At 42.2% G+C, this 288358-nt stretch overlaps 3 protein-coding genes across 5 annotated transcripts; 1 reads left to right on the top strand and 2 right to left on the bottom strand.

The window, feature by feature from the left end:
* Positions 1-95352: 95352 nt before the first annotated feature.
* On the top strand, positions 95353-150879 carry ITGA4 (integrin subunit alpha 4). The gene is made up of 28 exons (XM_090045302.1): positions 95353-95637; positions 96185-96306; positions 107822-107928; positions 108027-108159; positions 109898-109965; positions 110599-110728; positions 115338-115423; positions 115766-115828; positions 115921-116058; positions 118317-118428; positions 120004-120098; positions 120708-120798; positions 122809-122854; positions 123251-123405; positions 125615-125769; positions 129359-129517; positions 131355-131431; positions 134633-134783; positions 135350-135448; positions 138733-138812; positions 139169-139258; positions 141185-141278; positions 144535-144642; positions 146302-146421; positions 147247-147366; positions 149368-149466; positions 149652-149771; positions 150743-150879. Exons 1-28 carry the CDS (start codon positions 95459-95461, stop codon positions 150848-150850), a joined length of 3105 nt encoding a protein of 1034 aa, XP_089901428.1. The 5' UTR covers positions 95353-95458; the 3' UTR covers positions 150851-150879.
* On the bottom strand, positions 150857-262651 carry CERKL (CERK like autophagy regulator). Of its 2 annotated transcripts, XM_090045303.1 has the most exons (13): positions 262392-262651; positions 211866-212108; positions 201002-201133; positions 184068-184131; positions 175315-175457; positions 169154-169228; positions 164234-164411; positions 163866-163934; positions 163472-163500; positions 163279-163387; positions 159263-159359; positions 157954-158114; positions 150858-155794 (listed from the first exon to the last, which is right to left on the bottom strand). In XM_090045303.1, the coding sequence occupies exons 1-13, from the start codon at positions 262582-262584 to the stop codon at positions 155713-155715; spliced, it is 1575 nt and encodes a 524-aa protein (XP_089901429.1). In that variant the 5' UTR covers positions 262585-262651; the 3' UTR covers positions 150858-155712. The 2 variants fall into 2 exon arrangements, with proteins under 2 accessions (XP_089901430.1, XP_089901429.1); XM_090045304.1 differs by lacking the exon at positions 169154-169228 and having other exon boundaries at positions 150857-155794.
* Positions 262652-283303: 20652 nt separating this feature from the next.
* Positions 283304-287416, bottom strand: NEUROD1 (neuronal differentiation 1). 2 transcript variants are annotated; one of them, XM_090041245.1, is made up of 3 exons: positions 287275-287416; positions 286080-286110; positions 283304-285929 (listed from the first exon to the last, which is right to left on the bottom strand). In XM_090041245.1, exon 3 carries the CDS (start codon positions 285917-285919, stop codon positions 284831-284833), a length of 1089 nt encoding a protein of 362 aa, XP_089897371.1. In that variant the 5' UTR covers positions 285920-285929; positions 286080-286110; positions 287275-287416; the 3' UTR covers positions 283304-284830. The 2 variants fall into 2 exon arrangements, with proteins under 2 accessions (XP_089897371.1, XP_089897370.1); XM_090041244.1 differs by lacking the exon at positions 286080-286110.
* Positions 287417-288358: the final 942 nt, after the last annotated feature.

Here is a 288358-nt window from a genome sequence, read left to right as displayed (position 1 = left end):
GGCCAGTCTGCTCCTGACTCCAATGTCCACAACATTAATGGAGATGTTGAACAATGTGGGTCCAAGGACAGAGCCTTGGGAGACCCCACTAGTCACAGGACACCATGATGAGTGACTGCCATCAATTACTATCCTCTGGGTCCGACCACAGAGCTAATTCCCCAGCCAGCAGATCGTGGTGGACCCAAGGCCAAAGTTGGCTCATTTTACCAAGAGGTGATCATGGGATACCAGATCGAAGGCATTTTTGAAGTCAAGATATATGACATCAATCTCTTCTCCCTTGTCCAGGTGATAGGTCACCTGGTCATAGAAGGAAATGAGATTGGTCAAGCAAGACCTACCCACAACAAACCCATGCTGGCTATCCCTTAGGATGTTGGCGTCAGCCAGTCCATCAAGGATGGACTCTTTAATAAACTTTTCTAAGATCTTCCCCAGGATAGAAGTCAGGCTGATGGGCCTATAGTTAGCCGGATCCACTTTCCCCCTTTCTTGAAGATAGACACCACATTGGCCTTCTTCCAGTCTTCGGGCACTACACCAGAGGGCCATGAGTTTTCAAAGATCTATGCCAGGGGCTGGGCTATGATGCTTGCCAGCTCCTTGAGCACCCTGGGGTGTAGATTTTCAGGACCAGCTAACTTGAAGGTATCTAGCTTCTCAAGATGTTCCTTCACAAGGTCAGCATTTATGGAGGGCAGGAGATTCTCCCTCACCCGGACCTCCCTGTCCCGTAGAGGGCATGGGCGTCCCATGGGACTGATGAAAGACCGATGCAAAGTACCCATTTAATAGGTTGGCTTTTTCCTGGGTGTCAGTTGCCCCATCTCGTTCAGCAGGGGTCCAATGTTGCCTGGCTCCCTACATAACTGAAAAAGGACTTTTTATTGTCCTTGATGCTTGAAGCAAGTTGGAATTCAGTTGCAGCCTTGGCTTTCCTGGTATGCTCCCTACAGGATTGGACCAGTGCATAATCCTCCTTGGAGATACATCCTGTCCTCCATCCTTTGTAAGCTTTTCTTTTTTTGCTTTAGGAGGTATGCTAGGTCCCTGGAGAGCCAGGGGAGCTGCTGTGCCCTTTTGCTGCCTTTTCTTCGAGATGGAATAGACTTAGCTTGTGCATTGAGGATTGCTCCCTTGAGGAGCAACCACTCTTCTTGAACTCCCCTCTCCCTGGGGCTGTGGTCCCTTAGGGCCTCACTCACATGCCTCCTGAGCTTGTCAAAGTCAGCTTTTCTGAAGTCAAGGACTTCCGTGTTGCTGATTGACTTGCCAGCTTTATGGCAAATGGTGAAGGTGATCAACTCATGGTCACTGTCACCCAGCTTCCCATCGATCACTAGGTCACCGATTAGGTCATCCCCTGTAGCCAGTACCAGGTTGAGCAGTGCTTTGCCTCTTGTTGGCCCATATACTTCTTGAGTCAGGTAGAGGTCATCCAAGCACAAGTTAAAGCTTTGCGACTGCTCAGATTTTGCTGAGTGATCCTCTCACGAGATGTCCAGGTAATTGAAGTCACCCATGACACCCATGGTCCTGGAGCATGCGGCCTCAGCCAGTTCCCGGGCGAACTCCTGGTCAAGCTCAGGACTTTGGGTGGGAGGTCTGTAGTAGACTCCCACTGTTGTGTCCCCTGTGCCATGTTCCCCATGAATTTTAACCCAGAGGGTCTCCAGTCATCTACCCTGGTCACCAATATTAGCTTGCAGGGACATGTAGCTTTCCTTAACATCGAGAGCTACACCCCCGCCCCTTTTATCTATACAGTCCCTCCTGTACAGGGTATAGCCATCTATACCCGTGGTCCAGTCACGGGTGGAGTCCCACCAGGTCTCCGTTATCCCAATGACATCATAATTCTTTGCATTGAGCAGGAATCCCAAGCTCCTGGCATTTGTGTACAGGCAGGCAAGTGTCCCCTTGGGGGCTCTTGCTTTGCCCACAGATTGTACCAGGGCTGGGGCAAAGGTGGTGCCTTGGCCCGCTGGCTTTGCAAGGGTTGCTTAGCGGGCCAGCAGTGGTGGTAGTCCCCCTGTCCCCTAGCGGGCTTAGTTTAAGGCCCGGTGGAGGAGATCAGCCAGTCTGGCTAAGAAGAGCCTCCTCCCCAGGGGAGGGAGGAGGCGGCCATCTCTTCCCAGCAGCAGCAGATTCTATGAACTGCTCAATTTCATTCAAACATAAGACTCTGATTAAACATACAATAGGCATTTCCCTTTGAACCTAAATGCAAGTAAGTTAGTCTGTATACCATTTCTGTCTATGAAACTAGGTTCATTAGAAAAAATTTAAAACATTTTAATAAAAAACAAAGTAATCCTAGTGTATGAAAATTTATGAAAAAATTATATTGTGATCAGCTCTAGCTGATACAATGAAACCCAAGATAAATGTCCATAAACACTATGGATGTCAGGGGACTATGGTAGAGCTACGTTAATTAACATGGCCATAAACAGGCCACAGCCATAAACAGTTAACATCCAATAAACAGTTTTATGGATATATTATTCCTGGATTAAATTCATGAAAGGTTTTTGGTGATTGTATGAGGACTACAAATTACACATTGCAACGACTCAAGCAACAACACTTCTCTTTACCTATGTACTTATTCCCAATACTTCCAACTCTACTGAAAATAAATCCCTCACTAATTACAAGCAGATTAAAACAGAGACACTTAGCACTTCATAGATAAACCTGCTAAAATCAGAACTGACATGCTATAAGTGAGAACTGCATCCTGAGATGGAGGCCATCCACCAGAAAGCCCTGTTTGTTGAAGCTCATATTAAAAGATACACAGGAAGATCTCTACAATCAACAGGACTAAGTATGGCATAGACTGCTCCAAAGACATATGAATCTAGTGCAGACCTCACTGGAAAATTGTCCCTTTTACAAATGAGTAGCTACATTGAAAGAATCCATGTAATATTCCAAAATTTAAGGCTAGTGTTTCTTACTTTCCCAAAAATGGATTATGATAATTTAGTTTACAAATTTGAATGAGATGAATAACTGTAATTAAGTCAGATTTCACCCAGCCAAATTGCTTAGAATTTGCTTTGGATTCTCACAGACTCCTGAAAATCTGAAAACTAGCATTTAATTCAATAAAGGCCTGTGATTCCAAACCAAGTGGCTTCTACTGACCGAGCAGTTCCCACCTGAGAGATCCTGCAGTGGTCCTTTCTTCTACTTTTGTCTTAACTGCATATAATTTAAGATGTATTTCATCCAATTATCCTTCTCTTCCAGGAACTAGAAAAGCAAGGAAATGACACCATTTGGGGCTGGCGGAAAATTAAATCCACAGCAATTTTGCCCATGGGACCTCCTGGAAGACTCACTTATATATTGAAGAAGAGTGAAAAGATGGAAACTTGAAGGACACCTAGAGACATCATTCCAGGAAAACAAACCCATCTCACCTTCTACCCACCTTTACCTTTCTTGTGGAAAGAAATTAGTGGAACAACTCTTAAACAATCCTGTACACTTCTGACAGACCCTGTCGTAGAGGCAAAATTGCCTTGTGGCTATGGCAATAAATGACTATGTTACACACTATTAAAAACAACAAAATTTACATAGATATCTGACTTCTATATTTTACCAGGAAGAAATTATAAGGTAAAATAGTTTGTCAGTGTTGTCTTTCCATCAAATCCAGAGCAATAAAGATCCAAGAATTTAAAATTGAATTTGGATGGTCCAGCTATTATGTCTTTACAACTTGATTATGTCTTTGCAATGAAAAGCATTCCCATGTTTTAAGGTAAACCAGCAAGTTGTCCTCATAAAAGGGGCATTGACAACCATCATCACTAATGAACCCAAACTGTCTCCCATAGCTTTCACCAACAATAAGAGACTAGAAGCTCTCTCACAGTAAGTTGAGTTGGATCTACTCAGCGTATCCAAAATTTGTGTCAGCAAAACTGTACCAGATTCAAAGAAGACAATGCATCGGCTAGCTCCTGCTCTGATACTGACTTTATGCAAGCAGCCAAGGACCTGAATGAGTTTATCTATGAAACACAAAAAATGCATCAGGGTAAGAAACACTCAGTCCCATCACTGCAAGAAGCCAAGAACTGCCAACATTGATCACAGGCTTTTGAATGTAATTAAAACACTTTACAGCTTTAAAACACATGCACTGAAGTTTGCATATACTACAGTTAAGCTAGCTGGTATGCTGTAAGCATATCTTATCATGTTGATCATTTATAAGCATCTAATTGTTACTTTTCTCACCCTGTCTGGTTCCATTTAGATACCATTGTTCCCAAAACAAAGGGTGCACAATTAATGGAGTTCCACTTGTAAGGTACTTTACCCAATGCAGGGTCACCATCAGTTGGATATGCTGCCTTCAGCAGATTTGCAAGCAGGAAACTGAACTACATATACAGGCATGTGTAGATTAATGAAAGACTACATAGCAAAGACACAGGGCTCACTGTTTTCCTTTTTCAAATCCTTTTTCATCTAATAATGTACTTTAATAATGTATTATGGTGGGCCACAAGGATTGCTTGGACATGTTTCCTGTGGTTTTGCAACTCATGTCTAGGATGGATCTTGAACATCCATTAAACTCCAACTATGGACTGTCCAAATAGGTTCAACAGCAGCACTGAAGAAGAGCCATCACTTGAGCCTGGAAGTAAATGATATGAATATAAGAAGTCATCTTATTATTATACCTTGAGATCTGGGGAAGATGTAATGTTACTGCTGTCACGGAAAAAATCTTAAATGTATGCTGCCAACACAGAAGAGCTAGAATTGACTTGCGCAAAGAAGACAGGCAAAACTATGTAAATTTCCACAGTGTGCCCAGCACGTGCCCCCTGGGCGACCTCAGGAGCTGTCAATCAGCACTGACCTACTTTTCAGTCTTACGCATGCGCAGTTACTTCACAGAGCTAGAGCTAACACATGCTCAGTTTAAAACTCAATGAGGTAACTGTTCTGGAAGTTTCTAAGAGAACAGCAGCCTGATTGGCTACCGGCTGCTATATACGGTTTGTGAGCCCCACCCAGGGGGCGTTCAGAGAGTTGGTGGGTGTTTGGAGTTGGAGTTAGTGAGTTTTGTTAGTAATCGTTGGTGTGAGAGTTTGGAGAAACAGTGCTCTGTCTGCAAGCAGAGGCTACCTAGGCAGGGACTGTGAGGCAGATTGAGAGGCTGGGATCCGATCCCCCAGTTCTTTTCATACTTCATACAGCAATTTACTTCTTCGTTACGTTTCCTCGGACTGATTCCTTTTGTTACTGGACTGTTTACGGCTTTCACCTTGATTTCGATTCCGGATCATCCTTACCATTTTGACTTCGGCTTCGTCTTCCACTTGCCTGGCTTTCGACTTTGGTTTCCTGCTTTGACCATCCTGTTGTCCAACACTGGACTGGCGTCACACCATATTGTTCTCCGTTCTTCGTTTCACCATGTTACAGTTTTCGTTGTGTTGTGTTTCCCTATATGAGCTGTTGACCAGCCCTGGGACTAGCAGCGGGCAGCCGCACCTATCCCTCAGGGGGTAGAAAGCAAGGGCTCACTGTGAACCTCGTGGGCCAACAGACCGCTTTGTTGTTCGTGTTAATAACATAAGACTCTGATTAAGCATACAATAGGCATTTCCCTTTGAACCTAAATGCAAGTAAGTTAGTCTGTATACCATTTCTGTCTATGAAACTAGGTTCATTAGAAAAATTTTAAAACATTTTAATAAAAAACAAAGTAATCCTAGTGTATGGAAATTTATGAAAAAATTACATTGTGATCAGCTCTAGCTGATACAATGAAACCCAAGATAAATGTCCATAAACACTATGGATGTCAGGGGACTATGGTAGAGCTACGTTAATTAACATGGCCATAAACAGGCCACAGCCATAAACAGTTAACATCCAATAAACAGTTTTATGGATATATTATTCCTGGATTAAATTCATGAAAGGTTTTTGGTGATTGTATGAGGACTACAAATTACACATTGCAACGACTCAAGCAACAACACTTCTCTTTACCTATGTACTTATTCCCAATACTTCCAACTCCACTGAAAATAAATCCCTCACTAATTAAAAGAATTGTGCCTCCACCTCAAAGCGTGAGTAAATAAACCCATCTTATTTTGAAACCATACGCTTCTGTGCCACCCAGACTCCGCCGCCGCTAATCCCACCTGTTCGCGTTCCAGTCGCCACCCTGGCCCACCGTGACCTTGGGGCCCGATTCATTTGGTTACCCCGACAACTGCAACCCTCTACTTATTGTTTCATGGGATCTAGATGATAATCCAAACAAAATTCCATTAAAAATATCAGAAAAGTTACACTATTAATGATACACTTCTGTAACTGGATGGTGTCACCACTGTAAAACAGCAACATGTTCCCCTCCTAGTATAAGATAGTATCCAAACTATCTGAGCAAGCTCAGATGACTGAGGCAATTAGAAGCCTGATTGTCAACCAGATCAGCAACAGACAACAGTGTTAATTCAAGCTTTAACGTGAGATTGTTCTTCCATATATTGTGACAAAGCATAACAGGATGATGTCACCATTGTCAAAAAATACTCTTCAAATTGTGCATGCTTGCACACTGAATAAGTTAACTTCTGTTACATTTTTTGGCAGTGATTCTGACAATCTATTAAATAAATATTAATCCCTTACTGCCTTCAAAGCTGTCTGTGCTGTATTAGGATTTTAAACATCTTCATTAATTGCTTAACTACCTTTTCGCAAAATCCCTAAGGGATCCTTTGATACCAGTCACTCTAATGTGTTACCAAGTGATTCATTGCTTCACTCTGCTATAATGCAAAATGCATATCTAGTTGAATATCTTTGCAGTTATTTTAGGTGAAGGAAAACAAAAACCTTTCAGGCCTGGAGGAAAACAAAGCTGGAAAGAATAACTAAAGTTTTGCAGGAAAAAAATCAGTTCTGTTTGCTGATGCCTGTCTCAAACAGAAATCTCCAGGTCAAATTTATGAAGGAATTCAGCTGCATAAGAACTGACTAGTATGAAATCTGTTATAGGAAAGCACTATCATAACTAGGGTTGAGCAACCAGGGCACTAGCCATAGACACTGGTTTTGAGGGGTTACAAAAATAGTGACTGCTGCCTCTGCAGATTCAGTAGCAGTTACTACGGCTATCCCTGAAGCCCTGCAGCTACTTGCTGCCCTGGCCACTGCTACCACCCAAGGTGCAGAAACTCCTGTTATGCCCCTGTAGAAAAGGTTTTTTTAAATGTCCATGATAAATAAGTGGAAAAAATGTTTTGCTCAAGGATATTGTAGACCTATATCCCTGGTATCACATATGAGATGCTAGATGAGAACAATAGCCTAGAAATGGATTTTATGCTAAAGCCTAAGACTTCAAAAGCCTAAGACTTTCAAAATTTCCAAAGATATTTCAACGTCCAACTCTTACGAACTAGATGCAGGACACAGAGGATAAAAACAAAAAGGACATGCAACTACAATGGGGGTTCAAAACAGTCGGTGATGACCCCAGTATGGAAAAACATTCCAGAACAGCAATGAAGCTAGACAATTTCTGGGAAGATTGAGGCTAGAAAGTGGTAATGGATAGAAAAAATAGTAGTGGAATAAAAAAGTCACAGTATGAGGTACTGAATGTTGCTAGCTTCACACACAGTCATAGTATACTGATGCCTTGTGTTTGAGAGCTCATTCTGATGTACAGTGTGGTATTTCAGATACTCAGGCATGTGAACTTCAGTATCCCGAATCCTAAGGGCTCTACATCTTCTCCAAGGGGAGGTCCACACTAATTTCTATGTGCCCTTAACATTATTCATCTTTATTCAGGGCCCTAAAACCATGCTATTTCTTATAATCAAATTTATCTTACTAGATATGACCCATCTCTGACTTCCTTTTTTGAGGGGAGATTATAGTGAAGGGTTGGGTGAAACAATCATCTGCTTTCATCACATATGTTGCCACCTTTTCAATCTAGTTAAACATCTGGATGTGAACGTGACAGTGACAGCACTACTGTCATTACTTGTGGATTTTTTTCTTTGCGATTCAGTGATCCTAAGGATTATTTTTCGTATGTTGACTTTGACCTCTGTATAACATTGGCATGGCTGCAAAACCTGAATGCTTGGATTAAAAGTCCTCAGATTTAACTCTCTCAGAGATGGAAGGTAACATGTTTAGAGAAACTGAAATTTGCCTGGGTTAGCAGCCAGATTGCAGCTGACACCTGGCATGGAAATGCCCTGGTCATAGATTATAGAACGTGAAAAAAGTGCTATTAGATCATCCATCTTAGAAGATTTTTTACTTGGACAATCTTTGCCTTGAAGTTTAATAATTCTTGTTTTTGCAAACTAATTGTCAAACGTCAAGTACTCTTCTGTTTTATTTCTTTCATTATTTTCCTAAAATGAAATGAGCAAAGTAATAGTAAATCTTTCATAAGAACAGTAAAGGGGTTTTTTTTGTAATGGACCAACTAAATGTGTCTCTCTATCATAGACTATAAATAGGAATGTAGGACAGTTTTAATGCACATTTTATTCAGTTAACTATTTTGGTAAAATATAAACATGCAAACTATTAATTCCACAGATACTTTGAAGTCTACTGTGTAAATTCATTCAGTGGGTTGTATTCCAACCCCAGTTACTTTTAGACCTACCTTTAGTTTTTAATGGAAATTGCAGGCACAAAATGAGAGATCAGAATTTACTAAGCAGAGTATAAATAAATCTCAAAACAATATTATGGATTTGGGATTTGTTATCAGTAAAAAATGGGCCTGCTTTTCTAATACTGTAATCATAATTCAGCCGGGATCATTAAACATTTTTAGGACTATTCAGGCACATCTTAGTTCATGGACAACTGACACGATGGACTGTGACAGTTCTTTCGGAGGCATTCCAGTCCATCATGTTCCATGTGGCTGTTGTGTCTGAACACAAAGTCCATGCACTAAAACACCTAATGAAATATTCATTTCCAGAAAGGTAATGTGCATTTCCAGTAGCTGCTTCTCTAAACAAAAATAAGTTAGTCATTTGTCATTTCCCCCCAAGCACCCCAAAGCACTAGTGTGCATCATAGATTAATGATTCCAAGTTTTTAGTTTAAAAACGGGCGAGGGGGGGCACTATTTATAATTTATAAGTACCTAAATCATTTAGTTATTTTTGTATGCATTTCTACCACTTTAAAAGTGCCAAAACTCCAGATGAAAACTGGAATTTGTAACTGGGAACAGTGACACAGTCTCTCCTATACCCACATCAAGAGTACTATTATAACAGTCTCATGAACTCACCCTAATTGCATTTGGCAACAAAGTCCTTACATCAGCCACTCCCGAAGTGCAAAAAATTCAATAATGTAAAATACGCAGTCATATTTTTGCATTTATTTATAGGCTTTCTTTTTAATTCCAAAACAAATTTCAATGTAGCATACATAATTCTGTCTGGTTTTAGGAGTTTTCATTAAACTATAAGTGAATTGCCCTTCTGGCTGAAAATCTGTTTTCTTTTGCATTCCCTTCCCTCCTATGTACTATATTCCATCTTAAATTCCACATGGATTCTATAGATTTTATTTAAGCAGGGACAAGTTGCATAAACACATCTGCCCTAGAGAAGTTTGCCTCTTTTAACATGCAACCCACCGCTAATGCTTCTTTTTCATTTAGGTTTTTCAATTTGGATGAATTCCAAATTACCATTTATTCCAATAGAAACACTACTAATTACACAAAGCATCTTAATAAAGAATGGCAACAAGATTAAAAACCTTCTCCTTCTGGTGTTCTAATGTGCAGTAGTTTTAAAGTAGCAAAGGGCACTTTACTTTCACAGTCTTATTTAGGTCTCTTAATCTATTATTTGTTGCTTTAGTCTCAGTAAAATATAACAGCAGTCAAGCTGATGGTAAAATACAATTGTTCTGTTTGCATTTAATAAACTGATATGCTCTGATTGTTATATTTCCCCATCTTTCATCAGTAATAAAAGCTTTAAGTTCTTTAACTTAATCATGTATTTATTATATCATCTACTATGTGATGGATACTTTCCAAACCTAAAGATGGATGGTCTCATATTCAACAGGTTCACCCTGTACAAAAGACAGATAGAAATGTAGAAAGAAGGGAACAACATAGGCATTTTATATAAGAGAAACATCGTTCCCTGAAATAAGAAAGCCACAATTTTAGGGTTTTTATTTGAGGCTGATGTGCATTGGGTAGAAGTCCTTGCAGATGAGCTCATGGAAGTCTTAAGTCATGGGGTGCTACACAGAAGAGGGAATAAAGGCAACAAGGTGAATGACAAACAGATAACCAGGTCAGGGAACAAAGGCAGAGCAAATACCAACCCTCAGAGGTGATAAAAGTAAAGTCACTATGATTACGGATGGGCAAGGAATTAATGGATTCTAATATGTAAGCCACATGGTCCTATACTTGGGCAAGGCTATGAATTTAATGACTACAGTTTGTGTGGACAGAAGAGAATAATGTATTTGTTGGGATGGCCAGAGAATAAAATGTTACATTAGTCATTGTGGGATATGTGGGTGAGAGACTGTGAAGGTGTTATGCACTGGAACAGGCTACCTAGAGAAACTGTGGAATTTCCATCTCTGGAAATTTTCAGGAGCAGACCAGACAGACACCTGATGGTAAAGAGGTAAAGTCAGAGACAATCTTGCATTGAGCAGGGGGCTGGACTAGATGCCCTCATAAGCTCTTCCAGCTCTACTTTCCTATAACCCTATGATCCTATATAATATGGGCTTGAATGATACCCAAAGAAGTACTGTGAAGATTCAAAGAAAAGGATATTCTTCCCATGTTACACCCCTAAGTGCTCTTGTGGAAAACTATCTTCAGGAGACCATTGGAACCATTGTTGATGTTATACAGAGTCTTGTGTTGTACAATACTGATCAGTTATAACTCAGACAAGGTATCAGGCAGACCACTGTCACACGCCTTGGTTCTGACTAATTTCTGAACAAAACATAGTACCAGGAGTAAACCAAGCTAAGAAAATAACGCAAGTAAAAAATAATGGAATAGTCAAGTACAAAACCAAAAAGATTCATAAAAATATGAAATAAATTAGAACATTTTTGTGTAAAAGAGGTACATTTCGGTACACAGGAGATACACTTCTGAATGTGAAGGATTCCCAAATACTTTTCTACAGTTGTCATATCAGCAAGGTTCTCTCATGTACCTTTAGAAAAGAGAGCACATGTTGCTGCATGTTCAACTCCTACTTTAAGGACCAGAATCTGGAAGCCAGAATCCTACCATTTGGGTTATGTTTGGTATGCATGGTGTTACACAGGAAAATACAATGCATTTCTGATGCTATAGAAAGTATTAAGGTTTGCACAAATGAAAAACACTAAAAAAAACAGAGGCTTTGAGTAGTTTCAGAAAGCACCAGAATTGCTGGGCAAGAATTAATCAAACAAAATGCAAATTCCATGTTAGAAAAATAACAGGCTAAGAAGAAAAGTTAACACTGTTATGTGTAAATGAATTAAGTTCTGAAGCCACCATCAACATGACTTCCCCCCCCAGCAAGGAACTAAGATTGCTTGGGAAGGTGAACCATAAAGGGAAGCTTAGGCTACTGGCCTGAATATCCAGCCTGGGAGCATTCTTTTGTAAAGATGTCTTGTGAGCATTGAATGCAAATCTTAATAAAGAGTTTGAGAAGCTGAAAGGAGCTTATTAAAGAGGCTCTGAGGTTAATTAAGGAGACATTAAAGGCAGTAAAGACACAACTAAAATAGCAAAGGATACTGCTACGGAAGATATTGGCGCAACCAGATTTAAATGAATTTACTGCCACGTAGCAAGGGTGGTGCTAATGCCTCATGTCACAGGTTCACATGACTACACAGTATATCTCATAAACTAATTGAACATTAGTTGTCAGTTTAATTAAAAGGTTGGTTATATATAAAGATTAGTTACATATTTGAAATTGAGTGAATTAATGGTGAATATTAATTGTGGTTATTGTATTTGCCTGGGAAAGGATGATGTAATTTTATAAGCCAATAAGAACCAAGTGTTATGACATGCAGAAACAATGCTACTCAGAATATAAGCACGAAATGAAGCAGACTTCTGTCCGATTCTTTGGCTCTGAGTGATTTCTGAACAACACACCATAGTGTTAGTGCATAGGATCAGATAAAAGATTTATCCAGGTTAACTTCCTTACCACAGGTCTATGAAAGGCTGTTGAGATAGCTGTATCCAGGCTGTCTCCCCACCAGACCTGGCATATGCAGCATAGCAGAGACAAGGAGCAGGGGTTCAGATGCTAATTAGGATATGACAAATTGCTGCAGATTCTAAACAGTTCTGGGTTCAACGACTGCCCATGGACATCTTATTCTAACTTAAAGCAGCCCCCTGCACATCTCCAGTGCACAAGAAGTCAGTTCAGCAGCCAACCTGCCTTCCTCTTGGCTGTGTTTGTGATGGCTGCACATCCTGGAGGCACCACAAAAGATGTCCACTTCTTCCATGTCATTCCCATACACTGATTGGTCAGTAATACTTGCCCTTTATGCTACAATGTGTCCAACTGCATAAAGGAATGACTAATGGTTCAAAAAGTCTCACGTCATCTTGTGTTCAGCATTTTACTTTTCAAAAAGAATCATATAAGAAATCTATGGCTATACTGTGGAGATTTGCAGGCATTGTGGATGGAGACAATGTACATTTGTTACACTAAAAACCAAGCTTCATCATTTTCCTCTGTTATAATTGATTACAGAGGATCACAACAAAGCTCAGGAATACAGATCAAAGTCAAAATAGGACTCCCCAGTTAACTCATTTTTATGAACTACTTTATTGATGGAAACCTCTAGAATTCCATTCTGCATCACAGAGATGTAGGGAAAAGATAATACCAAATAGATATGTACTCTCTGAAGCAAACTCATCCCCCTGTCTCAAAACAAACAGAGGGGAGCAGAAGCCAGGGGCACTGAACTATCTGTGGAGAAGACAAGAATGACTGCCTTCCCCTACCTTCCCCTTCCTCAGATCTGGGGCATTCCCAGACAGAAGTAGGTGTTTCAGGGACAAGGCCAAGACAGCAATTCCATCCTTACACTATTTTTGGAGCAAGGGGCATCATGGCAGGATAGATGAAAAGCCAAGAGCACCTTGTGCTGGAGAATTATAGAGCACACTAAAGGGTCAGCATGCTATGGAACTACAGCTTAATAATATCCCTGCAATTCCTAATTATCTTCAGATAAATAATAACTAAATAAATAGCATGCCCCATCCCCACTTCCACTAAAACTCTGTGAAGAAAGCAGTCAGAAGAAATCTCATAAAACCTCCTAAGTGCTTGCCCCCTCCCCGGGAAGGAGAAAGGCCATAGCTCCAAATAGCACTGCCTGCCCGGTGATACCTTTACGCTATTTGATTATCTCAATATTATGACTGACAAAGCATTGTGTCTATGTCTACCTTTCAGAAAAGCCATTCAGAGAATATTGCAAGTATTCTAAACACCTGCAGTTTAGTATCAATTTAACAAATCCAGCACCGTATGCTCTCACTTTTTATATAAGGTGTGGATATGAGTCACTAAAACTCAAGAAGAAAGTGTACTTATATTATTTCAACCTGAAATATATTGTGCACATGTATTGTAAAGGGCTTTCCTATACCATTCAGCTTAACGTTTGCAAAATGTTATTTTATAGGGAATTTTTAATTAAATTATAGGGGATATTCACAGGGAAAAAATGATATAACATTATAAACAATTGTTCTCTAGATAACAATGGGTCATTTCTTAGTATAGAAAATACTCTCTATAGTGAAATATTTCAGAATTTTCTTCCAAAATATTTCACCACTGTATAACACTGAAAACTATCAGCTATGAACAGAATAGATGATATTAAGAGTCCATTTCTCATACTTGATGCAACATCTGTATACCAATAATAAAACATCCTCATTCTGGATCTAATTAACTAGTACCCAAAATAGAAACATTAAAAAGTATTATCAAAAGTGAAGAAAGAGACTATAGAAGTGCACAGTATGGCATTTGCTAGCATACTAATCTTTATTGCCATTTAAGGTGATTAAAAGACTCACCACCAATGAAATAAAAAAATTCTATTGCATTGTTGAGTCAGATGTTCAAGTACAAGATCAAGAAAGTGTTTTTTTTCTTTTTTTTAAACCAAAACCACAGTTTATTTAAAGATCTAGTAATCGTGCAAGATAGCTCACATTTCATCCCTTCCACCTCCTGTATCTTTCAACTTACTCCTACAAGCCCATAGCATTGTAAATTTACAAGCATCTGCTCACTTGCCTTCCAGTTATGAGATTTTGCAATAGATAAAAGAAATGTAGATTGTTTTTAATACAGAATAATGAATTTAGACTGAATAGCCACTGTTAGAATAGTGAGGCAGTGGAATAGACGGTCTAGGGAAGTTGTGGACTCTCCATTACTGGAGATGTTCAAGAAGAGTCTGGACACAGCCACTGGTCAGCAATAAACTAGGTGTAGCTAAGCCTATTTTCTACCATGGGCATTTTCCATTCTGGGCTTTGGTGGTTATGCCCCTCCCCCCGACCCTTTCTCTGCTATGTGTCAGGGTGTTTTTAGCCTCCCCAGAGGCATTAAGTGTTAGCTACAGCTAAGACTTGCATAGAGTTTAAATTATGATTGTATGATATAGTTTAATTGAAACTGTCTCAGGCAGAGGGTTGGACCAGGTAACCCTTCCAGCTTACTTCTCTATGACTGTAATAAAACTAAGGAACAAGGAGAAGAAAGACCGTACTATGCAAAACGGAAAATAAAGGGCAGCCTAGTTTGTGAATTTGGAGGAAAGACATCCAAACCATGAAAGATTTAATAAACTGTAAGATTCTTCTCTGGAAAGATAAACTTTGATTCATCCTGTGTGAACCAATTCCATAAAATGAAAGACAAATGAAAGACAACTGTCAGTGTTGTGGCTGCTGACTCTTATTGCTGCTTTGCAAGCTTGCATATAAGACAACCATTCCAAATTCACTTCCGTGATCTGGGAGATACAGAACTATTCAGCTAAACTCAGCTTTCATATTAAAGAAAATCTAAGGGTTTAGACCTCTTTTCCTTCAGACAGTTTTGAAATTCTTAGCCAACTTGAAAGCTAGTAATTGAGTTTATCTAACGTAGCCGTTAATCAGTTAATCCTTCTGAAACTACCAAACTGGCTTTTGGAGCCCACAAAACCCACAGCTATAGTCCCTTCATTTGGGCTGGGGGGAGGAGGGGAAGGGAGGTTGCAGATGTATATTTAATTTGGATGACTAGAGATCACTCAGACTACCATTGTTGGTACTGAGCCATACAAATACTCTCCCCTCATTTGTTTGACCGCAGCTTAGTAGGCTCCTCTAAGGAGCTGCCATTTTGTCTGCTTCTAAAATGGGCAGCTTGAGCTCAGATGATTGCAACAGCAGCAGCCAGCCTGGACTATAAACTAAATAGGAGATCGCTCTCTATTAACAGAGTTTGCTACTCTGATACTCAATCATTCTATGCCTTTACCCAACCTACTTTAGCTTTGTCTTTATTTCTTTAGGTGAAACAAAGTTACTAATACTTATCAGCATCACAGGTGAATCAGGTTGTTACCAAAATCCACCAGCATGTTCACAAGACCCTCCCTTGCTGGAAGCCAAGTAATACCTAGTACCTAACTTTACTTGGACCACTATCCTGAACCAAACATTTTAAAACACCCCCTAGCAGAAACAGCTGGGGTGTATTTTTAGTGGCTAATGGGGGACACAGCAATTGGTTTTTGTTTGTTTGCTTATTTTATTATGGTGCTATACCAGCTCACTGATCTTTCCCAGCCCAGTACTAATCTGATACTGACTGACAAGAGTCAGTTTTGCACAGGAAAAATAGTGAAAACTTATGTCACTGGCCTCTTCTCTCTAAAAATCCTAAAATACACTATAAGCTAGCAAAACAGACCACTTGCTTTAACAATAAAAACACTTTTACAATTCAGTTTTCCCTCCCTAAGGCTTTAGTACTGGTGAGATATCAAGGACTGTAATCAAAGTTTGCTTAAAAAGAAAAATAACCCACAAACCCAATATCCTCATCATCTCTAAAACTGGCAGGAACAGCTTTTATAGAGTTCCCTAGTTTTCTTCTTACTATCTAATTGGAACTTCAGTCTCCAGCCCTGCTGCATTTACTTCATCCCTTCCACCTGTGGGAAGTCTGCACAGCCTGTTAACCTTTTATTACTAGTATTTAACTAAGGCATTTGGAGCCCACAAAACTTCTTTAAAGTGCATTGTGATGCTGTATGCTATGGACATAGTACAAAATGCATGCCTGCTCAGGGGAATGGATGAGTTCTTTTCCTTTTGTAGTCCTGAAGAATTGAACTGTTCTAGTGCCTGGTAATGTACTTGGGTAAAATGATAGAACACTAATTTGCTAGACTCTGGTGGTTATGCAAAGCAAGAAGAGTAGGACAGGAGGAAGGCTGGAGGGGGATCTACAAGCAAGGTCTTTACACTGAGTACAGGCACTGCACCGTGCTAGTTTTTCTTGACCAATTAGATATCTCAAAAGGGATTTTTAGTCAGGAAGAAAAGAAGGAGAATGCCTCTCCAGTACAGAGGGAAATGGGCTTTCTCAACAGCTGTTTATCCCTCTGTGCTTGAAAAATTTGATGCACATTACTTCCCTATGATCCTTCTTATTACTTTGTAAAGCCCATTCCAAAGATGTATGAACCCAATTCTTCAAGTCTTGCTCAAGCAAAACTCTCATTGAAGATTTGTATGCATAAGCTGAACTGCTTCAGCATCTGACCCAATGTTAATAAGAAAACCACAGTGACTCAGTAGCTTGTATTCTCATGGGTTCCCATTTGAAGTGGGACAGGCACACAGTTTGTAATTTATGGTCATGAAAACTGCTTTACTGATATGGAGTTACTTGTATACTTAAAATTAAGCATTTGCTTGAATGTTTACTAAACTGTCACTCATCTGCTGCAAATCAATTGACTTCTATACAGTTTGATTGTACTGAACCACAATGAAGAAAATGTCTCTGGCTGTAATGTGCATTTACCATCACAAATTAATTTTATAGTGGCAATTTATGTGGGGACAGTTTATATAATATTTTGTGAGGATGAAGGTTCAAGGATGAATGTTATACAGATATTAAAGATTCTGTTCAGGGAGCTTGAGGAGGTTCTCTAGCAGGGTGATAATTATCAATGTGAACAGCAAAAAAAATGGGGGGCTTTTATTCACAGTTACTGTCTAGTCACTCAAGAAAAATATCTGAATAAAAATCTCTTTCATTTATGTAACAACTTTAATAAAAATGTTCCAAAGCCTTTTCAAACCAATTTATGTTTATGGACACATTAAATAAGTTTACTTATGCCAAGTTAATGTCCTAACAATAGTAATACTCTTCTACCTGCTCTTGTTACAGCCCAGGTGATGGGTGGGGGTGCTATGTTCTCCAAATCTCCTAAGTATCTCCCCAGAAAAAGACAGAATTACCAGTATAGTGGGGTTTGAAATGCTTTATCCAGTTTCTTTATTATGCCAGTAGGAATCCTAATTAATATAGTTAGATTTAAAGAATGATACTGAATGACACTGCTGGTTTTTTACATACCAAATGAGGGGAATGGTACATTTCAGCTGGAAATACTGACTAAAAAGATATCCAAAAATATGTTAAAACTGCTATGGAGATAGGCACTGGGAAAGCCACAAAGACCAAGAAGCTATCAGCCAGCATGCATAAACTGACTGTTTGGTTTAATTCCAGTGAACTGCTAGTTCCTGGCAATAAGATCACAAAGGGAAAGGCTATCAAAATCATTTAAAATCTTTAAATGTAAATAGACTGCAGCTGAAACAGTGGGGCTGGCCTGAGGGAGACTGCAGGCCTTTATGTGCTACGAGTGAAGACAACAACACCAACAGCATCCCAAATGTTTTTGGGATATGACTGTTTGCCATAGATCCCTGAAAGGGAAGCTTTCAGGAACTGTGAGGAGTGCAGCTGGCAATTAATGGTACAAATATTTAAAAACACAAAACCCGACCAGCCACAAAATGGCATGAGCAGTCCTCAGGAGTGATCTATTCATGAGCCATCAGCTTTAGTCCTAGCCTGTTTGCTTTGTCCATGTTGCTGTATGTAAACCACACATTAGGTTTCCTGAGTTTGTTTCCAACACATCTGCTACCCCGAAGGAGGAGTCACTCTACTCTCCTCCCATCCTAGTGAGGTGCATCTTGAACAGGGGGCGGTGTGTCCAGCCTTCCCAAATGACTACTGTATATATAGCAGCAAGTAGGAATGCCTTGTGCTTCTGCTCAAAACTCCCTACAATACTCTCCTGGCTTGCAGTGAGGAATTGACCCTTGGCAGTTTAAGAGTGTCATGGAACAGGATATACCAACTGACATCTCCGTTCTACTCCAGCCAATAGGATTTGCCACATGGACCAAATTAAATCCTTATCTGTGTGTCACATGTGCAATTAGTGTACCTGAATAAACTCTCGTGCAGTTGGCCCCAATCTTTACTACTCCCAAGTGTGCTGTTTGAATGTGCACCTGGGACTGCAGCATGTTGAGCCAGGGTGGAGCAGCCCCAGCTGGCAAAGAACCCTGGGGGCCAGCCTGCCAACCTGGCGCTGCTCCCACCCAGCTCAACAGGCTGTGGAGGACCTGCCTGGGGCACGAGGGTGCTTCAGTGCAGGGCTAGCCAACACAAAGCCCCTGTGTTGAAGCGCCCTTTTGCTCCAGCCAGCCCTGTCAGTGTCTACACATGCATTGTAGCAGAAAAAATAACTTTGCCATTGGACAGTACTTGTGTCTGGTAGTACTATCCTACAGTGGACTTAATTAGTTTACTCCATCCTAATACCACTGCACGTGTAGTTGCTGATGTTTTACTATGGAGCGAATTAAGCAAATCCACGGTAAAAGTCTTGTGTCAGCACACCCGAACATGGAGAAGGGGGAGCTGAAACCTTTCCTCCCATGGAGTTACCTCTGAGCCCCAGAGAGGAGCCCCCTCTTCGGAGATACTAGGATCAATGTCTGTCTCTCCAGTCATGAGACTTCCCTAAGAGAAACTGCTGAGAGAGGCTTCAATGATTCAGTTAGCAGTAAGTGAGACAAGATGCTGTATCAGAGACCACCAACGTGCTGTGTTACATCCAGTAACATTAAATTGGGCCTTGTACCAGGTGTTAATTCCAAGACTGGGACATGGTGACTCCTTAACCAATAACAAATTTATTAAGCCTTTAGCAGTTATGATTCTGGAAGCCTCTGGGTCCCAACAGCTGGCAGACATGCAGCTCCCCAGTCTAACTCATGGCACTTCACAGAAAGTGCCATGAGTTAAATTAAGCCTCCTGTCTCAACAGACATTCACTGTTGAATTGGGAGGGTGGGTGATTGAGCTCCACTTTGGAGCTGATCAAGGAAGAGAAGCTGCATGTCTTCAGTGTATGTTCCCTAACCCCACCTCCCTCTCCAAGCTCCCATGCTGTCTCAAAATGGGAAGTGGGAAAGGCAGGGAAGGGAGGTCCATTCTGGGGTTTCCCCAGCCTGCTCTGGAGTGGAGGCAGCATCTACCCTACCCACCCCCCCAGCCTCCAGCACTGGCTGGGCAACCCCCAGCCAAACTTACTCCCCTCCCTTCTCACCCTCCCAGCACTTGGAGCAGGACTGTGCTGCGTTAGCCCTGCCCAGCCCTGTTCCCAGTGCATGCTGACAGATGTTAATGAAGGTGCTCTGCTTTGGAGCACCTTCTTCTGAACCCTGATGTAACGTAGTGAGGGTTCAGATTGTCACATGATTGGGCAGCTTTAAAGTGCTCTGCAGCTGTGCATTTCTGTCAGGGCATGGCTGTAGAGTGCTTTCAGTGGTTGATTGAACAACAAACCACCACATCTGTCAGCGCCCTCAAATGTTGCTGATGTCACTGAAGCTGTATGCCTTTGTAGTTTTTACTGCTATGCTCTCTCCAACTCCCTTCCAAACTAACCCTCATTACCTCTTAGTTCAACCTCTGTATACTTCTTGCTACCATTCACTTGCCATTTACCTTTATATTCCTGTCTCTTTGGGTAATTTCTTTCCAGCAAAATTCCTCTGATTTTTTTTATAAGTAACTAACAAACATATTTGACAGTATCTGGATGTTTGCCAAGAGGCACATGTTCATTTTCTGTTTGTCTATTTAATCCCTCCCTCAGACCCCTGTCTCTGACTTGTCTTTTAAAATTAGATTGTCCATGGCAGGGATTTTCACTTACATGGTATTTGTAGGCTGATCAGCACAATGAAATCTTATTCTTAGTTCATAACTGTTTTCTCTACTGCAGTTATATCAGCATCTTAGGGAGCAGACACATGGCATAATAAAACAAGTGCAACTTATATTAGTTTTGGACAGTGATCTTTAGAGGAAAGAAATGACTAGCTCTCCTGAGATAGCTGTCTAGAATAGGTTCCTTACTACTAGGTACTGGGAAGCAGTCAATAATTACCTATTTTCCTTGAGCAAACATCTAAATTGGGGTAAAATTGACTAATGCTTTGGACACAGTCCACATGCTGGTGGAGTTTACACCAATGTACAGCTGTACATGACTTGCAAAGGGATACCTTTACCTCAAAATAAAGTGAATTACACTGCTGTAGGGCCATGTGTTGTGTATCCATTCCACAGTTACACAAATCTAGAGACAGATTATACCAATGTCAATGTTTGTTTGTCTGCATCACAGGATTTCATTGGTTGCACAGGCATGAACTAGAAAATAATGTGGGCCTGAATGTAGATCACTTTCTGGATGCTAACACATCAACTACCAACATACAAAGTTTCTTACATTTTCACACTTAATGCTTCTGTTTCTCTCTTTTTTCCTTCCCCCTACTACACATTTGTTATTTTAAAAAATGTGTTTATTTCAAAGAGAACCGAGTTGAGGAAATCCTTATTTGTAAATCTTCTCTGTAACTGTTTGGCATGTCTTTACCCTGAAGGTTATCAGTTGTTAATTCATTCACAATTTCTTTCCACAATTGGTAACAGCTGTATCATGCATTTCCAAGCCCTTTGCTGAGTCTAGCATCATAAATATTCCTGGTCAATAGTAACTCATCAGTGCTAGAGTACTAAATGTAAAAAAACACTAATGGAAGCCCATGGATACTGAGGAAGAGCTCAAGGATGTAGAACACAAGCTCTCTAATAATTTGCAACAGTCTTCAGTGCTTACAAACTGTACTAGAAAGTGCCATTGTGAATTTATCCAATTGCACTTCAGTCTCATCACTGATTCATAACCCTATTTTTCCCACTGGAGAACCAAGACCTTACCATGATGTTGCCAAGCAACCCTGACTTGGGCTAATCCTAGAAATGTATGTACCACAAAGGCTATATGTTTGCCTTTCCCTTTTTGTCACACTAGAAGTGTTACCTTTGCTTACCACCCAAGTCTCCATTTACAAGAAAACACAGCCATCCCTGAGCTTTGAATGGAACCTATTGGAATACCACAATATGCTGAAATGAAATTCTGAGATGATTAGAAACACAAGTTCTTCACTTAAGTCTCCTTTCTTAGTTTGGTAGTGTCATTTCATTTGAAATCCAGAGGATATTTCGATGAACATAGAAATTGTCACCTATTGACTGACATTGGTCATTTGGCTCATGTGCTGAGTAGTGAGGATGTAATTAGATCCAGCACTGAAGAGTCATGTACTCAATCTATGTCACATACTAGCAATACTAAATAGTTATTTGTATACATTTACTGACTTCCAGTTCTCTCAATAAATACAAGTGCTTATATAGTTTTCCTAAATGTAAATTAAAATACAATACTATTTTGAAAGGCAACGGTTAATAAAAACCCTGATTTTGTAAAAATAATATCCTTATTTAATATTTGTATTATATACAATTGTTTTTATCTTAATAATATTTTCCAGATACATTTTAAAATCTTATTGAGGGACGGTCCATTTTTAACCACCTTCCAATTCAAGGAATTCACAGGAGTGTTTTGTTTAAAAATGCACAAAGGTATCTTATTAAATAATGTCACAAACATGAAGTTCATTATTATGCAAATGCCATCCTCGGAACAGATTTGTTAATTGCAACTCATTTGCATAATTAATGAACTCTCAAATGAATAATGCCTTTGCAGATTTGTGCAGCATTGTTTTAAAATAAATTATAAAATACATGTCAAATGAAGAGTGCTTCTTAGATTCCCATAGCATTGTTTGAAAATTAATTACCAAATGCTTGTCAAATTAAAATGAGTTTGTAGTTTTTACAATGTTATTTTTAAATTAATCACAAAATAAAATGTCATTGTATTAAAGTAAACAAGTTGTTCTTTTCTTCCAAAAAGAAATGCAGAAAAGCATGTTTAAACTTCTGATATGTTGTTTGTTAAAGTGATTCCAGCATTTTAGTCATTTTGTCATTGCATTATGATTTAATACACTTGGTAGCTGTGTGTAGGTTAATGTTTTAGTAAATTGAGATTAATTTAATTTCATTATGTTAGATCTCTAATCTCTAATAACACTAATGATTAATATAGGCTATGTAAAAGCATTGTGTGGGCAAGACCATGATATATTACAAACTGAATGCCTGAACTACTGATTTCTATATTTTTTACCTTCCTTATTTTTTTGGTTATTTATGAGATCTCCTGAATTTCTATGTTTACTGCAAACTATGATTAAATCCAGCCTGTCCGTCTCTTTCTTCTAGGTATAACTCACAATTTCCGTTGAAAATGATAAAAAACAATAACTTTGGATAAAGTCAATTCTTTTCCCATTTATATCCTGGCAGTCTAAATGAAATCAAATTGGTCCAATAATTTTATCTAATGTATATGCTCTATAACTTGGATTTATTTAACTCTATGCTCTATTTAACTCAAAATTGCATATATATACTGAGAATATATTTTTGATCATTCAAACCGCAAGGCAGATCCTTAGATGGTGTTCCATCAGCATAATTCCATTGACTTGACCGGAAACATAACAATTTACACCAACTAAGAATTTGCTGTATATGAAAAATAGTAGGGTGACCAAAACATTTCATTAGAATATTATAAGACTTGCCAACCTGAGTTTTATTTTCTTTATCATAGCACCTGGAATTCTCACAAAAGCAAACAGACCTTTAATATGTTACTATATGTTCCTTTTCATACAAATCAGAGTATGAAGAAGATGTCATCTGTGAAAATATAAAGAGCTGTAATTAGTAGTGATGCCCTGACTACAACATGCAACCCACAGTCATAGACAGTATGATGGGAAAATTATGCATTGAACCTGAGAAGCTCTGCAAATTATTTGCCAGGCAGGCAACAATTCAGGTGCCTAACAAAGAAATCAGCTGCAAGCTGGATACACTTAAGTAAGGAGCACACCATTTAGGGGCCCTTGCTGTCAGAGACTGCACATATGCTGTAGCTTAACTTTGCATTCCTATAGCACTGGTGCTCTTCTTCTCCAGAAGTATATTGCTTTGAGCAACAGGAGACATTCCAATAAGAAAATTACACCTGCTAGAGTTATCTATACAGGGCGCATCTATACATGTATTAAAGCACCCTTGTTACAGCACATTACATTTAGTACCTCTAGTATGAAGTACTAGCTAAATGCACAGTAACTGGTGCTACTGCACAGTAGCAGCAGCACATGGCCTTCTCATGGTGCTTAATGCACAGTAGACTAATTATACTGCACATTAGCACATTAACACAGCTTTAGTCGTGACACCCTAATGCATAGTAGAATTAGTCTACTGCACATTAAGTGTCTCGTGTAGATGCACCCACAGAGAACATCAATATCACTTACTCTATCATTTAGTCCCATTAGCCAAACTCCACATTTGTGATCTATAAATTGGTAGAGAAGTTGGATGCACTGGTCTAACCTAGACTGATTTGATTTCCCTCTTTCTTATAGAAGTTGTGAAAAATAAGATAGATAATTTTCATGAAAGATTCAGTCTTGTTGTGAAGCACTTCCATCTACTTTCCAGTCTGTCGAAAGCGTGATTCGCTGGTATTCTCAAACCATGTAAAGCAGGGGTGTTAAACCCATCTGGCTCCATGGACTGGATGAGGGTTGGTAGGACAGTCTGCAGGCCAGACTGAGGCTGATCCCCTGTACAGCACTGGGACCAGCCCACACACTGCATGCAGCATGTGCTGACCCCAGGGTTCACTGTGCATGCAGCACAGGGGGCAGCAATGGGCAATGGCAATGGGCTGGACCCACCACTGCAGGCAGTTCAGGGGGTTGGTCCATTGCTTCACGCCCTGTACAGCACCCATGATGTCAGGTCCAACCCACATGCCTTAAGCAGCCTGTGGGGCAAGGCGTGGCATAGCAGGGTTGAACCAGCAACCCACAGGTTGGATCATATGGCTCCATGGGTGCCATATCCAGCCCACAAACAATAAGTCTGACACCTCTAACTTAAAGCTGGGGTGTTTCTTTCCTTTGTTCCAGGGTCCAGTGAATGATTCCATAAGGTAGGGCAGTGGAAGCCAGGCTGGGTCTCTTGGAATGGGACAGAACTTCATTGATATCCACTGATCAATGATCTGGGAAACATATTCCCTTTTTCACTCCAGTGACCAGACCTGGATTTTTAAAGTTCACAGCTTTTTTTTAGAACACCTACCCCAGGTCATCTTTCCACAAAAATACTCTCCTATTGATTTGTACTTTGAATTTGAGTGAGGGCAAAAAATTAGCACTTGTGCTCTCTCAAAGCCCAAATATAGTTTAGGAACCTGTCCAAGCAAAGCCACCAATAACCTCCTGTGGAATGTCAAGCTTTACAACAGAACACTGCATCTCTCTCCTTGTAGTATGCAAATGTCTCTGATAAAAGCTCTGGTAACTGATTTATTATAACAACACTGGTTAGCTTGTACCCAGTAATAGTTAAGTGTAGTGAATTTCCATTTATCAGTGGCCGTACAATTATCTAAGCCAAGGGGAGCTCTCATTTGATCTTCTTCAGCTGCAACTCTGAATTCAAGGATGCAACAATTTCTTTGTCACTCTGAAGTTCTGCTGCCAATACTAGCCATCCCAGTTACTGATGTGCCCCCACAAAGCACTCCACCCAATCTAGCTCCAGATAAATACTCTGAAGTAAAAAGTACTTGAATTTACCCTCCAGCTCCTTCCCCACCAAAACCAGCTGTATTGCTGTTGCATAAGTGAACTACAGAGCCAAATCCTTTTGCCTGCCTAACTTAAAATGTTCTTGTATCTTCCTGTTCATGTTAATGACAGTTACGATGATGGCACTCAACAATGTGGCCCTCCCATCTGTGATACAACACTTTGAACTGGTGTTGCTAAAACTAATATCTGCAAAGAGAGGAATCATGGAAGTTTGCTAGTTCCCAATTCTCAGTTTCCAGCAGGCAATCTACAACATCTTCAGGAGAGATGTGGACAACATTGAGAGGGTCCAGAGGAGGGCCACCTGAATAATCCAGGGACTACAGGGAAGACCCTACAATGAGAGACTGCAGGACCTGAACCTGTTCAGCCTTCACAAGAGAAGGCTGAGGGGGGACCTGGTGACTGTCTATAAACTCACTAGGGGGGACCAGAAGGGTTTGGGAGAGACCTTGTTTCCCCTAGCCCCCCTGGCATAATAAGGAATAATGGCCACAAGTTGTTGGAGAGGAGGTTTAGATTAGACATCTGTAAGAACTACTTCACGGTCAGGGCATCTAGGATCTGGAATCAACTTCCAAGGGAAGTGGTGCTGGCTCCTACCCTGGGGGTCTTTAAGAGGAGGCTTGATGCCTACCTAGCTGGGATCATTTGAGCCCAGTTTTTTTCTCCTGCCCTGGCAGGGAGTTGGACTTGAAGATCTATAAGGTCCCTTCTGACCTTACTTCTATGATTCTATGATTCTATGAACATACTTCAAGGGCAATCACAGAGCATAGACCTGAGTGTGCAAGTACTGCACAACAGCGCATCTGCCCAGAATGCTAACAGTTACTTCAAATGTGCTCAAAGATGTGTGGACTCAATGACTAGCAAACCAGCAGAGTAAAACACAGTGGGCACAATCAAGTTTAGTATACTTAAATCATTGCATTTACAGTAAATGAACTCATTTGATGTATATAGTCCAGTATGTACATAGTCTAGCAGATTAATATGGTTAAGTGGCAGAATTATGGCAGAAGGTTAGAAAAACAGACATTGGCCCAAACTGCTCTCAGTTACACCCATATAAATTTGACCTCTCATGAGTTACACAAGACTTATACCAATTTAACCCAAGAGAAGGTCCAAAGAGGAGGTTCTTTTTGTATCTGCATGTTAATGAAGGGAACCCAAATCTACAGATTATGTTTATTTCTTGTATTATCGATATTTTTAGATAGCAGTTCTCTGGGGCATCGCTTGGCTACCGAGAATCCATTGCTTGGAATATTATCATTTAGGTCTCTGTCATTTTGAGCTAAAAGGCTCCGGTTTCAGAGCTGTGGGCATTTAAATAATATTTGTTCCCCACAACCACTAATAATTTTGAAAATCTTAGACTGAATTTTTGCAGTTACCATAATATAACATCCCATCACAATAACTGCATGTATAAATACTGGGTCAGTGTGTGTCTAGAATAATTACCTATTTCTGTGAGATTAGAACTGGACCACTTGACCTCACCACTGCAAAAACACCTAGACACTTCACTGTGCAAAGCTAATTTTAGTTACATGTATCTGCCTCAAGTATTAATTTGCTTGTGTTTGGACATTAAACAGTAATTGTGTATATAGGTATCTCCATACTCTCAAATATTTACTATGGTTGTGAGAGCAATAGTAGTAAAACAGTATCTAAAAAAGAGAATCATTCCTAAAATTCAGTTATGAGTAATAATCTGGAATCAAAGGGATTGTTTTTACCCAAAGACACTATTTTCTGTATTTATTCTGTTTAACCTCCTTGTTAATTTACCATTAATTGTTGGGAAAGACTTTGAGTCTCTCTCCACCTGGAAGGTGAGTATTTAAACAGGAAAGCAGGCTCCACTATTTATTAAATGGTAAGGTTAATCTTTATGGAATAGATGAGATGGAGTAGGAACCTTGTACTACTTAATTCTGCCTGCTCAGACTCATTCTTCTTCACATCCACCCCTCTTCATTTTCTACCTCCACACACTTTCATTGCTGTCTCTACAGTACTTTCACTAATAGTTTAACTCCCTCTTTCCCCTGTCCGTTCTCTATATTCCCTGCTAATCCCATCAGACCTATACTTTAAGAAAAGGGTTCATTTTGGACCAGATCCAGAGTCTTCAGATGTCAATGAGAGTCATTCTACTGTTCCATGTGATTAAAGTGTATTGCCTGTATTACCCATTGTCCCATATCTCCTTCATTTTAATTCCAGTGTGACTATTGGTACTTTTAAAGAATGTTGTTATTTTTTTCTCATCAGATAGAAATTGAAGCAGAGAACTGTTTTTCTGGAAGGAAAAAAGTGATCACAGAGGAAAGTTTATGGGCCAGACATGTCTTATCTAATTCCATCTGGGGAGTAACGGGATACATGGCAAGTCACAAAAGAAAGGGCCTGATGATACTGTTTTAGTGCATAAAGTATAACATTGGAACTTTGCTATAGATAATGCAATAGACAGCTTACAGACCTCATATTTAGACCAGTCTAAACGATCTAAAACTGTAACTGTACAGAAGTTTAGTGCACATAGACCAGGCTAAAAATGGCCCAAGTAGATCTAGTTCAACGTACACCCAAATCAGATTGATCTAGGTTAGACTACTGCATCAAGCTTCTATACTGATTCATAGATTACAAATGTGGGTTTTAGCTAATGGGACTAAATGATGAAGTCAGGGAATATTGGTGCTCAGATTCAAGTGGGAGTAGGAGAGACTTACTGGGCATTATGGGCACTCAGGAAGGGTACCTCTGCAAAGCGTGTTAAGCAGTTAAGAAAACAGGATCCAGAATGTACAGTTCTACAGCTGGATAAAAATTATTTTTAGCTAAGGACATTTGCTAATATTTGACTTCATTATGAATTGTTGGTATTGGAAGAGATATTATGCCATTTCTGGGTTGAGTTGTTAGCTCATGGTAACTTTTTTTGGCATACATGGATAAAAGGACCTAGCTGTTCATGGCACCCTCTAGCCTGTCCTGTGCCTTGACGAGTGGAAGCAGGGGGATGGATCCAGTCCCTATGGGCTAGGGCTTCCTTCCTGAGGCAGGGGAAGTAGCTCCCCAAAAAGCACCTTCCCTCCCCATTCCCACCTCCAAGCCACTCCAGGAAGCATGACTAGCACCCCCCAACACCCCAGTCCCAAATACCAATTTATTGAAACATAAAATCTTCTTTAATTTACTTCCTCATTATTTCTTTTTTTAAATACTTTTTTATTTTACTACTTCTTATTTTATCCTTCAGTATCTGACTTCCTTAATTTAACACCCTCCCACACCCCCATTTCCTTTCCATCTCCCATTTCATTATCCACCCCCATCCCACTAACTCTCTGCCTCCCAACTTCATGCTCCCACCCCCTTAACCCATTTTTCCTCTAAAGCAGAGGTAATGGCTCACCAACCCTCTAGTGGCAACTTACAGCTATCACTCCTAGGCCAGCCCCTGCTCGCCAGCCATCAAGTGACAAATCACAGCTGTGCAGGTTCAGGGACACTCAGAGAAGGTTTTTAAATCGAAGGTGTCACTGCTTCAAACTTGAACATGAGGCAGTTTGAAGTCAACTAGCCATAATTACTCTACCAGCATATCTCTGTGTGGAGAGGGCCTCACTCATTTGATTCCTCTCTTTCATTGCTAGAGAAATAATTACATGGAAGAATATTTATTAACTCTCATCCACTTCACCCAGCAACAACCAGTAGACATAGAACTGGTTTTCAGCACCCTGACACTAGAACTGTAGAGCCAACCATTCCTAAAGCGGGAATGAACTATCAGTTCTAAAGAACCCAAGATATTTTTATGAAACATTACATTATTCAGTTATTTAAAAAGAGAACTGTTCTCACTTTGCTTAACAGTTTTTAAGTGGCTATATATTTTGGCCTGATAACATTGCAGGTGTAATTTACCACTTACTAGATGCATCTACACGTACAATTGGAATGGCTGAATAAACTCTAGTGCAGTTCACGCTGGAGTTTATTGCTCCTGCCCATGGTGTTTGCACATGCATCGGGAACTGCAGCTTGTTGAACTGGATTGGAGCAGCCCTGGCTGGCTGGGTGCTCTGGGAGTCGACTGCCATCCTGGGGCTGCTCCAACCTGGCTCAGTCTACTGCAGAGTGGCTGGCTGGGGCATGAGGGTGCTACACTGTGGGGCTAGCCAGCAGGCAACCTCCTCACTGTAGTACTCTCATGTTTCTGCCAGTCCTATCAGCATCTACACATGCATTGTGGTGGAGTAAATAACTCCACCATAGGAGTTATGGTGAGCGAAGTGATGCTGGCTCCTACACTGGGGATCTTTAAGAGGAGGCTAGATGAACACCTTGCTGGGGTTGTTTGACCCCAGGACTATTTCCTGCCATGGCAGGGGGTCGGACTAGATGATCTACTCAGGTCCCTTCCAACCCTATCAACTATGAAACTAGGATAGTACTTATATCTGGAGTATTATCCTATAGCAAAGTTAATTAATTTACTTTGGCCTAGCAGCACTTCACATATAGACAGTAACATTTTACTGCAGAGCTAATTAGTCAGCTCCGCAGCAAATGTCTCATGTAGATGCACCCACTGGATTAATTAGTGGAATTAATTAGTGTGATACAATAAACTCCGGAACTGTTTCAGCCAGAGTCAACTGCTCCCAGGTGCAGCGTCTACACATGCACCTCGGATAGCAGCAATTTGAGCCACAGTGAAGCAGCCCCAGGCTGGCAGGGGGCACCAGGGGTCAGCCCAGGGCTCTGGGTGGAGGAGGTGAGCGGCAGCGGGGCTGGTTAGGGAACAAGAGTGCAGAACTGTGTGACTAGGCACCAAGAATCCCCCCACTTTAGCACCCTTGTGCCCCAGCCAACTCCTGTCACCATCTACATGAGCATTTCAGAACAGTTTCTAATTCTGCTGAATAAACGCATGTGGAGTTTATGCTGGAGTTTATTGCTCCCAGGCAGGCATTTGTACATTATTAAATAGTTTACTGCACCCTAATACCAGTGCATGTGTAGACAGTGATGCTTTACTGTGGAGCTAACTAGTCTACTCTTCAGTAAAGCACAGATGTAGAGGCACCCACTGAATATTCTGGCGTTGAGCCAGCAAACAGTTGAGAACGTACTTAAGTTCAAACATGGGAGTAGTCTCACTGGTTTTGCTGGATTTGGGTCAGAATGTTCAGCACCTTGAACATGATCATGTGATCAGTGCAGTGTGGAAGATATACTGTACAAATCTGAGAGAAAACCCTAAATTATCTACATCTAAGTTAGACAAATGACCTGAATAAAAGGCCAATGCTTTTTGCCAAATTATGATATATTACATTGGATATTTTATTAAGCTGGTAAAAATGATGATGATGATAACCAATCATCATCTTAAAAAGAAAGGTAAGTATCATTATCCCCATAGTATAGGTGCAGAAACTGAGGAGCAGAATGGTCAAGTTATTTCCAATACAGCTAGTCAGTGACAGGAGCCCAGAATAAAATCAAGATCATTTAAGTATTACTGTTATGCCCAATCCTTTGTTCCTTGTTTCTGAATCAGAAAAGAACATTTTCTTAATATATATCTTGATAAAAATTGTAATATTCTTCCCTTTGTTTATTTTTTAGATTCACCATTATTTTATGTCCACCATTTGGAAAATGAGTATTTTTTGTTAAACTCAGTGCTGAATTTGCTGTGATCTTAGGTTGCAATCAGTCAAATTGCCTTTGTATATGCTTTCCAAAAGATATATAATCATAGTTGCCTGAAAGAGATTCAAACCTTAGGGCCAGCTCTTGAGCTAGATCTAGCTTTGCCAAATGATTTAGACTAGCCCAAAATCTGGCACCTTTGTATTAAGGACTTATACACATTTCCTCTACAGTTTCCCATCTTCCTCAATCATAGAATCATAGAATCAATGAGTCGGAAGGGACCTAGACAGATCATCTAGTCCAACCCCCTGCCATGGGCAGGAAGGAGCACTGGGGGTGGTCATAAGACACCAGCCAGCTGCGTATCCAGTCTCCTCTTGAAGATTTCCAGGGAAGGTGAGAGCACCACCTCTCTGGGAAGCCTATTCCAGGCTCTGACCACCCTTACACTGAAGTAGTTCTTCCTAATATCCAACCTAAACCTATCCTCCCTCAGCTTGTGGCCATTGTTCCTGGTGACTCCAAGGGGGACCCTGGTGAACAGACTTTCCCCGAGTCCCTGCTGCTGGCCCCTGATAAGGTGTAGGCAGCCACAAGATCCCCCCTCAGTCTCCTCTTGTGGAGACTAAAGAGATTCAGGTCCCTCAGCCTCTCCTCATAGGGCTGGCCACGGAGGCCCTCAATGATACAAGTGGCCTCCTCTGGACCCTCTCCAGGTTCTCCACGTCCTTCTTGAAGTGTGGTGCCCAGAACTGGACACAGTACTCCAGCTGCGGCCTGACCAGCGCTGCATAGAGGGGGAGCAAGACCTGTCTGGACCTATTAGTGATGCCCCTGATGTTGATGTATGACAGGGTGCGGTTGGCTCTGCCTATTGCTTCATCACATTGGCGACTCATATTCATCCTGGAGTCAATCATGACTCCAAGATCCCTTTCTGCCTCTGTGCTGCTAAGAGGGTCAGCCCCTAACCTATAACCATAATGCTGGTTCCCTCCCCCCGGTGCAGCACCCTGCACTTGTCCTTGTTGAACTGCATCCTGTTCAGATCTGCCCACTTCTCTAACCTATCCAGGTCTGCCTGGATGCGGTCCCTGCCTCTCGGTGTATTCACTTTGCCCCACAGCTTGGTGTCATCAGCGAACTTGAACAGGATGCTCTCCACACCCTCATCCAGGTCGCTAATGAAGATGTTGAACAGCACAGGCCCAAGGACCGAGCCCTGGAGGACTCTGCTGCCCACACCCTCCCAGGTCGACATCAACCTGTCCACCACCACCCTCGTGCACCCCTGGAGCCAGTTTGCCACCCGTGTGACCGTGCATTCGTCAATGCCGCAGTCAATAGATATTTGAATCATTTCAATTTTTATTCTTGTCTTATTGCATTAAAAGTTTTCCTCCACCAAATAAAATTCAGTGAGAATCCCATTAATAAAATAATACTTTAGCTTCTCTGAAAGCTACATGAGTAAAATATCAGATTTTTTGGCCCCTGAAAACTTAAGTCCTAGTCAGCATCTTCAGGATTAGAGATTTGTCATCTGGAGCACTTGGTTGTTAAATCCCTGTCAAGAAAATGTATCTTGCATTTTTCTCTATAATTTAAAAATGGCCATTCCTTTATAGTATAAGAATTAGGTGGTACAGTCTTCTGAAGTTGCCTTATTTTGTCTTTGAAGCTGGTTCTTTGAAAGAGCTGATACGGACATTATGGTGCTGAATGATTATTCAGGAGTCCAGAACGCTGAGCACCTTGTGAGATCAGATCTATATGCTTCCTCCACTCAGTCTATGTTTATATTACACAGTCCATCAGAATTACTGAACCACAATTATCCCTGGTATGAACCCCTGACATTGTACTAGGAATTAAATTGACCCTATGAGTATATGTTTGGAGGCATATACCACACAAAAAAGAGATGTTATAGCAGACAGCTTTGGATTGAAGCTTGAAAATACCATGAGGTATGATGACATTTTTACATGTGAGTTTTGTAGCTGCAGTTTCTGCTGTATCCAAATGTAGTAAATGTTGATAACAAAATACAACCACATAAATTGAAAGTACAGCATGTCTCTTTGAAAGTTTGTTAGATAATCACATGAAATAGCAAACTTCTGGATTTCCTTTCAAATACCTATTGAAAATCAGACTTAGACATGCAAAACATTTAACTCCAATGGTTAAATGCTTTTTGTTTACTTACAAAAAGAAGCAAGGAGAAATAAGGTGATGATGGCATTTTTCTGTGCTAAAAACTAAACAAGACAAAACCCAGTCTTCTTGTTAATAGTAATCAAGTTACAGCTTCATACATGAGTTATACTTGGAGCAGAAAAGGATTTTTAAAAATCACATAAAAACTGCACAGGGCTAGTTATATAAGGAGGTCCAATGCTCTAGAAATTAGAAAAATCACTGCATGAATTAAAATCTAATAGACCTGCCCTTAGAAAGTCACACATCCAATGTCAACTATAGAAGGATTACAGAGGACTTATTCTCTAGTAATCTTCAATTTATAATCACTTAGTTTCTTTTGGATTAGATCCAGTCCATTTCATTAACCTGTAGTAAGGTTTTTCCTTTCTTTCCTTTTTAATCCACTCTAGTCTGATTTACAAAGATTAACTTTAGATTGAAGTTCTTGAGACCTATATGCCTAAACTGTAATATTCAACTTGGAAATACAAATGTCATAAAATATGTCTCAAACAATAGTCCATTTCAATTTTACTAATTAAAAATAGATCAATCTAAAAATGAGTGAAAATGTACTACCAGTTTCTTAGGGACCCTGTACTTACTAAGTATTCCAAAAGCCAGTATTCTGAACTGAAAAACAATCACATTTAGATATGCCTTACAGTAACCTTGAGGATAAATGTTTCAATCTGATTTATAATAAATGAGAATGTATAAATCAAGGGGGGAGAGAGAGAGAGAGAGAGAGAGAGAGATCCTGTCTAGAAAGAAAGAAGCTAGAAAACTAAAACAAATAGACAACAATTTGATTTGATAGCCATTCATAAATTTGGGGAATAAAAATAAATACCGTTTATTAGAGAACCCTATTCTACTGTCAATTACGCTAGTGTAAAACCAGAGGAAATCTGTCAAAGTCATTAGACACATTTTGTGCAATGTACATGAGAAAGGATCTGTCCCACCATATTCAAAATATTAACATAAATGCACCTAAAATAGGATGATGAAAAGTGTTTATTAGGATATACATGAAGTATCTAAATAATATAATTATTTATATGCATACATAGGTTGTTAATGTAAATGACGGTTAGACCAACACACGGGTAAAAAGGACCTTTTGATACAGTTTTCAGATGCCATGTTCATAGATGTGGTGACACAAGAAAATAATTTATTTTTGAAATAAGAACATTGAAAGGCCTGGATGCTGTAGTGTTAAGACTGTCTGAACACATTATCACAGTGTTGACTAAAATGCACTCCTGATATTTCAGCTTTTCTATTTTAATGACAGACTCTTCCTTCTAAAATATTTCTATTTCATGGTAATATTTGGATTTCTAAGTATTTTCATATAAAACAATAAAGAAAACATAAGCCTTTAAGCCTTCCCCAAGTATGATTGACATTTTTTTTTCAATCCAACCTGCACTTTTACATTGGAAGGCCTGTATTACAATTTAAATAGATTACTAGTTTGCTTAGAATATTTTTTTAACTGAAATCACTGTTCATTGGAACTGTACAAAATCTAAACTGTTATCTGCCTTAATTTTTCAGCAGTGCCAATCATATCACGTGGTCCAAATGTATATTTTGACCGAAAACAGTCACATCTTCAATGGAAAAGATGTGGATTGTAAAGAAGAATTTAAACTTCACCTGGTATAGGAAGAATTTAAAGATCTTTGTATTGATATAATATTTAAATTATAATGTTTATTAGATACAGGAAAGTTAGTTGAGAATAGAATTTAGTTTTGATGTTTATGGGTATATGCTTTCATACAAATGAATCTAAATCAGTCGCAGACTTATACAGGATATTTCCCCTCAAGGATATGTTAATTCTCTCAATCTATATTGTAACCATATAATAATACAACCTGCAGCATTCATATTATGTTGTAAGCAAGCTTTACCTACAGTGTTCTCAGATCATGCCTAGGCTGACCAGGAGCAAGTGACTCCCGGTCAGTGTCTACCTGTGCAGTATGGCACATTAGTAATGAACTGTTTTTCTAGTACCTGTATCTACAGGTACTAAAAAATGATTAATTAGACTAATATACTCCGCAGTAATTGCTGCACACATGTAGATGGTGACGCTTTGATGCACATTAGTCTAACGCATGGTAAAGTATCTCATATAGATGCATCTCATGTAGACTACTTAAGCTATATCCACTGGTGGGATGTGCTGCCATTTGAGCCATTTAAAATCTACCACCATGCCTCATTTACAAAAGACAAGTGTATGTTTGGAAGGAATGTACTGTATTTCACAGTATATATGTTGACACGATATATAGCTCAGCTTCATTTTAAAAGTTAGGAAAGTTAGGATTTTCATAGGCACGGTGTATACGCTGGGGCCAGGCTCAGCTGGTGCAGCCCCATCACCTGTGAGCAGCACTGCCTAGGCCATACCAGCTAAGCGCCAAGCCCAGCCCCATGACCAGTGGTGCTCAGCGTTGTGCCCAGCCCCATCCCCTGTGAGCAGCATCGGGCTCAGCACTTGGCAGCGCCACTTGCAATTGACAGGGCCAGGTTCAGCAGTTGGCTGGCACAGCCCCATCCTCTGCAAGACTGGCACCTCTCTCAGGGGATAAGGCTGCACCAGCCAACTGCCAAGCCAAGCCCCGGCCCCGGCCCTGATCCCTGTGAGTGGCATGTCCCCAGCCAAGCACTGAGCTCAGCCCAGTCCCTGTCTCCATCCCCTGTAAGTAGTGCTGGGCTCAGCACTCTGCTAGGGACACACTGCTCATGGGGGATGGGAACAGGGGCAGGCTTGGCACTCAGCTGGGGTGTGCTGGACTCACAGGAGATGGAGCTGTGGCAGCCAAGTGCTAAGCCCGACGCCGCTTGCAGGAGATGGGACTAGGCTCAGCACTCAGAAGCACCACTCACAGGGCCGGGCTTGGCTGGTGCAGCCCTATCCCCTGTGAGTGGCACTGGTGCGGCCCAGGCAGCCCCACTCACAGGGAATGGGACCGCACCAGCTGAACACCAAACCTGAGCCCAGCCCCATCCCTGTCCCCTTCAAGCAGCGCCAGACTTGGCACTTAGCTGGTGTGGCCCCATCCCCTGCGAGCAGTGTTGCTTGGGCCGCACCAGCTGAGCGCTGAGCCTGACATCACTTGCAGGGGAAGGTGCTACAGTGTATAAGTTGTATTTTCAGAGGCCAAAATTGGGCCGACAAGTTCAGCTTGTAGAAAGTTTATTATGTAGGTCACTATGCTATTGTTTGGGACTCCAGTGATTTCTCCCCCGTTCAAGTTTCACATGGACTATATGATTTGGATTAGCTTTTAACAATTTTAATATGGCATGCATTACCAATATGTGGGCCAATGGACTGGATATAGGTATGTGTCTGATCACAATATTACCAGTACCTCTGTTCAAAAACATCAGTTCAGGCCAGCACTAAAGTAGTTAATCAAATACAAATTTCTACAATTACAGTATAGATAACACAAATGCCTACTATTAAAGTAAATTGCTTTCAATATCAGTGAGTCCTTTGTGTAAGTGTCTCAGTGTAACAATCACTATTTGAGGGGGCTCATTCTAACTGGTTTCAGAACTGGCCCTTGACACTAGGTCACTTGTATCCAGATTATGGTATTTAAGCTCATCTTAAATGAAGAACATTTAATGAAAAAGTGCTCTTCATTGTGGAATACTAAACATGGTTTTCAATATAATACAATTTAGGGCATATTTCCATGTTCTCTTTTATACTGTGAAACTTCTAAAACAAACAACTGAAGTCTTTGTAATTAAGTACATCTCTAACACTACAAAACTGGGGGAAAGGGTGAAGTTTATACTTGGTAAATGTCACTTACTTTGGTCGAGTAATACTGGTGTTGAATTTAACCCCAAATATATATATGATGAATGGCTGGAACCTCCATATTATTTTGATGGTTATAGACCAGGCAAATAATAAGCTTGATCCTAGGTCTCCTGAAGTCAGAAGAAAGATACCTACCCACATATTCTGCTGTTTCACTTTTCTAATACTTCATGTTTTTAATTGGCATTATCCACATAGCAACAGAACATCAAGAAGAGGTCAAAGAAAAGTGCATTGATTTAAAATATCACTAAGTTTCAGTATTAAAATATGCCACTGAATTAGCTCATTGTCCAGTCCCAGAGAGACAAATTCTGTTTTTCATTTTCTGTGATGAAAGGCAAAAAGTGGCCTATTCAGATCATTCTTCTCCGAATAACCCTAAGGCAGAAAAGAAACTTCATGCAACAAAATTGTGCCTGGTTCCTTACAGAGGTGTAAAAGGGAAGGAAACAGTATAAGAGTATAAACCCTCTTTATCCTGCACTAGTATCAGGCACAAAGACCCTCCTTGTGTTCATAAAATGAAAGGACACTGCCTCTAGCTTCTGCAAAAAGGATGTGTATAAGGATGGGGTTATGCCCTCTTACTCCCTGTACAACTCAGCAAGCAGCATGACTAAATGTGGAAAGCAGCATACATTGCCCCCTACACTCCTGTTCAGCTTGTTTTTATCCTGAGCATAGGCATTCTAAGATTGAGTTGTGGCTAAGGATATCAGTGAAATGTCCCTTAGTTCCTACTACACTGTTCAGTGTGATCTTGCTTTCTCTGAAATCTACTCAGATGGACACAGTGCACTAGGCTGTCAGAAGCAGGTTCATTCAGGAGGGAAAGGCTTTTAAATTAATGCTTGGGAATGATGGCAGACAGGAGGACGAAGAACAATCATTCCATTTGGGCAATATGTTCTGTCTACTGTGAGTGGGGCAGCACCACAACTGCAAAACGACCCCAGTTTTAGAGTCACATTTTCATCTCGCTATAAAATTCATGACATCTATTTCATCCCTGCCACAGTTTGATCCAGCCAGAGATGTGAAATAGTGAAATGACTGAAAATAACAGTTGTTAAGAACATAGTCTATATACATTGTGAAGTGTATGTGTGTGTGTTTACATACAGATACACAGGTGTATGAATTTTATAAGACATAACACAAAGGAGTTGAGGTATTTTCTAGTACAGCATGATTATATTCAAAAGTGTATAAGTTAATAGAATAAAGGTCAACAATATTCCATGCATGTTAAGTTGGTAAAATGTGCAAGGCTGCCAAATGGTCCGTTATTTCTAAAATTTATGTGTCCCCAAACCAGCAGTAAATTTGTTTTCAAAGACATAGACATCAGCTTATGTGCAATCCTTAACATGTCCCTTTTCCTTGATTTCTCTTGGAAATTGGTCTTGGAAAATTCTATTAGAATCACTTTGCTTTTTCAGTGTGCATGCTGAAAACACTGGTCATGCTGAGTTACTTAACGGTACATAAATAGCATATAATCATTATATATAACTGTCTGTTGTTATTCTGCAAGACTGAGGAAAACAAAAAGTGTAAAAAAGATGTGAAATTAAGCTGCTGTTTTAATGTAGTGTAAATCCAAGCAAATAAGCTTAGTAGTCAGTAATAAACTATAGCCGTAGGTTTACATGCCTTCTACATGTTATGATTTTCATTATTTATTCATTACAATTAATGTATGCAAGATTTTTTAAAGGCCTAGTATTTGTAAATAAATCAAGGTTCCTTTTTTAGTTTTTCTCTTAAGTTAGATTTTCCCTCAACATCTATTCTGTTATCTTATAGACTCATAACAGGTAAAGATACAGAGTCTGTAGTTCAGTCATTTTACTTTTAAAGAAAATTTTGAAATGCTCTGAATACTTTAAAAAGGATTTTTTAAACAAACAGAAATTAATATTCTGGTCATTTAAACATTTCTTGTATTAGCTTTTTTTCTAAAGGTTATTTTTCAGCCCCTAAAGTGTAAATTTAAATGCCAGGTGCGCAACAATAGGTTAGATTGTGCCAAAAGAGAAAGAATGAAATATTCAATTTAGACATAAGACAAATCCTTCTCACCTTAATTGCACAAGTCCATGGCATATTTCAGTCAAGGGAACTTCTTGTGAATATATCAGTAGGTCTAGGTCTTGAACCTGCCACTTAAAGGTATGCTTATACACATAGCAGGACAGCGCTACACCCAGAGCAGCCATGATGCATGGGATGGTGAAGAACCAGGTATCTAAGATCTAGGTATTGTTATTTGACTAGTCTGGTTTAAGAATAAAAAGGAAAATAAAACTTCCATAGTCACAAAAAAACCCAAAGCTATAGTCAAAAGATGAAGGCCAGGAGTTGATCAGTTGTGGCTTCACAAGCAGAGCTGATAATAATCAGTCACTTATGTGCTATTTCACAGCTGATACCTCCTCCAAAAAAAATTAATTGCAAAAGTTTCACAGATGTCTGCAGCAGTTGACCAGAGCTCTTGGGTTATTGCTTGTCAGACTATTAATGGGTTTGGCTAACCATGACAGTCATTACTTTCCCCCTCCTGTGAGCTACTTTCTGTGTAATTTATGCATAGGTTTTGCCAAGATTTGACAACTTTCAGGATATTAACATAAAATTAGACTGCAGAGCTGAACAATGGGTGGCTTTAAAATTAGAAGCAGTGAAAACCAATCAAAGAGGATTGGTTTCTCTGTTGCTTTGCTTTTAAGTTTATTGTTTTGCTTTATTTATTTTGTTTTATTTTATGGGAATTCTGGAGAGAAAGGTGAGAAGGGTGAATGCTAAACAGAGTTTCGTTTTTTGTGGTACCTCAGGAATCCTCAGAATGACAAGGACATTTCCATCAGATAAAATGCTTGACAGCATCTTAAATAAACCTAAACAACAGCCGTCCCTGAAATCAAAGAAAAGTTAAAAGTGCTTTTTAGAGAGGCACTTTAAATGTACCAGAGTCTGCTCCACACAGATTGCTCAGTGAATGCCATTACAGAATGCGATGTGTGTGCTAATAAGCCAGGACATCTGGTAACCAGCTTTTTTCTGATTCATTAACCGACTCTGCTTCTGTGGCCACAGGGTATGATAGGAAGAGCTAGGAGGCTTTTGCTCCTAGAAAATAGGACCTTGATGTATGCCTCACTTCTCTGACCCAACCTTATCCTTTAAATTTTCTCTAATGTCTACATTATTAGTATTTAAATGTGAAATCTAACTGGAAAACCCTGTCATCCATAAAAGCTGTAAACAATAGGTACTAAAGTTTAATTTTACAGAACAAGAAGCTACATTTAAGATTCATTCTTAAAATCATTAAGTAGCTGGCAAAATAAACCTGTTTGGTTTATGATGTTCTACTTGCTAGAATTTACTATGGCTGCATTTAAACAATAAGGGAATCTCCTATTTTTAATGCTTTCTTTTACCCTGGTTCCTGACAATGGATCAAATGCTTATTTTAAAGGATTTAAACTTATTCTTTTCTTGAGTAATTATTCAATTAACTTGAACCAAAAACTAGACTTTAAAAAAAAATATTCCATGAGATTAATGAGTTCAGATAGAAAAAAAATAAAAGCATCATGCCACTAATATCAAAGCGGTGCTTTTTGTGATATTATACAAGTGAAACAGTTCCAAATGCTCCAGAGAGAATGATTGAGCAAAAGAAATCTAACTTGATAGTACATGTTGAGGGATGAAATGGACAATGAAGTTTCCATATGTTGTTTTTACGCAGTAATTAGAAACTGTCACACACCGTTTCATTTTTTAGTTTCCTTGGGCTTATTTGCATGTATGAGGCTTTCCTTAGAGCAGACTTGCAAGCTTCAAACTGGCACCCAGTTGAAATCTGAAGCAGTGACACGTGAGCTTCTTCCACCTAATGGACAAGAAGCCAGCGGCAGGTACTGTAACGGCCCAAAGCACAGCTCAGCAGCAGTCAGCTGCAGCCATGTTTAGTCCTATATGCACGACCTGATATTTTTATCCAGGTAAAACAGCATTCAGTCCTGGTTGTATATTGCCATACATAATAGCTAGGTTTTATTTTCAATGAAAATAGGAGGTTAATACTTAGCAATCATAGGTTTTCAATAGGTTTTAGGAAACTAATTTCCTAAAACTCCTTTGAAAGTCCCAGCACATGCCAACCCAAAAGGTCTCTGAATCCTGTTCATTATCCAGCTTTCTTCATGGATATATATAATTGTGTTCATGTTTATAACACATTTTCCAGCCTTACTTGGCACTGTCTTCTTGCTACCTTATGGCATATGAGTTGTTCATTAAGCTTGTCTCTTGCAAATTTCTCTAATCATTCAAGTTGTGTACATTTTTTATACATGTGCAAGAAAACCTTTTGATTTTACCATCATTGTAAGGATGTCTTTTATATAGACTGGTTAATAAAGCAAATCATTAAGCAAAATGTATATAATTTTGTATTTCAGGTAGAAAATAATCATAATTTAGTTTCAATGTTATGTAAGTGGTTTCATGTTTTCTTTCTTTGAACTGTTTTCCAACCGTTGTGTAATACACCAGAAAACTGGAGGCTTAAGTCTCTTGTCTATGCAAGATAGATTATCTGTCTGGATGGCTGTTCAAGAATGCTTAAATGACCTGTAACCTCAACATGAAGGTCTCTGAAAAACATCAAAGGACATTGATTATATTCATGATTACATCTCAGAGGGTGGAGTTCAAAGATGTACCATTAAACTGCTTTTTCTTTCTCTTTTTTTGTGTGTGCACATGAAGAAAACCACCATCAGGCCAGATTTTTGAAGTTCCTACTCACCTTTAACTCAGTCCTGGCTCAGACAAAACTTAAGAACTGGCTGACTTAATATTGTTATTATTAATTATTTGCTAGTGAATTGCCCATCAAGAATGATTAGAGGGAGAGGTGGGTAGGAACAGAGACGGGAATGGGGATGCAGGGGAAAGTTGCTAACCTTAATCCTAACCCTAACCTCCACCCCCCAGAACCACCGCCACCTCCCAGGAGCAGGGGGGAGGAAGCTTGCCTCATCATCCCCTGCATCCTCCTCTGCCAGCACTCTGCGCCACTGCCGCTTCCAAGAAGCAGGGCTGAGGGGGCGGGATAGGGGGTGAGGTCAGTAGTGCTGTCCTTACCCGTCCCCTCTATCCCCACTGTCACAGTGGTACTCCACTGCCTCCAGGGAGCAAGGCCAGGGAGCAGGGAGCAGGGCCCGCTCTATCCCCTCTGTCCCCGCCATCATGGCAGTGCTCCACTGCCTTGCTACCACAGTCGGCTTGGTTGTTTCAGTAACCAGAGTGCTTCAAGAGCATTACAGACAGACAGACAGATGGACTAAGCCCTTTATTATATTAAAATATTACAGTAATACCTTGGATATCCCAACTAAGATTGGGATCCCATTGAGCTGGACATTGTACGTGCATACCATAAGTTCTTGGTGTTTGGTCCATAGAAAGATCTCTTGCACAGACCTACACTGCACTCAGAATTAAACTTTCAAGGCAAAATGTCTCCTATTTGCCTGTAGTATGGTAAAAATACAATATTTAGATTTGTTCTTCTGCATTTTCTACTGTATTCTATTTTCCATTTATTAATTATATCATTTATTTTCAGTTTATTTTTATTCTTCCTTTTAAAATGTACAGCTTCAACAAATTCCATAATTTCATACTATATTTAGAGCTTCACAGAACCAGACCTTCAACTGCAGGAAGAACTCATAGCTTCAGAATTGTCAATAAAATTAAGCTGCTAATTCATTCTATTCATGTATATAAGCCATAGAAATTTTTAAATAAAATATCAGGACACCTTACATTATTTTTAAAGACTGGAAAAATAATTAAAAGATGAATAAAGGAAAATGATCATATGGAGAATGATGCCAGGCTAATGGGGTGTTTAAGAGATAGCGATCTTATTGGTCATCACAGTGGAAGGCATGTCACTGGTTATAGCACAGCTGCTGGAGGTGACTGTGTTGGTATCTGTAGCATGTTGATGTGTGAAGTGCAAAAATGAATCTTATTCCTCAGGAGAGTCCTGCATATGTCAAGTATATTGTCTCATTAAGCCAATCCATTTATCAACCCACTGAATGCCAATTAAATTGCACAGGATGGTGCAGGTATATGGTGGGCTGTTGGTGCCAAACTTTATCACAGCTGAGCTTTTCTGGCTCAGTACATTCTTACATAGCAAAATGGAAGACATAGCAAAGCCAAATTAAATGCACTTGAAATAATGTCTTTAAAGAGGAGAAAATGCCACGTCTGGCAGAATAGAGTATGAAATGTAATGTCACTTCTTAGTGTACTTCTGGTTCCAATGAAGATGTCAAGGCTCAGATCCAGTCAGTGCCAAATGTCTTCACAGCGTGCAAATTAGATCAGTGTAATTTCATCAGGATGATGATCAGACTGCTGTAGTTATATGGCTGCATCCACAGCTTCTGTTGACTGCTGCAGACAGGGTGGCACAGCTGAGGTAATGCTGCCATCCTCAGAAAGAGACAGAAGTTAATTTTATATTATTCTCTTAATGCCAAAGTCCAAAGGACATTGAGAGTCCTAATGAATATGGACACTGCTGTATGAATGCATGGATCTAGAGAATATCTTCTCTTTATGTCCAAGAACAATAGCAACATACACCTTGCCTGGATAGATTCTTTCTTGTCACACTTTCTCAGATAACCAGGTGGTAAAGGTTTTTTGAATTCTCATTAAGAAACTGTGAGACTGTGGTGTCAACACCCACACAGTAAAATGGGTCACCAACTGGCTGGAGGGCCGCACCCAGAGAGTGGTGGTGGATGGGTCATTTTCGACCTGGAGGGATGTGGGCAGTGGGGTTCCGCAGGGCTCGGTCCTCGGGCCCGCAGTGTTCAACATCTTCATCAGTGACTTGGATGAGGGGATAAATAGCACCCTGTTCAAATTTGCTGATGATACTAAGATTGGGGGGGGATGTGGGCACGCTAGAAGGGAGGAATAGGCTGCAATCAGACCTAGACAGGTTACAGGGGTGGGCGGAGAATAGGATGGGATTCAACACTGACAAGTGCAAGGTGATGCACCTCAGGAGGAACAACCAGCACCATACCTACAGGCTGGGGACCTCCCTTCTCGTCAGTGCAGAGGCAGAAAAGGATCTTGGAGTCACCATTGATGCCAAGGTGAACATGGGCCGGCAGTGTGGGGGTGCAGTCAGGAAGGCCAACCGCATCTTGTCATGCATCCACAGATGCATCTCAAGCAGGTCCAAGGAGGTGATCTTCCCCCTCTGTGCGGCACTGGTCAGGCCGCAGCTGAAGTACTGAGTCCAGTTCTGGGTGCCACACTTCAAAAGGGATGTGGACACCATGGAGAGGGTCCACACGCATGATCAGGGGGCAGCAGGGCAGACCCTACGAGGACAGGCTACGGGACCTGAACCTGTTCAGCCTCCACAAGAGAAGGCTGGGTGTGGGATTTAGTGGCCTGTTACAAACTAGTCAGAGGGGACCAGCAGGCATTGGGGGAGTCCCTGTTCCCCCGAGCACTACCAGGAGTGACCAGGAATAATGGTCACAAGCTGACAGAGGGTAGATTTAGGTTAGATATCAGGAGGTGCTACTTCACGGTCAAGGTGGCTAGGATCTGGAACCAGCTTCCAAGAGAAGTGGTGCTGGCTTCTACCCTAGGGGTCTTTAAGAGGAGGCTAGATGTATACCTTGTTGGGGTCGTTTGGCCCCAGTACTCTTTCCTGCCATGGGAGGGGGTTGGACTTGATGATCTGCTCAGGTCCCTTCTGACCCTAGAAACTATATCACCTTATATATTTAAAGCACATCAACACATAATACAGACATTTCTACATACACATTGGAATTTTGGAATAAGAAACCCACAGTAAAGCTAAAAGGAAAACTACATTAAAATATATTTATGAGACAAGCGCATGTTGTCAAGAAGCACAGCAGCACCTTTTTCTTAAAATGTTTTACATTTGCAATTAACAGACTCCAATCTGCAGTATTTTTATGTAACAGATAGTACAGATATCAATTCACTCTTCAGTGCCCTTTCCCTTTTCCTGTGCACCTCTTCCAACAATGGGGTCAGCACCCAGGGCCACTCCTAGGGCATACCTGGACCCAGATGCCAACTTTGAAAGAACAACATCTGGCTGCTTGGTGAGTCCTAAAGACAGTTGTACAAACAGATCAGTAATAGCCAGTCAGTCTCTAGACTCTCTTCAGTGCCTCCTTCTACCCTAATAATGAACTATTTGCAAAGTCCTGAGCTTTGTTAGGAGGACATCGATCCTTTTTTTTCCTCCTACAAATATGCATCCTCAAAGTATGTTGCTCAGAAATAGGTCCCTGCACTATTAGAACTGGTGTGAAGCAAGGATGTGTGATTATACTCTTTTCCATCTATATCACAGCTATTCTGCATTTCACTGCTGATAGACTTCTGTCTGGAGACAGTATCTAATATTGCGTGGATGAGAATCTCTTTAATACCCAGTTACATACCACATTTATCATAAGCAACACCATCATTATTGATTTTCAGTACACTGAAGATTGTGTCAAGTGTGCCCACTCAACTGAAGTGTTTCAGGTCACTCTTGACTGTTTTTGTGCAGTGTATGAAATGTTGGACTTACTATCAAGTTCACCAAAACCTCAAGGAGTATACCAAATATCTCTCTCAGGTCACAGGCCAGGGTAAAGCCAATTGCAGCAGCCAGGACCACGATTAAAGTGTTATGTGCCAATAAATGGGTAGTGACAATAAAACTGATTGGAAAATGTGCTCCCTCCTCCATTCCCCCAGAAAGTTTCAACAAAATTAAGAAGAAAGGTTATTGTCATCAATATTTTCCATTGAAAAATAAGACATTTTTGGGGAAAATGGACAACCAAAATACATTAGCTGAACTCTGAAACATTTCTATATGGCAATACTGCTGTGGTAGCTCATGCTCTCATTATTCCCTAGAGGCTGATTCCTCTATATGATGCACTACAGTGTACCCTCATTATGAAGGGATGGATCATGGGAACTCATGCTTCATAGGAGACACAGGCCAGTTTGAAAGCTATAACTATAGAGGAGAATGAAAATTTGAGGAAAAAAAAATTACAACTCCAAAACAAAGTATTTCAGTTTTCGGCCAACTTAGTTCAGTTTTTGCATATTTTGTTTTTGACCAAAAAAAAATGTGAAAAGCATATATTTTCTGCCAAAAGATCTTGCTGTGTTGTACAAGTTTACAAATAAAAATTAATTCAATGAATGTACAGCATTGGCTGCATGGTTTTAAATATATTTTCTGTAATAGTGAAAATTTACAGAGTAAACTATTGTTAGGAGCTGTATACAAGATAGTTAAACTTTATTTCTTGATAAACCATCAAACTATAGCAATCCAAGATCATCATAGTAAATGCTTTTGCATCCTCTTTTGCTGTGTCTGCACAAGATGCTTACTGTGCATTAGCCTAATAACACTGCACAGTAGCATGGCAGTTAAAAACTGTGCTAGTAGCCTACTGCACCGTGTTTCATAGTTTCATAGTTTGTAGGGTCAGAAGGGACCTGAGCAGATCATCTAGTCCGACCCCCTGCCATGCCAGGAAAGAATACTGGGGTCAAACGACCCCAGCAAGATGTTCATCTAACCTCCTCTTAAACACCCCCAGGGTAGGAGCCTGCACCACTTCTCTTGGAAGTTGGTTCCAGACCCTAGCCGTCCTGACCGTGAAGTAGCGCCTCCTGATATCTAACCTAAACCTACACTCTGCCAGCTTGTGACCGTTATTCCTGGTCACTCCTGGCGGTGCTCAGGGGAACAGGGACTCCCCCAATGCCTGCTGATCCCCCCTGACTAGTTTATAACAGGCCACAAGATCCCCCCTCAGCCTTCTCTTTTGGAGGCTGAACAGGTTCAGGTCCTGCAGCCTGTCCTCATAGGGCCTGCCCTGTTGTCCCCTGATCATACGAGTGGCCCTCCTCTGGACCCTCTCCATGCTGTCAACATCCCTCTTGAAGTGCGGCGCCCAGAATTGGACGCAATACTCCAGCTGCGGCCTGACCAGTACCGCATGGAGGGGGAGGATCACCTCCTTGGACCTGCTCGAGATGCATCTGTGGATGCATGCCAAGGTGCGGTTGGCCTTCCTAACTGCCTCTCCGCACTGCCGGCCCATGTTCATCTTGGAATCAGTGATGACCCCCAGATCCTTTTCCGCCTCCGTGCTGATAAGACCCAACCTGTAGGTATGGTGCCGGTTGTTCCTCCTGAGGTGCATCACCTTGCACTTGTCTGTGTTGAAACCCATCCTATTCTCTTCCGCCCACCCTTGTAACCTGTCTAGGTCTGATTGTAGCCTGTTGCATCCTTCCAATGCACCCACATCCCCCCACATCTTAGTGTCATCAGCAAATTTGAACAGGGTGCTTTTTACCCCCTCATCCAAATCGCTGACGAAGATGTTGAACAGTGCGGGCCCGAGGATCAAGCCCTGTGGAACCCCATTGCCCCCGTCCTTCCAGGTTGAGAAGGACCCATCTACTACCACCCTCTGGGTGCGGCCCTCCAGCCAGTTGGTGACCCATTTGACTGTGTGGGTGTCTACACCACAGCCCCCCAGTTTCTTAATGAGAACAGGGTGAGAGACAGTGTCAAAAGCCTTCCGGAAGTCCAGGAAGATTATATCCACTGTTACCCCTGCATCTAACGATCTGGTGATCTGATCGTAAAAGGCCACCAAGTTGGTCTGACAGGACCTACCACTGATGAACCTGTGTTGGTTGCCCCTAAGCATGAAGTCCCCTGCTGGCCCCTCCTGGATGTGTGCCAGCATAATTTTCTCAAACAGCTTGCCTAGGATCGAGGTGAGACTAACCAGCCTATAGTTTCCCAGGTCCTCCTTCCTGCCTTTTTTGAAGATGGGGACCACGTTGGCCCTCTTCCAGTCCTCCGGTACCTCACCAGAGCACCACGAGTGCTCATAAAGTTGTGCGAGGGGACTTGCAATGACCTCGGCCAGTTCCTTTAGAACTCTAGGGTGGAGATCATCCGGGCCGGCTGACTTGAATACGTCCAACCCCTCCAGAAGCTCCCTAACTAAATCCTCGTGTTATTAGGCTAATGCACAGCAAGCATAACAAAATAACTGTGTTGGCGTTACTGCATAGTAACTCTGGTTACTGCACATTTAGTTAGTACTTCATTAAGTAAGTACTAAACGAAACGTACAGTAACTAAGGCATATTAATGAACATGTAGATGTGCCCAGCATGTTTAAGGATTATTTATTGTTGTAGTTATAAGAGAAGCCATAATGACTTACCTTCTTACTGTTGATATATTATATTATATAGTCTGTGCAGGAGGAGAGCTATAATGTACTCTATATAACAGGGGGAAAAACCAAACAGAAATCTATGCCCATATTTCATTTCACCACCATAAACCATAACATACAGGAAGCTGGGTTTTCTGCTGTATCCAAATGTACTTTCAAATCAAGATTTTCCTTTTATGAACTGAAATGAGATGATAGAAAAAGAGGAATGCTGTAGTATAGACCAGTTATTCTGGCAAACCTACTTTGTCTTAAAAAGTTCTCCAAGTTTGGATTTTAAGATCATGGAATGCTGTTCCAGGAGAGAGCCTTTTTGGGAAGAGACGGCACCTACCTCACGCCAAGGGGGAAGAATCTGTTTTTTTGCTGGAGAGGGCTTTAAATTAGGTGTGCAGGGGATGGGTGTGCAGATGGGAATGCAAGCTGGGGGACAGACAATCATGAAGGACATAGAGAGAGTGATCAGGGAGGTGTCAAGAGGCTGGAATGACTTTGGGGTTGTGAGGATGTGAAGATTACCTATGGGGGATTTAAGTGTCTATACACAAACACTAGGAGTAAGGGGAATAAGCAGGAGAAACTGGCACTCCTGCTAGCAAATAGGGAATATGATCTCATTGGAATAATGGAGATCTGGTGGGATGCCACACGTGACTGGGCTGTATGCATAGAGGGCTACAGGCTGCACAGAAGGGATCAGGTAGGGAAGAAGGGAAGAGGTACAGCTCTCTCTATAAAGGCATGCCTCCTTGGAGACCCAAATTGGTTCAAGAGAAGGGTGACTCGAGACCCCCTAGGGTCAGCACAGAGGCAGAAGATACAGGCGGAGGGAAGGAGAGGGGGTAAGGAGGGGACTTGATGGTAGGCATCTACTACAGACCACCATACCAGGAAGAGGAGCTGGATCTGGAATTTTCCAGAGACCTGATGGAGTCTGCATGTTCAAGGGACATGGTTGCCATTGGTAATCTCAATTACCCTGACATCTACTGGGAGAAGCATTTGGCCAGATCTGACCAGTTGTATAGGTTTTTGACCTGCATAGGAGAACTTTATTTAGTACAGGAGGTGAATGGGCAAACCAGAGGAAAGGCTTTGTTGGATTTGATTCTAGCCAAAGGGGATGACCTGGTGGGAGATCTGAGGATTGAGGATAATCTAGGAGATAGTGACCATGAAATGATAGAATTCACTATCCGTCATAGGGCAGGGAAGTCAGCCAGTAAGGCGGAGGTGCTTGACTTCAGCAAGGCTGGCTTCAATGATCTTAGGAAAATAGTGGGAAAGACTTTATGGGAAGAGGGACTGGAGGGGAAGTTCAGGAAGGATGGTCATTCCTCAAAGGAATGATCCTCAGAGCTCAGAAAAGGTCCATTCTTGTGTGCAGGAAAGGTGGTAAAGGGTCTGGGAAGCCCTCTTGGCTTACCAGAGAGAGGTCAAGGAATGCTTGAAAAAGAAAAGGGAGGCTTACATACAGTGGAAACAAGGGGCAGTCACCAAGAAGGAATACACAAGAATAGTCTGTATTTGTAGGAAGAGGATAAGGAAGTCATGGACAGCAACTGAGATCAGCTTGGCAACCAAAATCAAGGACAATCAGAAGTTCTTCTTTAGGTATATAGGGAGCAGGAGGAAGACCAAGGGAAATGTGGGGCCCTTGCACTATGGGACAGGACAGCTAATAACAGACAATCAGGAGAAAGCTAAACTCTTTACTAATGCCAGGAGCCTGGGCAACAAGCAGGACGAGCTCGTCCTCCTGCTCAGTGCAAAGAAATACGATGTCATTGGGATAACGGAGACCTGGTGGGACTCCACCCATGACTGGACCACGGGTATAGAGGGCTATACCCTGTACAGCAGGGATCGTGTTGACAAAAGGGGCGGGGGTGTAGCTCTCTATGTGAAGGAAAGCTACATGTCCCTGCAAGCTGATGTTGGCGACCGGCATGGACAGCTAGAGACCCTCTGGGTAAAAATTCGTGGGGAATTCGGCACAGGGGACACAACGGTGGGAGTCTACTACAGACCTCCCACTCAAAGTCCTGAGCTTGACCAGGAGTTCGCCCGGGAACTGACTGAGGCCGCTTGCTCCAGGACCTTGGTTGTCATGGGTGACTTCAATTACCCGGACGTCTCGTGGGAAGATCACTCAGCTAAATCTGAGCGGACGCAAAACTTTCTCTCGTGCGTGGATGACCTCTACCTGACTCAAGAAGTCTATGGGCCAACGAGAGGCAAAGCGCTGCTTGACCTGGTACTGGCTATGGGGGACGACCTAATCGGCGACCTAGTGATTGATGGGAAGTTGGGTGACAGCGACCACGAGCTGATCACCTTCACCATCCGCCGTAAAGCTGGCAAGTCAGTCAGCAACACAGAAGTCCTTGACTTCAGAAAAGCCGACTTTGACAAGCTCAAGAGGCTAGTCAGTCAGGCCCTCAGGGACCATGACCACAGGGAGTTGGGAGTTCAAGAAGAGTGGTTGCTTCTCAAGGAAGTGATCCTCAGTGCACAAGCTAAATCTATTCCAACACGGAGGGAAGGCAGCAAGAAAGCACAGCAGCTCCCCGGCTCTCCAGAGACCTAGCGGACCTACTGTGGCTAAAAAGGAAAGCCTACAAAGGATGGAGGATGGGATTCACCTCCAAGGAGGATTACTCCGCGCTGGTCCGGTCCTGCAGGGAGCAAACCAGGAAAGCCAAGGCTGCAACTGAACTCCAACTAGCTTCAGGCATCAAGGACAACAAAAAGTTCTTTTTCAGATACGTGGGGAGTCGGAGGAAAAGCAAGGGCAATGTTGGACCCCTGCTAAACCAGATGGGGCAACTGACAACTGACGCCCAGGAAAAAGCCAACCTATTAAATAGGTACTTTGCGTCAGTCTTTCATCAGTCACACGGGATGCCCATGCCTGCTATGGGACAGGGAAATCTGGGTGAGGGGGATCCCCTACCCTCCATCAATGCTGACCTCGTGAAGGAACACCTTGAGAAGCTGGATACCTTCAAGTCAGCTGGCCCTGACAACCTGCACCCCAGGGTACTCAAGGAGCTGGTGAGCGTCATAGCCCAGCCCCTGGCATGGATCTTTGAAAACTCTTGGCGCTCTGGTGTAGTGCCCGAAGACTGGAAGAAGGCCAATGTGGTGCCAATCTTCAAGAAAGGGAGGAGAGTGGATCCCGCTAACTACAGGCCCATTAGCCTGACTTCTATCCTGAGGAAGATCTTAGAAAAGTTTATTAAGGAGGCCATCCTTGAGGGACTGGCCCAGGCTAACATTCTAAGGGACAGCCAGCATGGGTTTGTTGCGGGTAGGTCTTGTTTGACCAATCTCATTTCCTTCTATGACCAGGTGACCTATCACCTGGACAAGGGAGAAGAGATTGATGTCATATATCTTGACTTCAAAAAAGCTTTTGATCTGGTATCCCATGATCACCTCTTGGCCAAACTGCCCAGTTGTGGCTTTGGCTCCACCACGATCCGCTGGCTGGGAAATTGGCTTCGTGGTCGGACCCAGAGGGTTGTGATTGATGGCAGTCACTCATCGTGGTGCCCTGTGACCAGTGGGGTCCCTCAAGGCTCTTTCCTGGGACCCATACTGTTCAACATATTCATTAACGATGTGGACATTGGAGTTAGGAGTGGACTGGCCAAGTTCGCCGATGACACCAAACTTTGGGGCAAAGCATCCACGCCAGAAGATAGGCGGGTGATCCAGGCTGACCTGGACAAGCTCAGCAAATGGGCAGACGAGAACCTCATGGTGTTTAACACCGAAAAATGCAAGGTTCTCCACCTTGGAAGGAAAAACCTGCAGCACCCTTATAGGCTTGGCAGCGCTACGTTGGTTAGCACTACAGAAGAAAAAGACTTGGGGGTCATCATTGACCACAAGATGAACATGAGCCTGCAATGTGATGCTGCGGCTAGTAAGGCGACCAAAATGCTGGCATGCATCCATAGATGCTTCTCAAGCAAATCCTGGGACGTCATTCTCCCCTTGTACTCGGCCTTGGTGAGGCCGCAGCTGGAGTACTGCGTCCAGTTTTGGGCTCCACAATTCAAAAAGGATGTGGAGAAGCTTGAGAGAGTCCAGAGGAGAGCCACGCGCATGATCAGAGGTCAGGAAAACAGATCTTACGATGACAGGCTGAGAGCCATGGGACTCTTTAGCCTGGAAAAGCGTAGGCTCAGGGGTGATCTGATGTCCACCTATAAGTTTATCAGGGATGACCACCAGGATCTGGGGGAACATCTGTTCACCAGAGCGCCCCATGGGATGACGAGGTCGAACGGTCACAAACTCCTGCAAGACCGTTTCAGGCTGGACATAAGGAAGAATTTCTTTACTGTCTGAGCCCCCAAGGTCTGGAACAGTCTGCCAGCAGAGGTGGTTCAAGTGCCTACATTGAACACCTTCAAGAGTAAATTGAATGCTTATCTTGCTGGGATCCTATGACCCCAGCTGACTTCCTGCCCTTTGGGCAGGGGGCTGGACTCGATGATCTCCCGAGGTCCCTTCCAGCCCTAATGTCTATGAAATCTATGAAATCTATGAATACTTTGCATTGGTGTTCCTGCATACAAAAGGTGGTCGCCCACCTGGTCAGATACTGGATGGGTGCGGGTGGGCGGTTCCCAGCCAATGGTAAGTGTTGAACTGGTGAGGGAACACTTAGAGCAGCTGAATATCTTCAAGCTGGCAGCACTGGATGGACTACATCTGAGAGTGCTGAGGGAATTAGCTGGAGTCATTGCCGGACCATTAGCAAAGGTATTTGAAGACTCGTGGTGCTTGAGAGAGGTCCCAGAAGACTGGAAAAGGGCTAATGTGGTGCCATTTTTTAAGAAGGGGCAGAGGAAGGCTCCAGGAAACTATTGGCCAGTCAGTTTTACCTTGATACCAGGTAAAATTTTGGAAAAAATTATCGAGAAGTCCATCAGGGAGAGACTGACAGAAGGCATGATGCTGAAGGATAGCCAACTATCCATCAGGAATCAAATTTCACTGTAGGCAGGTCACATCTGACCACCCTCGTCTATGATCAAGTAATGAACCGCTTAGATGTCGGAGATGCGTTTGATGTCATATACTTGGACTTTAAAAGGGCCTTCAATATGGTTTTCCATAATACTCTTATACAAAAACTGGGAGATTGTGGTCTGACAGAGTCCCTGGTCAGGTGTGTTGGAACTGGCTAAGGGGTCAAACCTAGAGACTGTTAGTGGACAGGTTTCATAGTTTCATAGTTGATAGGGTTGGAAGGGACCTGAGCAGATCATCAAGTCCAAGCCCCTGCCATGGGCAGGAAAAAATGCTGGGGTCAAACAACCCCGGCTAAGTGATTATCTAGCTTCCTTTTGAAGACCCCTGGCATAGGAGTGAGCACCACTTCCCTTGGAAGTTGGTTTCAGATCCTAGCCACCTGTGAAGTAGTGCCTCCTGATATCTAGCCTGAATCTACTCTCAGTCAACTTATGGCCATTATTCCTTGTTACTCCCAGTAGTGCTTGGGAGAACAGGGACTCTCCCACTGCCTGCTGGTCTACCTTGGCCAGTTTATAGACGGCCACCAGATCCCCTCTCAACCTTCTCTTGTGGAGGCTGAACAGGTTCAGGTGTCATAGCCTCTCCTCATAGGGCCTGCCCTGCCGCCCCCTGATCATGTGGGTGGCCCTCCTCTGGACCCCCTCGATGCTGTCCACATCCCTCCTGAAGTGCGGAACCCAGAACTGGACACAGTATTCCAACTGCGGCTTGACCAGTGCTGCATAGAGGGGGAGGATCACCTCCTTGGACCTGTTTGTGATGCATCTGTGGATGCATGATAAGGTGTGGTTAGCCTTCCTGACCCCATCAGCGGCCCATGTTTATCTGGGAATCAATAATGACTCCAAGATCCTTTTCTGCCTCTGTGCTGACTAGAAGGGAGTTCCCCAGCCTGTAGGTATGGTGCTGGTTCTTCCTTCCCATGTGCAATACTTTGCATTTGTCAATATTGAAACCCATCCTGTTCTCATCCACCCACCCCTGTAACCTGTCCAGATCCAGTTGCAGCCTGTCCCTCTCCTTCAGTGTGACTGTTTGTATCATCTTGGCAGGAGGTGACCAGTGGTGTCCTGCAGGGTTCAGTTCTTGGCCTTGTACTGTTCAACATTGTTATCAACAGTTTAAATGAAGATATGGAAAGCACACTGGCCAAGTTCATGGACGATACTAAGTTATGGGGAAAAGCAGTCACACTAGGGGATAGGATGTGGATCAAATGGACCTGGACAAGCTGGAAAGGTGGGCAGAGCAGAACCAGATACGGTTCAATACAGATAAATACAGAGTGCTTTATCTGGAGAGAAGTAACTAATGACATGAAGTCCTGACCAGCACAATGCCTGAAAGAGACCTCGGGGCTATGGTTGATCACAGGATGAACACGAGCCACCAGTGCAATACTGCAGCCAAAAGCATACTGGGGTGCACTAATAAAGTGATACTTCCTCTCTACTCAGCACTGGTGAGACCCCAGCTGGAGTATTGTGTCTAGTTCTGGGCACCACACTTCAAAAAAGACGTGGAGAATCTTGAAAAGGTCCACAGAACAGCCACAAGATGACTAAGGGCCTGGAGGAGAATCCTTATAAGGAAAGACTGGGATCTGGGACTATTCAACTGTGGGGGACTTGGTGGCCAACTGTAAGTATGTAAGGTAAATATTAGGAGCTGGGAGAAAAAAACTGTTCACTAGGGCACCCCGGGGGAGGACAAGGAGCAATGGCCATAAACTGTTAAAGGATGGTTTCAGGTTGGATATAAGAAAAATTTCTGTATGGTAAGGGTAACCAGAATCTGGAATAGATTTCCCAAAGAGGTGGAGTCCCCAACCTTGGAAGACTTCAAGAGGAGACTGGAAAGACACCTTGCTGGGATCATTTGATCTCAGTAGTATGACTGCCAAGAGCAGGGGGGTTGGACTGGATGATCTTCCAAGGTCCCTTCTAGCCTTTTATTTCTATGATTCTATATGCTCAAAATTGTGATATTAAATGCATTCAATCTAAGCCACTGTAAGGTAATACAATATTTTAAGCTATCCACATTTTGAATAATAAAGGAAAATATGGATAACATTGAAATATTGATTATAGCCTCTTCTTCCATGCATCTATCTAAATTTGAGTGTTATGTTTGCTGGAATATGACCAAAATTAATAGGCATTGATTAATAGCATTCAATAAATACAGCAAGCAGCTAGAGTTTTCAGAGCAATTTAAATAATTCCTCATTCATGCTTTAAACATATCAGTAGTTGTAATACTTTAATTTTAAATCCCCAGAAGCTCAGAGAGACCTTGCTTAGATAATATTATATCCTTTAGACTACTACCCACTCTATCATATTCATGAAAGAAAGTGGGGGGAAAGAGACCTATAGAAAAAAGTAAAACTTAAGGCCAAAGAAAAGCAAACTTAAAACTTAAAACTTACATCTACATGAAACTCTTTACCTGAGATAAGAACAAATTACTATGTGGTAAGTATCACCATCAACCATCAACATATGCAGATGCTTACTGGGCATGTCTACATGAGATGCTTAACTAGTAAGCAAACTCATGTGTCTACACATGCACATCTTTACTGCACAATAAACCCCCAAATCACAAGTAAATTTGATGCCTGCATCTTCTGGTATCAAATGTACTCACGATTAGTTACTGCGCAGTAATGCATTTGTAGACACGACCTGGAAGCAAATTTGCTGCCAGGTCAGCCCTGTCTCTAGGCTGCCAGCATGAGGCTAGCCCCAGGGCTCTGGGGTGGGAGCCACTCCTGCCCCAGTGCTGGGCTATCTCTATTATATCCCCTGCCTCAGGTCTTTAAAAGCCTGAAGGCATTTTGAGCCTTTGGGCACACCAGCATGCAGCCTGAGGCCACTCCAGGCCCCACATTCCAGGCCCTGTGTCCCCTGAGCAGGCCACAGGATAGCCTCACCAGCCTTCCCGCATCCTGGCACTGCTGTCCGGCACTGCAGTGCTGTGCAGCTACCAGGTCCATGCCATCTGAGTCTGCAGGCTGTTCTAGGCTGCTGCAGGCTACCACAGGCTACAGCCAGGCCTGCCAACTCCCAAACCCAGCTGCAGACAGCTTCTGGCTGCCAGGGCCAGTTCCACCTGCCTACAGCCCACCTCCAGCAGCCTGCCTTAGCCAGTAGGTGCTGTGGGGCATTGCCTCAGCCATGTGGCTGTCAGTTCCACTCTGGTTTCCTGTGCTAGGCATTGCAGACAGCTGTCTAAGCCCAGCAGCACAGGGGGAGTCAAATGGAGGCCCAGAGAGCTGACACAGGAGACAAAATGGTGATGTCCTTGCCAATGCCTATGCCCACACCATGCCTGCCAGCTGGGACTCCAGCGAATCACAGGAGGAGACTGATGACCTTGTGGTGTTGTGGGGTGAGGCAGAGGTGTAGCGCCCATTCGAGTGGGGTTGGTGCTCTAATGCCCATATCTGTGAGAAGCTGACAGCCTGGATGCAGGAGTGCGGGTACAACTGGTCAGTGCAGCAGTGCTGCATAAAGGTCAAAGCCTTGTGGGCACAGTGGGTTGCTATGACCTACCACAATTATCAGTTGGGGAGTACCTGTAAGTCCATGCCCTTTATATGGCAACTGATGGACATCTTCACACCCCAGAACCCAGGCCCCTCCCCATCCAGCCCACCTGCACTCCTCTGGCCTTGGGTTCCCTCCCCACACCATGCAGGGAGGTGGGAGACAGTACAAAACTTTTTGAGCAGCCCATGATCCTGCAGCTAGGTGGGCATGGTCCTCTCACATGCTGAGAAATGTGTCAATGCTGGCAGCAATGCCCTCGGCAGCAGGGGACAGGGACATGTAGTACAGCCACCGGTAACCCTCCAGGTGGCAGCTAAGATTGCAGAGTAGCCCGGGCTTGCTTCCCACACTGTTGTAGCTCAGGGTCCTATGCCAGGTGAGCAGGTGCACCAAGGTCAACATGGCCATCAGCAGCAGCAGAACATGGTGGATCAGGCACCTCTCAATCCGTGCAAACAGCTCTTCATGCACCACCCAGGGTATGCAGAGCAGGGGCATGCTTGGGGCAGTGGCAGCATGGCAGGGGTCCAGCTCCAGGCTGCCTCCCTAGAATAGATCCCTATGGGGAGGGTGGGAGTGTGGGCAGAATCTCACCCCAGACATCCAGGAGTCCCACCCCTTTCAAGCCCAGGATGGCCTGTAGAGGAGGGGCAGCAGGGTCTAGAGTAATGGCAGCAGGTACTGTCAGGAGCCTGGCCTGTCCTGCCATGGGATTGGGGTGGGGGAAGCAGAATGCCTGCAGCCCAGCCGAAGGCCCCTTCCTGGGCCTAGAAGGATGTCCTGTACACCTACAGCAACCAGGAGCTCCTGCCCTGGACCCCACCCTGGGTCTGGCACCACCCAGCCCCCCTGCCTGGGCCCAGCCTTACCACTCCCTCCCAACTCAATGTGGGTGCAGAGCCAGAACTACCTGAAGTGGGTCCAGGACCTCATACCATCCCTGCTGGCCCTGGACATCACCTGCCGGAGGAGGAGACACCTATGCCAGGGAACCACTGGCCACCATTGCCCCTGGACAAGCCCCCCACTGCCTCTTGCTATGGTGTGTGCAGCTGCAGGGGAACAGCCAGAGGCCAGGTGGCCAGAGGCCTCCTAGGTGCCCCCCACTCTGGGATGGCACACTGTATATAGTTTTCATGGGAAAGATGGTGGGTGGGTGGGGTGGGTGGTGGAGAGGCTCTGTTTTTGGGGAGGGAGTACAAACTTGTTCTTCTGAGATATGTCTGCAGTGAGCACGATGCTGGGGGTAGGCAGGGGAAAGTGGGAGGGGGGGATCCATCAGTGGCAGTGCAGGTGGGCCAGAGCAGGGAGTGCAGGAGGAGGTGGTTGGCCAGCCCTCCCACACCCAGTGCCCTGCCCCCCACTGGTGACTGCACAGCCCTCCTGAGGTCTCGGTGGGTAGGGGCTATTGCTGCCACCACAAGTGGCACTTCCACTGCCAGGCATCTACCCAGGCCTCACAAGAAAGCTCCCCCAAGGCTTCACAGATATTATGCAGCACACAGGCTGCAATGATGACCCAGGGAAGGTTGTCTTTGGTGAACTTGAGGTGGGCCATCATCCCTTGAGGTAGCTGAAGATGTACTCCACCAGCGTGTGGATCCAGCCCAGACAGCAGTTAAAGTGGGACTGGTGCGGGTCCAGATGGCCAGCATAGGGCCGTATAAGCCAGGGCAGGAGCATGTAGGCAGGGATCCCTGATAAGGAGGGGTGGGACTACCACAGTACCCAGCTACAGGTCTTGCACCCCCAGTGTGAGGTGCCCACTCTCCACCAGGCCCAGCCAGCCAGAGTTTCAGAAGATTTCAGCCAGCACTCATGTGCAGGAAGGTGCCTTAGTGGTCCATGATGACCTGGAGCACCATGGAGTACAAGCCCTTCTGGCTGTAACAGGGGCAGACTCCATGGGTGGGCAAGTAATAAATATGTAGGTTCTGTTCAAGGTCCCAATATCCTGTGGGAACTCCAGCGCACAGAACACTACCACTGCAGGGGGTCATGTGCACAGAGAGCCATGTGCACCAGCACATCTTGGAGGGAACGGTACACCTCCAGGATGGCCTCTCCAGTGGTGGCCTTGCCCACACCAAACAGGTGGCTGACCCAGGTGGCAGCTTGAGCAGGGCAAGGGCCTGTCCAGTGTCTGTGAGAAGGAGCAGCCACAAGGCAGTGTCCTGATGCTCCAGGTGCAGCCAGAGATGCTCCAGGAGATCTCATAAGGTGGCCTGGGTCATCCTAAAGGCATCCAGCCACTGCTCACCATCCTAGGTCTCCTGGATGATGTGCTACCACCTGTCCTAGCTGGCCCTGTGGGCCCAGAGTTGGCAGGACTGGAGGCACAGGAGAGTGATGGCAGCCCTGGTGGTGGTATCCCTGCCAGGGTCCAGCCCAGCAAGTAGGGTCAAAGAGACAGGTGAGCAGTGGCAGCCCTCAGACAGCACACAGTTGCTGCATGTGAGGGAGCCAGGAGAGGTGAGACAGCCATGACCAGCTGGCAGTAGGCACAGCCAGCAGGAGACCAAGCTGTTGGTCATTGCTGCCAGGGGCAGGAACAGCCATGATGCGGGGAGGTACAGGCAGCAAGGAGAGCACTGTCGCATGCCATACCTGGATGGTGCCTGCTGTTCCTGTGAAGGAAGAGGCTGGCCAGATAACAGTGAACGGAGCTAGTTTTTGAAGATGCCTCTTATGTTTTTGCAGTCCCTCAAAGTGGTGCCAGCAGCTGGCAGCCACAGCCTGGAGCTACCCCTGCTGGCAGCTGGGGCCCATTGAAGGGCCCCAGGAAGCAGGAGCAGATTTGCTGCCATTGCCAGCAAATCTGCTCCTGCTTCCCTGCACATGTACACCCCTGCCTGGCAAGTAATTTACTTGCGAGTAAACTGGTGCCACAACAAATGCACGTGTAGATGCCTCCACTGTGCAGTAGTTTCCCCTAATCATGTGTAATTTTGCTACCTGTAAATAGAAGTAGTTTACAACAGTTTACTTGGGAGTAATTACTGCACAGTGTGACATGTGTAGACTGCCAACTGGGAGCAAATGCTGAGCAGCAAGAGGCACGAGATTGCTCCCTGCCCCTAGGGCAGGCTCCATCACTGAAGCCCAGGCACAGACAATGTGCCCCTGCCTTGGCAGCAGGCAGCTCCCAACCCCAGCTTTGTGATTGCAGAACGGGCTGGGAGCTTCCTGCTACCAAGGCAGGAGGACATTGTCTCCACCTAGGCTCCAGTGGTACAGCCCACCCCAGCAGCAAGCAGCTTCCAGGGGTAGGGAGCAATCTCTCAGGCCTCACCAGGAGATAGCTGTCTCTTGGCCCTGTGCTCCCTGCCAGCCCCTGAAATATCACCAAGAGGTAGCCTCCCCAGTCTCAGGCTCAGTGCCCCCAAGGCCTTTAAAAAGTAGGCAGTCAACTGGGACCTCATTTGTATACCCAATTCAAGTTCCTGGTGCATCTGTCAAACGGGAAGCTTCAGGATGTGGGGGCTCCCTGCTCCCCACCTCCCATCTTCCCAGCTGCAGTATGTTTTCTAAAAGGTGCAGTATGTCATAAGACATAAGACATAAGACAAAATTGGGAAGAGGTTTCCCAATTTTGGATTCACGCTACCCTGCACCTTTAAAATTGGGGTTTGCATCTTGGAGCTCCAACTATATACCCAGGCACCCATGGAAGTCCCCATAGGAGAAACAGCTAGGGAATGAGCAGCTCCCCATTCCTCAGATGCATATACAGCTTCAAATCTCCTCACTCCACAGCTTATGCAAGGGCTGCAGGCCAAGGCAGAAATCCAACCCAGTCTAGGGGAACCCTATGGGTTCCTGGTGCAGGGGCTCACTGGGTGCTGACAGCCACTCATTTGGGGTTGGAGGTGATGGCAACAAGGAAATTGGCATGGCAGGTCACATGAGTTTATGAAATAGAGCATAAAATAATTCCTCAGCCCCCAATCATGCTATTGTCTAAGGGTGCCTACACACAAGCAGCGAGGCTGTTCTGATGTACTGTAATTACAGTGTTTCAGAGAAGACTCGATTAATTGAGTCTGCTGGATCATGGTAATTACTGTGCTTGATGGTAATTACTGCAAAAAATTACCTCATTTGATGAGCTTTAGATAAAAGCACTCCCACCACCATTTTTAAATGCAGGGACACTGATACACAAGATGCTCCGAGTGCTTCTCTCCTTCCCCACCAATTCCAAGAGCATGTGTATAAACATGAATGTCTGCCAGCAGCCATAGGTCCTGTAATTGTATGCGCATATGCACCCAGATATTAGTTTGATTCTTAATTTTCTGAATCTGTGAGGGAGAAATGCAGTGGTTCTCTCAACAACACCCTATTACAAATATCTGCACAGTGCCCAAATTGAAACTACTGACCTCCTATTTACATTGCACTATCATGCATAGTGCTATTGGTAAAGCATGTTTTATGTTTTAGCATTTCTTTCTACTAAATTGGGAAATGCCAATTTCTGACCATGTTTCAGGGAAATCTCTCTTTTTTTCTGTTTTAGGGTTCCATACCACTTTCAACAATTCTTTCATTCTCCCCCCACCTCCTAACACTTTGACTACTAAATTCAGAGAGTCAGTCAAGACACACTCAAGATACTTCCTCATACCTTTTAACTTGTAAGTAAGAAATAACCTGTAATAAAGAAGATCAGATTAGTGTCTAGAAAGCTTTCCAGTTTGTATAAACTCAATTAGTTTCCTGCATGTAATTGAAAAAGATATTAAACCCAGAGTAGGTTACTGGTTTTCTATACCAACAAAAATAATACCACAAGACATTGTTTATTAATGAAAGTTTGGAATAGTTTCTACACAGAAAATACACTTCTCTGCTCAGTGGCCACATTTTAGTGCCTCCCTGAGATTTTAAAATTAAATTAGCAGAGGCTAAGCATACTGAAATGTTGTTTCTTTCCATTTTGCATTATAATATAGCGATGGGTATTCAGAAACACAATAGTGAGTCCCTCAATAGGGAGGGATGCTATATGCCTCATCATGTAATTGGAAGCAGTTTGTGCATTTCAACTTTCCCTCTCTAACTTATGTAATCATCCAAAATTCCCAGTGCAATCAAGGGGAGTTTTGCAGAACAAATGCAAGTTTCAGCTCAAAGCATGGGTTACTCTAAAATTCCTGTCCTGTACTTTGCAATAGTGCATCTATACTGCAGGCATTTGAAAGACAATTGTATTTCTGATTATTGTAGCAGACTTACCTTTTGAGCTCCGGATGAGTCCTGGGTTCAAGATTCTGCAATTTTATTTGTGGAGCCCATCCACCAATCAGAAGCAAGCCAGGGTAAGGCCATGCCCTATTCCCTAAGGGAGGGGGCAAGGAGCAATCTGGACCTGGTTTGAGACTATGCCCTGCCAGGTCCAGAGAACTTCAGAGGTGGAGCCCCTCAAGCCTATGAAGGGAAAACATGCGCAGCATGCTGGAGGGAGAGATGCAGCAAGGCACAGCAAGGAGAGAGGCGCTCCAGAGACAGTCGTCCTCGGGACCCTGCCTGAGTCTCAGTGGTGCATGCATTGGCACATGATGCTCAGACTCTAGGAGCCACTCGAGGCAGCTTCAGCCTGTGAACCCGGCAAGCAGCTGGGTATGGGGTGTGTGGATTGGCATATGGAGAACCAGCCCTAGGAGCAGCTCAGAGCTGCTTGGGCCCCAACCAGTGTGCAGACTGGCACACAGACAGCTGGCCCTGGGAGCAGCTTGAGGCTGCTCAACTTAGTCCTGGCTCTAAGCTGAGTAACTAGAGCCCCGCAGTGCGGCTCCACATTAAATTAAAAGAGCACCAGTGCCCAGAGCAGGGCCCAGGAAAGGGGAGAACCCCCAGTGTGAGGCCGGGGAACTGGAGCCAGTAAGGGCTTGGCTCCCAGGGCCCAAAAGGGGATGGGCTCCAAGGAACACCCTGTGGGGTGCTGAGTGCACTCCCATATTTTGTGACTGATGTTGTTTCATACTGTAGAGGTTAATATAGTTATGGGTACTCCTTAAGGGAGTTTATATGGATTTATCCGTCTTCATTGCTTATAGGTGTTTATTGCCTATTATCAGAATTTACCTGTATTGTTGCCTGTGTATATCTATGGTACTGCTACCTTAACTTACCTGGGTTATCTAAGTTGATGCTCATATGTGCTTATTGTGTTGATGCCTTGACTTATCTGTTACAGAGCGTTAATCCTTATTCTGTGCAGGGAGGTTAATTATTGCATATGCTGTGAATCACCCGGCTTATGTTTTTGCAGTCCCTCAAAGTGGTGCAATGTGTTGACTGTAGGTTATTGTAGGTATATAGTATCACATACTAATTTTACTGTAAATATTCAATGTTTCTTATTCATATTTATTTATTGTAGCAATAAATTTGTATATAGTTAAGCACTTTGTCTCAGCCTGGGCTCTACAGAGAAGAGAGGGGACTGCTCCCAGGTGGCAAGCCCCTCTCACAGCACTCTTGCCTGACCATCCCATCCATTCCACTAGCAGACAGGGCACACCCCTGGGTGTACCCAGGCTACATTATGTTGCATCTATTTCTTCATATTAAAGTTTTTTAAGGGAATGAAATTCAAAATACATAGGGTAAAGTTTTGGTACATACCATTTAATTGTTACTGAAATAAATACGAATGAATACTCCTTCATAAAATGAATGAGATAACCATGTTAGTCTGAAGTCAGGCAGAAGGCAGGGTAAGGTTCCACCTTATAAACTAACTGAATCAGAGGTGCATAAGCTTTCATAAGCAAGTGCTTGCTTCTTATGCTCCTGATCACAGCCTCAAGGCACTCCTGCAATACAATACATATAAACGTTTGCATTCTTCTCAGTTTCCTTAATTGTATCTTTCCTTTCATTTCATACTGTTGGAGTTATACAACGGGCATTTTGGTATGTAAGGACTGTAAACCACAGGGAATCATGTACAGTCCAAAAATGTAGTACTGAATAAAAACATGCGACATAAAGAGCAAGTACAATAATGATTTATAGGTCCAGTGTTAAAGACTGAATTTTCCTAACTCTAATGGTTCATGCAGGTAAAGGGACAGATCTAAAATCCTATGAAGTCATTGCAAACAACTTTAGTTGGCCTCAGATCATGCCCTAAGAGGGGAAGAATTGTCCCCAAGTATTGACCAGGAGTCCTTTAGTGACAAGGAGGCAGGGGAAGAAGAAAAGTAAAACACTTAAAAAACCCCCCAGTGTGTGATAGTAATTCACTAAATCAGATTCTCAGCTGGTAAGAATTGCTGCAACTCAGGAATGACGAACTCACCTGGGGCCCTGGGCTGCAGCCAGACTGTAGGACTCCTCACAGGCTGGATCCAGTCTGGGGCATGGGAGCAGCCACTGTGCCCACTGGGGAGGTGGCAGCCATGGGTTCAGCAGTAGCAGTGAGTCTGGAGACAGCAAGGGGTGCAGAACCAGTGGGTCTGGAGGAAGTGAGAGAGTTGAAGAGCAGGGGTTCACCAATGACAGAAGAGGGTCAGTGGTGACAGTTGCTCCAGTGCAGCAAGCCACAACTTAACTTCTGGTAGCCTGCAAGTAGGCTGGTGGGTCAAACAGAGGCTTCATGGGCCAGATCCAGCCCAGGAAGGCCAAATGTTTGATGCACCTGGTATAACTCAATTAACTTCTCCAACTCCATTTGTATTTCCACTAGTGCCCAGCTGAGACATAGAACACAAGATTACAGTTTACCTTTACATCTTAAAAATTTCCCCAGACAGTATCTGAATAGATGAGCCTTGCTTACCACTCTGAAAAGTCATTAGCAGCTTTGTAAACCATTTTGGGCTTGCACTCTCAAAGGAGCTACACCCACACATAGACTAAGTCAGATGTTTAGCTTCTTCACAGTTGAGAGCTGATCAGATCCAGAGCTATAGTTTTCAGCCTGAAGGGCAAGCTATATCCTTCTTTCTTTTTTATTCCTGAGTCTGTTCTTTTGATATTTTTTCCGATGGTTGAACGGTGCCTTTCTTCAATCTGCATGACACTAAGTTTTGTCTGTTATTTCATTTTATTAACTACAGCTACTATTGAAGTATATGTCTTACCATATTATATTAGAATTTAATAAATACAGAAGCATTGTTTGATTCCCTTTCCAAATGCTGTTCAATACAAAGGGATGATTCTTCCTATAAATAACTTTTCCTAAATTTAGCTTGGTCTTTAAAGCTGTAAGTCAGGACTGTAATTAATGCTTTAACACATGCACATTTTATTTGTCAGTTCACTGGAATGACCTCTCTTAAATCTGAATGCTGATTTTTTTTTTTTTCGCTTTACATTTTTGTAAAGGGACAATTGAATACATTTCTTAGTGGAAAAAAACCCACATAGCTAATGAATAATTAGAACTTGATTAATATTTCATGGCTAACAAGCCAAAATGAATATTAACACAAAAACTGAAAGAGGCATTTCAGAAGACACATGTGAAAAACACAACACCAATAGAAGTACCGGTATTTGCAAATGAGGTCTCCATCACTCAGTTTGGTTTTTCACCTCTTCCTGACAGTCATTCTGACAGGCTTTCCACATTAAGGTACTTGTAGGTTTTGTTGTAAGGGAGCCAGTGTAAGTTACAAAGTCTGGACCGGCAAATCCAGTTATTGCCCTGAATATACCCCCTTCCTGGGAAGCATAGTTAAGTATTGGCTTGCGTTGATGCTTTCTGGCAGCTACCCTAAGACTACAGGGCAAAAACCTAATGCAAGCCAATGGAAATACTTGGTTAGACTTCAGTGCTTTGCTTGGCTAGACATCAGGCCTCATGATGGGGGAAGGGAGGTTACTCAGAAGCTTTCCAGGAATCTGGATTTGGCACACTATTTGATTAGGGTTTCCTAGTTAGAAGTGTTTTGTGATTTTTCTATAGTTCAGGGCTGAGCAAGGGACCTGAAGCATAAAAATGGCTTCTACTCTCACTTGAATTAGTTCAGACAAAACCCTACAGGAGTCTAAGAATTTCTGTCTGTACAACACTGCAGAACTAACAGAAGGCTGAGAATTTATAAATACCATTTTCCTATTCTATCATATACAAAGAGTATTTACAACAATTTTTTCTTTACCCCTCAATGGGATTTTTTTTGCCATAGAAGTTTAATCTAGCATCTTTTTGATGAGCATCAGCGGGAGTGTCTACACGAGATGCTTAACTTTGCATTAGCATAGTTTACTCCTAAGTTAGCATGTGCACCTGTATGTGCACGTTTACTTCACAGTAAATTTCCCTAATACTGAGTAAGTTTGCTACCTGCTAATGCAGGTAACAAATTTACTTGGCATTAGTAACGGCACCGTAGTGCTTGTGTAGATGCCTGACCAGGAGCAAAATACACTCCTGGTCAGCCATCCCCGAGGGAGAGGGAGACAGCTCCCTGCCCCCAGGAACTATGTACTGCTAGGGCAGGCCCCTGCCCCAGCAATAGGAAGGTCCAAGCCCACTGTTCCCCAATCATGATCAGGGAGTGGCGGGCTTGGGGACCCTTATTTCTCAGCACTGGCTCCACAACTGCGGGGCTGGTGCTCCAAGACCCTCATCTCCCAGCCTGCGACCTGCAGCTGTGGGGCTTGGGCTGGGAGAACCTAATCTCCCAGCCTATGCCCTACCCGGGACTTCATAGTTTGACTAGGCAGCTTGGGATGAGAGGCAATGACTACCTATTGTAGAACTAGCTGCCAGGCAATAGGGCAGAGACTAGTTTGGGCTGCAAAGGGGTGCCAGAGCAGCAGTCCTAAGCTGCCACGGCAACCAGACTTTAGAATGAGAAACCCCTGTGGGACTGCAGTGCCACCTGGCTGGATTGCAGAGTCAGGGCTTGGAAGCTCCCTCTGCTAGGGTAGGGGCACATTGTCCCCATCTGGGCATTCAGGACAGGGACTGGGGAGCTTGCTCCCTGCCCAGCTCCATGAGCACAGAGCTAGGGGAAAACAGGCTGGGAAGCTTGTTTCCCCATGCCCACCCCACACTCTGCACTTGCAGAATTGGGCAGGGAACAAGTTCCCCAGCCCCCACCAGTAGGGAACTCCCAGCGATGGCTCAGTGACTGCAGGATCACTGCTGGAAGATGCTTATCTCCCAGCCTGAGCTCCACAGTCATGGGGCTCAGGCTGGGAGACCCTTATCTCCCAATTTAAGCCTACTGCCTCTGTATGTACACATTTTCTGCCTAACCTGAATATTTGCATTTTCTTCTAAATGACTATCCTCAGTCATATGAAATTTCATGTTGCACAATACATCAAAATATTCATCTTGGGTTCGATACATCTGAGTACCTTCTGAGTCCAAGAGTCCTTAGTATGAGGCTAGGCCCAAGTTATGCATGGAAATGATAAAATAGCAGGTTTATAGTGAGCAAATAAATAACTAGTATTTTAGGCAGGTCCAAAGGCATTTGAAGTTGAAACTTTACTTAATAGTTGCATATCTGACTAAAAAAAGCAACTGAATGTACTTGATAAAGATACTGATAAAGCATTTTGTTCTCACTAATATTGTATACTTGTTGACAAATCTACAGAGGTGCATTCTGATAACTGTGGGCACAGATCAAACTTACATTTGTTGCATGATCAGCCCCTTGAAAGCACTCTACAGCAGGGCTGCAGAGAGCTTTAAAAGTGCCCAATCGCACAATCATTAAATGAGGGTCCAGATGAAATCACTCCAAAGCAGAGCACTTTCATTAACTTCTGTCAGCGTGTGCTGGGAGTGGGTCTGGGCTAAAACAGCCCTGTCTTCAGAATGGGAGGGGAGGAAGTTCTGTCTGGGGTTTCCCCAGCCTGCACAGGAGGGTGGGCCAAGGGTGGGCTGCAATCCACCCATCCCACCCACCTGCACAAGTTTGGCAAACCCCAGACCAAGCTCCCTCCCCTGCCCTTTCAACCTCCCATTCTGAAGAAAGCACTGGGACTGGGAGGGAGTTGGGGCAAGGCTAGGGAAGAGTAGCTGCAGACATACAGCTGCTCCAAACTGGAGCTCAGTTCTCCAACCCCTGGACCCAACAGTGAATGTCTGTTAGGTAAGGAAGAACATAGTAACTCATGCCACTTCTTGTGAAGTAACATGAGTTACAGTGGGGAGCTGCAGGTCTGTCAGCATCCTGTGGGTTAAAGGCCGTCATAGAATGAGTGCCAGAATAATATTAATAAATACCTGCAAAAAACCCCAATCTTTATTTTTATTTTTTTCCAGTGACCTTGTTTGCAGTCTTAGGTTGTACAGACAAAGTTACTGGATTTGCATAATTCTGTCAGCAAACTATATCTTTCTCTGTTTTGTTATAATACTATGGAAATACTTCAGCTCCTGTTCATTTATGTCAATATTTGCTCTGGTCTCTGTTGGAAGAATTGGACAGAGGAGGACTAACATTCCCGTTTTTGTAAAAGCTAGTCCTGATTTAAGTGACAGTGGATGAGTCTACATGTGCTTATTAAGACAATGGAATAAACTCCAGCACTTATTGCATCAGAGTTTATTGTTGCTTGGCACCACATTTTCACATGCATCTGGGACCTCAGCATATTGAGCCAGGTCAGAGCAGCCCTGTCTGCAGGATTGTCCCGCCAACATGGCTTGGACCTGGCTCAATGTGCTGTTGTGGGGCTGTCTGAGGCACAAGAGTGCTCCAGTGTGGGGCTAGTCATCAGGAGGCCCTCACATTGAAGCGCCCGCATGCCTCTCATTCAGTTGTGTCAGCATCTACACAAGTGCTGCTGTGCAGTAAAAGACTCTGCAGCAAGACAGTACTTGTATTTGCAAGTACTACTCTGCTGCAAAGTTAATTAGTTTACTCCAGCCTAATAGGGCCACACCTGGAGATGCAAGATGTTTACTGTGGAGCTAATTAGTCTACCCTGTAGTAAATATCTCATGCTCTGTAAAAACAAGAACATCAGCCTTAAAGTATGTGAAGTAATCATCTATGTATATGACAGCATTAAAGACATTACCCAGTTTTTTATGAATGGATGGCAAATAATGCTTAGTATACTATACCCATTTCTTTCTATTAGTATGACATGTAAGGGGAGACCTGGAATCCAGATTTAGAGGTATGAACTCATAGTAATGTTGTCTGGTGAAACACTGTTCACATCATCCTAGAAGATCAAAGGTATGGTATCCTAAAGACAAGATTGAAACTGAAATGGTATTTCCTCCAGATGTTTCCCTTTAATGATCTCTTCTACAGTCTGGTTTAAAGTATACAACTTATGAGTTTGCTTCCTATTTAAAATGTATCCACTGTCACCATTAAAAAAAAGCTTTCTCAATACATATCCATTCTTGATTTGATAGAGGACATATAACTAAAGGATGCAAAACTTTTAACATTGCTTGATTTTCTCACGGAGTGAGAGTTGACTTGCAGTCTTAATAGTGTTGGTTAACACAGAGTAGAGGCCTCCAATTAGCCAGCATTTGCAAACCATTATGATAACAGTTAATATGAATATCTCCTGCCTTAATTTCAGGGGTAAGAGCTGATCAATTGCTGTTGGCAAATACTATCAAAGGCAGTGCCCACATCATCCAAATCAGCTTCTTCTGCTGACATACACCCTTATTCTAATGCTGCTGTAGAAAAAAACACCTTTTGACTGTAAATGAACATGCACTGATTGGAAAGGGGTCTATGTATTGGTTTTGTGGCAGAGAGGGAAAGAAGGGGAAGGAGAAGTGGAGGCAGAGGCAGAGGAGCCAATGGAGCAAACTGTTATAAGCATTTGGTGCCAGAAGGATTTGTAAGAGCCATGACAGGAAATTCACATCATGGTATGTCAGGCAAATGTTTATGGTAGATGTCAACAAAACTAATGTCTATTTTGGCTAAATGCCCAAAGGAGAAAGTACTGCACGGCAATTTATGTTCTTCAGCATCATTTGCTTAGCAGAAGCCATAAGACCATTGATCCTTTTTTAGCTCAAAAATACCCTGCAACAATTTACAGGAAAAGATGGGTTAAGAGGTCTTTTCAATTTGAGAAAAAAAGTAAGAAAACATTTTGAAATGGTTGATATCACATTCAAATAGTTTCTAAACAAAAAGTTCTGTGTTTTGGGTCAAAATGACTTTTTGCTTCAAAATGTAATTGATTAAAAAGAAAGCATAAGGTCAAAATCAAACCAAAACATTTTGGCTGAACAATTTTATTTTTTTATTTTTGGTTCATGAAAATCTTTTCTAACTTTCCCCTTCAATGCCAAGATGTGAAAAATCACAAAAATCTAAACATTTATTGAGAGATGGGAAAACAGTTTCCTGCTTACATGGTAATGAGTTGTCTCCTTGTATCTTGTGTCTCAGAGAATTAAACCCATCATCTGTGAGGTCAGATTAGGATGTGAAAAACAGATAAAGAGATACTGAAAAAATGCATTCTGCACTTGAGCAACAGGATGCAAATGAGTAAGGGAGAACTAAAAGTATCATATATCTGACACTGGTGAACAAAGACATTGGATGACTGCAAACTTAAAAAACTAGAAAAAATATTTTTTAGTTTAATGATTTAAAGTGACAAAAACCTTTTACTATAGATTTGAAATGAATGCAGACTGGAAACATGAATTTAAGCATAAAAACAAAAACTAAGATAATCCATGAGAAGCAAGAACCTGGAGACTTTTAGCCCTTCCCTTTGTGCCTCAGGAATTGATATGTAATTATATTATAAGGATAAAGACACACATGTACTTAATGCAGCAGAGGAATGAAGCTTCTAAAAATAAATCCTTTAGGAAGAATTAACAGTAAGTTCACTCTGTTTAACTTTTCAGATCAAAGCATGCTGAATAACAAAGGTTTTTTTATTCATTGAAATTTGCAAAAAAAAGTCTGGCAAAAATAGCTTTTCGTTCAGCCAAAATTCAGAATTTTTCTAGTTGTTTTTAATAAGTTTCCCCCCCCTCATATGACAAAAATGGTGTGCCAGAGTCATATATCACATCGGACAGAGCTGAGCCAGGACTGAGGTGGGTTGTCGAGGGCGTTGTGGTTTCCAGAGCAATGGAAGATAGGGCGTTCTGTAACTATATGTTGTTTGCAGTCTGTGAGGGGCTGTTACATTCACAAGTGACACTTGATGTCAGTCCCATTTGATGCATGTTATGGCATAGCCAGTGGCCGTAGCCGATTCAGGGTCTACTGAGGCGGACCCAGGAGATTCTGTCCAAATCAAGGCCGAGAAGACTCATAGAGGGGTTTGGGATGAATATTTTCAGACTGCACTTCTCAGAGATCAATTGTTCTGGTAGTTGTGCAGCCCAGTCATCTGGGGAAGAACCTTTAGAAATAGAGTGCAGGTGGTGCAAGTGGATGATGAGGGATCGACGAGAGTCACTTTCGAGTAGTGATCTCTGGTAACGTCTCTCACAGCCAAGAGCTCCCGAATCAACAAAAGTGCCAGAGGTTTAATAAGTCAACAAAAGGTGGAACAAAATAATTTCAAAACATTAAAATGTTTCAAACAGTGTGTGGCAGAGAACTGTTGGAGTGCTTATCACTTTAAGGGCTTCTGCAGGCTGCAGATGAGCCTGCAAGTGGAGTGGCAGAGGGACACCTTTTAAGTGGGAAGGTATGTGGCAGTGCACCTTTGGCTGCCTACCACTTTAAGGGCCTGAGCCAGCTATGAGGCAGCCTGTAGGTGACTGCAGAGCCAGTCAGGCAGGCATGATAGCCAGGAGGCTGCCTGATTGGAGCAGCCTCAGAATAAAAGCAGGCCCTGAGAAGTATAGCCAGCAGTTGTAACTGGGGAGCTGAAGGCTGAACATCGCCTGGCTGGAGTACTGCTGCTCCCAGGAATAGTCTGGAGGTCAAAGGTAGGAACTATGGGAAAGAAGGAGGTTCCTAGGGACCCGGGGTGGGGAGGGGTCCCAAGCCCCAAGGAAATGGCTATGGGCCTAAGGAGAGAGGGCAGCCTAGGGAAGGGGCTTAGAGAGTAAGGGCCTACTGAGGGGCTAGGCAAGCGCCTGATTAGATCTGGCTCTGACTGAGGCCAGGGGCTCAGATGTGCCCAGTGGAGTAAAGGGCTGCCAGATGAAAGATCTCTGGGCCTCTAGGCAAGCCCAGTGGGAGTTGATGGCTTAATGGTGGGGGTCAAAGGGAGACCCCTGCTGAGTAGGAAGGTCAGCTACTGCCAGACTGATCCTTAGACTCTCAACTGGCCAAAGCAAGGGGGCCAGGACTGATAGGCTAAAGAGCATGAAAGCCAACCGCGAGGGGCAGGCTAGGGCTGCGGAAAGCTACTGGCACCCTGACTGGCCTAGAGAGAGGCAGGGCCAGAGCCTAAAAGAGGTTGAGAGGATAGGAGAACAAGCAGCAAGCAGGCTGGTATGAAGGAGGCTGAAACCCAGCTTCCTCATGGGAAGTATCCTGCAAGGGGGCTGATGGGGCCTGTGGCTGCAAGGGGGAGAGAGATAGGGCCCATGGCTGAGAGTTAGGGTATGAGATGGAGACTTTAACAGGGCGTTCAGGAATGAGCAGCTCAGAAGGAGAACATCAAGGAGCCCAGTGAAGGAATAAGAACAGGGCAGGTACAGAGGGGAAAAGCTAGGGGAGCACACCCTGAGAGAAAAGCACCAGGCTTGGGCAACAGTACAGGGGCCAGGAAGGCCTGAGGCACAAAGCCTGAAGGGGAGTGAGAGCAGCCTAGTGGGGACCTGAAGGAGAGAGAGTCCTAGCAAGAGGCCAAGAGTGAGGTCCAGGTATGTCGACAGACATCTGAGGCCTGCAGGGCATAAGGCCCTGTAGCTCCAGTGAGGGGGAAGAGTGCAAGGAGCTAGAAGCCTAACGAGAGGCAAGGAGCCCAGAGTGCATGTGAGTATAGAGGCTCCAGTGAGGGGGTATGTGGCCAAGGTAAGTCTCAGGACCCCTGAGGCCAAGTATGGGCCAGAGGCCAAATGCGGCTCAGCAGTGGGGCCAGGGGAGTAATAGTGGAAGAGATTCTTGGATGCCATCTGCAAGGTTGGGGACACAGTAAAGGGAAGGTCAGAGCTGTGTATAATACCCTAGGCATCAGGGCATTAAATGGGCAGCTTCCTGCAGTTTTTCATCTGGTTTAGATGCATCAAGGCATGGCAGGAGAGTTAGGGAAGACTGCCCTAGACAGGTGGGCAGGCTAACATTGTGACTGGCCCCAGGGATGGCCCCCTATCACACAGTGTAAAAGTGAAACGCTTTGATCTTTGCAAATTCCAACAGGAAATCAACTAGCAGGCACTTTTACTTCCAGTTTTCATGGGAAATTTGCACAGAAAGGGGAAGTAGAGGAAGTCTAAGTCTGGAGACAGTCTCTTCTGCACACAGACGCACACATACATATAAGACCTTAGCTCTCACTGCAAGCCAAAATGAAGCAGGGAGTTGCAGAACTGGAACTCTTTTCTCCTGCATATTTTAATTACTATCTCCTATAGCACTCCAGTTAAATGGAAGGGATTCCCTTTTACATATCCATTTGACGGGAGAAGGAGGTGGTGTAGGCTCAAGCTCTAGTGCTGAGTTAGCAGGAAGTTGTGGCTGGTAAAAGGGTTGTTGGAAGCTCAGGACTACATCCAAAATCACTGTGAGGAACAGAACAAAGTATTTGTGAACTGGTGGACTGAAGCTGCAGCCTCAGGGACCATGCAGTTCTTGTGATCAAACAAGGTCCCTCTGATTCAGGAAATGGGCCTGTATGTGTTTCAGTTCTCTGTTCAGTTGACATATCAAAAGAATTACTGTGCTTACAGATGTGCTTCTCTCTGTTCATATATACATTCTGGCATGGCTTGTAGTCATCACCTCTTGCTTCATCTAGTAAAGTGACAGTTTGTGTAAGCCTTTCACTTCTCTAAGTTTGCAATGCACTGCACTGGACTGTCTGTACAAGTCACAGATGTCTTCTGGACATTGTTATCAGATCATGTTCTCAGTTATCCCTGACAACCATTATGAGGAAGTAAATGAAGCAAGCAACATACTAGAAGTTACCATCATACACTACTTTTGCAATGCTTGCTCTACTGTTTGTTGCCATAGCCAGCAGCAGATTTTAGGGTCTTGACCTCCCATCCATGATAGCTTCTATTTGCCCGAGATGTTACTAGAGGTATGTTGCGTGGGTCTTCCAGCTATGCTAAGCCATAGTTAAACTAAGGCTCTAAAAGGGAGCCCGGGAAGAACAGTCCTCATTGCTGTCTGGGTGATTTCATAAGAGACACAGGAAAATGAGAACCTACTAAAGAATAGGAAAGCTAGTACAAGAAAGGAGTAGCAGGAGCAAAGTAAAATCAATGAGGACAGGTATTGAGATAAGGTAAGAACTGAAGGGGCCAGGTATGAACTTGGAAAAGAGACAAATGGAAATGAATATCTTGGCAGAAGGATAAACATTGGCATGATAATTTGAGTATTTGGGGTAGAAATATAGGAGCTGAGAGGCTTTTTTCTATGTAGTGACCTAGGGGACCAGTATTTATATACAGCATTGGCATCATTGTCCTGGGCAGTTCTACTGAGTTGGGCTGACTGCTATACAGACCAACTACTGTACTAAGTGACAATAAACCTCTTTGAGCTATTCACCACAAAACACAAATGTGATTTGTTCTTTTTGCATTGCACCTTGACTCCAGAAGGATACTTGATACTGTCAGCCTCCTGAAGCATCCAGACCCCAGCAGCCTGAATACCAAAGGTGACCAAAAACAGAAGACCACCTCAACATACAGGATATCATGCTAGCTTTTAAAACTATGTATTCTAAGTGTGCAGTACTGGTAAGAAAGTATATGCATTACCACTGCCAGTTCTGCTCCTAATTTTTCTATTTCTTATTCATTAGATCATACTGCAATGACTAGCTGCACCTTCTCATTTTTGCAGCTTTCCAGCCATGTGATATGGTTGACATCTAGTTGGGTGGACGTATTGACTGGGGTGTCCTAGGGGTCTAATGTAGATCCAGTAATGTTTTATATCTTCATTGGTGATTTGGGGAATAGCATTGAGTACACACTTAGCAAATTTGCAGACAGTGCCAAAGGAAATGATACTTCCACTCTACTTGGCACTAGTGAGACCTTACCAGTAGTACAGGGTCTAGTTTTGGGCCCCACATTTCGAAAAAGATGTGGACAGAGTAGGAAGAGTCTATCCAAAAGCAACAAAATATTAGAGGTCTGGGAACTATGACTTGCAAGAAAAGGCTGAAAGAACTGGGATTATTTAGTCTGGAGACGTGAACACTGGGGGAGGATTTGATAACAGTTTTCAAATATCTGAAAAGTGGTTATAAAAAGGATGGAGATAGCCTGTTTTTTATTGCCACAGAGACACACCAAGGAAAAATGCTAATAAAGTGCTGTAAGAGAAATTTAGATTGGATATTGGGAGGAATTTTCTCACTGTGAGTGTAGTTAACCACTAGAGCAGGCTATGTAGTCTCAATCCTTGGATGTTTTGAAGGGCAGGTTAGACAAATACTTGGCTGGGATGGTTTAGTTAGCTTTGAGCAGGGAGTTGGACTAAATGACCTGTCTAACCTTACTTTTCTATGATTCTGGGACTCTACTTTCTATAACAGTACAGGGATATAGCCTTTTTTAGCAAAATAGGATCAAGAAGAAACCTGTCATCTGAGCCTGCTGTGAAGTTTCTGACGCTCACAACTTCTACATGGAAAAAAGGAAGTGTTTCCATGTCCAGTTGGACTGTGCGAAACAGCACCATTTTGTTTCAACTTCTGTTTCTCCATTTTGACTGGAGAGTGTTTCATTTAGTTCTGACGCACTGTTCCGTTTTGTTTCGTTGAAACTGTTTAGCTGTTTTGATGCTGTTTCAACGGTTCGTCCATAGGCTATAATGAGGAATCACAAAACTACCTATAACTTTCTCCTTTTTAGGTGGATTTGGGTGAAAACATCGGGGTAGTAGCACCTTCTGAGGGCATAAAGCCTGCCAGATTTCAAGGAGATAGGTGCAGGGGTTTCTGGGAAACTGCACCTCAAAGTCTTGAAAGCAAAACTCGTGTCATGTGTGTTAAGGTAGAGCGGGGTGAAAACTGCAGGTATGGTAGCTCCTGCTGAGGCCATGAAGCCTGCCAAGTTTCAAGAAGATAGGTGCAGGGGTTTCTGGGAAACTACACCTCAAGCTGCTGATGAGCAAAACTCATGACATGGGTGACTTTGTGTGTGTGTTTAAAGCACACCCTCACTGGTGCTGGGGTCTCTACATGACACACTTATGTGACCCAATGAGGTCTCCTCCTCCCCTACAGCCTCATCTCAGTCCACCACTTTAAATAACAACAGGTAAGTAAGCAGCACAGTAGCACCAGCAGTAAACTCAGGCAGCGAAACTGTCACAAAGCCTTTCTTTCCTCTCCTGCAGTAGCTTCATCTCCAGCAGCTGCCAGAGACCTCTCCCTGCCATCTGCAAGGAGATGTGCCCAGGGTCCTGTGTCTTTCTGGTCAGCTGATGGGAGACAGATGCTAGGGGTGTTGGTCTAAAGACATGGCACTGGCAGACAAGGTTCTTTGGGGCAATCTAATGTGGTATCTTTTAGTAGACCATCTGAATACTTACAGAAATATATCTTCGCAAAGTTTTTGGTTGAAAAACCTTTGTCAGGCTGAGGAAGCACCTGCAGTTGGTGTGTGTGTGTGTGCTGTTCCTGGATGGAAGGAATAGTAAAGAAGCCAAAGGCTGGCATGCAAAGCAAGCAATAAAGCCAGTCAGTGGAAATGGAAATGGAGGCATTGGGGGTGAGGGACAGGCTAGGGTGGGAGGGGAGGCGGATGTAGCAGTGCAGGTAAAAGTGGAGAGGTGCGTGGGGAGCCAGATGTCTGGCAGGTTGTAGTGTGTCAGAATTACACTGGCTATATTGAGTCCATGACTTTTCTGTACCTAGGAGGTTGATTTAATAGATTTCATAGACGTTAGGGCTGGAAGGGACCTCGAAAGATCATCGAGTCCAGCCCCCCACTCAAAGGGCAGGAAGTCAGCTGGGGTCATAAAATCCCAGGAAGATAAGCATCCAATTTGCTCTTGAAGGTGTTCAGTGTAGGTGCTTGAATCACCTCCAATGGCAGGCTGTCCCAGACCTTGGGGCCTCGGACAGTAAAGAGATTCGTCATTATGTCCAGCCTGAAACGGTCTCGCAGTAGTTTATGACCATTCGACCTCATCATCCCTTGGGCACTCTGGTGAACAAACGTTTCCCCAGATCCTGGTGGTCACCCCGATAAACTTGTAGGTGGCCATCAGATCACCCCTGAGCCTGCGCTTTTCCAGGCTAAAGAGCCCCATGGCTCTCAGCCTGTCATCGTAAAGTCTGTTTCCCTGACCTCTGATCATGCGCATGGCTCTTCTCTGGACTCTCTCAAGCTTCTCCACATCTTTTTTGAATTGTGGAGCCCAAAACTGGACGCAGTACTTCAGCTGCGGCCTCACCAAGCCCGAGTACAAGGGGAGAATGATGTCCCGGGATTTGCTTGAGAAGCATCTATGGATGGAAGTCAGTGTTTTGGTCACTTTAGTAGCCACAGTATCACATTGCAGGCTTATGTTCATCTTGTGGTCAATGATGACCCCCAAGTCTCTTTTTTCAGTAGTGCTATCCAGCGTAGCACTGCCGAGCCTATAAGGATGCTGCAGGTTTTTCTTCCCATGGTGGAGAACCTTGCATTTTTCGGAGTTAAACACCATCAGGTTCTCATCTGCCCATTTGCTGAGTCTGTCCAGGTCAGCCTGGATCACCTGCCTGTCTTTTGGAGTGGATGCTTTGCTCCAAAGTTTGGTGTCATTGGCGAACTTGGCCAGTCCGCTTCTGACTCCAATGTCCACATCATTAATGAAGATGTTGAACAGTATGGGTCCCAGGACAGAGCCTTGAGGGACCCCACTGGTCACAGGACACCATGATGAGTGACTGCCATCAATTACTATCCTCTGGGTCCAACCACAGAGCCAATTTCCCAGACAGCAGATGAAGTTGATGAAGTGCAGTTCATAGAGTTGTCTCTCTCCCAGTACTCCCCTCTACTTGCTGCCTGTCCTAGTGGAAGCCTCATGCCTGCTTGTTGTAGCAAAGAGGCTGCTTCTCAGTTTGGGGGCGGGGCAGGGAACTTACACCTCTCCTTCTATCCCCTCTTTCATCCCCCCCGAAGGCTTGCCAGCTGTCTTAACAGCATGCTTCATGGTGTGTTTCATAGTGTTTTGTCTTTGCCTTGGTGTGCTGGAAAATCTGTCTCTTCTTCTTCTGTAATATTATCTATCTGATTTATGCAATATATGTAGATATTAAGGTAATTGTAGGTATGTGTATTTATGTAATGTACATGTTTGTATGTATTTATGTGATAAATAACATAAAATATATAAATGTATATATAAAATATATCAATGTATGTATGTGTTTTCCTATATAAATTCTATATTATAATATGCAATATAATTATGGTGTGCTTCCCTGCACGGTGAATGGAATGCACACTGTGAGAGAGAGCACAGATTTGAAAAGAATCAAAATAGACTAAACAAAACGAGGATTTTGGTGTAGCAATAAATTGAAAGGAATTAATCAATATAATAATAAAATAAAAGGGTATGTAAAGAAATCAAAAGGTATTGCTGAGGTGGTTCAAGCACCCACTTTGAATGCCTTCAGAACACATTTGGATGCTTATCTTGCTGGGATCCTATGATCCCTGCTGACTTCCTGCCCCTGGGGCGGGAGCTGGACTCTATGATCCTCCAGGGTCCCTTCCAGCCCAAATGTCTATGAAATCTATGAAAAGTCTATGAAATCTACGTGTAGATGTTGGGACTTTATTGCAGAGCTAATTAGGCAGCTCCACAGTAAACTTCCCATGTAGATGTGCCCAGTGATCTTCACCTGTCTGCGTGGGAGATGTGAGTAAAACCACATTTTTTCTAGAACTGAAAAAGACAAGCTGATTGTCTCTGGACAGTAGCCTATTCCTATGGTGGCTTTAGATAAACAACCTAATGTAGAGGTCACTAGTCAGAAGTATGCAAACCTCTTCCTTCCTGCCTCCACTTAACTAATAATATATCTCCTGTGCTTAGTGTTGATGCTGCCTCGCAGTCCTATACAGAGGAGCTGTCTGCTCTGGGCAAAGTCATGAATCTGCTGCTTCCCTCACCTTCACTTCTCAGGCTTCATGTTTCAGAGAGCATCCAACAGTTTATCCACTTAAGACTGCTTCCAGAAGAAAGGAATTTCCATCTTTTTCCCACTCTATAGTGCTCCAAACATTCTATTTAGTTGGTCTAATAAAACACACCATGTCTACCCAAAGCTATTTAGTTGGTTTAATAAAAGATATCACATTTACCCAAACAATTATGTCTGCCAAAGATTCTGACTGCTCTGAGATCGCTTTCAGACTACAGCTTTGGGAGCCAGGCAACAGTGCTGCTTGAAATTGCAACATTATGAAAAAGATAATCTTTTTAATCAAGATGACTACTGCTTTCCAGTCCCCTTTTTTCATTGTTTGACCATCCTGCTATGCTCGGAGTTCTCTCTAAAAGACAGTTTTACCAAAGACATGGTCTGCTTTGCTCCACCTCTGTAGAGAAGCGCAAAATCAAACAAACAAGCCCTCAGTCACAAGGAGAGGCTGACTTGAAGCATGACTGCAAATAGCTACACTGAGCCAATCAGAAACAGTGAGGACTCATTCAGTGAATGAGCATTCAGGGCAACCTGAATAAGGTGGAATTTTCCAATATGAAGCGAAAACAAAAAAGCAAAGCTAAAATGAAATGTCAAAGCCAAGAGGAAATTAACGCAAATGGTCCACAAATTCTTCAGATTGATAAAAAATATTGTGCTGAAAAGTTTGCTAAAATGATCTATGAAAATATTAGCTTTAATAAATCAGTATTTTTTGGGCAACAATTCTCCCCCAAATAGTCAAAGGAACACCCCCCCCAGCTGTACTGCACATTTTTTAAAACCAAAAAGGACTTTTCCATCTATGTGCAATCTATGTGAAGCTAGTGTGCTTAAGAATCTTAGAAATTGAGTCTTTTGATTATCCTTAGAACAACATAAGCAGCAGTGTTGTTCTAAGCAGTCTTGTCCTTCCCTTCCTTGCCTTTTGTTGTTTACAGTTTCATCAGATAAGCCAATCTCAGAGAGTGCTAACTGTAATGGTAATTGTTTTGATATGGACACCTCTTTATCTGAAAGTTAATTTGGTTCCAAAGCACTCTTTGCATAAACCACCATATGTAATAACTTTCAGAAGGTAAACATCTGGGAAGGTATGGTGAGTATATGCTAAGTGAGGAAAATGTAAATATATTTACTTTAGCAATAATAATCTAGATGGTAGCCATTTCCCAACAGCTAATGACATACAGGATTACTCTGAGGACCTGAGCAAAGGATGGTTATTATAAGTAAGTTGTTCTTATTTCCATATTCACCGGGTGCTACAACTGTCCAATTAATTAAAATGCAGTGCAGAAATCATCACTTAGTTTAAAAAAAGAAAGAAAAAGCCCTCTGATTTTCCTGTACATAATTATACAGTTGTAGAATGGAAACAAGAACTGCTCATTTTAGTAGGTACAAGGGGCATCAATGAACTCTTAGACTTTGCTTAGAGAGAGAACCACAGCAGAGGTATAAATACCAAGTGTCTCTATCTTGAGAAGTTCTTCATTTTTAATATCCAATCAAAACAGAAATACATAATTAAATTGACATTTTAAACAAGTTAGACAACTCATACTTAAAAATCAGTTTGTTCTAGTAACTCCTTCAATTGTTTCCTGCAGCTAAGTTCCTGTAAAATTTCATTAGTAATCTCATGAATCCCTAGTTTCCAGGTTTCTGATAGTATCTAACATTGGTTGTGGGATGTATTTGTTGAGTAGTCACCTGGTATAGTCTGGGTTCATATCTCTGTAGGAATCAGTGTGTATGCACTGTCAGGAAGGTGTTTCCAGTGATGTGGCCATCTACAACTTCACTCTCCCTCACCTGCCATGACTTGATGGAATGCTTTGTGTAAGGGTAATGATATGAATTTTGGGGAGTGCTGGGTTTGCAGCTAAATAAAAGGTTTTTTTTCCTGTCTCAGCAAAAGCCGCTAGTCACAAGGCTGGATGATATATTAAAAGCATCTAATTTTGCTAATGCTTAAGTAAGTGGATTCTTAACAAAAGGATTGGGTGCAAAGTGCATGATATGTTGGGTAAAAATACGATATAGACCAATGGTTATTGTTAGAGGACAAAGCATAAATATGGCATTGGAGATGGTGCTGAAGTCAGCAGGAAAACTAGAAAGAACCAGCGAGAAACTGCAAGTGATCAAAAGAAGACAGGGGTCAAAGTCTTATGCATGCACTCTTAGCAGAGAGGCATGTAAATGAATGAAATGCATAGGCAATACCATGCTAAGGAAGCAAACAGTAAACACAGGTGGAGCTTGAGATGGGAGCAGAAATGGGTGGAGAGACTTAGGCGGGGTGAATGTTAATAAGTATGAACCAAGGTATATAAATGTTGGAAAGAACTATTGTTCAGGGCAGGTCCCCTGGTTCATGGGCTGGGTGTCTGTGAGGGACCCGTGTCCAAAGCTGTCTCCATTCTGAATAAAGCTGTTATGAGCAATGTGTGTTGGTGTTCGCTCCCTGCTTGCTCTGGCTAATGAGTACCAGGATCCATGAACAACTGGAACGTCATCTCCCTAGTCATTGGGTGCCACATGGAGTTGGGGTCTAACACTTTGCTTGTTGGGAGCTGGACTGTACTGACAGCCACCTTCCAAAAGTCCCACCCTGGATCTTCAGGGGGCTCCTTCTTCTCCTTACAGCCCTAAACACATCAGTTAACAACATGGAGAGAAAGAAAAAGGTACCATCAGTTTCATAGTTTCATAGTTGGTAGGGTTGGAAGGGACCTGAGCAGATCATCAAGTCCGACCCCCTGTCATGGGCAGGAAAGAATGCTGGGGTCAAACGACCCTGGCTAGGTGATTATCTAGACTCCTTTTGAAGACCCCCAGGGTAGGAGTGAGAACCACTTCCCTTGGAAGTTGTCCAGATTCTAGCTGCCCTGACTGTGAAGTAGTGCCTCCTGATACCAGCTCGAATCTACTCTCTGCCAGCTTATGGCTGTGAATGACTTAGGTTGATATGTGGCTGATAAATTAGACTCATCCTGGTTCCACCCATATGGACTATCCCCACTTGATGAAACCAGTTACATCTGGCCCCAATCAGTCAAGGTTTGACTGGAGGTTTTTGTCCTGACACAGCCTTTTGCTCACAGGCACATGACAGCTAGTCACAGACAGGCCTTACTCCAGGCCCATTAGAGCTCAGTCCAAACAAAGCAAGCGGTGGGGAAAGAAAATGAACGAAGTCCTCAAAAACAAAACAAAACCACACAGTCCCCAATAAGCTTCTGCCTGGAGCAATAAATAAGTGGTCTCCGGGCCACCTATTAGCTGGCCCTCTGTGGGGGTGTGCTGGCCCTTAATCCAGTGCAATAGTCCCCAGGTCTCTCCCCCATTTCACAGGACCTTTCAAAGGATGCTGGCTGGAAACATACAAACAAACAAAAATCACATAGAACACAAGAAAAATAAATAAAGCCACTAGGACCTCAGTGGTTCACTGGCTGCTTATTCACCAGTCCTAAGCCTTTACAGCTGAGTGGCTTTAATCTTCATTACCATCAGGCCATGGCCCCTTGTCTCCATCCAGGTCCATATCCTTCGGTCTTCTTTTGCATCGCACTGCTGCTGCACTCACCAACATTGTCTGATGATCCTCCGATCATTATTAGATGCTGCAGGTCCTCCTCTCTGCTTGTGGGAGAACTTCTGCTCCTGGTCTACTGGCATTCTTTATCCACTGCCCCTTGCCAGGGCATGAAATCACTAACTGCGGGCTTCCCCCTCCAATTTAGAGGGAGCACCAGCTTTGAAAATGCTGCGGTGCTGTCCCAGCCGGAGTCCCAACCTCCGCATCTCTCAGAGTGAGACTTGCTCTCCTCGCAGCCCCGACTTTGGCCCAGGGTTCCTCTTTAACTTCCTCATATATCCCGTCCCTCAGGATGCCGCTAGGTGCTCTTACTAAATTGGCTATCTTGGCCATAGTTGCATGATGGACATCTTTCTTGTCCCCCTCAGGGTCCGACTGCACCTCTTCTTCAGATAGGTAGCAGGATAGGAAATCAGCTACTATGTTCAGTCTTCCTGGTCTGTATGGAACACAAAACTGAAAAGGTTGAAGAGCCAGAGCCTAACGCATAATATAAGGATTGTCAGTCTTGGCTGTTTTAACCACTTTAGTGGTGCATGGTCTGTTATCAGTTTGAATTCTTGGCCCAGTAAGTAATATCAAAAGTAATCCACACCCCACCCTATAGCTAGACATTCATGCTCTATGGTCGAATACCTTTGTTTGTGGATGTTCAATTTTTGACTTGCATAGGCAGTTGATTGCTCCAATCCTTCTATCTCCTCAGATAAAACAGCCCCTATAGCCACTCCCTATGTATCCATCTATAATCCAAATGGTTGTAAAAAAGTGGGGGTATAGAGTACCACCTCCTGGCAGAGGGCTCTCTTGATTTCTTCAAAGGCCTTCCACTCCACTGTGTTTCATTCCATCCTTTAATGCGTCTGCCTTTGATGGCCTCTACTAATGGACTCATTACCTTTGTGAATAGTGGAATAAACTGCCAATAGTAGCTGTCTAGGCCTAAAAAGGCCCTCATCTATCTTTTACTTTGAGGTCAGGCATAGGTCTTGATTGTCTCAAGCTTATCTGCTAAGGGTTGCATGCAACCCTGCCCTATCAGGAAACCAGATAGTTCATTTCTGCTTTGCCTAATGCACATTTTCAACGATTGGCTGTCAAACCTGTTTGTCTTAACTCTTGCAGAACTGCTGTTAGGGTGCTCAGAAGCTGGTCCCAGTATATGGCATATATGACCAGATTATCAATGTAGGCTGATGTATATTCTTGGTGCAAGGCCAGCATCCAATCTGCTAATCAATGAAACATTGCTGCTGCCCTGTTGAGCCCAAATGGCATTTTCTTAAACTTGAAAAGCCCCCCCTGGTGTTCCAAAGGTCTTTTTGGTAAGGGAATTTGCCAGTAGCCCTTTTACAGGTCTAGGGTTGAACTGAACTTTGCTTGGCCAATACATTCAAACAATTTACTTACATGGGGCATAGGGAACATGTTGAACTGAGAGATACCATTCAATATCTGGAAGTCTATACAAAGTTGTAGGATCCTGTCTGGCTTGGGCACCACCATCAGTGGGCTACGCCATGGGCTGCAAGACTCTGTAATAATACCTTGGGCCAGGATCTTGTCCAACTTTTCTTTAATAGTTCTATACTGGTGGTAGGGGATCCTATGCCATTTTTCTCTTACCACTTCCCCTCTCAGGGTACTGATCATATGCTCCACCCCTTTAGCTTGGCCTGGCACTTCACTAAAATCTACAAAATCTTTGACTAACTGTTTCAGCTAACCCCTTTGAGATTTCCTCTAACTGGGACCCAAAGGGAACCTCTTCCATGATAGGCTAGCGGGAGCCAGAGCTTTCTACTGTTTGCCCAAATTCTTCCTGATCAGGGTCTAGCATGACTGAAAGGCCTTCTGGGTCTTGTCATATTTTTAACAACTTTATATAGTAGATTTGCCTTTCTTTGTTAGCCTTTGGCTGGTACACCACATAATCCATGGGTCCTACTTTCCTCACAACTTTAAAGAGCCCTTGCAAACACAATAAAAATTTACCTGTTGACCTGGAGAAGAGTACCAGTATGTTCTGGCCTATCCTTAATTCCCTCTGTCTCGAGCTCCCTTGTTATAGTTATCCTTCTGGTTCCTGAGCTTGTGTCAAATTTTCCTGTGCCACTGCTCTGGCCGTTTGCAGCCTCTGCCTCAGGGCTTTCATATATCCTGATGCCTGTATCCCCAGCAACTGTTTGGCCTTCCATCCCTCTTTAATTATGTCCATTAAGCTATGGGGTTGATGGCCATAGGTCAACTCCAAAGGGAAATATCCTAGAGAAACTTGAGGGTTTTCCTTCAAAGCAAACAACAGTGGTGGCATTAGAAGATCCCATTTCCAGGGCTCATCTTGAGTCCACCCGTGTAACATGCTTTTTAGAGTTCCATTAAAGCACTCAGCAAATAATTGGTTTGTGGGTGATACACAGACATTTATAGATGCTGAATTTCTAAAACCTGACATATGTTTTTCATCACCTGGGACTTAAAATTTGATCTCTGGTACAAGAGCCCCTGATTATACAGCTCAGGATTGATTATCCGTTGGTCTTGTTTAGCCAAAATCAGTCTCTTTTATGGCCTGGAACCCTCCCTTGTCAGCTTGAGCATCTCTGAATTGTGCACTGCTAGCTAGTTTTTCTAAGTCTAGTGCATCTTCTGCCTCCTTGACTTGCCTGAGTAACCCATCTCATTGTTTCACTGAGGCTCATAGGTATGTGACTGTGTTGTTAATCTCTGGCTAATCTCAGCCTAATATCATTGGGTGGGGTATCTCAGCAGCAATACCGACCAAGCTGTTCCTTGTACATGCACCATCAGCCCCCTCTGGGCATAGGTGGTATTTTGCCCATGGATGCATACCATCTTTATCTCTCAGCTTGTGGATGCACTATTCCAAGGGACTAGTCCTGCTGTCACCAGCATTTGGGCACACCCTGTGCCTACGACCACATGGACCTTTCTGCCTGCCACTCTGGCCACAACAATGGTCATATGATGAGCTTCTTCTGCAGTTAACACATCCAGACTCCAGTCCATCATTTCAACTTGTGCCCCTTCCTTCATGGTGCGCCCTTATGCTTGATTCTTGATTCAATCAGTCAAGATAGGGCCCAGGTTCATTACAACACTCTCAGGCATGTGCCTCATATGCCTGCAATGAAAGCATACTACCCCTGGTGACATGCTCTTTATGGCCCCCCCGGCTTTGAATTCACCTTCTCGATCATGTTTTCAGCTGTTAGCTCCTCCTTTTCCTCCAGAACTTTTGTCTCTTTCAAGTTCTCCTTGGGTGCTATCGAATTCCCCTGCCAGTCTTAGCACTTCTAGCAAGGATTTTGGGCAGTGGTGCCTAACCCATTTCTGTGTGTTATCTTCCAGGTTTGCCAGGAATTGTTCTAATAACACCTAAACACATTGTAGCAGGGCATTAAGGTGCCTGCTACTTGGAAAGCCCAAGTAGTGGCTCAGATGCTGGTTGCTAGGGGTAACCAGAGGGAGTTAAGGACACACACCTGTTTGGTCAGCTGAACGGAAGGGGTAGGCCAAGGCCCAGAGAGAGACAGCCTGTGGCCAAGGAGGAAGAAGCTTGGCCCTGAATGTGTGAAAGGGAAAAGGCCTGGATGTGCAAGCAGCTAGTGACATGGGTGAGAGATGGAACAGCTGCGGTGTGGTTTGGAGGACGTTTTAGCCATGAGGCATAGATTTATGTTGTAGCCAATTGGCTTGTGTTTTGGTTGTTGTTAGACCGGAGGACCAGGTGAGGCTATGAGCGGATGGAGGAGGCCTCATAGGGAAACCACGTCAGTGTGGGAGCCCCAGCCCCAGAGAGTGGGCAGTGTGAGAAGCCCCAGAGAGAGAGGGGCAGCAACTGTTTGAGCACCGTGAGGTGCAGTGTGAGGCCCCAAAAGACCAGGAAGCCAAAAAGGGCTCAGCAGAGGGAGTGTGCCTCCCAGACTGGCAGAAAGGACAGTGCGGGGGGGGCATTGACCCAAAGCGTCTGTAAGGTGCAGCAGAGGGGGAGGTGTCATTCCCGAGTGCCAAGGCAAAGGTGTGGTATTGGGAGAGGGCTGACCCCGAGTACCCCAGAAAGCAGAACAAGGTTGTGGAGAACCTGAGCACCAATGAGGCTCGGGGTGAGCGAGATACCTCAGAGAAAGAGGGGCAGCAGCTGTTTGAGCACCGTGAGGTGCAGTGTGAGGTGGGACTCCAGAGAGCCTGAGCGAGACGAGACTGTGAATGGTCAGAGCGTCAACAAGACGCGGAGCAAGGCAGGGCTGCAGAGCGCCCAAGTGCCAGGGAGACTGAGGTGGGTCCGGCACATAGCAGGAAACCGTAGCCAAAGGAATGAAGGGCAGCCTCCCTACATTAAATACATAACATCAAAGATGTGGCGGGTGAGATTCTACGGGTGCTTAGAGAACATTTTGGCATGGTACGGAGGGCACCCTAGGGGAGAGCATGGCGACCCTAGGGTCCCGTCCTGCTACACACATTTCCTCCTTCAGGGCAGTGGCTGACTTCAGCCATTTCTCTATCAGGTCTGTGAGGTGTTGCCATAACACACTTGGAGATCTATCTTCTTTCTTCTTCATATAGAAGAATTGTAGTTGTGTCTCTGGTGTAACGTCAAGTCTCAGCAGGGTTTCATTTTTTATTTTGTCATAGTCCTGCGTATCAAATCTCATAACTGAACAGTACTCTACCTGTGCCCTCCCAATCAACAACACCCCCAGCTATCTTGCCCATCAGCTTTTCTTGAGTCCAGAGGCGATGACAGCCTGCTCAAAGCTTTTTCTTCCATGGCCACCTGCCTGGCTGCTTGTTGCTGCTGTTGTAGTAGCTGGGTGATAAGACTGGGTGTCTGCTGGATGGCTATTGGCACTGCCATCGTCACCTGATGATCCATGTTATTTGTTGTATCAAGGCCACTGTTGTAATTCCCAGCCAATGCACCAGTTAAATGTCAAGAAGTTACCTGGTATGGTCTGGGTCCATATCTCCATGGGGTGTGGTGTGTATGTGCCATTGGAAAGGCATCACCAGTGATGTGACTGTCCACAGTTTCCAGTGGATCACTCTCTCACCTGTCATGACTTGATGGGATGCTTTTCTTGTTGGAAGCTGGAATATGCTGGCAGCTGCCTTCCAACAGTCCCACCCTAGATCTTCAGAGGGGTCCTCCTTCCCTTTACTCCCCTGCCCTTACCATATCAGTTAACAACACGAAGAGAAAGAAAAAGGCACTGTTGGTGAATGACTTAGTTTGGTATGTAGATGATAAATTAGACCGCCCTGGTTCCACTCATACAGGCTATCCCCATTTTATGAAGCCAATTATTTCTGGCCCTGATCAGTCAGAGTTTGACTGAGGGCCTTTGTCCTGGCACAGTCTCTTGCCCACAGACTAGCCACAGTGGGCCTTATTCCAGGCCTTCTAGGGCTTAGTCCAAACAAGTGTCGGGGAAAAAAATGAACTAAGTCCTGAAAAAAACCCAACAGAGTCCCCAATAAACTCCTGCCTGGAGCAATAACCAAGTGGGTCTCCTCTTAGCTGGCCCTCTGGGGATGTGTGCAAGCCCTTAGTCCAATGCAGTAGTCCCAGGGTCCCTCCCCCACTTTGCGGGACCTTTCAAGAAAGGCTAGCTGGAAATGAAAATAAAACCTGCAGAACACACACAAAATAAATGCATAAAACCCCTAGCTCAGCAGTTCACCAGCTGCTTACTCACTGGCCCTGAGCCTTTACAGCTGAGTGGTGTTAGTCTTCATTACCATCAGGCCATGGTCCATTGTTTCCCGCTAGGTCCAAAGCTTTCAATCTTCTTTTGCAGCATTCCAATGCTGCACTCACCAGTGTTGTCTGATAATCCTCCGATCATCACTAGATGTTGCAGGTGCTCCTCTCCACTCATGGAAGAACTGCTCCTGGACCCGGTGAAGCCCAGATGTACTTTGCCTCTTGGTCCACCTGCATTTTCCATCCACTGCCCCTTCCCAGGGCATGAAATCACTTGTTGTGGGCTCCATCCTCAAATCTGGAGGGAGCACCGGCTTTGAAAACACATTGGCGCCATACCAATCGGAGTCCTGACCTTCACATCTATTAGGGTAAGTCTCGCTTTTCCTATGACTCCCTGTTCTACCCTGGGTTCCTCTTTCAGTTCCCCACAGTATTAAGTTTCTGAAAACTTAAACTACGTCAGATGAACTGGGGGAACTAAATCACTAAAAATAAGTCAGATGAAATGGGGGAAAGAGTAAATGCAAAATTGCATTGTCAAAATTATGTGATTTAAAAACATGGCTCTGCTCTCAAAGATGGTTGTAAGAATGGGATTATAGAGTTCCATATTTACTCTCTCAGTATTTCCAGATTAAATACTTTCATTTTATAAGTTAAAAATTAGTTAAAACAAATTTACGGCTGTTGGTTGTAGCTATCTTTGTCTAAAGACATAGGCAGACAAGGTTCTTGTTGGAAACAGTTAGAAAATTGTTCTTTGCAAGTTTTTGGGCATAAATGCCCTTCTTCAGCATATCCTTCAAACTCCCTGTGGAATCTGAAAAGATATCAATGTCTGAAGTTTCTAACATGACACTGAGTCCTGAAGATGACAAAGCAATTACGTGTGTGATACTTTACTTTTAACTTTGAATTTTCCAGACCCTCTTGAACTTTCCACCCTCTTCTAAAAATCTAAGGTAAATGCAAAATGAATATCTAATCAACCAACCTAATAGATTCTTTAAAATTCACCTTAGAATGGATATATTTAAATTCTTATGAATTATATACTATAACATTTTCTATCAGAAACTTTACTTTCTGATCATAGAAGGGACCACCAAATCACATAAGGAATTTTTGCCTTTTTAGCTTACAAATTCAATATAGAAACACCAAGACAGGTATTTCTCTCCAGAACTCATCATAAAACTGTTTTTGGGAAAGTTATAATCTTTTCAATTTAGTTCAATTTAGTTTCAGGTTGTCTCAAAACAAGACCTTCCCGGTCTTTTGTATTTACATTGGTCTATTAGTTAGCCTGCTCTCTGCATGATCTTTCATAGTATCTGAAATAAGCTGTTGATCACAAAAGCTTACATATTTTTATTGTTAGTCTATATGGTTGCAACTGTACCCTCTCTTCTGCCTGATGTCAAACTAATGCTGTCGGTCTCTGCTCAAGCTTTTTGGTTAGTTCTTTTGTAAAAAACAGTAAACGAAGGAAGTCAGTTAATGTCTAAAGTAATTCCTTATGTTTTTACGTACATATAAATAAAGTACTCAGGATCAGTGGTGGATTGTATCTACTTTGACCTGCAATAAAATATATGCAAATACTGCATGGAGTTTAGAAGTGACCATAGGCATAATCTGTATATGCCAGTGGTTCTCAACCTTTTAAACTGAAGTCATTCTTCCTTAGATTTCAGGTACCCCTCAGAAAATTCCAGCTCTTAGGGCGCATCTACACACATGCTTTAATGCACATTAGCCGATTTTAATGTGCACCAAAGTGTCACTAAAAATGTGCTATTAAGCTATTGCGCATTAAAATAGGCTAATATGCACTAAGCGTTACTTAGGCTAGGGACAGGAGTCACACATAAACCCAGCTGAAGCAATCAGAAACTGGTTTAAACTTGTAATAGAACAGAAGTTAAGTGCACATAAACCAGTTTTAAAATGGCTGAAACTGGTTTAAGATAAACCTGGCTAAATGTAGTATCAGACTTAGCTGATTTGGTTCAAACTGTTTTATGAAACTTCTGTCCCAGACCCCTTCCTGGTTCAAGTTAAATCAGAGTCCCCCAGCATGGTTTCCAGCCCTGGGCTGGGTTGGACTGTGCTGTCTGTTCCAGAGAAGAAGGGTTGGGAGAGAGGCAGGGACTAGCCCCTCCATGAAAACCCTGGTTGGGGCCTGAGGCCAGGGAAGAAGGTTAATTCCCCCTTCTCCCAAGTACAAAGCTGTCCTGCCTGTTAAACTTACTTAAAGTTTTTGCTGGCTGTGACTGTGGACTATAAATCCCAGAGGCACCTGGAAGAGGAAATGATGAGCAACCCTGCAGAGTCTGTGATGCTGGACTGCAAATCACAGTGTCCTTCGGGGTAGCAGGAAGAGGAAGTACCAGAGAGCCATGCTCTAGTGCCCCCACCCCCTTTCTGGCCTGAGCCACTGCAGGCTTGTGGCTGCATTTCCTGAATCAAAGGTAAATGTGTGTCCAGTTGTTTCTCAGTTTAATCTTTGGAGCTTAGACTAACCTGCAAAGACTGAATCAATTCAGCCTTGGGCTTTTTGACTGTCTGTACTTAGCCTTAAAAACTGTACTCTTTAATTAATGCACATTAAGACAGGCTAATGATCATTTTCCTAGTACTTCACAATGGAGGTACTGTGCATTAACTAAAGTGAATTAATCCACCTATAGACGCATCCTTAGTTTTCACTTTTTGACTATAGCAAACCAGTGAGCAATTCTTCTGTTGCAAAGAACTCAGAGGCCACATCCAGACAAGCGTGGACATGTGGTATGTGGCATTGCAGACCCATCTGTGGCAGCACGCGCCACACATACTGCTGCCTTGCAGTGTGGGGGAGGGGGATTTGACCCTGGAATCCTGGGGTCAAAAAAACTCAACCAAAACAAAGTAGGGTGGTGCACATGGCAGCAGTGCACATGGCCTAAAAACAGAACTTGGCTACCCGGAGCCACGCTCCGGCTGCTGGCCAGGTTTCCTGTCACGGCTACAGCCCTGGGAGGCCCCCAGGACCCCAGGTAAGGCTGCTGGGGCCAGCACAGTTGCTGGCCCCAGCCTTCTCTACTCTACCTGGGGTAACTTGCTGTGTGCTAGAACATGTGTGGCACAGGCATTCCCTGGAACAAGTAGCAGCAGCACAAGATGTGCCACTACTACTTGTTCCCAGGAAAACAAACATCTGCACTTATCTGGATATGTCCAGAAAGACCACAAGTCAGAATGTTTCTAACACTAAGAATTGCTGTGTGAAATCTCTCTTTTAATCTTGTGAATTATGTAACAGTGCTAACCTTGTGTGGCACCCTGCACCACACTTGAAAGGATCTCAAGGCACCCCAGGTTGCCACAGCACCCAGGTTGAGAATCACTGGTATTTGCTTTCTCTTCTCAAAGCACATGCTCAACCTCTTATTTATTGCTAGTTTCACTGACATTCACTCAAAGTAGCTTTTTCAAGGGAAGTGAAATGCTGAGAGGGAGAATGTTGACCACCAAACAAAGCCTGAGGAAAGTTCAGCTCTCTGGTCAGGGAGATTTTCTTGGGATGCTTGACAATGCAGAGGCAAAGGGATGGATTGGTTACAGCTGTGTGTGCCTCAGGCAGAAAGCAGTGAAAAAGGCAGTGGTGAGAATAGCACCCAGAGAGAGCAGAGGGACAGAGCTTCTTGGAACATAGGACTGGCTAGAAATGTAGGTATAGAAACTGTATGTAGGATACTGCTTGGTAATGTTCTTTTATTGTGTTCTACTTAGTTGATCTTATTGTCTTCTAACAGTTAAACCACTATTAGGATTTCAGTTTCAACTAGCATTTATTTTGCTGCTTTCAGAATAAGAAAAGCTGATGAAAAGGAAGATCCTCAGCTGATGTCAATATAACTATCACAATTTACAGCAGCTGAGGAATTATAGAAGTTGTATGCCTAGTCATAGAACATTCAGGTGAACTGATAGCATTAATCTAAGGTATCCCTTGGGAGTACTCTAGCTGCTATGTAGTTAAATACTTCTGGGTTATCAAGGACAGACAAATGATGTGATTTTTGCAAGATGAGGAGGAACTTCAACTTCTGCTGGATAATTAATCTAAAGACATCCAGTGCAAACATGCATGTGTCTTATTATCTGGGTGTCTCATTCTACAACATTATTAAGAAACTCCTGGAAGTGCTGGGGTCTTTCAATTGATCTCTACCTACTGGGAGCTCAAAGTTATTAATCCAGAAAACTTAAAATGTTGTGGTATTAATTCATTTTGAGTAAAAAAAAAAAAAGTTTACCTCAAATTAATCATTATTTAAGATGCAAAAAAAACACTTGTAAAGGCTTAGTTGAGCCAGTTTTGCATGAAACTTGAGTAGCTTGGCAATTAAACTCGGTGCATTTCAGTTCTTTATTTTTCTGTCATGGGGGAAGGATTTAAAGGACTCCCACGGACTCTCTAAACTGAGGGACACTAGATCCTGCAGGAAGTTAAGACAATTAGTACTGGGGAGACAGCAAGCATTTACAACTGTACGGTATAGCATATCATTAAAGACTTTGTTTCACAGTAATTTTAGGCAGCTTCTGGAGCTCTTGACCCTTGGATTGGCTGCACATCAACACCTTTTAAGTGGCATAAAGCATTTGTTATTTGGCTTAAAGTTATGCCATTTCAGGGCAGGATGATCTCTAATCCATACAACCTTGGTCCTGTTCCATTATGGTGTAGGCACTCCCCACAGATATTCCACCCAAGTTGAAGTCTTCCAGTATCCCAGCTCCAGGGCTGTGCTGGCTCTGCCTGCTGGGAGCAGCGAGCCAGTCTGGGCAGTGGCACTGGCTCTGCCTGGTAGAAGCAGCCAGCCAAGCAGAACCAGCGTGGTATCCCTGGAGTGCCCAGTGGCCGTGGTGCCTCCAGCTGCCACCTAGACTAGCTCGCTGCTCCTGCTGGACAGAGCTAGTGCACAGCTTGGATTGATTCACTGCTCCTACCAGGGAGAGTGCCCAACAGCCACAGTGCTTCCTGTGTGGTGCCCCCCATGACCAGTAACCACCATCTAGCCACAGGTGCCCCACCCCCTGTGCGCATTGGGTGTTAGTGTCACCACCTTTTACCCTTGAAGATTTGAAAAGGGCTTAGATTTAGGGGGCTCAACAAGTTCTTAATCACAGAAAGACACAAGGAATGTTATGAGAACATTTTGGGGGACCACTTCTGCTGAGGCCCTGCACAGCTCCTAGTCCTGCACCTGCTCACCACCAAGCCTCTAGTGACCAGTCACAGCTGTGCAGGTGAAGGACAGTCAGAGATGATTTTTTGCCTTAAGATGTGACTGCTCCACTAAGCCAATTATCATTTGTGTGACTTACAGCATAAGGTGTAACAAGGGCCCTAAGAGATGCAAGAGCTAGCTTGGGTCATGTTAGCTGTCTAGCCTTGGCAGCATGGAACTCAGTGTGGACTAATTTACCCTGCTGTGACGCGGTGAGCAGCAGCTCATTAACACGTACATAATAAAACTCTTCATAAAAAGCAGGAAAGGTTTTCAGGGCCCTGCCAAGTATCGCGCCTCTTGTGTGACAAACTTCACACTTTACTTTCATGCTGTCCTGCATTGCAGCTATCATCTCGTGCACAGCTGGAGGGAGAACTGGGCAGCAAAGGAAATGGAGTTGGCTCTTAAAAGGATGTGTTGGGATAAGAATGGCTGCGTTTTCCCCACAGCAAGTTTCTTCTGCTTCTTCCCTTCATGCCTAGAAGGAGGAAGTGGCAGACATCTTCTATGACCTCGCATTGTCAGCTAAGGCCCAGACTGTTGGAAGGTGCATCAGATCTTGAGCTCTAAGGAGCTGTGACCCAGGACTCCTCCGGCCTGTCTCAAGCACCTCATGTCATTGTGCTAGGAGGCAGAGGTACTGCTGCTTTCTTTAGTCATTCCTTCTTTCTCAGTGTTTTCTACCCTGCTTCTCTTCATGGTTCCTCTTCTTCCCTGGATAATCCTCTTTTATATCAGCAGTAGGCTGGGCTGCAGGCCAGTGAGGAAAGATGGTGGTAGACTTGCGTGCTCAAGGAACAAAGAGCGATGAGGCGCAGGGGAGGGATTCATAACAGTGCAGGTAAGGGGGGCGGCTTCAGCCCTTCACCCTGCTCTGATCTCCTCCACTGGGGCGAGTGGGCCCCCAGGCCCAGAGCAGCAGTGTCTGCAAAGGGAGGAATTGCCGTGAGGGGGGCAGCGGTCTCTGCTGCTTTACCGGGGAGGAAGGACAAACACCTAAAAGTTTGTCTGGGGGGGAAGGGGAGGGACAGCCAAGTGTCCCTCCTCGCCTCGCCCCGACACACGCTGCTTGCTCCCTCACGATGACTGCACCCACCAAACCGACAACGCCTGATGTCCGAGGCAGAGGGGCCGGGCTACGGCCCGCCCCCCGGCCGGCAGCGGGGGCGTCGGGGCCGGGCCGGGGCGGCCGAGGGAGGAGCCGGCGGCCGGCCGCGCACGTGGAGCGCAGCGCAGCTCAGCGCAGCCCGGGCCGCAGCCGCAGCCGCAGCCGCAGCCGCTCCCGCGGGCCCGCCCCAGGGCGGGAGCTCGCTCGCTCGCTCGCTGGGGCCGGGGGCGCAGAGCAGTGGCGCCGGCGGCCGGGCTCCGCGACGAGTCATGCGGGGCCGCGCGGGGCCGCGCGGGGCGGCCCGCCTGCTGCTGCTGCTCCTCGGCCAGTGCCTGGCGGCGGCGAGCGCCTACAACCTGGACGTGCGCAGCCCCGTGCTCTTCCGCGGGCTGCGCGGGACCCTGTTCGGGTACTCGGTGGTGCTGCACGGGCACGGCGGGGAGACGTGGTAAGTCCGGGGCTCTCCTCGGCTCCCCAACTCCCTGGAGCGGCCCCCGCCCGCCCTGCCTCGGCCCGTGAGTGCTCCTGAGTCTGCCGGGGCTTCACCACCCTGCTCTGCCTTGACCAGGAGTGCACGATTCGGGTCCTAGCCCTGGTGGGCCAGAAACCATGCCCCAGCGTGGTGTCATGGACCAGCTGTGTAGCTGCGATGAAGCTGGACCTGCTTTGCAGTGCAAGACGTTGGGGATGAAGAAGGCCGTGCATTGGAAAGCTCACCAGCTACACAGTTGCTGTGGTCTGGTCTGGTGTGAACTTCATCCCTGTTGTCCCAGTTGCACTGATTTAAACTGTACTTGCAAATGGTCACATGTGGGGTGCCTTTGCTTCCCTCAGGATCTTCTTCCAGGCTTGCCACTGCAAAACAAAAGGTAGCCAACTTCAGCTTGGGGCAGGTAGCTTCTGATAGAAACCCAGTCTGTGCATGGTGGGGTGGGCGGCAGTTGAGCACTTGCATGTCCCTGTCAGTTGGCATGACTGTTTTTTCTTACTTGCAGGCTAGTGGCAGGAGCCCCCAAAGCAGACTGGTCTGCAAACAGCTCTGTGGTCAATCCAGGTGCGATTTTCAGATGCAGGATCAGGAACAATCCAAATGGCACTTGCGAACAGCTCCAGCTGGGTGAGTCCAAGGGTGGTGCCCTTGCACCTGAGAATGGTGTTACTGCTTCGGTAAAACAGCTGCAACATTCTCAGCAGTTATAATTAAACACAGCCAGAAAAACCCCTTAGGTATGTATAAGTGAGTGCATACCTTGGATATTCCCTAACAAACAACAGTCACAACTGGCTAAATGAACTAGTAGGAGAGAGTGGGTTTTTTCCAGAAGCAAAGTGAAATGGTTCCTTTAATAAATATTCTCTCCTGCACTCTTTTGCAAAAAAATAGATTTAAACAATTCATCATTGTGAAATATCAGCAATATAGTCCAGTTTTGATTAGACTAAACAAACTTTCTTGATGTTGGTGTATTCAGTTTAGTGATGAGTGTCCACGTTCTCTTATAAATTCTAATCTATGCATCAAAATGATACATCTAACTTTCCCTAGCATGAAAGACTAGTGCTCTTATAAATTTAAATGACCAATAAATAATTATTTAAAACATAGATCCTAAAAAACCTCTTCTTAGACTTGGAAAGGACAAACTATGCTCGAATTTTCTAAAGTTATTCCACCTCTTAATCCACACTACAGTTAGATGGTAAGCTAGGCATTTTTACACACAGATTTCTGGTAGATCTGGGATGATTTTTTTTTTTTTTTTAAACTAATAATTAAAAAGGTGTTTTGGAAAACAGAAATATTCTGCAAATTTAGGTTGAATTCACTAAATAACGAGACAAAAGCAGAAAATTTAGAAAATGTCAAAAATACTTCATTTCAGCACACGTGTTAAAATAGTAATTGAGGAAATACCAATATTTTTTACTTTTCTCAAAACAAGGGAAATTTTGTTTAAATGATCTCAATATAAATAATGTAGTAAAGCAACCTGAAGCAAAACACTGTTTTTCATTTCATGTGGTTTAAATACTTCAGGTTGACACAATAAAAAAAATGTTTGCTTTTCTCATTTAGCTGAAGACCCAAAAACTGTTTTCAGTTTAAACCAAGTTGATTTTTTTTTTTTTTCAGTTTAACCGCTGGGGTGAGAAAACGTTAATCGCCCAGCTCTGGGTGTCAATCGCATAGATACACCTGTGGGTATCTAATTTCAAAGTGTATGACTTTGTAAAAGTTTGAGCAATAAGTCTGTTTAAGATTACAGGTTGTTATGAACATATCAGCAGTTTTCTGCTTCTAATGTCCTTGAATAAAGTCCTCTTCAATTTTTTTTTTATCCTGTTTGTTTTAAGACCTGCATAAGACTTGGTTTAGCTCCCTCTTCTTCTGCAGTGCAGGTCTTCCATAACTGTCCTATCCCACTGAACTTGTCAAACTATTGGAGGTGGTTAGGGAGTATGGGACACAGCTTTCACAAACTTTCAAACCTAAGCTTTAGAATTCATTCTTGCCAGAGACAAGGATCATGGTTTCAGAACAAAATGAAAATTCTGTGTGTTGGCATTCCTCTGTTAATCCTGCACGTGTATCACCATTAAGGTACCCTCAAAACATATAGTTTATTGATCTTCCTTATTTTTCATATAAGCAGGGAAAGAAGGTTAAGACACTAGGGTTTTTTTATACGTATAGCTGAGAAACGATCAGATGCTATGTTCTTGATGAGCAGATTTTAGGTATGCAAATCTTTGCAAGGATGCAAAGAAAGTGATCACTCACAGACACTAAGTGGTTCCTTTTCTGAGAAGCTTGGTTATGATACTGAACACAATGAGAACCAGAAATAATTGAATCTGAAAGGGCTTGTCTATACATAGTCTCTCAAAATTTAAAGCAAATCAACTAAATGGGTTAAATCAATGCACACAAATTAAAATGCATAAAACATACATGTACATGCTCTCACTAGGGATATCTAGAGCATATAGCTTAAATTATTTTACTCCTCAGATATTGCCTTTGTGATATTCCTTGCTCATATTTGTAATAGTAAAGAAGCCCATTAGATGGTGTTAGGAAGAATCACAGGTTTTTCTCATAGATGCTTAAGAATGAAACCTCATGTGCAAATAGACAGGTGCGTGTTTGAAACATGCCGAAGGCTACTCTGAATGAGTAGGTGCAGAAGCTAAGGTATTTTAGGTCTTAACTGTGATATTAGTGTTCAGTAAGAACAGGACTTCTACAGATGCGCCAAGTTTGTAGATACTTCATCTTTTTATGACTGCCTTTTTTGTTCTTTCAGTTTGATCACATATATGGCAAGTCTTGATTCTGATTTTATTGTTTTGTTTTGAGTTTGAAAATTGGTGTAAGTTACTTTATTAATAGGAGGAACAATAGTTGTTGTAGCATAGGTCATAAATAATGTTGGCCCTTTACTACATTTGCAATGAAATAATTTTTTTTTAGTTAACCTCCTACTAGAGTCCCAGAAATGTACAGGTACTTAATTGGATATTAGAGGATTCTTCATATAGCTGGGCATCTATAGTAAAAAGATGCTGAGCATTGTGAGCTTAAAACTGGGACATATCCTTAGCTACTGTTCACCAAATAGATATTGTAAAACAGCCCCGAAACTAACATAATTGGATAGCAAACGATACTCTTCCTACTGGGAGTACTCTGTGTCACCCATCTCTCTAACTGTGAGCTGGAGGGTTCTTGTTATTTTAAAAGAAGGCAGCAGGCTAAGCTAGCTGTGTGGGGCTACAGCAGCAGGAGCACAGGCTAGCTATTAATTAAAAAGGGGAAACTCCTGTTTTGGTTGGAGAGCCACATGACAGGAAGTGGGCAGGGCTTTGGGGCATATAAGCCCAGGACCTGAGCTGGGTAGGGCACTCAGTATTAGACAGCCTAGCCTGGGTCAGGGATCAGAGGGCTGGAGAAGCAAACAGCCTAGTCCAGGGTCATGGACCAGAGGGCAGAGACAGTGAGGGTGGTCCAGCCTGGAGTCAGGAACACTGAGGGCTGTTCCAGAGAGAGAGACTCAACTGGAGTTGTCTTAAAGGGGAAACCCACCCCATAGAGTTAAGAGGAGAGAAGTCTGGAGGACTGTACCCTAGGAAGAGGCTACCCCGGCTTCTGGAGGCAGCCCCTCTTCCCCTCCTCCCCACCCCCTGCAAAGGTCAAGTCATGGCAGGAAAGAGATAGGAGGTAAAGCAAAACCAAGGAAAAAAGTTGGTAGGCAGGTCTGACCGCCACAGGACATCAGAGAGGCCTGGCGGCTTGCCTGAGCCTGTCACACTCTCTGGTGATTCTCCAGGGTAGTAGATTTATTACTAACAGCACAGGGCTGTCCAGGTCTTAGCAGCTGGAGCTATCCCTTGAAGTCATAGGCGGGCTTCATAATATAAGAATCCTAGAGCTATTTTATGCTATATTGGACTGGGTTGGCTTTACCTGCAAAGGTGATTTCATTGCAGCCTTGCCCTTCCAAAAGTGCAGCTATTATGAATATAAATTTCACCCACTGTTGTGTGTGTAGGCCACTGAATGTAAAGGGTAGCATAAATTATAAATATAACACTAAGTCTTCGTTTATGTGCTTTGCTTGATCAGTACATTTAAACATTCTGGACTGCAATAGTTATATAGGAGATGAAGGCTTTTAGACCTGGGCAAACATGCATAGTATGATGGTTTCGGGTGATGTCCTAGAAGAGCCATCAGGCCTTTCCTTCTGAATGTCCTTCACTTCCGGTGGCTTCACCTGGACTTGAGCAAAACCTGTTTTAGCCTGTTAGTATAGTTTGACAATGGATGATTGAGGAAGTCAGTCAGTGAAATTGCTGGCACGGGTGGAGTAGGGTATTTTCAACTAAGTGATAAAGCAGAAGAATGCCCTAAAATAAGAAGTTATTCATGTTATTTTAGCATAAGAAAAAAAGGAGAAACTTATTCTTAATTCTCCTTCTCAAATTCTTACTATAATCAGCCTAGAAAAACATTGCTCTCTAGCTCCCCCAGGTGAACTATTACAATTGAAGACAAGTCTTCTGCAAGTATTCCTTTGGAATGAAACAGCAAAAATTTGAATTGCCACTGTTCACACTTCTATTATATTAATGAACTTATTGGCCAGGGAGTAGGATGAAACTGTAAGAGAATTTTGTGAAAAACTTCAAAATTGAGCACAAGCGGACAACTGTACCAGCAATATGACTACAAGACTTCCACTCATTGTAGCAGGTGCTGGTCCCAGGGGTGGCTGTGATGCCCCCTGGTGCCCATTTGCTCCTGCTCTGCCCTTGCTCTCCTTCACTTCTCCTATGCCTTGCTATTAGATCCTTGGAAAGGAAGGCTGCCCCAGGGATCCCTGATCCCATGCTGCTGTTCAGATTTCACTACTCAGTGCTTTAAGGGCTTATTACATGGTTCCAACCATCCTTTACACCATGCCTCTGCCTTGCAGAAGTTATTACCTGGTGCCACTCCTAGGTCTATACCAGCACCCAGTCTCCACCACTGCTGGGACTAGCAGTCCCTATGCCATCAACCTTCCTGGCTGCCTCTGGACCTCAGGCTGCTGTCTCTGTCCACTCACACCTGGGCACATCACCCATTCTAGCTACTCCCAGGTACCTAGTCCCTGCCAGATACTGGACCTTCTCTGGTCCAGTCTCCACTCTATTCCTGAGCCCTGGCCCTGCTCTGGGGCCTCTCAAGGCCACCACTGCCCCGTAAACCACCAAACTGCCTTGTCTTAACCCCTGGGAGTACAGAGTCTCCCTCTACTGCTTGCTCAAGTGCTTCTTCCATGTCAGCTCTTGAGATTACCTGCCTCAGCTCTGGCCCTGGGTTTATCTCTGTTAAATCCCACCCATTTCTGGTAAGGTACTTTGCTTCCTGCTGACTTGGTTCCTTTCAGACCTGTACCTTAAAAGAATAGGTGTGCCTAGTGCCCATTACACTCATCCAGTTGGAGCATGGGAACAATATCAAATGGCACACTGCCAATAAAATTATCCACTTCTATGTACGTGTCGGAATAGTGGAGTGAACTGCTATTGCAGTTAGAAGGCCACAAATTATTCACATTAAATGATTCATTTGGAATTTAAAAAAAATGTAAAGAAAATCCGGATGCTCCGTCAAGTAAAAGCTGAGTTCCTTGGTATTTACTGTCATTAAAAGTAAACAAGTTCCCTTCCATTCATGAATCTTGATATTTTAATTTCTTGTGCATTGATATGGCGTATTGTGATCACTGGATGTAGTAGATTTATTAATCTACAGAAAAGAGAAGCTTTGGTTTACAAGTTTTGCAAAGAGACGAAGGCAGATGTCTGTATTAAATAAAATATAATTCAGGTCAGCGTTAGAGAGGGATAGAGACGGGCATAGACAGATTTTGTAAACTTGTGCAGGTTTTTTTGAAGGTTGGAAGGCTAGTCATGTGGGGGAAATGAAATCAGCCTATTGATGGGACATGTTCTGGGAGGTTCACTAAGTGTGGACACACTTAGCATCTTTTTAGAGTAGAGATCCTTTTTTCCCTTCCTGACCTCAGTACCTGCAGTCAGGAGTGTTTTTTAACTTGAGGCCTTACATTTGACGATGTTGCTACTGTGGAGTTTCACATGCTTCATGATCTAAAATTACTACTGTGCAGTTTACTCAGACTGCACTCTTATTTATCTTTACAACAACTTTACAAGATCAGTATATGCCACTTCCCCTGTGGCACACAAGCTGTCATTTCCCTTTTGGTGCTTCCAGCAGTGCTGCTCTTTTGCCTTTGCCCCCTGAAGCAGTTTTGCTTTTCACCAGATTAAACACTGCTAATAGTATGCCTGTCCTCATCACCATATCCATAATGCTAACCCCACACTCTTCTTGCTTACATTTATGCTCACAAGGGACTTATCCTGTCCTTTCCTTACAGAATGCTTCAAAATCCTCCTTCTCTTAGTAGTGGGAAATTAGAGACTAAAGAAGGAACGTGGAGCTAGAAGAAGTGTAGGAAGCAAACAAAAACAGCTGGGAAATCAAGAGAGGATAATAGAGCATATGACTAAGGACAGTTTAGAGTGAGAATTTGTTAGAGCCAAGGGGAAGGGAAAATAACTACATGAGTAAGGGGTAATATAATACAGGGGAGAAAAGAAAAATGCCTTGTTTCACTGTTTCTGAAGGCCTTGGGGACATCTAAAATGGATGACCAAATACAGCATTAAGCCAAGTAAAACCTTCTTTGTCTCTGACTACATTCTGTTTGGTGTAATGAAAATTTCAAGTGTTGAACACTAGATAATTTAAGAAGCTAGTCTTCCCTTCTACTTTTATTTCTAATATCTGTATATAGTCAAAAACAATTAAGAACAGAAACAGTTAGGAAGAGCCTTTCCCATCTAAAAAGAAAAATTACCGTTAGATATGGGGGCAGGGAGGCAAAAGGCCTTCCAGCTAGAGTTTGAGAAATGTTACTTACAAGCTGCAATTAATTCTAATGTTAACTAGAATTATGATATTTATTTTAAAAGTGTGCATTAGAATGGGAAATGTCTAGACATTCTATATGATATTACACCAGTTCCTGAACTGATATGAAGTGGTTTGTTAGATCAGAGAGTCTAGCCAAGTCAAAGGGAACTGTGGTTAATATGTACACATAATTGAACTTCATGAGCAGATAAAGATTTTCTATTGCCAGCTTTAAAATTATTTCTTACCTACTTGGAGCTGCACAGGAAGACTTCCCTGATGCCATGTGAAAGGTTGGAGGAGTGGAATAAGCTACCATCGTGTCCCTGATCTTCTGGATCTTGAGATTGGCACTCTGTGGATTTAGGGCAGAGGCAGGCAAAATACAGGCTCGCGCTGGCCTGCCAGCTGATTAATTGCATCCAGCCCCATAGATGGCTGCCCTTCTTGCACTCTGTATGGGGCTGAGTCCTTCCTGCTCCTGCCTGGGGCAGTGCCTGGTGTGTTCCAAGCCTTCCCTGGCAGAAAGTGCCAGCTCCAGGCACAGCTTCTGGGCAGAGCTGCTGTTGCCGCTGCCCAGGGAGCTGCTGGGCTTCTCTGACCTCCAGGGACGACGACTCCTGTTCCTGTTGCAGTACTCTGAGCAGCAGGTAGGAAGAAGAAGCTACAGCACTGAGTGGAGAGGGGTGGGCTCTGCCTGCAGCTTGCTGTGATTCTGCTAATGGATGGCTGGGCAAGAGGTCGTGTGGATAGAGGAGGGTATGAAGGAATATGACTGCTTACAAAGCCCCACTGGGCAGGCATGGGACAGGCAGATGGAGCAGGAGCAGCAGTTGGAGCCTGTGCAGCCCCAGGACAGGCAGGTGGTGTGGGAGCAGCAGCAGGAACCAGCATGGGCTTGGCACAGCCCCGCCAGGCAGGCATGTGGGATGGAAGCAGTAGCAGCAGCAAGAGCCAGTGTAGGCTTGGCTGTAGTCCCACTGGGCAGGTGTGGGACAGAGACCAAGAGAGCTGGTGGTGCCAAGCTCTGCTCCCTGTTCCCCCTCCCCTCTCCTAGGGGCTTTTCTTGCTGCCCACCAATGACAGCTACTTTCCCACCCATTGCAGCATGCAGTGAGCCAGGCAGGCACCACTAATATTCCTCCCCCTTCCTCCACCCGTGAAGGGGCTGGGCTCAGCCACATCACAGTGGACAGAGGGGAAATCAGACTGGGGAGGAAGCCCCCCACATGCACACCCAACCCATATCCTACCCCCCCACCATATCCACAAATGCACAAAACACTATATCACACACTCCACCGTACCCACAGACACCACCTACACCCCCCACACATCCATACTCCCACCCCCACCATACTTGCACCCCTCCATACCCAACACTGCAACCATGCATGCACTCCACGCCAAACAAGACCCACACTTGACACCCCCCATACACATAGACTCAGAAAATCATAAAAAATTAGTGTTGGCAGGGACTTCAGGAGGTCATCTAGTGCAGAGGTTCCCAACTCCAGGGCCATGGCCTGGTACAGGGCTGCAGAGGGTTAGCTGCTGGTCTGCAGAAAGGTCGGCTGCTGGACCAGAATTCTGGCATACTGCGGAGTGGCAGCCAGCCGTTTTTTATACAAAATATTAAAAAGCGTTGGCTGCTGCTCCTTAGTATGCCAGTCACTTTCGGACTGCAGTTTGCTGGTCCTCAGTTTGCTGGTCTGTGGTCACTTCTGGTCTGCAGACTGGCCCACGGTCACTTCCAATCTGCAGTTTGCTGGTCCACAATCTAAAAAGATTGGGAACCCCTGATTCTAGTCTAATCCCCTGCTCAAAGCAGGACCATCCCCACCTAGATCATTCCAGCCAAAACCTCAAAGGATGGAGCTTCCACCACCTCTGGGTTTCAGTGCGTTACTACCTTCCTAGTGAGAAAAATTCCTCCTAATTACCAGCTTATGCTTCCCTTGCTGCAACTTGAGACCATTGCTCCTTGTTCTGTCATCTACCACCCCTGAGAACAGTCTGGCTCCATCCTCTTTTGAGCCCTGCTTCAGGTAGTTGAAGGCTGCTGTTAAATCCAATCTCAGTCTTCTCTTCTCCAGGCTAAATAAGTCCAGTTCCCTCAGCCTGTCCTCAGAAGTCATATGTCTCAGCGCCCTCACCATTTTTGTTGCCCTTTGCTGGACTCTCTCCAATTTGAATGCATTCTGTCTGTAGTGGGGGCCCAAAACTGAACACAGTACTCCAGATGTGACCTCACCAGTGCTGAATAGAGGGGAAGAATCACTTCCCTTGATCTGCTGGTAACACTCCTACCAATGCAGCCCAGTATGTCATTAGTCTTCTTGGCAACAAGGACACACTGCTGGCTCATATTCAGCTTCTTGTCCACTGTAACCCTCAGGTCCTTTTCTGCAGAGTTGCTGCCCAGCCAGTCAGCCCTGAGCCTGTACTGGTACATGAGATTGCTCCATCCTAAGTGCAGGACTTTGCACTTGTCCTTGTTGAACCTCATGAGATTTCTTTTGGCCCAATCCTCCAATTTGTCTAGGTCACTCTGAATCCTAGCCATATCCTCCAGCATATCCACTACTCCTCTCAGCTTGGTGTCATCTGCAGACTTGCTGATGGTGCATTCTATACCATCTTCTAGGTTGTTGATGAAGACATTGAACAAAATCGGCCCCAGAACCACCTGAGGGGCACATCCACACATATACCACCCCTCTCACACACCCCACCTTCCACCATACCAACGACACATCTAACAGTTTCACATACCTCAACCACACATCTGACACCCCCACACACATACACCCCACAAACCTCAGCCACACCCACACTTACACCCCCCACACCCCTTCTATACCTTGACATACCCCACCTGCACTATACCCACACACCCCCAAACCACATACTCCCTCAACCACACACATCCCTTCTACCCCTCCACACACCCTATACAAGCAAACCCCACCCCTCACAAAAGGCGTACTTTCTGGGCAAGGGGAGAGACTTCCAGTGGCAAAGGTCAGGGTTTAGGGGGTGGGACTTCCAGCCACAAGATGGGCAGGGCACCTATCAAGGAGTGGAACTACACTTGTGACCCACAATGCCTCACCAAAACACATTAAGCGGCCCTCCAGCCAAAAGAATTGCCCACCGCTGCTTTAGGGCTTGCATAGAAAAGTGAGTAGAACAGACATGAGGTAGGTAGAAAATGGTATACAGAAATTGTCATTCTCATGCTTCACGGAAAACACATAATATAACCTTTAGCTGTATTATTTATTTTATCTGGGGGAGTCCATATTTTGATAAAGTCAGGAAGACTCAGTGGTCTGGTTAAAAGATACTACCCCTATAATAAAAAGTAAGGATGTGAGAGAACAATAATTTCAGAGAGCTTTTTCTCCTGCAGAGGGCCTTCTCGATTATTTTCTGCCAGGAAAAGAAAATCCAAAGGCCAGGACAATTCTACTGTCAATTTAATGTTTTCTCAAACTATTTCCAGTATCATATGTCCAAAATCCTTTTAATAGGTGATAATTCTGAAAAATCCTTTGATTACCATTGAAAGAGACTAAATATGGTAACAAAAGAAGTCAACATACCCAGTCAGTAGAGGGTGATGATTTTTAAATTGATTGATTGATTTTACAGATAACTAGATTTATTAGAACTTAATAGCCTATAAACCAATGGATTATAAATACATTTCAGCTCTCCTGGGAACTCATTTTTCCTTCCGTTTAATGTAGAAATGTGTTGTGGTAGTCATTGATCTATTCTGATGCCCTCTGCTGGCTAATTAACATTATTTACCCAGACTTTCTGGGTTGCTTCGTCAGTAAAGGAATTTGTTGAATTTGATGAGAGTTAAACCCCACCAAACTCTGTTACCTATTTTTCTTTCGGTATTATATGTCTGTTAGTTCTGGTAAATGAAACAGCAAAATGAAATTTTGAAGATATTGTATTAAAACTTTTTTCAGTGTCTTAGTAAACATACAGTGGGCACCTTCAAAAATAAAAAATAAAAAATATTATTATATGTAATATAAGTCTTTCGAATAGAATAGAATATTTTAATGCTTGCTTAAAGTTATTTTCTTCACATGTGGACTCCAGTTTTTGGGGAAGAAACAAGAATTTGCCCGACTCACAAGATCACTATTTATTATTTTTGCAGAACTTCACTAGCTACCCACATTTTTAAATATAAGATAATGCATTTAAATAGAAGTAAAACTAAAAACCACCTTCAAAACTGTATACCTTCTATTTCTGTAAGGAGGACCAAGTACAAAAGTATTATACCCATATTAGTTTCACATCCGAAACAAATACTGCAATTAGAGGGATCTGATTTTATAGGAATAGGAACTTGGAATATGACTGATTCCTAAGCTCTGTTGGACAGAGATGTGACTAGGAAAGTGGGTAAATTGAAAAGATTTTCATTACAGATTAGAGTTTAGATCCAGTGGCTTTAGAGAATCAGCAGATATTTCAGATGAACACCTGCAGATTCCATTGTATGGATCGATTTGGAACTGGGAGTTCAATTTGGTGTGATGGGTGATTCAGACCTGAGGTTTGGACTCGCAACTAAGTGTGAAAAATCCTCCTCTCTTGGATTAACTGAGTACCAAATATTGGGCTTTAAATTTCCTTGGCTAAAAGCCCTGTTTTTTATAATAAGATATCATGGTGTTTGTGATTAAATTAATTAAAAAAACAGTGGCTCATTTTTAGTACTTTCTATGAAATCATGCTAGGGGGTTGGGCTCTACAATACTACAGCTTTTAAAAAATGATATACTGCTTATGTGACAGTGCATCTGTGCTCACCTTTCTATCTTCCTCAGTTTCAACAGTGATGGAAGTACCATAATATAGTCTCTTTGTATCTAGTAGACTCTGTTTGGGCCTGATAGCTCTATGTATTTCCTGTGTGGCACCATACTTTCATTTACAAAAAACTGTGAACTATACTAATATCTTTCCATGGGATGTCCTATATAAAATATTTATGGGTATAAGGCCTACTGATAACTATATTGCATAATAAATTGTGTAGAACTTCGGTTTATTTTATATATTCTGTTTCTGTTAATTCATTATCCTTTTCCTGTTCCAGGCAATCCTGCTGGACAATTTTGTGGAAAGACATGTTTAGAAGAGAGGGATAATCAATGGCTGGGTGTTAGCATGTCTAGGCAGTCAGGAGAAAATGGATCCATTGTCGTATGTATTGTCTTTATTATTGAATACCTTTTATCATGCTCCCTTCACCATTTTAATGCTTTTTCACATCGCTTTTGTTTGTTTTTATTTTTACATAGGCCTGTGGACATAGGTGGAAAAATGTATTTTACGTTAAAAAAAATGAACACAAACTTCCTTGCGGTTTATGTTTTGCTGTTCCTTCTGATTTTCGAGTACAGTTGAGTAAAAGGATATGTCCTTGCTATATAGGTAAGGAGAGAGTTTGGTCATTTATAGTGTTTGATTATGCTGGTTTATTTGATGAGGTGTAAACCTAAATGCTATTCTGAAACTAGAAGAGCACAGCATAAGCTACTCTATTCTTTACCTTCTACCTGCTCTGGGCAGGCTTTCTGCTATCAGGCAGAAGATGGAATTCTGGCCTATGGTTTGTGTTTTTTGGTGAAATGCTGACTGATTTGAAGGAAAGTTGATTCCACAATTAAACGGCCCAGATAGGAGCTGAAAGAGCATGGATACTGATGCTTGTATAAGGTGGGCAGACAGATGCTGGGGGGAGAGATTGAAAACATGAGAAAGGAGAGAAAAATGAAGGATATAAAAAGTAAGAAGACTACACTGGTATCTCTAATCTAGCTCTTTTAAATAATGAAGCATCAGGAGGAAACAGAAAAAGGTCCCACATTTAACCAGAGATACACTAACAGTATTATGGCTTGTATCTGTAAACTCTCTGGCTAGGGACAGACATTACACATAAACTGGTTTAAGTGATCAGAAACTAGTTTAAGCCTGTAACAGAACTGATGTTTAGTGCACATAAACCTATTTGAAAATGGCTGAAACCAGTTTGAAATAAACCTGGTGGTATGTAACATCAGACTTAACTGATTTGGGTCAAACCAGTTTATATAATGTCTGTCCCAGACCCCTTGCTGGTGTAAGATAAACCAGACTCCCCCAGCATCCCAGCGTGCTCTCTGGGCTCGGCAGGGCTCTGTTCCACAGCAGGGCTGGCTCCTCCCCGCTGCAGCCCTGGCACAGACAGGGTTGTTTCCCTCCTCCCCCTCACCACTACCTACTAAACAGGAATTCCCCCCTTCCCTCTGCCTTGATAAGAGGTGCCTGTGTATTAGCTAGAAGACCACGTGCTGGCTATGGTCTGTGCTGAGTCAACAGGTAGAATGAACAGGTAGCTGGTAATGTCCCCCTGTTGTTTTTTTAAATGGGTGGTAAACACTGAGTTAGGGGTGATAAACACTGTTATCAGTTCCCTGCTGAACTAATCAGAGCATCTTGCTGGGGCCTGGGCATGTGCAACCTCAGCTCAGTGCAGTGGTAGGGAAGGGAGAGCTGCTCCAGCGCCCCCTGGCTTCTAGCCTGAGCCACTGCAGGCATGTGTCTGCATGTCTGGGATGTCTGTACAGTTACAAAGTGATATAGCCTAGCCACATTAGACTAATCTACAAAGTTTGACTCCATTCAGGCTCAGGCATTTTGAACGTCTGTTCCTAGCCTCTATGTATATAGTTCCTAACTGTAATACACAACCTGGGCATCAGGGAAACTCCCATGAAAAATGTTATTCCCATCTGATTATGCCTGAAGTTATAAATGGGGTGGGAAGAAGGGTGTTAAATCTTCTAGCATTTGCTATTCAGGGAACATCTGTAGTGACTTTTCACTCTGATGTGCTATTTTGTGGAATAATTTATAATTAAAGAGGTAGTTAGCTTGAAAAGTTAGTTCTGATCAAGCACAGCATTTTATCTGGAGTTCATTTTTCTCCCATAGTGCACTAATATTATAAAGCTGAAGGTCATGCAGTTTATTCCAATTCTGAAAACCAGTGTTCTTTTCTTAAAAACCTTTAAACTGGTTGAATTTTTTTCTTGACTTCCAAGTTAGAGACCTGCAAAGAAATTCTGGAATTAAGAACTTCTCAAATGTACTGAAGTTCTTAAGTAATTTTTGCTTTTATATTCAGATCATGTGCGAAAGTTTGGAGAGAACCATGGGTCATGTCAGGCTGGGATGTCTAGTTTTTACACTGAGGTGTGTATTAAATATATTTGTTTCCTATTAAGAATTAAGTAATAATTTAATTTGAATTACATTTGTAAAATGATTGTAGACTCTTACATTTTTTTTCCTGAAAAACTAATCAAATTTGTTTATCATATCATCGGTCATTCCTTTTGAATGATGCTTATAAAAAATGAGTTGTGTCAATTGTCAGTATGCCAAGAACATAATGTATCATGGCACTGTGCTTTATATTCAAAATTGCTGTTTTGTAAAGTATATGAAAATTATAATAGAGCATATTTTTATTATTGAGAATATTAACACCTATAAGGCTTACATTTTAGGCTATAGAGAGAGACTAATTTATACATTTTATATTATACTGTAGGAATGTAATTTTTAAAATATTCTTCCAAAAGTGGAAGATACTGTTTGCTGCCTTGAAGTTTTCATAACTTAAGTTGCTTAGAAGTAAAAGAATAAGAATATTTAAAAAATGTAAAATATTACATATGATCTGCATCTAATGTACTGATACTAAGCCAGATACAATTCTAATATAATTTCATTTACTTCAGAGAAGTTATACCAGGAATGAATTTGACACATCATGCTTATATTCAAAATAATAGATACATTTATACTTTTATTTTCTTACAGGATTTAATTATAATGGGAGCTCCAGGATCATATTACTGGACTGGTTCTATCTTTGTTTACAATTCAACTGCAAATACATTTCGAGCTTACACAGATTCAAATAATCAAGTGAAATTTGGAAGTTATTTAGGTATTTAAAATATTTTTATAAATCTGTTTAGTTGATTCCCTGCCATGTACGATTAGGTTTGAAATGCATTCTGAAGCAGCTTCTTTCTTTGTCAAACCTGGAAATGACAATGTTGCAGACATGTCTAGTGATTCTATGAGCCTGAAGGTAGCTGTCTTGAACTGTTTTTGTTTTAAGATTTCTCTAGTCTCCTCATTGGAAGTTCTTTAAACATTCTATTTATGGACTGTTTCTAATCATTGCTTGAAATCATTTATATTCTATCTTGTTTGATTTTAAAATGGACAGATATATTGGCACGGCACATATGTTTATAGGTGGTAAAGCTTTGTATAATGATTATAAGTGTCAACCACAACTAGAAAAAGCAAACTTTGTACAGTATGCAAGTTGTTTCATAAAAAAAAAGTATCAGTTATGGAAGCTAGTCTAAGGAGCAGTACTAGATATGGTCCTGGGAAGTAGATTGAGACTTACAGTTTGTTTCTAATGAAGAGCATGCCTGGATCTCAGCACATGAATATAAGTCCACCTGCAAGCATTCACAGTGCATAGCCCTACTATGTGAGTTTGATGCTAGGATTGCCAAGGTGGGGAGGGGTTGTTCAAGGCTTCTTATCATGTCACTGACTTGAGCTACTTTAGCAACTGACCTATGATGGGCTTTAAGAGAACTGTTTAGCCTTTTGGGACTCTTTGTGAAAGCATTCATAGACAGCTGGACCAATTCTGCTTCTGTAGCTTCCTTGCATCTGTCCATACTAGCCATTTGAAAGACATGAGTGCAGCACAGTTTCTGCTTTTGAATGCACTGTTATCTGCAGGAGAATGCAAAACATGAACTTTCAGAGATGCTGGAGGCAGGCAAACTTTGGAAGGCGGCGATGGATCTCTGAGTGGAAATCATGCATGTTGGATCACAGAGAGCAGGGCTGGAAGGGACCTCATAAGGACATCTAGTCCAGCCCTTCCTCAAGGCAGGATTGACCCGACTAAACAATCCCTAAGTAGTGTCTGTCCAACATTTTCTGAGGCATAGAGGATGGAGATGGGCTTTTCTTTGTGTCCACAGGGGACAGGACTAGGAGCAGTGTCCTCAAACTGCAGGAGAAGAAATTTAGGTTGGGGATTAGAAGGAATTTTCTGACTTTGAGGGTGGTCGAAAATTGGAACAGGCTACTTAGAGAAATTATGGAATCTCAATCCAGGTGGCAGCTGTGGGTGGTCCCTGCTCGCTGCCACGGTGCCTCCCCAATCACAGGAGGCACCAGTTGTTTATGGCTTAAATTTCACTGTAACCCCAAAGTCCTTCTCTCCAGTACTAGAGCCTAGTGAGTCTGTATTTGTGCATGTGGCTATTCCATCCCAAGTGCAGGACTTTGCACTTGTCCTTGTTGATTCTCATCTGATTAATTGAGGTGAGTCTTCAGTCTATTCAGGTCACTATGGATCCTAACTCTGTTCTCTGGCATATCTGCAATTCCACCCAACTTGGTGTTTTTCACAAATTTGCTAAGTGTATACTTGATCCCATCATCCAAATCATTGATAAATACAATAAACAATACTGGAACCCAGGACAGACCCCTGCAGAGCCCCACTTGATACCTCTTCCTAATTAGAGATTGAGATATTGCTGACTACTCATTGAGCCCAATGATCCAACTAGTTATGTATCTACCTTACAGTACTTTCATCTAGTGTATAGTTCCCTAAATTGTTAATGAGAATGTTGTGCAAGTCAGTGTCAAAAGCCTTGCTAGTGTCAAAGTGTATCGCATCCATTGCTCTTTACACTTCCACAGCGCTTTTCATCTTATCCTAGAAGGAAATCAGATTGGTCAGGCATGCCTTTCTCTTGGTAAATTGATGCTGGGTGTTCGTGATCTAGGTGCTTTATAACGGATTTCTTGAGGATCTGCTCCATGATATTTCTAGCTATTGAGGTTAGGGTAACCTTATTGTAGATACCAAGATTATCCTTCTTCTCTTTCTTAACAGTGGGCCCTATATTTATCCTTTTTCAGTCATCTGGGACCTCGCCCAACTCCTTGAGTTCTCAAAGAATGCTCTTCTTAGCCAGTGGCTCTGAAATTACCTCAGCCAATTCCTACAGTACCCTCGGGTGCATCCCATCTTCAGAGTAGTCTCTAGGGGTATGCAGGGCCTGGGGCATATCAGCCTAAGCAGGGCCCAGGGGAGAGGGGTGGGGTGGTGAGTGGCCAGAGATAGCAGCAGGCACTCGGCAGTGGTGGCACGTGGCAGCTGCGGCGGGGCCTATGCGGCATTGACCGTGGGGCCCACCGAAGCACAGGGCCCAGAGCAGTCGCCCAGATCTGCCCCACATAGGGACAAGCCTGCCCATCTTGCACTGACAACTAAAAAGCATGTAGCTTCTCTAAGTAATCCCTAACCTTTCTACTGTTGCTCTAGGCTGTTTGTCTCCTCTGTCTTTTGTTGCCAACTGCACTAGTCATCTCGTAGCTGCCCGTATTTGTGAAGACTGAAGTAAAAAGCCATCTGTGCATTATCTGTAACCAGGTTGTCTTCCACTTTACATAAAAGACCTACTGTTTCTCTTGTCTTCCTCCTACTGTCAACATATGTGTAGAATCTCTTTTTATTGCTTTTTATGTCCCTAGCCAGTTGCACCCAGTATAGAAAGAAGATAAACTTGTATCCCATCCTTTAAATTTGTGTAGATAAAAGCAGTGTGAATAATAAAGGCACAAAGTTTACATATTTTTCATATGTTCTATGATAGCTAATCTTTATAACAGCAGAAACCTGGGAACTGTGTTTATCATGGGATCTTTTTTAAAGCAAGTTCATTAGAAATATGAATGTTTACAGTTGGAAAAAAAACAAAAAGTAAAGGTCAGAGCAGAAAAATTAAGGTACATCCACTTAAGTCTGATTTTTTTTTTTTGTTGAATAAGGGAAAACTAGATGTTGACCTTTAAATGATAAATTATCTTGTTTCACCCCTTATAGCATAAAATATTCAGAGAAAATGCTGGCATATGTGTTCCACTTGACTTCCACATGGTCATTTTGGCAAGTGTAAGATTTAAGGCACAACCCTGTTCTGTAATCCTAGTTCATTTGGCTCCATTGATTATAATTTAGTAGATGTAAGAGGAGCAAAGTTGGAGTTAACACATTTCTTCCTCTATCTTAGAGCGATCAGCTTGTTTGCACCACTGCTCACAGATAGCGCTAAGGGATTGTTAAAGCACAATTAATCCTTAAATGAAATGTGAACTACGAACACAGACAGCACAGTGTCCTAAAATCAAAGTCTAACTTTATTAGTACAACAAATACTATTTTAGCAGTTTCTGTATTCAGAGAGAGAAACACATTCAGTACAATAATCTCACCCAATCCCAGATGTTACTTTGCTCAACAGAAAAGACAGCCGCTCAGTTCCTGAAAGCAAAGGGTTTATCAGGCTGGAATGGTCCAGACAGGTGTTGAAGGCTTATTTATGACAATGACACCTAACTTTCCTGCTTTCCCCTTTTATGCTTTTCTTCAATTTCAAATAAGATATAATATCATGAGCACTATGAGCTCTACAGAAACAAGTCAGGGTCAGCTAATAATCAAAATAAAAAGTTAATGAGGCTATACAAAACTTAAGCAATTTTTAAATAAGGTTAAATATAAACAATACTATAATTCATCACTCTATAAACAGGTGCAACTTTAAAGCATAAAATACAACGTTACGCTCCCACGCTTGTGTCCCATACTGAACTTTGAAAGGCATACAAACAACTAAGTCTGCATGGCTAAAAAATAAGCTTCTGTCCTCCCAATGCACCTCTCAGAAGTCCTTTATACCAGCTGTGATTCCATTAGTTAGGAGGGCCCTACACAGACACAGAGGACTACCCACATGGATTCAGTTGTGTAGGGGACTAGGGGGCCAAAATTGGGGCAGTAGTATTTTCTTATCAATTTTTGTTTCATTGGCTTATTGTATTTGAGATTTAGGTTGTTCGTAGATGAGACTTTAAAAAAAATGCAGCCCAGGTATTACAGATGAATAATGATCAAGCACATTTAAAATGAAAAACAATTTGGATAGTGGTTGTATGAAATTTTTTGCATTCTCTTACATGAACATTGAACTAGGTCATTTTTTTTTCTTACCTGATGGACATTCAGATGGGATAATGGAATGAGTGTGGCTAAGTAAAAGACGTGTTTCCATTTTTAAGTGAATGTATTTTTTACCAAAAAGCCAGTAGTTAAAAATGGGACTCTTTCATTAGATGGCTATTCTTAAACTATTTACTCCTGATTGCTAGAATTCATATTGGTGCTTCTTGCTTTTGTTGACTTCATTTTATGAAACATAACATTTCTATGCCAAATTGCCATTAACGTTCATAAAATCATACTTCATTACTTCAGAACTCATCTTATTGAGTCATGTGTTGTATGAAAAGAAGATACAGTATTAAAAGCAACAGATCATAGTTTTTATTTTATGTACACACTGTCATATATGGTCGCTGCAATAATATTATGAATATATTTATTCCCCTAAAATCATAGTTACCGTGTATGTATACAATTAGTATATTTTTATTTACAGGATATGCTGTTGGAGCTGGCCATTTTCTAACACCAACTAGTATAGAAGTAGTTGGAGGAGCTCCCCAACAGGAGCAGACGGGTAAGGTAAGAGCTATTTCTTACTGGGTATTATGCATTTTACTGTATGTAATTCTCTTAATTGGATCAGTGCAATAGAAATAAGGATTGCAGTTGGAGGAAGCTAAGGAGTATTGCTCTAGTTCAAGAGGACATTGTTGGTGAGAAGGAATGGAAAGGAATAGAGAAGAGTAGGCCATATGAAACTGGAAAAGTGGTGCTAAGAATGGACCTGGTAGAAAATATGGTAGTGGAAAACCCTATTTAAAGGGACCTTGACATGTGGTGTTTTTTTTCTGCCACAGCATATTTACTATTTCATGCAGTTTGTGAAAGTATTGAACTCCCTATCTGTTCTTTTTATTTTAGGCATATATTTTTAGCATTGAAGCGACGCAATTAAAAATCCTGTCTGAATTCAAGGGTAAAAAGGTAACCTTTCACATTAATTAGGTACATGTTGTGACTTCCAGTGCATTTTCTGAAGGAACTGAAGGTTATGGACTTCTTGTGTATGTGCACAGCTTGGTGCTTATTTTGGAGCTGCTATTTGTGCGGTGGATCTCAATGCAGACGGCTTGTCAGACTTACTGGTTGGCGCTCCAATGCAAAGCAAAGTCCGAGAAGAAGGCAGGGTTTACGTTTACATCAATTCAGGGTCTGTAAGTATTGCTTTTAAATTTAAAATTTAGTATTTGAAATAAAAGTAATTCAACAATCTAAAGAGTTTTCTACTTTATCGCATAGGACTCTTGACATGATCAATTTGGACAATAATTATAATATGCCCAGCACAGAGGTATTAAAACAAGTGGTTTAACTACTTTTTAATAATCAAAAGCCTATTTTATGCTAATACTAATAAATATGTAAAAAAACAACAGCAACATGATTTGGGTGTGTGTGTGTGTGTGTGCAGCTATATCTATATTAAAACTACTGTTCAGAACAAAAGACTCTATATACTCAAATATAAAATGTCCCATCCAATAACCGGATTCTCTATATAGATAATTTATAAATTTATTAAAATTTTCCAGGGATAGAATCTAATTATTGGAGGGTTGCCTTGAATTTGCCCCCCTCACATGGCCACAGCAGAGAAAATAAATCTGGGGGTCAGGTAGCTCCATTGCCATCTTCCTCCCTCTTGCCCCTTAAGCTTCTTGCCCTTGCAGCCCTTTCCCCCATTCCTTACTGTCAGACCCTGCTCTCCCTGAGTATGTGGAAGTGAGGGACAAATTTTGAAAACCCTGACCTTGACATAAATAGACCTGTAGTAATTCACTTACAGGAAGTTCATTCAGAACTGATTCAGTTTACTTTTTTTTGGAAACAGTTACAAGTTTTAGCACAGGTACTCCACAAACACACTTTTAAGCAGCACTTTTGTACCTTTTTAAGTAGAGTAAAGACTTTGCGTGGTATTAGTCCAAAGCCAGCAGGCTTGTGATTTACTGTATAGTTCATTGGGTTACACCCCAGCAGAATCTACAGCGTTTTAAGCCATGGTGTTCCCACAGCCTGCTGCTGCTTAGTATGTGTGTATATGTATTCCAGGTAGATCGTTTGTGAGAGTATGTGCTAATTAGCCCATCATTCATGACTGGAACTGAGTGTTATCAGGAGTCCTGGGATCGTTCAAGATTTTATATGCAGATGAGGCACAGAGCAATCTGGTCCAGCTCCAGGAATGGAGGGCAGGACCACACTCATCATACACAACAGGCTGAGAGAAGGGGTGACAGTGGGATTCTGGGTGACCTATTTGGAGCTCTGCGGTGATGTTTACCATACCTTTAAGGCTGGTAAAGAAACAGGAATCATTGGAAATAGGAAAGAAAGGTGCAGCTCAGCTGTGGAAGTGAAGAGGAAGTTGAAATGTATTCAGTGTAGTGGCTCACCATGATTTTAAAAAAAAAGGTGATGCTGAGGGGGCCTGTGCACAATGGGCACTACTATATATCTTATTTGAACTAGCTTATCCTTATGGTAGGTTCCCAGCAGTATGTTTGCCCAATATATAGGCTATGTGTTTTATAGTTATGCTCATAGTTGGTTTGAATTACTGAGCACAAGCAGCTTTTGACAGGAGCTTAATGGTAGAAATTGTGTTGAATGAGGCTTCTTTGTAAGCAAATATAAGATAAGGGACTTTTTCCCTATGCTGATTGGTAGGGGAAAAACCTTTATCTTTATATTTGATGTTAAAATAGAGGGAAAAGCAGCACTATTTTATAATAATTAGAGATATATACATTATCCAGTTGCATTCTCTTTGTATGCAGTCCACCATTGATTTGCTTGTAATTCTATAACGATATTGGAGGATTCCCTTTTTATTATCTTCACTGACTTTTTTTTAACCAGTGTGCTCAAGGTATAAGTAGAAATATTTTTCTAGCTGCCAGCCTGCGGTCTAGAACTTCTGCTGGAATATAGTAAGTCAAGCAGCGTTCAACAGCTGGATGTTTTCAGAAGGGACTGCAACAGAAGAAAAGACTTTAGTTTCCCCTCTTTGAACTGTGTTTATTCTGTAAAGCTTAGAGTGTATGGAAAACTCATTCACTGAAATAACCATTTGTGATTCTGAAACCACACAGTGATTAGGCTATTTTTACACATTTACTTGCACATAGTAAAGCCAAACTTCAAGCTTCCTTGCTTATGCGATTTATGTATTCTGTATTAAAGGATGTATGATCCATATAGAATGTATCTGCTTCAAGGTAGCACATCCTCTAATATAAATTCCCAGTGGATGTCTTTAATAAGGATTATCTATACACTGAAAGGTCAATCTGACATACTTTAGTTAGTAAAGGCAATTAAGAATAATATTTGTATTAACATATATCAGGATTGTGGTTCATCTGGAAATCCTTTAGTTTATATACATTTGTTTTTTGTTGTCTTTCAGAAAGCTGCGATGGAAGAACTGGAGCTAGAACTAGCTGGAAGTGACTCATATGCAGCAAGGTTTGGAGAATCCATAGCCAATCTAGGAGACATTGATAATGATGGTTTTGAAGGTATTAATGAGCATTTATAACTGAAAGCAGTGGAAAGTAACAATAAATAGGAGTATGATGATTCTTAAAGTATAATCTTGGCTTTTCATTTTTAGGCCACCCATATGAATGTATTCTAGTTTCAAAGTCATTACCGTCTGCTTATGTGAAACCGTCATCTATAGACTAAATTAAAAAAAGTATTTGGCGTTACAAGTTAGGTGTTAGGTTTCAGAGTATGTAGTTGCTTAGCCTTTGTTAGATGAGTTGGCTCTGTCTGCCTTGACTGCGGAAGAGTTTGGTGATCCAAAAAGACTTTGCACCAAGCAGGGATTCTAATATTTAGCCCAGTAACTCTCAGCTAGGGTGTCATGGCACTTTAGGGTGCTTTGGCAACCTTTGAAAAGGACCACCAGGATAGGCAAGATAAGTTCAGGTTTCAGTGAGGAGATGAGTGCAGGCTCTTCTCTTTCATCCACTTCTCTTCCTTCCATTCCCATAATTCACAAAAATTATGGAGGGATGCCTTGAGTCTGAAAAGATTGAGAGTCACTGATCTAACCAATAGGAGATTCTAAGCACAGGGTTGTGTCTGGAAAAAAGAAAAGCCTTCTTCACTTGGTTTTTAGAGCCTAGAATACTGTAGGGGATGTTCCTCTTTTTATTTCCAAAGAACTGAGCAAGACTATCTGCTTTTTTTTAAAATGCAACAAGAAGCAGTGATGGTGTAAATGTTTGTATGGATGAGTAATCCATGAGTTCAAAGTGTTATCAGCCTAAGGTGTTCAGTCACCAGCCAAGCTGGATTTGAGGGCCTACCTTTGAAGGTGGACTGTGGTGTAGAACAGTGTTTCCCAATCTTTTCCAACCCAAGGCACACTTACATTAATAAAAATTTTCCAGGGCACACCTGTTAAGGCATTCCCCATCCTCATCCCTACTGTAGTTCATTGCCATGGCAAAATTCTGCAGCACACCTGTTTATTTCTGATGGCACACTTTTGTGCCACGGCACACTAGTTAAGAAACACCAGTGTAGAAAAGCAGTTCAGGATTCATGGCTCCAGCACAAAGCATGACTGCATCTTTACTTGTAGTTAGATAGTTAGGCTTTTCGCCTGGAAAGTGGAAGATGTGGATTTGTATCACTTCAGGCTAAGCAGCAGAGCCCCATTGAGGCTTTCTGGAGAAATCTGTTACAGTAAATCTGACTAAAAGAGTGAAGCACAATTGCATTTCTTGCACATAAACTACAACTATAAATGCATTTGTGTTTGTTATAAGATCTTTAATAATTTAGGAGAAGCTCTTGTTGAGAGGACTATAAAAATCAGAACCATCATAGTTTATCTTTTCTTTCTAGCAAGTCATGTTGTAACATTGTAAGTGGAACATTAAATATAAACAAACATATGTTCAGTAAGTCTCTAAAGTGAGAAATATAAACAAGTTCAAAATGAGAAAACTATAAAACTGTATCTTGATTGCATATTACTTCTCATATATTAAAATATCTGTAAGCTGCATGTCTTAATCATGTTTAACCCTGACTTGCCAAGGAGAATAATTTTATCATCTCCTGAAATATTTCTGCAGATGTGGCTATTGGGGCTCCACTGGAAGACAACCAGGAAGGAGCTATTTACATATACAATGGCAGAAAAGATGGGATAACTGCATCCTTCTCACAGGTACCACTTTTCTGCCAGTCTTTTAAAAAAAATCCAGTAAAGAAAAAATGATTACTGTAATTCTGCAGTGCTTTTATTTTTTTAAACATTTGAGTATCAGAATGTTTGTGGCTTGTTATGGTATGTGAGTGTCTTTTTTCATTATTTTTTTTAGCTTAACCATAAGGGTTTTTTGTGCACATTTCTCCAGAGTTATGTGTTTCAGGAGGTTGTTTTTCCTAGCACTTCCATAGAGCAATAAAAGTCAAATTGTCAGGAGTGTTAAATGTGTGTCTATTTGGTATCATCTCCTTAGTGACTTCTCCCAAAAAAATGGAATTTAGGTCCCTCATTTAAAGGACCACAGTCTATTTAAAATTACTGTGTTGTTGCAATGCAGATACTTATGTTCATTTCAATATAGAAGAAAGATTAGAAATTCATTATGTGAATTAAGTTGGATTTATGTGATATATTATTTGCAAAAACAGAGCTAATCCTGAATCTGAAGGTAAGTTAACCAAAAACAAGAAAGTTTTTGGTTTAGCATACAGTATGATTGAGCTAAAGTTTCTCATTGGTTACCACATTTCCAAGTGAAATTATTTAGGTCAAGTCTTTATTTTTCAGAGAATACAAGGACACAGAATCAGCAACACTTTAAGCATGTTTGGACATTCCATATCAAGTGGCATTGATGCTGATAACAATGGTTATCAAGGTAAGTTTAACAATTTTGACTACTCTTTGTGTTTAAAGGAGTAGAAACAAAATTAAATGTCACTAGTGAGAACAAACCATCCATAATACTCAGTATGCCTAGCAAAATTTAAGGAGCAAAATCTGTTATTATGACAGCTTGTCACATTACATTTTGATAAGAAAAAAGCAAAGAGGTTAAGACTGCAAGACAGCAGCTTTTCTGTGATAGAGTTGAAATATCCTGTTGAAGAGCTCAGAAAGGCTTAAAAATAAGTTTGCAGTAAAGTATAAAAGAATTAACTAATATCTGTTTGCGGACACTGACTTCTTAATGGCAACCAGTTCGTCTAGTGATGTTGCAGTCTAATGTTTCTCATATAAAAATTGTTTAGCATCGTGAATTATGAAATTATTGAATGACTGAGTGAAGAAGACCCAATTGATTCATGAAATGGGATATTTGTCCCAATAGTTCTGGCAGAGGTAGTAAACTACATGTACAAAAGCACTAAAGGGAAAAGTCTAGCATAGGATTTATTGCTTCCTATGAATTTCAACAGTTCTGGAAGCCTGTCTTCAGACACAACAGTCTCTTCAGCACTCTGTGTTGTAGCCCAAATTCAAATCTACTTCTTCTGGTCCAGCCACAGGTCCATGTCATCGTTTGCAAAAGAGTCATCAAGGACTGCTCCCAAGAGACTAGAGGGTCCCAACTACAAGTTTTACTGCTTAAAGCAAAATTATGTGGCTAGAAAGAAACATAGCAAGAGTCAGATAAATTATTTAAGCGAATATTTAAGTCTTAAACTCTAGTGTTTTGGTGCCCTTTGCTTCATTCAGAAAGAGTACCCCTGCAGATTTCTGGTAACAGTGCCTCTTTTAACTTTTCAGACTTCTGGTCTTTAGTCATTTAGGCCCCCTTTACACATGCAGGTAAAGGTGCGATGGCATCTAATGCTCAATTCAGACAATCATGCCTCCTGCCATGTCACACATGCATGGAAGGAGGCACGATTGTAAGATCATGCATTAGATCCCATTGCACCTTATTGCTGGCACAGTGGGAGCCCGATTCGGGGTCCCCCGCGCAACATCTATAAGCAAGCTTCTGCAGCTGGGAGCCCTCCTCAGTTGAGAGGCTTCCAGCCTCAAGGTTGCCCCATGCATCCCTGGGGCTATAGGATCTCCACTGTTGTGATTTTCCCCTACCCCTGGGGGTTCAGAAAAACTTGTGGGGCCAGAGGATTGCCCCTGCAGCAGTCCTGCAGCCCCAGGGGTTCCCCACAGCTTGGAGTCCTAGGAATTGCAGATGCCACAATTCTAGGGCTTGGAAGTGCCTGAAACCCCCAGACCCTGGGAATCGCAGCTGCCATGATCCCTAGGGCTCAGGAGTGTGTGACACCATGCCAGCAAACAAGTCACTGTGTCACCCGTCTCCCTGGAGAACATCTGTCCAAACTTCCTTGGACACTTCCTTTACGAAAGCAGACAAGACTCCTAAGAAGAATCTAGCCAAGAGCCCTTCAAAAAGTCCAGTAGAGTCACCTCAGAGAAGTCCATCCAAATCAATGTGATTACTATTTACAATATAAATACATTAGTGTAGCTATATTACTCATCTATAATTGATTGAGTACAAAATTGGGTTATTTTTGGTGAAAACAGGGTATCGGGCCTTGGTTCAGGAACCAATCCCCCATTTATAACTTTGTTTCTTATGGGGAAATCGGTTCCAAGTTGCAATGTTTCGACTTAAGACACTGTTTTCAGGAATCAGTTGTGTCATAAGTTCGAGGACTTGCCTGTACATCAACGCTGAAGCTTTAATAGATAGAAATCAGATAGTTAAAGAGTATGTACAGAAATATCAGTGACAAGTATACCTTCGAATCTTGGTATATCCTTTTTACTTAATAATGTACAAAAATGGTTTTATTACAGCAAAAAGGGTGAATTTTCAGGAAGATACTCTGCTTGTGGAGTGATTCCCATTGACTAATGATACTCATCAATCTCTGTTTTTGTACAGATGTAGCAGTTGGTGCTTTTCTCTCTGATTCTGCAGTGCTGCTGAGGTGAGGCTGATACATTTCAGTGCTTAAAAACAATTGGATTTAATTGTAAATTATGAGAGCAATTAAAAAAATCCACAATGTGCTAGTGACCTCACAGTGCTCTTTATGGTATTTTGAACTTTGGTTACTGAGCTCTAGAATTTTATATTACACTGATATATATATATATATAAGGTAGAGCAAATGGTAAGTATCATTTGGAAACTTCTTGAAGCAGTAAAACACTGAAATTTGCTTCATAAATCCCCACTTTCATTTTTATTGCATAAAATTCAGAGGCTACTTTAAATTATATTCACAAATGATAACTCATGTATGATGAAATATTGAAGTATTAATACATCAATACATGAAAGCTAAAGCATTTAGTAACTGCAAATTGTTTTGTATTCTTAGAACAAAACCAGTTGTAATTGTTGAAGCATCTTTAAAACACCCTGATTCAGTAAATCAAACTAATCTAGAGTGTGTGGAAAATGGCCAACCTGCTGTGTGTATGAATTTGATGGTCTGTTTTACATATAAAGGACGAGAGGTACCTGGCTATATTGGTAAGGTATTTGTTACATATTTCAATATATTTTTCCAAAATGTTGATTGCATGCCTGGATCTGTTCTAGTGCTGCAGAATACTTTATCATTCACAAATAATATTTTATTATATGCCAAACTAAACAGTAATTAACTTACTAATAATCTAGGTAAAATGCCTAACAATGTATTTAACCTTCAAAGCTTTTTACACAGCCATTTCTCTGGATAGTATGAAAGGGGTATCAGTAGAAATGGAAAAAAGACCTCTTGCAAAATTGGACTAAGATAAATGAGAATTCCTCTATAAAGAGTAAATAAATTTTTAGCATGGAGTAATATTTAACATGAATGGTAAGAGGTTTTTATTATGTTCTGAATTTGGAAACCTGTGAAAGGATGTGTTCATATCTTACCATGATGATAAAATACCTTTTGCTGTATCAGGAAATTAGGAGGATTTTAAAAAGCAAGTGTTAAGCATCTAAGCCCTATGAACTAGACAGTAGGTGCATCTATACATGCACTTGACTGTAGAGTTGACTGATTAGCTCCACAGTAAAGCATCATCGTCTATATGTGTGTTGGTTTTAGGGTGTAGTAAATTAATTAACTCTACCATAGGATAGTAGCATTGGGTATAGAACTATCCCTTGGCAGATCAATTATGTGCACTGAAACACACATGTGGATGGTGATGAGGGTGCTAAAGTGCAGGGGGGCTGCCTGCCACCTAGTCCTGCACTTTGGCACCCTTATGCCCCAGCCAGCCCCTTGGCCACTTAATGCTTCCACCCAGAGCCTGGGGCTTACCTCCTGGGCACCTACCAGCCCAGTGCTGTTCCACTTTGGCTCAGAGTGCTGCAGTCCCAGGCATAGCATCTGTGCTCGGGAGTAGCTGACTCGGGCACAGACTGTGCCAGAGTTTATCAGGTCACTTTAGTGTCACATGTGGATACATCCAGTGTGAACCAGAGAATGTTAAAGAATTGGCCAAGGTGCTTTCTAACACATTAGTGTCGAGTTTTTAACTAGTCACGTGCAGGGGAACTCCTTTGTTTAAAGAACTTGAGTGTATTTGGGAAAATTAAATTATTTGGCAAAGTAGAAAGTCTTCTGAACTTTAATGCCAATACAAACTTTTCCTGATGTATAATTACCAGGAATCCTGTTTTTTTTTTCTGATTTGAAAAAAATCTTCAATTTTCAGTTAATAAAAAGTAACCCCAAATCCACATATTTCTGTGATTTAAATGAAACACCACTAATATAAGGTTCTATATCTAGTGGTGTTTTATTTTATTCACGGAGAAAATGTGGATTTGGGCTTACTTTTTTTTTAAACCGAAAATTGCGGATTTTCTTAAATCGGAGAAAACCAGGATCCCTGATGATTGCCTATGGCTACTCACCCATCACACTTCTTTGGAGTACTGAATAACTTAGTAAATCCTAAATTTGGACAAGATAAGTTAAATGATATAACAGAACTAGTTGTCTTAAAATACTTGAAGTACCAACGTGATTGAGGTGGAGGTAAAATTCCAGATTGCTAAATCTGGACCCACTGACCTCAGCCTTGTCGGTGTCCCTCATTTGCAAACAGCAGTACCCTGGCACTGCCAGTGCCCTGCACACCCAACCCACAGTCACCCACCGTGTCCCCTGTGCCCCTTGCTAGTGCCCCTCAGTCCCGACCTATAGACACCTACCTCCCCCCAACCCAGCTGCCCAAGCAGTCCTCACATTGTACACGTGCCTACTCACACTCGTGCTCTCTCCTTTTCCCTCTTGCTGGCTTCCCAGAGCCCACATGGGGAGCACATGACCCTTGACAGCCAATTAGCTTGCTCACTGCTCCCAGCTCCAAGCAGCCAGCCCAGGAGAGCAGAAAACCCAGACATTTGCTCTTATTTTAAAAACCTGCCCAGATGCAGCACAGGGGCCAAAAAAGAGGACATGTCTGGGAAAACCTGGACACATGGTAACCCTGCTTAAAGCACAAGTATTCTCAGAGAAACAGTGAGCAGGTTTTTCCTTTTATCCTTGCAGCTTTGTTATATTCCAAAGTTTTGAAAACTCATTTTGCAAGTAAGCCAGTGCAAGGGAAACATTGTGGAATATACTTGACAAAAGTGATAAAGTAAATAACTCTATCAAATTAGGGAAAGTAAAAATGTTTCAAAAAGGGTTTTTACAAAGTATCTTTTGTTCTTTTTAATCTTTCAGTATTGTTTTATAATCTAAGTGTAGATGTGACAAGAAAGGCAGACACTCAGGCAAGGTTTTACTTTTCTTCTAATGGAACATCAGCTACGACCTCTGGAAGTGCAGAGGTTTACAACAACAATGTTACCTGCAAACTTCATCCAGCATTTATGAGGGTAATGTATCCAGTATCAATTTAATATAATATTACCATACTTGGATAGAGCACCTACCTAATGTAAATCAGGATTTAAATATTTTGTTTAGAATTTTTTCACAGAAATTGAAAATTAAATGTGTTTTCTTGAATGTAAATTATGGGGTTTTTTACTTTTTTTACACAACTTTTTTGACTGTTGTCAACTGTGCTGAAATTAGGGTGCCACTAAAATTGTGTGACCCATGGGTACGGTCATATTTTTGGTAATTTTTTACCCTATGATATAGAAGTGAGAGATGGTAAGTGGAAGTCAATTTTGTTCAATTTTTTGTGGAAAATGAGAAATTATTGCAAGAGCATTGTGCGTAGCAGCATTTGGGACCAGGTTCTATTCATAATTTAATAGTTGGTAGGGTCGGAAGAGACTTAAGTAGATCATCAAGTCTGACCCCCTGCCATGGGCAGGAAAGAATGCTGGGGTCAAACGACCCCGGGTAGGTGATTATCTAGCCTCCTTTTGAAGACCCCCGGGGTAGAAGTGAGCATCACTTCCCATTAGACACGGAGAAAAGTTAATGGAAAAGGTGAGTAGGTCCTTCTCTTCCTCACTTCTTGTTTTGTGTCTTAATAGTAAGATGATATTGCCACAAAGTTAGAGGCATTAATGGATTTTCATGATATTACAGTGGAATAGAATTACACTTTGGTACATAAATCCATTTGTATGACTAATAGGTGGAACAGAATCTGGCCCTTGGTCCATAGAACTTCTTTTTTTGTATAGCATCAGATATCAACTTCCAAATCTGAGCCACTATCTGTTGTTATTGCTTAATGTTGTTATTGCTTAATGTGTGACTTTAATCTGCCCTGTGTCGGCATTGGTAAAGATTGTAGATTTCAATGAAATGCTGTGCCGTTTGTTGGACACCACATTCACACGGGGCTGTCCAAGATGTTAATTTTGTAAAGTGTTGTTTTGAAGCGTCTGTATTCAGATCTCAGTCTGTTCAGCTTAACCTACTTTTCTGTCAGGGTTGTGCCCAGTGGAGGGCTTGTTTGGTGTTGGTATAAAATACTATAGGAATAGGTGTGATCTTTCCCAGAAGTTGGCCTACTCCATTGTTGCCCATAGGTTTGATTCAACACCATGGTGCCTTCTGAGTTGGGGGGGAGAGTACTTGCCCCCCCCAGCGGCCAGTCAGCGACTTGGGGAAGGAGGGGCCTGGTGGCGGATCATGCCAGTCGGGGTGGGGGGTTCCCCTGCAGCCAGTTGCATCAACCTGGCATTTCTGGGTGCACCGCTGGTACTTCTGGGACGGCGCAGTTGACCATGGGGGAACCTTGTCCCCAGTTGGTGTGATTAGCTGTGGGGAGGGCTGCAGTGATTGCTTCTCCTAGTGTCCCCACTCCCCAGCCAGCGCTCTCAGGGGAGGCACTAGCACTCTTACCTGCCCCACCTGCCTGTTGCCTAAGTGGGGAACATTGGCTGTCAGGGGTACACATGTACCCTGTGCATCCGCCACTGTTCAGCACCCCCAGGCTCTTCCAAGAGCTTGTGGGCTTCATGTATAAATGGTTTACAACTTTTAAGCCTCCATCTATTCAGGTCTTCAATTAACAGTTGATGGAGCAGGAAATTGTTGTCCTCTCTTGCTTCTGTTGCCAGTGTTGATGTTAGGGTCTGTCTTATATCACTTCATCTAATGTATGAGAATACAGGGAGTACATCTGTCTGTGTGCAAGTTTTGTAGCCTGTTATGAGTCTCATTGCACTGTTAAGTAGTGTTGAGCTTTTTAGTGTGACAGCTTCTAGACCATATAGGAGCACAATATCCTGCTGGGGCATATACTGTTGTGAGTGCGGTGATTCTGAGTAGGGATGTGTGAATCTCATCTAAAAAATCACCTGTTTAACTTACTTTAACTATATTAGTTAAATAGTCTGTGGCAGAGGAGCAGGGCAGCACAAGTTGCTGGTGCCAAGGGTGATATGCAGGATGGTGGTAAGTTCCAGCACCAGCCAGGACTGAAGCCCATTGGCACAGTAGACTCCACATGGTAAATGTGTGGGAGTGAGCAGCGATGCTAGCATCAGCAGCACAGGATGGCAAGGTCTGGTGGGGTCCCTGCTTGGTGCTACCCACTGTTGGGGGAGTCGTTCTGGCAGGGGCTGCCTAGGTGGTGGGGTGGATCTAGGTGGCAGCATCACACAGCTGCTATGGCAGGGAGGTAACTAGCAGTTATCTGGGGAGTGGAACCGGGCAAAGATGTGCGGTGGAATTGGCAGGGCTTAAACAGGAACGAGCGCAGCATCAGGGCTGCTATCGGGTGCTACAAGGGCAGGCTGGTGGTCCCTCTCCCTCCTCCCTCCTAGCACTCACAGGGGCTCCTGCCTGCTGGGACAGCCATACCACACCCAAGTAGTATCTCCAGCTTATGGGCACCCGGGACCCTCACAAAGACAGATTTGACTGAAATGACAAGGCTTGGCTTTGTAGAGGTTCCAAGGCCACTTCCTAATCCCAACAAGTATAAATGTAGAGAGAGTGATTTAGTACATTGCTTTCTACACTCCATAACTATTTTCCCCCTGCATTTAGCTTCTTTTCCTTCTAAATTCTTAATTAGTGATATCAGAAGCCTTTCCCTCCCCCACTGAGGTTTCTGTTCTTATATGAAGCTGTTAAAGTTAAATAAGTGTGAATGTCTGTCAAGTACAATCCTTGCAAGAGAGCATGTACATTTTATATATTTTGAGTAAAGAATAATTAATAGTTAATTAGTGTAATGAAAGTAATATACAGCAGATGCAGTGAAGACCTTGTAGAAAATTATTATGAATTAGGTAACGTGATTTGGTCAAAGCAAGCTTGTAGATAAGAATTAAAGCAGTGGACATGTGGAGGGACAATCAGTGACTGTCTATCTCATACACTTAGGGAATAATTTAATCAAGTTTGCTATTGTAATATTCAGTACTTCAAGCTGTTCAGTTTTCACAAGTAGATAACTTGGGATTTGGGTTCTGACTTGCAGCATTCCTACACAGTCAAGGTTTCATGTTGAAATTATTGTTTACTGAAGAGTTTAATCACCTTAATATGAAGTACAAAATGTAAAGGCAGGGGAGGAAAAGAAGAATCATGATTCTTTTTAGTAGTAATGGGAAAACTTGCTTGGCTTCACAAAAATATCTGATCTGCTCTTCATCTGGGATTGTCTCAAAGTCTGTTTCCTCTCTTTCACCTACCCTTCCTTGTAAAATATACTGCAACCATAAATAATTTAAAGAAACCAATATAGATTCAGTAGCAAAATAAATATATTTAAATTATTTGGTTGGTATTTAAGGAAGTAAACACTTCACTTTATGACATCACTGCTGTCATCAGTATTACTGAAAATTAGCACACCCAGACGCTACTGGAGAAAGAGAGAAAATAAAGTATATTTTAAAAAGATAGGAAAAGATATTGTTTCCATGGTTTCAGAAATGATTATATGAAAATAAATGTGTTAGTTTTAATGTAAAGTTTTACTGTGTTTTATTATATAAATGTATGTTTTATATGGTTAACTTACTAGGTTTCCAATTTTCATAGAAAGATGTAAGGGATATCCTGACTCCTATACATGTAGAAGCAGCTTATCATCTTGGACATCATGTTCTAAAGAAAAGAAGTAAGAGAAGTGTGGAGGACTTCCCACCACTTCAGCCAGTTCTTCAGAGAAGAAAAGACAGAGATATTATAAAAAGCAAGGTTAGTTCACGTATTAAATAGTTAAGTATTTAATCCTCATTAGAAATCTCACATGGCAGCATCATAACCAGGGATAGTATTTTCTGGACTGGTGCCTACATCTCACAAAGGTAGTGACATTAAAATGCCTTGATTTTATTAATGTAAGCTGCTGGGTTTAGGCTAAATACTGCCTTGCTTCAAAAACTTAAATCTAGATGTGTTTAAATGATGTAGACAAATTGGAGAGAGTCCAGCAGAGGGTAGTGAAAATGGTTAGGAGGCTGGGACACATGACTTATGAGGAGAGGCTGAGAGAACTGGGCTTATTTAGTTTGGAGAAGAGAAGACTAAGGAGGGATTTAATAGCAGCCTTCAACTACCTGAGGGGTGGTTCCAGAGAGGATGGAGCTAGACTGTTCTCAATGGTGCCAGGTGACAGAACAAGGAGCAATGATCTCAAGTTGCAGCAAGGGGAGTTTAGGTTAAATATTAGGAAAAATGTTCTCACTAGGAGGGTAGTAAAGCACTGGAACATGTTACCCATGAAGGTTGTGGAATCTGCATCCTTAGAGGCTTTTAAGACCTGGGTAGACAGAGGCTTGGCTGGGATAATCTAGTTGGGGATGGTCCTTCTTTGAGCAGGGTGTTGGACTAGATGACCTCCTGAGGTCCCTTCCAACCCTAATTTTCTGTGATTCTAAATATTTATTCCAGGACTGTCCAAATTCGGAATGTCTGGGGGGTCACAGACCCACTGGCTGTATGCCACACATTCCTCCCATCTCACATGGACCATTTGGTGGGTGACTTCTGCTGCTCTATATTGATGTCTCTGCATTGTGTGGGGTCCACAGCCATGGGATCCCTCAGCCTTGCAAACCACACCATCCCATGCTGCCCTGCTCCAAGGAGTGGGGACAGGCATTAGAGGGGGAGCTCAGGGACTCCAGCAGCAGCACCTGAAAAGCAAAAGTAGGAGCGGCACACAGATCAGGAACTTGGGGGTGCATGTGGCCCATGAGCTGCTAGTTGAACATTTATCCTGTGGAGCTACTGCAAGTTTTCATTCACAGAAACTGAGAAAAAAAATATACCGCAGTAAAGATTTGATAGCAAATTTCTCTGCGGTCTTTTATGTTGCTCTGAAGCAAAAGTCAGCGTGCTCTAACGATTTGTAACTGGAAAACTGAAATAAAACTATTCTGCCTTCTCACTAGTAGCAGGTTTGACAAATTCACATAAAATTGTTAACCACTTTGTGGCATCTGAACAAGAGTTGAAACAAACAACATTATAGTCCTATTGCCTTAAAATAGTAATCATATAGGGAATGGTTAGACAAACATCCTGTATATATTATTGCTGTCCTGTTATAAGACAGAACTGTCCCAGAAATTTCAGTTCTGGTGCCCCTGATCATATAGCCACTGACCAAGGATGCTTCTCAGTTGTTTTGTGTATCCTGTACATAGGCTGAGAAATGACAAATCACCACTTTATCCCACTGCTATATCAGAAAGAGGTTGTTCGTGGTTTCTCGTTACACAGGGCACATCTACATATGCATTAGTGCACCTTTTCTAATGCGCATTAAATTTAGTTTGTGTAATGTGCAGTACAAAATCAATGTGCATTAGGCTGCCCTAATGCATATTAGCACATTTGTATGCTTTTTAAATTATGCTTAATGTGCAGTAGACTCTTTTGCTATGCATTAGCATACTACCATGGTTTTTACGTAACTCTGTAATGCACAGTAAAATAGTCTACTGCATGTTGAAGTGTATGTATAGATGCACGCCGACTGTAATGGATGGCTTAGAAGTACTTTGAATCTGTATATTTGTTTCCACAGATTGTTTTCGCAAGATTTTGCACCCAAGAGAACTGTTCAGCTGACTTGAAAGTTTATGGGAAGCTTGCATTTCCAAAGTAAGTATAATGTGATTTCTGCCTGATGAAAGAGATTCAGTAGTGTGTTGTTTATCTAATTTGTTTTTACCTTTCTATTTAAAGAAAATTAACTTGCAAAAATGGGATAGGAATAAAAAACATAGTTTCTAGTAAAAATTTAATTTAAACAACTATTTTTTTAGAAAGAGTAATGGTAATGTAAACTTCCCACACCTGTTGTGAAAAAAGTTATACTTGTATGGAACATAAATACTTCAGTTTTGTGCTACTTGATTGTTTTATTCAGTATTTCAGTTATGGAATAATTAAGTGGGTTTTTTCTTTGTGTACTTAGGAATATATTATCTACAGTTTTACACTGATGATTGAGATACCAGATGGTTGGGCATTACATGTGGTTTACATTCTTTACCGCTAGATATTCTAGGTTGCATTTTCCAAGCCACATTTCATTTTAGTTTTCACCCATGCTCCTTTTTTTTTAAGTCCCATTGTAGTATTTTTGTATCCTTAAAGGATTTTTGCAGGTCCTTATCCTTATATTTTATCATCATGCTAAATCATTAATACATTGCCATGACATGGACATGGTTGGATCCTTGTCGAACTACACTTAACTTTCCTAAGCAAGATACATTTCTGTTGATTATTAACTAGTTTTCAATACATGTGACACAATTTTACGCAAGGTAATTTGATATTTTGATTGCAAATTGGATTTTAAATGATCTTCTCAAGTCCAGTCCCTCCCACCCTTAGGTACCATACTTAGGAGCAGAAAAGATGGGTTCTCTTCTTGAGTAACTTGTGGTGGAACAGTCACTTACTGTGTACCCCTGGATAAAGCACGGCTAGAGCTGTTGGATTTGTGAAATTTGTGACATGCTTCTGTTTTGCAAACACTAAATGTTTGGCTAAAGGTCTTATTTGAACTAAACTGCTAGTGTGTCCTTGTAGAGAATCCTAAATTGGTATACAAGACATAATAGATACAAATTTGATTAACCATTTCTTTGCAATTCTGGGCACAAATTTTTGTCATAGATTTTAAAGTGGGTGTGGGCTGCTTTGCTTAGTTTAAGATTCTACTCAAGATTTTAGTCTTAAGCATTTTCGTTTTCTTAAGCTTTAAGACTATTGCTTGACAAATTATGCACTTTTGTAGAGGAATGGATTTGTAGTTGTTTTTCATTAGTGCTAATACAAGTTAAGCAATTTTATAAGTATCAGAGGATCAGAAAGAGTACTGTACACCTGTTTCATATTAGTGTACTATAGGACATGAGAATTTGAACCTACTTTTCAGCCAGAATAAAAGGCCTACATATCTTGCTAAACTGTGAAAAATCACCTTAAATTACATTTTGCCCCAGTATCTTGATTAGAAACTAGTTAGCTGTGAAGCATTAATTTATGTTGTCTAGACAGAATGCATTCATTATCCAGGAACAGCAAAGTAAACACTTTTTTGTTTTTTGGTTTTTAAAGAAGACCAAGAAATTTATCATAAAAGAATGAAATTGAATAGGGGATGTCACTGAAATACTTCATTGTATTCTTGTTTTTTACTTTCTGAGTTATGACTTACCATGTACAAACTATCTTCTTTTGTTTAAATTGGTTAAATTCTGGTCTGCTCTGTAAATTTCAAGTATGCATTATGCATTTTTTAATGAAGAATGAAATATGATTATCAGGGAATAGCTGTAGTTCAGCTTTGTCATACTCCCAGATGTGCACCTGGTGCTTTATCGTACTTGCGTACTAAGCTGGTGGGTATCTTTTTGATGGTACCTTGTTAATGAAATCAGAACGCAGTAAAATGTGTGACAGAAACGGGTAGAATGATGATTATGTAAATGTGGCAAAATAGCTTAAAAATGTGAAGTTAACTAAAAATCCAGCCACTAAATGTTATCACTGTGTTTCTCGTTAATTTGCTGTTGTCTTGGAACCTAGCTGCTTATGCAGTGCTTTCACCTTCTGTTGCTTGTCTAAGTGCCAGCTTCTTTCCCAAAGGTGTTCCGTGACTAATGCTTTGGTTCCAAGCCAGAATATTTGATAAATGTCTATTTCTAGGCAGCTCTTGTACAAGTCTTAATTAAACTTTAATGTCAAATTAAAGTTTACTTTTAGAACATTGTAGGGTACCTTCACTTGTAACATGATTACGGAACACTAAGTGCCACGTAAGATAGACATGTGCACTTACATTCCTTGTGTCCTGTTTCACATTAGCTCACATGGACTGAAACATGAAGACTGCAACCTTTATATAGCACAGGGAGTAAATAAGATAGTATTAATTACAAACAGTCCCCAAAGTAGAACGTTAAAAATCACAAAAACAGATTTTAGTATCAGGAAGAGAGAGTTTTTTTTCATTAATCTTGTAGCACTAGAAACTCTAAGTCGTATATCCGTAACACGCCTTATGCAGGTTTTTTTCTGAATAGATTTGGATGTGAAATGCATCCTTGCTCCAGTGCTCTCTGTTCTACATAGACCTGAGCTGCATGTAAAAGTCCTGCCAAATCTTAGAAAATCCTCACACTGGGGCTTAAGTAGGCATGAGTTATGCATAAATCATATGTGACTTCTCTTCCAGGGCATAACTTTCACCCTGGACATCCTGCATCAGTACAACAGTTATATATACCCCTGTCCAGTAAAGTAGCTAAGCGAGAAAGCAAGCAGCATTCCTTACTTACTCCAATACCCAGTCAGATCCTAAAAAATGCAGTGTAAATGAATGATGCTGTTATGCCTGACTGTCGTTTAGAGAGTGGATGGCTGAAGATGGGTTTCTGATAGAGGGAGAGGAGGTGTAACTGGACATATCTGTGCTCTGGGCAATAGTGGTACATGGAGCAATAGCTGCAGCTGGGCTGCAGATGGCAACATGGGAGCCAGGAGAGCAGCAGTGGTGGCAACTACTGTTTTTGTGTCCTGCCTCAAGTTGGCATCTTTGGGACAGGTGTCCCTATTGCTTCTTCCTCCCACTTACTGTACTGGGGATGGGAAAATACTTATTTGGTCACTACTGTAAAATTGGCCTTTTCCAGATAGTTGTTTGAGCTGAAATCAAAGAAAGGAATGGGCTCTTTCTTGCTCCCAAGCATTCATCTCTTTTTTTTTTTAGACACTTGTCTTATGTAGGCCACTATCTATGTATGCATGTCTTAGATATAACATTCCATGTATTCATTCTTTTTAAAGACCTAATGAAAAGAAGACATATCTTGCGGTAGGAAGTATGAAGACTTTACTGTTGAATGTTTCTCTTTACAATGCTGGGGATGATGCATATCAAACTGGCCTCCACATCCAACTCCCAAAAGGCCTGTATTTCATCAAAATTCTAGAGCTGGTAAGAATCAAAAGTCTATGCACGTTAACATTCTTGCATTACACAGAATGCTTTTTACTATAATGTAGTTGAAACTGCAGATATAGTATTTCCGATGTTTTGCTCTTTCTTCATTTTTTGCTACCTTTCAGTTTTGACCCTGAAAGAAATTAAATGGGAGAATCTGACCATAGTTAAGATCTTCTGCTTTAAGCTTTTGTTAATCTACCTACTTTGGTAAAAAATGTATTTTGAGAGGGAAAAAACAGTGATTCCTAGATGTTTGGAGCTAAATATGCTAGCTGAATATTAGCATATTAACAGTATACTAGTATACTGATGGTATACTTTGTTTGTTATTTTTAGATGGTGACAAGGCAGTGAAAAAGTGTAATCAGTGCATGGTATTCAGATTCATAGACTCATTGGAGTTGTTAGTATAAGCAGTAGGAATAATTCATTATTGTTGCACTGAAGTATTGAACGCTCAAACAGAATTTATTTAGCTTTACATTTGAAACAAGTAAGTTTGCCAACGGTTATACTAATCAACCAACCATTTATTGGTTATTCATTCTTTATTTTAGGAAGAAAAACCGATACATTGTGATATATTAGATAAAGAAGCTCATTCAGTGAGACTTCACTGCAGTGTTGGCTATTTATATGTAGACCAACAGTCAAAGGTAAACTAAATATAACATCTTTAATCCTCAATATCAACTCTTATTTCGTAAGTGAAATGCACTAAGAAAATACTTAAAATGTGTGACTTGGAAGAGAAAACTACATGCATAATTACCTACGTGATTACTATAATAAGAATTTAAGGTTTAACAGATCGTCTATTCCTCATATCTAGCTTCTCTGTTTTGCCATTGTCATCAGGCTGGTAGTGTCTTTATTTTATTAAGAACACATTCTTTTGTTATTTGGCAACTTACCAAAGATCTCTCTTGGGATCCATTTTGTTGTGTTTTATTTCACTATAGACACTTCATCTCCATTGTTACTTTTTGAGGAGGAGGTTCTAGGTTTCTTAAATCACAGATGTAATAGCTGAATTGGTTAAACACTGAACTATTGTGTAGCAGTACCAAGGACAAAAGAATGTAATTTATTGGACCTAAGTGGACACCTTTCATTTTTTCCACATGTCCTTTAAGGGAAAAATTAAATCATTCAATTTTGAAGAAATGAGTCTTTCTAAACCTCATTTAATACCATGCACTCAAAGCAAATTGGCTACTAGAGTGTAGCCAACCTTGCTTTTACCAGGTTATAGAATATGTAGCCTTGGCTCATCCCAGGCCCAGCCCTGCCCACTTGTCTCGGACACCGTTCCCTGCCTACCCAAGGTTCCATCCCATCCACCTCACCAAGTGTGCCCTGTCCACAGGGATCCTGCACCAGTCTCCATGGAGACCCTGCCTGTCCGCCTGTTCTAGCGCTCCCGGCAGTAGGTGTGGGCAGACAGGCCTGGGGCCAGATAGGATTAATTGGTATCTCCCTGGCCTCCCCTGCCTCCACTGGGCAGTGTAAACAGTCATGACAGGGGAACCGAGGCCAGGTCAACACTATGTAAATGACAAGCTGAAAATTTAGACTGGCATTGTATTGTGCAGTTAAGCAAATAATGCAGTTATCTGGTATTAAAGCACCATCTACACGTTACACTTAAGGAGTGATTAACCAGTTAATCATGCCTTAAGTGGTCACCTGACCCCACGTTCAGTCAGTTAATGGCATGATAAAAAGAGGAATAAGCTACAAAGTTATTCCACAAAATACATGTAATAACTCTGTAGCTGCTTTCCATCATGCCATTAATTCACGGGCGGGAAAATAGGACCCATGGGCCAGATGCAGCCCGCCAGGCCATTCTATCAAAGATGACGCAGCCAGCAGCAGCAGGACCCAGGGGGAGTTGGTGGCAGGACCGAGCAGCTGAGCAGCAAGACCCGTCCAGCTCTACCCTGCCCCCAGCCCTCCACCTCCCTCTCATTCCAGCCCCCAACCAGAAGCCTCTGTGGCTTCTGGCCTCAGGACCCTGGGGCTGTTCCCTACCTCCCTCTGTCCATGTGGAAAGTAAGATAAGATCAGATGGAGGGAGGGGGAGAAACTGTTGCGAGCAGCCCAGCAACCGGGAACTGTGTGTTGCTAGCTGGGGCGGGCTGGAGCCAGAGTGGGAAGCGGCAGGTGGGGGGGAGGGGCAGAAGGAAGCAGGGGTGGTGGAGGGACTGTTGGAAGCGGCAGGAGTGTGGGGAGCAACGGGGAAAGCAGTGGTGGTATGGGGAGAAGCAGGGGGAGCAGCCAAGGAGCTGTGGGAAGCTGCAGCAGAATGGGGAGTGGCAGGGGCAGCAGAAAGTGGCAGTGGCACAGGGAGTGTCGGGGGAGCAGCAGGGGTTGCAGGAAGTGGCAGCAGCAGGGGGAGTGGTGGCGGTGGCAGCTGGGAAGCAATAGCAGTAGTGGCGGACAGGCATGGGGGAGGGAAAGCAAGGAAATGGCAGGGGAGTTGTGATGGCGGGTGGGAGTGCAGAGCCCGTGCCAGTGCCCTGGGGCCAGCGGGGACCCAGTGAGGAACGGCAGGAGCCTGGGTGTGGGTTCTGTATTGCGTGAGGCTCACCTGCAGTCTGCAAGAGCTGCACGTGATGGGGCTCCACCCCAACCACATACTCCACACCCAACCACCATACCCATACCTCACCACACACGCACACTTCCTAACCACACCCCTCCACATACACCACCTTACCATCCACATGCAATATATAGTAGGACAGTATTTTGAACTATTATGCAATCACTTCTAGGTACACTTTGCAAACACAAACTAGTACAAAAATATTTTAAAATAAAATTAAAATAAATTATAGTAGATGTTTTATTTTTTGTATATGATTTGGGTTTTTTTTCTGGTTTCAAGATTGCAGCACCCTCCTTCCCAAAAGCAGCACTTCAGGGCAAGGGGAGGGACTTCTGGTGGTAAAGGTCAGGGATTGTGGGGGGCAGGACACCTGGTCCCAATATGGTGACTGGGGGCAGGGCAGTTGTCAGGGTGTAGGGCTACCCACGTGGCCCTCAACAGCTTACCAAAACTCGGTAAGCGTCCCTCCAGCTGAAATAATTGCTCGTCCTTGCATTAATTAAACATGTGACCGGGGCCCCTGTGGTTGGGAGCCCTGTTAGCTGATCAGAGCTCCCAGATGGGGATGCCTATGTGCACCTCTGATCCTGGGAGCTCCCAGTTGACAGAGCTCCCAGCCAGGGGGGCACCCCATGCTTCCCAGTGGCTGGGATGTTGCAACTCATGCAATCTCCCAGCTACGGAGGTGCTCCCTGCAACTCCGTGGCTGACACACTGCAACTGATGTCACACCATGCTTGTTTCTTGCCATTGCAGAAACTGGGCTCCCTCTGCACCAACAATAATGTGTGATGGGATCTAATGTGCAATCCCACAATCATGCTTCCTGCCATGCACATGTGGTATGTGAATCATTAGATCATATCACACCTTTACCTGCAGATGTAGAGGGGACCTAATACATATGCCCTACACTGTACATGAAATAAGTGATTGGGTAAATTGGGCACAGATAAAGTGTTTGTCAAAAATAGAGTCTGTCTCTGCCCAGGATACAAGCGTATTTAAAGCATGCTGTGATTTTTGCATTGAATTCTGACCTGGAACTGCTTTCAGTAGTAGTTTCCGTTTTCTGTATAATAGCTGGATTTGTAGGAAAGTGACTGTAGCCAGAGTCAACCAAATCAGTATACCATGACCAAATAAAAAGGGGCAGGCAACAGCAGTCTATAAATTTCAGTGCTCAGAACAGAGCTAAAATGTTTTGGGAAAAAGTGGAAACTGCAAATTAGTTTAATGATGTAATGTTTCGTCTCTAATGTATGTAGTTGTTTGTGGCGCACACAGTATTTTACTATAAAAAAGTTTCCTTTTTTTCTGCAGCTGGATTTTAGTTTTCTCTTGGATGCAAGCTCACTTACCAGGGCAGAAGATGACCTCAACATCACAGTTAATGCTACCTGGTAATTTTTTCCTGATTTTAAAAAAAAATGCTGTGTTCAATAAAAAAATATCCCTAGCTTTGGAAAACAGAATAGAGAGCACTACAGAGGCTTAATGAAGCACAACTGCAAGAAAGCACATTTTATTGCATAATCTATTGAGAAACTGAAACCACAAGAAAAGCAGATAATTGTATAAATAATGAGATTTCTGCCAACATAAAAATGATTTCTTACTGCCACATGTGCAGTTACCAAAAAAGTTTGTTTAAAATAAATGACTAGGTATGTTTTATGTAATTAGTTACGTCTAGAGATAACATATTGTCTATGATGCATTCTTACAAACCTTTTTCCCTTCCATTTTGCTTTTATAGTGAAAATGAAGGGGATATGGACAGGTTGTTGGATAATGCCATAGCTTTAACTATACCGCTGAAACATGAAGTTGAGCTAAATGTCCATGGGTAAGTTCATCATTATTATGTTTATCAATAAATGTAAAGGAGTGTTGTCTATGGTTTAGTAAAACTACATAACTCACTGAATTCTTCAAACTATGAGACAAAGCATGAAAAATACAATACTACAATGGTCTGAATTAAAGTGTAGGTTCTGTTCTACACTTTTAATCCTCAGTTTACCTGGAGAACCCTCAGAGAAGCTGTTTTAATTCAATAATATTTCTTAAGAACTGTGATTCTGTGATGGAAGAAGCTGTTAGAGAAGAACAGGACAGTAGTGCTGCATCCTCCTTTTCTCTTTCTTTTTCTTTTTTTTAAGATAAACAAAACTCTCAAATCTTCATAGGAATTTTAAGAGTGAAAGGGACCTCCTGTATCATCAAAATCTGGTGCCCTTCTATCACAGAAACTGCATCATATAATTCCTTTAACTAATAAAATACCATTCTAAAAGCAGAAAAACATTGCTTTGATGGTTAGATATTTTCTATTTCTTGGCATAAATTTGTTTGTAGCCAGTTTTTGTGCCAACACTGTCATTTTCTCTCTCCCTAGTGCCTTACACCTTGCGAGATTTACACACAGCAATCCTGTCCCCATTCAGCCTTTATTTTGCTAGACTACACAAACTACAGTCTTCTAAGTATAATCTTTTAAGATAAACTATTGATCATTCTAGTAATCTTTCCTTGCCTCCATTTGTCTGGATTGAGAACACAAGAATTGTACAGAATATTAAGGGGGCGGGATTTCACTTGTATTTGATATTTCTCTATCTTTATTGAAATTACCTCAAGTGACATATTCTAGGATCACACTTCCCATTTTAATCCTTCAATTTATCAAATCACCTTTTGGTAACCACTTAAACCAATGGTGGCCAACCACTTAGACCTTCAGTCTCTGTGGCTGGGTAAGTAGTGTGTGGCCAATGTGCAGGTTGGATCCAGCATGGGTTGACCCTGCAGCCACCCCCACACACAAGATCTGGGAAACGACCCCATATACCAGCCCAGCTCTGTGCACCAAATCTGGCAATCCGGTGTGCATGGCCAGGTATTTCCAGCTTTAGGGCTCTCCACCAGTCCAGAAGTTTGGCAGTGGAGGAGCAGTGGGAGTATTGTCTGGCAGTTAATGGACTGCATGACAATGTCCGCAAGGTCCTGTGGGTTGGATTCAGCTCAGAAGCTGGAGGTTGAGCGTCACTGACTTGAGACTTTTGTGTCTCTTTGTTTAGTCATTCACTACTTGGGCTAAGCAACTCTTCTCTTACACTCAACTATAATGACTGCTTTGCTGTTTTAGCTTGTTTTGAGGTAGAACTGACTGCCAGTATTTGCCTGTGATGACATCTTCCTTGTTCCATGTAGCCAGACACTTGTAACGGAGTCTGAGTTTTCCCAGTCCCATTGAAAATAATCATCACAATGTTGTCCCTTAGTGTGAAGGGGTTTGAAGTCCCAACTGTTACGGAGGGTAGTGGTAGGTGACTCGGGGATGGAAAAAGATGAACAGCCCTTTAGTGCCGTATCAGTCCTATTTTCTGGAAGTCTCTCTTTGAACTCAACATTTGATATTTTAAAAGTGTGAACAAAACATCCTCGCAGTTAATTAGTTGTTTATATTTGGGCTGTAGAATGATCCATTTCTGCAATATTTTATCCTCTCAAGCCTGGAAATTTCCTTGCCTGAATTAAAGTTGACTGTATTCATGAGCCCATCTGGTGTAAGTTGGGTTCTGGAGATTGCATGACAGAATGGATCTTCCATAGCTATTCTGGTATAGAGGTACTATAAAACTGGCAAACAGCATGGAGGCACGGGGCTTCTATACTTCTTAGGATCGAACTACGTAGAAGACAATGTCACTCAGATGTGATTATGCTTTTACTAATGTACTTATTGTTGTATTATTTTAAACTACTGCAGATTTGTATCACCAGCTTCGTTTGTTTATGGACCCAGTGAGGAAGATGCACAAACAATGACATGCATGAAAGAAAAGATCAATTTAACTTTCCATGTAAGAGATGTTCTTTGAAGAAATTGTTACCTTAAATTTATATTAATACTTAATGCAATCATGAGGCAAAAGGCAGTTTCCTCCAATCTCAAGACACATATCTTGTAACTTAATGGGAGAATGTCGCTTTTAGCTTATATTGATCTTACTGAAGAAGCAAGTCTCCAAATCTTGACTGTTGAGAACATGTGCCTACAAATATCTCCCTAGAAGATTCTGTTGAAGCTAATTACCACTCTGTATTTGTGGTTGGGACAGTCAACAAATGCTTCCAAATGGTTTCAGAGCTTAAAGCAGGGCTGTCTATGGGTCTGCATGCCACCTGTGCAGCTCACACAACTGGAGGGAGTGGGTAGTGGATATGTGGCGGCAGTGCGGCTTGCATGGTAGAAGGCCTGCATGTTGGTGGGGCAGCCTGGGCAGAGTAGGGAGGAGGGGTGGCGAAGGAAGGTAAGCATCTCTGCACACCGGTGTCACACACAGCCCCTCGTCCCAGGCCACACTAAAGTTAGACAGTCCTGGGTTAAACAAAAACCACCTACAGTAACTGTCTATCAACAGCAGTAGCGATGGTCAGCTGTAGGGAAGTAGAATATAGAATTATAATATATTATTGAATTTCTCTAATAAATTAGATGAGTTAATAGGGGTAGAAGAGAATTATCCATTAATTATGGTAGACCTAATACTTCTGCTGGTTGGCAAACAGAAAAAAAGGAATAGGGGAGCCAGGGAAAGCTCAGAGAGGATGAGGACCCACCCAGTGAAGACAGGATGTTCATTTACTGAGCCTTACAAAAGCAATGACAGTACAGCAGTTTCACATATTTTTCAATTTTTCTGTAAAGCCACCATGAGTCCAGTAAAACATTCTTGAAGGGCAAAATCTGAGTCCCCATGAAGCCAATAGAAACACTGCCATTGACTTCAGTTGGAGACTGATCAGCTAATAACTGAATTTGTTTTCCTTACTAACAGTGAACCAGGCTAGAATGAGTGTACCGTATTTGCTTATTTTTGGATGATATTATGAATTCCTATAGCATTAGGTTTCTTAGTTCCATCATTTCACTGTGGTCATCCAGTTCATTCTAGGCCCAGGATTAGCCATAGTTTAAATCAGTGGTTCCCAACTGGGAGTTTGCATATCCCTAGGGTTACTTAAAAGAGGTCATAGGGAGTACGTGGAATGAATGAGTGGCCAGGAGCGCAGCTCAACAGCGCGGAGCAGCCAGGTTGGCTGGTAAGCCTGTTGTGGGGGAAGGGGCATGGAAGGATCTGTGGTGGGGGAGGGAGTGGGACTGGGGCCAGGGGCAGGCACTGCACAGCCAGGTAGGACGTAGGACAGAGCCGGAGCTCATCCGGGGAGAGCAGGGGGCAGCTCTTACCACTGCGCACATCCTGAGAGTGGCGCACACCCCTGGATCTGCGCATGGGGTGAGGGTGGGCTGCCACAGTGGGCTGGGGTCAGGGCTGCACGGGGCTCTTCCCAGCAGAGGAGCTAGGCAGGGCTGCGCTTGTGGAAGGCAGTGGGGCTATGGAGGGGAAGGAGACTGCAACCACCCCAAAATTTGCTGTAGGACCCTCTGGCAAAACCACTGCTGCCCACCCTGAGTGCAGTCCTGACCAAGCCCCCTGCCAGGTAGAGCCTGGCACACCCCCAGCTCACAGCAGCAACCCACCCTTGCCCTGCATGTAGATCCAGGGGCACGTGCCTTCCCTGCCCTCTCAGGGTGCATGCAGTGGCAGGAGCATGCCACTCCTTCCCTCCACTCCCTGTGTTCCCCGGACAAGCTGCTTGAGGCTCTGTCTGTCCCATGCCTCACCCCGCTTTGGCTGTGCAGCGCCAGCCCCTGCCCTAGCCCTACTCCCTCCCCATAGGCGAAGGAAGAAAATATGATTTGGGGGGCTGAGCGCATGCATATTTGCATGCACACCCTCCTCCCCAACAGGTAGAGGAAGGGGCATGGGGAGGAAGATCAAGGCCCCTTTAGCGAGGGAGAGAGTGGGGCAGAGACAGGCAGAGGCTGAGGTGAATGGAAGGCCCAGGGCTAGGGTGGGTCATGGGATGCTTGGAGCCCAGGCAGCTCATCTAGGGTTGCAGGGGGGACTCCTGTCACTGCACACCTGTGGGGCAGGCACAGGGGGCATGTGCCCCCTGATCTGTGTGTAGGGTAGAGGCCACTTTCACCCCGCTGTTGGTGGCCCCAGAGTGGCATGATGCCACATGCCTCCCACCACTGGGCAGGTGGCACAGCCAGAGCATAGGAGGCATGTGGCATCGTACTGGTTCTGGGGCACCAGCTGCCTCTACCCTACACACAGATCAGAGGGCATGTGCCCCCTGTGCCTGCCTTGGGGTTGCGCACAAGGGCAGGAGCCGCCCACATCCATGGATGAACTGCCTGGGCTCCAAGAGTCCCACAACCTCGATTTGCTGCCCCATGCCCCTTCCTTCATAACAGACTTACCATCCAGACTATGATGCATATATTTAATGCATATATTAATAATGAATTTAATATTAATTAGTGCAGCCTGTCTTATATCACATAATTGGTAACATTAAAAACAAGAAAAAAAATGTAAACGGGTACATGAGATGAAACTTTTGAGACATGAGGTGTGCACTTGTTTAAAAAGGTTGAAAACTCCTGGCTTAAATATATTAAGCTTTCCCAACTCGGTCCTGTTTGCTACTTGTCTGCCTCTCTGGGATCAAAATTTGACCTTGGCTCAAGTGTAAGCATACCCTAGATTGCCAGGACAACTTCAAAGACAGAAAAGTAGAGGTACACATTCCCATTCCAATTTAGTGGGAGTTGGATGCCTGTCCGCTAAGAATCTCCTTCTTTGCCCCTAAACATAATCTCTCGGTGGGTATTCAGAGAAAGTAGATATTTGTGAAAACGGGAGTCAATTGTAGAAATTGTGTATGATGTGTACTATACTAATTAATTAATCCTTTTTATGTTTGTTAAGGTGGTAGTACATAAGAAGGTTCAGGGGACCAGAAGTATTATATTTCAGTTTATAACTATAGGTATATTTTAGTTTATAGTTATTTGGTAGAGTAAATGTCAGTGGAAGTTGGGCACCAATTTATGTTTAGGCCCCTGCAATATCCACCCAACATGCAAGACTGGAAAATTCTACCATGAATCTGCCTTTACTGTTGCCATCTTCTGCCTAATGTAACTGCTGTGCATTAATCCTTTGATTGCCATATATGAATGAAAGCACACTTTTCCCCAAGGTTATCAGTGCTGGACTGAGCATGGCTCCTAATATAGGAGTGGAGTTAATGATACCTAATGCTTTTGCACCAAGAAACTTCAACCTGTTCAACATCCTGGATGTCAAGGTATACTCTTCTTACTTCCGGGGTATATTATAGCATGGTTTTATCTATTGGTCAGTGGGCGCATCTACATGAGATGCTAGAAGTGCAGTAGACTAATTCTGCTGTGCATTAGTGTGCCACAGCGAAAGCCAAGCTGATGCACAGTAGAATCAGTTTACTGTGCATTAGTGTCACCTAAAAGCCATGACCTGATGCTATTGCGCAGTAGCGCCAATTACAGAGCATTAACTTAGCACCTATTATTACAATACTAAGCTTAATGCACCTGTAGACATGTTCAGTGTGAATTAAATGAAAGTACAGAATCAGATGGAGTACAGCAGTGTATTGGAAAAGGTATACCTTATACCTTATTTGATCACCCAGAATATGAAACTTGACTGTAACAAAAAAACTGTAACATGAGGCCCCATGTTATTAATCATGTTGGTATGCTAAGTACATTTAGAGCTGGCTGATACTCTGAACTACATATATAGTAATTTCAGAAACTATGAGGGGTATTGATGATACAGAAAATGTAGAACTTGGATCATTTGTGTCTTGGTGGTTTGCAACCCACTTAATTCAGAGAGGGGTGCTGAATTAAGAATAAGCTGCTCAGTTGTTTGCTGCAGCTTTTCCATCAAAAGGACACCGCTCCAATTCATCAGCAGTCCTAGGCAGTTAATGAGAGAAAAAGCACCCTTTGAAATAAATGCCAGAGCACCTCAGATTCCTGCACAGCTATCTGCTGCGTCTCTGTATATTTCACAAACCCCAGCGGGGTTAGGAACCCAATCCTAAAAAATATTCAGATTCCTCTGTATGCCAACGTATTTAAAAAACAAACAGAAAGTACCTGGCTTGGGTTAGGACATCATTAGTTATGTTGTACCCATTTATAGAATGAAAATGTTAGGTGCTTGCTTGAATGTATAGACTGAATACTGAATGCGTGTACTCTCTCCACTTTCTGTAAAATATATCAACTGGTAACTTAGGTTGTGACTAGAACCTCACTGAAGTCAGTAAGTCTACCTGTGCTGAACTGGCCTTAAACTTTCTAGTCTAGTCTTTCTTAGTAATAAATTTTGTTTTAGCATAGAAGATTTCTTGTAGGGAGTAGAGTACAATATTTTTAATACAGCTAGAAGAGGGAATTCCTACATTGCATAATCCCAGCAAATAAATACTTTCAGTTTTGGTTTTAGTCTGTAGTTGCTGTCTTAAATTCTGGTAATTATTTGTCTTCAGTCAGCATATGTGCTGCTTTGCAGAATGTAAAGTTCACAGTCCTTTGTCTTTTCCTTGAATCTGTTAGAATACAATACAGTACTGTTGACTTATCTCTATCATAGTTGGATAAAGCAAGAATATCACTCATTGTTTAAAATATTAGTTTGCTAATATAATTATATCCCTAGCCTCTCCAGAGGAAAAGGCCCAGTGCTCCAGCAACCTTCTAGTATAATTTAAGTCCATGTAAGATATAACAACTACATTTAGCTCTTTTTAGGCAAAGTGGACAAAACATGGCTCAGCTTCAGCATCTAATACACCAGAGATTATCAAATCTAGAAACTTAAATTGTTTTGGAGTTTCTTCATTTACAGAAATCTTATTTGACACCTGGAGATGTTTAAAAACAAGGAATTATCATGCTTTTACTATTTCTAGACAACTGCTGGAGAATGCGTTTATAATAATTATACAAGAAACTGTACTTTACCAGAGACAGGTGGGAACATATTGAAGGATGTCTTCATGTTCTTTTCAAGGCCTCATAAGAGACTCTTGGTAAGGGTTGTTCGCTTTGCACCTTTCCTCTCCAATCCTTTCCCGCCCTGCTGCTTTTCAGAGAAGAGTAACACAGCCTCTCAGTTTAGTTAAGCCTTAAATGGACTGCATAAAGTTATTGCCCATTATATCGTATTTGTTTTTCAGGACTGATTTTAATGGAGGCTTCTGGAAAGTTACATTTGTGTTCTAAGCAGCACAATTTTATTCTAAAATACTATTTTTGGTCCTAAGCAGAAGTTTTAATATCTTAACTCCTGCTTAAGATAATTACAAGGTAACTGCATATTGTTCAAGGGGATCCACACTGCAGAATCAAAAGTAGTTACCACAAGTTGGAACAGAGATGTGTTGTCAGTTTTGGAGGAAAAGCTTACACATGGATGCCAGTGCTCCTAGCTCACCATTTGAGTGTTAATCTCACTTTCCAGTGAAAGCAAAATCAGAATGAATCTACTTTATGAAGGAAACACAAGTCTGATGGTGACTTTGATGCCCAGTGAATGGTCCAGTTGAAATCAGAAGATAGGGGACCAACAAGTATAATTTACTTACAGTCAGATTATTAGAACTGCTGAATTCATTTAGATACCTAAATAGAAAATTAGTGTTTGAAAATGTGACCATATAACAACCTTTTGTACCAGTTGTACTCTTCGTACAACCTCCCCTGCTGTTTGAGAGCCTAATATAGTTGTAGAGAGCATTGTATCCTGACCTTTCAAACAGAAAAAAAATATTGAAATCCTGAGAAGCTTTGATAGTAATAATCCAAAACAAACACCTAAAATTAATTCTTGTGCTCTGGTCTTTTTTCCTTTACAGTACTGTATGAAAGATGACAATTTTTGCACAAAAGTGTTTTGTAAGTTTGGAAACATGGAGAGTGGAACAGAAGCTACTGTTCATATGCATCTGGAAGCTACCCCTGCACTTCTAGAAATGGTAAACCATACATTAATATTTCCATTTTAATAACATCACAGGGCTATATGGTATTCTCCATTTTACTTGCTAAATGACAGGAAAAATTAATAATATTTTTCATTTAATATAGAAATAAAATATAATTACATCCAAGATATTAATCAGTATACATTTTTAGTTTTTTATCTAATATTTCACAATCACAGCATACCATATTTGTAAGTGAAACATGGTATAAAAGAACTACTAATATATAATGAGATTGGAGACATTTGCACTTCATGCTTCAAATTGAAGCAAAGTATAAGATATTTTGACATTTGGTATATTGCAACTAAAACACAAGCTCAAGACATACTTCTCACCTCAAGGATATAATGCTCCAGGGCACATCTACATCTGCAATTAATGTGACTAAATAAATTGTAGAGCAATTTGTGCCACAGTAAACTGCTCCCAGGTGCAGCGTCTACACAGTTCTTTTCAATATCTTTATCGATGATTTGGACGTGGGGGTAAAGAGCTCACTGGCCAAATTTGCGGATGACACCAAGTTATGGGCGAGTGTGGTCATGCTTGAAGATAGGTTGCAGATAGAGGTGGACAGGCTAGCAAGTTGGGCAGATCAGAACCAGATGAAGTTCAGCATTGAGAAGTGTAAAGTGCTCCATCTGGCAACAAACAATCCCCAACATATAGGCTTGGTGGTGCAAAACTGACTAGCACCATGACTGGAAGGGACCTAGGGATAATAATAGACCATAGTATGAATATGAGCTGTCAGTGTGATGCTGTAGCCTGCAGGGCAAAGAATACTCTAGCATGCATCTCAAGTAAAACCAAGGAAGTTATTCTTCTGCTTTACTCAGCACTGGTGAGACTACAGCTGGAGTACAGCGTCCAGTTCTGGGTGCTGCACTTCAAGGATGTGGTAAAGCTTGAGAGTCCAGAGAAGAGCCACCTGTATGATCAGGGGCTTGCAAGACAAGCCATATGAGGACAGGCTGAGGGACCTTGGACTCTTCAGCCTAAAAAAGAGAAAGCTGAGAGGGGACTTGGTAGCAGCTTACACTACTTCAGGGGAGTACATCGTGGGCTTGGTGAACAACTGTTCACCAGGGCACCCTTGAGGAAAACCAGGAGTAATGGTCACAAACTCCTGGAAGACTGTTTCAGGCTTAACACTAGGAAAAACTTCCTCACCATTAAGTGTCCCTCCAGAGGTGGTGCAATCATCTACCCTAGACATCTTCAAGAGGAGCTGGGGTGGTCACCTTGCTGGGGTCACATGACCTCAGTTGTATTTCCTGCCTAGTGCAGGGGGGGCTGGACCCAATGATCTTGAGAAGTCCCTTGCAGCCCTTACAATTTATGAAGCTATGAAGAAAATTCAGTTAAACTTTTCTATTTGCACAGTAAGGAGTCAGATGCAGCCTTCATAAAAACTAATTTATGGAGTAAACAAAAATCCATTCTATCATTAATGACAACTTTATGCAGTAGTTCAAGCAATACTGCTGCGATGTCAGAAGACTCCCTTGGGAGACTGATTGGTGCAAGAACATTCTAATAATGTCATGCACAGGGGTTCTGTTAATATGGGGACATCTCTTTTTTAGTCACAGAAAGGGTACAGGTCTAGAACAAAAAGGAAAAAGAAGCCTTTGGTATAGAAACCCGAACCTAGTTTGTACCATCTGTTCCACAAAGTATTTAGCTTTGTCAGAACTTCCTCTTCTTTAAAGATGTCATCTTTGATTAGAACTAGTATCATAATCCCAAGTGAATTGTATAAGTATATTAACACACACATTCCTTTCAAGAGAGGCGGCACTAAATTTCAGGATTGGGTTCATATGTCATGGCTTTATTCTTGGCTCTGGCACTGCCTTGGTTTGTAAATTGAGGCAAGCCACAAACAACTGTGTTTCTTGTACAATGGGGTAATTTCCTCCAACATATTACACTTTATTTTTCATTTGATGGCACAAGGCATGATTGTCTTTTTTCCTTAACCAGGATGAAGCATCAACACTTAAGTTTGAAATAAAAGCAAAAGCATCGCTAGAAAAAAATCCAAAAGTCATTGAACTACACAAGAGGAAACAAGTTGCACATGTAAGAATTCTTTAAGTACATTAAATGAAAAAGCATCTCAGAAATTACAGAATTATGTACATAGATATGTAATAACCTAATAATTACTAGCTTGTGTTATATTGTGATTTCTTAATTTTTACCATAATTTGGAAATTAAATCTACTAATACTCAAGGTTTATATGTTTTGCCTACTTTTGTATAGGTCATTTTGGAAGGAGTACATAACCAAAAGACAAAATATCATGTCACCATGATAATTATAGGATGCAGTTCTGTAGCTGGCATTATTTTGTTTTCGGCTCTTTCATTCTTATTATGGAAGGTAGGGTTTTTTCCTTTATAATCTTATTTCAATTGTTTTCACATCAGCACTTCATTTTATGTTACTGTAGTCACCATCACTTGACTGCCATCCCCTGATTACTTATTTACAACTGTATAATTTCCACCCAAAACCAAAAAGGCAAGTTTTTGTAGGTTGCTGTAATTTAATTCTTTGACGTCTTTATTTGACATGTAGATGGGCGTGTTTCTTCCCAGCTTTGAATAGCATTTTTCATTTTAAGCTTATCATGTAAATACTTGAAAATGTTGTCTGCTCTTAGCCAGAGGAAAGCCCTAAAGCAGTGATTCTCAACCAGGGTGCCATGGCAGCCTGGAGTGTGCTGAGATCCTTTTAAGAGTGCCACACAATGTAAACACTGTTAGGTTTGTAAACATGCTTCACAAGATAAACCCACAGATATCAAATAGAAATCCATAGCTGTAGTCTTAGGGTTTTTTGCCCCAGAAAAACTGCACCATTATTTTTCTGTAGTCAAAAAAACAAAAAGAATGAGAATTAAGTGGGCGTTCTCCAGCTAGCATTCGCCATGTAATACATGTGTGACGTCAGGGTTCCGTTACTAATCTTAGCTGGGAAGCATTTTAAACTCTGCTTTTCACAGTTCACAACCCAATTATGCATACTGTATGTGTGAAGAGAGACAACTGACCCAATACTAAAATTGCCATAAGAGATGCTTTCTTCTTTGGTATATTGTGTACCAATTAGAAAAAATCAGAAGTTAAAACAGCCTATCTTTCTTTACATTAGTGAGTTACAACCCTGACTCCATAAAACCCCCAAATATGGTGAAAAGCTGACCACTCTTGCTCACCTCTGCCTGCATTTCATCTGAGCCTGTTATGCTTTTTAACTAACTTACGTATGGTGCATGTGTTATATTAAATTGATATATCATTAAGAATTTGCTGATATATACCAGTTGAATCTGCAATTATTCATTTCAGATGGGCTTCTTTAAAAGACCAGATAAACTTGTCCGTGAAGACCAGAATGGAAGGGAAAGTTTGAGCCTTGTAGAAGGCAAGGAAAAAGAAGATCATGATGACAATTAAAGGCTTCTTTCAAACAGAGAACTTAACACTCAGGTTAACCTATGTGCTGAATATGGATGACAAGAAAACTGCCTTAGAACATGCATTTGATATCCCTGAACTCTGTGGAAAATTACAGCTTAACATAACATTGCCATACTAAAACGTCAGTGACAAGTTTCTTCATCTAAAGATTCAGTTAAGAATGATATTGCAAATACCAGAATAACCACTCTCTTGGCTTCAAATACATGCAAGAACACTACACAAATAAAATGGAGAATTTCTTACCAGAGGAGTTCCTGCAAAGTAGTATGATATCAACCATTCCTGGATAATGAGATCTTAAGTGTTTGGTCCTGGAACGAATAACTGAGTTAGCACTCTTCTGTCTTCTGACTGGAGTCTATACTGTTCTGGCAATCTACGCTGGGGGGTGGGGCTAGAGCAACCAGGGAGGACAGTTGTGAATACATTGTGTATAGACAGTCATGAGGTTCCTTTTGCTTCTGTGGAGATTTTGGATAGTGCTGGAGGTCCCAAGAGTTATCCCAGGCATAGGAAGTTCAAAACAGTGTCAAAGCCATGTTAGCCACCCCCTTTCTTTGGTCTAGGAGCTCTATATTGTACCTTTGAAGGTGCAGCAAAAGTGCTTTTAGCCATGGAAAGAATGACTTATTTTAGGTCATCAGTATTAACCACCTTGAACAGGGAACTTGCCAGTAACAGGAGAAAAAGAATTAGCTGTACTCAAACACCAAGGCCCAATGATGGCCCTGAAAGACACTTATGTTTTCAAAAACAAATATTTATTTTATTTATTTGCAGGAATATTTGGAGCATTGCATTACTCAGGACAATTTTTTACTCCAGCATCTGAGAAAAGATGTGGAGGTGTTTAGGTCTTTTTTTTCTTATCATCATTTAATTTTGTTGGATGAAGTACAATCCTTAGTTAACCAACCACATGCAAGCTGTTTAATGAAATAGCAGCAGTGAGATTTAACTTGAAGTATTTGTTGAGATTCATTTTTCAGCAGAAAAATTATTACAGCTGACACCCACTGGAGACAGTCAAAGGAAAGGTTAAAGACAAAGTGGATATGGGCACTGAACTACTTCTCTGCTCCAACAGGTGGCCTCTGCAGCTAGATAAGTGACTGCAAAAATTAACTTATCTTCAGTGAATTAGTGCCTGTTCTAAAGGGAAAGAATTTTATTCTCTAGTTCTGTGCAACTTCATCTTGTCACTAAATTAATTTTAAAAGGAACATCTTATTTCCTATATCTCCTTTTCTTTGGGCTATTTCTGGACTGCTGGTAGAAAACTCTTTTTTTATATATGTTTGAATATATATCAGATTGATGGTGTAATGTCAGTTCAGAATTTAGTCTCGGACTATAATAACAAAATAGCTTTCTGAAAGTAATTTCTCTTGCTCTTGAAATGCATTTTTTTTTGCCAAAAATGACATTTAAGGGAGGAAAGAGAAAACCCAAAGATAACAGAGCCAAACTTTCTCTATACCTGTAGTTTCTATTTATTTCAGCTGGTATCATACATTTCACACCCCTAACTACTGTACCAGGTTTGATGCCTACCAGTCAGTTTTCTGTTCTAAAATAATTTGCATTATAATAAAGGCAAACAACTGAGTATGTACAAAATATTTTTGTCTAGAAAAACTATGAATTGTGTATAAAAAGTTTGTTCTACAATGACAATTTAGGAGCACTGAGTCAAGTGAACCACTGCACTTTAATGAATTTTTAACAGATTATCCTGATGTGTTGTAAAAAGATGCCTCAAATACTGAAAGCGTTAAAATTCCTTTAATCCAAACAGTGCAAAAAATGAGGTTATAACAGATTTTTGGAAATACTTTAGTGTGCAAGTAAATGCACTAATGTTGATTTAGAAAATTATGTTTGCTTTGCAAATTGTAGTATAAGCATGTACATTGGTTGGTGGGGGGGGGTCACATCTGACCCGGTGTGTTTTCCAGGTCTTCCATATATCAGATTGCACCACCTAATCATATAACAGTATTTACCAACTCATAACCCTGTAGATCAACAAAGACATGGCAGGAGTAAGTTGGGAGGTGTTAATTATTATCTACCATCATAGTAGCTGGCAATCTGTCACGAGGAAGAGGAGCCCAAGGAATCCACCTGTACTCTCCCTTTTTAGTTTTCCTTGCAAGACATACAATGGGTCAATCTTCAACTTGCAATGATAACCTGACGCCTTTCAAGTCAAGTTTACAATGTCCTTTTATTTATCAGTTTTTCTAACTTATGTGTAGCCCTACTGCTTCTTTACATCAGTTACACAGATGTACCAACTTAAACCAGATCCAGTTCAGATATAAAATTCAACTTGCCCGAGTACTGCTTAGCAATGGCTTTGAATCAGTCCAGTTCTCTTTGCCCTGAGTCTTATTTTCTCCATTTCTCGTTTTATTCCCCAGGCATAGTCCCTCTTCTTTGGGACTTGCAGCGATTTATCTCTTGAAATCTCCCTCCCTCTCTTTTCTTTTTAAATTACAGTCTTGCCAGACCAGGTACTGACATGGCCCCTGACAACAACTGCCCAGTCTTAATATCCTCAGCATGGGAGGATGGTTCCCTGGTCCTGGTCTGCTTCCTCTAGAAGGTTACCGCCCCAGACTCTCTCGCTGGAGTCTCTCTGACCAGCCAGTCTTGCTGGTCCTCTTCACTCCCTGGGAGCCCTTTTTTACCACTCTCTCTCCCCGCATCTCTCTCCTGCCGGCTCCGCCCGCCACCTCCTGTTCCCGGTTCTCTCCGGCCCCACCCCTCTCTCCCACAGCTCACTCTAGCATCACGCAGCAGCTGCTCCAGAACCTCTGTTCTCCTCCTTTTCTTTCCCTGGACTTTTCTTCTGCCACAAGTCTTTCATTACTTCCCCGCTGTCCCTTCAGTTGGATATTTCTGACACGCAAGCAAAATTCATGAATTGAATAAAATATTAAGATGTAAAATGCCTGATATCATGATTTACAATGATATACTTTTTAATTTTAAAAAATAAATTAATATACAGGGAATCTTCTCTCTTGATTAATTATTTTGCTGACAATAATTTGCAGTCATGTAATAAACTGAGACTGAATCTGTGCTGTTACAAATTACATTTGATTGTCTAATAAGGAGTACAACTAAATGTATTAGCTAAACCTAGTACTGTGTTTTAAGGAATTAACTTATAGTACTCAATTGTTTTCAATTGTAATGGCACATATCTAGAGTAGTTCTTTCGAAGACTATAGAGTTGCTTTGAATTTATGCTAGTGTAAATGGAAAGCAGAACTTTAACCATAGTCTCTACTTGTAATTGCCCATACTGCAAGTTATCTGGCAACTTCTTTAGGAGAAGTCCTGTCCACAAGTACCTTTTCTGCTGTTCCAGTAAACTTAATGTGAGTGATATATGAATAGGACAGAAACAGACACTAACCTGTTCCTTGTCATTTTCAAGAGATATACTTATCTACATTAATTTGCTAGTACTACAGTACTTATGACATATAGGATTTAAAGAAAGAAAATTAGCAAATTTTTTATAACAAATGGCTTTATGGGATAAAATTTAATATATATTAAAATATCAATAAATTTGTTCTCGGTTCCTAAATCCTCAGTAATTCCATTTAAAGCCTTGGATCCTGATTCAGCAAAGAACAATGCACAATTTAAACAGCCAGTAATTAACTCTTGCTTTAAAATCAAGACTTTAGGGACAAATAGAGAGAAGCATGTGTTTTAGTCATGAGGCAATGCAGCATAATGTTCTGTAGTAATCCAACAGTCAAGTCACCTAATTTTTTTTAATGCCAATATCCAATGTTATAGTCCTCCCGCTGAAGAGAAGAGGGGCAAATCTTCCAGTCATAGCCATGGTACATGAAAAGTTAGTTCCCCTAAAAACAGGAATCCTAATTTGTCTCTGTCTTGCAAAATATTAGTGTTTATCATTTAATGTATTAAGTTACCCTGTACAGAAGCACACAAAGTTTATGCAGACTGAAAATAATATTTAAAATCTAGTTAAAAACCTTATTCATCAGTACTGCCTTATTCCACCAAAAATAATGCATTATATGGGGTACATCTCAAACCTGATAAGCTTTGAATGTGCTCTTATAAAAAGATTAGATTGTAGCCTTCGTTCCTCTTTAAAGGAATACTATTTGTATACAGTTAATTAGTTTATGGCATCAGCATATGCCTTTTTATTGCTTCCCAATGAAAAATATGCTGACAGCAACAACATTTTTACATCATCTCATTTAAAGATCGCAGATTATCTGGAAATTATAGTGCATCATAAAAATCCAGAATATACATACCACCCTGCTAGAGAGCAAGTAGCATTTTAGTCAATCACTAGTTCGACTGATTTGAACAAGATTATTTCTAATATGAACTGCTTCTGAACTCAAACAAATGTGGTGTAATCAGGCTGCAAAGTAAACTGGAAACCTGCAATGATTAACTGCCCTATTTAATCACTACAATATTTTTTGTTTAACAGCTTTAATTTTTACAAGAATTCTGGTAATCACATTAAAAGACACATATATAAAGTATACAAAAATATACTGACTATTAATTTGCAGTCTGTAAAATTTAAAATAAACATGTTATTTTTCATTTATAAATATACAATTTAATTTATTAAACACCTCCACATAAGCAAGACTCATATAAAATATTAATTATTAACAGTGTTCTAATTAAGACACTGATCCTGCACCCAAGAATTCAGTAAGTGAAGGTCTATGTCCCCAAAATTATTCTGTATATTAGAACATGATCCCTTTATGCAGAAACTGCAGCATAAGAATACTACTTTTCTTCTATAGACAACTGCATGTTGCTTTGGAATCATCTAGGTCATCGACACTCACTCCATAAAGGTTAATAAGCTGAGGATGAACCCTATGAAATTAAGAAATAAAAATATATTTTATTTAAAAATATATTCATTAATTCTATTTTCACATCACTTCCTTTAAGGATAAAATGTATCTGATTTGCAACCATATTAGCTGCAATCTGCTTTGGATTATTAAAACAATTATGGAATGAAAGAAAGGGATATAATGCTTTTTCTTTTCTTACATGCAAACCTCATTCACCATATGAGTATCCCTTCATAAGCTCCATGCTTCTTGTTGGTTACAGATAGGGACATACTTAAATCACAGCAAGGAAAGGGGCTGCGTGACAGTCAACACTCCTAGCCAAGTAGTGAGAAGGAGCACCAATGCCCCTCAGCCTATCAAAGGTGTAGAGTGAGCCTCTCACGCTCTGCCCATGAAGACACCTGCATGAAATTGGCCAGCAGCTACCTCAAGTTTGGTAGATCCCTAGGTACAGAGCTATTATAGAATGATCCGGCTCCCTTTCCCAACTCAGGGTTAATCACTAGTACATGTACTGATGATTAACATTAGAGACATGGTCCTGGACTCCTGATATTTTCACTATTCTCTGTCAGTACTAAGTTTTGTCAGTCTCAGAAATTTTATGTTATTGTATACTATCATGATTTTAATTAAATCCACAAATACACAGAAGTCAGGGCATTTCCAAGCAGGAAACTCAGATTGTAAAATTCAGGGCTCGCTGGCTGGCAGGCAGGCAGGCAATTAACAGAGAAAGTTAGCTGTGTTAGTCTGAAATCAGACAGAAGGCAAGTTAGATTTGCACTTTACAGACTAATCAGATACATAGGAAGGAAGAGGGTTAACAACAGGTTAATTGTTTCTTCTGTCGTACTCACCTTTCTACTCTCAGCAGAGGTCTCTTCTTTTTGCTCCTCTTTCCCTACCTTTTGTAGTTTAATCACTGCTTCTAGTTAGAACCTCTGTTTTCTGCAGTCCCTTCTTGTATCTGATGAAGCAGTCTGCTACTTATGAAAACTTATGCATTTAGTTAGTCAAGGGTGGTCCAGCCAGTGGCTTGCAGGCCACCTGGGTTAAGTTGCAGCCCCTGGGCTCAACTGGCCACTGCTCTCCTATCACTTTGGTTGTAACCAAATAGCCAGATCCTCCAGGCTCCCCAACCTTCCTCTGGCTGCCACTTCTTGCCCCTGCCCCAGGGGCCAAGCAGTGCAGTGCAGCTCAGGGGGCTGTGGGTGAGTCCAGGCCACATGCAGGAAGGGAAAGGGAGATCACACTTGCACAAGGCAATAGTGGGGGGAGGGTACTCATGGAGGGTGCACGGTGCACAGTGCACAAGTGAGGGAGTGCTGAGTGCAGCGGAGAGGGGAAGAGAGTTGCCCACACAGAGCAGCAGGGGTGTGTGGGGGGTGGGGTGTTTGTGTGGCCTGTGTCTTAGAAGTTGAACATCCCTGAGTGCAAATTTCCCCTGCCTTCTGCCTGGTAGATAATTAAGTCTTAACCTGTTTTTTCATAGAAGCCTCCTTTTCAATTTAATGTGATGTATTTTTTCTCCTGAAGAATAAATTTAGCTCACGTTGATCAACAAAGTTAGCACTGCATTCTATGCCACAGGATTAAATGATGACAGAATGGGCAGCAGTAAATATGAACGCTTACATGTGTAGTTCTCCTTGTTCAGTATTTACAAACATGGAATATTGTAGCAAAATTGTAACAGTTGCTTAAGCAGCCATTTAAAAAAAATAAAAAAACTGCTTGATAACAAAAAAATCCCATAGAACACAATGCAAAAATTTGTTTTGCAATATTTAGAGCTTCAAACTGAAAAAACAGACAAAAAAACAAAACAAAAAATTCCTATCCTGTTTGCTGACTGGCTTTCTTGGACAATAAAGTTATCCAAAGATAATTCTCAGGACAGAGGTCCCTATGGGTGCTAGACATTTGTTTTCCCACTTTATTAACACACTAATTTGATACACAGAGACAGATATATGCAAAATGTCATGTTTGGTTCTTCGTTGTAACAGGAAAAATAATAGGATTGCAACTATTATCTCTTGCATACAAGTATATTTAACTAGGTGTAAGTAAAGCTTAACTGCCCATTAATCATTCTCAGGTGCTTGCTAGTCCTGCAGACTGGCTCACCAGATGTGATGAGTTCAGCATTGCTATGCTTAGCCTTACCGAACATGAACTTCTAATGCTCCTTCCATTAAATCTCCATCTATATTCCAGGGGTAATTTCCTTCCTCAGGCACGTGGTCTTCAGTTTCATATCCACTCTTAAATATTGGCTGGATTTTCACTTCCTGAGCAGTGTAGGTCTCAACAAAGGGGAAATTAAACTAAACCAAACAAACATCATTATTAACAAAGACAAAAGACATAACTTAAAAACAGCTTATTTATCTACTACAAGTACTTAAACGCTTGTTTTTTTTCTCTTTAAACACACTAAAACACTTGAATCTGGCTTTAATCTCATGAAATGCATTATTTATAATCTAATAAACTATTTTAGTCTGAATAGTGACTTAATCCAAATAGTGACTCCATTTTTATTGTCCTACTCTCACTTCCAGATTAAATTTGGTTGGTTCCCGAAATTATGTGTATTTCAATGACCAGCACTTCAGCTGTGCTTTTTCTGGCTTGTCCATCATTACTCACCCAAAGAGGCAAGTATAAACCTGTAAAGCCTTCCCTCTGTAAGAGTGCTACAGTGACCAAATACGGAAGGTACAGAGCTTTTCCTGAAGCCACTGCCAGCACTCCCAATGGAGCTGATTAAAAAAAAAAAAAAAGAGGAATAATGTCCCTGCAACAGATTTATATTTTTAATGATTACCTGAAAGAAACTTAAATGTGACTATGACTGATTAAACTGGACATAACATTAAGTAAAAAGATGATCAGTAGACTTTCTCATAAGAAACACTTATCTGTGCATTTAAAGGATCAATGCAGGGGAAAAAGCTCTCTCTCAAATGCAATTTAATTGATGTAGATAAATAAAGATGGAATACTGACAATGTTTTTGAAGTGCGAATTTTCAAACCCTGGTTTGGAAATTGTAACTGACTAAAATCAAATGACGTAATTTATTAGAGGTATTGTGGCCATTAGAACATAAAATGATTGGCCAAAGTTGTTGAATTAAATGCTTGATTTTTCTGGAGAGTTGCATCTGGCCCTTCATATGTATCCTTAATCTCAAATTTAAGTATAGAATTTCACTGCATTTTGGTTCAGCTTTACACGCTTGTGAAACTATTGGCATAAACTATGTATAAACTAAACCACAACAGATGGACTGAAATAGGTTAATCAGTATTAGTCTGATTGGTGATTTTCAAAAATCAGATAAAAGGGAGCTAATGTATTCTGACAGGAAACTAAGTCTCCTTGTAAGGACACTAATATTAACTCCTGTAGCATGTCTACCTTCATGATTAGCAGCTCTTCTATAATCACAAAAAAGGATTAACTGTACCTGATTTTTTACACTGGCATATCTTTTTAGGTGTTTTATAAAGTCTGCCCGAGAAGTGTTTCGTACAACAATAAGAGCCAGGCTTCCATTATTCAACCTGAAAAAAGTACGTTTTGATTAAACTAAACTAATAATGTAATACGATACATTGAACAGGCTTTAATTCTTGGACTAAATTCACAGACTTTATACTTGTTTCTAGTAAATAACAAAATTAACCTCCGTAAATTTATTTAGAAATTTTCAGTACACTTAAGTGATTTTGACTCAGTTACTTACTAAACAATCATCCAACAATTATATTTGTAACTTGGTTTATTCCTAAGAACCTCTTATTTTGAGACTACTTAAGGTGAAAAGAAGAGATACCGTCTAATAAAACTACCGTGATAGAATTACACATCCAGTTTCATTGTTCTAGTGTTTTACACAGGAAATTCCATCAAAAAAGGAGAAAATTACAGATTATTTTAAAGGAAGGGTAAACTGAAACCATAGATCCTGAGCTAACAGCAGGCACAAGATAAAGGTAGACTGCTTTTCATTTTTTTGATCAATTAGTTTTAGAAAAACAATATAGACAGAAAGCCAGCAGAGAATAATGTTTTGTTATTTTTTTAAATTCATTGTTCTACAAAAAAGGATTAATATTTATATCAAACTTCATATATAAATTTTAGGGGACTACAATAAAATGAATATCTGTATATTTCATCTTAATAGAATCATTTAATACTATTTAAACTTACACCTTTATTACTATAAAAGACTGCCTTCGTAACATTTAGAATATGCTTCTTCTGGATGTAGCTAAATAAAGATCCTGTGGAATTACCGCTATGACGACTATTCAGGGTTTTTTTGCAATTCTCACTAAAGTTCTATTCAGTCTGTGGATCGGACATAAATGACAATTAAAGGAGTTTTGTGCAAAGTGGAAGCTGTCACTAATAATGATGAGCAAGAGGCTCTGTTCTTATGGACAATGCTCAGGGGCATTTAAGTACCTAACTCTCATTAAAGCAAACTGCCAAATCTGAGAATGTGGATACTTGTCTGTAAGTGTCAGTGCTTCTCACATCAGTGGGCCCCAAACTTGGACCTGACTGCAAGCCCCCTGGGGTAGGGATCACGTCATATTAAGTCAGGTGTATGTTTTAGTATCGACCATCTTTCAGCAAAGGGACTTAGAAGCCCATAAAATAAAACATTAACAGAAAAAGCATGCTATCAAGCTACAGAAGGCAGGGGAGAATGGCATATATATCCATCCATAAAGAATGTTATCCTGGAGTATGACACTGCTCTGTTTCTATCACATTCTTCCGCCCTGTCCGCAAACAAATACTGTTCTTAAAGAATGAAACTTTAAAAACTGATTTGAACACAAAATCGTGGAATAAGACATCATCTACAGACTGGACTGGGGTATGTATAGCCTACAACAAGTCTATGGATTCTTATCCCAATACCTGGACCAACTTTTATAACCTCTGAGTCCCCATGGTTTTACTGTCCTGTTTACCACCTTTGCTTCTCTCAGTAGTGCCCCTCTCCTTTTCTCCCCCTTCTCTACCCTTTGTATTTAAATTCCTGTTTTCTATTTAGAAACCCTGATCACTGCAGGTCCAATCATACCATATGAGGAAGTAAGCTATTGTTTACAAAAGCTTATGCCTATCTGAATTAGTGTGTAAGGTGCAAACCTATCTTGTCTTCTGCCTGTCTGCAGAGCGGGGCCTATGGGGGGGCTGCAGTGAGTCTTTGGCTGGAACATACGCCCCCCCCACCATGCCCTACTGCTGCCCACCCAGCTGGGGTGAAGCCACTGCTTGTCCATGAGGCGCCAGGAGGCTGGGCCAGCTCCTGCCACTGTGCACAGTTTGTCTGGAGGCAGCACAGGGGCTCAGTCTTGTGCTGGCCCCATGCTGGGTGGGCTAACAGTGTGGGGGGAGGCATAGCCCCCGATCCCAGTGCTTTTTGTTGGTTCAGTCCTGGCCCTGCCTGCCCCACACAGATCCTGGTGCACATGCCCCCATCCCACGCCCTCCCAGAAAGGCGGTGGGAGCAGCCACTGGACAAGCCACCCCATGAGCAGCTCCCAGACTGGTGGTGCACAGCGGTGCGAGCCGCCCCACCCCCTCCCCAGCCAAGGCTGCGTTCCAGGTGGCAAGCCCTCGCTGCTGGTCTGTGCTCTGCAGGTCGGGTGGAGCCAGGGCCAATCGCCTGCCTCCCAGCTGCACACCACGGGTGGAGCCAGGGCTGCGCTCAAGGCACTAGTGCAAGCTGCGGCCCATAGCACATAAATGCCCCTACATCACTGTAGGGGCATTGATCTGCACCCCCCTCCATGCCCCTTCCCTTCCCCCTCCGCCCACCACAACAGGATTACCAGCTGGAGGCAGCTACGTCCAGCATTGAGGACTGATGGCTGTTTAGTTTATGGCCAAATCTCTGAAGCAGCGCTGAATCCTCGGATCCAATTCGGCCAAATCAAATTGGATAGTGATCTGACTTATCAAATTGAATCACTGTCCCTCCGAATCAGCCAAATCTGAATTGAATACTTGCTGCTTCATATAGGCCTAATAGTGAACCATAAACTGAATATAAAGCAACAGAAGTGTCACTTGCAAATCAAGGCAAGTGACTCTTCCTCTCTATACAGCATCTGTGAGGCCTCACTTGAAGTACCACCTCTACTTTTGACCCCATGGTTCAAAAAAAATATGGATAAATTAAAAGGACTCTACTGTAAAGTGACAAAAATGATTAGAGGCCTAGGAAATGCGCCTTATGAGGGAAGTCTGAAAGAAATAGCATTATTGAGTCTGGAGAAAAAAATACTGGTGATTTGATAAGTCTTCATTAATCTCAATGGCAGCTCTAAAGAGCATGGAGATACACACTCTGTGGCTGCAGGGGACACAACTAGGAGTCCTATATTTCAACCAAAATATTTCACAGAGATCACAGGCTGCAGAAAATGTGATGGGTAAGGGGCAAAAAAAACCAAAAACTGGTGACAGGAGCAAAGGCTGTACTGGTTACAGGCTTAATTTTGATGCAAAAATTAGCTTAGATCAGGGGTTGGTAACATATGGTCAAGAGAACCACTAGGTCTGGCCCACAGAACCTGAAGGCTTTTGCCCATGCCCAGGCCCATGCTGGGGCTAAGCAGCAAGAAGCTTCACCAGGGGTTGGGCAACTGCCAGCGGTGCCCTTTGCCACTCTTGCTTCTTCCCCCTGCCCCCTAGTGCCCCCTGGCTATATCAGGGCCAGCCACCTGGAAGCTGTTTCCATGCTGCTGCCCCTTCTCCTTTCCCGCCCCATACCCTGCCACTTCCCAGCTGTGGCAAGATGTGATAACAGCATGGAACAGCCTCCAGCTGCCCACCCCAGGGCAGCTCGCCACTGGCTGGAAACCACACCCACTGCAGTGCAGGGAGCTAGAAGAAGCGGTGGAAGCATGGGTGCAGTGCCTAGCTGTCTGGCCCTGACACAGGCTCAGGGAAAGCGCCCCCACCATTGATGCACTATGGAATCCACCCAGACCACACTGGACTGGAGCCAGGTTGTTCCAGCCTGCTGCTTGAAAAGCTTGCTGCCTGCTGGCTTAAGCAAAAAGATAGTAAAAAGAAAATATTCTACATGATTTCCCAACTTCAGAGTGTAAGATTAAGAGGCTTTTATAGGAAATCCAAGGCCCAAGTTTCCTCCCAACAAGAAAAACTGAAACAGATTACTTGATGACTGCTGCTTAATTCACACTTGCCACCTAATTTAATCACAGTAATTATCCAATGATAATTCTAGTTAGATGACTTGACCTCATTTGACAGATTCAAAAACTGATTACAATTCCTGAGATTATGGAGTCAGGTGCTGTTCACATTTCCCCCCACCCCGCCTCCCACTTTAGAGGGTTTTAGACAGGCTTGCTGGAAAAGCCAAGATTTTGAAGTAAGATGCCAGAATTTACAGACATTACTCTAATTCTCTAAGCCCTTACTGACCTGGTATTAGGTGCCAAGCCTCTTGGTGCCATTGCACATAGACAGGGGATTGCCATAATGCTCACGTTCAAGAAATGACCCTCGATTTTGTGCCACTGATCCTTGCTGTCTAAATATAACAGAGTTACTATGTATTACTTCAGTTTAAGCCAAAGGCAGTTCCTGTTTAAGGAATATGGAACTTGAAACTTACCAGATTTTTTAATTCTGTCTTTCTTCATTCTAAAAAGAATGTGTTGTATAAAATAATTTAAAATAATGAGAAAAATTTTCAAAGCAAATAAACACTGTTGTTTTATGTTAAAGTCTATGTAATAATAATTCAACTATTAACAGTAATACTGAAATCAACAGTACTGATTGCTGCTTCTGTACAGCCTGTTTCAAGAGGTAAAAAGCACAGCAAAGATAAATGAATACTTTATAGAATGAAAATTAATAGTTGTCTATATCATAATCCTCAAAGAAATAAAGTTCCATTTTGAGTTGCAATAAACTGCATTAAACAATATTTCATTTTGTTCTCACATTATCCTCAAAATACAGACGTCATACAATACAGGACTTCTTAATTCAGTTTTACTTACCTATCATTCTCCTGAAAGCACTGCTGTGGATTGTTCAGAGGCAGAAATGATAACTCACACTCCTCTGGCCTAGAAAAGCATTGACATTCATTACCACAGAAACCAATGTTCGGACTTCTGTCTGTGCTTTTTATCTAGGCTAAAATGAATTTGAAAATGATACTGAGTTCAGTATTAAGTATTCAGGAGTTTTTCCTCTTCAAACTGTAATACTGCAAATGTACAGCAGTACCGTGGTGTCTGATTAAATTCATTCACCTTTTCATAATAAAAAAATCCCAACTATCACTTAACATACAGTAAAATCCAGAAGCTAAAATTACACTTTCATGAGGAAAACAAAAAACTTGAAAAAGGGGTTAGCATACTTAAGACTTGCTAGGGTTCTGATTACAGCAAAATCTTTCCGCTGGTTGGGGGGGATCCAGCGATGTTTTTCAGCCAATGCTAGAGTCCTTGCACCAAAGCCAAACATGGCTGAAAACCCAAAACGAAGAAGCTTGCTTGGGCTACTGAATGTGCAGATGTCCACTGGTTGAATATGTCCTGAAACATGAACATCAACATCAAAGCTGCAAACAGACTATTTCTTTCCAACCACAGCTTACCTCTTACCTATACTTCTAAGCTGAAACAATCAGCAAAGTCTAGGTCAAATGAGAAAGACAGATCTTGAATGCTACTAATTTCTTCTTCAGCAAGTTAAGAGTTATGGACGTGGAACGGAGCAACACACAGAGTTAAGGCTTTACAGATGTATCTTCTGAATTCATATTCAGATGCTTTATAAATGCAATTCAGCACTTTTTCCACACAGAATATTCTGATTTTTTTGGACAATTTAAGCACCATCTTTAAATAAATTCATTTATGTTACTGAAAAGATTTATATATATTTTTATTATTTTACTAGTGTTTCTACAGGGGGTACTAGCAATTGAAATTCAGCACAAAGTCCCTACTAGTAAGAGATAAGCCTTTATAGTTCTTACTGGCTGATTTACAAGAATTTTAAAATATACTTCAAAACACATCTGCCATTTTTGTTTTTATTGAATAAACTACCAGTCTGCCAATATTCCAGGCACAGGTTTAAAAAAAAAAAAAACTGAAGGGAAGTTTTTATTAAACAGACTCTCTGGATTTTCATTGAGTTTGTGTATGAATAATGTGAAAGAATGGAATTTCAGGCACAATATGAAAAGCCTATGTAATACTATTTATGAAATATGTGCATCTATGAAAGAAGAGCTATTCCATCGCTGATTGTACACATTATGTAGTAAATTGTTCTGCTGTAATCTCAAAAGTAGATACTCATGTTGAGGTTACTTTTCCCTCTTTCTTTTAAAAGAAAAGAATCAAGGAAGTTGCATACAAATTTCTGCCGTAAGAGGAATGCTAGCATTGAATAGTAAATTTTCTAAGAATCAAAAGTGCAAATTTAAGTTTGCCACGGTAATCTTAACTTTACCCCCTTAAGCATATGTATAATATTCAATATCTGAGAACATATAATATTCAATATAAGAATAATTGCATATTTTTCATATACATTGAAAGCCCGCTTCAATCACTGTACACATTTTATATGAAGGATTTTGTAACTAATGAGTGTTTCTTCTGTATGTCCTTGATACTTCACCAAATCTGTTGTATGCAGCAAAATATACACAGAGATAGGAAGATATTATACTTATATCAACCTAACTAGAGTTAGGTCCATCTAAGTGCCAAGCTGTACATATGTTTGGGGAGGTTAGCCAATTCCCACAAGCAAACATCTAAATATCATTTTCTAGCCGCCAATCCCCTCCTTGAAGGTCTTACACCTTCACATTATAAATTAGGCATGATCAAGGCAATTACCTGGAATGTTTACGAGATTGTGGGGAGGACCTCCACCAGTCGTTCTGGGAAAAGTATGACAACATATGTGATCCGGGGCTCCAACAGGCTGAACGTTATGAGCAGCCCTTAACCACTGTTTGAATGTCGCCCATGCCCCCGGTCTTCTGCTTCAGCATTCTCTAACTTGGCAACCAAGTTTTAGATAATGAAGTTTAAGCAGACCTCTCATACTGGGGCCAGGGAATGTATGGCCAGACATGTCTATTAAACTTTTTACTCAGCATTTTAGGTAGCATTCTATTCAGTAATCAGTGCTTATCTGATCATCAAGATGACTGTCTAGTAGGCCTGTGCAAATAGGGAAGTATTAGATTTGGATTTGGCCAATTTGGAGTGATTTGATTCAGTGATTCAAATCACTGCATCCACTCGATTTGGCTGAATCAGAATTGGAGATTTGGCACTGATTTAGAGATTCAGATCAGCCGGGGAGAGGCAGGCACAGCTGGGTGGCTACAGGTTCTCCTGTGGTTCCTCTGACTGTGACTGCCACTGTCTGAGTGGGGGGAGCAGCGGGAGAAGCCCCTAAGGCTGCCCTGCCCAGCCCCATTCCCTGCCTGGCACCTGCCTCCCTGCACTTAAAAAAGCCCTGCAATCACTGGCTGCAGCAGTGGGGATCAGGGCCTCTGAGGGCTCATGGCAGAGCCCCCCCACGCAGCAGGGGGCAGCAGGGATTGCTAACCCCTCAGCACCCATGTGGCAGCTGCCCCATGGCATGGGTGCAGCGTGGCTTGGCAGGGCATTGAGTGCTGTCTGGTAGCTGCCCCATGGGGTAGCTGCTGCACAGGTATCAGGCAGGGAGTGGAGCAATCCCCACTGCCCCACGCTGCACAGGGGGTCTCTGCCGGGAGCCCCCAGAGTCTCTAATCACCACTGCTGCAGCCAGTGAGTGAGGGCTTTAAAAAAAAAAAAAGTGTCAGGAGATTGGGGCTGGGATGGGCATCCAGGAGGGCTTCTCAAGTGGGTCCTCTGGTTGTTCCCATCTCTGTCTTGGTAAGAGGGGCTGCAGAAGTCCCGATGGCTGCCCTGCCTCTACTACTGCCTCTTTCCAATTCATAAAAAACACATGCTAGCATGCAATGAACCAAAGCCACAAAAAAAATATGCAAGTATCCAATAACATTGCTCGTCTCTCCCATGTCCCTGGCTATGACCATAGGCATAGGGGCACACAGGATCACAACGTATCTGTTTAACACCCTCCTGCATCCCCGATCTCACGGTGGGACTGAACATTCCTGCTCTTCCTTTAACTGTGTCTGAGTTCCCTTTTGGCTTTGCTCCTGTTTCAAATACAACCTTATTTACAACTGCCCCAGAGTCCCAAGGACTCTCTCTGTTCAGTCTCTAGCACAGAGGTTAATTTTCTTTGCTCCTGGCTGTCATACCTGTGATAGAAGGTTACCTTACTTAACCCAAGCAGACCACAGCCTGTACCCTTGTCCAAACCACGGGCCTCAGTCACACACTGAGATCATGCTGTGACCCTGTCTTCCTCAAAGTTGCTGCTCCTGCCACCAGCACACCTGTACCTCTGTACCCTACTCTGTCTGATCTGGACAAACAACTGTCCCCTCAGTCAGCAGTGCCACGAACCAATCTCTTGCATAAAAGATTCTGACACAGACATAGTTACTTAGCTTCAACCCTAGTTGGAACTACCATACAGTTTCACTTTACAAACACGTCTCCACCCATAGTTCCACAGCTTTACCCTACTACAAGTCTTGGCTGACCCCTCTACAGAGGTTCACTCTCTATCAACATACTGCCTGATCAGTTAAGTTACTGCCCTCGAGTCCCAGTCCCCAGGTGTTGGACCTGGTCCCAGTCCCAGATTCGCAGGGTATCCATCCCAGTGGAGTTGTCAACTGGATTTATAACCCAGGTACCTTGTTCCAGCTGGACTCAAACCCTCAGACTGACAATGACCTCTCCATTCAATAATAGGCAAATTTTACTGATCTATAGTAATAGCAGATAAGACTAATGCAGGCAAGGGAAACAAAATAACCTCTATGTTGACAAGTCCTAGAAGTGTCACAGAGGGAAGGTACATCTCACCGGCATGCAAGTTTCACCCTGAGATTCTTGCTTGACTGTCAATAGCCTGGAGATTGAAGGACAAGCCCCCCACACCAGTGGTGATATGACCTCTGTCCATGGTGGTCTCGAGTTCACTTCTTGGGGACCTTGAAATCCCTCCTTTTGTATTCTTTCTCCCCTCTGATGACTTCATCTCTGGATAGCATTGCTTGGTCTCCCTGTGGTCGTCACACTTCATGTTCTGTTCTGTCAGCATATTTCTTTGTTCCAACAAACTCATCACATGCACACATCTTAATTTGGTTATTTACTGGGCCTCTTAATTTGGGCTGTTCACCAAAACTGGAAATCCCAAGGGCTCTGCAATTGGGCACTATGACCTGGTACCAATGCTGCAGAGTCCCTTATCTTTGTTTGGGTACACTGTTCATGTTTGGTACTGTCTTCAATTTCCCAGCTTGGGTCTGCTGGCTTCAGATACAGCGGGCCTTGAAGGAAACTTTGTCACAAACAGGTTTTTAGAATTCAATTACACCTTGCCATTCCCCTGGACCATTGTTCTAAAGCAAACCTCTACAATCACTGGCCCAATCTTAGTTCACCTGAGAAAGTGCACTTAGGTCAGGCATGGTCACCCTGGGGCTGCACGTTCCCCATCTTCTCACACCTCCCAAACCCTAACTGGGCTATTCTTAAGCTCTCCAACCCCTCCACCTCCAGGTGAATCCCCACCCCCCTCCCCCAACAATCTGCCAGCTCCCTTCCAATCCAGCCAACCCCCCCCACAGCTCACCAAATCTACACCCCCGCAGACCCGTTAGCCTGCCTGCCTCATTCCCCACCCTGAGTTTCTTAGATCACATTCCTGGTGCATGTCCTGGCACCAGTGAATGTATGCACACGTGGGACCCAATCTACACCCACACAACTTAAAAGAAAGCTGTGTGATCACAGACCAAGTCTCAGGAATGTCTCCATGTGCCCACAGGTACTCGTTTGGAAGATGAGGGTCTAATATTAAAATCCTCCACAGGCAATTAACACTATATGCTTTTATTTTTTTAAACTATTATTAGGAAGTAAACTAAAAAGTTTTGTAACGCTACAACTGAACCTTACGTGCACATACAAAAACAAAAATTAAGGTAACAAGGAAGAAAGCCCTATTAAGATGCATAATGAATTAGAACATCCCAAGGAAAATCACTGTCACAGTGAATTAGTCAATGATGTCATATCCAGCACAGTGAAACGCAGAGTTATTTTTAAACAACTGACTTATTTTTACAAGAAATTATTTGAAATCTGACCCTACATTTCCAAATATTTACCCATTATAACATGCAGTGTTGCAGTTACTGTGTGCTTGACTCCATGAAGAGTATATGCCAAAACATTAGTGGAACCTGTAAACAAAATTTACAAATAAGAATGGTACTAAATGGTAGTTTGGATAAAGTAAAATAAAACAAATGAAGCTTGACTCAACATAAGACTTATAAGATGAAAATTTTCAATTAGATTTCTTTACATAAAGTTCCCTCTTGCACTAATCCAGTCTGTTTTAGGTTTGATATGACAAGCAATATTGAAATGATAAACCACGAACTGTACATTATCAATACTTTTTGAAATCTGAGGAAATAACAATACTCTTCTCAAATCTATTATTAATGAATGTATCTTATAGCACCATTATAATGTACTGTTTGATAACTAACTACTCTACTGAAGCACTGTAATGGCAAGAATTAACTAATGGTACATATTTTCAAGATTCTTCAAAGTTAGAGAAAACTCTGTAGTAAACTCTGGGTTGTGCATAACACTTGTCTGGAGAGAACTGTATTATGGTCAAAGATAACTACTATTTCCTGTCAAATCTATGTTATAATTCTCAGAAGCCTCAGAGAAAGAGGGCTACTCAGAGTATTGTAACTGCAACACATAAGGCATTATTGCCAAAAGTAACAAAAGTTGGAAAGGCTGGACTCGACTGCTTCAAATTAAGCAGAGAGCAGAGCACATCCCCTTTACAATCCTCACATTGTGCTGCAAGGAGACTAAGGCTGACCTTGAACAGTCTGGATTAGCCAATCAGGGCTGCCCTGTGAACTGCTGCTATTTATCTCCAGGCAGACTGAGAAAGTCTGCAAAGCATGCCGAGATGTGTGCAACAGCCTCCCTGACTGTGCCGTGTTAGCACTGCAAGTTCTCTGCTCCTCAGGTGTTGAGGCTTAAAACCACAGTGTCCCCAGGGTAGTCAGTAGGTGAACTTTTCACCTACTGCTGGAGTTGATCTACTTAGAGAGAGTTCTGCCCTACAACAGCTGAGGTGGCAGGAAGACTGTTGCAACACCTGCGTGAGGTAATGTGTGGTGATTGGTGTAGAGTGTGAGAGAACTGACAGGTGTCAGTCTATATATAAAGTGATGGCACCTGAACAGAGGCATGGATCAATGTGTAGGTGAGGAGCATTTGGTGAGGGAACAAACAATTGATTGACTGTACTGTTGGTGTGGCTGTCCAGTGCATGCTGACGCAAGGAAGGGTCACAAGACCTACTGAGTGAGTGACTGATCATTGTGTGTGCCAGAGTGGGTGCAGCAGACCCAAGGCGGTCAATCCCCTCTGCTTGTGTATGTATGTGTGGAGATGAAGGCCTGAGAGACCAATATCCTTGGAGGATATTGTGGAGATAGTGGATTGATATGAGTGGTGCAGCTGAGTGCATATGAGAGTTGAGTGAGAGCCAGGAATTGCTCTCTGGCATCCTCTAGGGAACTCCGTGTGTGTGTGTGTATATACATATGATACACACACACAGAGAACATAGCACTGTTGTTGATTGTTATAAATCTTAGTTCAATAATTAATTAATTACCCCTCATATTGTGTGTTGTGCATTTTTATTTATTAATCAATTAGCATGGCGTTAGGTGGGGCCAGGCCACAGGCCAATGCCTAGAGGGAGCAGCCCGCCCACTTCCTTAAAAAGGCAATTCAAGTGGGAATTGACAACTCCTATTTGCATAATTGAGTTTGTCCTCAACACAGGGGCTCAGCATTTAATACCAATTCAGGGGTCTCTGGGTAAGATTTTCTAACAGAAAAATATTCTGGGGAATTCTCCCAGTTCATTTTGAACATGTATATGGAGCCTTAACCTGTATTGTTATCTACCCAGCTGAGTGTGGAAGATTAAATTTCTCCTCTGATAAATGCGAATAAGACATAGGTGTTGGTCAGATAGCATATCAATTGGTACAACTAAACTATCTAGGACTGAAAATGTAAGAATGGAGTTTTTTTTGGTGACATGATGGTTTTGTTAAAATCCTATTTGAATTACAAAACTAAACTGCCTTTGCAACCCTAATTACTGTTTATGTGAGTGCTTGTGTGAATCCCAACTCCATAAATACATAAACATGGGAATCAATAAACTGAGTACCAATAGCTTATTATAGGGGATTTAAAAACAGGAGAGGAAACGCACAAACACACCACAATTTCAATTATTAGGAATTATTCAAAATCAGTTTGCTTTGTACTGATTAGTAATGGGGAAGTTTTTCAACTGAAAAGTTCTCTCTATGTCAATAGGAATCAAGCTATTAAAGACAACGTGATCGTAGCTTTCTATAGGGAAATCCATGTTTAAAAGACTGAAATTAGCATTTTGAAACTGTTAAGAATGTCTGATTTAAACAGAAGTAACTTGTCAATACAGGCAGATGAGAAATAACGAGCAGTGCGGGCTGAACTGAAGTCAGTAACAATCTTCACCCATATTCCAATGAGAATTTGATCAGGTCCCTGCTGAAGGGAATAAATCCTATATTCTCTAGTACACAGGCTGGAAGCTGAGTATGTGACCATTTTCACTTGTAGACAAAGCAAAAAATATTGTTTATGTTTTAGACAAGGAGACAAAATATATTTTGAAATACCTAAGAGAGATAAACCAGTTGTGCTTAGAAAAAGCCTTGTCTGGAAGTTCCACAAAGAACAGAACTAAAACAAATCAATCTATATGCTAGATCACATTTCTTCTATGCAATATATGTGTTTACTATTTAGCATGTATATGACAATAGTACTGAGCAGAGGGTTAGAGTCTTATAACTCCAGATACTATAAAAATATAAAGTGTGCCACAAAAAAGCTTTCAATTCAACAAAAACAGGTGCAAACACTTACAAACTATGTTAAAAATACAACATTTTGTAGCTGATTCCCCCCCCCCCCCCACCTTTTGGTCAGGGGTACCAATATTAGACCTGGGATCTTATTTACCAGTGACAGGATAGTGCCTCTGTACTCTGTCAGACTACTAAATAAATTAATAGCTGTGCTATGGCTATTTCATATATGAGAGAAAGGGGGAAAATAGACTCTGTAAACTCACATACAACACAGTGAAAATTTTTATTTGGACCAGAAATTCAGCTACCACTCAAGACAATAAAACCATTTTGTTTATAAAGGTCTGAATATTGACATTTCTTAACATACTGATTACAAAATATACTTTAACAACAACAAAAGGGTTTTTTATATTAGAATATAAAATTCTACTTGTAATGTTGACCTAGTTTCTGCCTATGTAACTTCTACCCTCTCAAAATATGCTAGCACATATTTCAAGAGTAAGGATAAAAGTATCAGCAGTTCATATAAAGCATGACTGATGAAGGTACCAAGCAGAAATGGTGAAAAAAATTGTCCTTGGAAGTACAAGCACTTCTGCAGAACAATTAACTTAATTAACCAGACAAAATGAATATTCATAAGGCTGTTAATGTCTCCCGCATCCAAACAGATAAATGTGATGTAATGACTTCCTAGTCAAGCATATCTAAAATTCTGATGAAAACTGTACCAGCACTTTGGTTCGTTGCCTGAAATATCATAGAAATTAGCAGTCCCTTGGTAATATTTTATTTTCAAATTAATTGGAAATCATTAATTCATTTAAATGATCTATGTAGGATTCTATGTAGTTCACAATAAGCAATGTATAGATTGTCTCTTGTTTTATAAGAACTGGATAGCTTTTTTATTTTTATGTCCTTTCAGTTTTTCCCCCCCTCTTTATCTGAATCCCTCTGTACAGTTCCTTAGCAGTAGTTCCCATAGCAACAAACACTATTGCTAATGGCCAGCAGTACAACTGCAGGCTTCCCCACATGCGATCCATTTGATTTTGACCATAATATAGCAGCTTGAGCTGCTGGCTCAGTGGACTATTTTAGTAAAAACACACTCCCTCTGGATTCTCTCTCTCTCCAGAAGGCAAAGTACTCCAAAAGCAGTTCTCCCTTATCGAGTGTGTTGAAACTTTAAAACTGCTGCTCATCATTCTAAATCTTTGACTGTAAAGGCCAAAAATAGACTTTAATTTTTGTAGATCATACACTATGAAACACATTATATTCTTAATAGTCAACTCAACTAGAAAACCACTGCACTTTTGTACCATGTATTTCTAAAAATATTACTTAATGGCACAAACAACCTCCTCTACATGTATTTTCTAATACTTTTGTTCCGGATAAACTGAGTATTGCATAGTACAGAACTATATTAAAGAAAGCCTTAAAATGTCTGTTAGAAGGTATTCATCATACCATTACCTTTTTAAATCATTTTCACTACCCTGTAGTTAAAGGTTTCCAATCTTTCCATGTTGTAAGATACAATACTTTCATAATCTCAAAAGAATGGGTAGTAAGAAGAACAGTGACCTAAACCTGTCCTGACTGCATGGAATAAAGCATTGGAGGGGTTCCATCTCATAACGCCACCAACACATTCACAGCAACTAAAATGACAAGTGAAGGTCAGATTGCTGGCCTAAAATGTATTTGCCTCATGTGTCTGAGATTATTCTCTTGCTTCTCTCCAATCCTTCCCTAGGTTCTTTTGTACCTGCAAACAAATTTTGTATAATCCAGCATTTTTCATCCAATTACTGCTTATTTTAAATGTTTTTTGAAAATATTTTTGCTGCTATTTGCAATCTACAAAGCAAACGCAAGTAAAGCACTTTAATACTGCTTGCAAAGGGCTACAATAATTTATTTTAAAAGGACAGAAATATGGATAGTTGAAATAAAACAAAATTCATGCATTTACTTCAACATGTTATAAGCAAATGAAAAAAACAAAAAAAACAACAAAGACAGATCCAGTTTTTCCTTACTAGCTACAAAAGAATGCAAAACTGCATCAAAAACGCTATCAAGAACCACACTGAGGAAAGAAATCCACATGAAAATGCTTCAGCCACCTCCGTAATATCATCCCTCTCTCTGAACCCGGTACAAGTCTCTAGTCCTTGTTCGGCCTACAATTTGAAGGAAGAATAGGCAGAAACAAAAAAAAAAGTCAGGCGAAGGAAAGGAGCAGATGGGACAAGAACAGTAAAAATCCAAAATGCATCTCTCCAATCCTGCTTAAATAATAGGGAAAAGTCCATTCAGTTTCACATTTTTTCTATGTAGCTTGCTGCAGAGGTTCCAAGGACTGCTTCATTTGAGGAGTCTCTGGAAAAATTAAATGAACTGTCTGTTGCCAAGCCTGCTGGTGGCAAGAGAAGTGAGGGGACACCAGGGCCTTGGATAAATGGGATAGATCTGAAGATCTGCCTAGTCCCAAGGCATCGCAGCATGACTCACTAAGGGAATCATTTACCCCTTGGGAAGGGCAAAAACCATGGTGAGGGGTCCTAATCCCTAAGGGAAATTAGTCTGGTACGGGCTGGTGACTGGCAGGACTTACCTACAGATGCAGGATCCTACAAGACAGAGCAGCATTCACATCCACAGCCCCGTTTTAAACATACTTACTCCCTAAGTGTCGGTGCGCATGCAGGGAGTGACATGATAAAATCCTGCCTGGAATCTTAGAGCTGGCCGGCAAAAGAGCAGAGCGGAGGCAGACCCAAGAGCCCCGCAGTTCCTTTGGACCCGTGATCCCGGAGGAGGGGAAGAATCCATCCAGAACTGCAGATGAAGAATCTGGAGGGGTTCTCAGCCCCAGAGGGCTCATGCAAAGAAGACCAAGGTGACAGTGGGACCCAACATGCTGACTGGAGCGCATAAAAGGCGGCATGCGAGTCAGGTACCCATCTCAGCATAGAACTGAGAGCTGCTGGGGTTCATTTATTTCATTTACTTTTGTTTGCCAGACTACTGAACCTATACAGAGTCGCAACTGATGTCACCTACTGCGTTAGCTTAAGCAGGTACACCAGGTATGGGAACAAAACCCATTTTGAGGATGGTGTATGGGATATCAGGTTTGTCCCTTCCAGAGATCCCCTCCTCAGAGAAGGACTTCCTTTTGTCATAATTATAAGTCAGTCTAAATCAATAACATAGAGGTATTATTCAACAGGAAACTTTGGTTGCTAAAACTCTAAAACATACCAAAGACATTTAAGATAGGTAGTCAATTTAAGTGAATCAATATATTTTGCTCTCACCTGCTGGTATTATACCAAGAGGAACTGGTGCTCTGACAGGTGTAAGGATGTAATCTGTCTCTTTCCCAGCATCTATCTGAGCTTTTAGTAGTAGACCATGGGCTACTTCACTGATGGATCCATCTCCACCAACACAAACTACCCTATAAACAGAGAATAGATTCAATGGTGTAAGATAAAATTTTTGTCTTGTACTATAGTTCACCAAAAATGAAACAAGACAATTGCCATGTTGTGATTATTTTGAAAACTACAATTCAAATGCCTAAAAATCACTCTGTCCTTAGAAAAAAATATATGCAGATCTTTCACACGTCCATTTTTAAAAACTGGTTTGGAATACATGTAAGTTTTGTAACTGCACACACACACACACAAAAATCAACCTGTGTATAGTTGATAATAAAAAATGATTTCCTATATTCAATACTTAGTTCTATATCAATCAGATATGATAACAGATTAGTAAGCACAAAATCTGACTTGCAATGGCCATAAAAATATACTGTAATACAAAGTGATTTTCAATAATCCTACTAACCTAATCCAAAACCGTAATATAACAGAACATTAAAAAGCTGAAAACTCAGAAGTCATTAAAATTAAGTACGAATAAGAAAACGTAATATGCTATAATTACTAAAAGTTATGCAAATGTTGTAATTGTTATAAGGCACTGATTTCTACTTTTTGATACAATTATTACAGTTCAAAGCTACCAGCACTCTGATCATCAGGGATTCTAGTTTTATATTTGCTACCGAAAACCACACGATCTGCGTTTTTCCACAATCAACTGAATGCATGCATGCATACATGGTGTCACATTTCCATGGAGCCTTTTGCCATCTCAGAGGCCTAACTATTCTTAGGCCAAAATTATACAAATAGAGTTACTCAAAGGTGGGCAAAAGCATGAATATAAACAACTTGAACAGCACAAATGAACAGCTGCCCCCAAGAAGGGCAACATTATGTCAACTGGTACCACAGTAAATTTTTCCAGGTCAGGTAAGCTCAGTTCATGGAACTCTCCTGAGAAGTAAGAACTGTGGACGTCAATGTCCTCAGGCTGAATGGGCACAGAAATGAAGTCTAACACTTCCTCGAAGAGTGCTCTAACCATCAGACTGCTATGAAAAAGGCAGAAACTACCAACTCCCCACATTCATGTTTTTGAGCAAAAGTTATCATGTGATTTCATATGTGCTCCAAGGACACACAATGGGGACCTGGTAGTGTTCAAGTGTTTTCCCAGGATCACACTGATCACAGCTAAGTGTAGGAAGAACTTTTGAATCCACATGCTCAAAGTGGGTTGCTTCCGAGCAGGCACAAATCAAAAGTGTAGGGAACTCTGTAGTCTAAAAGTGGGGGCACCAAATAAACCTGGCCACCTAATGTATTTTTTGGCCACTGGATAGAGCCAATATGAATCATTCTTTGAAACTCATATACCTAAAATTAATGTAAGTCACATAAATCTCATTAAAGCACTTACAGAGCCAATCTGCATCTGGCTCTAAAACTATATCCACAATATGGATATTGCTGAGATTTAGAAACGTAACGCTTAATGGGAGTAACTTTGCCAGAAGTTCAAATTCTGCCTTTACATATTAATACAGACCGACTCCAATTACGTCAATTGTCACCTTGATGTACGCCGAAATGTTGTAGTACAAGTTCAAAAGTAAAAGACTTAATTACAAAAACAGAAAGAGAGAGATAGTAGCATAAAAATAACTATAGTTGTGTGCTGCCGTCCTAAAAACATCAGTTTTTACAGTTGCATCAACTATTCTAAAATCTCAACACAGATGTAAATAATTCTTATTTCTGCTCTTGTATGTATTTCTTTGGACTTCTGAGTAAAAACAATTATTGCATGTACATAAATATCTAACAACTCTAAGCTATGAATTAAGTATCCAAGACAGTTTAAATAGGTGTGAAGTACTGTAGCCAGGAGACTAATCTGATAGTACATGTGCTTACGATGAAGGATAAAGTCCTCATCATTTTCTTAGACTAAGCCATAAACATGCTTCACTGTTTATTACTAGACAATATAATGGGGTTTCCCCAAAATATTTTGGACAAAACTAAAAACCAACTAATCTACACTTTATGCAGACACTTGAGGGATATTCCAGGATATAAAACCCTACTACCAGCAATCCTTTGCATGAAGGTACTTAATCATTGTTTCTGGAGTAGGTAATTAAATTCCCACCTGCTGTGGCTATATAGGAGAATGCTTTTGTCAGTAAAAGCACTGCTGTGGCTAGTATCTTCTCTGTTCCTTAAACAGCTATTAAGCAGTTTTACAAAACAAAGCATATGAATGTTGATGGCAGTTTCTCCAAGATAAACATATTTGGATAATAAAAATGAGTTTTCCAACAAACTGACAATCTTATGAAACAAACCAGACAATCTTATGAGGATGCTTAAGATTGAAAATAAAAGTTATATTTACTTTAGAAACATTACTGAAATCTGGGCTTGTTCTGTATTTGTTCTATTGTATTCTTAAAACTATATCCAGTAATTCAGCTAGATTTACAATGTTAAGTTATAAAAAAGAAAATGCATGTTGCATATTTTAAAATGGATTTTTCTACTTCTTTGATATTCCCCTTCTCTCATAATTTTTCTTAATTCTTTCTCCATTGCTGAACTCATACCACTGGTTTAAAAAATGTTCTGAATAAAAGTGCCCACATCAAAACAATTAAGGTGCTTGTAACAGCGTGGGGTCCCAGGAGTGGCTGTGATCTCCCCTAGCACTCCCTACTGTGCCAAGTCAATTTTAAAGCATCCTCACAATCTCGCCCACCACGTCTTTGATGTTCTGTAGTTACATAGTGAGGCTGCCCTTCGTTCCCTTGGCTATGGTTCTGCTGGTTCCCCCTGCGGCTCAGTTCTATAATGGGGTTCTGGGCACCCCAGCCTTATGGGCTACGCATGGCTCCAACCACTCCTGTACCACGCCCCAAGCCTTGCAGATGTACTGGACGTTGTTTGGTCGATTTCACTCTCTGCACCCCATGGGCGCTTCTGGCTTGCCTTGCAACTGTATTCTCTGGCACTCGTCAATCTCTGCCCCTGCTCTGGGGCTTCTCGCGCCGCCTGCTCTGAGGCCTTGGGGCTCAGGTGACCGTAGCCATGCCTGGCCCCCCCAAATCTCCTCCTCGGGTCTTAAACCTCCTATAGGGCTCAGGCAGCCTCAGCCTTACCCCCCAATCCTCTGCTCCCCTTCTCAGGGCTGGGGTCAGTGCACCCCTGAATGTTGTGCCCTCTCTGGCACTGGGGTCCCCACACTATGCTATTAGGGGCTACCGTGGAGCCCCTATGAGGCCTCCTCCAACCCCTAATAGCCTCACCCAGTCCTCCGGTGTAACAACAACAAAAACAATAACACAAGCACCTGGGCTATAACACAAAGCTAAACCTCGTTCTCCAAACCACACCTCACCTCTCACCCGTGTAACTAGCGGCTTATACATCCAGCTTTCCAAGTAGCAGACACCTTAGTGCTATATCAAAAAACTTTTAAACGTACTTCAGACCTAATTGTTAGTGAAAACCCTGGGGTGCATGGCCAAAACTTTTTTGGTTCTTCAATATCAACGTCTGACGGATTATGTTCCATTCACCACGGTCCTAATCTTCAGTAGACAGTCATGGTTATCTATCAATGAGGGACTTCAATATGGGAACACTTTAAATGAGTTTCATCCTAGCATAAGATGCAAGAAATTGAGGTGTGTTTTTATGATTAATCTTTGGTCCTTTATAACATCCCCACTGTTTCCTGACAGACATTCAAGGATGGCAAACTATCCCCATGACTTCAGAGGGCAGTGACAAAGACAAGTACCTAGAAGTTCACAAAGGGATGAAACAAAATAAGGAAGAGGTTGTTTGTTTGTTTTTGCTTTTTCTTCTTAAATATACATTATCAAAAGATACTTTGTTTTGGCCAGTGGCACTATCTTTTGGTCTTGTGGGCAGAATACATGGCATCAGGCCAGTCTGTGGGCCAGATTGGGATGTGCATCAGAACGGAGCCAGTACTGCCTTTGCCTGGCCCTGCTTTGGCCTCATGCCCTGATTGGCCCCGGTCAGCTCTGCGCTGCCCCATTCCAGACTGTCCAGATTGGCCCCACTAAGCTCTGCTAGGACTAGCAGTATCACAAGCGCATTAACTTCATACTTGCTACTCCATGGGGTCTGCCACTGCTGTGAGGAGGAGTATACTCTAGCAGCCTGGATAAACACTCACATTTAAGTTAGTAGAGAAGAAGGGGGATACTTGGGATTGGTTGAACTGAAAGCAACCATGGCATTGCCAATTTTCTAAAAATCAGAGAAGCAAACAAACAATGTTGAAATGTGTCCGACATCCTAGACAGATCATTTGTCCTACCATACCAGCTATTTTAGTGACAAAAACCAAATGTCCACAAGTTCCAGCTATTTGTTACACTTAGAAAAAGTGACCAATCTACCACAGAAAGGGTGGGTCCGGAAAGGAGGAGCTGCTGTTTCAAATGGCAATTTCTTTGATCTGGGAACCTTTTCCACAACAAATTTAATACAAGGACAGATCTATCCAACCCTCAGTATCATGCAGCAGCCTGCTTACTGCCCATTCTCCAAGGAAGAGGGAGAGAGGGAAAACGGCTGTTCTGCAGGGAGCGTTAAAGAGTCAACCTGCAGGCACCTCTATCAGTCATTGTCACTGATCACTAATGGTGAGAGGGCTGCAGTGGTGGTAAAGGCTGACCGAGACATCTCCAATGTCAGGTCAGCCTTTGCCATCCTGTGTGGCCTTCAGGCAGTTCTGTCACTTGTCATCGTAGCACTACAAAAATAACATGTCCAGAGCCACCAAAAATGTATTTAGTTCCCAGTTCATTACAGTTAATGTTTAAAATGTAAAGAACCATAAGCTTCTTATGCTGATTTATCTTCTGAACCTAGGCAAGATCTGAGAATGTGTCTTGGTACAGAGACAGTTATTCAGTTCAAGCTATCCTATCGAAATAAAAACCTCTCTCACATTTTCTAAAGCCGTTTTTCCCTTGTTACCCCCATCCATCTGGCACAGGCTTACAGTTTCTATCTCACTTGAAGAAAAAGCTAGGATAATAGTTGATAGAAACATGGCAGGTCAACAGAAACACCTCCCTAATGGCTCTATCCCTTGGCTTTCTCTTTTCCAGTTTGAGATTTTTTGGAGCCAAAAGAAAAAGGTTACCCTATAACAGCTCTTTACTGATGCATTATTTCTGGTGCTTCATTAAGAAACATTCACCTCTTAACTCCATTCTTCAGAGCAGTTGTAACTGCTACTAAAAAGGTTAGTAAAAAGAAAATAAAAAACAAGTTACAGAGAAGAAATTAACATGCAAGAGAGCAATTGGTTTTCATTCCTTAGTGAAAATATCTGAAGATCATCATACTAAAAGACTGCTTGTGCTGGCCAAAAAGCATAATTTCTTATTCATAGAATATGCTGTTTTTGTGAATTTGGTTTTGGTACAAGTCAGACTGAAACATTTCAAATTTCCAATTAAACGGAAATTATGTAGAAATTTAATTTTGAATACACAAGAACAAGGTATTTCCAAAACTGAAAAGCTGATCTGACCCTGAAACTAACAGAAGCGTTGACCTGAACATCAGTTTAAATAAAAGGCTGCAGGACTCCCAGGATCTGTGGCCCTATAGACGAGCCCTACAACACAAACAGATACTAGACTACAAGGATCGGAATTAAAGCCTTCAGGGATCAGAACCTCAGCTCTAGAGCAGAAAATGCCAACAGGCCTCCCTGCAGCCATGGCTCCCAAGTGTCCATCCTTGGAACTGGGCCTCTCAGGGCTTTTAGACTTCTGGATCTCTGGCAGAGAGCTTACAAGTTGTAGCCTGGCCATAGAACCAGATACCTTAGGAATGCATCTTCCCCAGACCTCAGTCAATCTGCTCCAGAGCTGCTGTGGCTCTAGTTAAGCTGACGCAGGATTGGGGAACTCTATGTTTCCAGAATTGCTACCATTAGGGCAGAACCACCATTTGAACTGTCCTCTGCTCAGGATCCTGTGCTTTCAGGGTCTACATATCCGATATATACCTGCCAACCAGTCTGCCCCAGGGCTGGATCTAGAGCTTCAAATGCTCCCCTGACAAACTTGGGCAGGTATATCCCAAAACCATGGATCCTGGAAGCGCTGGTTCCTGTCTATGGAGCAATGCACTGGGAGTTCTGTCAGAATCCTGCTTGGATTTGACTAAAATTAATGCATGATACCCAAGACGGTTCAAATGAAATAATTTAAGTTTAACGAACTGGCTTGCAGATTTGGACATAATTTGGGGAGAAAACTGAAGGATCAGTTCTTATGAACAGAAAAATGAAAAGGGAAAAAATCCAAAACCTGCTAACTCCACTCTTCAGAGCAGTTGTAACTGCTATTAAAATAGTTTAATATAGAAAAAAACAGAAGCACATTTAATACATGGAGTTCATCCATGGCTAATGACAGCACTAGAGGACTAGATCATGACTCTAAGGAACTTCAAAGAGAACATTAAAAAGGTACCTGAGACCCCCTCTACATAATTGTGAAATTAACTTAGACTGGCTACATGTGCAAATTAACTAGCATACCTTTAACCAGGTACGCAACCAGCTACGAAGTTAAAGATGAAAAATATGTAACAACTTTATCACTGGTTTTTATCTAGCTTTAATTAGAACAGGTAGCATAACTATGCCCTTGTGGCTTGAAGCCCCATCATCTGACAGAGCTCCCAGCAGTGCACCATGCACTGCTGCAGCTGGGAGTCCCACAGCTGATGAGACTCTCAGCCATGGCAGTACCCAGTGCCTGTTGCTGGGAACAACAGACAACAATGAATCTGGCAGCAAGAAAAGTGATGACTTAGTAAGGTAGCACAGAATCCCCAGAGATTTCTGTTCTGGTGCCCTGCTTGCTTGCCCCTCGTTACACTGCTGTTTTCTCATCTCTTCAGGGGTGCTTATAATATTATTTTTGGGAGGACAGAGGATACAGAAGCTGAGCTGGAAAGATGCTTTTTTTATATTTCTCATTTCAATAAGTTTCAATCTGACTACCAAGAAGAAGGAACTGTTTATGTAGTAAGCTTAAAAACAACTTAAATCCTCCTTTCCCAAAGACAAATCCAGCTACAAGGGTTTCAGTCAATCACATTGGAGAAAATAATCTGGAGGAAGCAAAATTCCCCAAAATGGGATATTCTTGTCTTGAAGTGCCAGTGTCATTTTTGACCTGTAGAACTTCACCATAGTTTCCACGATTATTTCTTCTGTTTCCCCCTGGGAATTGCCTTCAGCAAAGCCAAGGCTGCTCCTAAAATTCTGATAAAGAGCGAAGCAAAAGACAATTCTTAGATGTAGAGTACCATGAACTCTTGGAAGACAACACAGTGCACTGTTCCCCCCCAACCCTCCCAGCACTGTTTACTTTGCTTTTTGTGGTAGGTGAAATAATGACAAAGGTAGTAGTCAATAGACAACTGCCACAGCAGCCTCTCTGTACATCCCAGCTGCAGAAAGAATCAATTTAGAATGGCAGCTAAGCTATGGGTTCAAGAGTAAAGAGCTCAGATCTGAGAGGCTACCTGGCTCTGCAAGAGAGAAAAGACTTCTTCATCAAGTCACAAAAATGTCACAATATAAAAAAATTTTAGTTGATTTTAGAGATCTTAATCTATTTTTGGTTTAACTTACCAGACAACCCTTCATTTAGAAACAAAATCTCACAAAGGATTCAAAACTGACCAAGTAAAGTCTCCTTTCTGTACAATAAGCTGCCTTCCTAACCTCCACTACAGGATGCCTCAGTCATAAATCGTAGGAGACCTTCTCTGTGAATTAGGCAAGTAAATGTACCCAAAGACAACAATATATATCCTTTCTTTGCAGTCAGTTAATTACAATAGTTTTCATTCTCCAACTTTTAGAACTATGACTGAGATTTACCGAGTATTACTTAAAACTTGTGTGGATTCACTCAAAATAAGAATCTAGAAAAATAAAAAATCCACTCACAACTGTTAAATTAGCTTCAGACTTCCATGTCCTGTAACATCACTTTGTTCATAGAAAACCTAATCTTGTTCCCTTTCCTACTGCATTGTTGACAAGATTAGGCACAGTTTTGAACTAATCAGGGCACATTTCCATGCTTTGCTTTACTTGTTTTGAATCAGTTCTTTAAAAATTTTAAAAGAAAATAAAATGTTCAGCCTATTTTAAATATAGTCTTTTTAAGGGAAAGTATTATACTTCACATTAGGAACTACTGGTATGGAAAGAGTTTAAAGTATAGCATTTGTGTAATTTTTCAAAATATAGGAGGTTGACTTTTGAGAGAAAACTAAGAAGTCTTACAGTTATTTTCTAGGACTGAGTAATAAAATTATCAATGAATGCATGTTCAACAAACCTAAAGTTTCTCAGATAAGTTTTGAAGAGAAAAGAAAACTCAGTCATGCTGTACATGCCAAGTACTGATACAAAGTTTACTGAACTATATACCTAAAAATAGAGTTATAAATTAAATCTAAAATTCTACCAACAGGAATTCTCTATATTAACCAAAAGTCATAGGAATAACATCACTTGATTATACATATATCACTATATACTATCTATATCTGTATCTGTATCTATATCTATATAATACCAAACTTACCCATCAAATGCCTGGAGTTCACATTCTTTAAGTACTGAGAGAGCATGTCCTTTGTATTCAGTTACTATGGAAGATATTTCAAGTATTACAATACTAAAAAATTGAAAAATAAATCACTCAACAACTTAACATACATTATTTAGGCATGAACATATAATAAGAGTATAAATGAAAATTTATTCTTGATGGTTTATTTTCTGATCATTAAATATATTAAATAGCTTGAATGTTTCACAGCTTTATGAATGCAACAGTCAAATATCTACTCAATTACAGTAATTTGTTACTGTACTGTATTCCATACACAGTCATTTTTTAATTTAAAGTTGTTGCTTTTAAATTCGTAAGACAAACATTATTTGTTTAAAGATAAAAAATACAGGTTTCCATGCTGGCAAATTCTCAACAAAATTTAAGCCTATCTTCATTTAGACATAAATAATTTGAATACCAATCGCATTCATTTGGCTTTGTATAGAATATGCAAAATGCTCACTAAAAATATGAACAGTTAAATATGGAAATGTGAAATAAAGCCAAATACCAGCAATAATAGCATAGAACATAGGGAGGAGGGTGGCATGAGTATACACCAGAGTCTGTAGCCTCTGGAGGAAATGAATCTGTCACTCTACATTGCTGTCTTTGTGGTTGTTCATGCCCTATGTAGTAGTGTAAATGCCAGTGAAGACAGGATAAACTGGCATACTACAGATGGCACAAAGCATCATAACCACATTTAGCATTTTCTAGGGCAGCTTTGCCAGAAGAGACAGCCCAGCTGCATCCACCCATCAAAGATTTCTGCTGACTGACATGACACTTGCAGATGGATTTTTTGTGTAAGAATGTGCATCATTATATGCAAAATTACATTAATCTTTCATGCTTGTCTGTCCTGGGTGCTAGTATGGTTCAAGCCTTTTCTACAATGTTTCGAGATATTGTTAAAATTATTAGTCTTGGTGTCTAAAATAATCATTCCGTATCCAGCAGTATTATCTATCCCCACATTATCATGTACTACTTTTATATACCACCCAGATGCTGCTGACAAGAATGAGAAGCTTTAAACCAAAGTATATTTAATGCTTATGTTCAACATTAATACATTTTGAAAAAAAGAGTTTTCATATTAAACAATTACAGTAATAGAACACACATCTGCAAAAACCTACAATTTAGTATTCTTAATGAATTTATACAGTATCGCGCTTATATGAACTACAAACTATGTTAGCATATCTTGGGAAAGTTTGAAGCTATCATGAAATCAGAGTTACTGCATTTATAATTCTGGTATCTGCAGAAGCATATATCATGTTGTAACTAAAAAAGTGTAGTTCTACATGGTATATAGCAGTTCTGTCCAAACATACCCAAACTAGCACTTTATGCACTAGCTTCTGAACCAGAAGTAGTTTAACCATGTTCACCTGGCAGGCTGCTTGGGCCAATAGCTTCTGCTGAGAAAAAGAGCTAACTCACTTGGGAATGTAACCACACACATGCAGCTACACCATTCCCGTGCAGAACTAGCTCAGCTCTCTGCATGGTACTGTATGATACTGGGTGAATATATTTAGCAATTTCTAAAATTCTTCACAAAATTGGCTTCATGTAGAAGTTTTCAGGCAAGGGAAAGCCTTTAATATTAGTGTATTATTGTATTCAGTTCTTTGTCCTTATACCCTTATAGCAACTAATAGAAATGTTTGTAAATATATTGCTTTTCATGCAAAGATGTTAAAAAAAAAAGAAAAAGAGCATAACGTAAGAACTACCATTTATTGGGTTAGACCATAGATCCATCTTGCCTAGTATCCTGTATCACACAGTGGCAAAGAGTAGGTGCTGAAAGGGATCCACTGAAAGGCTATACCAGGGTTTTTACCATGGTTCCTCTAGCACTCACAGCCTCCAGCATTTAAGGTCTAGGATAATGGTTCCCAATGAGTGGTACGCAGACAATCTGTCAGTGGTACGCAGCAGCAGGTGGGGGCGGGGTGCTCAGAGAATTCATGCCCAGTGCAGGCACCCAGTGGGGCCGGCTCCAGCCTCACGCACACTGGGCACAGGAGGAAAACCCTATGTGCAGCACAGGAGAGAAGCCACAGGCAGCTTTTCTTAGGAGGGCGGGAAAGGCAGCTGGCTCCAGTGCAAAGGGTTTCCCTCCCATGCCTGGTAAGTGTGAGGAGCTCTGGCAATAGAGACTGCCCAGTGGAGGATGAGACTCTCATTGCAATGTGCAGTGCTGGCTGAAGCCGTGCCCCACTGGGTGCCCTGAGCACTCCTGCCTGCTGCTGTGCCATCGGGGAAATCTGGGGGGTTCCCATACCCCCCCACCCTCCCTCACAAACCCCACACACCCACATCCTTCCCCCACAACCCCCCACATATATACAACCCCCCAGCATACCCTATGCTCCCTCCCACACACAGCCACATCCCCTCACAAATCCCCCACACACCTTCACCATACACACCCACCCACACATACCCCAACACCCCATCTGGTGGTATTTAAGGTTGTATAGTTTTAAATTGGTGGTGCACATCAGTCTGATTTTGGGAACCACTGGTCTAGGAAGTTCTGATTCAGAAGCTGTACCTTTAATTTCCATGCCCGATAGCTACTGATGCCCCTTTCCTCCAAGAATTTGTCCAATATCTTTTTAAATCTGGTTAAACTGTCAAATGTTGATCATTAGTATAATATATATCCGAAGTGCAGGCTGACTCATGGGCACATCCAAAAAAGTGCACATGTGCAGTTTGAGGTGCCACAAACTACACACACTGCACATGCAGGCATTTGCCACACTACTAATTTGCAGCGCAGCAGCTTTTTTTGACCTGGTGTCAACAACAAAAGAATGCACCAGAAAAACGCAGGGTGGCACATGTGGCAGCAGTATGATCCACCTAAAATCAGAGGCTGGGTGGCTATAGTTATGCTCCAGCTGCCAGCCAAGCTCCACACACCCAGACTGCCACAGCTGTTAAGGCTGCTGGGACCAAGCCAGGGGCTGGCCCCCATCTCCCCTACCCCATCCAGGGCAACTTGCCACCCACCAAAGTGCACATGCAGGGATGTTATCCCCAGGGAAGTGCACGGTTCCATTTGTAGGGACACGCCCTATGTGTTCATATCTGGCCTGGACTTTGGAGCATTCTGGAACAAGTAAGCTAACTATGAAAGTTTCTCTTGCTTCTTAGACAGCTGCCCAAGAGCATGTGAGCCAAAGTTCAGACAGTCAATGTCATATCCCATGCCTTCCATCTCATGTATAGTGTCAAAGATGCATCCACAGGCCAATTTTGTTTGGAGCTTCAGTATGGACATCAGGATTTACTTCCAAATTGTTTAATCTTTCTACACTGTCTGGTGGGTCTAAGGTTCCCAAAATATCTATAAAAGAACTCAGATATGACAATTAAGGATAGATCAGTCAAATGGGAAACTACACATTGGGGAACAACTGGCTTGGCTCCAGTACTGCAGAGAAGGACCTGGGAGTTAACAGTAGACTGCATGCTGAATCTGAGTCAACAGTATGATACCATTGCAAAAAAAGTCAACAAAATATCAGGACAGTATGGCCACTAGCAAACCATGAGAAGCAATTCCTCTACTCTATTTAGCACTGGTGAGGGCTTGCCTGGAGTTCTGAGTCCAGTTTGGGGCACTTCACTTCAAGATATGAACAGAGCCCTGGGGCAAGTGGGGAAGTGGCTTACCTGAAGGTTAGGCAAGCAGGAGGAGGCAACAGGGAAGGCCTTCTCTTTCTTCCTGCATAAGCAGGGCAACCAACTAGTTACCTCAGGTGTCTGTATATGAATGCACAGAGCCTAGGAAACAAGCAGGAGGAATGGGAAGTGCACAGTCACGGAACTATGACATAATTGGAATAACAGAGTTGGTGGGATAGCTCATATGACTGGAGCACTATCATGGATGGGTATAAACTGTTCAGGAAGGGCAGGAAGGGGATAAGAGGAAGAGGAGTTGCTTTTTATGTAAAAGAGCTATATGATTACTCAGAGCTCCAGTATGAAACTTGAGATCGGCCTTTTGAAAGTCTTTGAGTTAGGGTCAGAGAGAAGAGCAACAAGGGTGATGTTGTGGTTGGTGTCTGCTATAGACCACCAGACCAGGAGAATGAGAAGATGAGGCTTTCTTCAAACAGCTAATGTAAGTGTCTCAATCATAAGCCCTGGTTCTCATGGGGGACTTCAGTCACCCTGACATCTGCTGGGAGAGCAATACAGCAATGCATAGGCAATCCAGGAAGTTTTTGGAGACTGCAAGTGTTGGAGAAGCTAACTAGGGGCCATGCTACTTGACCCTGCACTTGACCCTCTTCCCTGCTCACAAACAGGGAAGATTTGGAAGAAAATGTAGTAGTGAATAACAACTTGGGCAGCAGCATCCATGAAATGATTGAGTTCTGAACTCTCAGGAAATGAAGGAAGGGGAGCAGTAGAGTATGGACCCTGGACTTCAGAAAAGCAGACTTTGACTCCCTCAGGGAATTGATTGGCAGGATCTCAGGAGAAGCCAGTCTGAGGAGAGGAGTCCTGAAGAACTGGCTGTACTTTAAAGAAACCTTAGTGAAGATGGAGGAATGAACCATCCAGATGTGCAGGAAGACTAGCAAGTACAGGAGAAGCCCAGCTTGGCTTAATCATGGAACTCTTCAGTGAGATAAAACACAAAAAGGAAGCTTACAAGAAGTTGAAACTGGGACAAAACTAGGGAGGAATATAAAAGCATTGCTTGGGCATGCAAGGATGAAATCAGGAAGGCCAAAGCATAACTGGAGTTGTAGATAGCAAGAGATATGAAGGGTAACAAGAAGGGTTTCTACGAGTATGTCACCACCAAGAGGAAGATCAGGGAAAGTGTGGATCCATTATTAAATGGGGGAGGCAACCTAGTGACAGATGATTTGGAAAAGGCTGAAGTACTCAATGCCTTTTTCACCTCAGTCTTCACAGGCAAGGTCAGCTCCCAGACTCCTGCACCTAGCAGCAGTTTGTGGAGGACATGAGCAGCCAACTGTGGCAAAAGAACAAGATAGGGACTATTTTAAAAAGTTAGACATGTACAAGCCCATGGATCCTGACAGGATGCACTCAAGGGTACTGAGGGAGTTGGCCAATGTGACTGAAGAACCAATGACCATCATCTTTGAAAACTCATGGTGGTCAGGAGAGGTCCCAGATGACTGGAAAAGTCCCTTGCGGTGCGCCACTGGCCCTTTGACCCTCCCAGTCCTGGCCCCAGCATTGACCAGTTGAGGGATTTCAAGTCAGACTTCTGAGTCTATAGCTCAACTCTCTCTTCAGGGTCCACCTTCTGGACCCTACGAGGGTGTAACACACCCAGTTGTGAAAGCTGGGGTTATTAAGGCACTCCAACCTGCCCTTCACCTGGTGGTAACTGGCCTGGTATTTCCTGGAGGATACTGCGCAACTGGGAGCCCCATTAGGCAACCCACTCCCAGCAGGGTGCAGTTTTAGGTCATGCCCAGTACCAGAAGCTCCTGCCCTTACCTCCAAGGGTGTTGCCTGGCTGCAAGGTTGTATGCAGTGTTAGCTGCTGGCAGGCCAGCAGCTAACTGCTCTGTTTATATAGGCAGCCAGATATCTAACATTGCTGGCTGCTTGGCTGAGCTCTTTAAGTGGCAGGCACCAACAGTGCCACACTGACCAGCCTGACTGCCTTCTATGATGAGATGACTGACTCTGTGGAAGCAGGAAGAGCAATGGACATGCTATACCTTGACTTTAGCAAGGTTTTGGATATGGTCTCCCACAACAGTGGAAGAGAAGGGCCATCACCAAGGAGGAATACATGAGTGTAGGAGGGCCATTAGGAAGGCCAAGGTGGGGATGGAGCTCAGGCTAGCAACCAAGATTAAGGACAACAAAAAGTCCTTCTTCAAATACGTTGGGAGTAAGAAGAGAGCACCGGGTAATGTAGGGCCCCCTGTTAGACTCAAATGGTAATCTTGTGGCTACGCCAGAGGAGAAAGCCGAAATTTTTAACAAGTTCTTTGCCTCTGTTTTCTTGGACAGAGACCAGGACAGCTCTCCCACCACAGGTAGGGGTAATTTTGGGGATAGCATTGCCAGACCTTGGGTCTGCACAAAAGTAGTTAGGAATCTTCTGGAAGGGCTAGATGTTTTTAAATCTGCGGGCCCTGATGCCCTCCACCCATGGGTGGCTGGGGTCATTGCTGTGCCCTTGGTCCGGCTGTACAAGCGATCGTGGTCCACAGGCCAGGTGCCCAGAGATTAGAAACTAGCTAATGTGGTCCTCATTTATAAGAAAAGGAGAACCCAGGAAACTGTAGGCCCATAAGCCTCACTTCGGTCTTAGGGAAAATCCTTGAAAAAAATTATCAAGGATCACATCTGTGAGGGGCCAGCAGGGGAGATCATGCCCAGGGGAAATCAACATGGGTTCATAAAATGCAGGTCCTGCGAGACCAATCTGGCCTTTTATGACCAGGTAATTAAACCCCGGATGATGGTGTCACCATGGACGTAGTATTTCTGGACTTTAAGAGGGCCTTTGACACTGTCTCTTACCCCATTCTCAATAATAAATTAAGCAACTGTGGCATTGATACCTTCGCAGTTGGATGAGTCAAAAATTGGCTGACGGGGCATACCCAGAGAGCGGTGGTGGACAGGTGGTACTCAACCTGGCGGGATGTGAATAGTGGGGTCTCCCAGGGTTCGGTCCTGGGACTTAGACTGTTCAACATCTTCATCAGCGACTTGGACGAGGGGGTGGAAAACACGTTGTCCAATTTTGCTGATGACACCAAGATATGGGGAGAGGTAGGCATGCTTAAAGGGAGAGAGAGGATGCAATTAGATTTAGACAGACTACGTAAGTGAGAGGATGGTAATGGGATGGGGTTCCATGTAGATAAATGCAGGGTGCTGCACCTGGGGAGAAGGAATCCACAGCACACATACAAGCTGGGGAGCTCCCCCCTTGAGAGCACAGATGCAGAAAGGGATCTCGAAGTCATTAATGACTCCAAGATGAGCATGAGCTGCCAATGCCGGACAGCAGTGAGCAAAGCTAACCGCACCTTGTTGTGCATCCAAAGATGCATCTCAAGCCAGTCCAGAGAGGTGATACTCCCCCTCTACACGACATTGGTCCGGCCTCAATTGGAGTACTGCATCCAGTTCTGGGCACTGCCCTTTAAGAAGGATGCAGCCTGCCTTCAGAGGAGGGCCACCCGCTTCGTTGGAGGGCAACAGGGCAGGCCCTATGAGGAGAGGCTGAGGGACCTGAACCTCTTCAACCTCAGCAAACGGAGGCTGAGGAGGGATTTGGTGGCTGCCTACAAACTCGTCAGGGGAGATCAGCAACAAATAGGAAGGGTCCTATTCCCCCCAGCAGCGCCTGGGGTGACAAGGAACAATGGCCAGAAGCTGCTGGAGAACAGATTCAGGTTAGAGATTAGGAGGAACTATTTCACTGTTAGGGTGGCTATGATCTGGAACCAACTTCCTAGGAATGTGGTCCTCGCCCCTACCTTGGGTAAATTCAAAAAGATGTTGGATGAACACTTGTCTGAGGTCGTGTGATGCCAGCGTGTGTCCAGGCAGTGGCGGGGGGTTAGACTAGATGATCTATTTAGGTCCCTTCTGACCCCTAACTACTATGAAACTATGAAAGTATGAAACAGTCTCGCAAGCAAGCTAAGTAAAGACTGTAAGGTGGATAGGAAACTGGCTGGATCATAGGGCTAAATGGTATTAGTCAATGACTTGATGTCTAGTTGGCAGTCAGTGTCAAGTGGAGTGGCCCAGAGGTCAGTCCTAGGGCCGGTTTTGTACAATATCTTTATCAGTGACCTGAAAGATGGGATGGAATGCACCCTCAGCAAGTTTAAAGATGACACCAAGCTGGGGAAAGTAGTAGATATGCTGGGATTCAGAGTGACCTAAACAAATTGGAGGACTGGAATAAAAGAGGCCTCATGGGGTTAAATAAAGACACATGCAAAGTCCTGCACTTAGGACAGAACAATCCCAGGCACTATTAAAGGGTGGGGACCAACTGTCTAAGCAACAACTCTGGAGAAAAGGACCTGGGGGTTACAGTGGACAAGAAGCTGCATGAGCCAAAAGCATGCCCTTGTTGCAACAAAAAAGGCTAATGGCACCCTGGGCTGCATTGCCAATAGATCAAGGGAAGTGATTCGTTCCCTCTATTCAGCACTACTGAGGCCACATCTGGAATACTGTGTCCAGTATTGGGCCCACATGCCACAGAAGGGATGTGGACAAATTGGAGAAAGTCCAGCCAAAGGTAACGAAAATGGTTAGGGGGCTGGGGCATATGACTTCTGAGGACAGGCCAAGGGAACTGGGCTTATTTAGTTTGGAGATGAGAAGACTAAGGAGGGATTTAATAGCAACCTTCAACTACCTGAACGGTGGTTCCAGAGAGGATGGAACTAGATTGTTCTCAATGGTGGCAGATAACAGAATAAGGAGCAATGGTCTCCAGTTGCAGCAAGGGAAGTTTAGGTTAGATATTAGGATTAACTTTCTCATTAGGAGGGTAGTAAAGCACTAGAACAGGTTACCCAGAGAAGTCACAGAATCTCCATTCCTGGAGATTTTTAAGACCCAACTAAACGAAGCCTTGGGTGGGATGATCTAGTTGGGGTTGTTCCTACTTCGAGCAGGGGGTTGGACTACATGACCTCCTGAGGTCCCTTCCAACTCCAGTTTTCGATGATTTTAAGTTGGAAAGTATCCAACCAATAAAATGATTAGAAGTTTAGAAAACATTATTTATAAAGGAAATGTTGGAAGACCTAGCATTATTTAGCCTAGAGAAGAGGAAAGAGATTTAATAATAATCTTCAAGTACATTAAGGAATGTTAAAAAGAGGATAGTGATAAACTCTCCCCTGTAGCCGTAGGACACAAGGCAAAAAGTAACAGTCCTGAACTGGAACATGGGATTGATATCAAAAAGACCTTTCTAATTATGAGGATTGTTCCCTTAGGCACTGAAACAGACTACCTACAGAGATGATGGAATCTCCATCACTGAAAGTATTTAAGAGCAAATTAGACAGCTAAGATGGTTCAGACAGGGATGACTGCCTTGAGCTCGAGGCTGAAAGGCTAAGTACAGACAGTCAAGAAGCCCAAGGCTGAATCGATTCAGTCTTCACAGGTTAGTCTAAACTGAGTAGATTGAACCAATAAGCAAGTGAACAGACATTCACTTTTGATTCCAGAAATGCAATCACATGCCTACAGTGGTCTAGGCCAGAAGTTGGGGGGCGCTAGAGCATACCTCCCTGCTCAGCTGGAGCAGAGAGCCTGGGCAAGTCTAGTCCACCCACCCTGTGGGAAGGGGGTTAGTTTGTGGGGAGCTGCAAAGCATCCTAGGATGCTGGGCGACTGTGAGTTAACTTGAATCTGGAGGAGATCTGGGACAGAAGTTCAATAAACCAATTTAACCTAAATCATTTAAGGCTGAAACTACATCCATCCAGCTTTATCTTAAACCAGCTCCAGCCATTTTGAAAGCCAGCTTATGTGCACTGAACTTCTGTTGTGTTACAGATTTGAACCAGTTTCCAGTCACTTATTCTGTTTTATATGTAATTTCTTTCCCTAGCCAAAGAGAGAACCTCCTGAGATCCCTTCCAATGCTTCTTTGATTCTATGAATGCACTGGTGGTCCACACTGGTAATGACCTTCAGTAATCAGAAGACAATAAATATCCCTCAAAACCACCTCCACAGTTCAGATCTTGGAACTACTTGGAAAGACCACTGATAACGTAGCTGGCGACCATCATAGCCCAGCCCCTGGCACGGATCTTTGAAAACTCCTGGCGCTCTGGTGTAATGCCCGAAGACTGGAAGAAGGCCAATGTGGTGCCGATCTTCAAGAAAGGGAGGAGAGTGGATCCGGCTAACTACAGGCCCATTAGCCTGACTTCTATCCTGGGAAAGATCTTAGAAAAGTTTATTAAGGAGGCCATCCTTGATGGACTGGCCCAGGCTAACATTCTAAGGGATAGCCAGCACGGGTTTGTTGCAGGTAGGTCTTGTTTGACCAATCTCATTTCCTTCTATGACCAGGTGACCTATCACCTGGACGAGGGAGAAGAGATTGATGTCATATATCTTGATTTCAAAAAAGCTTTTGATCTGGTATCCCAAACTGGCCAGTTGTGGCCTTCGCTCCACCATGATCCGCTGGCTGGGAAATTGGCTCCGTGGTCGGACCCAGAGGATTGTAATTGATGGCAGTCACTCATTGTCGTGCCCTGTGACCAGTGGGGTCCCTCAAGGCTCTGTCCTTGGACCCATACTGTTCAACATCTTCATTAATGATGTGGACATTGGAGTTAGGAGTGGACTGTCCAAGTTCGCCGATGACACCAAACTTTGGGGCAAAGCATCCATGCCAGAAGATAGGCGGGTGATCCAGGCTGACCTGGACATGCTCAGCAAACGGGCAGACGAGAACCTGATGGTGTTTAACTCTGAAAAATGCAAGGTTCTCCACCTTGGGAGGAAAAACCTGCAGCACCCTTATAGGCTCGGCAGTACTACGTTGGATAGCACTACAGAAGAAAGAGACTTGGGAGTCATCATCGACCACAAGATGAACATGAGCCTGCAATGCAATGCTGCGGCTAATAAAGCAACCAAAACGCTGGCTTGCATCCATAGACGCTTCTCAAGCAAATCCCGGGACGTCATTCTCCCCTTGTACTCGGCCTTGGTGAGGCCACAGCTGGAGTACTGCGTCCAGTTTTGGGCTTCACAATTCAAAAAGGATGTGGAGAAGCTTGAGAGAGTCCAGAGGAGAGCCACGCGCATGATCAGAGGTCAGGAAAACAGATCTTACAATGATAGGCTGAGAGACATGGGACTCTTTAGCCTGGAAAAGCGTAGGCTCAGGGGTGATCTGATGGCCACCTATAAGTTTATCAGGGGTGACCACAAGGATCTGGGGGAATGTTTGTTCACCAGTGCACCCCAAGGGATGACGAGGTCGAACGGTCACAAACTCCTGCAAGACCGTTTCAGGTTGGACATAAGGAAGAATTTCTTTACTGTCCGAGCCCCCAAGGTCTGGAACAGTCTGCCAGCGGAGGTGGTTCAAGCACCTACATTGAACACCTTCAAGAGTAAATTGGACGCTTATCTTGCTGGGATCCTATGACCCCAGCTGACTTCCTGCCCTTTGGGCAGGGGGCTGGACTCGATGATCTCCCGAGGTCCCTTCCAGCCCTGATGTCTATGAAATCTGTCTATGAAATCTATGAAATCTATGAAACTTGCATTTCTAGGATGCTGCACAAGGAAAAGAATTTACTGATTATTGGAGAACACGATCTGAGAAAGACAGTAGAGATATGCTGCATCTGCTTTAAATGTTCAGTGAAAGAAATTACGGGAAGTCGGTTTCAGCAGAAGTTGAAGGACACTACAAAAATGTGGTCCTAACAATCTAGTCTTAAGCCAAAAAAAAAAAGATTTAATGGCGACAACAGGTTTAAAATCCAGGTTTAAAAACGCTACAGGAGGATTAGAGATAGACACAGAAAAGTAATTCCATTCCACAGAGAATTTAGATGTTTCTAGACTTGGGTCTGTAGCCACAGAATTTCCAAATTGTCTGTGAAAGGAAGTGGGACCTGGGCCCTGTGACAGTTTGAAAAACTTACAGATTATAACAAATTGGCAAATTCTGTCACAAAACAAAAATCCAAATTCTTCTGACTAGTTCAAGTAGAAATATTAAGCAACCTGACTTAAGATTGAAAGATTATATGTATAGCAAATGCTTCATTGCTATCGTTGCTCATAAGATAAAATACATGCATGTCTGAATATGTTAAATGTTATGTGTAATTATCTCTTAAAACAAAGGCACAAACACTTCACCTGAATAGAGTTGTAACTGGGCCATGTACCTACACATAAATTAGCTGACTCCCTTATTTTAATACTTTCCTATATCTCACGTAACCCACAAGAAACTAAGGGATCAGGAATAGTCACTACATAAATATAGACTAAGTCGGTGGACAAACATTCTGACCTTATAATATGTGGGGCAGCCATACATGACGTGTATGACGTATGACGTGTATAAATACTGATTCCTTGGTCACAGTCTAAGGCCAATAGGATTACAACAGCTAATACAGAGCACCAGATTAACTGGTGCTAATACATGAGGGAAAAAGTATTAACATCATTTACTGTACAGTGCGTTAAAAATTTAACAAACCAATGTTTCGATTATTCAGATTTGAACACCATATTTTCTCTCTCTCTCTCTCTTCAAGATCACAATTGTTTGTTTTCCCTTAGGTCTTTTCTTTGGCATTGTGAATAAAAGAATTATGAGGACTCAAAGCCAGAAGGTAGGAGGTGTAATGATTTCTTGTTACAACCAGGGACATGTAAGGCCTACCAAAATGCATATTTCTTAAAAGCAGAGAGATCTCATGCACCTCCAAAAGATGTTATAGTTTCAGCAAAAAAAAATGATTAGAGGTTTCAGGTGTTTCAACTGTTGGCACCAAACTTGAAGGGAGCCTAATTTTGAAAGAGGGAGCCTAATTTTGAAAGAGCTGAGCACTTTCTGAAAAATCAGGCCCCTTCTAAATTTCTCAGGGTGGTGAACTCAAAATCATTAAACTCTCAAAAGCTCAGTTTGTAAAGTATAAGGACTGAATTTTATATGTTGTTTCACTCCTTAACAATCATTTCTAAGGTAGATAAAGGTAAGCATAAAATAAAAGAAAAATATATCTATGTTAACAGAGAGAGATTAATTTAAAATTGGTCTCAATAAGAAAATACTAACATTACTTTTTTTACTGCAAAAATTCTGTAATGGAATACCCCACAAGCAAAATGGCTTGGGTACTCACAGGTAATGACAAATATTAATTGCTATTGAATGTAAATTGAATTTTAATGTTAAATTTTGTCTGAAGATGGCAAATTATGACTTAAAGTAGCTAACATTACATATCAAGTACAAAACTGGGTACCTAAATTCTTTAAAAAAAAATAAAAATGTTTGTAAGTATGCATGAGTTCTGAAAATAAAACATACAGTTGTTATTTGACAAAACACTACAATTATTCTTTGTGTAGCACCTGAACTTCCAAAGTACAAGTGAAAATACCAAATATTTACTCAATCACACTTGAAAATGTTTTTTACTAATATACAAATATATAGCTAGCTATTTATCAAACAAATGTAATTTGACCAGTTTGCCTGTAGGAGGAGTGCTAGGCAGTGAATAAACTTAGTATTTTATAAATTGCTTTTTTTCTTTCCTTTTTTTTTTTAGTTGGGTAAAAGTTTTTTCTATGTTGGTTTGCAAACACCTGTCAGAAATCATCTTAAACTATTTTTTCTCATGTAGATGAAAGTATGGGTGTATATAACATTACACACTGATGGTAAAGTGTAAATTATATACTTAAAATCAGAGACTAGGAAAATTCAAAATTATATTGCTAACTGAATCATTACTAGCACACAAGGTGCAGGAGACCATTAGATTCTAATAATCCACTTTATACCTTACCTCCTAATTCTTCAGTTGAATTAAATAATAGTTTTAAATGAAATTATTTTAAACACGAATATATTCAAGTATACACAAATACTGAAACAAACAAGATATTCAAAAAGAAAATACTAGTATATGCTATATTCTTTTGCCTAACTGCTTGTGCTGTTTTCATCTGGATAGTCTCACTGAAGCCATGGGACTAATCATATAAACAGTTACAGAGTTAAGTGCTGGTCTATATTTTATCTAATCTGAGGGACTGACCTTGTTCTCATTTAGTTAAACAGGAATAGAATTGGATCCTTAAATGAGAAATGCAGGGAATTGTCACTTTACATGCAAGTAATGTACGAAACATAAATAATATGGTATTAAATTATAAATTTGAGAATGGAAAATGGTTTGGAGTAAGAACGTTTTTTGTTTCATTTTAAAATCCCACTTCTGTGTACAAAATCCCTCTTTGCTTCACAAAATTTGCTTTTCTTGTAAAAGCTGAATACAGAATAGACTCTGCTTTAAAAAGGTGGATGGAAGCACATCCATACTGGTATGGATATACATCCTAGAGTTGCATCTCTCTGTCTTCAGTCTCTCTGTTAGCTAAACCTATGTGGCAGTGTGCTGACATTACGTAGTATTCAACTCCCCTGTTCAGCATGCTGGCGGTTTATTTAGTATCTTGCCCTGAAGTGCCTAAATCTCACCATGCCCTGCAAAGGGAGTCTATATGTGTAACGTAAGGTTCTTTAGGCTGCTTTAGGCACTAGCTACTTAAGAGTTAGGTATTTTGGTGGCTAGCTTTCAGGAAGATGCCACAATGCCTAACTTAGACCTTTACTGGATCTGGTCCCCAAATCAATCTGTCTGTGATGCCTCAACACACTCATACAATGGAAATTCACAAGTAAATGGGATTAAAGGCTGTCCTTGCATGTCTGGGACTCCAACAGCATGCATTAGATTCCTAATAGCAGTACACTGAATCAGTCTGGGAAGGGAAGCCACCAGAGACATGACTAACAATTAACACACAAAAAGAATTTGCAGTGAGAGTTGCAAATACTGCGAAAGCAAAGCACCCTTCATCCCCGCCCCTATTTCTCCAAAGTTGCAAGAATACTCTTCTAGGCGCTTTATAATCAAAAGCTGCAATCAAATAATTCAACACATGGACTAGAGTGATTAAGAACATAGGGACAAAACAAAGTGGCTGGCTTGATCAACCTGTTCATTAGTATCCCTCTCCTTCCACCAGGGTCCATAAATTGCTCTTGTGACTCTGATTTGAGTTAGACAAGGCATTACCACTATTCTATCTGCTTCTCAAAGGAAATCATTCATCCACTTTGCGTCAGTATATCTAAAAACTTCTAGATATTTCCTATATTCTGCCCAAGAAGAATATATTCTTCCATTCCAAAACTAAAGATTTTGGTATATATTCTTTTAGGGGTCTGTCAAAATCTAAAGTGTTATCAACCAGGAAAAGAAACTAGAACTGATATGAGGAACAACTGTGCTTTTGGAAAACCAAGTAGGCAAGTGACGAAGTTACCTTCTCCCTTGTTCCCTGAGGGTGGAAAGAAGAAACACATTTTTCAAAAGTGAAATGCTAGCCTCATTCAAGTCAATAGTAATATTCTCTAGTACTGACTTGGCCCAGAATGGAACTCTGCCAGCCTGGAGAAGGTCACATGACAGCCAAGGAGAAACCCACAGTTTCCAACATTTTTCTCTTTTAAAGGAGAAAATCTGCTTTTAGTTGCGGCAAACAAAAAACCCCAATCCTGTTAATGATATATTAGTTCTTCTTTGCTTTCTAGAAACCTTATTTGTAGATGCTTTTGAAACAGTCATATACTAAAAAATATTCAGGTACTTTCTTGGAGAGTGATTTTCTAGAATCAATGCTGGTTAGTTATAAATGCACGTCATTCTGAAAAATCTAGGGGCACTTGGAAAAAAACCCATAGGAATCTTTAATATAGCTGCAGCAAGGGATGCCCACCCCACTAGAAAATGGCCTACTCCAACAGCATTATTTTTTCAATGAGGCTTTCTGGCCTCCCGGCACTAACTGCTGGAAATGTAATGGGATGCATTTCTTAAGGGCTTATCCACAAACTTAATAGCCTTCAAGGTAGACATGAAAAGCACCTTGTATATTTGAGGTTAGAAACAAGATGACACTTTAAATTTATTTATTTACTTTATATAGGTGCATATGTGATATTGTACAAAACCAGCAATAACCTACATTTACAGAAAAAAATACAAACAAGTCATGAAGTAGTAACTACACATGAGGATAGAGGTGGACAGAAAATGAAGATGTAATAATGTGGCTTTTGCAGATTTAATGTAAAACTGACATAAGTATACAAGCATTCAGGGAAACACGCTTACAATGTAAAAATGAACTTATGCTGGAAAACAAATCTGTGCACTGGTTAAGATTAAGAGCCTGGAGTAAAGGAGACAAATATCTTCCCCCCCATATCAGAGTACCTGCAATACACATTTTTACACATCAACACTTATACATCCACCATCAAATGGAAATATCCACAAACTAGCCTGTGGCTCATCAGTACATACCATCTCATACATAGCACACCCTGTTGCCAAGATGGCTCACAACTAGCAGGCAATTTTAAGCAACCTTACGTTTTCCCTTCTGTTCTCCCAAATGTGTGAGGCCATGGATGAGATAACTGGATTTGTCCCTTTCGTTATAAAAAGTTCTTTTTTTTAGGAGGAAGGGAAACAGGAATATTTATATGGAAGGTCCTGATGGCCTATTTCTTAAATCTAGGGAAGGAATAACATGGTCATTTATGCAATCTCTAATACAGATTTTAAGTCACCACCAGAAAGCCTTCAATTACATAACAGCAAAAATCACAGCAAATTTAAATGAGTTCAGGTTTCATTTTGGCCCTGCTAGGATCTGTACTAAACAAATACAATCCCTTGAAAAAGCTTATATGGGCATGCAGATTAATAATCTGTCACAATTCAAGAACAATCTCTAAATTGGAAGCTTTTAAAAAATGAACTTCAATTAAAATGAAAAAAATGTTATAAACATTACAAAAGGAGAAAAGAAATATAATATATAAATGATAGAATTATTAAAATTAATTGCTGAAGCCAAAAAGATTGTATTTCAGTACATACAAATCTGAATGCACTAATTGCATATAAAGCCAGTAAGGATTAGCAATGAGTTCAGGCTTTCTTGATTGCTTAGGTAACAGTTTAAAAAAAAAACCGGAAATAAATTACATTCTAAAAGCAACTTACCTGTGACGTCAGTTTGGATGTCAGCAAGCTTAAAGAGAGGTGCAACTTGTTCATAATAAACATGAGGAGCTTCTCTTTCATGGCTGTTTGGGTTAACAAACACTTTCAGGGATTTGGGTCTATTCTGAAAGCCTAAAAAAATAATACACACAAAGTGTTTAAATTCATTGCTAGTTCTATAGCTTGAATAATACTTTAAGCAAACATTCTTGGATATATTAGGAAAACTTTACTTCATCTAACCTTATTAGTAAAAGCAAATGTTTGATTGCAAGATTAATAAATTATGTTCTCTTCTTGAATAAATGCTATCATAATCTGACACTAATATTGAGGTTGTTGCCGAGCTGACCTGCTTACATGTTTACATCTAAGAATAATCAGTAAGAATGAGTGAGTCAGTTCGCATTATGAGATAGCGCTCCAAAAAAAGAAACAGGGTTGAAGGGAAGGTAGAGATGCATAAGACAGACAAATATTATCTCTTGGGAATTTAACAGAAAATACTTCTCCACAGAGACTGGTGCTATGATTTGCTACCTTTACTTTCTGGATTTATAAACTATATAATAAGTTACAACACACAGCAAAAACAGGGGTGGGTGGGTGTGGGAGTTAGAAAGGAGGGGGAAATGAAATAAAAACACAAAAATAAATTAAGCTTGGCCAATGTTATACAAACTATTACAATTAGTATTTTTAAAAGCATACTAATTTCAATTAAATCTGCTTACATTCTAATTAAGCTTACAGCAAGAAAAATGCTTTCTAAAGAAGAAAGGCAGAAAAATGCTGGAAAATACTTAATTCTTTGTTGTTCATCAAAGCATTGTTCATGTACCAGTGTTAATTACACTGTATACAAAGGCCTGGAGCTCTTAACCCCTGGATTGTCCACAGAATATCAGAAACTAGTTTAAGCACACTTTAGGTAACTTAAAGTTTTACCACTCTAGGACACGTTTATTTCTGATCCGTATTATTCAGCTCATTTTCCATGCATGGGTGACCACTCCACACAGATGAGCCACCAAGCTGCACTCCTCCAGTATCCTATGATGCAGTGTCTCCTGTTCTGTGGACAAACTTTCCACCCCCTGAATTCTACTGCCCAGGGGAAGGTTTGGCACCAAGCCACTCCCCCTCAGATCCCCGGGGGGTGTGACCTTCACACCCCCAAGGACATAACCCCCATGCAAACAGCCTAAAGAGCACATGACAGCTGGCCAGGTCACAGATGGGTCCAGAAATAGGGTCTAGATGAAGTGGGGAAAAACAAGGGCTGGGTCCCCATGGGCTGGGGCTTCTTTTCTGGGACAAGGGCAGTACCTCCCGCAAAAACAACTTCCCTTACTGTTCCCACCTCCCAGTTATCCTGGGAAGCACAACCAGCATTGCCCACACCCTAATCCTAAATCCCAATTTCTTAAAATGTTAACCCTTCTTTAATTTACTTCTCTTTTTCTTTTCAATTTTTTTTAATTTTCTCCTTCAGTAGCTGACTTCATTCATTTCACCACCCTTCTCCAACCCCCATTTCCTTTCCATCTCCCATTGCATTACCCACTCCCATCCCACTAACTCTCCACCTCCCATCTTCATGCCCCCCGCCACCAACCCACTTCCCACATATCACCACCTTACTCTTCTAAGAGTAAGGATCTGTTCCCTAAAATGCGATTTAAAAATTCCTTAATGTAATTTTTTTTAAATACTTCATGTCCTATAGTTGCTCTCATTCTTCTATGGCAGTATTTCCAATGTTTCAAAACTACTACTGTCTCTTTTCTCTAAGCTGAACATATTTAGTCCTCTCACTTTCTTCATATAGCTCATCTTCCAACCTTTTTATAATGTCACCTGCTTCTGGCCCTCTATCTTCTCTACATTCTTCTTAAAATGTAGAGCTCAGACCAGTACATGATACTCTAGATGAGGTTCTGCTTTAGATGAGCAGTGGCACCATCACCTCCTATATCTTAACATTCCTAGTCATGCAAATCAAAAATTATATATTATTTTTGTTTATCTGAGGGCTTGCTTTTGTCCTTTTTTTTTTTTTTTTGGAAATAGCTTCTCATTGCTTAATCATGTTGAGTCTGGGATCCACTAAACTCTTAGATTCTTATCAGCACCACTGCTGCTCAACCAATTATCACCCATCTTACAGTTCTGCTTTTCATTATTCATTCCTAGGTGTAGCATTTGCCTGAACTGAACTACATTCAATTGTCTCCAGCCCAGGCCTTCAAGCTATAAAAATATTTTTGAAATCTACTACTTCTGAAGTGTTTGCAATACTTCCCAGTTTTGTATCATCTGCAACCTTGATCTGGACACTCTCTCTTCCAGCATCTAAATCACTGACAAACAGCACCAGATCTAGTATAGGTCCCTGCAGAACCCTGACAAATTTCTGGCCATGCTGACACTGATTCATTTATAATTACCTTTCCTTGCACTTATTGGGTCAATAAGGTACCTACCTAATAGTAAATTTTAACTAGCCTGTGCTAGTTTACTGATGAGAATATAATGTGGAACTGTATCAAAAGCCTTTCTAACATCAAAAATAATCTATGCCCACTTCATATACCTAACTAGTTACTCTGCCAAAGAAGAAAATCAGGTTCTGTGGCATGATTTCTTTAAAATATCCATAAGGACTGCTACCTTTTACTCATCCACACAGTTACAAAGTTCTAAGAAACCAATTCTGAAGTGGAACTGGTGTGGTTAGAAGTGTCTGTGACAGACACCCTTGATGAGCAACTTGAAAATTCCTGAAAAATGATTACTTATCATAAAAACTAATTTGTCAGGGTTCCTTCAGCTCAGCAGACCCATTGATTTGTCTCGTTTAAGCTTTCTTGTTATTTAGTGTTGCCACATGATGGCGATAGCCTTCTAACAGAAAGTAGATGGCCAGAGATCTTTCTGAACTTTTTCAAGACCCTTCCTGCATTTGATGAAATGAGATTCAGCTCATGAAAGCTTGTGCTCATACATATAAAGCAATGTGTGCATATGTGTCTGTGTGCGCATATATATATACACACACACACACACACACACACACACTACATACATGCACTATTCTGTATAGTCAATAAGGTGCAAATCTACCCTGACTCCTTGCACTGGACAAGATGGGTCTTTTGCTCCCAAGAGTTGCTGCACTTGGAGCTTGTGTATCCATAACATTCTCAGTTTCGACTGGTTTGTAGTAATTGCATATAAGCACACAGCAGACTAACAAAATTAAGTTTAAAATAACATACACATTTCCCAATGCTTTTACTACATGCTCTTTAGTACACAGATTCAAATTTTGTATCCTCAAAAGTAAAGCCAGATATGTATATATATAGGTATGAATTAAATATTCAGAACATATAAGAGTAGACAAATGTTCACTTCTATCTACATTTTAAAAATTCTTACATAGTCTCATTGTTAAGATCTTGCTGACATGAATTTCTAGTTTTCAAGTTAGGCAGGGCAAGATGGCACCTTAGAGACCAACTCATTCAGAGTCATGAGTTTTCATACACAACATCCCACTTGATCAGATATTATCAACGGACTTGCAGAAAACATGGGTACTAAATAAAAGAAACAAATTTAAATATAAAGGATAAGGAAAGGGGGGAGGAAATGACAAGGGGAGAGGGTATAGCTGAGAAGTAAAGTTTGCTGAAGAGATCAGAAGGGATAAACGAAGCACTTAACCATTGAGGGATATAACAGTTATAAAAAATAGTCCAGGTAATGGGATAAAAATCCAAGAGTTTCCCAGCTGAAATAATTCGCTACCTTCAAGAAAAACAAAGAAGGTCTACATTTCAAGTGCTGTGCCGACTGCTCAAATGAGCAACATGGATTTTAAATAAACATGAAAAAGGTAAAAGACAACAAACAATTCTAAAACTGAAACATGAAATTTGCTCCCTAAGTTTTCTGCAGGACTCTTCCCTTTTGCTCATTTTCTGTACTAACTGGGAAAACCCTGGAAAGCCATTATACCCAGTGCCACTTCTAGATGTCTGTATCATATGGATTTGCATCCTAAAAGAACAATCCTTGGTTTGTCTAAGACACCCGCAGAAAAACAAATGTATTGGGACAAAAATACTGAACAATTAAGACATTAAATGTCATACAACATCAGGATGGTGATCTAAGGAATCTTTATGGGAAATTTATGATGGGTTTCATGCTCTTCCATCAGCAGATATCCTCAAAGAATATCTCTGTATCCTTCCAGGAGCAAAATCTTCAGAGACAGTAATTCAAGGATGGTCTCCCTAAGCAAATAGGAATCTAAAAGCAATATACCTTCTGAAGACAGGTATATAATACCTTCAAAAGCCCCACATACGATGCATTCAAGAGATGGACTGTATTTTAAATCCAGGAGACAAGTCTCTCATTTTGGGTTCAGTTGATGAAACTGGTATGTATACCATTGATGGACCCAACTTATGCTCATTTAGCTATTTTGCCATTCGTTACATCTATAATGTTAATGATTAATCATTATTTTGATCAACAATCTTCTGAAATTATAAAAAAGGAAATAAGGAAAAAGCAACCGTGGACCTATACATTATAATCTATTACCAAAATTATATAAATAAGCAGAACTGCTGAGACCAAAAAGGCACTCAGCTTCCACAAGACATACACTTCTATTATTACGATTGTAAATTCAAGTAGTTTCCTAGAGAATTACAGTAATTTTAGATACTGCCATAATAGCTATATTTAAGAAGCTGAAAAACTATCAATATACAATAAGACTAGTAAAATAATATAAATTAGGACAAAAATGGGACCAAAGTAATAATTCATAAAAATGATTAAGTGTAAAGAAAAAGAGGATTCCTAATTTGATATACCAATAAATAGATCCCTTCTTCCAGCACTTTTTAGCAGTGCCAAACTGGCTCCAACCCACTTGACATGCCACACTCCTCCAAATAAAGTAACTATTTCAACATAACACCAACTCAGCCTAATTAATTAGAGAGTCTTACATTTCCCTGTAAAACATATAAACTACATGCAAAAGGAAATATTAACATGAAATATTAATTTCAAATATTAAAATTGTTCAAATATTAAACTTGAAACAAAGGCTGAGGATGTGTTGGCATGTTCTATATGAATCCAAAAATTTGTGGAACACTGAGCTGTATTGATTAAATAAAAACTTATGAAGTTATAATTTATCATTCTGCTACTATAAAACAGCCAGTATTAGAACAAAAGATTCAAATTAGGGCCAAAAATAAAAAAAAGTGAGAAGAGGAAACAGACAGCAAAATGTCACTATTCCTCTTAACATTCATTAAGAGATGGCTGAATCCAAAATAGAACATTAAAATCTTAAAAGGAATATAAAGTTTGAACACGCTAAGGGGTGCAGATTTTGAAATCTTGTAAAAACTAACTTTTAGGAGACCTGTGTCCCACCCAGTAATTTTAACATTTTATTTCATATTCTTAATAATTTTTAAACAAAAGGTATGAACTGCAATCCAAATCACCACATTAACCTACCATTTCTTAAACTGTTATTGAAAAGTAGGCTAGAGATATAATATGGTTCTATTATTATATATTATCTATAATATTATATAAAATGGGATTATTTAAAGCACTATACTCATTTATGAAATAAAGCTGTTAAAATGCTAACACAGAGAGCATATTAATATTTAATCATTTAATTTGGGTTTTTAAAAGATTTAAAAACCCAAAAATTAACAAACTGAGATTTTATTGATAAAAAATGATTCAGGTAAACAAATGCATAAAACTGATCAATTAGCGTCACTGATTGTAGAAATATACATTGCTGAAGTGATGTTTCTTGTACTAAATAGATGCCTACAAATAACTCAAAGATAGTCATGGCAGTAAAACTGGACCAGGAGAATAGTAAAAAAGCTAAATATTTATCAAATCCCAGCAAGTGTTGTTGAAATGAAACAAATAACCAGCTTTGACTTCTAAATCTTGCATGCACTTGAGATTTAACCTTTAATGAAAAACTCTGCACAAGAATAAGTTATACACAGAAATCTTTAAAAATAACTTGAAACTAATATATTTCAACTCCTATTACCAGAATATATGATAAACCAGATTTACTAATAATCCACAGCCGACTTGAGTCCTTCAGCCCCTTACTGTTCTCTCAACTGATATTCTGTTATATTGTTTACTGTAGCTCCCCCATTTCAAATGAACCAGTAGTCTAAAACAGAATGGCCAACTGTTCCTCTGGTACTAACAAATGTGCTAATGTACACTAGTTTAAACTTGATCTATCAGTGAATCAATGAACCATGAAGGGTGGGGGTTAATCAGGGTGTTCTGAAAACAAAGACTCTAGGGCAGGAGAGACGCCACCCTCAGACACACATCTGTGCTGTTTTCAGTACTTAGTTTTATGGCAGTGGGTTTATGTTACAAAAGTTAAGAGGTTGGACTCATGTCACTGTCGTGTACATTCAGAAATATTTTACACAACAGGCGTAATAAGAATATTATACATAAGAAAAACTAATAGTGTGAAAAAGATTTGTCAGGGTTACTATGGATACACCACTGTTAATGCTGAACTAACCCAAGTTAATGTTTAACATTAATGGTATAATTAAAACTTCATGCATGAAGCTTTAGATGTTCATATTAAGTCTCAGTGTGGGAGGTAAGCTGCAAAGCAGCACACAAAAATTTAAAGCACACAAAAATTTCTTATAATAACTACTTCATCCTTTATTCTTTAGATACATCTTTATATTATTCCCACCAAAGACAATAACTTGCATCTAAACTCCCAAAGAAGGATGACTGTACCCAAAGCTTGCTAAGAACTTTTTTCCAACTACTCAGTTGGTCTAATAAAAGATATCACATCTAACCAAAGAACCTTACCTGTCAAAGAGTTAAAGTTTTTTTATGTCCTTTCACTAAATGGTTAAAAATGATACCTATTTATAATCATATGTAAAGTATCTGATGTCTGGGCACTGCTAATTTTTTGTCATTTCATACTAAAAATTTTAATATAAAACATAGTAATTTTGTGGAACAGATCATATTCTCTTGAATAACATATTATTTATTGTAAACCTTAATTCCTCACATTTACATTTTTGAATAAAACAAGAAGTCATTCTCTTGAAAATGCTGTTTGATTCAAAAGGGAAATATGATGCATGCACATATTCTGCTCTGAAAACATGAAAGAAAACATGAAAAGATACCCTGTGAACCAAAGTTCTAAATAATTATATTCAGGGAATCAGCTCCTATTACAATATGAGTCATACAAGACTAAACAAAAGACAAACATGAAACTGAAGCTCTCCAAAAGTTTCACTACTTGTAGAAAGAACCTCTAGGAACAGGTAATTAACTTAAACTGGAAGCTACACAGGCTGTTCCTCAAAAGGACGGTTTTGGTGAAAAGGTAAACATATGACAAAAGCATCTGGTAAAAAAAACAAAACATATCACTGCACACATACAAACCTAGAGCAAAATGCTGTACTGTGCTTTCTATATCTGAATAGGTTGGAGTCTCCATCAGAACAATCTCTAAGGTATAACTAGGTTGACTTATCTATGCCCTTTGAGAAGCGCTACTCTTTAATTCTCCCAGAAAGCAAGGTTTCTGCGTCTCAACATTCTGCCAGATAGTAAGGTTTACCAAATAATAATTAAATCTATTTTAAGCTATTGCAGCCACATCTTTTATTAATATTTAGCCAGTCCGACCAATAAAAATACATGTTTACCAAGACCTGCTAATGCATACATATACAGTTACTTTGGTAACCTACCTGTTTTTTTTTTTATTTGCTCCAGGCTGAAAGTAATAAAATAATAAAAAAGCAAAACTCTTCCATGTAAATAATACAATATTTCACCGAAAACTTTACCTACATACTTAATGTATTTCAGTGGGAAATGTATACTGAAGATTTGCTTTAAAAAAAAAAAAAGACACCCAAAAGATAAATGTCTACAAAATTTATATTTTGAAGTATGCAAAACCTGTACGATAAACATAAAAAAGTTTCATATGTTCACCAGATTATTTGCTTAAAGATGTCATTTACAACATTCTGATGACAAGCTATAGGGAAAAGGCCATGAAAACTCAATGTTCAGGGTAAACTTTTTAAAAGTTCCAACCAAGAGATATCTAAGGCACCCTCTACACACAGCAGGTATCTTGCAATTAACTGGTTAAGTGTGCAATTACCTTGAGACAAGCTACACATGGAAAGCACCTGTCATGCCATAAAAATCTCCAACCAGCTATAAAGTTAGACCTTGAAAATGCGTCCTAACTTTATAGTTGGTTGCTATTGAGCTTTGATTTGCATGTGTACCAGGGTCCTCCCCTGTGGCTGGGAACCCCGTCAGCTACCATACCGAGACAGGGCTGGGAGTACCACAAATGAGAGGACTCTTGGCCACAGCAGCTGCCAACTCTGGGTCTTGGCAACACCCTGCAGCTGCAGATACTGGATCCCTGCAGCATATCTCCCAGGATCCAGTTGGGTCCTACCAGCCACAGGACATGGCTGTGATCTCCCAGTTGCAGGGGTTCATGAAACCACTGGGGCTGGGAGACCACGGCAGCTCTGGAGGTGTATGAAGTATCTTGCTTCTTGTTGGTGCAGGGGGAGCCTGGGATTGAGCTCTCCCTGCACTAGCAACATGGCAGGACAGGATCTAATGTGTGATCCTACAACCATGCCTACTGAAAGCTTGTGCGCACCTTTTTGTTCTCAGGAGTCCTGCTTATTTATGTCATTTTGGTAATATATCGTAATGTATCCAAGGTTGCTTCTTCCTTATTTTCCTTTTTTCATCATTTTTAGAAGATTACTGGTATAAAATAATGATTAATCATCAATATTATACAATGTAACAAATGACAAAACAGCTAAATGAGCATAGATTGGTTCCATCAATGCTATAAATACCAGTTTCATCAACTGAAACCAAAATGAGAGACTGTCTCCTGAATTTTAAAATACAGTCAGTCTCTTGAGTGGATCATACAAGGGGCTTCTTAAGGATTGTATCTTGAAAAGATTTATTGCTTTTAGATTCCTATTTGTGTAGGGAGACCATCATTGAGCTATTGTCTCTGAAGATTTTGCTCCTCAAAGGATATGAAAATATTCTTTGAGGAAGAACTGAAAACAGCTACAGAACGATTTGCTCAAGTCCAAGAGATTTCCGAGTGGAAAGTCGCAGGGGAATTATTGTTGGCTGAGCGAAAGCAACCCAAGTAAAGGATAACCTAGCTTTCATCAGGGAACACATGGCATCACAGTTCCTAATGGATATATAGGGAACCTCAAAGCACAACACACGCATTTGTTCTCTTTTCAAGTGTCCTTGCCCTTATGGACATTCTGAGAGCTGCAGGCATCTTGGCATTTTTACAGCTTTAGATATTAAGGAAAACGCTTTGGAATTTCAAGAAGAAATACTCCTGTTTCAAAAACATAGATTTTGAAAGTAAAAATGGTAATACAAACATTGTGCTTTCACTGATAAAAGTTCAGTTCTACAGTAATGGAAGCAAGAGTAGGTCATGAATCACAATTTACTAAAAGAAAGGTCACATTAAAATACAGAAAATTTTAGTTCCACTACTAGTACAGCTCAACGTTTTACCTTGAGACTATATGGTTAAAGCCACAGTTTAACAATCTATAACAAAGAGTATTGCCTTCTACAAAAGAAGTCTCATACTCAGTTACTATTTGTGAAAATTTTGGAGGGGACCAGGCAAAATGTCCTGAAAAAGAACAAGAAATGAGTGTTGATATGATTGTTTCTTTTTTAGGGCCAGGATACAACCCAAAGAACAGCTCCTTTGTTGGATTTCCTACCTATTTCTGTGTTAAAGATTATGTTTCTCTCAATTGGGAGGTCCCCGAAAAACTCATTCGACAAGCTTTAGATAAAGTGACTCTGCTGCCATTTTTAAGTGCAGGAATGCTGATAAACAAGGCACTCCAAGCACTTTAATTAAAGCCCCTCGCTCCCTCCCCACCCCCCAGAGCATGTGTATAAATGTCCCCTGGGTTTATCTTGTAAATAATGTTTGCACACCAAACAATGCTAGCATTGTGTGGCACCCTTGAATGGATCTCAAGGTGCCCTGGGCTACAAAACCTGAAACTTGTAATTTCTTTACCTCCATCATGATTGAACATTCCCCCCCATGTGGCACTTTTATTTCTATCATCAGGAATACTACTGTATTGTCATCAAGAATTTATAGACATGCTCAGGGAGCAGGCGCGCTTCAATTAGCCCAGCTCTAAGAGCTGAGTTAATTAAATTAATTAGCCCAGCTCCAAGAGCTGGATTCCCCCTATGCCTGAAGAAAGGTGACTGCACCTGAAAGCTTGCCTAGAACTCTTTTCCAGCTACTCAGCTCATCCAATAAAAGATATCACATCTACTCAAAGAACCTTGCCTGCCTAAATATATCCCTGGCATTTAAGGAACAATAATTCACATTTCTATACAACATATTTTAATACATTTATGTCCTAAAAGTAGTTGCTATTTCAGTGTTGCCTTGTGACTTTTTAAATTTTATAGTAAATCTGAATAAGCAATTTTATAAAAGTATTTATTAAACAAAAAGTTCCAACAACTGCATTAATAACTTACTAACATGTAACCATTATATTCTAGGCAATAATTTTTTTTTAAAAGCCAAGTTATTTGCAACACTACCTGTTGCTAGCATATGCATAATTATTACTCACAGCGAGTATGATTCAGAGATTCTGAAATAACTGCTTACCATTCAGAATTTCCTTCAAACACCTAAACCATTCATGGCAATGGTCTTCACTTAAATTATTAAAATTGACAGTAGAATCCTTGAGCTTATTTTCTTCTTTTTTCAGGCATACAAAAAGTGTGATACCTAATAATGTGCCACCTTTTTTCTGCCCTACAAAACGACGACGTTTCAGTTTTACAGAAAAAACATCTTTCATTTCAATGAATTCTTCTTTACACTGTAAGACTGTATTGGAATCACCTGTAAAAGAAATAAAAATGTATTAGCGACTTAACCAGGTCTTAAATTTTTTTTAAATATATAAATTTACTAAGTTTTATATTATAATGGTTTGCTCTAGGTCTCCATCTTTTGGGACTCTACATGCATAATTTGAGGTTTGTTGTGCCTCGTGTATACTTTTTCTAATATTCTTTAGGTTTCAAAATTTTCTTTAAGAAATTAGAAAAGTTTTGATGCTCTTAAGCCTCCTTTTTGATAGTTAAGAAATAGCTGAGATCACACACACCAAAGCTACAGATTTGTTCCATTCTATATTCATTCATTTTCATAAACTATTTTATCCACTAAATCATATCATGTTCTAGTATCTTTCTAGTTCTGGTCCACATTTATTTTATTTTCCTCAATTAATTCAAATGCACAATCATCAGAAATGAGATTAGTGTTGGGTCGGAATACTATGAAATATTAAATCATAAAAGAAAAAAGTTAAATCAAAGCCAAGCCATACACCTAATCTTTATTTTAAATTTTCAGAAAGCCTTTTTCAAAAATAAGTCATATCTGAAAATTTGATGGCAACACAAACCCTGGAAACTGACACTGGGTTGGGGGCACATGAAGGCTACAGGAATTTATAGGCAAATTTCTTATATCTTTCAGAGCCAGACAAATAATCTATGGTTATCTGATTGTGAAAAACAAACTTGAAAGATGCTACCTTAAAATACCTCTCAGAGAAGCACTAATAGAGCCATTTATATCTTATGTAGATCTGCACCCCCTCACCACCATCCCTCTCCCACTACCTTCCCTTCTACCACACAATAGTAAAAGTTGATTCCTTGAGAACAGTTAGAGACAGGTGTGCCCATTTCTATCTGTATCATGCAAGAGACATCCTGGACAACAGGGGAAAGTTTGTGTACCTTATATTTAATCACTTCAGGTCTAGCATGATAGTTTCCCACACATAAGCAGTCCTCCAACCCAAGGAAGGGAAAGAAATCCTTTTTTATTTCCAAAAAAGATTTTGGATTGTATCTTCCTCTACAGCAAAGCAATACAAAGTTCAGCTATAAGAATACTAGCCCCTTGAAATTGAGAGAGAGAAACCGTATAAAGGAATATTTTTGCAGATTTTTCTAGTGGAGGCTGACAGCCTTGTATTCATAAGGCTGCAGTGAAGAAGTCTTATTATTAGGAGTGCACTGATAAAGAATTTCTTGACCAACGATTATCCAACCACATTGGCCAACGACAATCCAATAACCATTATTTAGTAATATTGTAGGACATTTTAAACTACAGGCATAAACCTTGTTTGTTTGCTTTGCGTTTATAACACACACACACACACACACACCTCCTGCCTGCTCTGGTCCCTGATGAGGAAGGCAGTGAACGTCTTATTTCCATGCATGTCACCCCCTCACCCACAGCTCCTACCTGCAGCCCTGCTCCCTGCACAACCCATGCTGCCATCCTGGGTGGGTGGGTGGGGTGGACCCTCATGCAAACAGTGGCACCAGGTGTGTCTGGAGCTCCAGATTACACTGCTGCCTCAACACCAGCAGGCCCTGTGCAGCTGAGTTCCTGTGGCCACTGGGAAGAAGCCACTTTTGCAAAGGCACCCAGTGCCTGGCAGAGCAAATGTCCCTCATGTGCTGACTTACCCTACCCATGCATAGCCCAACATCTCCATAACAGCCCCGGCGCTCAGGTCCCTGCTGCGTACGCCACATTGCCATGGCAGTGGTAGTGGCAGTGCAGCAGGAGCTGTTAACAGTCCTTTTGTTACAGAGTGCAGTGCCCTGCAACCGCTCCCCAGCACCCCCTTCCGCTGCTTGCCAGAACCTGTAGTCTGCCACGGGTTCGGGCCAACAGCAGGGCACAGGGACAAGACTATGCTCACCAGGGTGCTCTGGGCACGTGGCTGTAATTATCGGCTACAATGACCAAAAAAAGCTGATAGCAAATAACGTCATTTCTTCTTTTATTGGTGCCGATCCAATAGCCAAGTGATATACTGGTGGCATCCCTACTTATTTTTGTATATAACATTTAGGTTTTGTAACTGAACACAAAAGTGACTACCCTGTCTTCTGACAGTTTAAAGAGACCACAAAGTTCCTCAAGCCACAGAAACGTACAGCCCTGTTTTTAATTTATAGTCCAAGAATGGACTAGGAAGAAGGCTAAAAAAACTAAAGTTAAATAAAGGAACATTTATTTCACACTCTCCAAATCTTTTTGTTTTTGAAACTGGAATGCAGGCAAAGAAGCATAACCAAGCTACAACTGGGATTATCTTTTTATCCAAACACATGACAACTGCAGGCATGTACAGATGAAAAGGGGGCCCTAAACTAAAACAGTGGGTTTTAAAAAACACCACTTCAATTTCGGGACGATTAAACCCCTGTGTCGTGCACACCTCCCTGCTGATTTACCTGCCCCTCTGGTGGGGAGGGAACAGCGAGCTGCCAGCGGGCACAGAAGTTCCTGGGCTGTGGGAGAGGGTGGGACTGATGCTTCCCTCTGCGGCAGCAGTGGCCTCCACCCAGATGGCACCCACCCAAAGGCACCCAAATTGAGAGGTCCTGGGGGACACCGCAGCCACAGAGGGAAGCTCCGGGCCCTCGCATGGCTCATGCATGCAGGCAGTCTCTATTTGAAGATTTCAATTGAAAAAGAATTCACCAAAGAGTACACTTGTGTGTTCTGCTACTTAATGACCCTCACTATTAAAAAAAAATGTCTACTTTCTAATTTAAACATGCCCAATTTCAGCTTCCAGTCAGTAGCTCATGCTATGTCTTTTTGTGATATGATTTATAATCCCTTTAGTACCTGGTATTTTCTCCTTTGGAAGGTATTTAGCTATACACTGATCAAGGCTACATCTAGAAGACCTCTGGGGTAAGGTCAAGACCCAGTCAAAAAAATAAGCCTTGCCCATTCACACCTGCTCCACATGTGTGCAAGCCCAGAAACTGAGCAGCACAGAAGGTTCAGGAATACAGCTCAGAAGATCCCTGATCATGCAACCCAGCACTGACCCAAGTCTCTCTTAACATGGAAAGGCTGAAGGTGTGCATTTAACACTGCACTGAGCCACTCAAGCACATTCCACAGAAGCATATAGTGCAGTAGCTCTCAAACAGGGTGCCACGGTGTCAGCACCACCACCACCCTAAGCATGGACCACAGAGAGAGTACTGAAGTAAAGGTGGGGGGCACCAGAGTGATGGCAGGGGTCTGTGTTCAGCACAGGCTCACTCAGGCAGATGGGTTGCCCAAGCAGATCACCAATTCCCCTCAGGATTCCCTTCAGAGACAGGCTCCCTCGCGCTCCTGCTGTGCGGCAACAGCTTCTTCATTAACCCTTTCATAACCATGACCAGTTAAGGCTGATACAGCCAAGACTGCATGTATATCTAGACTGGGCATGGCTGAGGAGTTAACAGAGGAGGAAGTGAGACTGATGAGGGGACTCTGTCCCCTGCAGCCCCTGGGTGAACCTACTGCAGCTCTTGTTCTACCACCAGTTCTCCTGTGCTCAGCACAACCCCCTTTACCATGTGCCAAGGGGGAAGAAATAACCGCCCACACTTTTGGAATGGCAGTTCTCAACTGGGATACCACCAAGATTATAAAATTTAAAAGGCCTGAAAAGTCAAAAATCACTGCTTTAGCATCTAACTTGGAGTCTCATATATTTGTACTTAGAAAAGTATGAATATCGAAGTATAAAAAGTAAGTGAAATATGAATTTTCATTTCTAACCTGGGAGAAATTTTACAATCTCTGCATTCTCCTATGCCTCAGGAAGGGTATGTGCACCTGAAAGCTTGCAAAAATCTTTCCTATTTATTTGCAACTGTCTAGTTGGTCTAATGAAAGATATTGCCTCTAGCACACTGACTGCTAGAAAAAGTATGAACACATTCCTTATTTATTCCAGGGGAAGCCAAACCATGGCTCATGAGCTACATTCAACTCCTGCAGGTTAAATACAGCTCCTGAAAAAAAGAGAAGTATTTAAATAAAAATGTGTCTCTTTTTCTCTCAGTCTATTTGTTTATCATTTCTTGATTATTATTTATTCTAAGAACTCATAGATTCATAGATGCTAGGGTCGGAAGGGACCTCAATAGATCATCGAGTCCGACCCCCTGCATAAGCAGGAAAGAGTGCTGGGCCTACATTACCCCAGCTAGATACACATCCAACCTTCTCTTGAAGACCCCCAGGGTAGGGGAGAGCACCACCTCCCTTGGGAGCCCGTTCCAGACCTTGGCCACTCGAACTGTGAAGAAGTTCCTCCTAATATCCAATCTAAATCTGCTCTCTTCTAGCTTGTGGCCATTATTTCTTGTAACCCCCGGGGGCGCCTTGGTGAATAAATACTCACCAATTCCCTTCTGTGCCCCCCTGACGAACTTATAGGCAGCCACCAGGTCGCCTCTCAACCTTCTCTTGCGGAGGCTGAAAAGGTCCAGTTTCTCTAATCTCTCCTCGTAGGGCTTGGCCTGCAGGCCCTTAACCATACGAGTGGCCCTTCTCTGGACCCTCTCCAGGTTATCCGCATCCTTCTTGAAGTGCGGCGCCCAGAATTGCACGCAGTACTCCAGCTGCGGTCTGACCAGCGCCCGATAGAGGGGAAGTATCACCTCCTTGGACCTATTTGTCATGCATCTGCTGATGCACGATAAAGTGCCATTGGCTTTTCTGATGGTTTCGTCACACTGCCGACTCATGTTCATCTTGGAGTCCACTAGGACTCCAAGATCCCTTTCCACTTCCGTGCCACCCAGCAGGTCATTTCCTAGGCTGTAGGTGTGCTAGACATTTTTCCTCCCTAGATGCAGCACTTTGCATTTCTCCTTGTTGAACTGCATTCTGTTGTTTTCTGCCCACTTGTCTAACCTGTCCAGGTCTGCTTGCAGCTGTTCCCTGCCCTCCGGCGTGTCCACTTCACCCCATAGCTTAGTGTCATCTGCAAACTTGGACAGAGTACATTTCACCCCCTCGTCCAAGTCGCTGATGAAGACATTAAAGAGTATCGGTCCAAGCACCGAGCCCTGCGGGACCCCACTGCCCACACTCTTCCAGGTCAAAACCGACCCATCCACCACGACTCTCTGGGTGCGACCCTCCAGCCAATTCTCCACCCACCGGACTGTGCAGTCATCCAAGTCACAGCCCCTTAACTTGTTCACCAGTATGGGGTGGGATACCGTATCAAAGGCCTTCCTGAAGTCCAAGTATACGACATCCACCCCTCCTCCTGCGTCGAGGCGTTTTGTGACCTGGTCATAAAAAGAGACTAGATTGGTCAGGCACGATCTGCCTGCCACGAACCCGTGCTGGTTTCCCCTCAGCATAATTTGTCCTGCCGGGCTCTCACAAATGTGAGCCTTGATGATTTTTTCAAAGATTTTGCCAAGGATGGAGGTGAGACTGACTGGCCTATAGTTACCTGGGTCCTCCTTCCTCCCCTTCTTGAAAATGGGAACCACATTGGCCCTTTTCCAGTCCTCTGGGACTTGACCCGTGCGCCACGAGCGTTCAAATATTCCCGCCAGTGGCTCTGCAATGATGTCGGCCAGTGCCTTCAGTACCCTCGGATGGAGCTCATCCGGGCCTGCCGACTTAAAGGCATCCAGTTCCTCCAAGTGACCCTGCACCACCTCAGGGTCCACGCATGGAAGTCTGGTGCCTTGCTGCTGCCTCCCTACACTCCCAGTGAGAGACTTGTCATGCCTCTCGCTTAGGAACACTGAGGCGAAGAACTCGTTGAGGAGTTCAGCCTTGTCCCCTCTGTCCGTCACCAATTGTTTCTGCCCATTTAGCAGGGGTCCTATTCCTCCCTGGGCCTTCCTTTTACTCCCTATATATCTAAAAAACAATATCACTGAGGCTGGGGAACTATATGCTGATCCCTGACTCAGGGACATATACATTTTGAAAAGCTTGTGTCCTGCAACTCTCAGCTCTATCAACATTTTGATTTGTGAATAGAAGAGGAAGAAAATTTGGCCAACCCCGATGTTAAATTAGTTTGTTCGGATTAAATAAATTATATATTTCCCTATGCAGCAAGCAGCACAAATATTGCTGCCTTGTTTATGAAAAGCTGAAACTAAGATTACCCAAAAAATAAAATAAAAAAAAATAAAAAATAAAAAAACAAAACAAAAAACCCTACTAGAAAACCAGAGGATTTCCCTTATTTAAATGAATAAATAACAAAAAGCAATGAAAATACCGATATGTAAATTATATTTGATTTTCCTTAGTTCTTAATAAACATTTAGTCATAGTTGTGATAAGAACACTGCTTCTTTAATGCCATGATTTTAACCAGACACTATTACTTTAAAATCAATATTTTCAGTTTACTTTCCATTTATTCTAGGTTTATCAAATATCTGTTCTGGTCACATGCATATACTTAAAATATTATATTATCAAAAACACAAGTAATGCCTCAACAATCTTGTTTTCATATATGCAGCAGAAACTTACAAGATTTTTATAAACACTGAAATAGGCATGCCTAAGTGCTATTCTAAAATACAAGTATTTTAATGTAATAGAAATATATGTATAGGTTGAGAATATGAAAGCCACATAAGGGATTTGGAGACCCGTTTATCTTTCAAACAGACTGGAAACTGGATATCCAATTCAAAATTCCAATTCAAAATTCTCACCCTTAGGTTTTTAATAACAGGAAATAATTTATGTATTATAATGTGCCACATAAAACACTATTTAGATGTTTTAAAACTTTATCTGTATTATTTATCCAACATAAAAAAATTTCAAGCAAGCTATGGAAACCACACTCACTTCAAACAGACATGCAACACTGGATTTATACATTTTTTTCTTTTCATTTAAAACTATTGGTTCATTAATATCATATTGGTTATTGCTAGCTGTTTCAGAACATTAACTGTCTTCTCGCATTACTTAGAAAGATACTGGGTACCATCTGTTCTTGTAAGGGATTTAAGTATACATCTATTAGATATCATGCTATTTATTTAATTCGGCACCCACTTCCTATTGTTGTATCTTTTGAAAAAAAGTCAATTTAATTACAGGGAATAAAGATAATCTCTCCTGCCAGGTCATCTTGTCACCATGTGAGCAGAAAAGGGACCTGCTTAAAGTAGGTTACAGGACTTCGTAAAAGCAAAACCAACAACACTTAACGTCTACCAACCGTCTAGCAAAAAACAGAATATATAGCACTTTAAAAAAAAATTACTATAAGCCAAAGGCTTGTCTAAATCAATCTTGGCACATCTGTCTGATGTAGAGCGTAAACAGGATTAGAGCTGGATTTATCTGCTTGACGCTAATTGTACTCGCAGTTTCTGCACATGTCCACTTTTTCAAATACAGCATGAAAAATAAGCCTGCCTGATGTATGAATTTCTAACAACATGTTTTATGCACCTACTTATGCCATACTAGATTTTCAAGCAATGGAGTTACCCTACAATTTTTTGCTACTTAGGATGATATAAATCTCCCAATTAATAATACAAAATTCTGTTTGAATATACCCCACACTGAGCTAAATCTGTGGGGTAAAGGACTAATATATTTGAAAATAGTTTAATTGTCAAAAGAAAACGAAAATGTAATTAGTTAATAAGGTTAAAATAGCTCTTTAATACATAGATTACCTCAAATGTTTACAGCTAAGATGATCCAAACATACACCAAAAACTCCACCCCCCAGTGAAGAACAGATCATCTGATAAAGAAAAACAGATCACATGATGAAGAAAAATTAAGAGGCTGCTGACATATATATAATTTCAAGGTAATGATATAAAAGAAAATACATGCCTAGCCTGTGGAAATTGTAGAAAATAATGTTAAATTATTTAGGATTTATTTGTATATTGAATTTACTGCGTATTAAAAGGGAAGATAGCCTTGTAGCTAAAGCACATGATTTTGGAGTAAAGAAATATGAAATCTAATCTCTCCTGTCCTCATGGATTCTTCATACGACCATTGGCAATGCACTTAACCTAAATCAGTCCCACTGTCTGTAAAATGTAGGGAAGATCTTCTTTACTTCATAAAGATCTTATGAAGTTAAATTTATTAATGGCTATAAAGTACTCAAAGAAAGTGATATGCACCAAAGATATGCGTATAAACAACAGAACTATGCAATTATTTTGTACATCAAAAGATTCATTTTTTCTGAAATTTTTCCTGCAGCTCTATTTATTCTATGAGTATTTTACATTTATTTAAAACAAAAAGAAACCAGAACTGGCATGTAAACAACTATCACCTATAAACTGAACAGTTTACAAGCAATGCGAGTATAATTACAAGCAACGTGAGGAGAATAGATCCGGCTAACTATAGGCCCATTAGCCTGACTTCTAACCTGGGGAAGATCTTACCGAAAAATGCAAGGTTCTCCACCTTGAGAGGAAAAACCTGCAGCATCCTTATAGGCTCGGCTGTGCTACGCTGGATAGCACTACAGAAAAAAGAGACTTGGGGGTCATCATTGACCGCAAGATGAACATGAGCCTGCAATGCAATGCTGCGGCTAATAAAGCAACCAAAACGCTGGCTTGCATCCATAGATGCTTCTCAAGCAAATCCCGGGATGTCATTCTCCCCTTGTACTCGGCCTTGGTGAGGCCGCAGCTGGAGTACTGCGTCCAGTTTTGGGCTTCACAATTCAAAAAGGATGTGGAGAAGCTTGAGAGAGTCCAAAGGAGAGCCCCACGCATGATTGGAGGTCAGGAAAACAGATCTTACGATGACAGACTGAGAGACATGGGACTCTTTAGCCTGGAAAAGCGTAGGCTCAGGGGTGATCTGATGGCCACCTATAAGTTTATCAGGGGTGACCACCAGGATCTGGGGGAACGTTTGTGCACCAGAGCACCCCAAGGGATGACTAGGTCGAACGGTCACAAACTCTTGCAAGACCGTTTCAGGCTGGACATAAGGAAGAATTTCTTTACTGTCCGAGCCCCCAAGGTCTGGAACAGTCTGCCAGCGGAGGTGGTTCAAGCACCTACATTGAACACCTTCAAGAGTAAATTGGATGCTTATCTTGCTGGGATCCTATGACCCCAGCTGACTTCCTGCCCTTTGGGCAGGGGGCTGAACTCAATGATCTCCCAAGGTCCCTTTCACCCCTGATGTCTATGAAATCTATGAAATTATAAAATATCTGCAGTTTTAAAAATATTTTATTACTTTTAATATGTTAGCCAGGTGATTCTATGTTAAATGTGAGACTCTATACACAAAACTGCAGGAAGTTATGTTTTGGGAATTCTTGTATTATCGATTTTTTTTCCCCTCTTACCAAAGAAGGATGCCATTTTCAATGTTCTGGGTGAGATTCTGTGCTATGTCCCTTACTCTGCTTTCAAAGTGGAATGAGCTACTTGGCACACAGGACATTAAGCATGTCCCATGGGACATTAGTGGGGAGCAGGCTGGGTGCTGTAAATTCATACCCTAGCTTATCTCATGACAACTTTCCAACATAGCAAGACCTAATTAACAAATCAGAATTTGAAGGCCAGGAGGAGGTGCCTTTAAGGTACCTTTGTACACACCTGATCTCAAACTGCTTTAGAACCCCTAACATACCAGTAACTTACAGTCCTCGAAGACTCATCAGCACTACTGCCGCCTCTCTGAGGTGCCTTACAGGCTCCAGAGTTGTAACTCTAACTTTAGCACAACAGTTACACACCTCTTTTTCCCTACGTGCTGTATCCAGGGAATCCTGCCGTGGCACACACAATGGCTTTTAGGTCCCCTTTACACTACTCCAGACCCTATCTGAAGAACAAAAAAGCCAAAAAACCTCAGCAGAGATCACACTAAGATAATTATTTGCCCTTTTCACATATACATGACAAACTTTTTTTTTTATAAAAAATAAAATGAGACCACTAGAATTTTCTCCAGAATTGTTTGACAAGACATAGACAGAGAGATGTAAGAAAGACCTTACGAAGTAGAGGGGGGGAAATGTCCGACTAAATCTAGCGAAATACCTTGGCAGCAAATGAAAATGCATAAATCACAGGAAAAAAAATAGAAAGAGTCCCACATAACCTAGGCAATAGCTTTCTGGAGTTAAGTCATTCTTCCAGTAGGTGGGAAATGTGGTGGGCTTGAACCCTTCAGGCTGAGAAGGACCTAGAACCCAGGCTTCCTACCTTCTGGTGAGCAGCCAGGTCATTGTATCCAACACTGTCTCTACCTCATCATCTCGCTCCAGCAAGCCACTTTACAATTAGACAGCCCTGCTCAGTGCTTTGAGAAAACAGCTGTAAGCATCTGGCTAAAGAGAAGATTCCAATTTCTGGACTCTGAGGCAGAGGCCCCTGTCTGCACCCTCTTCAGACACGGGTAAAATATCAGACGCACTCATATGCTTAGTGTTTCCTAATGCATAAGTCTGTAAAACTGGCTTCTCAAAATGCAGATTTTTAGGATTATTGAAATACCCAAGTCTCCCCCCTTACTGCAGGGTTGGCAACGTTTTGGGGCCAAGTGCCAAAAAACCCCTGCAACCTGAACTAGATGCTGGCATGCTAAGGTCGGACGATGAGGGACCCAAGCTCTGGGCAGGCCCGTGCTGCCTGCCACAGAGCCCTGGCCCGTTCCCCACTGTGCACCCAGAGGCATGCATGCAGTCACCACCACAGAGCCTAAACTGCTTGCAGCAGGCAGCAAACAAGCTGCAAATAGCTGCTCTGGAGCCCCGGACTGGCTCCACGGCAGCATGGTGCATGGTGGAGAATGGGTCAGGACTATGAACCCAGTGAGCTGGTTGTAACCTCCTGGCTGCCTGCCACATCTGGCCTTGGCTCTGGGCAGCTGCTGCCTGCCATGGAGCCCAAGCTGCTCATAGTGGGGCTTAGAGCCTCCCAGCTGCCTGCTGAGAGCAACCCGGGCTTCATGGCTGATGGCAGCTGCCTAGAGCCTGGGCCAGCTATGGTGTGCCAAGCAAAATGGCCTCACGTGCCATGCTCTGGCATGTGTGCCAGGGGTTGCCAACTCCATGCCATGTTGGATCTAGCCCCATGAAAAACTCAGCAGTGTAAGACCTACTGACTTGCAATGAGAGTTAGGTTCCCATGTCATCAGGTTTTGAAATTTTTGAAATTTTTACTCACAGATTTGTTGAATCAATTTTGGAAGCCTAAGACAAGTATATTATCAAAAGGAGAATCTCCTTTTATAAATAAATCTATGACAGCTTGTGTGTGCACAAAAATACATTAAAGATCAATATATGGTTTGCAAAATCAAGCACTCAAATGTTAGAAAATGCCTGAATTATGGAATCTGTGCAACCTTAAGATACCCACTTGTCTTGTATGTGTAATACACTTTAAGCATGTGCTTTTATAGTGTCTTTTCCACAGGAACCTGTCCTCATTCCATTGACAGACTGGTCAGTGTTTATTTAAACAACAGCTTGATACTTTGCATGGTCCTCATTGTTCATTGTATGGTATTTACAGCACACCACTGAATCTCTGCTCTGAATACAGTTACTGATTTCCTCATGGAAATTTCTATGGAGGTCATCACTGCAGTGTCCTTATGCTTCACAAACATTAATTTCACTATACGCTGTTAGGTAAGGGGGTATTTCCATCTCCATTTACCAAACAGAGACCTGAAACACAGAAAGATGAGAGCAAGGATACCCTACACATGGGAATACATTGAAAATATGCAATATGGCTTTACCAAAGGTAGATCATACTAGATTAACTTGATCATTTCCCTTGATAAGATAAATGATTTTCTAGACAAAGGAAACATGGTTTATTTTACCTGTCTAGACTTGTGTAAACCATTTAATACAGTGCCACATGGGAAACTATTTCTCTCCACCACGATCCACTGGCTGGGAAACTGGCTCCGTGGTCGGACCCAGAGGGTTGTAATTGATGGCAGTCACTCATCGTCGTGCCCTGTGACCAGTGGGGTCCCTCAAGGCTCTGTCCTGGGACCCACACTGTTCAACATCTTCAGTAATGATGTGGACATTGGAGTCAGGAGTGGACTAGCCAAGTTCGCCGATGACACCAAACTTTGGGGCAAAGCATCCATGCCAGAAGATAGGCAGGTGATCCAGGCTCACCTGGACAAGCTCAGCAAATGGGCGGATGAGAACCTGATGGTGTTTAACACTGAAAAATGCAAGGTTCTCCACCTTGAGAGGAAAAACCTGCAGCTTCCTTATAGGCTCGGCACTGCTACGTTGGATAGCACTACAGAAGAAAGAGACTTGGGGGTCATCATTGACCACAAGATGAACATGAGCCTGCAATGCAATGCTGCGGCTAGTAAAGCAACCAAAACGCTGGTGTGCATCCATAGATGCTTCTCAAGCAAATCCCGGGATGTCATTCTCCCCTTGTACTCGGCCTTGGTGAGGCCGCAGCTGGAGTACTGCGTCCAGTTTTGGGCTTCACAATTCAAAAAGGATGTGGAGAAGCTTGAGAGAGTCCAAAGGAGAGCCCCACGCATGATTGGAGGTCAGGAAAACAGATCTTACGATGACAGACTGAGAGACATGGGACTCTTTAGCCTGGAAAAGCGTAGGCTCAGGGGTGATCTGATGGCCACCTATAAGTTTATCAGGGGTGACCACCAGGATCTGGGGGAACGTTTGTTCACCAGAGCACCCCAAGGGATGACTAGGTCGAACGGTCACAAACTCCTGCAAGACCGTTTCAGGCTGGACATAAGGAAGAATTTCTTTACTGTCCGAGCCCCCAAGGTCTGGAACAGTCTGCCAGCGGAGGTGGTTCAAGCACCTACATTGAACACTTTCAAGAGTAAATTGGATGCTTATCTTGCTGGGATCCTATGACCCCAGCTGACTTCCTGCCCTTTGGGCAGGGGGCTGAACTCAATGATCTCCCAAGGTCCCTTCCAGCCCCAATGTCTATGAAATCTATGAAAGTTAGAGACTATGTCCATTAATAAAATAATTGTACAGCAAGAAGGGAGATGACTAAGGCAAGATGGCAATCATAAGGTTGAAATAAAAGCATCGTATCTGAGGGAGGATACTAGTAGATTTCCTCAAGATCCACATTAATCTTAGGACCAATCTCGTTTATTATTTTCATTAATGACTGTATACAAGAAGTACAAGTGTGCTGATGAAATATGATAACGACATAATGTTGGAAGAAGGACAGAGATATTATACAGGGAGAACTACGTGAACTTGAGGGCTGAAGTAATAGAAAAAAAGGTAAAGTTTAATAAAAAATGCCACATCATGCACTTAAGGACTTATGAAATCATCTGCTATAAATCTGAAGCTCATCAGCTAGAACAGGAGTGGACAAAATATGGCCCATGGTAGGGCTCTGTCCAGCCCGCAGCAGGTCCCCCAGTCTCACCTGGCGGAGGTGCCGCCCAGACATGTAGCGGGGCCCAGACATCTCCATGGCAAGACTGCCTTTCTAGGTAACCTGGTAGTGGCAGGTCTTTTGCTGGTTCAGCTGGCCCCAGCCCCACAGTACAGGCTGTGTACAATACTGGTCATCGAGATGAATTCAAACCAGACATACAGAGAAGAGCTACTAGGATGACCAGCCTCTTATAAGGCTGAACATACTCTCTTATAAGAGAGAAACACAGAAGAGCTTCTTTTGTTATTATTTGTGAAATAATCCAAAGACAGAAATAGGATTTTACTGAAGTCTAAAACTGCCCCAAGGAGAGAAACACTTTAGATAGGAGTATTTAAGAGCATTATACAAGTACGTTATAATATTTTAAAACACAGGTTAGCTTCCATTGCAATTGTTAGTGATCAACTTTTCTGGAGATCAGATCCTATGATCTCAAGATGGGTACTAAGGCAATGAGGAACATATCATTAGTAATTACCTGTAACAAATATGGATCAAATGTCTTACCCAATACTGCATACAATCGCAGTAATGAAGATAAAAAACTTTTTTTAAATTGTTTTTTTCCAGAGAAGAATTCCACTGCTTTAACTATAAATCCATCTACACTTTACATACAATCCCTTGCCTTATTTCTTAGACATCTTCAAACTTCCATAAGCATTGAGCATGGTTTCTACAGAACAGCCCACAGGTGGATCCTAAGAGGGTAATGTGGCATGGCTGCATTCCTTTTCTGACCCTGCCTAAGGAGCAGCAGCTGTGGATGTATGTCCTGGAAAAAAGATGATAATTTCCCCCTCCTTTCCTCTATGTGCTCAGAGACACACCCCTTCTCCTCCCTGTACCCTCTCTCCTTCCCCCCGCCACACTTCCCAGCCTGCCACTGACATTATCCTGTAGGCGAGGGCAACTTCTGCTCACTCCAACAGGGCTAAGGAACTGCAGTTAGCCTGGGATGATGGCAGTGGGAGCAGTAGTGGGTGTAGTGAGTTCCCTCCTTGCCTGCTCCCCCAGGGTGTTTCTTTCTAACTCAGGAGCAGGTATGGGGAGGTGATATGTGCCCACCCACCACTGCCAAGAGCTGCAGTGGGACAGCAGCTCCTCTTACCTGCTGGACAGGGTGGACAAAGACAGTGGCAGGTAGGGGAGGGGAGAGATAGGGGAGGGAAGAGGACATGCCTCTGAGCATGGAGGGGAAGGGGACAGGGGATGAATTGTTACTTTTTTAAGGACTTAAGAACCTGTCTGCTGTTCCTGGAGCACAGAAGGAGGCAGGAGGTGAGGAGAGGCTGGAAGCAGGCGCTGCAACCATCTCTGGAGCACAAGTTGCAGTAACTATACCCCTGCTTTGCAAAATCCTGGATCTCTTTCTGGAAGAGCCTCTAACTCTGAAAATCTGATCAAGCCCACAACAGCCCCCCTCCTATGTACTGAATGAAGTAGTCCTGTGGGGAAAAATACTTTGGAACATATAACTAAATATTATACCAATGCATACACATAAAAGAGACTAAATTAGAGGCAAATTTTATTTTGGCACTTCCCAATTTTGTCTGACTCGCCACCATTACAGTCTTTTAATCTAAATTTAAATGTCTGTACTTTCCTAAGGCAGACAAGGTTTTTTGCATGAATCTGGTATCTTTTATTAGACCAACTTAAATAGTTGGAAAACTATTATTAAGCAAGCTTTTGGGTTCAAAAACCCTTTGTCAGACTAAGGAAGTTTCAGTTGGCGTATGCTCTTCCTAGATGGAATGAAAAGTGAAGAAGCCAGAGGCTGATCTGGTATGCATACAAGACAGGTAGTCAGTGAAAATGTAGACTGAGGAGTCAATGGATGAGAGAGAGGCTTGGTGGGGGAGAGAGAAGGGGGATGAATAGTGGAGAGATACCTAAGGAGTCAATAAGTTTTAGCACAGTTTAACACACTTTCAAGAAGCACTTTGGCACCTACCTATATATAGTACAACCTACGCATGGTATTAGTTCAAAGTCAAAAGGCTCAAGGTTTACCATGAAGTTCACTGGGCTAGTTCCCAGCAGTCAACCAGCATTTCAATCCATCGTGACCCCATAGTTCAGCACTGCTCACTATTTTTTTATTCTACTCCAGAAACCCCCATAAAGAAGCCCCACAATCATGACTGGGACCAGGTTTTCTTGTTATGAATCCTGGGTTCCTCCAAAAATGTATATGCAGATGAGGCACAGAGCAACCTGGTCCAGCGCCACCTCATGGAGGGCAGGGCCACACTAGCCATATGCAACAGGCTCAGGAATTCTGGGTTTGGAGCTGCATTTGGTGATATTTGCCAGGCATTTATGACTGAAATTATTGGAAATAGGAAAGGAAGACACAGCTTAGATGTGGGAGTGGAGAAGAAGCTGAAATGTATTCAATGTAGTAGCTCACCATGACTTGAAAAAGAGTGAGTGCTGAGGGAGAATGAATACAACTTGTTCAGCTGGGCTGCACTAACTTGTCCTTGTAGTAGGTTCCCAGTGCAGGTGTTCGGTGTGAACTGTGTAATGGGACTAAAATAGTTTAACTGGGAAAGTATGTTTTGGTCTGCCAAGTGAATCACAGTGGTCACTTGACAGGTTGTTAGAGGCACAGTTATTTACATATTTTTTATATATATATACATAGAATTTTTTTTTTTTTTTTGGCAAAAGAAGGGCAGTATGCTTGTCCAATATGAGCCACATGTTTGTAGTCATGCTCAATGTTTGCTACATTTTATCAGGTTCATAGCTGGTTTCTAATACTGAGCTTTTAGCAGCAGTTTAATGATAAACAATGTATTTAATCAGGTTTCCCGGTAGGCAAATAGAAGAAAAGGAGCTTTTCTCCTCATGATGATTGATATATTCAAGTAAATACAGTAGTTGCCCAGCTAAGTCCCAGTTTATCTACTCAGCCCTCAGACCTAGTTCCTATCAGTTACCTACTTGTATACCATTCCTAATCTACCTTTCTTCTGCCTTGTCTCTGCTGCTTGCTCATTTATCCCATTTCTTCCTATACCTCCTCTTCAGACTAAACAGAAGTATATCAATCATACCAATTCTTGTGCTCAACACTGCAACATCTACAGCAGGAAACATCCTGCTCAGGCCTTGAAATCCCAGGTTGCAGAATACTGAGTGAAGGTACAATCTTCAAAAAATATAGTGTCAGAAACTAACAAGCATTTTATTCAATGTGTAAACAGATTTTTTTTCAAAGGTTTGTAACTTGGCTAGATTTGGGTACCTTTTACCGAAATAACATGAAGTACATTCCTGACACAAGACAACCTCTCCACTGGAGCATGAAGAAGTTGGAGCTTCCTGACACAGACTGTAGCAAATAGACATGTTTTGATGTGGGATTTTACCAGCAGTAAAGCTGTCTGAAGTACAAGTACAAGCTTCCTCTATTTCACTGATTCTCAACCAGGCTGCCACAGGAGCCTTGGATGCTATGAGATCCTTTTAAGGGTGCCACACAATATTAGTACTGTTAGGTATGCAAACACCTACACACTATTCACAGGATAAACCCAGAGATTTTAAATAGGAATCGGTAGTGTCAAAAGCATCTGACTTGTTGTTTTTCTGAGTTCCTGCTACAAAAGAATTGCTCTATTATTTTCCCATAGTCACAAAATGAGCGAAATCTAAGAGGTAAACCAGAGGTGAATCAGTGCTGTAACTTGTTCTATGAAAGGAGGATGAGAGTCATAAGCACAAACCTGTATGTGGGCACGCCCAATCAAGGTAATGAGTCTGAATATACCTATAAAATATACTGACTGAGCATCTTGGTTGGGCAACCTTCAGTAGTACTCATATAAGGCCCCAGACAAATTTTAAAGCGTCTTTCCTTAGCAGAACAAAGATGCTTACTATCCTCTGGCCCTACAGACATACTGACACTATATATCCTTTTCCAAACCTTTGTATTTTAATCACTGCATTCTATTTAGACGCTCTACTTCCTGCAGTCCCTTCACAGCATCTGATGAACTATCACCCTGATCCTTACAAAAGATGCTAGGCATTACTGATTTACTTACTCTATTTAAGGTGAAAATCTACCTTGCCTTCTGCCCATCTTCAGACTAACTCAACTAACTACCTCTCTCAATAGACCCTAGCCATTATTTGGCCACTCTCATAGTTTTCTTTTTTTTTTCTACTACTGGTGATTCACATTGTTAGGTCAACTTTCTCTTTTCATTTTTTCTTTGCTGGCCTCAAAGTTAAACACTAATGCAATGACTCTCCAAAAGAGGCTTAACCTGATCTGTCTTCCATTAACCTAACCATACATGCTGCCCACTGATGTAGTTGACATTTTGCTTGCTTTACTGTTCTTGGTTTGTCAGAGAAACCCCCACCCCAATTCCTTATTAAGTCTTCTAAACCAAAAATATTCTAATCAACAATATGTTCATCTATACAGTGTTTTTTCTATAGTATTTATTTGTCTATCTTCCTTCTTTGGGTAATTGTCGCATAATCATGTAAAGCAAAAAGGCCTTGTCCAGAATTTCTGAAGCTTAATCTATGCCAGTTGTTTGGAACTAAAACTTCTCTGCAGACAGCAGTAACAGGCATTTCCTGCTTTATATCCATGCCTTAATTTCCTTCCTCACATGACTGTTATTAGTCACAACTAATGTTATACGGTATTTTAAATGATCTATATTGATGATGTCTGTGGCTGTCAACTTCTGGATAAACTTGTTCATGATTATCTCACTGTTTTGATTTAATCTTCAGTCATATCTTTCTTGCCATTTTTTTCAGTTCTCTAACTATCCTTTGTACCAGCTCTTTATTTCTCAATCCAACCCAGGGGTCAGTATTGGCAATAGTACCTTCATCATCCTCACAAAGGACTGAATCCCCTTCACTTTTCCTAATCCAACCCCCAGCATGTTAAATGTAAAGAAAAAAGAAAAGAAAAATAAGATACACTGCTATATAATTATTGTTTTTTCTGAATCTTAGAAATCATAGCATTAGTTTTATACCACAAAGATAAGAGACATGGGAATACTACTTTGCAGTAGGTGGGCTAGTTACTTCACTCTAAAGTGCACGTTAAGAATCAGCCTTTCATATAAAAGATAACTTGTAAGACATAACTATTTTACAGTCTTCCTGTACACATTACTACTTTTACACCAAAGCATAACCTACACAAGTAACTGCAAAAAATTTAACCTTTGACTTTCAATTATTTTAAAAGTTCTCCAATAGATCAATACTTTTGTAAAAGGGTTTCCAAATGAATTTGATATCAATATGATGTGACATAACTGAAGCAAACTTTAATTTAACTCACAGTAAGAAATCACAAGATTAAGTAACACTGTGCAGTCTTTTAGAAAAGTTTATTGCTTCCAGATGGACGCAAGTTTCCTTTCAGCACTGACTGTATCTATTGTACACAGGATGCCAATGTTATTATGAATACAGAAAAAAATGCCAAATTATTAAAATATTGCAGGCTTACACTGTACTGTGCACCTCCACTAAAAAAAGAACAGTTATTTACAGTGATGTAGACAAGTTCTTTTGAGTGATGTATGCTACCACAAACCTTCAATATAAAAATGTGACTGTACTTCTTAAATGGCAGACCATCTATGAAAAAGGACAAATCTACAAGGTAGCCATAAAATGACTGCTAATTCAAACTGTGTGCTCTTTGCCCCATGTTGTGTTGTGCCATGTGTTTCACTGCATGGTGCTCCTTACCATGACGTCCACCTGTGCCCGTGTATCTGTGCATCACACTAAAGCATCTATGTTTATTTCATTTAGTAATTTAACAGTTGAACACATACTATAATCCACTTATGTGGAACTAAAACAAATTTTGTAAATACCATGTTCCTTGTTCTAGTAATTCAAATAGCATTATCTACAGGGAAAAGAACACTGACAAAACACACGGATAAATCTATAAGCAATATTATAACAAATTAACAAAATAAATGTTAGGATCACCTAAAAGAAGCCATTATGTATAATTTTATTTTTGAAAAGAAAAAATAAAATTCATAAATAATCAGGAATAGAAGTAGGCACTTAAATTGTATAACTACATAAAACAATAAAACCAATTTGGCAAAAGTACTAACAAATTTTAATTGCATGTTTGTCAGATATTCACAGGGCCATTACTTTATCAGAGGACATGCTCATTAACAGGCATCTCTCAAAATTCTTACTCTGAACCCTGTATAATATCGAAACAACTACAACAGGATTTTTAAAATTAAAACAAGATATTGTAAATAATAAGCAAGGGCAGGCAGATGCTAAATAAATCAAGTTGTTGCAATAAGAAATGCCATGTCATAATGGACCATGAAATACACTAAAGACTTCCAATTGGAAAATAGTTACATAACAATACCTAATCACACATGAAAAACATATGAAATTTCCAATAAATATATGTCAGCTACTTAAAAACAAAACTAATCCAAACAAAATATGAGAGCTTTATGAGAACAGGTAGGGAGTGGAAATAAGAAATACCAACATGCCACATAAGCACCTGAAGTAAGATTTAGCTATTTCCCTATAGGTCAGGAAGAGGGGTAATAATTCATTTCCTCAGCAAGAACAATCTTCAAGCCAGTGGCACAGGTAATAGCTGTACTGATCTAAGGACACAGGCTGGCAAGGTTCTGTGGGTGTATCTGACAACTTTTATTAGACCAACTTAAATTTTATAGTTGATCGAATAAAAGTTATCAGATTCAACCAAAGAACTTTGTCTACCAATCTTCAAGCCAGGGATTCCACAAACCTTAAGAGGAAATGAACAGACACTTCCCATCAGCATTTAGTGAAACTAAAAAAAAACTCATACCAAGGATTACCGAAATGCAGTTAAAAAGGCACAGCACAGTAAAGATTACCTATACATGTGCAATTGAGCAGATACCACAGATTAGAAACTGAAAAGAATTATTGGAAACTAGCACTGGAATAGCATCTGGATACGAAGAACCACACACCAGGTGGTGTGAGATGAAAAGGTCAACCCCACATCAAAGGGACAAACAGAGACTTCCACTGTGAAGCCAAAGCCCGTATCTCACTTGAGGATCACTTTAACATCCTCTGCATCAGCAGAGGATCACATTAACGTCATCTTCCTACAGGAAAATATTTCTATAATCAGACTAACACAGTATATAGAACCAATGTGCCTGTATAATAATAAATATAAGCATCTATTAAAGTATCTTTACTGAGAGATGGACACACAAATTTTAATATCTACTATTATTATACCATCCAAGTAAGTTTCTAATGGTAGTCTGCTTTGCTCGTTTAAAAATATTAAATAAACCTGAGTTTCTGTATAGACTGAGCTGCAAAAGCAATAAATTGGTAAACCTACTTGATTCAGTGTTAACAGAGGTGCACCAGAAAAAAAAAAAAAAAGGTGGTATCTAGGTCTCTGCGAAGCAGCAAGTATTCGATTCAGATTCTGCTGATTTGGAGGGACAGAGATTCAATTCAGTGAGTCAAATCACTGTCTTGATTTGGTTTGGCCAATTCAGATCTAGACATTTGGCTGCCGAATCAGGCTGAATCTCCTGATTCTACCAAGCAGCAGTAGAAGCGTCAGTGTTGGAGGCATGCTGGCAGTTGATCCCCGCTGCCCACATGCTGTGAGCCCCCAGATGCCCTGATCGCCACTGCTGCAGCCGGTGAGTGCAGTGCTTCTTCTCTCTCTCTCTTTTTTTTTTTTAATTGCCAAGATGCTGGGGCCAGGTGCTGCGGCCAGGAGGAGCAGCCATGGGGGAGCAGGCCGGGGTGAGGCCCCGCTCACCACCAACATGCCCCTGCCACCAACATTGCCATCTGTGCAGACACTCTTCAAAAAAACTCTTAAGATGAGATGTTCTTGAAGTGTGGTGCCCAGAACTAGACACAGTACTCCAGCTGTGGCCTCACGAATGCCGAAGAGGCGGAGGAGCACCCCTCTGGATCTACTGGCAACACATCTGTTGATGCACGCCAGAGTTCTATTTGCTCTGTTGGCAACTTCATCACACTGTTGGCTCATATTCATCCCCTGGTCTATTGTCAGCCCCCAGTCCCTTTCAGATGCAGTGTCAGCAAGTGAACCCATCAAACAGACATGGTGAGGGTTCTCCCTACCCAGATGAAGGACCCAGCACTTGTCCTTGTTGAACCTCATCCAATTGTGTTCAGCCCACAGGACCAGCCTGTCAAATCCTGGATCTTTCTCCTGTCCTCAGACATGCCCACTTGTCCCCACAGCTGGGTATCATCCACAAACTTAATCATTGCCCTTGTCACTCCCTCATCCAGGTCATTGATAAAGATGTTAAAGAGCATGGGGCCAAGTACTGATCCCTGGGGGACACCACTAGAGACAGCCCTCCAGGATGAGGCCACCCCATCAGTTACCACTTGTTGGGATTGACTGCTGAGCCAGTTGCCAGCCTACCTCACTGTAGCCTGGTCTAGGCCAGTACTCTCAAACTTAACTGAGTGGAGTTCATGGGAAACAGTATAAAAGGATTTGCTGAAATCTAGGTAGATGACATCCACCCACCTCCTGTCCCATGTCCAGCTGGTTAGTTACCTGGTCATAAAAAGACACCAGGTTTGGTAGGCATGACATCCCCTCGACAAAGCCCTGCTAGTTGTTTCTCAGTACCCCACCACTTGACAATTTTTTCAAAGAGTTTTCCCAGGACCGAAGTCAGACTGACCAATCTTTAGTTAGCATTTTGTCCCCTCATTCTGTCACAGGGAATAAAACCTCATTTAAAATTAGCTAAAAACACATTGGTCTACTACAATACCAAAAATTTGACAGATAGATGAGATAAAACTGATGCACTCCTGTTTCTTCTCCTACATCAATATTAATCGCATCAATTTTTACTATACTCCTTCCACATCCCAGTATTAATCTGCAAAGCATAGCAAGATTCTACACAACTTTATACATACAATAAGGAAACACATGTTAAATGCAATGGTTGTCAACCCAGGGTATGCATACCTCTAGGGGTCCTTTAAAAAAATTGTAGCAGGTACAAGGGGGGTCCCAACACTGCGTGCACCCTGTCAGTCTGGGGAGCACACACCCCCTCGATCTGTGCACGGGCACACTCGGCCCCCCCCAAATAATTTTAATATAATGAAGTACATGAGCTGAAACTTTGAGACAGAAGGTATACACTTGTTAAAAAAGGTTGAAAACCCCCGTGTTAATAGTACTACTTAGGAAAAAGGAAAGTATTTACTATTCTCAAAACATAAGGTTTATTTTAAAAGAATTAACATTAAAAATCTTTAAAATGTTTATTAATCTGCTATCATTTTTAGAAATCCCTTTTCCTACTATACTATAACATCATAGTATAATTGCAGCACTTTTAAAACTGCATTTCAAAAATGAGATGAAGGACCCAATTTCAAGAAGTTATCTGTTTTTATTTCCAAAAATATTTAACTACGCAGTTCCCATACAAATTTAAACATGAAGAAAATTAAAAGCTCTCTTACACTCTATTTTTGGATTTTCATAGTAAAATATTTCACAGATATTCCTATTCTCCCATTAAACAATTCTCAAATGCAACCTTCACTATGGATTCAGTCCTACATAATAAAACAGCTGCTGAATGCAAAATGGGACAAACATCTGGAATATCATGTTGATTTAAACATCAGCACATTCATTTATGTTTTTGTTGCAGCCAAGGAATAATATTTGTAATCTAGAAATCATTTTTCTAAGTAACAGAAAGATGAACCTATGATTCATTAGCAGACTAAAGCAGTTTATTTAATCTCCAAAATATTTCAAAGTGCCCACTTTTTACTACACAAAGGCCTTGTTAGAAAAATATTTGTCTTTGTAATATCTTAGTTGTGAGTACTATAATGTTGGAGGCTACCTTGAAACTCTCCAACTGCGGCTGTTACAAACTAAGCAACATGCCTACTTCAGAGTTGAGGTCCACGAGAATCAGTGATACAGTCTCTAACTTTTGCTGCCTGTAATACAGAAAGCACTGTTAGAACTTTCAGGGGTGTAGGTTGTAGCACATAGGCAGACAAGGTTCTTCGGGTAAATCCAGTATCTTTTATTAGACCAACACAAATAGTTGGAAAAATTCTTCTTTGCAAGCTATATTCTTTGCAAAGCTTGCAAAGAAGAATTTTTCCAACTATTTGAGTTGGTCTAATAAAAGATATCGGATTTACCCAAAATAGCTGTATTCTACCAAAGAACCTTGCCTGCCTATTAGAACTTTAAACGTTAAACAATAAACAATATCTACCTGATGGCTTTCTGCAAGATCATGCTAATGAAGATCAGGAGACTCAAAACTGCTACTCACATAAATATGTGGAGATTCTCACCCCCACTTATGACCGAATAAAGGGCCGGAGTGGCACAAAGTGGCTCTGAAAGAGCCAGAACCAGCTGGGGAAGAATTCCCTCAGGAGAGTTATTGAGGAAGAAATACAGGCTGTTCTTTAAGGACTCTCTTAAAAGCCCTGTTATAAAAGGCATGCCAGAGGCAGAATTGGGGACAGAAGGTGTGTTTCAGCAGCAAAGTCACAGCTCATAGAACAGAATGAATTGGGACAACTCCTGGTGATTTGGCAAGCTGATTTTTCTTTTTCTTTTTTTAATCACAGCTGTCATTTTTGCTCTGGAATCTAAGTTTTTATTTTTAAAAAGAATTAAGGGCCAAATCTTCAACTGTTGTAAATTATTTCAAAGTAAGCCAGCAGAGTTGAATTCACTCCATTAAAACTACATTAATAGATTACTGCTCATAAAACTATGAAAAAAACAGTTTATAACCTGAATTTAAAAGAATTTATATTTTCCAGCATATGTAGACAACCTAAAAAAATTTGAATACATGACCTACTGCTATTATTTGTAACATCTATTTACTCTCCAATCTAATAATAATTATTTACATTTCACAATTAGTTCCTATTTTACTGCTGATCAAAAGCATGAATGAAGAAAAACAATCCAACAGTTCATATCTTCAGAATTCACAGAAAGCAGGATTCCATTTAGCATCTCCTATGGGTAGGTACTTACCCTGTGAGCAGGGCTCTGAAAGGTACTGTTCTTTACTTTTTACATCTCAGTTATATGTTGGAGTGGGGCTGCTGGCATGCTCTGTACTTCTTAATGACATCATGTATAAAAACTCCATATATTATTGTTTTATGCTTTAAGGCATACAAATCTTAAGCTGAAATGTACCAAAATGTTTGAGGTTACTCATTTATTCACAAAAATGAAATTTATCTCATTAAACTTTATGTAATTAGGGGATCATCAGTTTCCAGATTGCTGTCTAATATCCCTCCTCTAGGTATCATGCTTGCTCAGAAATCTCCATTGCCCTTGCCACAAGTTGATCCTTCTTTGATAAAATTTCTGCCGGAGGGTACAAAAATAATCCATATTTTAAATATTTAGTTCTTGCTCATCTATATTCTCTCATGCAATGTTCAGGCACGAAACAAAAAATGTTTTCTAATATTCTAAATAGCTGTATTCTATCATTTTTTCCTTAAGCTAAGCATACCTTGGCATGCTTCTCTTCTTTCTATCTTCAGTCATAGACAAATGTTTTAAAAGAGGAGGGGAAGCTGCCATTTGGAACATGCATCAGACTTCCCTCACTTGACAGGCAGCAGGAGTCTTCTGGAACCACAGGTGGGAGAAGAAAAATCTGGGGACAGGAGGCAGGGGTAGAAATCTGTTTGAAGTGAAGGGGCAAACCATGAGTGTAAGAGGGTGCTAAAGGAACCAGCAAACTGGTGAGCTACACCTGGGTGTTCAGATTAGGCAGAGTGTGCTGGAGTCTCACCCCCTGGTGTTGACTTGGAGCCTGCATCCCTCTTCTCCCAGGCAGTAGAGTTCAGGAGGCTTGAAAGTTTGCCCAAAGCATAAAGGAGTAGGAGTAGTTCAATTTCTTTATCAGCGATTTGGACGACGGGGTGAAAAGCAACCTGTTTAAATGCGCTGATGATACCAAAATTTTGGGTGAGGTGAGCACACTAGTAGGGAGGGAAAGACTGTAGCAAGACCTGGATAGGTTACAGGGGTAGGCTAACAAAAACAGGATGCGTTTCAGTACTGAGAAGTGCACTTGGGCAGTAGTAACCAGCAGCACACCTATAAGATGGGAAACTCCCTTCTTGCGAGCATGGAGGGACAAAGGGATCTTAGAGTCATTATCAACTCCAAGATGAACATGGGCCGACAATGCGAGGTCACGGTTGGCAGGTCTAACCGGACCTTGTTGTGCATCCACAGGTGCATCTCAAGCAGGGCCAAGGAGGTGATTCTCCCCCTCTACGTGACTCTGGTCAGGCCGCAGCTGAAGTACTGTGTTCAGTTCTGTGCGCCCCAATTCAAGAGGGATGTGGACAACATTGAGAGGGTCCAGAGGAGGGCCACCCGCATGATCCGGGGACTACAGAGCAGACCCTACAATGAGAGACTGCAGGACCTGAACCTGTTCAGCCTTCACAAGAGAAGGCTGAGGGGGGACCTGGTGACCGTCTATAAATTCACTAGGGGGGACCAGAAGGGTTTGGGAGAGACCTTGTTTCCCCTAGCGCCCCCTGGCATAACAAGGAATAACGGCCACAAGTTGTTGGAGAGATTAGACATCCGTAAGAACTACTTCACAGTCAGGGCAGCTAGGATCTGAAACCAACTTCCAAGGGTAGTGGCGCTGGCTCCTACCCTGGGGGTCTTTAAGAGGAGGCTTGATGCCTACCTGGCTGGAATCATTTGAGCCTAGTTTTTTTCTCCTTCCCAGGCAGGGGGTTAGACTTGAAGATCTACAAGGTCCCTTCTGACCCTACTTCTTTGATTCATTTAACAGGTGAATGATCCCATTTTAAGTGCCCTTATGACAGTTTAAAGGTAACCTGTAACACCACCCTTAGTTCACTGAATTATTCACATGGCACTTGTAAAGCTAGCTGAAGATACTGATGCTCGTAGTGTTAATGCTGAGGCTTCATAATTCCTTTTCAAGGACACCTCTGTTTTCTGATGCCTCTGCTCTCTTGGGAAAATATCCCCTTCAGAGGCTTATGGCCATGTCCTTGGTTAGCAAAGATACTGATGCACCTATAGTATAGTTTCAGCCTTCTGAATTATATAATATTTCATGACTGGCTTCAAACCTTCTATCTGAAATCAGAATTAGAGCAGTTCTCGGAGCCACTCTAATAAAAAGCCCCACCCCAACCCCCACAGCATGTGTAAAGACACCTCTTTGGTACATCTACACGTACTTTACTGTGGAGCAGACTAATAAGTTCAGCAGTAGAGTGTCACCATCTACATGTATTAGGGCACAGTAAATTCATTAACTCAGCTGTGAGATAGTACTGTCCCCTGCAGTACTATCTTACAACGGAGTACTGACATATACTGAAATGCATGTGTAGAGAATGACAGGGAACGGCTGGGGTATGAGGGTGCTAAAGTGTGGAGGCTGACTGCCACTTAGCCCTGCATTTTAGCACCCTTGTACTCCAGCCAGCCTCTCTGCTGCCTGATGCCACCACCTAGAACCCAGGGCTGCTTCACCCCAGCTTAAAGTGCTGCAGTCCCAGGCATATGTGTAGACCCAGGAGCAGTCAACTCCAGAGCAAACTGCACCAGAATATATTGTTCTACCTTAAATGCACACATAGACGCACCCCTTGAGTGTGAAGTTGATCACTTTGGGTTTCCAGGCAACAGAGTTGGTGGAACGAGCCAATTAACCCAACATTTTCAAACTGAATACCCGAAATTTTACTCTTGTATACCTATTTCAGCTGGGAATGGAAATTTCACAACAGCCCACAAAAAAAAAACAACAACAAAATAAAGTGAAAAAAGAAAAGAAAAGAAAAAAAGAACATGCAGACTAAAGATTTTCCTAACAAAATTCCAAATGATTTGTAGTTTTCTTCCCAGAGTCCACTGCTATACAAAACCAATTTGAAGGTGACAAGACAATTCCTTTTAGTCTCTGGGAAATTACTTCAGTTCTAGAATTCGAAGAGACAACATCAGTTTTTTCAGTTGTTCTGTTGGCTCAAATTTCGAGTTTTCAAGATCACTTAAGTCGCTGAAAAAGTGGAAGACTACAATGACCATCTAAATCAGGGGTGAGCAAAATATGGCCCACAGCTTTTCCCCAGGCTCCTTCCTGGTGCGGAGAAAAGCGGCTACTCCCCTACCCTGTAGCCAGCGCCCTGCACTGCAGCCGCTCACAGCCCACACGGAGCTGTCCTGAGCAGGCACAGGCAGCCCACGTGGGTTTCGAGCGGCTGCAGCGTGGGGCACCAGGCACAGGGCAGGGAGGGGCTGCTTTCCTCTCCACCCCTGCACTCAGCACCGCCTTGTAACCTGGCCCCACTGTCAGCCTGGGCCCCACACCAGCTCCGGGCTCACCCATCGGGGCTGCGCATGAAGACAGCAGCTGTGGCCCCCCTCACACTGGTCAGGGTTTGCCACCGCCGCCTCTGGGCTGCCCAGCATACACTCTGGGCAGGCAGCAGCAGCAGCCAACACTGCCCAGTACAGCAAGTGGGTGGGGGGGGGGGCCCGCAGCTGCTGCTGCCGATGGACAAGCCCGGAGCCGGTTACAAGCTGATGCTGAGTGCGTGGAACTCACTCACCCCACGCTGCAGCCGCTTGCAGCCCACGCGGGGCTACCTGTGCCTGCTCCAGATAACCCCGAGTGGGCTGCGAGCGCCTGCAGCAGGGAGCACTGGCCGTGGGCCAGGCGAGGGGCCGCTTTTCCCCCACGCTCAGCACCAGTTTCTTCACTGCTGGCAAGCAGGGGGTCAGGGCTGTGTGCTGCCCCCTGCTTGTACCACGGGGTTAGGGGGGCACTGGGAGTGAGCAGGTGCCGGAGCCAGAGGGAGCACAGGGCCCGCACCAGTGTTTCAGAGCCAGCGCTGGCAGGATCCAGAGCAGGGCAGCAGGAGTACAGGGTCCCGGCCAGCAGAGGCTCTATGGAGCTGGGCCAGCTCCCTCATCTCCCTGCTAGTGTTGCCCAGCCTAGCTCCACAGACCCCTGCCAGCCTGCGCCCCGCTTTGGGCCCCACTGGTGCTGGCCCTTGGACCCGTCAAGAGGCAAGGCTATTCATGCAGTCCTCAACAGCCTGCCAAAACTGGGTAAGCGGCCCTGCACCCGAAATAATTGCCTGTTCCAATCTAAATCCATCACTAGGTTTCCAAAACATAATTGTTAGGGCAGGATAGAAATAGGTATGGGGCATGGAATGCGAGGAAGTGTTAAAAACACTTGGGGTTTTCTTTCATGTTTAGCCTGAAACTCATCCCACTTACTTACACAAATATTTATCAATGATGTTACAGTATTAGATTGTCCTACAAGAATGCTGCAAGCTACAGAATTATTTTAAGTTGAAAATTAAGCTTTAGGAAGACAATCAAAGATATACAATACATATATTTTTCAATGTTTCCATTCACATGAAAAAATATGTTACTAAGCTTTTCCACAGAACTTCAAACATTCCTTTTATTGTTTCTTATAACTTTGTTTTTCAAATATCCACACTCGGAGAGTATCTGCAAAAAGCAGTATATTAAGTCCTTTGTATTTACTGCTGCTACCTTACACTTATCCATCCATATGCCAAATTTTTAATTTTCTAAGAATCAGTGTGCACTCTATTAAGAGTTGTTTCCAGGATACCCATAATTGTGCAGAGCATAACATCTGTTGCTTTGCATTTTCAGAGCTTTACAAAACCTAACTAAGCATACTTTCCTACACTCGAGTACATGAACTGAGAGAAAGATATACAGTCACAGTTCAAATAAACTGGCAATGACAACTAATTTTATGCAGAAATGTATGCAAGTAACTAGCTATTTATGTGCACTAAGTAGACAAAAGCCAGGAAATGCAAAGTTAAGAACTGAATTCTGTTCCCTCAACTACCTATTTGTTTAGGAATTGCAGCACAAAAAATATTTGTGTCCTAAATTGCTGAACTACATGGTAAGTAAATCTACCATGTACTTCTGCCTACCTCACTTACTCATAAATTCTAGCCCAAAATTATTTTAAAAATGAAAAGAGAAATTCCCATATTAGGAAAAGGGTGGATTTCCCTCCCCAGGCAAAAAATGCTATTCCATCCAAAAACCATGGTTAAAGAAAGCATCACGCACAAACTACTTTGATGTCTTCTATGTACATATGTGTACTTATGATTTTTTAGTTTTTCTTTCTTCATAGTTTCAAAGTTTAATAAGGAGCTTTATAAAATCAAAGAGAGGATAATGTCAACTTACAAAGGGGACCCTATACTCCAGTTTAGAAGGTACTATGGTAACACCTTGAAACCAACATTTTCTTAAGTATACACAAGCAATTTTAAGAGATATGGTGGTTTTTATATGACCCAGGCTGAGCACTGGAGCAATATGGGCATGAATTCCAATTAGTCAACAATTATTTCAAACTGAAAATTCTAGCTTTGATTGAACACATTAAAATTAAACACTTACTAAAGTATCTTGCTAGATTGGGGATCAAGTGCTCTGAACTGTGTAGCAAACAACTTAAGTGTGGCAGCTTCCTTCCTAGGTAGATGCTATAGCAAGGTCATATTTTTTTAATTTTTAAATGTGTGTATATATTAAATAGATACCATATGCAAAAATACATGTTATGGATGCTGCATAACCAGGGTTTTTTTTATCAATATACAATTACGATTCAGCAAGTAACTCCCTTGTGTCGTTGCCACTCATGGGGAATGCAACCTTTCAAAATACTGTAGGCCTCCCATCTCCCAATCTGATCTCTTAATATTTAAATATTGTAGTGTATACATATTAGAGATAAAAATGGATGTATGTGAGGGGTCATTTCTAATAAAATAAAAAAGTCTGTATTCCATAATGGCACAGAGTTTGTATCCAGACTATATAAAGCAGGGGTGGCCAAGCCATGGCACGGGCAGCCTGTGTGTGTGGCATATGACAGATTGAGGTGGCAGAGCAGCAGATAGGGCAGGGACCAGAAAGCAGAGCAGCCTATCAGGTAGAGGAAGGAGACTGGAGTGATACTCAAGAAGGGCCTGGAGCTTAATTCATGGCATGCCTGCAAAAAAGGTTGTTCCCCACTGACATCAAATGTAAAATCTCAGAGCTGCTCCCCTGTTCTACCAGTCCATTTATAATACTAAGCAAAATAAAAGGAACCTGCAGGGAAGTGTTCTGTTCACTCTGCCTAGGCATACTTATAATACCAGTTAAATGGTAAAATGAATTGTAATATAATATGACACTACACAACTAAGATAAGATATTCTTACACAATAATTTAAAGGAACTTCATAAACACTTGCTAGTGTTGAATAACACATTCAATTAATTTGCAGGTTTTAAATAAAATATTTTATAATTTCTCCCTCATTATACATCTAGCTCTATTCACAGCAACCAGTCTTTTCTAAGAGTCAGACACAATAGCTGATGGAAAATCTGCCACACTGAAAATAACATTTATTTTCTTTGTGTCTGGAAAAAAAGTTTGATATGCCATTTCCCATTATTTTTCTATACTAAATATTTGTAATAGTCTAGAAAGCTGTAAAGTTGAATACTGAAATACCAAAGACTTTTTTAATCTAAAGAGTTTTTATTACTCAAAGGAAATATTTCATTAATTTTAACCTAAACATAGGCCAAAAATCAAATTATTTAAAAACCTCCCTCAGGGGTTTTTATTTTTTAATATAGTGCTTTGTTTTAGTGAAAAGATTTTCTTTTGGCTTTGCTCTCTGTTTATATTAGTATGCCTCAGCACATGAGCTATGTGCATTATTTAATGAGAATGCATATATTTCAGTCTCATTTAGTTTCTTCACAATTAAAGAGGTGGGGTTTCCTGTTTGGGGATTGATTCAAAGAGCTCTGATGAAGTGTTACCTTCTTCAGTGTGCAGGGAAAAGAACTGTATGAAGAAAAGATTCGCAGTATTTAGTCTAGTTATTTTGAGTCAGGCTGTCTGTTTACAGAGTAACGATGAACAGTCAAGAGGTTTGATGCAGCTAGGTTTTAGCCAATATGTAAATGAAAGTTTTCATTATAAAACAGTATCTTGGACAGACTCATAGTCTTTCCTATTAGAGAGAGTTTAAGGACAGAGGTAAAATGGGAAAGGTATAATACTATTCTACAGCAGCACTTACTACTGTTATTAGAATTCCTTTATCTGAGAATCACTGATATTGCTTGTTCTTGGTGATGCTGGTGTTCACTAATAGGCTTATTCTTATGGGACTGTTTTAGCTAAAGATTTTTTGTTCGGTTCGTATAAGACCAAGGCTATAAATGAGCCCCACATATATACACTGCATCTATCTTTCAGGGTATATTAAGAGACAGTTTATAAAAAACAGTGGGAAGTAGTTCCAATGCTAGGTCAGAAAGAAATACAAAAAATACATGGCCTAGTTTTATATTGGTATATTCAAAAGCTTAGCATTGAGCTAAGTACAGATAGTCAGAAAGCCCAAGGCTGAATCACTTCAGCCTTTGCAGGTTAGTCTAAGATGCACAGATTAAATTGAAAAAGAAGTGAACAGACTTTTACATTTGATTCAGGAAATGCAGCCACATGCCTGCAATGGCTTAGGCCACAATCTGGGTGGGCGCTAAAACAAGGCTCTCTGGCTGTTTGTTCATTTCCTCTTCCTGCTGTCCCGGAGGTCTCTGAGATTTGCAGTCCAAAATTACAACAGCAGCACTCTGCAAAGTTGCTCATCATTTCCTCTTCCTGTTTCCAGGGATTTGTAGTCCGCAATCTCAGCCAGTAATATTGTTTCAGTAAGTTTAGCAGCAGAGCAACTCTGTACTCAGGAAAAGGTGGGTTTAACCCAGGAGTGGGCAAAATACAGCCCGCAGGTCAGATCTGGCCTACAAGGCCATTCTATCCAGCCCATGGAGCTCCTAAAAAATTTAGAAAATGAATATTTATCTGCCCTAGCAGCCTGTCAAAGCTGACATGAGCCAAGGGCAGTAGGACCCAAGGGAAGCCTCAGCAGGACTGAACAGCCCAGTCCTGCCCACCCCCAGCCATTCCACTCCCTTCCTGCCCCCACCCTGCTCCAGCACCACTGGCTGCCAGCTACATTGCAGGGCCAGGGAGCACAAGGCTGTGCCGGTACATTTGTGTGTGTGTGTGTGTGTGTGTGTGTATGTGTGTGCACGTGCACACGTGTGTATGCAGGCAGGGGCAGTGTGTGTGTGTAGGGAGACAGGGGCAGTGTGTGTGTGGGTGGGTGGGTATGTTCATAGGCTGAGTCCCACACCCCCCCCCACCATACACATACACCGCTCGCACTGCCATACACGCAGACCCCCAACATCCTCTCACACACCCGAGGCATCCAGCCCACCCACAAACCCCATACCCACCCACATCCACACCCACATGCTATCACCGCATACCCACACACCCACAGCCCCCCACGAACCTATACCCACCCCCCCAATAACATACAAGAGTATGACTTCATTTTAAGCTGCTGTGCAATCACCTCTAGGTACACTACACAAATGCATGTAAATCAGGACACAAATATTTTTTGTAACCAAATTAATGAATGTTCACTTTTTAGAATATAATTTTGTATTTTTCTGGTTCCGAGATAACAAAACCTCTTGCTGAAAGGAGTACTTCCCGGGGCAAGAGGAAGAACTTCTGGTGGCAAAGGTAGGGGTTAAGGGGCAGGACTTCAGGTCACAAGACGGCAACCAGGGGTAGGGTATCTATCAAGGAGCAGGGCTACAAAAGCAGCCCTTGACAGCTTGCCAAAACTTGGTAAGCAGCCCTCCACCCGAAATAACTGCCTGCCCCTTATTTAACCCCTCTCCCTGGCCCCAGACCCCAGCAAGGGTTTTCCTGGAAAAGGGAAGTCCTTGCCTCCCTCCTCCCCACAACCCTACTCTGCTGGAGCAGACAGCACAGTCCAGCCCAGGGCTGGAAAGCATGCTGGGATGCTGTGACTTCACTTGAACCAGGAAGGGTTGTGGGACAGTTTCAAAAATCAGTTGACTCAAATCTGTTAAGTCTGATACTATACTCAATCAGGTTCATCTTAAAACAGTTTTAGCCATTTTGAAATTGGTTTATATGCACTGAGTCTATGTTCTGTTACAGGTTTAAACCAGTTTCTTATCATTTAAACGGGTTTATACGCAACTTCTGTCCCTAGCCTTGGTTATGTCAGTGTTCACTTATAGACGTATTCTTGTGGGACTGTTTTAAAGATTTTTTTTGTTCAGTTCTTGTAAGACCAAGACTATAAAAGAGCCCCACATATATACACTTGATCTTTCAGGGTATATTAAGAGACAGTTTATAAAAATCTGTGTGGGAGTAGTTCCAGTGATGAGTCAGAAAGAAATGTAAACATACATCAACTATAATTTTATATCAATTTATTCAAAACCTTAGCATGCGTTTTAAAGCCCTGGCTGCCACATATGAAATCCAGACTTCCAGCTTTAAAAAAAAAGCTGCCAGTAAAAGAAAACTGAGGATATTCCCTCTTCCACCAGAAAGAAGTGTGTGTGTGGGGGGAGGGGGAGGGGCAATACTTGGTAATTCAAATTGACAATATCAGAAAAACTTCATTAAAGCATTGTATCTGGTAGGCAGACAAGGACTCACAAAACAGAATATGGCTGCATACCTATTAAGAAAATATTTTCCTTCCCCAAGCAACAAGGTTTACTTGAATAACAGAAGCCTAAATACTACTGTTTCATACCATAAAAGTGCCATGGCCGATGCTAGCAAGGAACTATTTTCTTTACTCAGGAAGACAGATTATTTAATAAATGTAATGACTTGATTGATATCTTTAATGCTGTACATATCAATCTCTCTAAAGCTGCACAATGTTCAATTTTGTGAAGTATATTGCTGATGATTCTACTGAAGACTCGCTATTCTATAACACTATACCAGGAAATAAATTTGAAACTGGAAGAGTCTTAGTAGTTTCCTTTTATCCTGATAAATGCTGCCCATGTAATTCAAGACACTTTTAAATTAAATTAAATGCTAGCTCACAGGATGTACCAGTGAATTAAGCTGAAAAAAGAAGATAAAATGAACAGTCTAGTTTTTTTTGCAGTTCATTAAAACAGTGATACCCTCAGCCTCAATCCTGCAAAGATTTGGCCATGTACCCTAACCTGAAGTATTGTATGATGAGAGAAACTACTTGCTGCATATAAAGCATGTGCCGATATAAGCATGTGCTTCTACCTTTGCTATATTGAGGCCTTATTCATTTAAAATAAAAACACTGTTACCAACAAATCTATGTTTTCCCAGTTTCTAGCATATGCAAGAGAGCTAGGAAGGGATTCAGCTGTTCTGCAACTTTAACACTACTAAAAGTTCTGCCATTTAGCTGTACAACAAAACTTTACACTTTGTGTACATCACAAAGGAATAGAAGTGGAGATACTGATGCTTCTAGCTCTTCTGAACTTCACCCACCCATTCCCCAGTTATTCATTCTGGATGTGCAGGTACAGAACTCCAGCCTAAATGAAATGTTAGGTTAGGACATAGTTCCAATCTTGGTTTTCCAAACAACCTCCCTTTATGGCTAGAGAGAGACCCAGTGTAAAAAGAGAATCCTAAAGAACAGTCTGGAAAAGACTGAGAAACTATGTATTAATGTATTTATATCTTCAAACAGTTATAGAAATGACTGTGAGAAGTGGAAGGATACATGCATATTTATTTTAAATTAAAAATAAAGCTGCACAGCCAAATACATTGCCCACAAGGGTATATTTTAAAGGTTAATTTATAATCACCTTCATAGTTGTGCTCAGTACCTTGATATTCACACGCAGGACAGCACACAATTAACTCAAAACATAGACAGCTAATATCTGTGGCAGAGGAATCAATTTAGATGCTGACCCTACTATAATGAAATTCTGTAAGATTCCCACTAGCAATTGACAAAAAGGTCAAATTCTAAAAGGAAACAGCAGATACCACCACTAAACTAACAGATGTTCCTATGGGGTCATCTGCACAAAAACATAAGCATATGTGAAAGAAATCTAACACTATCATGAAATCAGTTGGTGTCTAAAGTAATAGCAGCACCTTATGGCAATATGGTAATATATGTATCAAATACTCAACACAGTATGTTGTAACAGTCTGTGCAGACTAAAACGCATAAGTAATAAAAATGAGTGCCACTATCTTCTTTAAGAGGAAAAACATGAGTTACGTGATCTACCAACATTCAAGTTAAGTCTAACAAAAATATCAGAATGACTATCCTTCAGGATTCAAAGAATTTTCAAACACTTTTGTCTGTAAATATTTCAGTGGTGATAAAAACGTTTTAAAGTAATGTGATTGATAAAATCTCAGCAGAATACGGAAAAATTCTGATCACTAATCTCATCAAATGAATGAAGCAGCAAACAAACAGGATTACTTCTGTCTAATGACTGCACTAAAAAATAAGCAAAGAAAAAAAAGATATATTTGTTTTTTTTATATACACTGACCCTAACAAATGCAAATACCAGACTTTCTACTATTGTTTTGTACCTACAAATTATACATAAACACTTTGATTTAAACATTTATCATGGGAATTAACTAAAGGTAAAAATTATAAAAAATAAAGTAAAAAGAAGGAGCTAGTGCAGGAAAAAAGGGAAGGGTATAGTAGGATAATTTGTTTGCTCTTGTGGTGCAGGAAATAGGATTAAAAAAGAAAATGCCCCAGACCAGTTGTACTCCACAGTTACCATATTTGCTATGTAGAGTAGATTTATTCCTGTAAAAGCAAGATGGAAAATGATAGCCAAAATTAGAAACATGGTCAAAATGACAGAGCAGAAAAACAAAAATGATAGTAAAGCAAAATCTAGGCACAGAGGAGACAATACCATATTTCTAAAAACTAAAATCTCCTAACAAGGAATGTTATAGCCATTCAGGAATGATAGGTACTGGCTAAGAAACAAATCTTGTCATATGCTTCTGACTGGGCTTCCACAATAAGCAAGACAACAAGTCCAGTTCCTTCTGTGACAAGTAAAACAATCAAGAATAATATATAGCTTCAATGATGAGTCCAGAATAGAACCTATTTGTTCCACTAAGACAGCTATACCTTTGTCACTGCTAGCCCAAAAAGTAAACATTTCACCTAAGGGGTGTGGTCCTCTTCTGTCCAAGAGCCCTCACATTGGGCTAGCACAGTAGTTCTCAACCTTTTGAAAATTATGTCCCACAAACCATTTTGTCAAAAAACCCTGGTCCCATCATGATAAAAACAAAACCAAACTTTTTCCAAGAAGTGTACCCCGTGGAATCTCAAGCCTGCAGGCCCCCTACCTTTCTCAAAAATACCACTTTTTTTGGATACGTCCCACCTACATGACCTTAGCATCCCACCAGTGGGACACATCCTAGTAGTTGAGAAACACTGATCGTAGCACATCCTCAGAAACTGATCCTATTCTGCCTTGTGGGGATGCATAGCTTCCCACTCTAGCAATGGGAAGCCTTACATGACCCCCAACAAGTCATTTTATTCCACTCAAGAAGATACATAGTTCACTCACTCTTTCAAGCATTATGCACTTGCATCCCATCACGATCCAGGTCTGTCAGAGGGAAGATGACTACCTGAACCAATGTATGCAACTGGCAGCGACACCGACTTCTAGAGAGTGGGAAGTGGTAGTGGAGGAAGAGACAACCCATCTTTTCTCCTGTGTTCTAGTGGTACAGGCACTTGCCCAGGAAGTGAGAAACCTAGGTTCTTGGTCCCACCCAGTGAGAGGAGAATATTAATCTGTATTTCCTACTTCCCAGGAAGGTGTCCTAACCACCAGGCTTATAACTAAGCAGGGCCCAAAATAGTCTCAATCCTTCCTGCTGAAGTTAACTCATTAGGGGAAAGGAACATAAGAGTCATGGGACCAGGAGAGCACGCAAGGAGGATCCAACTCTACAGCCCCATGCATAAGCAGCACTGGGAACAAGGAACAGAACCAATCCCCTGCCTAGGATAATGCCCTCAGTGTATTTTTCTCTAAAATGAACATAATATTTACCTACTCAAAAGGATGCTACAGTGTTTAATTAATTGACTTTAAAGATCTTTTAGACTGAGAAGACATTACAGAACACAGAGGAGTACACTAGCAATGCTTTATGATTCTCATTCTGGCAATGAACAGAGAACACTCACTGGGTCCAGAGACAAGAGAGAGCAAAGCACAGATCTGGCATAAGTGACACAGAAAAGGTGTTGTTCTACTCCATGTTCCCTGTATCATTCCACTGCCCTTTCCTGGGAGTGAAATTAGAAAATATGAAGAACTGCTTGGCAGCCTTACCCCTTAAGCTTACATATTTACTTGCATACCATACTCACTCTTTTTCCAAAAAAATTAGCTATCTAAAATTGGAGTGGATGTTTTAAACGAAGAAGTTGCTTTCCATACTGGAATGGTGGCCTGTGGACGCTGGAATACCTGCTGCGGGCTGGCTTAATGCTGGGTTTCTGGCCATATGTAGAAGCAGAGGCCAAGGTATATGTCTTAGCTGAGGGTGTGAGTTGGTATGCAAGAAAATGGAGTAATCAGAAGACCTGCATGAAGCGGCTAGTATTCACTTCAGATTCAGCCAATACAGAGGACAGTGATTCTATTTGGTGATTCGAATCACTGTCCCAATTCGATTCAGCCAAATCTGAATCAGCCAGGCCAGGCCCATCCCCATCCTGGCAATGGCTGCCCCACCTGCCCCAGCTCCCAGCACTTGGGGGGAAAAAAAACCCTGGTTCAGCAGGTGCTGCCAGGTGGGGGGTGATCCCCACAGCCCCACACTGCATGGGGGGCTCTGCATGAGTCCCCGAACTGTCCCTCCCCGCTCCCCAGCCCTCCCATGGGTGCTCTGCATGGGCCAGCTCTGGCCCATTAAGAAAAAAAACCCTGAAGAAACCCTGGGACTCACTGCTCCTGCTGGTGGGGGGTGATCCCCGTTGCCCCACAACACATGGGGGTTCTGCACTAGCCCCCCACTAGCAAGGCTGCACCACTCCTGGTGAGTCCCGGGACTTTTCTTGGCTTTTTTTTTCTTAAAGGTCCGGAGCCCTGGCAGGCGGGGCACCCGTGGGAGCAAGGGGCTTGTGCAGAGCCCCCCATGCAGTGTGGGGCAGTGGGGCTCACCCCTCCACTCAGCAGCACCTGATGAACACTGTGCCTTTTTTTAAGTACCAGGAGCTGAGGCAGACAGGTGCAGTCATGAGGGGACTGGGGGCATGGGCAGGGGTTGGTGAGGGCTGGGGGAGCGGACGGGGGTCAGGGGGCTGGCAGGGGTACCCTCATGGTCCCCTCCCCCTCCACCAGCTCCGAGCCCCTGCCCCTAGTATTTACCAGCTCGGAGTGGCTGCAGCTCCCTGCTGCAATCACCAGGGACTGTCCAAATCATCGCTGAAGATTAGGAGAGCTTTGAATCGATTCAGACCTCTTAATTGGTCCCCTGATTCGATTCAGAGATTCAGCCACTGAATTGGGCCAAATCAAATCACTACCCAAAGCTTTGCACAGCCCTAGTAATTAGGATTCCTATCTCAAGGTAGTTATTTGCTGACGATCATCATAACTTATACCAAATCAATATTATACAAGGAAATTTTCTTCTCACACACAGTGGTTCAGAGGCACTAGAAAACAGGTGGCAGTGGTATACTGCATGGGCAAGCAAGGATTTGGCCTGCAATACAGGAACACAATACCTCTATGAACTTGACCGTGGCCACATTAGCTCTCCCAAGCAGACTCCAGGACTCAAATTCCTTATTTATTCCACAAAGGACAACACACTCTCCATTCCTTCAGAAACACTTAGGTAGAAACTAAGACAAGTTCCAGAAATAATCACTGCATAGAACTTAACGTTCTGACCACCATCCCTACAGGTGTGTGGGACCCGGGGAGGGGGAGAGGGAAGAGGGAGGGGTGGCAAGTGGCCGGAGCTGGGAGCATGCAGTGGCAGCAGAGCCAGCGGTGCTTGGCAGCAGCGGATCCTGTACAGGACTGTCCACAGGGTCCAGGGCAGTCATCCGGATTTGCACCTCCCTAGGGACGGCCCTGTTCTGACCACAGAAGAGGGCACCTAGATTTTGATTCTTGCTGTTGCAAAGTGGAGAAAATCAGAAAAAGGATTATGTTAGAAACTTATATATTTTTTAAGTGTGTGGGGGGGGGGTGTCTGGGAGTGTTTGAAGATTATATATTTGAAGATTTCAGCCACAGCAGCATAATAAATTCATAGGACTGATCAAATACAAGTAAAACTCTCATGAAAAGCAAGTACAACAATGACTTGTACTACAACACTAGTGTTTGTCCATTCAAACTGGATTTTTCCCACAATCACCAATGTCCCTGAGTCTCTATCAATCCAGAAAGTACCACAGTTCAAAAAAGAAAGTACTAAGGGGGTGAAACTATCATTGATTGCAGTGGGGGTAGCATTTCTTCAAACAGCTTTGAAATGTTGACAAACACTCATGTCCCAAATACATACAATACAAAGCAATCTTAACAAACAATCAGTCTCGTCACTTGTCCTGACTAGGAATGAATGCGAGTAACACCTGTAAACACACTGTGGAATTCTTTGCCTTTAAATACATAAAAACACTTCCCAAGAAAATGCATAAGATCATTGCTTCAAAACATATTGCTGAAAAAGCATACTTAAAACTCTAGTACTTACAATTATTTATGAAGCGTAATGATTTAGTGAAAAAAATTACCACCACACACAAAAACATATTTTATCTAAAATTTTAATTAAAAAAAACCCACAAAGGTTTGTTCTTTAACCTAGATCCAGCAGAAATATTTCTACTTATTAAAAAGTCCTAGCTAATAAGGATTCCTTTAAGTGGCTCAAGTGACAAACACTAAGGCCCTACCTACTGTATCCAAACAGCACTAGATCCCAATCCTGAACACAAATGTAACTTAAAGTACCTAACTAGTCCCAACAGACTAACTTAAACACATGTAGAAAGCAGGATAGAGATGCATTTTATAAACTAAATGAATTAGAAATGCACAAGTGTTCAAGAGCTGACTTTCTGCCTGACTAACAGGGCTAACTACCTCTCTTTAAAATGCATGCGATTGGAGGAACATAGTTTGTTTTATATTTGCATTTTAATTCCTCCTTCCTAAATGCAATTCATGAAGAGGCATGCAAAACATAGGCAAGCACAAAGAAGCACTCAGCATACATTGATTCTGTTCAACATGTGCAGAGAGATTTGTGAACTCATGCCTTTTATATGAAGTCCATAAAAGTAAAAACATTAGTCAGCCAACATTTTGGCGCAACCAACCAGGTAAGAAAGATCTCAAATTTCTTTAGAAAAAATAAAAAGTTATGCCTAAATATGGCAGAAGATAAATGAAAAAACTAAAGATATTCAGGACATTCTATCATCTTACATAAATAGTTTTTAAAACAACAACAGCAGCAGCAGCTCATGAGTACAAGGGAGATGCAGATAGATATTAAACAATTCTGTACTAGTTACAATATTACCTATATTAAACATTATTAAATTCTGTTCAATTAAGTTTTGTTTATCTCAAGAAAGTGTCAAAATTCCAGAGTATCATAAATGTTCCTTTTACATGCATGTTAAAATAACCAGATAATTTTAAAAAGGAAAATTAAACCATGCAATACATTATTTACTATAAAACATAACTGATATTTCTCATTTTTCCATCCATTGCTCAAAAACATTTTCTTTGTATTTGGCCAGTCCAAAAGCTGCTTATTTAAACATTAAAGAAAATATGTTCACTATACATCAGCAGCCAAATCAGAAGCTTCTGCTTTGATCAACTAATAAATTCAATAATTCACATTTTGCAAGAGGCCATTCCTGTTTCCATTATTCCTGATGGACTGACAGATGTCTTACTTTAGCTATTCCAAACAGACTATTGGTATCTATTTCACCTGCATCTGCTCCTAAATAGCTTTGGCAGCAGGTCACTATTCACTCAGAATAAATTCTAAGTCCTTTATTACTAACTCTTTTGTTGTTTTGATATTTCACTGATTTTATTCTCCTCATGCTTTTAAAAACATTCTACTTTTTCAAAATTATTTTTAACAAATATATCCATTACAATGTATGCATTATGTACATAAGCAATGAGGGGGCCTTTGCTTTCTTACTAAAACATATGTTCAGTATCAAATTACTTGCCTCCAAGCAACTCCAGGTATCTTAGTTTCACTTAACCTTAAATTAGCTGACCATGTGAAGTGGCTTATGCAAAACAAGGAGCTACTTTACTCTGGAGGTGTAGCACCTCCAAGCCCAACCCATGCTAGCAGCTAGCATTTTGATGCAGCAATGAGCACTGTTACATATTCCTAGGTCAAGTGGTATTCAATACCAAAGAATTTTTAATATTCTAAAATATCTTTAATTTTCAAAAGCCCCCTCCTTTATAGATACCAGAACTCCCTCAAGCCAGCACTAAACTCTGTCCATTTTCTAGTAGACAAGTGCCTGAATTTCGAAATCAATACTAAACTAAAGATTAATTCAGATAACTTCTGGCCGTCTTAAGAAAGAAGCCAAGACTGAAGCACATGAGGAACTAAATCCTCTTTCAGCCACAAAGAGTTTACCCAGAACAAGGAAAAGAATAGGGGAAACAAAATAGGAAAGGATGCACTACCTTTTCCATTGCTGTTAATCCTATATGTTTCACGGGTATTACAGTTCTCTTTAAACATTTTTAATATCAACTGGAAGGATTAAATGACCTTTTCCAAACATTTTTCCTTAAAAGTTAACAGATTTTTTCCCACCAAAATCTATCATTTTCTATTGTTTTGGTGTTATAACACAGGTATAATATGCTAATCTATTTCAGGTAGTTTCATTTCTTTTCTATCAAGTGATGTCCAGGGCAAGTAGGTAAACCATCTCAGGTTGCAATCAGATCCCCAGAAGAAAAAAATCTTTCTTTCCTCACTAATTATTGTTCATGATGCACCAATAATCACATGGACAGAAGCTAGAAAAAGCCTGCAGGTAGCCCATCATTCTGGTTAGCTATTTGCTCTGAGCCAAGTTCCCTCAATGATATCTTAGGCAGCGTACACATGTTCAAATGATCCAGGAGAATTTACCTCAGTTTGTTTTCCTGATAGAAAATCTTACCTGGAAAACCCCTAAATACAGAGCTACTGAGCAACCAGGGGGGTTCCTGCACACACATCTCAGCTCTCAAACTACCTGGCAGCAACAGCACACAGGACAACCCTGATTGGCCATCTCAGAATTTCTCAGACAAAGTATCTCTTTGAAGCACAATGAGGGGATTGTAGAGGGTCTCCCTGCTTTGCTGGAACAGTAGATTCCAGCTTAAGTGACACAGTGTGAAGGGCTGGAAGCAAAGCGTCCTGGGATGCTAGAGGGCTGCCACAGCTTCTCTCAGAAGATATGTGTCTAGAAGTTTGCTCTCCCAGGAGCCATTTAACCATGGCTGTTCCCAAGTTATTTATCTCCTGAAACAGCCAATTTTGCTTTAGGAGAAAAATCCTAAATGTCTATAGACTCGTGGTGTCTACTAGGAAAACAGCAACTCTCCCAGGAGAAACTGAACATCTGTACATCACTTTAGAAGAGGGTCCAGAATTCTCTTGCTATATTACTGAAAACAACAAACCATAGAGTGATTGGTCTCTTTCAGACTAAGTCCATCCATCCTTTGTCATATGAACTGCTCTCTAATAGGAATAGAGCAGAAGCGCGCAAAATATGGTCTGCAGGTCATATGTGGCCCACCAATTGATCCTATCTAGCCTGGGGACCTTGGGGAGGGAGGGCTACACCCCATGTTGCTCTGCTCCGCCACAGCTGGGGCAAGGCCAGGCACTGTGAGATTCTTCTGCTCTCCCCGCACCACGTTCATTCCCTCACCACCCCCGCCCAGCTTTCTGCTGACGCCACAGCTACACAGCCCTGGCACCGTAGCCACCAGCAGCCAGGCCCAAATGGGACGGGACACAATTCAGAGCACTGAGCAGCCATTCCACCCACCCACCTGCTGCCTGGTGCTGTCAGGAAGTGAATCCATGCCAGCTGTGGTGAGAGCTCAGCTTGGGGCAGCCATCCCCAACTTTCTGGGTGCAGTGTGGCAGCAGCAGCTCATTACAGCGGGCAGCCAGGACAGCTACTCAGTGTACATCGCACCCTGTTCCTATGCAGGCCCTGCCGCCGGTGATCACCAACAGAAAACCAGATGGGAGCAGGGGAGAAATAGATGCTGGAAGGGAGAGAGGGAGGACTGAGGAGTCTGCACACTGTGCAGCCCAGCCCCAGTTGCAGCAGACCAGAGCAGTGTGGGGTGCAGCCCTTGCTCCTCAGACTTGTGGCAGAGGCCAATGGGATAGACAGAATCAATTGACATTTCCCTGGCCCCTCCTTATCCCTCCCCCCTGGCTCTCAACAGCTTAACAAAACTCTTTAAGTGGCCCTCCAGGCCAAATAATTGCCCACCCCTGGAACAGAGGGATTCCAATCTCTATAAACTGTAAAACTGTAGCTGAAATGGGAAGAGCAGAGGCAGCTGGGAGCTTGTAAAAGATCCTAAGAGAGAGTATTCTCTCTCTCACACACACACACACACAAGCTTCCAGAATTTCCAAGGGGAATGGCAATAGAAACCACCAGGAGGGGGAAACAAGGTGTAGCTGAAACAAGTTTACCAATTAATCCCTCTAATACAAGGGCATTGGCATGTCCCACAAAGACAGCCCCTTGGGCCAACTGGTTCCACACATGGAAGGACTCAATTGGGTTTCATGATAAAGCAGAGAAAGGGATAAAGTTGCCTGCTTTGAGAATTTCTCAGAGGGGAACACCAAGAAGAAATTTGAGCACATTAATATTTGTAAGGGAAGCCCAGGGTGAGCAGAAATAACAGTACTTGGGCAGGAATGGAACACATTTGGAAAATTACTTTCTGTTTCAGGAAAATAAGACAGAAGTGCTTGCCCCTGGAATAAGAGGTATTTTCTCTTGATAGCCAATGGTCAAGGAAACAGATAAAAGAAGCTATCACCAGGGATCCAATAAAATAAATTCTCAGTTACTTTTTTTAACCCTAAAATTAGGGATTTTTTTTTTAAATCAGAGAAAACCAGGATCCCTGGCTATCACTAACTTTCTGGAGGTACGGAGAATCTGCAGTAGCTTATAACTTTCCACTTTCCTCAAAGCCCAGTACATCAAGGAGATATGGAGAAACATTCCTGAGCACTGAGCTACAGTATCTGGGAAAGAGGAAATGAAAGTCTCCCAAGATTTGTCTCTAGAAAAAGAACACTGGGATTCCTCTGGGGAGGAAAGATTTGGATCACACCATAACTATTCAAATAAACATCCTGGCCTCATTCTGGGATGGTCTCCAGAGACTAAAAAGAAACCTGATAATTCCACCCTCAAGGATGTGATGCTTTCATTCTCACTGAAACTGGCCACATTCTTTGGATCTATTGTGATCAACTGCAAGTACCCTCATGAACAGTAACTGGCATATCTAGCAATAGAAATATTGAGCATCTTCAACCTGAAACTGAGTGTGCTTAAACCTTAAAGTACAGGACTAAATAATCCTACAATGACAACCTCATTCCATGGCACTTCCTTGCAGTCAAGGAGGATCCTTGAACTAAGGAAGTACTTGATTGTCCCACTAAAACAAAACCCCTTGGTAATATAGAGTCTTTGCAATTGGTAAATTAGGTCTGCCTGCTTAGGACAAAAGATTCTGATGTCAAAGAAACACACACTGAGTTTCTGGGAAGCTGATATAGTCCTGAACACAAATATAGCGCCAGGAATGGAAGGCCCAATTCTCAGACCTCAATGAGATCTCAGTGCCCATTCAAGACTTAGACAACATAGGCCAGGATCCTGATCCCTTTCATGCCAACTTCTTCTATGCTGAAGTCATCCATGACTTGTGTGGCTGTCAAGATGACATACTTCTTCCTTTTACAGGAGCCAAGAAGCAGATTTCTTAAGCCTTCTTGGTGAGTAAAAAGAGGAACTTGGAATGCCTATCAATGTGAGTTCGGGATGTAAAAGTCTGATATTGAGTACCATTCCAAATAACATACTTTCCTAACAAAACAAATAGAAATACCTTTCTATTTCTGTAAACACAGATTAATATAACACTCTATTTAAATCCACCCTTCTTATCTACATCTTAAGAAGCCTTCCTAGGTACAATGAAAAGAGGAGCTAAAAAGTATCAAGAAGGCCTTGGTACTAAAAGAAAGTAACTAGAAAATAATGGAAGATAAAGTTATAGGTATCGATAAAATAACTCAATCACTGTACCTAGGAAGAGGTCCTTTCCCTGTAATTAATTGTAGCAGAAAAGGAATAGAGCTTACTGACAGTATTATACAGCACTTTAACTTACATTTTTATACTGCAAGGCAGCTCCACAAAGAAATACACCAATACACCATACGTAATACACTTTATGTATGATTACTTCAGGAATGCAAGCAGCAAAGCCATGTCAGTATGTTGCTGTGCCAAGACTAATTAAGCCTAGTTGCTCAGCCAAGCTACTCAACCCAGAGTTGTGCTGATGCAGCTACTGGTTCCATTTTAGAAGCTCACTTGGAGTACCACACATCCCACTTACACTTTTATCCACTATTTATCTAATTCACTTATATCCCATCCTAATTTGTTGTTGATTGTTTACACTGTAACAAACTTGTTACCTCCATATTGCTTAAGTGCATAAACCTCAAGTGCACAAGCACTCTTCAATCTCAGTGCCTATCCTGTAATGTAACTGCACTTTATTTGACTGTATAATTCATAAAACTGACTTAAAGACTCCCTTTCAAGCTTCTGAAGTAGCTTCTACAGTAGCCTTGATCTGATAAGGTCCTTTCAATTTTAAGGTTGCAATTACAGGAATTGCAGAAACAAGGGAATGTTCCTTAATGAAGTGCAAAAAGCTTAGACCAGGCTGATCTTGTAAGAGATGTCAAAGACCAGCCTGCAGAGTGGATCCGGGCCATAAAGCCCCATTATCTAGTAAAGGTGCACGAATACATCAGTCCGATATCTGATCAGCACCAGTATAAAGAAAATTCATCATATCAGAAATCAGCCTGATGTGGCCGATAATTGTCTGTGCCTGCGCACAGCCACAACGCAGTACATAGGCAGCGAGGAGCACAGCCTAGGCAGCAAGGAGCACAGGCAGGCAGCTTAGAGAGCTGCCTGCAGCTGCTAAGTCTGGTATGGGGAGGGGAGAGGACTGGGACTGGGGCAAGCAATGCCCAGGTGGGGCGGAGGGGGCACAAGACAAAGTCATGGCTCATCCAGGGGATACGGGAAGGGGGGAGGCTGCTCCAACCACTGCACACCACTTGTCCAGCGCTTGGCCGCCCGTCCGGCATCTCCCACCACAGCTCCCACCCATCCGGTGGCTCCCACCACTCATATGGGTGGGCATGGGCGGGCGGTCATGTGCCCCCAGACCTGCACAGGATGGAACAGGCCAGGAAGATCACCGTGCAGCCCCGGCCCGAGCCCACCTTGCCCCACACAGATCTGGGGGCACATCCCGCCCCCCAATACTCTCCTGGACAAATGGCAGGAGCAGCGATGGAAGGCACCACACGAGCAGCTCCCAGACAAGCAGCATGCAGCAGCAGGAGCCACACCTCCTGCCCCTACCCAGACTAGCCATGGCTCTCTCCTGCCCCCACCTCAGCTGGCCAGCACTTGCCCCAGCCCCTGCCCCATTCCTCCCTCACAGCAGGGGCCTTAATCTGCCCCCCCACACCAGATTTACCAGCTGCATGCAGCTCTCCAAGCTGCCTGGCTGGTATCAGAAATCAGATAGGTATCAGCTGATATGTCTCCTTAAAAATTGGCTATTGGTATCAGCCCCAAAAATCACTATCAGTGCACCCCTATTATCTAGCCCTGGTGCTGCCCCAAGGCCCAGAATGGACTCACATGCAGCATGTGGTGAGCACTGGACCAGAATCCCCACACAGGCTCCGGAACATGTGTCACATGCACTGTTACCCTCCCAGTCACTTCAGGATGTGTGCTACACATAATACCCAATCCAGCTATTCTAGGACATGTCCCGCACATGGCACTCCCCACGAGCCAGTCTGGGGTGGGCTCTACATGCAGTGGAAGTCCCAGAGAGGCTGGAGCAGGCACCATGTGTGGTATGTGTCCTGAAGAGTTTGGGCAGGTGCTGCATGCAGGGCACCTCCCAAAGGAAGCACTGTATGCTCTGGATATGGCATGAGGGAAGGGACAGCTGCATGAGCCCAATCCAGGCCACAGTACTGGCCATGTGCCATTTAGCTGACTGGTAGACCAGTCCTGTACCAATCATCTGACCCACAGGCATGAGTTTGACACCCCAGCTATAGCTCAGATGTATTTTTTACACTGAATTTAGATAACTGTAGCCTTTTCTTCAGTCCAGAGGCTATTCATGTAAGTGGAGTGCACTGTACAAGAGAACACTGCCTTACCTTACACTACTTTCTGAAAAAACATGGAGATGAACTCAAAAATACATCCTGCTCACTCCTACTTGGTCCATGTGCCAAAATGCACAGATTTCCAGTCTGATCGTTCTGCACATGCAATATACTTGAGAAATGCTGCACTTGGCACCAGCACTGCTAGAGGCCTCTAAGCTACAGGTACTCCTCACTTAAAGTCATCCTGGTTAACCTTGCTTCGTTATTATGTCACTGATCTATTAGAGAACATACTCATTTAAAGTTGCACAATGTTCAGTTATAACATTGCTTGGCCACTGCCTGCTAGTAGGTAACTACTGTGACCTAATTGGATTTGATTAACATCATTTAGCTTAAACTCATATTTTTCAAGAACATAACTATGATGTTAAGCGAGGAGTAGCTGTATCTACTCTGAAAATGGGAACATGAAGATCAGGTGCAAATGGGTGGAGCTTATTTCTTTGAGACATGCCCAAGCTCTTTCAAAAGGTGTTGTTAGACATAACCATAGTGACTTTGACTCTGAGTGTTTGATGCAGTAAAAAACCCATTAACCCTTACATTCCAGAAAGTTGCTGAAGCTCTGCAATGCTATTCAAAGAATTTCATATGTATGGGATGTGCAGAGAATCACCCTGAAAGAGAGCATGCCATTGTAACAGGAAGAAAACCTAGCCTAGTATATTTAAAATCACTGGATTTATTTGTAGGCAATGCCATTCCACAAAATTCCTTCCTATCAGTATCATTAAGGACTCCCATGTGTTGATGGTGCCATAGCAACATCCTACAGCAATGTAAATTTCAACACCTCATACAATAACCAACTCTACACTTACGAAATGTGGCATTTGTTTCCCATCCAACAGCCAGCTCTAAAGGAGAACAGATGATCTGGCTATCCCAATAATAAGTACAGAGTCCCCTCTTCCCTATATACCTGAGAGAACATGCTACAGAAATAGCTGTCTGACTAAAATAAACGCTTAACTGCAAATTAAGAATATGCCCTTTTGTAATGATATAGTAGTGTTAGAGTGATATTGTAGCCACAATGGTACAGGAATTATGCAAGAGGCAAGGTTTTCTTAGAGTGATATCTTTAGGACTGGTTCGAGGGCTAGTAGGCACTGTCCAGTGTCCCCCCTCCCTTGGTGCACCTGTTTTAAACTTCTGAACACCAGTCCCATTTCTGTTTTGTTATAATTTGCCCCAAGGAATTAGTTCCCACTTTCCCAGTAGCCTCCCTTTCTAAGGTGGGCTTATAGTTTCACTTGGCGGGCCTTTCACCCACAAACACCTGAAGTGGCAAATAGGCTTGGCTTGAGCCAAACTTGCCGCTGATCTGAGCAGGAAGGAGGGCTCTGGCTAGGGGACCCCCAAATGACTGTGGGGCTGTCTTCCAGCCCCTTAACTGCTCACATCTCTGGGCAGTATCGACTGGCTCCTTGGACTTGCTCAAGGGCCAGTGGGCACTGCCCAGCATGCTCTGCTCCATACCATCCCACGGTGCACTCACTCTGAATATTTGACCTTTACTCCCATCCCTCTTTTCTTCTTTGGCTGTTTCCAATAATCACTTGCTGTGCACTTACTGGCCCCCACAATAAGGTGGGCACCGGCCCACGTTCCCAACGCACATCAGGCATGCCTGGCTCTAACCAAACTCGCCGTCTCTGTGTGGGAAGGGGGTTACGGGGCTGTCTTCCACCCCCAAAACCATGCTGTGTCCAGGCAGAGCTGCATAGCGACCCAAGTGGATGCTGCCCTTCAAGGGCCAGTGGTGCTCTGCACAGTGTCCCCCTCTGAGATGTGGACGCCAGCTCCCCATCCTGTTCGGACATCTGCAATCCCCAGGGGTTTGCATTCAGGCACCCCCCTAAGGAAGGCTTGTAGCTTTCTTAGCTGCCCCCCCGCCAGGCTATCCTACCTGCACCCTGGGCGCCCCCTGCCCCCAAGGGAATCCAAATCCCGCCAGCCTCAGCCGGGGTCCCGGCAGGAAGGACCCCCGGTCCCGGCCCTCGCCCCCGTCCCGGCCGCGGGCTCACCGGCGGGGCGCTCGGGCTGGATGGGGCTCCAGCGCAGCCGCCCAGCGCTCAGCACCACGTCGCAGCTCTTCTTCCCCACCTCGAAGATGCCCCGCAGCAGCGGCGGGTCCTGCGCGGTGGGCTCGGGCGGCGCGGGGCTGACAGGCCACGCTTGGGGCCGGGGCCGGGCGGCGCGGGGGGCTGCCCCCAACATGGCGCCGACACCGCTCGCAGTCAGGCTCCGCGTCCCGCCGGCTGCCAGGGCAGCGGCTCGCGGCCGGCTCGGGGGGGGGGGGGGCACTGCGCACGCGCGACTGCGGCGACCGGGGCCGGGGCCGGGGCTGCGGGGAAGTGGAGGGCGCTGAGTACAGGGCGGGGAGAGGGGCAGGGTGGCCTTGCTGGTCCCGCGCTTTCCTGGCGAGGGCTTCAAAGAGGTCGCCCCGGGTTGTCCCCTGCTGTCTCCGCCCCGCTCATCGCTGCCCCAGCTTTCAGATGAAGAGTCAGCTCCTGGAGTCGCGGGACTGGGGGAAAACCCGGGCTGGGACCTTTCGGAGCTAACTTCCAGCCTGGCGCTTGGCAGGGCGCGGGGTCAAGCCCGCACCTTGCATTTAAAACCCAAAAAAAACAAAAGCGCCCCCAAAATAAGTGAAAATGACACGGCTTTCACCCCCTCCCCGGGATTGGCAGTGGCCTGGCTGGGCCTGAGTGCTCATTTCTGGAAGCTTGGCCTTGACCCTAGGTCCTCGGGAAGAAAGCAACTGTTTGGCCAGAGGTTTAGATATAGTTTACAAGAGTTTGTCATATGACGCTGAAGGAGGGGGATGTGGAAAACCCCCACAAGGGGAACTCTGTGGTACAGGGTGGCTGGGTGGGAGGACACAACCAGGCTACATCCAGAGAATGTAGCCTACTTAAATGGGAGGTGGGTTAGGGTAGGGATCGGGGAACTAAAACTGCGATGCTGGCCAAGGGCAGACGTTATGAAGGCCCTGGGGAAAGAAGCCATGTGGTTGTAGTGTTGCGGGTTCTGAGGGATACAGACATCTAGGAGTAATGGCATGCAGGGTACAATGGCAGGGGTAAGCAAGAGTCTAGATAGAAAATGGTCTTAGTTCGTGATCTGTTGGTCAGCCTGTCCCCTCTGAGTCGCTTCCGGCCAATGGTCTGCTGGGGTCCGGATACTGGTGCTCACCTGTGATGTGCTCCTCATGGATGTCCCAGGACTGTCTGATGGTGTGGCGCAGCAGTGGGATACTTGACTTTGTTTGCTGGAGTCCCATGGTCCAATGCCCTGACAAGCATCACTTGCACCATCACTTCATATCCCCTTCTCCTCGGGGCATCTTCCAGTGGCTCCTCAGGGCATCTGCCTGGGAGTTCTGCTTTTGGGTTTCAATAAAAGTTTGCTGCTGGTTCTCAAACGGGATGGTGACGTTGACCATTATGATACACTTGTTCTCATCAGCCACAACCATGTCCAGGCACAGCTGGCTCTCAGCCTGAAACGGTGCAGTTGATGGGACACAATCCCAGCTGAGGCTGGAATGGCCTTCACCACCCAGTCTTACACAGTGTTGTGGCGCAGCTGCCATACTCTGGCATGGGGAAGAGTCTCTGGTTTGTAGCCACATCTCTGCCATGTCTTGTCACAGTTCCTGTAGCGAGTCAATTCATTCCACTTACGGTTTATGGTTTGCAATATCTATTATTGCTTGTTTATCTCAGCAATTCTTTCTGAAAACTATGCATGTCTGGAAAATCAGCAAGAAGAAAGAGAAACAGAAGTAATGACAAAAGTGACTGCAGAGGAGCCCAACTGCCACTCATGAAGTTTAAAGTGAAAGTAAAAATGAGTACATTATTACTAAAGTTCTAGATGACAATGTATTCCAATGGCATGCTTATTTTATACCTGCTGTTGTATGACATTTTAATAGCAAAATGAGAGTCACCTTACACATAAACAATTAACAAACATACAACTATGGGTCTGTAAACAGGCATAACAGTCAATGTAGGTCAAAACTTGACACTTTTGAACTTCCTGGCAAATTCTATAATTAAAGAAAAAAAAACCCAACACTATCTTGCTCATGTAGGAATAAGCTAAAGCTACATTATATGTTTAAAATAATAATAATAATGATGATGATAATGATAATAATAAAACTTTAGGGCTAAGAGTTTGTCAGGAAAATTACCAGCACCAGAATTAAGATTAAGACTTGGTACTGCAGCTCAGTCTTACTAATGTGTTTATTACCCATGAATACTGTTATATTTGTGTGCAAAGAGAGAAATGCAGCAATGATGAACTGAGAGCCAAGGGGCTGCTGCTTCTGTATTTAGACAATGAAAAATGAGGGATGAGGATATTTATTCAATCTGCTGTGTATATTTCCTGGCTTAGAATCTAATATTATGCTTATGTTAGCTTCCATGTCATATGTATATTTCTAATGGGCAGAATACTTCTAGTTAGAAAAATGACAGTATTTTATTCTGTAATATGAAGTGGGACACATATATAAATCTCAGTGTTAATCCTTAGGCAAAATTCTGTAGTATTTAATCTCTAGAGCTGCTATTATTTTGTCATGCATGATGATTTTCCCAATCTTAATAACAACAGTAGAAAGGCAGAAATCACTATTGCTTTTATTATAAAAGTTTCCTTTATGGGACTCCACAACACTACTCACAGTTATATAAGAACCTTTCCTAATGATGATAATTTCTCTTCAAAGAAGATAATGTGACACAGAATTAACATAAACACCAATGCTGTGTTTTGACAATTGCTGTAAAATCAAAGGGTGCTGTCCCACATGTACCATAATCAATATAACTTGTCTGTGCAGTGACAGAAATCCCAGTACAGTGTATTCCCTTTACTTGCATTAAGACCAAAAATAGACAGTGTATGCTTCTTTTGGTTTGGATAAGTGCAAGCAGAGCATGCACTTATCCAAACTGAAAGGTAAATTATGCTGGTTGAGTACACAGCATCCTTAGTGCTGTGTATTAGCAGGCCTGTGACTAAGAAGACCCCTCAGTGTCAAGCCTTCCAGTAGTCAGTTTTGGGACTGCTATTAGAAGCCTTGAAAATGAGGGGAGACACCAGCTGTAAAACTAACTAGCTCCTATTATTTTCTAGGCTTCTAATAACAGACTATTAACAGGTTTCCATCTAAATTACTTGAAGTGTCATTTTATGGAGTGCAGTTAGCTATAAAGTAGATGTTCATAGTTAATAGGCAGTTACATGGAGTGAAATTAATTTTAAAAAAAGAAGACAACAGGGCTGAAAGATGCTACATACTTAAGTAGTTTTTCTTCCACTCGATCAGTATGTAGATGCCCAGGAGCACTCCAGTTAAGCAAATTGCACATGTATCCAGCATACATTTCAGGGGAGTATACCATACTGGCAAAGCTGCTATGAATGCCAACATTTTGTATTGTCAAATTGCCACACTCCAACTGATTCTTTGGGGTGACATTCCCACTCCCCAAAAGTAGTGACAAAAGTGACTGCAGAGGAGCCCAACTGCCACTCATGAGGTTTAAAGTGAAAGTAAGAATGGGTACATTATTGCTAAAGTTCTAGATGAAAATGTGTTCCAAAGGCAAGTTGCTAAAAATATATTCCTTTACAATCTCATGATGTTTTCCAACTCATTGATACAACTCTATCACTTATTAAGTTTAATTACTCCTTAAGTATTTCTGAAGTGTAAAATATGGGGCAAAATCTGAGCATGCCTGAGTTTGAGTCAAATCCTTCACACAATTTTAAATACAATGTAGCTGACAATAGGTACTATTGTACTAAAATGCCCCTGTTGAATTTACTCTTAAATCAAGCCCCTCTTTCTTCCACTGTTTGTCAGGAGCAGACGACCATTTCCTCTTTAATGTATATGTAGTGGTTTTGCTCTCTTCTTTATCTAATTCTCCGTGTTTCTCATATTAGGCCACGCTATTATTTGTAATGCAGAGTATATAATAATATAGAGTGTATATATATATGTCTACCCTGTTATATTTGTCCTGTAATAAATTTAATTCCGGCTTCAGATACAACATACAACTCCCTCAGAATCTGAATGTCTGAATCTGAATTTGGAAGTCTGATGGTACAATTTGAGCTTAATATATTTAGTTTAAATAAAAAAATAAGGATTTTAACAAAAGAGATTTGGGGGCCAAAAATGTTAAATGGCAAGGGTTTACACTTGTGACAGCTATATTGAATAATTTGGTCAACCTTTTGAGAAAAAATACTTTAAATCCAACATTTAATATAAAACTTGCTAGATAAAATATTACCATATTTTAAAGCAAGGGCTCAAAAGTCTCTTTAAAGAAGGATTATTTTACAAAGTACAAGTATGGCTCCAAACTATAATCTAATCACATAAAATGCCTGCTTGCTTAAAACTCTTAGCAATAGGACTCCTATGATGACTTTTTCTTGATAGCACCCAATTTCTTTTTCCCTCCCCCCATAAACCTTCTCAGTTGTAATACTTTGGCTGCAAAATAAAACGGAAAAGATTTATATTAGGTATAAAATATACTACTGTGTTTTTGCTTAAACAAAGTTTATACTGGTAACCAATACAGTCTTCATCACTTCTTTGACATCAATGATAGCCTTAATATCCTTTCATTGATGTAATTTAAAGGGAAAGTTAAATCATTAACCAGAGGGTAAAGTACATTATATGTTAAAAATAGTAATAGATAAATCAACTTTGAGGCCCTGTGCTCTTTAAAACCTACTTTGTTCATTTTCACTTTTTTCTGGGACCATTTATTCATTTACTGGAATAATATATAGTTACCAGTTCCTTTTTCAGTGAACTACATAAAGTAATAAATTGATAACTCTCATGTCTGTGGAATGGCACAACAGTTTTCCCCAATATCAGAGAAAGAGTATTACAATTCCCCAAAGATTTGTAATACCTTTAAACTATTGTCAGTGAATGTTGCAATACCCTTTTAATAAATTTACATAAAGGTTATATTAAAGCAATAACTGCTAATATTTTAACTGTAATAGATTAAGAAGTAGAAGAATACAATAATCTGTAACATGAATAGCAAAGAAAATCTATTTGATTTGATTCAGTTTGAGTTCTACTGCTATTTGTAAATGTTCATTATCACAGTTATTTATAAAAACAGAGACAGGTATGTTCTCCTAGTACTGTTATTCTTGGTATAACAATATTTATCAATACCTTTTTAATTCATATGTATTGTATCCATTTACAGACTAGATGTCACAACTGAACTGAAGCATATTGTTATGCATACAAACTATAATAATTTCCATTTGGCACTGACACAGCTATGATTTTTGGTAACAAATATTAACCATGGCCCAGATAGACTTTTCAAATGTCAACATGCAGATCTTCTCTCCTCCCTATCAGAAAAAGATATGAGCTGCCTATATATTGCTGGTTTCCTTATCCCTCCCTGCATAGCAGAGGGTTTAAAAGAGGCACATTGTCATCCTGATCCTTAGGTCCATTGAAAATCCCAAGAAAAGAAAATGCCAAATCCTCTCTTACACAGACCCCTCTTCCTCGAGGATCTAAAAGGCAGACCATTTGGGTAAGTTCCAAATGCAGGGCTCCCAGAAACAAGAATCAGTACAGAGGTGTGGGGAATGGACCTCCACAAAATAACCTCAGCTTCCTTCAGATATTCCTGAATGTCCCAGGTTTTGAGATGAGGCATATGGTCATTTCTGATTGGGGTACAGTCAGAGGCACATGGGAGTCTGTAACAGGGAACACCAGCCCTGTTACCAGAAAGCAGGCCAGCCCCTTTAAGACCAGAACTTTCCTGGCACAGCCTGCTGGCAAGGTAGGGGTTAAAAGTTGAGCCTTGCTAGCTAGTCAAGTGACTGGAAGGGGGCACCCCAGAACTATAAAAACCCTGGGCTGAGCTGGCTAAAAGCAGGTTTTGGCCATGGGGTGGACTCCTAATGACTCCCAGAGAAGTTGCAGCAGTCCCACAAGAAGGAGCACAGCAGAGAGTGGAAGCAGAAGCACAGAGCCATGGAAAATGTGAGCTGACAGACTGCCTTCCTTAACCTTATTTTGGTTATAGCCTATGGGCTTACTGTTCATGTTTGATTGGTAATCTGGTGGTTTGTGGTTGAGGCTGTAGGGAAGGACGAAGCCTCATTAACACCTTGGGGCACCATCATAAAAGGCTACAGGGTCCAGTGTGCTAGTGGGTGCAGCTGTACAGGGCCAGGGGCCCAGAGCTGGTTGCGGGAAAATAGGACTTTGAAGCCACATCCTAATGGGTGGATCTAGGCTAGTAGCCCAAGCTATAAAAAAGGGACCAAGCCTGAGGAGGCAGAAGGCCTAACAATTCGGTGCCCAGGGGCGCAGTGTGAAGTGGGGGGCTAGAAGGTCTGGTGCCATAGTGAGTACAAAAGGAGGGCCATGGGCTCAGAGAGAGCCTCAAAGTCAAATCCCACCTGGTGGGTTTTGGCTGATAGGCCTAGCTAGAGAAAGACAGGGGTGAGAAGCCTGTGGTGGCTGAGAACCCCAACATAGAAGTACAAACAACATCTGTGAGGCATGGGGCACATATAAGGGTACTCAGAGCATGCAAGGACAGCTCTAGTCATCGGGGCGTACAACGGGTAGTCTCTCACTTGTAAGAACAACTAAATAATATTTACATCAAGACGTGTCCAGAGAGTAAAGGCAGGACACAGGACAAAACACGGGTGTGAAGTATTAAAGGACTTTAAGGGTGCCCCTCACAGGCCACTAGAATGCCACTGGGGATGGCAACCAGTTACAGAGGCATACTGCACATCACATCAGAAAGATGGATGGTAAGGCACAAATATCAAGTTGCTCAAGGCAGCTATATGTTACCATATGAGTTTTCCGATTGCAATATAATGATTATGAGTAGGAAAGACCAAAACAAAAAAGATTGGTAAGATGGAGAATAGAACCATAGCTGAGTCTGTATGTCTTTGCACATATAACATTTTCCTGCTTTCCAGCCAGGGTTCAGAAGGGTTTCATAGGAGTCTGTCCCAGGGACTCCAGAATGGAAGAATGAGCAACCCTGCCCACAGGGGAACCTGAGACACACACAAAAAAGAGAAACTTACTCCTTTTAAGGCACTGGAGGGACGAGGAAGCATGCCAGGAAGAGATGCCTACGCAGTTTACCAGCCGTGTTTATCTACAGCTGGGGCCAGGTGACATCAGCAGGAGACACCGCCCAGTGAAGACAAAAGCTGGCTCCAAGGACGGCAAAGTGGGAACACCAGAAGCTGAAGGGTCTGTGGGAGTTCCCCATGATGGGTGCACCCCCCACTGGCGGGAATCAGACGAGCCAATGCAGAAGCAAGCAGCAGCGGCAGCAGGGGCTGCAGGAGGAACCTGCATCTGCAGCAGCCAAAGCCGGGATGCTGGGCTAGAGGCAGCTCAGGAAAGAGCCAAAGAAAACCCTGGCTGGGGTAGAAGCATGGAGCCAAGTCCAGGAGACACACTCATCTAGGGCGCTTGGCATAAGGGGGAAAGGAGGGCTGCTGGCCCCAACTGTTTCCCCTGCTCTTTTCTTTTTTCTTCTCCCTTCACACTCCACTCCTTCTTCCTTACTTTTGGACTTCCTTTGTATGTGTTCCCAGTCTGCCAGAGTGGATCCCTTGGCTTCTTCTTTGTTATATTTCTTTTCCCTACTTAGTATAGGCTTGCTCATTCTTCTTGGGCTGAGTCTTATGGCCAGGGGTTCCTACAAGGAAGCGCGGATGATGTGAAGATGTGATGGTGACCAGCAGCATCCATTAGGACCACCAGAGTATTAAAAGGGACATCTTCAGAAGCATAACATCCAGACACCTCTTCCGGGTCTGGTTGGAGCCTAGGAAGATGATTTGAAGACAAGAAAGCATAGGAGTCTGAGGCAAACATCACCAGAGGGCAAGCCGTACAAAGATCTTGAGGCTCGTCATGAGGGTTGGCATATGGACGGGGTGTAGGGGAGCTGGAGCCCCGTGTACATCCGCCAAGGGACGTGACAACTCTGGAGATATCCTCAAGAGGAGCCCCCTCCCCTGAAGATCTATCCGAAGTTTTGGCAGGTGAGTGAAGTGATCAAGGACCTCCCCGGGGTTTATATGAAGTTACTTGGCATCCAAGACCAGGTGCATGCACCACAGTGGTGCCGGAGCAGATTATTGAACTGAGACAGGCACAGAGTCTCATTAATATGTTCTGACTTTTCTGTATTTAAAGTCATCACCAATCTTTAGATTATGAAAGTTCTGTCATTTTAATCATGATCTGTTATATGGTGTTTAATGTTCCACAACATAAGGGAGGCTAGGGGACAGTGATCATAAAATGATCCAGTTTGCTATTCAGAGAAAGGTGGGGAGGATAACTACCACAGCACAGAAGCTTGACTTTAGGAAAGACAACTTCAATGTGCTCAGGGCAGTAGTCAGAGAGGCACTTGGAGCCCAGGGGGTAGCTGGTATGTGGGTCCAGGAGACGTGGTCCTTCCTCAAGGAGGCTATCCTTGGGGCACACATGCAATTCCTCTGTGCAGGAAGGCGGGAAAAGGGTCCAAGAAACTTTCATGGCTGAGTGCAGATATCCAGGCTGGCCTGAGGGCAAAGAAAAAAGCATACTGGTGGTGGAAGCAGGGCACAGGGACAAAGGAGGAGTACACCTCCCTGACCCAAGCTTGTAGGGATTTGGTGAGGAAGGCGAAAGCAGCACTGGAGCTTAGCTTAGCTTCTGGGATTAAGGATCACAAAAAGTTCTTTTTCAAGTATATAGGTAGCAAGAAGAAGTATTGGGGTAACATTGGACCCTACGAGGCAGGGCAGGGCAGATGATGGATGCACAAGAGAAGGCAGAACTCTTAACAAGTTTTTTGCCTCTGTGTTCCTGTCTGCTGACAATGGGGTGCTCTCCGGTGACGGCATAGAGAGGCCCGGGAAGGATGCGAGTCCCCCGACAGTTCAGACCTAGTTAAGGACTACCTGGAGGGCTTAGATGTGTCCAAGTCAGTGGGCCCGGATGACCTTCATCCAAGGGTGCTGAGGGAATTGGCTGGTGTCATAGCGGAGCCTTTGCACGGCTGTTCAAGGACTCCCGGTGCTCGGGCCAAGTCCCTGAGGACTGGAAAAGGGCCAATGTGGTCCCTATTTTCAAGCAGGGGAGGAAGGAAGAGCCTGGCAACTACAGGCCAGTCAGCCTCATTTCTATCCTGGGGAAGGTCTTTGAAAAAATTATCACATTTGTGAGAGCCCTGCAGGGGAAGTGATGTTGAGGAGTAACCAGCATGGGTTCATGCAAGGCCGATCCTGCCTGATCAACCTGGTCTCTTTCTATGACCAAGTAACAAAGAGCTTAGATGTGAAGCAGGAAGTCGATGTCATCTTCTTGGACTTCCAGAAGACCTTCGACACAGTGTCCCACCCAATTCTGGTGGGCAAGCTGAGGGACTGCGGCATTGACGAATGCACAGTCACATGGGTGGCAAACTGGCTTCAGGGGCACACCCAGAGGGTGGTAGTGGACGGGCTGATGTTGAGGGTGTGGGCAGCGGAGTCCCCCAGGGCTCGACACTTGGGCCGGTGCTGTTCAACATCTTCATTAGTGACCTGGACAAGGGCGTGGAGAGCACCCTGTTCAAGTTTGCTGATGACACCAAGCTGTGGGGTAAAGTAACTACACTGGCAGGCAGGGACCGCATCTAGGCAGACCTGGATAGGTTAGAGAAGTAGGCGGATCTGAACAGGATGCGGTTCAATAAGGACAAGTGCAGGGTGCTACACCTGGGGAGAGGGAACCAGCATTATGGTTATAGGTTAGGGGCTGCCCCTCTCGGCAGCACAGAGGCAGAGAGGGATCTTGGAGTCACGATTGACTCCAGGATGAATATGAGTTGCCAATGCGACAAAGCAATAGGCAGAGCCAACCGCACCCTGTCATGCATCAACAGGGGCATCACTAACAGGTCCAGAGAGGTCTTGCTCCCCCTCTATGCGGCACTGGTCAGGCCACAGCTGGAGTACTGTGTCCAGTTCTGGGCACCGCACTTCAAGAAGGATGTGTAGAACCTGGAGAGGGTCCAGAGGAGGGCCACTCGTATGGTTGAGGGCCTCCTATGAGGAGAGGCTGAGAGACCTGAATCTCTTCAGTCTCCGCAAGAGGAGACTGAGGGGGGATCTTGTGGCTGCCTACAACTTTATCAGGGGCCAGCATCAGGGACTCGGAGAAAGTTTGTTTACCAGGGCTCCCCTTGGAGTCACCAGGAACAATGGCCACAAGCTGAGGGAGGATAGGTTTCGGTTAAATATTAGGAAGAACTACTTCACGGTAAGGGTGGCCAGAGCCTGGGATAGGCTTCCCAGAGAGGTGGTGCTCTCACCTTCCCTGGAAATCTTCAAGAGGAGTTTGGATAGGTCTTATGACCCCTGCCACCCCCAGTGCTCCTTCCTGCCCATGGCAGGGAGTCAGACTAGATGATCTGTCTAGGTCCCTTCCGACTCATTGATTCTATGAACATGTTTATCATTTCAATGCAGGCCATACTTTATCCCTTAATTTGGTGATAATTATACAAAGGATCATGCATTGTCATTCAAACATGATTTTGAACAGTGTATGAGTTTGTACCATTAATATTGAATAGATTGATATCCCAGAAAAAAGACCTTTGTCCTGTGTTCTTTTTTTACATAGAGCCCCCTTGCCCATGGATTCAAGAAGTAGCAACATAAGTTGTCCTTTATTGTTCTGAAACTCAGGTAATCACATTCTACCCTTGCTAATATTTCTGCCTATGCAAAGTAGGAGCAGTAGAACCACACCAAAAATTAATTTTATTTCCTTTGGATTGAGAGCATCAGCAGGATATTAAAGATTGTAAAGGAAAGGAAAGTTGCAGTTAAATCGAAAGCAGAACCAGAAAGATAAGTAATGGTGAAAAAAGAGTAACAGGAAACGGACACAGGGGGCATATCTACACATGCACATTTACTGCACAGTAACTGAAATTACTGCACAGCATGGGCATGCGTCTACACATGCATGCCTGTACTGTGCAGCAAGTATACTGAATTACACCAACTTGAGTGTAAATTTCATCCCTGCATCATGTAGGTATCAAATATATGCCCAATTAGTTGCTGCACAGTAACACGTATGTAGATGCCTTACTGTGCAGTAGCAGTAAGTTAGTTCCAAGTCAGTCCACACACAGGGTTAATGCACTTTAACACCTGCACATGTAGATGGCAGCCTATTCCCACTTACTGCACGGTAATTTACTGTGTAGTAAATTTAAGCCAATGTAAATGCATGTATAGACATGCTCAGTAAGTACTTCCTTTCTTGTGTGTTGGTAAAGTGAGGAAAATAAAAAGTAAAGATAATCTCCTGGAGGGCAGAAAGGGGAAAAAAGAATAAAAGGAGCATGCAGTTTGAGAAAAGAAAAGCAACCAATCTGAGATGGAGAAGTTTAGTTCACATATCCTCCCCCAGAAGGTAGGACAGGATGGCACCTTAAAGACTAATCAGTTCAGAGGTATAAGACCTTGTCAGTCTCCAAGGTAACACTCTTCCCTACCTTCTATCTGACTTCGGACTAACATAACTAATCTCTGTATCCTTCCTAGTAATACAAGTATAAGTAGAAATGGCTCCCAGAATTTTGTGGCTGTGACTGGAAAAGGTCTAGACAGTCCATTTCTCATGGATAGTGAATTATGCTAAAATTAGGGGAAGCTAATTTGGACTACCTGAGGACTCGCAGTTCTGTGAGGAATCAAAAAGTGTTGATGACTAGACTGAGACCAGAGGGTGAAACTGGAAACTGCTGGTGGGTAGCGTGTATCACAGGATATTGGAAATTACTTTTTGGAGGAGCCTGGATTTGGAAATTGGCAGCACATTTCATAGATTTCATGGACATTAGGGCTGGAAGGGACTTTGGAAGATCATCGAGTCCAGTCCCCCGCCCAAAGGGCAGGAAGTCAACTGGGGTCATAGGATCCCAGCAAGATAAGCATCCGATTTGCTCTTGAAGGTGTTCAATGTAGGTGCTTGAACCACCTCCGATGGCAGGCTGTTCCACACCTTGGGGCTCAGACAGTAAAGAAATTCTTCCTTATGTCCAGCCTGAAACGGTCTCGTAGTAGTTTATGACCATTCGACCTCGTCATCCCTTGGGGCACTCTGGTGAACCAACGTTCCCCCAGATCCTGGTGGTCACCCCTGATAAACTTATAGGTGGCCATCAGATCACCCCTGAGCCTGCAGTTTTCCAGACTAAAGAGCCCCATGGCTCTCAGCCTGTTGTCGTAAAGTGTGTTTTCCTGACCTCTAATCATGTGCGTGGCTCTTCTCTGGCCTCTCTCAAGCTTCTCCACATCCTTTTTGAATTGTGGAGCCCAAAACTGGACGCAGTACTCCAGCTGCAGCCTCACCAAGGCCGAGTACAAGGGGAGAATGATGTCCCAGGATTTGCTTGAGAAGCATCTATGGATACAAGCCAGCGTTTTGGTCGCTTTACTAGCTGCAGCATCGCATTGCAGGCTCATGTTCATCTTGTGGTCAATGATGACCCCCAAATCTCTTTCTTCCATAGTTCTAGCCAGCATAGCACTGCCAAGCCTATAAGGATGCTAAAGGTTTTTCCTCCCAAGGTGGAGAACCTTGCATTTTTCAGTGTTCTTGTCCACCCATTTGCGGTGCTTGTCCGCCCATTTGCAGAGCCTGTCCAGGTCAGCCTGGATCACCCGCCTGTCTTCTGGCGTGGATACTTTGCCTCAAAGTTTGGTGTCATCAGCAAACTTGGCCAGTCTGTTCCTGACTCCAATCTCCACATCATTACTGAAGATGTTGAACAATATGGGTCCAACGACAGAGCCTTGGGGGACCCCACTGGTCACAGGACACCATGATGAGTGACTGCCATCAATTACTACCCTCTGGGTCCGACCACGGAGCCAATTTCCAAGCCAGCGGATCATGGTGGACCCAAGGCCACATTTGGCCAGTTTCGCCAAGAGGTGATCATGGGATACCAGATCAAAGGCTTTTTTGAAGTCAAGATATATGACATCAATCTCTTCTCCCTTGTCCAGGTGATAGGTCACCTGGTCATAGAAGGAAATGAGATTGGTCAAGCAAGACCTACCCACAACAAACCCGTGCTGGCTATCCCTTAGGATGTTGGCGTCACCCAGTCCATTAAAGATGGCCTCTTTAATAAACTTTTCTAAGATCTTCCCCGGGATAGAAGTCAGGCTGATGGGCCTATAGTTAGCCGGATCCACTCTCCTCCCTTTCTTGAAGATAGACACCACATTGGCCTTCTTCCAGTCTTCGGGCACTACACCAGAGTACCAGGAGTTCTCGAAGTTCCATGCCAGAGACTGGGCTATGATGCTTGCTATCTCCTTGAGTACCCTGGGGTGTAGATTGTCAGGGCCGGCTGACTTGAAGGTATCCAGCCTCTCAAGGTGTTCCTTCATGAGGTCAGCATTAATGGAGGACAGGGGATCTCCCTCACCCGGACCTCCCTGTCCCGTAGCGGGCATGGGCGTCCCATGGGACTCATGAAAGACTGACGCAAAGTACCCATTTAATAGGTCACCTTTTCCTGGACATCAGGTGTCAGTTACCCCATCTGGTTCAGCAGGGGCCCAATGTTGCCCTTGCTTTTCCTCCGGCTCCCCACATATCTGAAAAAGGACTTTTTATTGTCCTTGATGCTCAAAGCTAGTTGGAGTTCAGTTGCAGCCTTGGCTTTCCTGGTTTGCTCCCTGCAGGACCAGAGCAGTGCAGAATAATCCTCCTTGGAGGTGAATCCCGTCCTCCATCCATTGTAGGCTTTTCTTTTTAGCCTCAGGAGGTCTGCTAGGTCCCTGGAGAGCCGGGGAGGCTGCTGTGCCCTCTTGCTGCCTTTCCTCCGAGACGAAATAGACTTAGCTTGTGCGTTGGGGGATCGCTCCCTTGAGGAGCAACCACTCTTCTTGAACTCCCCTCTCCCTGGGGTCATGATCCCTTAGGGCCTGAGTGACAAGCCTCCTGACCTTGTCAAAGTCAGCTTTTCTGAAGTCAAGGACATCTGTGTGGCTGACTGACTTGCCAGCTTTACGGAGGATGGTGAAGGTGATCAGCTCATGGTCGCTGTCACCCAGCTTCCCATCGATTACTAGGTCACTGATTAGGTCATCCCCAGTAGCCAGTACCAGGTCGAGCAGCGCTTTGCCTCTTGTTGACCCATAGACTTCTTGAGGCAGGTAGAGGTCATCCATGCACAAGAGGAAGCTTTGCGACCGTTTGGATTTTGCAGAGTGATCCTTCCACGAGATGTCCAGGTAATTGAAGTCACCCATGACACCCATGGTCCTGGAGCATGCGGCCTCAGCCAGTTCCCGGGCGAACTCCTGGTCAAGCTCAGGACTTTGGGTGGGAGGTCTGTAGTAGACTCCTACCATTGTGTCCCCTGTGCTGTGTTCCCCACGAATTTTAACCCAGAGGGTCTCCAGTCGTCTACCCTGGTCACCAATATTAGCTTGCAGGGACATATAGCTTTCTTTAACATAGAGAGTTACACCCCCGCGCCTTTTATCTACACAATCCCTCCTGTACAGGGTATAGCCATCTATACCCGAGGTCCAGTCATGGGTGGAGTCCCACCAGGTCTCTGTTATCCCAATGATATCATAATTCTTTGCATTGAGCAGGAGGGTAAGCTCCTCCTGCTTGTTCCCCAAGCTCCTGGCATTTGTGTACAGGCAGGCAAGTGTTCCCTTGGGGGCTCTTACCTTGCCCACAGATTGTACCAGGGCTGGGGCAAGGGTGGGCTCCCTTAAGTGCCTTGGCCTGCTGGCTTTGCAAGGGTTGCTTAGCGGGCCAGCAGTGGTGGTAGTCCCCCTGTCCCCCAGTGGGTTAGTTTAAAGCCCAGTGGAGCAGGTCAGCCAGTCTGGCTGAGAAGAGCCTCCTCCCCAGGGGAGAGAGGTGGAGGCCATCTCTTCCCAGCAGCTCACTGCCTCTCTCGCCAAAGAGCGGGCTGTGGTCATGGAAGCCAAAGCCTTCCTGATGACACCAGTGCCGCAATCTTTTGTTGACTACGTGATTCCTCCTCTCCCTCCTCAGCCCATACCCTGAGACTGGGAGGATCGACAAGAACACCACCCGTGCCCCTAGACCCTTTAGCTCCACTCCCAAATCACTGTAGCACCTCATGACCCAGTTGGGAGCACTCCGAGCCGTGCCATCGATGCCCACATGAATAAGGAGCATAGGATAGTGGTCTGTGGGCTGGAGGAGCTTTGGGATCTTTTCTGCAATGTCAGGGATGTGGGCCCCCGGGAAGCAGCAGACTTCCCGGGCTAAGGGGTCAGAGCTGCAGATTGCCCCCTCAGTCCCCCTCAGGATGGAGTCTCCCACAACAAACACCTTACGTTTTGTCCTGGGGAGAGCGGGGACAGTAGCTGCAGTTGAGTCTGTGTTGCCTGCGGGAGCTGGCAACTCAGCAGGCTCTGCTGGAGCAGCAAGAGGTGTGTACCTGTTGCTAAGCTCCAGCGGGGCAGGGGCCTTAATGCGACAGGCCTTAGGGCCCTTGACCACCTTGGTCCATGCCCCTGCCTGGACAGAGTGCGAGGTCCCGGAGTCCTCCTTTGTCCTGGAGAGAGACGGTGGTCTGCCCTGTGGCTCCCGGGGGAGAAGGGCCTGGCAGTAGGAGTCGATCTCCTGCTCACAGTCCCTGATGGCACAAAGTCTCTGGACTGCAGCCTGGAGCTCCTCCAGCTGGCGTACCAGAGACCCCAAAAGGGAGCAGACCCCACACAGGGAGGTGGCCATGCTCCCGGGCCCCAGAGCCTGAAAAAGGGACAGGCATCCTGCACAGCCAAGAGCCGGGGCTCCATCTGCATGGAGCCTGGAACCATGGGCTGCATCTGGGTGGCAGTCTCTGAGGTGCCCAAGGGGGGACCTGCAGAGCCCAGGGGGACCCAAGGGGTGCGGCGCATGCCCGTCCGTGTCATGCCTCTGGTAGGCTGGCTACGTCTGGGACTGTCTATCCTGGGGGGTTCGCAGGCAGGGTCTTGGGTCCTCCCGCACACCCTCCTGCGCAAACTCCAAACATTACTGGTTTGTACATTTTTTAGTGGCTATGACCAGCTTTTTACACTTGGAGCATTATCTCTCCTAATTATGTGCATTTTAGTCTAGAAAATCCAGAAATGGCTGCAAAGAAGAAGAAATGGAAAGACTGGACAGGGGCAAAAGGGAACTGACAGTGGTAGAAGTACCAGACAAAAGTAATTCTTTGGAGTAACAGATCTGCAATGTGGATCAGAAGGAACAAGTCAGATTAAAGGGAAGATACAGTAAAGAGAAAGAAGGAAAAAAATAGGAGTATATGAGCCAGAGGCGTATTCTTTTTCTTTTCATTAAGATTCCTGTATTGTATTTAAAGGGAATACATTAAAGCTGTAGTTTATTATCTTGCTCTCAACAGAATGATGTTAAGTATTGTAGACCATAATTTGTTATATTTTATTTCATATTAAATATAGTTAAATCTGTAATGCAAACTGGTACAAGCTAGAAAATTGAAAATTGAGCCTGATTTTCTATGCTTTACATACCCTGTAGGCAACCTAAATACATAAAAGAATGCTTTAAGAGCATTGTCAGCTTTAATTTTGAATTGCCTGGTTTCTGACAGTTGGTTAAATGCATATTTAAATTATTTAAAAAACATTTATGTACTCATTTAAAATAAACAGCTTCTTTGAAGCTGTTCAGCCCATCATTTCAATACACATTAATATACTTTTTGTTTTTCAGGTCTTTGTAGCATAGGGCAATGTGCTAAATAATGAATTTAGGCCATTTTAAAATGCATGTTTTAATTCACCCCTTAAGAGACAACCCAGCTTATAGATAAATACACAACATGCTTATATATTTTGCTTAAAGGCTATTTAGGACCATTCTTCCATCTTTTTTTGGTACTTTATCAGACAGAACTCCCAAGGACACTGCTGCAGGTTTGATTTTAATGAATAAAGAATAATGTATGGGCAAGGATGGTATGATTTTACCATTAGATCCTGTGCATGTGAACAAGGGGAACAGGATGTGATTCTTCATCATGATTATGTACTGCATTACCAAAATTCCCTTGTTTCCAAAATTGAGTATCTAAGGCTCTTTAAATATCTTATTTTTAAAATACAGGAAGTCCTCGTCTTACAGAGTTTCGAGTTACAATGTTTTTCACTTACAGCATTTATAAATTGACACCCATTTCAACTTTCTGACATCAGTTTCGACTTTACAATGCTTGATCTGATGCCATGCCACACAAGCAAACAAGTTCACTGCATTGCCCATCTCCCTAGAGAACATCTGTTCAAACTTCCTTGGACACTTTCTTGAAGAAAGCAGACACAACTCCAGAAAATCCTGCAGCCAAGACTCCTGAGAAAAACCTCCAGCCAAGAACCCTTCAAAAAGTCCAACCCAAGAGCCTTCAAAAAGTCCAGCAAAATCACCTCAAAGAAGTCCTTCCAAATCAATATGATAGCTATTTACAATATAAATACTTTAATGTAGCTATATTACTTATCTATAATTAAGTACAAAATTCTGCATTATTTTTGGTGAAAATCGGGTATCGGACCTTGGTTCAGGAACTAATCCCCCATTTATAATATTTTTTCCTGTGGGAAAATCTGTTCTGAGTTACAACATTTCAACATAAGATGCAGTTTTCAGGAACCAGTTGTGACATAAGTCCGAGGACTGCCTGTACTGGAAATATTGGCTAATTATCTACAAGGCCCAGTATTGGTATATTAACATGATTTTGAGATAAGTGAAAGATTAATTATTAATGTTAAAACTGACTGATATGCTTATACCAAGATTTAACTGAGAATGTTTTCTTAGTGCCAAGTTATTTACCACTGAAACTGTATGTTGCTAACTAATGTTATTGGCTTACTCTGCTTTGAAATACTAACACCTGAAGAAAATAAGTGTATATATTTTTTCTGGAGTAGGAGCCCAGTTATAATTCCAGTAACTCAGTAAGCTATATCCTGCTTTCTTTATCCAATCAGCTCATGTAGTCCTTTTCAATATACAGGGCCAGAATCTGAAATCTTTATTCAAAGGTAAGTATAACTGATGTCAATGAAGTGTATGCTGAGTAAATCTGAGATCCTAAACATAACCTGTTGATCTGTACCTTCCACACCTTTCCCAAACCTCTGTGGCTTTCCTATCTACCTCAGTGCCTATGGAACATTTTCCATAGTTTCACAAATCCATAAAAAAGAAAAAGCAAGAATTGCATGAGTTGTGGGAAGATTAGTCAAGTCATGAAGAACAGCCATACACCAACCCTAAGAGATCAAGATGTGGAGAAAAGAACCAAAATGTCTTCGCCACTGGTAGTAAAGCCTTTTAAAAGCGTCATTTTGGGGCGTCCACTGGCTACAGAACTATCTGCTATCCCCCTCTTCACAAGGAGAGAGATAGCAGGATTGAGGAAAAAAGACCAGCTGTGCAGTTCTATCAAGATGGTCCAAACCTCTTGCAGACTACCTAGGCATGAGAGTGGAGCCCATTTGCTTTTCCATATAAGGACATTGGGTATTTCCACCCTGGTCTTACTAGTGATTAGTGAAAAGAGCAATATATTTTCCCTTGCCTTTGGCCCCACTTGATGGGAATTCTTGTGAAAGGCAATACTCAAGTTCCGAACAATTGTTTCAGGATTTTTGCCTATTGTTAGTACCAGTAAGGGGGAAAGAAGCAGCAACATGAAAAGATCATTTAAAATAGATTCATCTTTCTTGAGAGAGGGGAAAGCAAGATAATTAAAACAGCAGAACTCAAAAGAAATGTGTAAATTGGAACATATCATTACCAAATTATGTAATTATTTTTTCTTTATTATTATTATTATTTCTTTATTTATTATATTTAAAACATTATTTTCTTTAAAGTTCTGTGGTGGCAAACATTAAAATAGCCTATTCAAACCTTTAAAGTAAATTGCATTGACTAGAGGAGTTGATTGTTGTTAACTGTGAAAAAGAGAAGGTAATTGAAAAGGTTTCTTGTGGTTTGGAAATGCCTTCCAAATATTCATTAAACATTTAAGCGACTAAATTTGCAGAATATGTTCCTGACATTGGCACTGGTTCTGTGGTATTTCTCTCATCAGATGGAAGTACTGTGTGTTATGCAGAGTGCATTCATGCATAAACAATATCATTTTCATAAATTAAAACCTCCCCTGCAGAAGGAACATCTGTGCCTGCCTTTGAATAAAAGATGGTGGCATGTGAGTTGCCCCTTGACTGACTAGAAGAATCCTTATGTTTAAGAGGAAGGCATAAAACCAAAAGGCATACAAACCTGGGTCAGATATTTCAGTTTCTCTTAGAAATGGTCACTAAGGGTGTTTATTCTCCCCCCTCCCCCACCTGCCCCTTAGGTTAGTCAGGAATATGCTTAGCTATCGTTACTGTCTAGAAGAGGTGAATGGAGTACTTGAAAAGTTGTTTTCTGATGGGCAATCCTATTTTTTACATTCAGCAGTGGTTTTTAGATTGGCAAATAGCACTCTGTATCCAGCTGTACCCTGAGGAAACTGAGCTTCTGAAAAATGAACCAACTTCCCTGACAATGAACGTTCAGTGTGTGTGTTTTAGGCTGGCAATAAGCATATAGTGATCCGAAATATGATTCTTTTGTGTTTTTTTAACCACCAAGAACTTTTAAAATAGCCAATAGCCCCTTCAGACCTATCAGGTATTATTTATGGGGAAGAGCGTATTCATCATCTCCGTTGTGTGCTGGAGGACTTAATGGGTATTTCCGAGGCATTTCTATGTGTACTCGTTTCGTTTTGCACAGTCTGAGGGAGACCTGTTGATATTTTATTAGGAGTGTTCCTGCTCATAAGAGGATGTATATTGCTCTCCAGCAGTTTGGGTCAGTAGATTCCTACAGCCCTGGGTGTGCCACTGAAGGTTAGGAATTAAAACAATTCTTGTTTTGGCGAAGAAAAGCAAGGCTTGGTGAATTGAGAGTCAGGCTTATGGCGATGGGTTTAGAAAACTACGGTACAGCGGCCGTGGAGAGGAGGCAGAACACGGCGAAGGGGCGGTGGGGACTCCAGGTAGCTCCTTCGGTGCTGTAAGACCCGTTAGACTGCAGAGAGCAACTGCATCTAGTGGCTTCTTCCTTTGGAGCCAAACACAGGGTGAGCCTGAATACTGGCTCGAGAGGGACACACAGAGAAGTCATCTGGAGGAGCCTTTCTCAGATCAAAAAGGACAGCAGAAAAGCCGTTCCCAGGGGGCAATATTTGAGCCACAAATGGTGACTTCTGTCCAAGTGGGGAAGGGGTGAGTTAACTTCTAAAAACTCGCGGTTTGGGCATAAACTAAAAAATCATATTGAGCCCGAGCCGTTAATCAATGGTTCACTTGATCTCCATTAGCTCCTACTGAATCACATTTAAAAGTAAATGTCTACTGTGTATGCTTTCCCAGTGAGCAGCGGGGAAACCTGCGGGCAGGAGGACTTAGGGACAGATGGAAGTGTTGCCCGAAGTTTATAGACATCTACTCCCAGCCTCAGGTCTGCTTTGACTTGCCAAGGAAAAAACCACCCCGAGGGCAGGCTAATTGTTCGAGTTCTTTTCCGGAAACAATGTTAACTTTTTTGGCTTTATTGCTATTCTTGGGGGAAGGGGTAGTGCAAAGGGTCGTATGAATCGCAAAGAGCATACGAGAGTCAGAAGTAAAAGCTTGAGGACGAAAACTCGAATTCAGGTTTTTTTTATAATCAAACAACTACGTTATTGTTCATGTCCCTTCAAATTAAGCAGTCCAAAGCGCCAGCCATACAGAAGAGCAGAGTTTGACACTAACTGGCACGAAATGAAAAAGCAACCAAACCAAAGAAAGAACCAAGGACTTTGTTTTTTAGTCCATTTATTCTACAAATAATAAATGTTGCACCTTTCATGAGCTATCGAATAAAACAAGAATCCCATAGGAATTACTTACACTAAGAAAAAAAAATCACGTTAAAGGAGAAATGCAACATTCAACCAAATGTTCAATACTATGTAGTTGCCAATGCATGAATGTTTTCTAAAATCCCAGTGTGCATTACATTATAATATACAGGATTACAAACAAAATTACAGTACAGATTGATTCCAGTTGACCAGCATTACATTTCAGACAGCACTTATTCTGGACTGCATTGTACATGCAATAGCTATTGTTCTAATTACGGATTAAATGGTTTGAATTTGTTTTAAGCTACTGTACTAATTGACTACAATAGGTTATATAGCCCAACTTCAACCACCTGATTAGTTTTAGGCTCCGATTCCTAATATGAGTATATGACAAACCACCGATTGTGTGAATATGTATAAAATCATGCATTTATATTGTCTGGAAACATTACTATTTTCAAGTTCTCTTCAAAATCACGGAATGCAAAGGGGTTCAAAGACTAAAAAGAAACAGTGCAAATTGTATGTGATAGTCAAGCAGCTTTTGATTTTAAAAGGGTGTTGGCATTTGCTTATAATATTTATATACAAGTTTGTGCAAGTAATGTGTTGAATTGATATGTTTTAATAGAAAATAAGTCTCTCGTTCTTATAGCCTCTCAAGAACTAAGGATCTGGTTCTTATTGTAGGGGAAAAAAGACTTTCATGGGAAAGAAATTGCCAGGATTGTGCATTTTGTTGACGATTTAAAAAGGAAAGAAGTGCTAAGGCAACATAACTTTTCTAAGCACTTTTCTGCTGGTTTAAATTAGTTAAATTATTTTGTATAAATTAGATATAATTCTACCTTTCCGATATGTATAAAAATTGATGAAGCTGCATGGTTTAAAATAGGAAATCCACGTTATAAAAAGTCATTAAAAATTCTGTACAAAATCACAACAAAATAATTCAGCATGGGAAAGGTAACAAGTAGGAAAAATGTTGGTTGAAAAATATAGATTTATATATATTTTGTAATTGGCCCATTACTAGTTTAAAAATTGCATAGATCCTAATTATTGCTTGTGATTTTGTTATCCCGATCAGATAATTAAACTCGATCTGAATCCCGCCCCCTACACCAAAAATGTACAGCGTAGCTTTAAAGAGCTATTAGAAAATAATACAGAAGGTGAACAGGGATGTGGCATCCCTGCGTCTCCTAAAGGCAGTAACGACAATAAATACATATATCACTCGAAGCTTGGAGTATTTGCACTTCGCAGCAGTGGTACCCAACGGGCTGCCCCTTGTAAACAAGACAGTCAGTGGACGCAGTCGATTTGTTTCCTCCTCTCATTCGTGACTGACACTGATGCGTCTCGAAGGGTTAATCGTGAAAGATGGCATTGAGCTGAGCACTCATGACTCGTTCGTGATGGGAATGGCTCTCATAGGGCATAATGTTGTCTATAGGGATCTCACAGCGAGAGGCAGAGCCAGAGAAGATTGATCCGTGGCCTGGAGCTCCTGCCAGGGTAGCTGCGGGGTAGTGCATGGTAAAGGCATAATTTTTATCAAACTCGCTGGAAGGTTCGTGTTTGAAAGAGAAGTTCCCATTGATGCTGAGGGGCGGGCTGAGCGGTCCGTCAAAGGAAGGGCTGGTGCAATCAGTGAGGTTGCTCTCAAAAAAGGGCTCCAGAGCCGCCCCGTACGAGTGCGGAGGCTTGACGTGGAAGATGTGGGAGCTGTCCATGGTGCCGTAGGGCGGACTGGGAAGACCCGGGGACTGGTAGGGGTAAGGGTGCACGGGGAAGGAAGCACTGGCTGGCTGCATGTGGGGCGGCATGTCCTGGTTCTGCTCGGGCAGGAAAGTCCGGGGGTTGAGCTGGAGGCAGCCGGCTACCAAGTTGGTCGTGGGTTGACTCAAGCCCTTGCAGAGGGTCTGGACGAAAGAGACCAGGTCCGGGCTCTTGCCGGAGCGCAGGATCTCGGACAGCGCCCAGATATAGTTCTTGGCCAGGCGCAGCGTCTCGATCTTGGAGAGCTTCTGCGTCTTGGAGTAGCAGGGCACCACCTTGCGCAGGTTGTCCAGGGCCGCGTTCAGCCCGTGCATGCGGTTCCGCTCCCGCGCGTTGGCCTTCATGCGCCTCAGCTTGAACCGCTCCATGCGCGCCTTGGTCATCTTCTTCTTCTTGGGGCCGCGCCTCTTGGGCTTCTGCTCGTCGTCTTCCTCCTCCTCCTCCTCCTCCTCCTCCTCCTCCTCCTCTTCCTCCAGGTCGTCGTCCTCCTCCTCCTCGTCCTCGCCGTTCCTCAGCGAGTCCTCTTCGGCCTCGCCGTGCAGGGCTTCCAGGTCCTTCTCTTTCTTGTCCACCTCGTGCTCCTCGTCCTGAGAGCTGAGGCACTCATCCGTCCAGCTCGGGGGCCCCTGGGGCTGGGGCTCTCCCATCAGCCCACTCTCGCTGTACGATTTGGTCATCTTCAGAGTCCTGTTTTCAGGAGAAGACAAAACAAAGCCACATTCAGCAGAAAGAAGCGCAGCCCTCCTTCCAGCGCCCTGCCTCCCTCGGCCCGTGAGTGTCTATAGGGAATGAGACACGGGCAGGGTGTGCGTGAAAATACCCAAGAGGCATACATACACGCACAGCAATGCCCCAGCGTTGTCCTTTCCTGAGAAGAAGAGAGTAAAACTTTTAATTGCACCCGCGCTTCTCCCTTATCATTTGATTGACTTGTGCTCAAACATAATTGCGCGGGGCATATACATAGATTAAGCGGAAGGAAATGTAACGGACATGATCGGAGGAGCCCAAGCATTTTTTTTAGCATTTGCAGATTTAATGGGAGGGGGAAAACAAGAAAAAAAAAAGTTGCCAGCAATGGTAATCCAGCATTTTCCTTGCCTTCCCTGTATCCCCGCCGCCTCCCCACAATAACTACAGTCCCCCTTGTGCCACAGCTCTAACGCAGTCTTCAGGGCTGTTCAGAGCCAAGCTGAGCTCTGCTCTCCAGATGGGGGATCAGGTGCGATGCTTTTCCTAACCTGAAGGCTACTCCTTCCTTCTTTAATGTCGGGGCTCTCCAAGTCCCTGCTGAAACCTCTGGGCAGTGCAGCAATAGATGGAAGGCACTGGCCGGGCAGGACTGGAGCAGAGCTCAGGACAGCACACGCTCTTCGGAGACGAGCACAACCTCCAAGCAACAAATGAATTTGTTGCCAGGCTGGCAGGACCTCCTGACGTCTTTGGTGCCTCCGACACTGTAACAGGTAGCAATTCTGGCAGCTCCTGCCCTGGCTACTCCCCCTTCTCTCTGAAAGTCTCCGCCACCTCCGACCCAGGATTGACAACACTATTGCTAGAGGATTTCTTCCAAGCGCCCTCTCTCCTCATGGAAAATAATAGTCTTTCCATTCATATCTTGTGATCATCCAAGCCAGCTCGGGTTAGAGTCTGGGGACTGTCTCCCCAGCTTCCACCCCTCCCCTATGTGCCACGCAGACTACACATTGCAAATGAGACGGGAAACGATGCTCAGACCGAACTTCTCCTGGGCTTGAGCTATGGGCGCTCTGCTTAAGTAGGCGGAAAAGTTAAGGGCGATTCCGTTTCTCGGCTTTTATTTTGCTCACTAGGTTTCGCGGGGGCGGGTCACAGCAGGTGAAAACTGCGTCTTGAGCTCCCTGGCCCAGAGACACCTAGGCCGGCCGCAGGCAGCGCTTCAGCCCCCCGGACCCCACGCAGCCCCGCTCTATCGCTATCTAGATGCAGCTGCAGGAATTTGCCCTGGTTTCCCTGGGAGGAAAGCAGGCTTTAGCGTCGGGGTTATAATTACCTTCTTGCTCAGTGTCTCCTTTGCAGTGATGGTCTCATAACCTTGTTACTCCTGGAGAGCAGTCCTGCGCGAGGGGGGTGGGCTGCGTTTTTTCTAGGGGCTGCGCGCAGGACGCCCAGGTTATATAGCGGGGCTGGTGATGCTGGGGGAGAGGGAGGGGAAGCCGGGATCCGGGCGCTCCTGTTATAGCCGCCAGCGCCTGCGCCCCTGGTGCCGCCGAGCAAACCCCTCCTCCCCCGCCCCCCTCTCCCCGGCACGCGCCATATGGTCACCCACGTCAGGCAAAGGGCCCCGCTCCTCACGTGACCTGCCCATTTGTATTCAGCGCCGCTCTCGATTCCATCCCTTTGTGGCCCAAAGAAAGTGGCCATCTGTCGCCAGCCAGAGACTCTGCGGACCTGTTTGTACCCGCAGGAGAGATTAACCCCCTCGCCGCCGGGAGGGCCAGCACTCTCTTGTCGCTCGTGCTGTTGCTCTCTCCCTTTTGGGGGTTGGGGTTTTTTGTTGCTGCTGTTGTTCAAGAGCAGTGGTGTTAGGTAGCAAGAGGGAGAAGGAGCAGATCCGCTGACCCCTCTGCACTGGGGGTCGCTCCTATGGCCAGCCGGTGCCTTCGCCCACCGCTCCACTCTCCTGCCCCTAGGATGGAGCCGGACTGTTCTCAGTGGTGGCAGGTGACAGAACAAGGAGCAATGGCCTCAAGCTGCAGCAAGGGAGGTTTAGGTTAGGTATTAAGACGCATTTTCACACTAGGAAGGTAGTGAAACACTGGAGCAGGTTACCCAGACAGGTGGAGGAAGCTCCATCTTTGGAGGTTTTCAGACCTAGCTAGACAAGGCTTTGCCTGGGATGATCTAGTTGGGGATGGTCCTGCTTTGAGCTGGGGGTTGGATTCACTCTAGATGACCTCCTGAGGTCCCTTCCAACCCTATGATTCGGGGGGAAAAAACTTTCTGACTAGGAGGGTAGTAAAGCAGTGGGAAAGGTTACCCAGAGAGGTGGCGGAATCTAGCAGCACTTTGCACTTGCTCCAGGGGCGCCCCGCTGGAGGCGCCGCTTAGCACTTCCCACTCTCTCCTGCTTCTTC

The sequence above is a fragment of the Crocodylus siamensis genome, chromosome 4, assembly GCF_052110815.1.
Source record: "Crocodylus siamensis isolate JL-2025a chromosome 4, ASM5211081v1, whole genome shotgun sequence".
In the NCBI taxonomy this organism is placed as follows: Eukaryota; Metazoa; Chordata; order Crocodylia; family Crocodylidae; genus Crocodylus; species Crocodylus siamensis.
Note: the sequence above shows the minus strand (reverse complement) of the source record. Positions and strands in the feature narration are given on the sequence as shown.

Excerpts from the sequence above, each read along its gene's own strand:
- ITGA4 (XM_090045302.1), top strand. The coding sequence starts at position 95,459 with ATGCGGGGCCGCGCGGGGCCGCGCGGGGCGGCCCGCCTGCTGCTGCTG. Across the intron at positions 110,729-115,337 it reads GAAATTTGGAAGTTATTTAG|GATATGCTGTTGGAGCTGGC; the intron begins GTATTTAAAATA and ends TTTTATTTACAG. Across the intron at positions 115,829-115,920 it reads CTGAATTCAAGGGTAAAAAG|CTTGGTGCTTATTTTGGAGC; the intron begins GTAACCTTTCAC and ends GTATGTGCACAG.
- CERKL (XM_090045303.1), bottom strand. The coding sequence starts at position 262,584 with ATGTTGGGGGCAGCCCCCCGCGCCGCCCGGCCCCGGCCCCAAGCGTGG. Across the intron at positions 163,935-164,233 it reads AGAACCCTAGCAAGTCTTAA|GCCAGAGGAGTGTGAGTTAT; the intron begins GTATGCTAACCC and ends ATGCTTTTCTAG. Across the intron at positions 163,388-163,471 it reads AGACAGAATTAAAAAATCTG|ACAGCAAGGATCAGTGGCAC; the intron begins GTAAGTTTCAAG and ends TGTTATATTTAG.
- NEUROD1 (XM_090041245.1), bottom strand. The coding sequence starts at position 285,919 with ATGACCAAATCGTACAGCGAGAGTGGGCTGATGGGAGAGCCCCAGCCC.